Source organism: Pongo abelii, chromosome 18 (assembly GCF_028885655.2).
Source record: "Pongo abelii isolate AG06213 chromosome 18, NHGRI_mPonAbe1-v2.0_pri, whole genome shotgun sequence".
Lineage (NCBI taxonomy): Eukaryota > Metazoa > Chordata > Mammalia > Primates > Hominidae > Pongo > Pongo abelii.
Window position 1 is genome coordinate 57,730,888 of NC_072003.2, and position 205,841 is coordinate 57,936,728.

Here is a 205,841-nt window from a genome sequence, read left to right on the forward strand (position 1 = left end):
ATCAAAGGAAAGAAAGGAGACTCTCTTCTCTCCCTGAGTGTGGCTCAAGATTCTGAAGTAGGGAGTGTTACTGGGGACGGGGAGACAGTTCCTATCTCCCCCACCCCTGCTAAGGGAAGAAGATTCATTGGCCCCAGGTTCATCATCTGCACCTCTGACTCCATCAGCTGGTTCTTTTTACTTGCTCCCAGTCATGGTCATGAGGGGATGGTGACTCAGCCCAATTCATCACCACAATGGAAAAACCCAGTCACCTGTCCTCCTGGCAGCAGGACTGGAGCTGCCTCTGTCTGTGGAAGGGCAGCAAGCCATACTGTTTTCAAGGTCCTTTTGTCTTTCACCTGCTGAAAAATCAAAAATTTAAAGAATGGAGGAGTACCACTGGTTTACATTTACAGTGTGGTATGTATCTCAACGACGAGGGATCGTTGAGATCCCTGTGTTCCCTCCACGCCAGCCTCCAAGTCAAATGTCCATGTGCATCATCTCACAACAGTTTCACAAGACCATTGTTATCTGAAGTGGTCACTGGTCACTCTTGGCCCCCAGCAGCTGACACACCCTTTCTACAAGGCAGAGCCCACCTCCCACTAGAGAAACTGAAAATATCTTTCCTCAGCTTTGCTTACAGCTTTGCCAAAGTATATGACCTGGGCTCCTCCAATCAGACATCCTATTCTTTATTTATATTTATTTATTTATTGAGACAGAGTCTTGCTCTGTCACCCCGGCTGAAGTGCAGTGGTGCAATCTCATCTCACTGCAACCTCCGTCTCCCAGGTTCATGCGAGTCTCCTGCCTCAACCTCCTAAGTAGCTGGGACCACAGGCGTGTATCACCATGACTGGCTACTTTTTGTATTTTTTGTAGAGACGGGGTTTTGCCATGTTGCCCAGGCTGGTCTTGAACTCCTGGGCTCAAGCAATCTTCCTGCCTCAGCCTCCCAAAGGGCTGGGATTACAGGTGTGAGCCACTGCACCTGGGCATGTTCTGTTCTTGGTTGTTAATTAGAAACTAGTGGCACGAGGAAGCCAAGACCACACAGAATCCACTGTGGTGAGGACTGGGGAAGCAGCAGCTGAGGTCCTGGTGGCAGTGCCCAGTGACTACGTCCAGGGGTGGCACTGGCTGCAGCTTCTGTGCCGGGGGACTGCAGTGGTGGTTTTAACATCAGGCCAACACAGCAGTGTCAGGCCTGGCACCTGATATTCCAAGAGATGCCCACCCTCCTTTTTTTTTTTTTCCTTTTTCTTTTTTGAGACGGAGTCTTACTCTTTTGCCCAGGCTGGAGTGCAGTGGCAGGATCTCGGCTCACTGCAACCTCTGCCTCCTGGGTTCAATCAATTCTCCTGCCTCAGCCTCCCAAGCAGCTGGGATTATAGGCATGTGCCACCACACCTGGCTAATTTTTGTATTTTCTGTGAGGTTTCACCATGTTGGCCAGGCTGGTCTCGAACTCCTGACCTCAAGTGATCTGCCCGCCTCAGCCCCCCAAAGTGTTGGGATTACAGGCATCAGCCACCATGCCCGGCCTATCCTCCTTTTAACAAAGCCTTTTTCTGCTTCAATTAGCCAGAGTAGGTCTCTATTTCTTGCAATTAAACACCCTGACTAGATATATCAGCCCGACTTTACAGATGAGAAGTGAAGGCTCATTTGAGATCTTCAGAAAGGTTATCTCATCTCCAACCTGGGTGCAGGCCAGTGATCTTCTGCCCATTTTACAAGGCAGTGACTTAGGAAGCATGTTTCAAGTAATTAGGAGCAAGGCTGGGGGGACACTTTCTTAGAGGCCTCCTGTCCCAGGCAACAGCTTGGCTCTCTGGACTGTTCTGCTTTCCACTGTTAATCCAACCTGCTCCCAAACATCACGCCTCCTCCCTAGGGTGCTGAAGATGAAGAGAGCCCAGTGGCACAGGGGACCCAGAGCTTGCCCTTCTGCTGACTCAGCAGTGACTCCTCTGCCTGTCATGACTGATGTTTCCAGAAGGGTCAGGGCCTCCTCAACTTGCCTCTTCCCTAAGCACCTTTGTTTGATGCAATAGCCCTGGGGACTCTCACAATTATGTTTCTTCATCATCTATTGTCTCCACTTTTATTTATTTATTTACGTATTTTTTAGACTCTATCACCCAGGCTGGAGTGCAGTGGCACGATCTCCGCTCACTGCAACCTCCGCCTCCTGGGTTCAAGTGATTCTCCTGCCTCAGCCTCCTGAGTAGCTAGGATTACAGGTATGTGCACCACACCCAGCTAATTTTTGTATTTTTAGTAGAGATGGGGTTTCATCATGTTGGCCAGGCTGGTCTTGAACTCCTGACCTCAGGCGATCCGCCCACCTCGGCTCCCAAAAGTGCTGGGATTACAGGCATGAGCCACTGCTCCCGGCCCTATTGTCTTCACTTTTAGGAGTTCAAATCCACAACCTGACTCACTGGAATGCTCACAGGAGTTCACGAACTATCTGAGCTACATGGATAGTCTGCATGAGTTCAAGGCCACTGCAGACACCATGTTGCAGATAGGCGTGTCATAGTGTCAAAGCTCCTGTTAGGCAGCCTGCAGAACAGCCTAGGCCCCGCGAATTATGTCACTAGAACATCAACAATTAATTTTGTCCAATGACAAGGTCTGAAATGACTGAAAAGGGTAGGACTCAGGTAAGCCTGAAAGAATCCCTCATGCGATAATAACAATTTCATCATGAATAATAATAATGACCATTTATTGAACACTTAAACTTAAGTCATGTGTCTGGCACTATATTAAGCATTTTCTTTATATTCTGTTATTTAATCTTTATAGGAATCCTGGGGTCAGCATCATCCCAATTTCACAGAGTATGACATGAAGTCTCAGAGAGGGTAAGCAGCTTGCCAAACATTCCACAGCCAGGAAGCTGTAGGACCAGCCTGTGCTCCTAAGGACTGGCTCCTGGCTGCTATATATAGAACTAAGCCTGGTGGAGGTGTCAGAAATAGAGGTTCACTTCTGTCATCACCGACCTCCCTCCACACCTTTGCAAAGGAGGAAACTGAGAGGCAGGGATTTCCGCAAAGCAAGGAACCCAAACTGCTGCCTCCTGTGATTTATACACTGCACCCCAAGCTGTAGGGGTAACCCAAGGACAAAGCTGTAACCCAAGCGGGAACATATGCCCCATCTGGGGCCACCAAAATCTTACCAGCTTCCTCAGCTGGTGGATGGGTTAATTCACGGCCACAGCCCCCTGGAGCTGGGGGAAAGGAAAGCCCGGGCCTCTCCGCAAACCAGCCCAGAGAGAGGTCTGCGGAAGGGCCAGGAAGCCTGCAGGCCCCTCTGCACCCCCAACCCCACCGCCATCCTGGACCTCCAAGATGACCTGGTCCAACACAGTCCTGCAAGGAAAAGACTGGAACCCAGGGAGGAGCAGAGCCCCGCCCAAGGTCACTGGCCGAGCCTGAATAGAACCCGGTTCTCCAGGAGCCCTGTCTTGAGCTGTCTTGTCCAAATAAAATTTTTCAGGCCATCAGATTTCCATACTCCCTGGAGTAGGACTTCATCTGGGACCAAAGGAGGGCTGGTGAGGGGAGTGGCAGGAGGGAGGAGTGCCCCGGGGCCCCGAGCAGGATGAGCCTGAGGAAGACACGGGTCCCCATGTTCCCTTTCCCGCTCAGATAATGGAGGTGAATTGAGGGGAGCAGAGACCTCCCCACCTTCAGGGTGGGACCCTGAGGGCCCAGGACACCTTTGCTAGGGGATGTTCCTCCTCACTCCTGCACAAGTTCCTCAAGGACACCCTCGAGCTCCGAAAACGGGGGGAGGGGGACGACGCCCCAAAGGCCCCTGAGCCCCTGGTTCTTCCCGACCCTAAGGGCTTCTCTCCCTCGGTTCCCAGGCGGCGACGGCTGGTAGCGCGAAGCAGCAGGCGCGGGGGCGGTGGGGTGGGGATGTCTCTGCAGGTCTAAGGTTCCCCTTGGGAGTCTAAACAAAGACTAGGGCAGCACCGTCCCCTCCCCAGGGAACCCGACGCCGCGCGGCCACGGGGGGCCTGGAGGGGCGGGCAGGGCCTCGCAGCGCACCCAGCACAGTCCGCGCGGCGGAGCGGGTGAGAAGTGGGCGAAGGCGCGGATCGACCGGGGTGTCCCCCAGGCTCCGCGTCGCGGTCCCCGCTCGCCCTCCCGCCCGCCCACCGGGCGCCCCAGCCGCGCAGGAGGCGGAAGCCACGCGCGACGGACCGCGGTCGGTCCGGCACTAGCCCCAGGCCCGGCACCGCCCGGCGGGCCGAGCGCCCACACCCGCCAAACCCACGCGGGCACGCCCCCCGCGGCGCACCGCCCCCAGCCCGGCCTCCGCCCCTGCAGCCGCGGGCACGCGGAGGGGCTCCCGGCTGCCCGCACCTGCACCCGCGCGTCGGCGGCGCCGAAGTTCCGCTCCCCGCCTCCGCGTCTGTCTCGTCCGCATCTCCGCGGTGAGTCGGCGGCGCCCTCGCCCCTGCGCCCAGGGCCAGCTTCTCTCACCGCCGCGGCTGCTGCGCGCGTCCCCGCCCAACCCGGCCCAGCCCCGCGCACGACCCCAGCCCCACGCACGACCCCAGCCGCGCGAGTCCCGCACCGACTCGCTCCCGCCACATTTCGCCTCCGCGGGGGCGGCGCCCCCTCCTCCCCGCGGCTCCCGCTCTCCTTCCTCGCCTTCCCGGCAGCGCTAGGGACCCCCAGCCGCCGTCCGCGCCCCCCCACCGCGACGCCCGGAGGCGGCGGCGTCTCTTTGTTCGGGCGGCGGGCACGGGGGACCACCTCCCGCGGTGTCACCGCACCCACCCCGCGCCCTTCCTCCGCCTCCTGGAGTTCACCCGGACCAGGTGGCGGCGGGTGCCTTTTTGGGGGTGCGCGGCCATGCAATTGGTGGATTTTTTTAAACCGTTTTGGAGGGGGGAGCGCGGCGTTGGGGGCGGGAGAGTGCTCCTGGCTGTGAGCTGCTCCTCCCGCTTCGCTCCGCGCTCTCCTGCCGCTCCGCTCCGGGTCTCCCGCGCTCCTCTCCCCGGCTCGGCCGAGCGCGCTGCCCCGACGCCGCCACCCAGAGCCGGGCCGCGCCGGGCGCCGAGATGAAGGTGCTGGGACACCGGCTGGAGCTGCTCACAGGTACCGCCCGCCTGCCCCGCAGCCGGCCGCCACTTTCCGAGTTGAAGCGGACTCCGGGCGCGGCGGCCGGGGACTGGGGCGGCTCGGGTCTGAGCAGGAAGGGATGCGGACCCCAACTAATTCCTAGTTTTGTGCTACCTATTTGTGTGCGGAGCCCAGCCCCGGGAGAGGACTTGAGGTTGTGGCGGGTCCCTGGCGCCGGCGTCCGGGCTGCGGGAGCACCGGTCAGGGGGTGGCCCCATGGGGTCTCTGACCAGCGGAGCTCCGATCAGGACCCTGAAAGCTAGCTCAGGGCTCCTGCCCTCCAGTCAGTGTCGCTTGTCCCCTAAGAAAGGATCCGTGGGCTTCTGGCAGTACCCGCGCCATGGACCTCTTATTTCTGCCCCTTTTGACAATCTGAGGCGTCTTTCTCTGGGGGGAGAAGTTTCTTGCTGGGAGTGGAGGCCAAGTGGCCTGAGAAGTGGGAAGCCAGATTGGACCCTACTGACTGGGGACCCTCAGCCTTGGGGCCCGTCTGGAGAAGTGATCAGTTGCCTTGCTGGAAACTCACATCCAGGGGGCAGTGGCTGGAGAGCAAGAGCGAACGGTCAGGAAGAGGAGGTGGGAAAGGGAGCAGGGACGGGGGGAGGATTCGAGGAGTGACTTCTGTGTTCTCCCCGGTGTGGAGAGACCCAGACAGGAGGAAAGGAAAGCATCCCGGTTTCCTCCAGCTCTGGGACTTATAGGTGCTCCATCCGTGTATGTCAGATGAGCACAGATTCCAGTAAGTGTCCTCCGACACCTGGGGGAGGGGGCTGATCACTGCCTTCGAGGACCTTAATGTCTGATGAGGGAGCAGAGCCCCGGAGCCCTGTTACAAGGCTGGAAGGGGCAGCCATCTGTGGGTGCACTCAGGAAACAGGGTGGAATCCGAGTCGGGGGCAGCTTTTGATAGACCTCGAAAAACAATTTCTGTTAATGAAGAAGGAGGTGGCATTATGGGTTCAGGATCAAGGGAATGGCCCATTCTCTGGGGTGTGAGAGAGGCTTGACTGCGGAGAGGTATGGAGGCTGAATGGCCTGGAATGTGCGTGTGTGTTGCGGGGGAGGGGGCTAGAAGGTGGGGGTGGGGTACGTTGGGTGAGGTTTTATTAAATCGGCAGTAGCAGGCCAGGCGCAGTGGCTCATGCCTGTAATCCCAGCACTTTGTGAGGCCGAGGCCAGAGGATCGCTTAAGGCCAGGAGTTCAAGACCAGCCTGGGTAACATAGCGAGACCCCATCTTTACAAAAAAAATAAATAAATAAATCAGCAATAGCTCGTGACAGACTTGTAGAGAATGAAAGGTGGAAGCTGTTCCTGGGACACTGGAAACTGGCTGGGTGCTCAGAAGTTCCAGCGCTGAGCCCAGTTAGCCACAGGGCTGGCACCCCCTCCAATCCCTTGCCAACTTTTTCTTTGTGGAGCTCACCTGAGGCAGGCCCAGCTCACCCACCTTGGAAGGGAACCGCGAAGGCCACTGAACTTGTTAATCCCCTGGAGGGAAGGCTTGCGGTTCCATGGGTTTTTTGTTTGTTTTGTTTTGAGATGCAGTCCCACTCTGTCGCCCAGGCTGGAGTGCAGTGGCACAGTCTCGGCTCCCTGCAGCCTCCGTCTCCCAGGATCAAGGGATTCTCGTGCCTCAGCTTCTCGAGTAGCTGGGATTACAGGCACGCGCCACCATGCATGGATAATTTTTGTATTCTTAGTAGAGATGGGTTTCACCATGTTGGCCAGGCTGGTCTCAAACTTCTGACCTCAAGTGATCCACCTGCCCCTGCCTCCTAAAGTGCTGGGATTACAGGCGTGAGCCACCGCGCCCAGCCCCCACCATGGGTTTTTAGAGCCCTGCATGGTGAACAGATCTCCTGGTTCCTCTCTTCCCCCCCTCTTCCTGCCCCCAAAGGGCCTGGATGAGAAATGCTCACAGGAGACATGTGTGGGGGGCTCAAGCAGGGGTCTAGGCTTTGGAGACCCCATGCACTGTTCTCTCATCTCCTGGATAGAGGAGTCAGGACCCCTCTTCCCCCACCAGATGGGTTCACCAGATTCTGGCAGACTTTCTAAGTCCCTGGCCAGGGTGAATGAGGCCCCTCTCAGTTACTGTCATCAGTCACAGGCTCCGCTCCCATTGCACCTGCAACCTGGCCCTGGGAGACAGTCCATCCCCTCTGTTGCTATTTTGTGGTCTTCACAGCCTTCCCTCTCTGTCCTCTTCCTTTTCTCACAGATCGGGATTCTAACTCCAACCCCATCAGTAGCCAGCTGTGTGACTCAGACAGGTTGCTTAACCTCTCAGACTTCAGCCCTCTCATCTTAAAGATGGAACTGTTGGCCCCTGTCTCTAAGAGATGGTGTGAGGCTTGCTGAGATAGTGTAGGTGACACACGTGGTTGGGACCTAGACCCTGGTGGGCACCTCTTGGGCCCCACCTGTCCTGGCTGGTTGGCACCTAGAGCATTTGGATCTGCCCCCACCCTCCTTTATCCCTGCTCTCCTGCGTCTGTGAGATTTGACCCATCTCCCCCATTGGATAACAAGCAGGTCACAGTCCGGGAGCACAGCACACAGCAAATGCTCAAGGGTTGCTGACTGAGGCTAGGCTCACACAGCCCGCTCGGCATCTGTGTCTCCAGGATAATTCTGGAGAGGCCTCTAACTCCTTGCCCCAACATCAGCCTTAGGAAATTTTAACTGAATTTTAAAAACTCATGTTGAAGGCTGGGCACAGTGGCTCACATCTGTAATTCCAGCACTTTGGGAGGCCAAGGCGGGCAGATCACCGAGGTCAGGAGTTCAAAACCAGCCTGGCCAACATGGTGAAACCCCCATCTCTACTAAAAATACAAAATCAGCTGGGTGTGGTGGCACACACCTGTAGTCCCAGCTACTTGGGGGGCTGAGGCAGGAGAATCACTTGGACCTGGGAGAGGGAGGTTGCAGTGAGCCAAGATCGCACTACTGCAGTCCAGCCTATGCAACAGAGCAAGACTCTGTCTCAAAAAAAAAAAAACCTCATATTGATTTAGTTCTGTATACTTTTCACATTCTCCTATTTTATTATCTTGCCTGTCTTGCCAGTGAAGTCAGTGACTTCCTCACGTTCCTGTTTCTCAGAAGAGGCGGCACTGGATTCAGAACCCAGCCCTGAGCCGGGAGTTGTCCCATATGGCATTCTGACTGCCTGGCTTTGGGACAGTCTAATAGCCGTTTCACACTTCATTTTCCTCACCTGTAAAATGGGGTCATCGTGGTGCCTACCTGGCTGGGATCTTTGGAGTACTAGGTGTGTGAGTGTGTGCAAGACGTCGAGTGCAGCTTCTGGCAGGTGGACAGTAGATGACAGTCATGGAGCTGGTGTCCTCAGGCCGCCTCCCCAGTGCACTCCATCACTGTGCTGGAGGCTCGTTCTCCTCGCACTGTGCTCCAGTTTCCAGATTCCCTCCCTGCAGGGTGTTCCAGTTCTTTCACTGGGTTCTCACAACAGTCCAGGCCTCTCTGAGATGTGTGTCTGGGGGACCCTACTTAGGTCTCAGGTTCCTGTGAGTCAGGCATGGCCTCAGGGGGTGGGGCCCTTCCAGCCAGACACCCACAGCTCTGACATCGCGGGGAAGGCCAGGTGCCCCCTCACATATGGGACTAGAAGGAGACCCATGGGTTGTCATGCCCAAATCCAGCATGTCTTTTTGTTCTGGAGAGAAGAGGAGGCTGTTGGGGTCCTTCTGGAGACTTCATAAATCATGAATGCTTGTCGAGGCCATTTCCAGGCCCGTCAGTGGGATCTTGCTGCAACAGGGACAAGGAAGGCAGGGGTTTTGGAATCAGAGGATGTGAATTTTGGGGTCTCCTCTCTGCTTCTCAGCTCCTGGGCAAATTCTTACCTTCTTTCAGCCTCAGTCTTATCAGTAAAATGGGAATAATAGCCCTCATTAACAGTGTGAAGCCAGAGCAGTTGTCTCATGCCTGTAATCCCAGCACTCTGGGAGGCCCAGATGGGTGGATCACCTGAGGTCAGGCGTTCTAGACTAGCCTGGTCAACATGGCGAAACCCCGTCTCTACCAAAAATACAAAAATGAACCAGGCTTGGTGGTGTGTGCCTGTAGTCCCAGCTACTGGGAAGGCTGAGGCAGGAGAATTGCTTGAACCTGAGATTTGGAGGTTACAGTGAGCTGAGATTGCACCACTGCCCTCCAGCCTGGGCAATAGAGTGAGTCTCAAAAATATATATATTGTGGGGAGCCAAGATGATACTTGTGAGGGAGCCCAGGACACCGTCACACCTGCACACAAGCTCATTACAATTCTCAGAGGGCAGATTCCTGGTGCCTTTGGTAGCCGGATGATTTTTTTATTTTTTAGTGTGATATGTGAAAGTGGGACACTGGTCTTTTTGCAAGTAGGAAGGCAATTGTTTCTGCACATTGGCACTTGAGCAATATGTTTCCAAAACGGTTCAGAGTCAGAGCTCTAAAATGGCAGATTTGGGCTCTGAAATGGTCCCTGGGGAGCCTCAGTAGTGGATCTTGGAAATTTTTAAAAATATACTTGATGTGTGATTAAGAAACAAAAGTTTTACCAGTTGTTTAGAATTTTGGTTTCATTTGAATACATGGAATATCTAGCCCCAGTCAATTTTATAGATGATTTTAGTGTTTGTTGGCAGATGTGATGACCCACATTTTACATATGGGGGAAACTGAGGCATAGGTTGGCCCCCAGGAGGCTGAAAGCAGGACCCTGAATCCTCATTTCCAGTTCATCTGCTTCTGTGCGGTGCTGTAATGTTAATATGGGGGCACATACATGGTTTAGTAAGGAAGCATGGTCCCTTGGAGGAGAGGGGAGACATGAGGGTCATTGGGTGTGCCCAGGGAGGGTGGGCGTGGGGAGAGGGGCATGCTGTTCCGCTGGGTAGAAGATTTTAAAGGGAAGTTGGCAATGATATATCAATAGCTTAAAAATATGTGTGATCTCTGACTCAGCAGTTGAATTTTTAGGAACAAATAAAGATGTGTGCAAAGGTGTTTATTCAAGGATAGTTATCCCTTCATTGTTTATAGAAGCAAAAAAGCAAAAAAAAAAAAAAAAAAAAGGAAACAACCTAAATGCCTAACAGTAGAGCAGTAGTGCATTCATACCAGAGAACCCCAGGTAGCTACGAATTATACTGCGAAAGGTTATTCATCCATCTGAACAGATGTCCCCTTAAATAGTGTAATACTAGTGGTGATGACAGCTCACACGTATATGGCATTTGCTGTGTGCCAGGCACAGTCTTAACCACATGCTATATGTTAACTCATCATCATAACAGCCCTAGGAGGTGTGTGCTATCATTTCTTCTTTTTTACAAATAGGTAAAATTAAGGCACAGATAGGTTAAGTAGCTTGCCAAAGAGCACACAGATGGTGAGTGGCTGGCTGGAATTTGAACCAGAATGTCTTGACTCCAGAGTCCAACAGATGTTTCAAAACATATTTTTTGTTAGTTTGTGTTAGAAGCATTCTCTTTCCGTGTCTAGATGAGCATTGGAAAATGAATAAAAGGGTATACACAACACATTAACAGTGGCTTCTATTAACAGGATTGCATGTGGTTTTTACTTTCTTCTTTTTGGTCTTCTGTTTTTCTCAGTGAATGTGTGTTACAAGAAATTCAAATTCTGTTTTTAAAAACGAAAAAATTCTCCTCTGAAGGCTAATTTTTTAAAAAAACTAAAAATTAATGCAAAGCACTAGATGCTGACAAAAACCAATCCTGTGGGGATTCTGAAGATGAGCTGGAGTCCAGTGGACAGAGAGGAAAAGGCCAGGAGGAGGAGTGGTTCAAGGTGGATGCGAAGTTGGCTTTCCTAAAAGTCTAAGGAGGAGGAACCAGCAAAGTGAAAAATAGAGGCAAAGGTGGAGCCATGGGAACCTTGGAAAGAGGGTGTGTTGGGCTGAATAATAGCCCCCAAAGATATCCTAATCGCTAGAACCTGTAAATGTTACCTGATGTGGCAAAAGAGATTTTGCAGTCATGATTGAGGATCTTGAGTTGGAGCTGTTTTCCAGAATTATCCAGGTGGGCTGTAAGTGCAACCACATGTGTCTTTATAAGAGGGAAGCAGGACTGGGTGCGGTGGCTCACACCTGTAATCCTAGCACTTTGGGAGGCTGAGGCGGGTGGATCACCTGAGGTCAGGAGTTCAAGACTAGCCTGGCCAACATGGCAAAACCCCGTCTCTGATAAAAATACAAAAATTAGCCAGGCATGGTGGTGCGTGCCTATAATCCCAGCTACTAAGGGGGCTGAGGCAGGAGGATCGCTTGAACCTGGGAGGCAGAGGTTGCAGTGAGCCGAGATTGTGCCACTGCACTCCAGCCTGAGCAAGACACCATCTCAAAAAAAAAAAAAGAGGGAAGCAGGGGATGTTCAAAAACAGAAGAACAGGCGATATGATTGCTTCAGCAATAAGCTCTGCTGTTGGACTTGGAAGGTGGAGGAAGGGGCTACCAGCCAAGGAATGCAGCTCTGAAAGCTGGAAAAGGCAGGGGAACAGATTCTCCCCAGAACACCCGGAGGGAGCCAGCTTACCAACATGTTAATTTCAGCCCAGAGAAATTGATTTTGGCCCTCTGACCTCCAGAACTATAAGAGAATGAATGTGTGTTGCTTTTTTTTTTTTTTTTTTTGGAGACAGGGTGTTACTCTGTTGTCCAGGCTGGAGGGCAGTGTGGCATGATCTCGGCGTGAATGTGTGCTGTTTTAAGCCACCAATTTTGTGGTGATTTATTACAGCAGCCACGGGAAACCAGCAGGGTGTGTGCAGATCAGACTCAGGCCTTGGCCTGCACTGAGAACAGCACCATGGGTTGGAGTCTGCAAGCCTCGTTCTGATCACTCTGGCTGTGTGACCTTGACCTGAGCCTGGCTTTGCCCCCAGGGTAGTCGCGGGATCAGCTGGGAGAACACCATGACACTGTTATGTAAACTGAAGAGTATCACACAAACCTAAGTGGGATGAGCATTTCTACCCAGCCTAGCATAAACCTGGTCTCCTCACAGCCAGGAAAGCTCTCATAATACACCACCCCCTCCCCGCCTCTTAATCCTCAGTGCTTTAGCTTCCAAACCGCAGGTGGAATGTATCTGCCAGCCAGAGTGATCAGGTGTCTTAAGCCCCATAACAAATACCCCTGGGGATCTAGATGCTGCTTCAGTTCACCTGTTGGTGGGGTGGTCGGGCAGGTGCTGTGTGCCTGCTGATAGGTCCCATCCTAGGCAGTGAGATGGGGAAGGTGGGACCCCAGCCTCTTTGGAGGGGACAGAGGGATTATTTCTGGGATGTCTTCTCCCCAGAGTGTGTGAGTGTGTGTGTGTGTGTGTGAGAGAGAGAGAGCAGGGAGTGGAAGAGTCCCATAACCAAGTCCAGGGTTTGCAGTCCCTAAGATCATACTCTGTGCACCCCAAATTGTTTCCTGACAGCTCTAGGGGTGCCAGAAATGGCTTTTAACAATATTGGCCTCTTGGTGTTCTGGAGGATAAATGTGCTGTTGGGGCCTGGGCTCTGGGATAGGGAGAAGGAAGCCAGCGGGCTCCTCTTTAAGTTTTTGGAAGAGCTCTCGCACCAGCCTTTGCCTCATCCATAAAGGAAGTGCGCTCAGCCTACTGCGCCCAAAGCCCTTACCAGCTGCAGAGTATTCACTCTGTGCTTGGCCTATGCGGACGGAGCAGAGGAGCAGTTATCAGAGATGACCCAGAGGTCCCCTGCAACCCACAACCCAAGGTGAGCACCCAGGAGGATGACCAGGATGGCCTGGGGGTGCTTTTCCCCATCACAGCTTAGGGTCCATCTCTGAAAGTGCCTAGGTTGGGAAAGGCCGAATTACCCTGGAGTGGAGCATGGTGTTGCCATTCGAGTGTGGTGGGAAAGGCCTGCCATTAAGCACGTAGGGCCCTCTGACTCTGCACTGGGGCCCGGCTGCCTGTGTGTGATTGCCAAAGGGAGAGGCGGGATGCTGGCTTCACCCGACCCCCCAGGACCACGCAGGAGAGAATAACTTAGAAGTTACGTTAGGTCTCTTGGGTGCAAGTGACGGAAACTGAACTCAGACTGATACAAAGAGAGGAAGATGGGGTGTCCCTGGCCAGCACAGTGGACACAGGGCCATCAGCCTCTGTCTCTCTCTTCCTCATTCCTACTAGTTTGGTTCTCTGGATTGGTTGAGCTCTAAGGCCCTTCCTCGCAAGGGCAGTGTGGTTGGCTCACAGACTGTCCTCCTGAAAACCCCATTGCTGGGGAAGAGCTTCCCCTCTCCAAGGATTCCAGTAAAGGCCTTCAAGACCGGGGCCAGGGCTCGGTCCACTTGGTTTCCAGGCCACCCAACCCCTCTGTCTCCTGCCTCAGTGGCTTCTCATTGGCTTTGCTGCTTTCTTCTCATTGTCTTCTTCTGGGGCTCAGTGCTGGGACATCTTCTTCCCTGTCCTCATTCACTCCCTAGATGACCTCATCTAGTCTCTCGATGGTGATATCTTTGAAGTGACTCCTCCCAAGGTTCTGAAGTACAAATTGTTTTCTAAAAACTGTATTATGTATTATCCTTCCCTCTCTTCCCCTCCGTTCCTCCTCCTCCTTCCTCTCTTTCTCTTCCCTTCATTTCTTTCTTTAGAAAGACAGGGTCTTACTTCGTTGCCCAGGCTGGAGTACAGTTGCCTGATCATAGCTCACTGCAGCGTCGACCTCCTGGGCTCAAGCAATCCTCACACCTCAGCCCCCACCCCTAAGTAGCTGAGACCACAGGCATACATCACCACACCCAGGTGACTTTTAAATTTTTGTGGAGACAGGGTCTCACTGTGTTGCCCAGGCTGGTCTTGAACTCCTGGGCTCAAGTAGTCGTCCCACCTTGGCCTCCCAAAGTGCTGGGATTACGGGCCTGAGCCGCCGTGCCCACCTGAAGCACAAACTCTTACATCCACCTGCCCATGGGGAGCTCCACCTGGCTCAGGTCTAAAACCACACCCCTTATCTTTCCCCCAAACCTCTTCTTCTCAAGGTCTTCCCTAAATCATAAATGATAGCCCTATCCCTCCATGGCTCCACCAAGTCACCCTAACTTCTCTCTTCCTCTCCTGCCCATGTCTGATGGATCCGTGAGTCCCCCTAGCTTTACCTTCAGAACATACCCAGAAGCTGAGGACTTCCGCCACCTCCTGCACTACCGCCGTGTGGCAAGCCAGCAGCACCTCAATAACTGGTCTCCCCATTTCCACCCTAACCCCCAGGTCTATTCTGCACATTGCAGAAGGAGGGATCCTTCATGATGAAAATTGTATCACATCAGCCCCCTGCTCAAAACCCTCCAGTGCATGTTTATACTCAGAATAAAAGCCAGTTTCTCTAACAACCTTCAGGGCTGAATGGGACCAGCACCCCAGCGCTTACCACCCCTGTCCACACCTCCTCTCCTGGCTCACTCTGCTTCAGCCACCCTGGCTTGTTAACTTTTCTTTTCTTTCCTTTTTTTTTTTTTTTTTTTGAGAGAGAGAGAGTCTCTCTCTGTTACCCAGGCTGGAGTCCAGTGGCGCAATCTCAGCTCACTGCAATCTCCGCCTCCCAGGTTCAAGTGATTCTCCTGCCTCAGCCTCCCAAGTAGCTGGGATTACAGGTGTGCACCACACGCCACACACCCGGCTAACTTTTGTATTTTTAGTAGAGACGGGGTTTCACCATGTTGGCCAGGCTGGTCTCGAACTCCTGGCCTCAAGCCATGCGCCTGCCTTAACCTCCCAAAGTGCTGGGATTATAGGAGTAAGCTGGCTTCCTTTCATTTGGTTGCCTGACTGGCTTCCTTTCATTTGCTCAAACATGCAGGTGCCTGCCTCCTGGCCTTTGCGCTTGCTATTCCCCCTGCCCTGAGTACCCTTCCCGGACATCCCAAGGCTCGCTCCTGGATCTCCTTCAAGTCTTGCTCTGCATCCGCTTCTCAGCAGGTGGCTTCTCCCTCTTACCGCCCTGTTTCAGATCCCTCTCTCTCCCCTCCTGTGAAGCTGCTTCCTGCATTGCTTACGTCGTCTGACACGCTGTGAATTTACTTAGGTTTGTTGATTTTTTTGCCGCCTCCCCCGCCCAGCACCCAGAAAGCTCCCAAAGGTAGATATGTTTGTCTGTAATGGTCAGTATTTTATCTCCAGTCCTAGAACACAGTAGGTGCCAAATCAGTATCTGGTGAATGAATAAATGACTTAGGCCTGGGCCACTCCTGGGGTATGGACATTCGGGCCCAAACCACATGTACTGAGAATGGGGAAGGGAGGTTTCCCAAAAGGAAACCCGGTGCTGTTAGGAGAAAGGACCTTGGTGTCAGGTGGGGACCAATGCAGGTAGCCCCTTCTGCAGACATTGCATTTGAGGCAGGAAAGCTCTGGGAGTTGCTTGGAACAGAGTCCCTCTCTGCCAGATGAATGTCATTCCTCAAATGCTAATAAATTAGGCATTTCAGAGAAGTACGGGGTTTTCCGTGACAAAAATGCCCAGTAAGATGCCCCTCGGGCTGTCTCTTTACTGGAGACTGTATTGCAGACTCCTGTGCCAGAGAAGTTTCATTGACTTCAGTTTACCTGTTTTAATCTTGCACAAAGATCCAGAATACGTGTATCTGGGAAATTTGCCAGCTTGGGCCAAGTTACACAGCTGAATTGAGTGAGGCACCCATGTAAAAGAAATGTGAGAATTTGTGACAAAAAGTGCCAATTGCTTTTAACCTTTTAATGCAGGTCATGGTTACCCATGTCAGTACAATTATTGTGAGCTTGTGAGGTGTGGGTTAGGAGGGGCTGGCTCGCTAGTTTAAACTGCCAGAAGAGAATGGCGTCATGGATTATGCTGCCTGCTGGAGAGAGGAAGTTGCAGGTTTGCTCTAGCATTTCCCTGTTTTTCTCTGGGAAAGCCCCACCCTTTCCTTTTTCCTTGACTTCCTTTAGCATGATAGGGTGGGTCTCCAAGAAAAATATCCCAAGTTCAGATTAGCTTCAACTGTGTGTAACAGAAAACCCATGGTAATAATAAGCAAGATAAAAGTGTTTTTTTCTCTCTCATAACCAGGATCTCAAAATAGAGGATTCCCAAATCATGGCTTCATGATTCTCAGGTACCTTGACTCTTTATTCTATATCACTACTATGCCACCTTTAGAATCCTGCCTTTGAGCCTAAAATGGCTGTTCAAGCTCCTGCCATCACATCTGTATTCCAGCCAGGAGGCAGGAGGAAGAGTCAAAGAATGGCATGTCTCCCCCCCCTTTTTTTTTTTTTTTTTTTTTAAGACAGTCTCACCCTGTTGCCCAGGCTGGAGTGCAGTGGCACGATCTCGGCACACTGCAACTTCTGCCTCCCAGGTTCAAGTGATTCTCCTGCCTCAGCCTCCCAAATAGCTGAGGTTACAGGTGCTGGCCACCACGCCTGGCTAATTTTTGTATTTTTAACAGAGACGGGGTTTTGCCATGTTGGCCAAGCTGGTCTTGAACTCCTGACCTCAAGTGATCCACCTGCCTCGGCCTCCCAAAGTGCTGGGATTACAGGCATGAACCACCATGCCCAGCCATGTCTCCCCTTTTAAGAACACTGCCTGAAAATTACATGCTTCCATTTACCTCTCACTGGCAGAACATCACGTCATCATAAACAAACTTTATTCCCATCGTCCACCTACTCATCTAAAATATGGGGATTATTATTAAGGAAGAAGGGGAGAACAGATATGAGGGCATAATTAGCAGTCTCTGCTGCAATAGGACTCTTTCACTGGTTCCTTATAGAAGCTGCCCAAATGGAATGTGTTATTGGAATTCTAATTCCATCTGGCCTTGCCCTTGGTCTTAGAATTAGAGGCCTGTTGTGTCTATTGTAATGTCTGTGCTTAACACCTGGAGCCATGTTGTGTAGAGAAACAGAGCTTACACGTTGGTGCTGTACATCACCTTCTTAGTTTATGAGAGAGCTATGTTATGTCCTTTCTAAGATGCACCTTTTTCTTCATACTTTAACATCTCTAAGATTGGGATGCATCATACAGTCTCTGTTGGCAAGGGGGGCATCATGCTGTTACTGCCATCACATGAACATCAGAGTTTGCGAGTGGATGTCAGCAGCTCAGAAGGAAATCCCAGAGATAATAGTAGAGCATCCTTGATGCTGGAGAAGCCCAGGCTGTGTGGAATAGCACAGCATCAAAAACTCCGTGATAGAGAGATTAAGAGACATTGGACTCAAAATGTGAAAAGGAATACCTTAAACAATTTATTTCAATTATATTTTCCTTTTTAAAAATTTACAAGAGTGATAGATGCTTTTTTAAAGTCTGGATCTAATATATTCTAAAAGAGTTCTTTCAGTAAGTACAAAAAACCCCTGAATGACAGGAACTCATCATAGGGGTAGCAGTTCTGATACGACTTTGTATGTATCCCAGGAATGAACAAATAAGCAAAAATATGGATGAGGGCCAGGTTTCTCACCACTGGAGAAAAACAATTGCAATCAAAGGGGGGAAGCTAGAATGCACTCTGTGGTGTTGAATTAGAGTTAAAGGTATCAGTATAAATTCCAGATTCCATATATATGATATATACATGATATGTATGTGATATATACATGTGTGTGATATAATATGTGTGATATATATGTGTGATATATATATGTGTGATATATATATGCATGTGTGTGTGTTAGTATCTTGCATACATTTCATAGCTCTGCCTGCTAAGAGGGCCTAGACCAATGACACCCCAGTAGCAATGAGCACACCTGGTGTCCAGATCTTGATTTCTAAACATCATTCTCCAATAAAGGGAACTAGGGCTCCTTGGAGAAATGGTTGATTTCATGGTTGAGGCAGAGAAAGTACAAGATGAGTTTGAAACATGTAATGAGGCTAGAATATTTGAAACTCAAAAAATAATGGGTACATGTTGAAAGAACACAAGAGCCACCTTAAGGGAACTCCCAAAGGCCAAGCCTGGCCCAGTTTGAACAATGAAACAAATAATGATAGCAATGGCTTTTAACCCACAGGGTAAAATAAATATCCATGAGACCATATTGATATAAATAAGTAATTGAATAAAGGAGGAGAAAGGACAACTCTTTCTTACAGGATAATTCCAATAAGTGTAGAAGAGATTATGGAAATAGAAAATTATCTTCTTTCTTTTCCTCAGCAGGAAAAAAAAATAAAATAAAATTATCATTAGGCAACCACCAAAGTAATAATTGCTGTAGGCAAGAATCAATAGTTGTTAAAATTAGCAGGGGTAAGGGGGGTGGAGGGGGTGGGGAAATATGATGAGACACAGGATGTTTATGTAGTGTCAAAGTATCTTCCTACACTGCTTACAAAGGGAAAAATAGTAACATTTCAGTGGAGAAACCTGGCAGAGAGCTCCTTATCAAGGGATCAAGGTTAACGTCCTCTGTAATAAGACAGATTGACATCATGTGCCTGCTGATACAAACTGAGAAGGGCACCTCATTCTGTCGTATTCTTGCCAAAAATGTATAACCTCAGCCTAATCATGAGAAAACAACAGACAAACCCAAAGCGAGGACATTCTACTGACTAACTGGCCAGTACTCTTCAAAAGTGTCAAGGTCGGCCGGGTGCGGTGGCTCACGCCTGTAATCCCAGCACTTTGAGAGGCCCGGGTGGATGGATCATGAGGTCAGGAGTTTGAGACCAGCCTGGCCAACACGGTGAAACCCTGTTTCTACTAAAAATTCAAAAATTAGCCAGGTGTGGTGGTGGGCACCTGTAATCCCAGCTACTCGGGAGGCTGAGGCAGGAGAATCACTTGAACTTGGGAGGCAGAGGTTGCAGTGAGCCGAGATCGTGTCATTGCACTCCAGCCTGGGCGACAGTACGAGACTCCGTCTAAAAAAAAAAAAAAAGTGTCAAGGTTATAAAAGATGGACTGATAAACTGTCCCAATTGGAGGAGGCCAAGGAGGATATACCAACTAAATACGATGTGGCATTCTGGGTTGGGTCCTAGACCCAAAAAAGGCATTATTGGGAAAATATGTACGTTCTGTAGATTACTTAACAGTGTGTATCGGTGTTTAATTTCCTGGTTTCTCTAATTGTGTTATGGTTCTGTAGCACGATAACATTGAGGGAAGCTGAGTGAAGGGTATGTGGGAAATTTCTGTGTTTCTGTGCTTTTTTTGTTTTTTTTTGTTTTTTTTGTGTGTGCAATTTTTTTGTAAGCCTAAATTTTTTTCAAAATAAGTTAAAATGGGGGAAAGTATTATGTCAATTTAACTGGCAGTGGTTTTTTTTCTTATTGATACATAAAAATTAGTGTCACTTGTAATCAGTGGTATCTTAGATTTGATCAAATCTGGTGTAGAGGATTAAAAAAAGAATCTCCCTTTTATACCCTTCTAAACCCATATCCTTCCTCAGAGAGAAGCATTGTTACAGTTTACCCTGAATCATTTGAGGATTTTTTTTTGGAAGTTGCCAATATATGTACCTGTTCAATGCATATAAGTTTTACATAAATGAGATTATTATTATTATTTTGAGACAGAATCTCGCTGTGTTGCCCAGGCTGGAGTGCAGTGGCGCAGTCTCGGCTCACTGCAACCTTTGCCTCCCAGGTTCAAGCAACTCTCCTGCCTCGGCCTCCCAAAGTGCTGGGATTACAGGTGTAAGCCACTGTGTCCAGCCATAAATGGAATTATTTTTACACATTATTTGGTGTCATGCCTTTTTTTCTTAATTGCATATTTTAGAATGCTTTCCCGCTCTGTTTGAGTGGAGCTGCCTTATTTAATGGCTGCATGGTATTCCAGGGTGCAGATGTTCCATAATTTATTTCACCATCTTCCTGGTGCTCACTGAGGTGGTTTCCAGATTGTACTCCTCCACTCGGCTGTGTAGTGAGCACCCTTGTGTACTGCCTTTTAGTGCACACATGGGTGTTTTTCTTTAGGATAAATACCTAGACACAGAATTGCAGAATTGACAGATATTTGCATTTAACAGACTACCTAGTTGTTCTCCAAATAAAGTTGAACCCACTGCCATCCAGCCAGCAGCATGAGTGTGTGCCCATTTTCCCAGAACCTCACCAACCTTGCACATTATCAATCTTTTAGTAAGTTGTGGTCTGTATGAAGAATGATTCATTCGTTCATTTACTTACTTCATTGAACAGAAATGTTGAGTGTCTGCCCTGTGCCCAGCACTGTCATAGACCAGGGAACATCCAAGCGAACAAAACAGATGTAGTCCTTGTCTCCTAGCAGTGTCTGAGAAGCAATGGTCTGAGCAGGTCATGTTGCTCATTGTTTCACGTGCATTTCTCTGACGGCCAGTGAGGCAGAGCAGATGCTTTTCCCATGTTGTTTCTTCTCTGAATTCCTATCCCAGACCTTCGCCCACGTTTCCATTGAGTGCATAGTATTTTCTTTCTCCTTATTGAGCCCTAGAATGGGAGTGCTACTAAGTCTATCCCCTTTAGGGGATTTCGGCAAACCCCGTGGGGAGACTGGAGACACAGGTAGGATTTGAGAGGAAGGAGAGAGCCCAGACCAACCTGCAGGAGGTGGGGAATGTGCTGAAGCTGCATCTGCCCCTCCAAGTTTTTGTTTGTTTGTTTTTGAGATGGAGTCTTGCTCTGTCACCCAGGCTGGAGTACAGTGGCACGATCTCGGCTCACTGCAACCTCCGCCTCCCAGGTTCAAGCGATTCTTCTGCCTCAGCCTTCCGAGTAGCTGGGATTACAGGTGCCTGCCACCATGCCTGGCTAATTTTTGAATTTTTAGTACAAACAGGGTTTCACCATGTTGGCCAGGCTGGCCTCGAACTCCTGACCTCAAGTGATCTGCCTGCCTTGGCCTCCCAAAGTGCTGGGATTACAGGCGTGAGCCACCGCACCCGGCCCTGCCCCCTCCAAGTTTTGTGGCCAAACTCACTGCCCTGGAAGCCTCTTGACAGCCAGCCCCGTCAAACAGCCTTGCACCAGAGTGGCCTCAACACCTTGGTGGTGTGCATTTGAATACTGCTTTATGCCTATAACTGACATTGGAACAGTGGCATTTGAGCAACAAAAATGTTTATCCTGTGCTTTCCTATGGCTTCTGTGGGCAGGTCAGCCATGGAGATTTCTGGCCTGACCTCCATCCATTTTACTAGTTATTAAGCCTTTGTGTGTTTGGACTCTGATGGGGTTGGACAAATGAACAAGTTCAGGTCGCCGTCCTCTGGGAGATGACAGTAGGGAGATTAAACCACTCATCCATGCATCAGTGGGTTAGCAAGATGATAGAGTCCCAGCCTGGCCAACATGGTGAAACCCCATCACTACTAAAAGTACAAAAATTAGCTGGGCGTGGTGGCAGAAGGCTGTAATCCCAGCTATGTTGGGAGGCTGAGGCACAAGAATTACTTGAACTCAGAAGGCGGAGGTTGCAATGAGCCGAGATCGTGCCACTGCATTCCAGCCTGGGCAACAGAGTGAGACTCTGTCTTTAAAAAAAAAAAAAAAAAAAAGATGATAGAGTCCACACATGAGCATATGAGCTCCAGACCCGGACATCATGGGTTCAAATCCAGGTTCCATCACTTACCAGTCGTAACACCTTGGGCTGGTTATGTCACCTCTCTATGCCTCACTTCCTCAGCTACAAAATGAGGACAATAATAGTACCTACCTCCGTGAGGAGTTAGGAGTAAATGAGCTTATACATGTAAAATGCGTGGAACATAGCGTTCATTAATATTAAGGATGGTTTTTCATATTGCTCCCATTGTAGGGATATGATGGGGAAAGGCACTCCAGGCAGAGGGAACAGCATGAACAAAGGCATGTGCTTCCCGTGGGGAGGATGTGCCTGCTGAGTCAGCCTGGGTCTTTAGCCAGGAGTGCCAGAATCCAAATATGGCTGCCTAAGACAGTGGGAATGTGCTGGGGGTGCGTGCGTGCGCGCGCATGCAGGGTGGTGGTGTGGTTGATGGGGGGCATAGGGATTCTTAGGCTCAACCCAAGGAAAAAGCAGAACTGGTGAAGTTCAAGTTTGGCATAAATCAAGGAGCCGTACCTAGAGAGAGAAATGGAGCCTGGGCTGGAGAAAGTAATGTCCCCTGCATCCTCCTATCCTGCCACCCAGCCAGGGAGGCGGAATGCATGTAGGCGAGTGGGAGCATGCACTCTGGGTCCCCTCCTGGGTTGGCCACAGGAGGACTTGCACCAGTCAGTTGCTCCTTCCTGTGCCTCTTATTTCTCATCCGTGAACTGGGAATCCTGAGGGAAGATTGAGCCCCCATCCCTGCCCCACCCTCAGTGCTGTCCCAGGCCTAGGAGATCAGGATAAGGACAGGGAGAGAAATAAGAGGGTCCAGCTCCCTGGACAGTTCCAGACCCTCTATATAGTGCAGTTGGAAGGTGATTCCTCAGTTTCTGGGGTCTCAGATTTCTGGGGCTTCTTTTCCAACCAGGCACTGGTGTAGCGTCGGGTAGGGTGGTGGCCCGTGTGTCACTGAGCACCAACTCTGATCCAAGCAGTAGGGATACACCAGGCCCACGGCGCCTGGGTGCACAGACCTGGACATGAGTCACATGCTCCCACTCGGCCACATCATTCCTTTTCCATGGTGCGGACCCCTCCCCCAGGGTGGAGCTGGCCAGGCCTGGGTATGGCTCATTTCATTTGCCTGTGGCATTTCTCATAATAATGGGACCTTATAACTCAGGAGTGTGGCATACTCAAGGCAGCGTGGACCTGACCTTGACCCTGACCTGTGGGTCCCCTTCACCCCTGTGGTTGAAGGAACACCAGCCATTCCACAGTTCTACCTCTTTTCTTGTTTGGTCTCTTCCTGTCCCACAGGCCTGTTTCCTCTGTCTGGCTTCTCCTGAGTCCTCTAACTTCACTCCATTTATGTCTTACTCTCTTCTCTTTCAGTTCTAGCGTTTCTCACTGTGCAGCTATGGGGGGTGGAGTGGGGAGTGATCCTTCATGTGTAGCACTGTCCCCGCATTGCATGACCCTTCTCACCCGTGGTCCCTGGGCATTGAATGTAGGACCCCCAGTCACTGAGACCACCCAAATTCTCCAGTGTATTTTCATTTCTTTTCTCTTCTCCTCTTCTCTTTTTCCTTCCTTCCTTCCTTCCTCTCTCTCTTTTCTCTCTTTCCCTCCCTCCCTCCCTTCCTTCCTTCTTTCCTTCCTTCCTTTTTTCTTCCTTCTCTCTCTCTTTCTTTCTTTTGACAGAGTCTTGTTATGTCACCCAGTGGAGTGCAGCTCACTGCAACCTCCGCCTCCCGGGTTCAAGTAATTCTCCTGCCTCAGCCTCCCAAGTGGTTGGATTATAGGCACCTGCCATCACGTGAGCCCAGCTAATTTTTGAATTTTTAGTAGAGACAGGGTTTCACCATGTTGGCCAGGCTGGTCTCGAACTCCTGGCTTCAAGTGATCCACCTGCCTTGGCCTCCCAAAGTGCTGGGATTACAGATGTGAGCCACCGCGCCCAGCCCCCCAGTGTATTTTCAAACACCCCCACCATCTCCTACCGCTGCTGAACTTGTTCTCCCGATTCAGCAATTGCTTTTTTCTGTAGGATGTATAACTACTGCTGATCAATTTAAGCATTTATGGGATAGTTCCAGGAATGACCACAGTCATTGCTTCTATTTTTAACCCTAATAAATCAGAGGGTTCACCTGGCCAGGGTCTCAGCATGGAATCACAGTTACAGTAGCATAGCGGGAGGGGCTCGCTGGCTGCATGGTGGGAGCCGAGTGCTCCTGTTTGCCTTTAAAAAAAAAAAAAAAAAAAGGAAAAAGAGAAAAAACACAAATCAGCAACCAGAAGTAATTAAACTGAAATGCAATTCCTCTTAAGGAATCTACCCCACTAACACAGCACAGGAGCCCATTTCCACACTCCCTGGTGCTCTTTTGCCCTTGAGGGGCCTCTTACATGTCTCTGTCCCCCAGCCAAAGGGGCTGTTTCCTCTCCCTCATCCCCTGTACCATCCCTCCCCTATGTACATCAGCTTAGCCCCTCTGCGTGCAGCTATGAATCTGTCCTCTAACAGAAACAAGAGGAAAAAAGCAAAAACCAAAACTCCAAAGTTATCTTAAATCAGCAGAGAAAGGCAAGGAACACCCTGATCACCTATGTGATTTTTGTTCCATTCAAATATGTACAAAAATCTTTCATTTAAAAGGCATTTTAGGCTGGGCATGGTGGCTCATGCCAGTAATCCCAGTGCTTTGGGAGGCTGAGGTAGGAGGATTGCTTGAGCCCAGGAGTTTGAGACCAGCCTGGCCAACATAGTGAGACCCCATCTCTACAAAAAATGAAAAAAAAAGAAAATAGTGGGGCTCTGGTGGCACACACCTGTGGTCCCAACTACTTGGGAGGCTGAGGTGGGAGGATCACTTGAGCCCAGGCGTTCGAGGCTGCTGTGAGCCATGATTGTGCCACTGCACTCCAGCCTGGAGTTTGCTTAGAGCAGAGCCAGGGTTTGTTTTGACCAAGACCCTGTCTCTTAACAAACAAAAAAGGTCATTTTTCACACTTTGGGAGGCTGAGGCAGGTGGATCACCTGAGGTCAAGAGTTCAAGACCAACCTGACCAACATGGTAAAACCTCATTTCTACTAAAAATACAAAAAAATTAGCCAGGCGTGGTGGCAGGTGCCTGTAATCCCAACTACTTGGGAGGATGAAGCAGGAGAATCACTTGAACCCAGGAGGCAGAGGCTGCAGTGAGCTGAGATCATGCCACTGCACTCCAGCCTGGGCGACAGAGTAAGAATCCGTCTAAAAATATATATATATATTTATTGTTTCTATTGTACCTCAGACTTTTCTGAGGTGGGCAACATGCTCTCATATTGCAAATAAGTGAGGCTTTGAGTGATTTGCTCAAAATAAAGCAAGCCATTGAATGATAGAGGAGAAATGCCGACCAGGTTTCAGTGGCTGCAGGCCTTACCCCTGAGAAGTAGAAACGTTGGGATTTATCCCAGGCCCATTTGGTGTTTATAGCTTCTGTCTGCCCAGGCCCAGGTCCCTGCACACGCGTCTCCTGGGAGAGCTCTTGTCTTTGCACCGGGGGCTGGGCAGGGCGGCTCCTGTCCCTTTAAGGAATAAGAGATCAAGAAGGGGAAAAGCATGACGGAGTGGAAAGAGCTGCTGCTGGCCACTTCATAGACCCTGGCGTCTGCCCACCTCTGTGCTACGTAACTCCTTAGAGAGCCTTAGCCAGGCTTCATTAGTAGGACTCTCATTTTCTTATAACTTATCACACAGCTTCTTAAAAAAAATCATAACTTTCTTTCTTTCTTTTTTTTCTTTTTTTTTGATGGAGTCTCGCTTTGTCCCCAGGCTGGAGTACAGTGGCGCAACCTCGGCTCACTGCAAGCTCCGCCTCCCGGGTTCACGCCATTCTCCTGCCTCAGCCTCCTGAGTAGCTGGGACTACAGGCGCCCGCCACCACGCCCAGCTAATTTTTTTGTATTTTTAGTAGAGACGGGGGTTTCACCGTGTTAGCCAGGATGGTCTTGATCTCCTGACCTCGTGATCCACCCGCCTCAGGCTCCCAAAGTGCTGGGATTACAGGCGTGAGCCACGACGCCCGGCCCATAACTTTCTTTAGAAGAAACTTCTCTGCCACCCTGCTGTGGAAATGTCTGCTCTGGCCTCTTTGTCCTGGAGCCCCACAACTACAGCCAAGCCCTGGACTGTCTGTTTTTCATGGGCTGAGACATTCCCAGTTCTCTGGATGATGAGGTCTCTCTCTGCCCCCTTCCCCGCCACCACCTCCATCACAGGCCATCTGTCCCTGCACTGCCCACTCTCAGCCCTTTTAATAGCATGGTCCTTGGGGAGGATGGTCTCCAGGGTGGTTTCATAACAGGCTGGGGGAGGGGGCCACAGGGATACCCCAGGGCTACTAAGGGGGTTGAGATGGGTGTTCAGGAAGGCAGGCGGCTAAAATGTCCTGATGCAGAAGAGTTTTCCAAGGAGGGGACCCTTCTTTCGGCTCTCCCAGCCCCCACACCCTGGATGGATGGGTGAGTGTGCACACATCAGAAAGGATGGAAATGGGAGCGGGAGAGCCTCGAGGATGCCTTTCTAAAAATACAGCCCATCTGCATTGTGTTAGCTGGTTTCCTCGGAAACCACTGGGAGCCGGGACTCCAGCATGGCACGTGCGCAGGGACCCAGGCCTGCTTTTCTATTTGTTGTAACAGGAATTTTCCCATTGTATTAAATAATCTTTTATTATTGACACACAGTTTATCTTGTACCCTATTGATGGACATTTTTTTCCAATTTTTTTCTCTATTATAAATGGCACTGTGGTAAGAATTCTTATAGATAAATTATTTGTTGCCATCTCTGGTTTCCTTAGGCAATTTCTCCATGGGAGAGGATTGCTAAGTCTGAGAGTATGAACCTTTTAAATAGTTTTAATTCATTTGTAAAACTGCCCTCCAGAAAGATATGTCCATTTATATACTTACAAGCCATATAAGAAGGTGCCTGTTTCAGTGCACCTTTGCTAGCAGTGTAAACTTTGCCAATGCCATTGGCAAAAAAAGAAAGAGCTATCCATTCATTCATTCATTCGAGACAGGGTCTTGCTCTGTCACTCAGGCTGGAGTGCAGTGGTGCAATCATAGCTCCCTGTAGCCTTGAACTCCTGGTCTCAAGTGATCCTCCCACCTCAGCCTCCTGAGTAGCTGGGACCACAGGCTCTCACCACCACACCCAGCTACTTTATTTTTTTCGTAGAGATGGGGTCTTGCTATGTTGTCCAGGTTGGTCCTGAACCTCTGGGCTCATGCACTCCTCCAGCCTCAGCCTTCCAAAATGCTGGGATTATAGGCATGAGCCACTGTACCTGGCCAAAAAAAAAAAAAAAAGTATCTTAATTTAAATTTCTTTGACTTCTGGTGAGCTTGAATATTTTTCCATGTATATACTGGCCAATTTAAATGCTTTTATGAATTTCTTGATTATGTCCTTGGCTAGTTTTTCTCTTGGTGCATTCTGACCTCTGCCATCCTGAAATTGAAGGATGGTGGTGCCGTTCCTAGAGGAATTGTGGGGTCCTGGGACCCTCTGTCTTCCTTCCCCCACCACTGGCTCCTACACACACACACACACACACACACACACACACACACACACACACACACACACGCTCCTACACACACACACACACACACACACGCGCCTGCACTGGCTCCTACACACACACACACACACACACACACACACACACACACTGGCTCCTACACACACACACACACACACACACAGACGCGCCTGCACTGGCTCCTACACACACACACACACACACACACACGCTCCTGCATGTATGACCCATTCTTCCTCTGAGGTTCAGAAACCCCTGGGGTTTCCCAGCAATTAGGGCCTGGGCCCACCCTCTGGCAGCTGAGCAGCCCCTGTGTATCACCCCTCCCTGTTGGTGGCCTGAACTGAGACCTGCACCCCCTCTTTCAACATCACTCGGCCTGCCACACCACCAGAGCCTCTACGTCCCACCCCTCCCTGGCCCATCTTCACACAGGCTTGTCCTGGGAGCCCTCTGGGGAGCTCTCAGCTCTGTTCCTCTCCAGTCTCTCTATCCTCCAGAACCCCACTCTCCCCTTCAGACACCAGAGGCCCTCAGCAGGGGACTTCTGTCTGCGTCTGACCCTGTGTTTGGCCTCCCTGCACGTGCCCTTCTGCTTCTCAATAAAGGCAGAATTTTGCTTGTAATTGTTTTAGGAATCATGATGTTGCTTTTCTCTTTTATTTGGAAACGTTTTAATTTTTAAGAGCAAATAATAGGCTGGGTGTGGTGGCTCACACCTGAAATCTCAACACTTTGGGAGACCAAGACGGGTGGATCACTTGAGGTCAGGAGTTTGAGACCAGGCTGACCAACATGGTGAAACCCCGTCTTTACTAAAAAACACAAAAATTAGCAAGGTGGTGGTGTGCACCTGTAATCCCAGCTACTTGGGAGGCTGAGGAAGGAGAATCGCTTGAACCCAGGAGGCTAAGGTTGCAGTGAGCCAAGATTGCGTAACTGCACTCCAGCCTGGGTGACAGAGCGAGACTCCGTGTAAAAACAAAACAAAACAAAAAACCGGAAAAACAAATACTATAATGGTATCCCCCAAGCCAGACAGGCGGGGCTTGCAGACGGAGGCCTGGGGGCCCTGAGTGCCTGAGTGGGCTGCGCTTGGGGGCCAGGGGGACACTGCATCTGGTCTCCGCGCTGCCGCCCCAGCCCCGGCTTGCGCTGTCCTTCTCCGCTCGGGCGTCCCCGCCGCAGCAGGCCTCAACCTCGCCCTCCCTCCCTAGGCCTCCTGCTCCACGACGTGACCATGGCCGGGCTGCAGGAGCTGCGATTCCCTGAGGAGAAGCCGCTGCTCCGGGGCCAGGACGCCACCGAGCTGGTGAGTTGGAGTCGCGCCTTTGAGGTCTTAGGGCCGAGCGCGCCACCTCGTGGCCAAGAGGGAGACCGCGCGTCTTCCCTGCAGCCGACCCTCCCCAGGGCCAGCCACCCCGAGAAGCCCTGTCCCTGCCTATGGGGGGAGTTCCAGGAGGCCTGAGTGCCACCCAGACCCAGCCAGCCTCACGGTGGCTTCAGCCGTCTTTGAGGCTAAAGGCGCCACAGGAGAGTTATCTCGGCTTTAATGACGAGAAAACCGAGGCACAGAGAGGTGAACCCCGTTGGCCAAAGTCCCACAGCTAGTGGGGAATGAGGCCATATCAACCCCTGTTTCCGGACAGCCCAGGAGCCCCAAGTGCTGGCTCCAGCAGGGCATGCTGCTCCCCCGTCTGTGCGCTCTTTTCCTTATCTGCCTCCCAAGCCTCTGCGGCACCTGCGCAAGTCTAACCAACAGTGCCACCCCGGGCAGGGGGACAGAGGCATCACAGGTTATGATTTTGTTCCAAAGACCCCTCTGTCAAGGGACAAGGCATTAGAGGCCAGAGTGACTTTCATGCCACCCTTTTTTGTTGTGACAACACCCTGTCCACCTTCCCTTTCCCTCCCTCCCAGTGCCGTCATACTGGTGACTGTGACACAAACCACTTTGCAAAAAGTGTGGGTTCCCTGCTTGTTGGATTCTGAGGCATCAGGGCTGGGGTCCCTGCAAGTTATGCTGCCCGGACCCCCTTCTTTTACAGATGGGGAGGCCAGGAGCCCAGCCCCTCAAATCTGCAGGGCACTGTCCTCTGCCCTGCCCTGCCTCCCCAGCCTCCTATCACAAGGAGGGGAGCCCAGGAGCTACTGAGAAGCCAGGATTGGAACTGTGCAGCCAGCCAGGGATCCAGGGATCCAACCACATGAGGTTGCAGTCCTGCCCCCAGGAAGAGTATAATGTTATCTTCCAGACAGAACCTTAAGTTAACTGATAAGACCTAGCTTATCTGAGGGCAGCCGTCGGGGTGGGCTGGTGACTGTACATTTTTCAAGCCCTTTATTCTAAGTTTACTTGCTCTTTGGTCTAAGCCTCCATCAGCTGTTGCCCCAGGATGCTCGCAGAGCCTCCTTGCTGGTCTTTTTGCTTCTGCCTTTGCTCTGTACCCTTTTAAAATAAGCCATGAGCTGGGCATGGTGGCTCACCATAATCACTGTAATCCCAGCACTTGGGGAGGCTGAGGTGGGGAGATCACCTGAGGTCAGGAGTTCAAGACCAGCCTGGGCAATGTAGTGAAACTCTGTCTCTACTAAAAATACAAAAATTAGCCAGGCGTGGTGGTGGGCGCCTGTAATCGCAGCTACTCAGGAGGCAGAATCGCCTGAACCCGGGAGGTTCAACCCCAAGACTACACCGCTGCACTTCAGCCTGGGCAACAGAGCAAGACTGTCTCAAAACATAAATAAATTAAAAATAAGCCATGTCACTTCTCTGCTTAACGAGCCATCTCAGTCAGACATGGGACCCAGGATGCAATCTGCACCAGCTCCCCGACCTGTCTCCCAAGCCTGTTCCCAGCTTACTTCTCTCTAGCCTCCTTGAACATGCCCATCATATTCCTAGTGTATCTGCTTGGGATACACTAGCCCAGAAATTTGCGGGGCTGGCTCCACTCTTTGTTTTATTCAGGCCTCTGCTCAAATGCTCCCTCCTCAGAGAGTCCCTCTCTAACCCCTGGGTCTAATATTGAAACCCCAACATGCTCTGGCCCTGGCCGTGTCACTTAGCCTAGTTTGTGTCTGCCCCGCCCCACAGGTTCCCAGGACAGAGATCTGTTCTGTTTTGCACCCCCAGGTCTCCCCAGTGCCTCGCACAGCACACACAGCTCTCAGTAAAAACATTGGCTGGGTGGAAGCCACAGATGGTGATACAGGTCAGAAGGAAGAAGTTTCCCAGAACTTTCTAAAAAGTCCCTCCCTACTCCCCACTCCTGCCTGTGTCTTTCTTTCTGTCTTTTCCTTCTTTCTTTCTTTCTTTTTTTCTTTTCTTCTGAAACAGGGTCTCACTCTGTCACCCAGGCTGAAGTGCAGTAGTGCCATCATAGCCCACTGCAGCCTCAACTTCCTGGGCTCAAGTGATCCTCCTGCCTCAGCCTCCCGAGTAGCGAGGATCTTAGGCATGTGCCACCACAACTGGCTAATTTTTCCATTTTGTAGAGATCAGTCTTGCTCTGTTGCCCAGACTGGTCTTGAACTTCTGGGTGCAAGTGATCCTCCCACCTCAGCCTTCCTAAGTGCTGGGATTACAGGCCTGAGCCTCTGTGCCTGCCTACCAGCCTGTCTTTTGAGGCATGAAAGCAGAGTTCTCCTGTGAGGTTTTGGTAGGGCAGATGGTGGCCCTCGGGGACCCCTGCATCCCATCACAAGTGCTGAAGTGTGCAGGTTGCAGGACAGCTGCACGGAGGTGCTGCCTGCTGGTATGTGGTGTGCCTCTGTGGCCCAGCACGGCCCCCCAGTACAATGGGGAGAGCTGAGGGCATCTTGGCCTGGTAACTTCCATGCCTGTCTCTTCCACTGCCCACCTCAGCTGGGCACCCTTCTCTGCCTACCCTGGCCCAGCCCTCACTGCCCCTCCCTCCCTGACTAGTGGGCACACTCCTGCCTGCTCATGCCCACTGGGCACCCTGGCCCTACTGCAGGTGGTGTCTCTCTCTATCTACCCATCACCAGGACCAGAGTTTGCCACTGTAACATCCTTACGCCTGCATGAGGGTCTCCGTTTCAGATGCTGTGGAGGCTTCTTCCCTCCTTTATGAGTCAGCATGGGCCCCATGCTGTGGGACTGGGCACATCTGCTTTTTCCAAAGGCACCTCAAAAGCCCCATTCCCGCCAGACATGTTGGCTCACGCCTGTAATCCCAGCACTTTGGGAGCCCAAGGTGGGCGGGTCACCTGAGATCCGGAGTCCAAGACCAGCCTGGCCAACATGGCGAAACCCCATCTCTACTAAAATTATAAAAATTAGCTGGGCGTGGTGGCACACGCCTGTAATCCCAGCTATTCGGGAGGCTGAAGCAGGAGAATCACTTGAACCTGGGAGGTGGAGGTTGCAGTGAGCCAAGATTACACCACTACACTCCAGCCTGGGCGACAGAGCGAGGCTCTGTCTCAAAAACAAAACAAAAGCCAGCCAGGCATGATGGCTCACACCTATAATCCCAGCACTTTGGGAGGCCGAGGCGGGCGGATCACTTGAGGTCAGGAGTTCGAGACCAGCCTGACCAACATGGTGAAACCCTGTCTCTACTAAAAATACAAAATTAGCCGATGTGGTGGTGAGCTCCTATAATCCCAGCTACTCAGGAGGCTGAGGCAGGAGAATCACTTCAACCCAGGAGGTGGAGGTGGCAGTAAGCCCAGATCTCGCCAGTGCACTCCAGCCTGGGAGTCAGAGTAAGACTCTGTCTCTAAATAAATAAATAAATAAAGCCCCACCCCACACCCGACACAGCTTCCTGGATGCTGCAACGTGGCACCCCATGCAGTCCTACCCCCTCTCTCTGCCTTCAAGAGCTAGTCTGGCTCTCTCAGGCTGTGGCTGTCACAGACGATTCTCCTTTTCCAGCTGCAGTGCTGAAAGCATCCATCCTTTTCACTTTTTTTTAAAATTTTATTTAAGACAGAGTTTTGCTTTTGTTGCCCAGGCTGGAATCCAATGGCGTGATCTCGGCTCACCACAACCTCCGCCTCCCCGATTCAAGTGATTCTCCTGCCTCAGCCTCCCGAGTAGCTGGGATTACAGGCATGCGCCACCACACCCGGCTAATTTTGTATTTTTAGTAGAGATGGAGTTTCTCCATGTTGGTCAGGCTGGTCTCAAACTCCCAACCTCAGGTGATTCGCTCGCCTCGGCCTCCCAAAGTGCTGGGATTACAGGCGTGATCCACTGTGCCCGGCCCCATCCTTTTCACTTTTTATTTATTTTTTGTTTAGAGATAAGTCTGGCTCTGGCACCCAGGCTGGAGTGCAGAGGTGTGGCCATTACAGCCTCCTCCTTCTTCAAGGAGGTTAGAGAGGGCTCAAGTGATCCTCCTACTTCAGCCTCCTGAGTAGCTGGGACTACAGGCATGTCCCACCATGCCTGGCTCATTTTTCTATTTTGTAGAGACAGGGGATCTTGCTATGTTGCCCAGGCTCATCTCGAACTCCTGGCCTCAGGCAGTTCTCCCACCTCAGCCTCCCAAGTAGCTGGGATTACAATCGTGAGTCACTTCACCTGGCACCCTGTTCACTTTTTAAATGTTCTGCCATTTGCCAGGTGCAAATTCTTTCAGTCCAGTGGGAAGTGAGGATTTCCACACATCTACTCACAGCCTGCCCGCCCACCGCTGGAGCCTGGCTTTTGCCTTTGGAGACTCCAGTGCCTGGCCTGTCTGTGGGTCCCTCTGCGCCTGTGTCCCCATCCTGCCTCCCACATACCACTCCTCTGCCTCCCTCAGCTGGGCCTGCGCTGCCACCTGTTCTCCTCCTCGTGCTCACCCTGTTCCCACGGGACTTCAGGGGCCTCTGCATGGGCTTCTGTTCTTCCTGCATTTTCTTGGCTTTTGAGTCCTTCCCCTCCCACACCCTTCATCTCCTGGGGCCCCCAGGCCCAGAGAGCATACAGCACACCCTGCCATTATCTGCTTCACCGTGTGTGGTGGGGGGGTGGGGAGAGAGAGAGAGAGGACAGACAGACAGACAGACAGAGTCTCGCCCTGTCACCCAGTCTGAGTGTAGTGCCACAATCTTAGCTCACTGCAGCCTGGACCTCCTGGGCTCAAGTGATCCTCCTGCCTCGGCCTTCCAAAGTGCTGGAATTACAGGTGTGAGTGACTATGCCCGGCTTTCTTTTTTGTTAGCTTTTGCTTGTAACAAAACTGTCTCCTCTGTCCTCTGAGATAATTGCCCTCTTAAGGTCCTGAGTATAGACATCTCCCCTTCCTTCTCCTCAGCCCCCTCGTGCAAGGTCTTTGAGTGAGAGATTCATCATCAGCCCCAGGCGCTTGTCCTCCCCCTCCAGCCCCATCCTTTCCCTCCTCTCCTCCCCTCCTCCCTGCAGAGCCACCACAGGCCTGGAACGAATCTGCAGAAGAAGCCCGAGTGGGTGCGGCCATTCTCTATGTGACAGTCGCAGGCAGCCCAAAACCTGGCTTTCCCCTTTGGGCATGGGAACCCCCAGTGCCCTCTGATTTTTCTCCACCACCTGGCCTGCTGGAATGCAGGTGGCTGAACTCTTCCTTATTTTGGGAAAAATGGCAGAAATACTGGTTTCATTCTTCTCCCACTCCTGTGATTGGGGTCATTTTCCTCCTTGTATTTACCTAGCTGACTGCTTCCCACATCCTCCTGTGGCACCCTATTTCTCACTGACTGTCTCAGTCATCCGTGGTTTGTTTTTGTTTGTTTGTTTGTTTGTTTTTGAGACAGAGTCTCACTCTCTCACCCAAGCTGGAGTGCAGTAGTGCAGTCTCGGCTCACTGTAACCTCTGCCTCCCGGGTTCAAGTGATTCTCCTGCCTCAGCCTCCTGAGCAGCTGGGATTACAGGCACGTGCCACCACACCCAGCTAATTTTTGTATTTTTAGTAGAGATGCGGTTTTGACATGTTTGCCAGGCTGGTCTCAAACTCCTGGCCTCAGGTGATCTGCCCGCCTCAGCTTCCCAAAGTGCTGGGATTACAGGCATGAGCCACCGTGCCTGGCCAATCCATATATTTATTCCTTAGGAGGATCTGTAGCAGGCACAGTCCAGTGCTGAGATGCAAAGGGCAGAACGATGGGCAACACCGAGCTTCTCCTCTAATCCTCACAACACTGAGGCTCGGAGGCTGAGTGACCTGCCCGGGAGTTCACAGCCTCGCAGAGCGGGGCAGAGAGGTTTCTAGGCAGATGCAGGGGAAGGCAAGGCAGGACCTGTGAGTTCTTTACCTGGACGTGCGCTGGTCCCTGATTAGTTTCCCTTGCCAGGCCCGAAAGTGGCCTGAGTCTGAGCTGGCCAGCTGCCTTGTCGTACAGATGGGGAGACGGGGACCCAGAGTGGGTGAGTCGCACAGCCAGAGCCAGGCCCCCGCAGAGTGTCTGTGGGCCCCTCGGCCTCAGGGAGAGCCTGGCAACTCAGACACGGGGTTCCAGCCCCCGCTCCTCCCCAGCCATCTGTGCAGCCTCGTAACCTGTGGGTACATTTTGAGCCTCTCTCCCCTTATTGGTGAAGCCTGATTGTTCATCCAGATCTGTTTGTGTCTGGAGAGCCCCTTCCATGCCAGCTTCATACTGAGAGCACAGCCAGACGTGGTCCCGCCCTCGTGGCGCCCGCAGTCCGGTGGGCAGAACAGGCACTAGCCAGACTCAAACGGTTCACCGTGAAGTAAGCTCCAGTGATGCGAGGCACAAAGCAACCAGGTCTGGAGAGGTGGGAGCAGCTGCCACTGTAACTTTGTGTGGATTGGAAAGGCCCCTCTTTCCCCCTCACTGTGTGGGCCTCAGCTTCCCCATCCCTACAAGTGGGCACATTAGTCACGCCCACCTCTCCCCTTCCCTCCCTTTTATCCACCCTTGTGCCCTGATGGTCAGACCATGAAAAACATCTATGGGAGCAGAAGGGCAAAGTGACCAACAGCAAGGATTTGCAGTGGGAGATTCCAGCACGTTCTAGCCCTGTGACTCAGCCTTTCTGAGCCTCACCCTCGTGGCCTGTAAGATGGAATCCACACCTTCTTAATGAGGACGCTCACAGGCTCCTCCACCAAGTACTTGGTAGCCAATGCCTGGCACTTCGCTGAGCCCTTGGTCACTTTTGTTAACACTGAGACAGACTGGTGGGCTGGGTGTGGTGTTTCATGCCTGTAATCCCAGCGCTTTAGGAGGCCAAGACAGGAGGATCATTTGAACCCAGGAGTTGGAGGATACAGTGAGCTGTGATTGCACCACTGCACTCCAGCCTGGGTGATAGAGTGAGACCCTGTCTCTAAAAAAAAAAAAAAAGAAAAGAAAAGAGAAAAGACAGACAAGGGGACAGAAATTGAGTCTGCTAAGTCCCCATGGGCTCCCCAGACCAGCCAGAGCCTAACTTGCCACCTGCTCTGTTTGCCTTCCCCTAGGAGAGCTCCGATGCCTTCCTCTTGGCTGCAGACACAGACTGGAAGGTAGGTCAAGGCTCAGACCCCCAAGATGTGGGACTGACAGCTGGCAGCCCCTCGCCCCACCTGGCCAGGTCCCAGAGGAGGGTCACAGCCCTTCTGTGTGCCCCCAGCCTGTAGCGGTTGCCAGGACCACCCCCCAGAGCTCATAGCGGCCCTGCCTGCCCCCTGCCTAACAGAGAGATGCTGGGGTGGGAGATGAACTGGCCCTGCTTCTGTGAGCAGCAGGGAACAGACGGGGTCTCTAGGGGGAGTGAGGATGGAAAAGAGAGTGAGGGATGTTGTCATCTGAATCAGCATTTTCCTCCAATGAAAGGCAGGTTGACTCTAAAATAGCTCCTGTTTCCATGACAGCTGTTGCCAGGACAACCCTGTCCTCCTTAGTTGATGCCAGGTTCTCTGTGAAAACTGAAAGTGCCCTTTGTTTTTATTCCTCCGGGTGATGATGTTGCTCACTCAGCCAGTCATTTCTCCCCTCTGAGTCCCCACAGTGACTATTGATTTCCGGGTCTGGGAAAATGCCTGACAGCAGACACAAGGGAACCCTGCTGGGTTCCGGGGCCCCACTGGCCATCCCGACATGCTGAACCAATTCAGACCCTTCCTCCTGGTAAGGTAGAACCAGCCACCGAGTCTCTGTCCTTGCCTGGGCCTGACCTGGTTTTGGGTCAGCCTCCAAACCCCGTGACAGCACCAGCCAAGTGGTCTGGATGCAGGGGTGACACGGAGGTGGGGCTGCCCATTGGCTCCTCCCCCAGTGGGAGCAACGCGAGGATCAGTGTGAGAATCTGGGCCTGTGTGCTGGTCCCTCGGTCACGTGCCACTTCAAGGACGAGAGGGGAGACTTCAGGGCAGCCAATGTACATGTGCTCAGATCCCCTGGGAATGCCATCTCCAAGCACAAAGGGCTCTGGAGCTGGGAGGAGAGGCTAGGGTTCCGGCAGTGGGGAGTGAATGGGAGCCCAGGAGGTGGGATGGGAGGGAAGTGGTCGGGAGCCGGCCCAGGCTGGTGGGAAGGGACAGCCAGAGATCAGGGCAGGCTCACCAGGGGATTTTCTTTGTCCTCCATGCTGCAAATGAAGATGAGCTATGCAGGCAAATGGGCCCTGGAGGAAGGGATTGGCCAAGTAAAATCCCAGAGCAGCCAGCTGGTGCCTCAACACACTGGTCCCACAGTGTGGGAGGCCGACGCCAACAGTGCTGATGCCAGCCCCAGCACACAGGCCCACGGTGTGGGGAACAGGCAGAGGGGAATCCTGGAGTCGTGGAGGAGACCCTGCCACACCTCTGGGTGCCCAGCTGCTGCTGCGAAGCTGCCTCTGCCCACGGAGCCCTCTGAGCTGCAGCCCCAGAGTTGCAGGGCCCAGGGTGTGTGGGACCCCGGTTCTCAGGATCCTCTGCTTGGTAAAAGGCAGGTTGCATTAAAAGGCACCTTCCTGTCCATTCCTGTCACACCACATGGAGGCAGCATTTTTTTCATTTTTTGTTTTAGAAAAGCAGCCACAAGAATGGATGGTTGTTATCTGGGCCAAGGCCTGGCAGGGATTTTATCTCCTGCTCACTATGGCAGGCGTTGTCACTGTCCCCTGCCTCCGTGGGGGCAGCCAGTGGGGGAGGTAGTGTAGCAGAGGGACTAACATGAGCCAGACAGACCTAGGTTCTGGCCCCGCCACTTCCAAGCCTGTGACCTCCAGCCCAAGTCACTCCACTTGTCTACCGCATTTTCACGGAGACAGGCAGCACGGACCTCCCGAGTGTTTCTAAGGCAATGGTGCCCACGGGCCCCTCGTATGGACACTCAGCTGACCGTGACGAGTGGCCACCAGAGTGTGGAGTTAGCACCAAACTGCCTGGGTGTGGTTCCTGGCTCTGTGCCCACTAGCTGTGTGACGTTAGGCAGGTTGCCAAACCTCCCTGTGCCTTATTTGCCTCATTTGTAAAGAGGGTATTAAGAGAGAAAATGAGTGCTTGCCCCAGCAGCACATATACCAAAATTGGAATGATACAGAGAAGATGAGCATGACCCCTGTACAAGAATGACCCACATATTCATGAAGCCTTCCATACTTAAAAAAATATTTTCCGAAAAGAGGATAAAGGCTGGGTGTGGTGACTCATACCTGTAATCTCAGCACTTTGGGAGGCTGAGGCAGGTGGATCACTTGAGGTCAGGAGTTTGAGGCCAGCCTTGCCAATATGGTGAAACCCCGTCTCTACTAAAAATACAATAATTAGCCAGGCGTGGTGGCAGGCGCCGGTAGTCCCAGCTACTTGGGAGGCTGAGGCAGGAGAATAGCTTGAACCCGGGAGGCGGAGGTTGCAGTGAGCAGATATTGCACCATTGCACTCCAGCCTGGGCAACAGAGCAAGACCATGTCTCCAAAAAAAAAGAAGAAGAAGAAAAAAAAGAGGGATAAAGAGAGATAATGGGTAAAATGTTCAAAGAAACCCTGGCACATGGAGGACATTTGAACATAGTGTTTGCCACTCTTGATTCTGAGACCTCAGGCCCACCCAGAGTGCTGGGGTACTAGTAGCTGCCGCTGCTTACTAGCCAAGTGAGGAAATTACCTAACCTCTCCATCTCTCAGTTGCCTCATCCCTTCTCATAGGTCCATGAGGATTATATGTATCATCCTTGCAATTGCCTGTGCAGTAGGCACTGCTGTTTCTCCCATTTACATATGGAGGCTCAGAGAGGTTGACTGACTTCCCCAAGGTCACACAGCAAAGAAGTGGCAGAGCTATGAGTGGCACCAGGGTTTGGCTGGCAAGACCTGAGCCTGCCTTGTCTGGCCACTATAACTGCACAACCGCCAGAAAAAGGGCCAACAGACTGCCTCATTTCTCCCCTGCCAGGGCCTGGGCAGGGGTGGGGTCAGATCTAGAGTGATTTGTGCAGTTTTTTCTGATTCTCACAGCAGCTTGGTGAGAAAGGCACACAGTTCCCGCTTTACAATTAGAAACCTGAGACACAGAGAGGTTAAAAAAAAAATCTTGCTCAAGGTCACCCGGCTGGTAGGGGACCAGGAAGGACTTAAACCCAGGTCTGTGGGTTTGCAGACAGGGAGCTGAGCAGTCATGGAGGCTGTGGCTTGGAGTGGGCAGTGTCGCAGGTCAGCTTGTCACCTGGGTCCAAAGGTGGGGAGAGGCCACTCAGGGGTCAGAGGTTGGAGTGGGCATAGGATTGGGTGGGACCTTGGGGGACATGGGACGGCTTTGTGGGCAGAGCAGGGGGCAGGGCTGTGCCTCAGTTTTCCAAGCCTCTTCCTGTACCACAGTGGCTGCAGGAACGGGGAGCATGGCCAGGAGGTGACGGGCCGGGGGGATTCTCCATCCTACTTTCTGCTGCCCTGGGGAGCACAAGGCCTGTCAGTCTTCCCTAGGCTTCCAGAGTGAGAGGTGAGAGATGGAGTAGGTGCCCCCAGGCAGAGGATCCCTAGGCCTCCAGAGTGAGAGGTGAGAGATGGAGTAGGTGCCCCCAGGCAGAGGACATGGCCAGCAATAGTGTACATAGCAGGTGTCAACCAGGTCAGCAGGTACCCAGAGATGAGGAGATGACCACTTTCTCCAAGGGCAGCCGGTCAGCATGCAGGGCCATTAGCACGGGCTGGGGTGAGTGGTGTGTTCCTTCTTCAGCAAGACAGGGAGAGGAAGCCGGATAGGAGGCAGCTGCTGACGTTGACATGCCCACCTCCTGTAGACCCACCTGGCCCTTGTTACTGGAGGCAACCAGTTTGGGGCTTGGCACTCGGGTATCTGGGGAGCAGGACACTAGGGCTGTCTCAGGCTCTGTGCCCTGACCCAACCCCTGCCTAGGCCCTGGCAGGGGAGAAATGGGGCAGTCTGTGTGCCTCTCCAAACTATCGGCCCGTTTTCTGGTGGTTGTGCAGTTATCGTGGCCAGACAAGGCAGGCTCAGGTCTTGCCAGCCAAACCCTGATGCCACTCATAGGTCTGCCACTTCTTTGCTGTGTGACCTTGAGCAAGTCAGTCAACCTCTCTGAGCCTCCATATATAAATGGGAGAAACAGCAGTCCCTACTGCACAGGCAGTTGCAATGATAATACATATAATCCTCATGGATTATATTTGGGAGCACAGGCACGCAGCAGCCCCCTTCTCTCTGTGGCTCCTGCTCTCCCAGCCTTGGGCCCTCTCCTCTGCTTCCCTCTCTGGCCTATTTCCTCTCCTCCCGTGCACTTCTTGGCCTTTCTTCTCCTCTGCTCACTCCACCTGCAGGCCTCGGGCGAGCTCACCACCCAGATCCTTGCTGCCCAGGAGAACAGGGCACGGAGCCTGAGATGGACCTAGTGTTCTGCTCCCCAGAGACCCGAGAGCCAAGCCCCAAACTGGTCGCCTCTGGGAATGAGGGCCGGGTGGGTCTACAGGAGGTGGGCATGTCAATGTCAGCAACCTGCCTCCTAGCCCCGCTTCCTCTCCCTGGTGGCCTGGAGCCCCTGGCAGCAGGGTGAGGGTGGGGAGGGCAGAGCTGGTATGTGCCTGACCAAACCCCTGGCCCTGCTATCTGCCCAGGGCCCCTGGCCCCCAAACTCCACTTTCAGCATGTGGGGAAGCCCCCTGCATCTGCGTGGGCAAGGTGGGATTTTCATCCCTGGTGGGTGGAGAAGGAGCAGCCCCTTGAAGCAGGGTGATAACCCAAGTTGCCCCAGAAAGCAGCAGCTCCCCAGGCCTCCTCAAGGTTAAGCGATGGAACCTTCCTGATGGGGAGGCTGGGTGTGGGGGTCTGGTCTCCAAGATGCTGGGCTTGGGGCCCTCTCGGGCCCTCCATACTCCCCAAGGTGTGGGTCAAGGGCTCTAGCTGTCTGGGCAGTGCCCATGCGCCCTGCCCTGCCCCGCCCCGCATTGGTGAGCTGTGCATGTCCGTGACGACCCTGTGTGTACCTGACATGGGTGAGTCTGTACGTGTGGTCTCGGCTCTTGTATTCGGAGGATCCCGTGTGAGCTGCAGCTGTTGGCGTGTGCCTATGTGCTGGGGGCGGATGCAGGGGCTGGGGACCAGCAAGGATGATGTGTGGCTGGGGTGGGAGGAGCAGGGACAGGGCTGGGGCAAGGAGGACTTCAGAAGCCAATTGGAGCCAGGCTTGTCTCCCAGCAGCCAATCTGGAAGCCGGGGCCCCGGGTAAGCGAGTGGCTGCTCAGAAACCCTGTAGGGAGGAGGGGCTAGCTAGGATGGGCCAGGATCCCGGTATAAATGGCCCGGGAGCTGTGCCCCATCACAGAGCCGACCATCTCCCACTCGAGCTGCCCCCGCCCTCTGGACCCGAGTGACTCAGGCCTTTGTTTGTCCTTCCTGGTAGAGGCGGGTTCCCTCCCTCGGCAAGATGCCGGAGTGCTGGGATGGGGTGAGTGAGGGCGCTGCGGGCAGCGAGGTGGGCCGGGAGGATGGTGCATCCTTACGACCCACCGCAGGGAGGAAGTGCCCCCTTCAACCCACATCTGGTGGCAGCCCTGCCTTCAATAGCCTCACCCTGGGGTCACTGAGACACGGCCAGAGGGCTCCAGGCTCCCTGGTGATCCTGTTTGCAGGAGTGGCTGGGGGCAGCTGCTAGTCAGAGCCCATAGCAGGGGCTGGGGGGAGCGTGTGGTTGGGGGGTGGGTGACATATCTGCAGGAAATGGAACTTGGAAGTCACTGTCTGACTTGGCTGCATTGCCCGTGTGGACCCAGGCGCCAGTGCCTGCACGTCCCTCTGACCGTGTGCCCTCTGGTGTGCTCTTGGATGGTGTCTGCCTTGGTGGTGCCTGGGGCCATCAGGCCAGGGGGCGGGGGTGTCCTTGGTGAGTCCCCGAGGCTGTGTGCCCAGTGTGCGTGCGGGGTCTGTGCGTGCAGGGGCTGCCGTCCCAGTCAGTGGGCGGCCGTCTAGCTTGTTTGGATGGCTGCGCCAGTGTGATGGGAAGGACAGGCAGCCTCTTCCGTAGAAGCTGCCTCACAGTTCCCAGGGCTCTGCTGCGCCAGCTGGGCAGAGGCGAGGAGGTCTGGGCCACACAGGAATGACAGCCTTCAGGCAGGGGTCCCTGCTGGGGAGGAACGAGGAGGGGTTGCCTGCCTGCCTTATTTTGTAGGTGGGGGAAGGCAACGCTGGAGCCGTGAAGCTGGCAGGGCTAGGGGACCCCAGGTGGAGCCCAGGGCACCTCCTCTCGCCGGGGCATCAGGTACCCCGGCCCCATTCTTCCTCAGGAGGGAGAGGCAGGGGCAGACTCACCCCCACCCCCGGGCCCCACACGCCTGCCCTGCCGGTTCCGCAGACCATAGGTCACCCCGCACGCACGGAGGCGACGACGTCAGCACCTGCCCGCCCATGCAGACCCTGTCCCCTGAATTATTGATGCGGCTGACAGGCCGAACCACAGCACCACCACCACCAACTCCCACACCGGCGCAAAGCCCGGCTCAAAGCCCCCCCTCCCCTGCAGTGCTCAAGGTCACAGGCGAGGGGAGACGGACCGACCGAGAGGAGCCGCCACAGCCCCCTTCCCTGCTGCCGCAGTGCTTCCCGCCTGCGCCCACCTGGAGGCGGGGCCGGCTCTGACGTCACCCAGAGCCAATGGGAGTGCTCGGCCCTGAGGGTTGGGGGCCTCGCAGTGCACCGCGCTGTGGCTCTTGTGGGGCTGCCCTTGCGCAGCGCTCCAAGGGACGGGGATGTTTGGCTTCGATCAGGCTGAACTGAGTCCTGAGCTCTCCGCAGAGGGTCAGAGAAGGCGTTAGGGAGGTTGGTAGCAGGGTTCAGCGAAGGTCACTGGGCTTCGTAGGACAGGTAGTCCGGTGACGCCCAGGCCCAGCCCCAGCCCTTCCCATCCTGGGAGATGAGCCCTAGTAGAGCCTGATCACGTCACCTCAGGGGGATGGGGACAGGGGCGGCCACACCAGGGCTGGGAGAAGACAGTCGGGGCCTGCTCTGCAGCAGAGAGCAGACACCCCTCACGCTGACCCGCACGCTGCGGGTCTGGGTTTGGAAGGCACCTCCCTGGGCTTTTGACGTCTGACCCCAGGAGGATAACTGTCCTTTATGCAGCAGGAGGCGCAGTGCAGCTCTTTTGCAGCCCCACCCTCCAGAGCTGAGAGAACTCACAGGTGGCTGTGAAGGGGCTGCCTGGTCAGGAGCTCCCTCGGGTGGAACCTGATCTCCTGTGAACATGCAGCCTTCAGTACACCGCCCTGGTCCCTGAGACTGGCACCTGGCAGGGCCCGCCCTCCCTACTCTGGGATTGACCTTGGGCAAGTCATTCCCCTTTCCCAGCCTCAATTTCCTCCTCTATGGCTTGGGTCTATGTGGGAAGTAAATGAGAAAAGTGTGGGTCAGTGGTCAGTGACTGGGAAGCGTTCCTGGATTTGATGGGCCCCGAGAAAGGATGGGAGGGGCTGTGTGGTCTGTCCCCTCTCAGCCCTGGTGTGGCCTCCTCATCCCCTGCGTGGTGCAATCAGCCGCATGGCTCACCCTAAGGCTCATTACCTGGGCCCTCCCGGAGGACAACAGGGAAATAAACAGGGCCTGTAAGTCAAACAGTGTTCTCCAGGGTAGAGCCTTTGGCCACCAGGTTGGTGCCAGCTTGTCACTCCACACTGGAGACACAGGCCTGGACAGTGGTCCTCTGAGACCAGACCCACTAATGCTGGCCCCTAAGCAGCTGTCTTCTGCTGTCTAAATCTCCTTTCCCATTTGGAGGCAGGAACTCAGGTTCTTTCTAAACCAAAGTGTCCTCACTTGCAAAACAGGGACTAGGGTTCCTGTCTCTTGGGTAACATGCAGGAAGCCTGGCACACAGTAGGTGCTCAGTCACTTGATGTTTCTTTCATGTCTTTGACCCCAGCCCTACTTCCAATTCACTGGGCCACTCACGTGGTTCCCAGGGCTCAGGATGATGCAGAGAGGATCGGTTTATTCAGCTCAGACAGCCCCTCTTGAAGTTTGCCCATCCAAGTGGCTAAGAATACCCAGTTTGCAAAGGGAACAGCGAGGAGGGCATTCCCCCAAGGCTCAGGGATGCCCTAGCATAATAGCCCCCTTTCTGGGGCTTTCTCCAAGTGCTAAACGCTCCACAAACATTGGCTTGTCTAGTTCTCGCAAAGTCCCTGTGAGGTGGTTCTGGATGGAGAGGCTGAGGCACAGGAGAGAAGTAACGTGACATGCTCAGAGTCACAAGTAAGGGGTAGAACCAGGTCTTCCTGAGGAAGTAATGACCTTGAGCAGCAAAACCAAAGGTGTGAACTCAAGAGGATCCCAGAGCAGGCTCTGCAGAAGGCCTCTAGAGGGGATGGGGATGGGGGTCTGACCAAGGCCTGCCTGAAGGGAGCCCTTGGGGATGCTGGGCTCACACAGAAGGGCGTTCAAGGTGGAAGGAACCACAGGCGCAAGAGCCTTAGAGTGGGAGCCAGGGGCAGTGCGGGGGGTCGGGGCTAGGCTTGGCTGGCACGGGGTGTTTTCTGAGGATTCCAGGCAGGACCACTGAGGCTGTTCCCCTGCAGCAGCAGGAAGTGCCCGAGAGTTCTGAGTGTGAGAGGGACTTGGGCTGGGGAGGCAGAGCTGTCCAGGAAGGGCTGCTGCAAGATGGAGAAAAACAGCCTCCCTGGACCCTCAAGGGCCGAGGACAGTGGCAGCACAAACCCGCTGGCTGGTTTGCAGAGAGGACCAGACCTTCCCCATGCAGATCAGTTCACGTTGTCTGTGTACTGAACAGCCCTGAGAAGGGGTGTTCCATCCATTCAGTCCTCTCTGGGGGCTTCTTGGGGTGATGAGAACAGGATGCCCCAAGGAGGGGCTCTACCACAGGCCTAACAGGCACCAGGCTGCGTCAACTCATTCCCCAGAGAAGCCAAGAGCGGAGGCTGCCCAGAGTGTCCAGCACGGTCTCTCCCCTTCAGGAACATGACATCGAGACACCCTACGGCCTTCTGCACGTAGTGATCCGGGGCTCCCCCAAGGGGAACCGCCCAGCCATCCTCACATACCATGATGTGGGCCTCAACCGTAAGTGCAGCCCAGCCTCAGTCAGCCCTCCTCTGCCTCCAATCAGCTAGAGCGGTGAGGCCCCCCCACCCTCCCCACAGGGCCCTGTCAACCCCACTCACACTTAGCTCTGTTGCCTTCGCCCTCCGGGCCTCCATTTCCCCGACAGACCCGAGGCTGACACTTCTGCCTTGCCTGCCCTCTGGGGGCCCGGCCTTCCTTCCAGTCCCCCGGCCCCTCTGCTCAGCCATAGTGGAGGTGTGTCTTTGCAGACAAATTATGCTTCAACACCTTCTTCAACTTCGAGGACATGCAGGAGATCACCAAGCACTTTGTGGTGTGTCACGTGGATGCCCCTGGACAACAGGTGGGGGCGTCGCAGTTTCCTCAGGGGTAGGTACCCTGAGCCCCCTCCGCCTGTCTCCAGCTCTGCACCCCAGGCCACACCTGGGCCCTGACCTCCTGCTCTGCCTGCAGGTACCAGTTCCCCTCCATGGAGCAGCTGGCTGCCATGCTCCCCAGTGTGGTGCAGCATTTCGGGTAAGTCCCCGCACAGCCCCTGCCCCTGCACTAGGGCCCAGGGGTGTCTACCCCAACTGCAGAGCCACCTGGCTCCAGCTGAGGGCTTCAGGCTGTGGGCAGGGTCTGCTCTGGATGACATGTATGGGAAATGGCACCCTTAGCCCTAGAGTGACCAGCCTGCTCTGCACCAGGTTCAAGTATGTGATTGGCATCGGAGTGGGCGCCGGAGCCTATGTGCTGGCCAAGTTTGCAGTGAGTCTCCCCATGCCCCCATTACCCCAAATACCAGGGCAAGCCAGGGATCTCCCAGTGGTGGGGACAAGGGGGAACCCTTCAGCCTTGAGGAACTGTCCCTGCTCTTGCTTCTCCTCCTCCCACCTCCTCTTTATGTAGAAAACCTCTTTTTTCCTCCAGGGAAATTAACTTTTTTAAAAAAGAGGTTCCTTTCTCCATATAGTTTTCTCAAGAGACTACAAACTATAACTTGCTTAAACTATTATCCAAACCAGAATTTCTAGTACCAACAAACTATACAACTAACTGCTCTAGCCACTAAATAAGGATCGTCCTTCACTAATTGCCATGGTATTTCAACATGAATAATTTTTTTAGCAAAAAATTTTATTATGGTTGGGAGGTTTAAAGAAGGCACATTTCAAAAACCTCATTGTCGGTGGCTCACACCTGTAATTCCAGCACTTTGGGAGGCCAAGGTGGGCGGATCACGATGTCAGGAGATCGAGACCATCCTGGCTAACACGGTGAAACCCCGTCTCTACTAAAAATACAAAAAATTAGCCGGGCATGGTGGCAGGCACCTGTAGTCCCAGCTACTCAGGAGGCTAAGCCAGGAGAATGGCGTGAACACAGGAGGCAGAGCTTGCAGTGAGCTGAGATCATGCCACTGCATTCCAGCCTGGGTGACAGAGCAAGACTGTCTCAAAAAAAAAAAAAAAAAAAAAAAAATCATTGTTGGGTAGGAATTCACAAGTTTTTCATCTCTAAAAACAAGCAAAAAAAAAAAAAAAAAAAACCTAATTTTTCATGATCCAAGACATTTCCTACTTCAAAAGAAATGACCAAGAATTTTCAACTCCAGTTGCAGTCAGCACTTAATCATTTTGTTAACTGGAGGCCATTCCCTGCCACCCTAGACAAGCTTGATGTGACTGTGCTGTTTTTCTTTAAACATGGTCTAACAGTTGAAGAGAAAATACCTCTTTTGCAATGCCTAAGGCAAAACAGGTTTCGAAAAGGTTTTTTTTTTCTTAATTTATATCATGAGGGCTTCATTTTCTTTTCTTTTTTTTTTTTTTTTGAGATGGAGTCTTGCTCTGTCATCCAGGCTGGAGTGCAGTGGCAGGATCTCGGCTCACTGCAACCTCCGCCTCGCTGGTTCAAGCAATTCTCCTGCCTCAGCCTCCTGAGTAGCTGGGATTACAGGCACATGCCACCACGCCTGGCTAATTTTTGTATTTTTAGTAGAGACGGGGTTTCACCATGTTAGCTAGTCTGGTCTCGTATGCCTGACCTCAGGTGATCTGCCTGCCTTGGCCTCTCAAAGTACTGGGATTACGGGCATGAGCCACGGCGCCTGGCCAGGGCTTCATTTTCTATAAAAGCAAAAAAACAACATGCTTAAGATTTTAAGATGTTTAATACTCAATTTTGCAATAGCCCCATCTTCAAAAATATATTGAGCTGATTCTGTTGAAAGAGCATTTGTGTGTGTGTGTGTGTGTGTGTATATATGGAGGGGTGGAAACAATGGTGTGTGTGTGTGTGTGTGTGTGTATGGAGGGGTGGAAACAATGATAGAGATTCTAAATAAATCCAAGAACTGTGAAGGGTTGGGTGAGAGGAGGACAGGCAGGGGCATCTGGACATGGGTGTGCATGCACGGACCCGGCTGCAGCCGGGTGGCTGATCAGCGGCACCTTGAAGACTTTACAGAGCGTTTCTGCCGTCTGCAGCCATCCTGGCCCCGCCCAGCCTTGTTTCCCCTTTTACTGCAGCTCATCTTCCCCGACCTGGTGGAGGGGCTGGTGCTGGTGAACATCGACCCCAACGGCAAAGGCTGGATAGACTGGGCTGCCACCAAGGTGTGTGTGGTGACTGGGGGTGGGGTGGGTGTACCTGGGGTGGGGTGAGGGGCGGCACTCACGCTGGCGTCCTGCTCCCTGCAGCTCTCCGGCCTAACTAGCACTTTACCCGACACGGTGCTCTCCCACCTCTTCAGCCAGGTAAGGGGGCGGGGACCTCTGTAGATCTGGGGCGATCTGGGATTTGCTCCTCCCGGCTGGCTCGGTAGGAGGAGGCAGACGGGTGTATTTGGCATCTGACCTGGCTCACTCCAGATGCTGAGGCATCTGAAAGACAGACATCCCCTCCCAAGGCCCCACCTCCTACTTGCCCACACCCTGTCTCCCCTGCCTGCTGAGTGGGGCAAGGGCCACTTTGGCAGTGACATCTGCCGGCCCCTCCAAGCCTGCGTCCCTCTGTCTGTCTGCCCCTCTGCATGCCTCCATCCATCCCCCTGGGCCTAGGAGGAGCTGGTGAACAACACAGAGTTGGTGCAGAGCTACCGGCAGCAGATTGGGAACGTGGTGAACCAGGCCAACCTGCAGCTCTTCTGGAACATGTACAACAGGTGCGGGTGGGATCAGCAGCCCTGGGACCCAGCACACCCCAGTGGGGGCCCTTGCACACTGCCCCCTAAGGGAGGCAGGCAGGCAACACCCTTGCCCTGGTTTGTAGATGGGCACGATATTGGGCCTCAAAGGAGGTCATTTCCTGCACAAGGTCACGCCCTGTGAGGGGCAGAGGGGAACAGGGTTTCAGACTCTGGGCCGTGGGCTCTTCCACTTTTCCTCCTCCCCTGGGGGCTTCCTGCGTGGGAGTGTTGGGGGTGTTAATGACATCCCTGACTCCAGTAACCCAGCCTTGATGTTGACATCTGCAAAATGAGGAAGAGGTCAGATGAGCCTGTGGTTTGCAAGCTATGCTCCTTGGAACCCCCTTTGGGGCTGCCCTGCCCTGCAGGAAGGTGGCCAGGCCCCCTCACTTACCTGCCCTCCTTCTCATTCTTCTACAAATATTAAGCACCTGCTGTGTGCATGGTGCTAGGAAAACAATAGAGAATAGAGAGACCCAGGGCCTGCCATCCCATATGGTCCAGGAGACAGGCCAGTAGCAGAAACTCCCACAGCACAGGTGGCGGTACACATGGCTCTGAAGGGAATAGAGAGCAAAATTTGAGAGCCCACCTGGTATGTGCTATGGAGTCCAAAAAGCCATGCATAGGGAGCCTTTAGTTCATTTATGCAGAGCAGGTCCACGCCTCCCTGCTTTACCAATTGGCAGTGTTGGGCTTGAGATGCCCCTCATCCTGTCCTGGGGTGCCCACCTCTGCCTCTGCCCCTCCCCCTGCCCCACAGCCGCAGAGACCTGGACATTAACCGGCCTGGAACAGTGCCCAATGCCAAGACGCTCCGGTGAGTGGCCCCTGGCCCTCTGGCCTGCCCCCGCCTTTGCCCCCATGACCCAGCCAGACAGCCCTTTTCCTCTGTATCTGCAGCTGCCCCGTGATGCTGGTGGTTGGGGATAATGCACCTGCTGAGGACGGGGTGGTGAGTGAGGGGCTGTGGACTCACTGGGGGTGGGAGGTGGGGGTGAGGGGCTCACTGGCCCCTGCCCAGCAGGGACAATTCTTGATCCAGCCCAGGGGAGCCTCCAGGGCCAGCAGTGGACGGTGGGCTTCTTGTCCACTTTCTCACAGTCTTGCCAAGCCTCACATCTGGCATAGCCCCCCATCCTTCTGGCTGGGGAGGCCTGGAAATGGGGAGAGCTGGGGCCAGGGCTGGGCCATCAGAAGGTCCCCTCTTCCCTCCCCAGCAGCACAGCCCCAACTTGGTCCCTACCCACCTCAGGCCCAGGGCCTACAATCTTTTTTCTAAAATGTGATCAAGTCATTATAAATCATTAACGAATACAGCGGAACAGTCTCCCTTTCCCCGTCACCTGCAGCTGTTATGTTTGGGGGCCATGTGTCACCTCTCCTGCTGGAACTCTAGGAGCAGGTAGCCTGGGGCTGGGATGCCCCATCAGCACAGAGCTGCTGGGAAGCTGCAGGGTCCAGAAGTGCCCAGAGCAGCCCCGTGCACCCTGAAAATACCAGGCTTTCTCATGCCCACTGGGAGGTCCTGGAAGAGCGGGGTGGTGGGCTGTGCCAGCCCCCTCCACCCAGTCGCTCTCAAACCCTCGGCACCCCTCACCTCACTGCCGAGGGCACTGGGGCTTTCCCAGGCCAGTCCCACCACGGCAGCCCAGCCCTTGCCTGACTGTCACTCCTAGCAGTTGTGAGTGGGCTTCAAGGGTCCCAGGCCCTTCAGTGGAGCTGTTAAACTGGTCTCCAAGAACATGGGGAGCCCTGGGAGAAGAAAGCCTGGGAAGAGCAGCCTGTCACAGGTGCTGGGACTCCCTCTGCCTCCCTGCACCCCCTGTCCTCCCCGAGCTTGGGGCATCAAACCTGCCTTAGCAATGGGGATGGGGAGGGGCAAGGGGCTGTTGCTGAAGCTGGCTTCTTGTCCCCAGGTGGAGTGCAACTCCAAACTGGACCCGACCACTACGACCTTCCTGAAGGTGAGGCTTTCTTCCCCAGCCCTGGGCCAGCTTCCTTAGCATGGGCCCAACCTCAGGGAGGGGTTTTCCTGGGGTCCCAGCCAGGTGGGAGCTTGTCCTGGAGTGAGGGCCCTGCTCAGGTCACCCCACTCTCTCCCTTGCAGATGGCAGACTCTGGAGGGCTGCCCCAGGTCACACAGGTGAGACTTTTGGCCCTTCTGCCCTTACATCTATGGGGAGGGGGAAGCCTCTACCCTCCCTGCTAATCTTAGGCAGCCAATGAAAGCATGTGCTTGTCCTGCCCTCTGCAGCCAGGGAAGCTGACTGAAGCCTTCAAATACTTCCTGCAAGGCATGGGCTACAGTGAGTACATTTCCACCCCACCCCACACCACCTAGAGACTGGTGGGCAGGCATGCTGGGGTGGGGGGTCCTGTTTGCAGGGCTGGCACGTGGTGTCAGGTGGTACTAGGGAGCCCATAGGCATAGGACTTTTATGTGACCTGGGCCCCGGATGCTGGGCCCCACAGATGCCACCTGAGTTGCAAGTTGGGCATCCCAAGCTGTGCCCAGCTCCCCTTTGCCCTTAGGGAGGACTTGGCGCCCTGTTCTGACGGCAGTGCTGGGCCTACTGGGGGAAGGGACTCTTCCTTCCGTGCTGGGGGGTCCAGGGCCAGGGGCCGCGTCCTGCCAGGGAAGCCTGTCTGGGGGTGAGGCACACTCCCCTCACCCGCCCCAGGGCTTTTGAAACCTGAGAAGGCCTTTTGAAACAACTCGTGGCTGCACCCAGGGGCATCATAGGAGTGGGCTTGGAGTCTGGGGTCAGGGAAGGCAGTTGAGGCCGCCTGGCACTCAGAGAGCTGAAAGCAGCTGAACCTGGGTTGGTAGATCTGAAAATCTGGATCTGGGGCGGAACCAGGTACACACACACAGACACACACACACACAACACACCCCTTGTGTGTCTCCTTGACTTCCCCCTTCCCTCCAAGACATCCCTGTTCCTCCAGCTCCCCACTGCCAGGAGGCAAACTTTCTCTTCTCAGTTTGTTTTTTGTTCCCCTCCAGACTTCAGCCTCTGGAGCTGCTATCTCCAGGGCAAACAGGAGGGCTGCCTGTGGGAAGGCTGGGGAGGACACCCAGGAATAGAATGCTCTCTGGAGCAGGGCAGAGCCCTGGGGCCCACAGGGAGGCTCCGTAGGAGCACAGAGTCTGGGATCAGGGCACAGCAAGCATTTGCGAGGTGAACGGAAGAACATTGTCAGGCGCTGAGACGCGTTCTCAGGGTCCTGGGGAGAAACCCCACCAGGCAGCCCCAAGCTGAGAGGGGCACAGAGGGGGCAGGCCTCCCCCACTCTGTATGCAGGAGACTGAGGCCCAGCAGAATGGTGAGGGGATAAGCACCCCACCTGTCAGGGCTTCCTTGGACCAGAGATCCTTCTGGGGGCCACTGCTGGGTGGGCAGGCAGGAGTGGGCTTCCAGAGCCTCTGGCCCTGCCCCCAGCCTCTCTGTGCCTGTCCTTTGTCCCATCTTTCTGGCTCATCTCAATGCCCTTGCCTCGGCGGACCACGCTCTTCACTGTGTTGTGTCTCCCCCACCCCCACCCCCTCTCTGGCTCTGTCTTCTCTCTTAGTTGCATACTTGAAGGACCGAAGGCTGAGTGGAGGAGCAGGTAGCCCCACAGCCCTTCCCCTGATGCATGGACACCCAGCCTCCTCCTCCCCCGCTCCTTCCTCTGTGCAGTGCTGCAGCCAGGCCGCATCTTGCTGTGGTTTGGAACCTTCTTGTGTCCTGTTCAACTCAGAAACCCCACAGATTCTTGCTTTTCTGCAGACTTGGCCTCTAGGTTGGCTGGGTTGCAGAGTAGTCTTGCTTCTAGGTTGTCATGAGCTGTGTGGCTTCCAGAGCTCTGGGGATAGGAAACAGACCCTCCTTAGAGGTAGAGCCCAGGCCTGGCCCTGCCTGAGCCACAGAGGTGGCCAGGAGCGTTCAGGAGGGTAGAGTTTGCTGCCCGCAAGTCTTGCTTGTGAAACTCTGAATTAGGGAATTAGGGCACAGTCTGAATTGAGGGCAGTATGCGACCACCGCTCCGTGTCCTCCTTTACAGAAACAGTCCTACTTCTCCACTGGCATCCTCTTGAGGGAGGCACAGCTGGAAACCCAGCACCTCCCTGCACCAGCTCAGGGCTGCCTGGTCAGCTGCTGGCCGCAGCCCCCTAGGCCCACTCACTGTCGCCGGCCCTGCATGCCCCCGGCCAGACAGCTGTCGCCAGCCTCCTGATTCAGGAGGAGCCCTTTGTGCCTTCGAGGAACGGTTCGCTAGCCGCTTTGCTTGCAGCCTACTTTTCCCATCAGAGGCGCCTGGCCCTGCCCGCCAGTTCTCAGGCCCATCCTATCTCTGTCCACAGTGCCCTCGGCCAGCATGACCCGCCTGGCACGCTCCCGCACTGCATCCCTCACCAGTGCCAGCTCGGTGGATGGCAGCCGCCCACAGGCCTGCACCCACTCGGAGAGCAGCGAGGGGCTGGGCCAGGTCAACCACACCATGGAGGTGTCCTGTTGAAGCCCGCGATCCCGCTGACGACGCCCACGTCGAGGCCCCACCGCCATCCTTGCGCCGGCTCATGTTCCCTTTAGTTTATTTTTGTGAGGGCAAAGGGGAGGAAATGGGGTTCTGTTTGAAAAAAATGAGGGGATCTATCTTAGATGCTGCAGCAGAACAGTCTCCGGGTGTTTTGAGGGGCTCACTCCTCCTCATCCCATCTCACTCTCCGTGGTAACTTGACCCCTCTCATCCCACTCCCTGCGGCCCAGGCACAGGAGGGCAGGGCCATAGGGAGGGAGATTCGCTACGGATCCAGGCCATTCCTGGGTGAGCCCTCGGGCAGGCATGTTTGGAGATGAGAGAGGCTTCGAGAGGGTGGGTGCGGGGCCAGCTCAGGCACTGGCGTGGGAGCCCTGGGAGACCCCTTCCCCCACCCTCCACCAAGCACACCTGTTTCTGTCTCATAGCACATGTGACAATCATCTGGACAACAGCCACAAGGGGGTGCTCGGACCAGGCAGCCACTTTCCTGGTGCTCTCTGGGCCCAGCTGGTGCTGTAGGGCTAGGCAGGCAGGGGTGTCAAGGGGTTTCTCTGCCCAAGGAAGACAGAACATGGAGAACCGTGAGGGCAGGAACCCCACAGACTGTCCCTTCCAGCCCACACTCTGCTATCTCCTGGCCCTGTCCCATTTCTGAGCCAAGGCCTCCCCGAGGCAGAAGTTGCCTGGTCCTCTGTCCCCACAGTGACCTGACTGGGGGTGAGGGAGAAGGAGGAGAGAGCCCATGTGTGATGTGTGTGTGCCCCTGAGAACTTCGTGGTGACTGCCTTTGGGAGCCCGCAGGTGGCCAGAGGCAGGGGTAGCTGAGTTCCTGGAGACCCCTTTTTTGCCCCCAGGTTCCCAAGAGGGCAACGCCATCAGTAGCAGTATGGTGTTTCAGGCAGAGCTCTGGCCAGGCTGTGCCAGTGTGTCCCGGAAGCATCACTAAGGAAGACAGAGTTTTAGTCAACTGGCCCAAGGCAGCGAGGCTTCCACAGTCCCACCCCCCATAGCCGCCTGGGCTGGGGCTTACTGGGGGCTGAATGTTCTGGACATGAACAAGGGTCAGGTAGAGGAGAAAGGCTTCCCCTACACTGCAGCCTCCTGCTGTCCCCTGAAGCTCAGGACTGCGATGTATGCTTTCCAACCACTCACCTTACCCCATAGCATCTTGTGGCCCAGAAACCAGAGCCATTTGTCTCGGACCCTAAATCAATGGTCACAAACCCCAAAACAGAGAGGGGAGAGAACAGTGAAAACATGAAGGGCTGTGGAGGGGGGAAGGGTTGTGGCGGGTGTTCTGAGGCTGAGAGGACACCTATATGCGTATTTCCTCTACACACATCACCCCCCTTCTATAATCTTAAGCCATGACTAGCCTGGTGGCGTGTTAGTTTCTGCCCAGTTCTACCCCCTCATGTGCTTCTTCTGAATACTGAATGTGACTGTTTGAAAACTGGTAGAATTCATCCCTCTTACTGTAGATAGCACTGCAAATCTTGGAATTTTGTTTTTTTGCTGTTTCCAGATATATCTATCTATAAATATCTATACATTATATATATATGTGTGTGTGTGTGTACATCGGGTCCTCCCATGTATGGTGTTCCTCCAGAGATTGTCTCTTTGGTCAAGGTGAACTTTTAATGTTTATTATTTTCTTCTCCGCACAAAGTAAAGAGCCTAATTTTGTGTATTCTGGTGGCTGCTGTCATGAGATGACAAAATGTAAAACAAAACTCTAGTCAACGTAGAAAGAGTTAACTGTGCTGAAAAACTAATAAAGAACCTAAGAAGAATTCCAGTGTGGTGATGCCATGCCCATCGTGGGAGGCTTTTGGAGAGACAGAATGTTTGGGCAGGGGCTGCTGGTGCTGCTTGGGTTTTGGGTTGAGGGTGCTAGGAGAGGATGGTCTCCACCCATCTTTCTATTTCCAGTACATGTCACATTATTTTACCAGTGAGAGGAGAATGTGACAAACATTAAAAGCCTTATGTGCTCATTTCTCCCGACTCTGTGACAAAATACAGCTCTCCTCAGCCAGGCACGGTGGCTCAAGCCTGTAATGTCAGCACTTTGGAAGGCTGAGGCGGGCAGATCACTTGAGGCCAGCAGTTCGAGACCAGCCTGGGCAACATGGTGAAACCCCATCTCTACTAAAAATACAAAAATTAGCTGAGCGTGGTGGCGCGTGCCTGTAATACCAGCTACTCGGGAGGCTGAGGCAGGAGAACTGCTTGAACCCGGGAGGCAGAGGTGGTAGTGAGCGGAGATCGTGCCACTGCACTCCAGCCTGGGTGACAGAGCAAGACTCTGTCTCAAAATAAAACAAAAAAAACAAAATACAGCTCTCTAGAAAAAAATGCCTTAAAGACAAAACAAAACACCCCTGCCCTCCAAATCTCTTGCTTGAGTCACTACATTCCTTCAAAGATAAATGACCTACTCTTTGCCTTCTCCTAAACATACGATCATGTCTGACAGGGTTAATGATTATACTTCTGCAATCTATAACCAGATATCCCTAAACTTTGATATGATTTTACACATACGAAATCTTCACCTATGTATAACCTAAACTAAAACACCGTGTTAGAGCAGCCTCACAAGATTACTCCTGGGCTACAGGCCTCAGTCTATCGTCCTCAATAAGGCTTCTAAATAAAACTAATTTTAATTATTTAAAAGCTTAATATTTTTTCTTTAGTCAACATACCAATCCTTACATTAATTCTACAGAGTAGGTATTATCTTAGTTTCGCAGGTGAGGAGACTAAGGTTCAGGAAAAAGGATTTCCCTGAATAACAGACCAGGCCGGGCGCGGTGGCTCACGCCTGTAATCCTAGCACTTTGGGAGGCCGAGGCGGGCGGATTGCCTGAGCTCAGGAGTTCGAGACCAGCCTGGGCAACACGGTGAAACCCCGACTCTACTAAAAATAAACACAAAAATTTAGCTGGGCATGGCAGCGTACACCTGTAGTGCCAGCTACTTGGGAGGCTGAGGCAGGGGAATTGCTTGAACCCGGGAGGTGGAGGTTGCAGTGAGCCGAGATCGCACCACTGCACTCCAGCCTGGGCGACACAGCGAGACTCCGTCTCCCCAACGAGCCAAAAAAAAAAAAAAAAAAGGAAAAAAACAAACTGAGTGTTGAGCTCCGGCGTTGCTTGGCTTCAAAACCCATTCCTGTAACCTCTATATGCACAGCCTCGTTTTCTTAAATTTAACAGTATGCTACTTCCCCAGGTTTAGCCACCATTTGTTTTATTCATTTATTTACCCAATAGGTAGATATTGAGTCCCTACTATGTCAGCTAATAAAACCCACCACGTGCTATGCAGTAGATTAAAAACGAGGATGTACTGGCAAATAAGGGCAGAGAGGATCTATTCTAGATCCAGGAGCCCTCTAGGCCACGCCACTCCGAAACACACACGAAAACTGCTCTGAACGAATACCACCAGTAAAACGGTTCCATGGCCATCGGCAACAAGGGGTCGAGATCAGGAGGTCGCTCGCCGCCCAGTTGCGTCGCTCACCACCGGCCGGCCACCAGACCCTCGGCTTCCGATCCAGAAACCGTATTTTGTTCTTGCACCCAGACCGCAAGAAGCCTCAGCCCTCGGGGAGAGACCAAAGGCCAGGGCTGTACCTGGCTCAGAACCAGGCGCCAAGCGGCACGGGACTCTCCTTCTGCACTCGGAGCGCGTGAGTGCAATTGGAGATCCTGGACTCAAGATGTCTTCAGGAGGAACGATTCCAGCCCGCTCTAACTCCGGCCAGTCTGCAGCGTGGACGCCAAAACAGGCACCACGTGGTTCCGGCGCCGGGGCGGGGCCAGAGACGCCGGAAGTGACCGCGCGGTGCGCCGGACCGCCGGGAAGCGCGCTCTTGGACCATGGCGACCCAAGCGAAGCGTCCACGGGTGAGTGGCGGGCGCGGGGTCCAGCCTTTTCCTCCGCGCCTCACCCCTCCAACGCCCGCAGAACCGTCCGCCTGCGCCCCCTCCGCTCCCTCCCGCGGGTCCCGCGCCCCCTCTCCGCTCGTCCCCTCTTCCACCCAAAGCCCGTTCTGCGCGCGCGCCGCGGTCTCCTGCAGTTCCCAGCGGCCTCTCTGGGGGCCGGACCTGGTCACTGCGCGCACTTATCTCAGGTGGCGGGGCCCGTGGACGGCGGCGACCCGGATCCTGTGGCAGGCTTCCTGAGCTGGTGCCTGCGGGTGGGGCTGGAGCTGAGTCCCAAGGTGAGCGAGCGAGCGAGCGGGCGGGCGAGGACCCGCGGCGGGGCGCGGACTGCCCTGACCAGCCCTCCTCCTGTTCAGGTGGCGGTCAGCCGGCAGGGCACGGTGGCCGGCTACGGCATGGTGGCCCGGGAGAGCGTGCAGGCCGGAGAGCTGCTGTTCATGGTGCCGCGGGCCGCGCTCCTGTCGCAGCACACCTGCTCCATCGGCGGCCTGCTGGAGCGAGGTGGGCACGGCGGCGGGCTAGGGCGCTGAGGCGGGGCGAGGCGAGGCGAGGCGGGGAGGGGCGGGGCGGGGCGGGGCGGGCCCGCGAGGCCGCGCCGGGGCGCTCACACCTGTGTCTCCCTCAGAGCGAGTTGCGCTGCAGAGCCAGTCGGGCTGGGTGCCACTGCTGCTGGCGCTGCTCCACGAGCTGCAGGCCCCGGCCTCACGCTGGAGGCCCTACTTTGCGCTCTGGCCCGAGCTGGGCCGCTTGGAGCACCCCATGTTCTGGTGAGAGCCTTGGGAGGGGTTGGGGAGCGCCTGCACCGTAGCCTGCTGCAAGAAGTTTCCCCACCCCCCGCCCCTGCACCAGTCCTGCCCAGTAAAGTGTGTGAAGGAATGAAGGGAACCTGGGTGTGGGTGTCCCTGCAGGCCAGAGGAGGAGCGCCGGTGCCTGCTGCAGGGCACAGGCGTACCTGAGGCCGTGGAGAAGGATTTGGCCAACATCCGCAGCGAGTACCAGTCCATCGTGCTGCCCTTCATGGAAGCCCACCCCGATCTCTTCAGCCTCAGGGTTCGCTCCCTAGAACTCTACCGCCAGCTCGTGGCCCTTGTGATGGCCTATAGGTCAGTGGGTGGGGCCTCTGAGGACGGAACCCCTTTCTTTACAACTCTATAGAGGGACAAAAGGGGAAAAACAGTGAAATCCACCCCCAGTCCCTCACCCAAGACAGGGCCTTAGCCAAGTTCTGTCAATGGCAGTTTTCAGGAACCACTGGAGGAAGAGGAGGATGAAAAGGAGCCCAACTCCCCCGTGATGGTGCCTGCTGCAGACATACTAAACCACTTAGCCAATCACAACGCCAATCTAGAATACTCTGCGGTGAGTGGAGTTCTTATTGGTGCACTGATTGAGCATGATTCAAGCCATTGTGTCTTAGGCTCCATTCTCTTACTAGTGCTACAAAATGAGTAGGTGAAATCAGCTCCTGTATGTCCTTTTAGTATGCATATTACTGTAGAATCATTTGAATGCGAAACATTTTAAAGTCCTCAAAGCAGGTTGTAGTTAATCCTCTGATAAACTATACTACCATCATTTATTTAGTGCTAGACATTGAGTGGTCTGCATAGCCATGTTTCATTCCCTTCTGGCTGATCACATCAGTGAGCCCAGACTGTGTGTGGCTCTGTGGATAGCAGCCTGGAACAGTGATAGTCTCCGCGTTTTGGAGGGATGAGGACATTCACAGGCCAGAGGTCTAAGACGATCCTAGAACTGATATAAAGCTGTGTTTATACTAGCTTTATTCTATATAGAAAGTAGCCTGAAAAGATGACGCATTTATAGGATCAGAAATTAATAAGTATGGTTATTTCTTAATCCTTGCCTCCATTTTCCTTTCCCACTTTGATCTGCGAAAGTTCCATTTTTTTTCCCCGAGGCAGAGTCTCACTGTGTCGCCCAGGCTGGAGTGCAGTGGCGTGATCTCGGCTCACTGCAACTTCCACCTCCTGGGTTCAAGCAATTCTCCCTGCCTCAGCCTCCTGAGTAGCTGGAATTACAGGCTCCTGCCACCATGCCCGGCTAATTTTTGTATTTTTTAGTAGGGACGGGGTTTCGCCATGTTGGCCAGGCTGGTCTTGAACTCCTGACCTCAGGTGATCCGCCCACTTTGGCCTCCCAAAGTGCTGGGATTACAGGTGTGAGCCACCGCGCCCAGCCGAAAATTTCATTTTTAAAGCTAGTAACTTTTTAAGTGCTGAAGAGGACTGTGCAGAAATCCACCCAGTTAAACATGAAGCTGGCCTTTTAAAGTTAGCCTAACTCTTTTTTGTTTCACAGTTTAGGGTCTAACAGGAACTAAAGGTAGAACTTTGGTAGTTAACAGCATCAGTCCCATGACTGAACTACACCTGCTGAAGGCTCTTCTTAAGTGGAAATAATCTTCATGGGGCTGGCCTGTGAAAGGCATGGCCCCAGCTTCTCCCTTTCATCTCAGAATTGTCTTCGGATGGTAGCCACTCAGCCCATTCCTAAAGGCCATGAGATTTTCAACACTTATGGGCAAATGGCTAACTGGCAACTGATTCATATGTACGGTTTTGTTGAACCATATCCTGACAACACAGATGACACAGCTGACATTCAGATGGTGACAGTTCGTGAGGCAGCATTACAGGGTGAGTGTATCATTAACTCAATATTTGACACTGATGGTGTGTCTATACCCATGCCTCAGGTTAAATAGCTTTGCTAAATAGCAGTTGACTTTGTAGACGGTGGCAGACTAAAGAAGAAATGAACCCTTGGGTGTACTGAGACTTTCACATTGCTGTTTCATCTACAGGAACAAAAACTGAAGCTGAAAGGCTCCTAGTGTACGAGCGCTGGAATTTCCTATGCAAACTGGAGATGGTAGGGGAAGAGGGAGCCTTTGTGATAGGGAGGGAGGAGGTGCTGACTGAAGAGGAGCTGACCACCACACTAAAGGTAAAGGGCTGAAAATGGCGATTTAATGCTGATAATCTAAGTATTTAAAGCAAAATAGCCAGAAGATGAGAGAGGAAATGTGGGATTTTTAATAAATGCTAAGATGGGTTTAGTCTCCTGAATCATTTCAGAAGTACAAAAGTAATATATGTAATTAAAGAGCTCTGTGGTTGCTTCTAGGTACTGTGCATGCCTGCTGAGGAGTTCAGAGAGCTTAAAGACCAGGATGGAGGGGGAGATGATAAAAGGGAAGAGGGCAGCCTGACGATCACAAATATTCCCAAGCTCAAAGCATCGTGGAGACAGCTGCTTCGAAACAGTGTTCTACTGACTTTGCAGACCTATGCCACAGACTTAAAAACTGACCAAGGTTTACTCAGTAATAAGGAAGTCTATGCCAAACTCAGCTGGAGGGAACAGCAAGCCTTACAGGTTCGCTATGGTCAGAAGATGATCTTACATCAGTTGTTGGAACTGACAAGGTAGCAGTTTCCCTGTTCCCTGAAGGAATAGCAATAAGAACTTTATTCTAAGCTAATATTCATTGATGTTTGAAAAAGGAAAATTTGGATCTTTTTCTTATTAAACGCCAAGAGGAAAAGTAGCAAAGGTGGTGTGCTAGGATTAACTGAGGTAAGGGTGATGTGTTTTAGGACTGAGAACAGCAGACTTGGGAATCACTGCTAATTGTTACTTAAAAACATGTTACAGCTGTTCTATTCTCAGTTTTAACCAAAGCTAGTGGAAATATGGTAGTAATAGGTCTTGTGTTTCAGCATTTAATAATAGACTTTGGAGGTAGACCCCTGGTTTAAATCTAAGTTTAGTTTGAGGAAGTCACTTAACCTGTATTTAAAAGACTCTGGATTTAATAAGCTGTGTAACTGGTACTGGATAGTTACCCGAAGTTCAGTCTAGATGGCACAAACCACCCCTCAGGGAATAAACTCCTAAGACATCACTCAAGGAGGACTTCAATTATTTAATTTTGAACTGTTTTGTCCTCTCTGGCCGTAAAATTTGACAGTCATGAAAGGTAAGGCAAATTTTAAGTGGGTTAAGTTTTAAAATACGTATCTACTCATTTTCTTAAAAAAAAAAAAAAAATACCTGGAGGTAAAGGATATTAAAACTGGGCATTTTAAACTCAGCTTAACCAGATAAACCTGCTCCAGCAATTGTCCAGTGTTGAAATAGGAAGAAAAATACAATTTCCTTAAACATGCCAGCTTAGTAGTAGGAATGACCTATCATTCAGCAAGAAGTTGGTGGTTCCCCGTGGCCCCAAGGTCTGCAAGGCTGGATTGTCCACTTTTCCTCCTCACCACCAGCACTGGCTGCTGCTACTGAGAAAGGCACAGTGGACTCGTGTGTGTGTCATGACTTTAATGGTTAGCTACAGTATGCATACACATACAAGAAGTAGGGGAGCTGAAGCCCAGGAAAGGGCTACAAAATACAACACAGGGACCAACACATTTGCAAAACATTCAAAATCCTTATAAAAGGGGCTGTATTGGTCCTTTCAACTTTGTCATTATTCGGCTTAGCCTGTATGGCTATTCAGTGGGGTAATGGGGGAGAACAATTAAGAGATTTGGTTCTCTTTCCTATATTCCCACTGTTTTTAAGTTTCAGGAGAGGATTGTGGGGGTGAGGGTACGGGGTGGGCTTTAGGCCTGGTCTGGTTTCCCTTTATATAAAGAGCTGACCCCCATCTCATGTGGCTGAGGTGTATAATCCCCAAAAGAAATAAGATGGTACAAATGCAGTCAGCTTTGGAATATGTTTGGGTAGAGACAAAACAGAAACTCATGGGATTCCAATAGTGAGCCCTTCCCATGTTCCTGGACATATCCAATTCTAGCACATCCATATTTTTAATAACTTAGTGATTTTCAAGGTCCCCTGTCCACATTAAAAAAATAAGTTACATAATATTCAAACTGGCTTTTTGCTATTCTTTGGGACACCAGGAATGTCAGAAGACATGGAGCTATGCCCTCAGACAAGTGCATGGCATCAGCTGCCTCTTTACTACAAGGTACCAGTTTATGTACTTGCCTTGGACACAGCTTGCACAAAGCCAAGAAGTTCCAGACAAAGGTTTTCTCTTTCATGTATTTACACAAGTTCAAAATGATATTCACAGCATCTTCTAAATTTTGGCCAAGAGTCAAAAAAATGCATTTAAACTTTGGAACGTGCCCACATAAGACAGGAGGCTGATCCCAACAGTAGTTGGGGCAGATACCCGCAAACCAAAGGGCTGGGAAAGTCAGGAAGAGCTGAAAGGATTCTTCAGTCAGTTTATGAACTCGGTGCAGTGAGACCTCTAGACTGACACACGTACAACAGAGATGCAGTTTCGTCTAACTGGCACCTGTCCCTTCCATTACTTGCTGGGCCTGCTTCTGTCCCATGCAGCACTGTGCGACCGACTGGAATAACCTGAAGGATGAAGACAGTTACAAATCTGTGATTAAAGAGTAGGCCTAACAATACCTTGCATCTCATTCAGCTGACCCAACCTAGAGACAGACGGTTTTCAGTCTCCAGTCTCATTCCTAGACAATTAAAAATTACTTTGAACTCACTTTTCGATTTCTGGGGCACAGTGTACAAATTCATGGTTCCAGAACTTAAACGCTGGGTTTTTAATCAGCTCAATGAAGGTAATAAGAAGACCCCAAGGATGTGGCCTATTTACAATCAACCGTTCCAAGAGAACTCTGGAAAAAGTGAGAAAGAGCTAGTTAATGGAGAGAAGCATACAAATTCATGATTATTCTTCCATTACCTTTTTTTTCTAACTTCTCCGATTATTGAACCACATGCAAAAGTTCTCACCTTTAGTAAAGACAGGTGGATTAATATACTCCAAATAGCACAGGTTGGGATACCTGGGTTTGAACCCTGCTCTTAGCCCTAGAAGACTAAGTATTAATGTAAAGTGCAGATAATGGTATCTGCCTCACAGCTGTTCAGAATAAGGGGTGATCAGGGAGAGGAAGCCACATAAAGCCCAGAGTACATGGCACACAAAGTTAGTACAAAAAGCAGTAATTTCCGGAATGAGCTCCCAGGCCAGGCACAGTGGTTCATGCCTGTAATCCAGCACTTTGGGAGGCCGAGGCAGGTGGATCACCTGAGGTCAGGAGTTCGAGACCAGCCTGGCCAACATGGTGAAACCCCGTCTCTGCTACAAATATAAAAATTAGTCAGACATGGTGACTGCATGCCTGTAATCCCAGCAGTCGGACGCTGAGGCAGGAGAATCGCTTGAACCCAGTAGGTGGAGGTTGCGGTGAGCCGAGATCGTGCCACTGCACTCCAGCCTGGGCGACAGAGTGAGACCCTGTCGCAAGATAAATTAAATAAATAAATAAATAAGCAAGCCCACTCTCAATGGAAAATAAGGAAATAGAAACTAAGAATTAAGAATTCTGACACTGCAGGCTGGGCACGGTGACTCACGCCTGTAATCCCAGCACTCTGGGAGGCCAAGACGGGTGGATCACGAGGTCAGGAGTTCAAGACCAGCCTTGCCAAGATGGTGACACCCCCATCTCTACTAAAAATACAAAAAATTAGCTGGAGGTGGTGGCGGGTGCCTGTAATCCCAGCTACTCGGGAGGCTGGGGCAGAGAACTGCTTGAACCCAGGAGGCAGAGGTTGTAGTGAGCTCACATTGAGCCACTGCACTCCAGCCTGGGCGACAAAGCAAGACTGTCTCAAAAAAAAAAAAAAAAGCTAACATTGCTAGTTCATATGTAAATTGGTAAAATTTTTCTGAATGCCAGTAAGCTTTGGCTTAACTTTATATCCTTTCACGTACCAACTGTACATGAAGCATAACAAAGATTACAAGTCCAAGGAGACTTACTGCAGCTTTATATAAACAAAATGGAACATCATCATCTAAGCATCTGATATTAAATTTTAGTATACAAATCAAAGGAATACCATATTTAGCACCATAGGTACTATTTAATTAAGCAAATGAACAAGTTTTAAGAGTCTGGTCCAATTTTTAAAGTGTATGTGTGTGTGTGTGTATATCACAATCTTTCTAATACTATACGTAGTCTAGGCAATCTGGCAACAGATTCCTAACTATTGTTAGGAAAATGCAAGTATGATCCTGTTGTTGCTACTGCTTTCAACCCAGAGGTAATGAGGAAAAGTCCAAGTCCCTTAACATAGACTTCATAGGCCTGCATGATTTAGGACTGGTTATCACCACCACCTCAGAGAAACTCCTGACCTTTAATCAAAATGTGCCTTGTGGAGTAAACTACTTTTCATTTAAGCCATGATTGCGATTTTTAATTCCCTACTTGTGATACATGTCCATCAGAATGAATATTAAGAGGGCAGGAACCATCCATTTTGCTCACAATTGTATCCCACATTTAACACATTATTGGACATGTAAAAGATTTTCACTGAAGGCCAGGTGCGGTGGCTCATGCCTGTAATCCCAGCACTTTGGGAGGCTGAGGCAGGCGGATCACTTGAGGTCAGGAGTTCAAGACCAGCCTGGCCAACATGGTGAAACCCCGTCTCTACTAAAATACAAAAATTAGCTGGGCGTGGTGGCAGGTGCCTGTAATCCCAGCTACTTGAGAGGCTAAGGCACGAGAATCACTTGAACCCAGGAGGTGGAAGTTGCAGTGAGCCAAGATGGCGCCACTGTACTCCAGACTGAGTGACAGAGCAACACTCCATCTCGAAAAAAAACAAAAAAACCCAACCAAACGGATTTTCACTGAACACTGAAAGCATAGAGAAGAGAGAAAAAAAAAGATGAAAGGAAGGAGACCCTTTTGAAGCATTTAAAAACTAAGCTGCTCTCTTACCTTGTGATCTGTTCTTGGATGGCTTCCGTATTGGCCTCTGCAAAAAGGTACAGCATGGTGCAACTGAAGTAGTGAGTGTGGCTATTTGGGTACCGGAGCTGATTTGCAATTGCATTCAAAAAGAGATAGCGACCTAGAAATTAAGAAACCTTGACTTAGGACTTAGTCTGAAAGGTCAACATGGGAAGACAGTTCGAACTGGCTAGGGTTTGGGTTTCTGACAGAGGCTTTTAAATTAATCTTTGGTGTAAAGCAGTGGTTCTCGGGACCCCAAAGAGTTCTCATTTCTGTGTGTTTTATTTCAGTATTTTCCACATTAGAAATTAGATTTTAAAAATATTTATTCATTTTTAAAAACAGACCCACTATATGCTAATATAAGAAACATGAACTATTTTCTGGTGACACTCATCACTAAGTCTTTCTACATTTTGCAGATCTCTAAGTCTTGCTTAATAAAAGACAGCTGGATTCTCATTTCTGCTTCTGTGTTCAACTTGTTACAGTATATTTCATGTAACCTCTGAGAAATTCAACTGTACACTCATGACAGAATAGACCCAAAAATGTAAATGTTGTTTTATGAGGAAAACAGTTTTGGGCCGGGCATGGTGGCTCACGCCTATAATCCCAGCACTTTGGGAGGCTGAGGCAAGTGGATCACTTGAGGTCAGGGGTTCAAGACCAGCGTGGCCAACATGGTGAAACCCCATCTCTACTAAAAATACAAAAAAATTAGCTGGGCATGGTGGCGCATGCCTGTAATCCCAGCTCCTCGGGAGGCTGAGGCAGGAGAATCGCTTGAACCCCTGAAGCGGAAGTTATGGTGAGCCGATATTGCGCCACTGCCTTCCAGCCTGGGTGAGAGAGCAAGACTCTATTGCAAAAAAAAAAAAAAAAAAAGTTTTGACCTCACAGCCCTCCAAAAAAGGTCTTGACACCCTAAGGGTACCCAGCCCACATTTTGATTAGTCTAAACTACATTGGAATAAGTATTATCTTAACTGGGTTTGGTTGTTTGCCTCTGCTTGACATTATTCGTGTTTGTGAGTCTCACAGTGACACGTTTCTCTAAAGGCTGCCGTCCTTTTACTGCCGAGCTCTTGGATGTGATGGTATTCAATGTTGTTATATCTTGAATTTAAGCTGTCTTAAATCCATCCCACATATAGGCATGCAGCATATATACAACATTAATTCATCTCTCAAGAATCAATAGCAAAGTTAAAGAGTAGTGTCCCCCTAAAATATATGTATGCAAAACTAGACAGGACTGTACAACTGGTTAGCACCTAACTGGGGTCTCTATTATATACGATAAATATAGAGGACCAAAAGAAATGTAGCTCAAGCAGAAAAGCTGCAACCTGCAACAGGAGTTATACTGTGAGCTTTTTGCAGAACAGGAGAGTCCTATTCATTAATCTTTATACACGAACATTTAACAAGATGCCTGCCAAACAGGCACCAATAAAAATGCTTATATAAGGCAGCCTAACAAAACAATGTAACAAGAGGCTATGTTTAAAGGGACTTTAAGTTTATTTTCACACTAAAAAACTTCAGTCACATACACCAAAACTGATACTGCACGATTCTGGATAATTCTTTCCTTTATGCTTTTTTGTATTTTCTGCACTGAGCAGATAATGTCCAATTAAAGATAAAATAATCGGCTAGACCTGTGAATAAATATACTGACAGAACATTCCATCACTATTGTGGCTGGAAGCATTTTTACATTTTTGTGATCAGATTGTAGCAAAAAGCACAGAGAACTCTACTCTGAAAACTGGTAGGCTTCACTCACCCTCAGTGTCCAAGTCCACAGCCAAATTCTGGAAGATATCCATGTGTGCTGAGTGAGTGATGGTGCTCATTGAAGGTGTGCTGCCCTTGTTGTGGATGTGCGCAATGGCCTGAGTCCCGACATAGAGCACCAGTGCATTGATGAGCTGGAGGTTGTAGCGATTCCCAGGTTCATTGGATACCTTAAAATGAGCAAAACAGAACTCCTTATGCTTACTCCTACAGAGGACCAATTCTAGCACCAGTATTTCTAAACCCTTCTTACACCTTCATGGAAAGGCCAAACATTTATTGTGATTCACCTGCTTGAATTCGTGAGGTTATTTAACAAATACACAGATGCTCCAAAGGTGGTTGTATCAGTAAGAGAAATGTGATTTCCCTCAGGAAGCCAAAGCTCAAGGCACAGCTCTAAAGTTTATAAAATCAAAATATGCACTGTGTCAATTAAAGATTTGGAGAGAAAGTTGTAGTTGCATGGCATATACAGATTGTAAATATATAACTTTCAAAATATCCTATAGAGAAATGTAAATCAGCATCCAGGTATTCAGAAAAATCCTAGGAGTACCAACAGCTAATGACTGTCTGTGGTCTACTCTTATAGTGCTGTCTTGTCCAAAGCTGTAGCAAAATATCACTGATGAAATGAACTAGTAAAATACGTAAATCCAGTTAATCAGCCTCACCCAGTTGATGGAAGTGACAATAAAAGACTAACTCCCAAATGGACCACACACAGGACCATACATAGAAAGTGCTTTATATGGAAGACATAGCTGAGTTTTAAGCCAAACCAATTAACCTGTAGGTTGCTGCGCAGATCAGACAGAAAAGTGACTGGTGATCGAGTTTTAAGATAGGAATCCAAATCCTTTTTGAACTGAGGTGGCATTACTCCAGTGAAATTGGTGAGAATCCGGGGAGCAATGTTAATTTCACTCAACATGTCCACCTGCCACAGATAAAATGCAAGAATCACAAGCAGAATCATTTTTATTAGTAAATTACATCTATGCTAAAAAGTGGTGGGACTGTTTTTCTAAAACTATATACACTATAAATGCCTTGAAGAGCACAGCTGCCACATTTTATTAATCAGTCTTTCTTTCTTTAGAAGAATCTTGGTACAAAATGATAAAAATTTCTCACTCTATAATGTATTTCCTTCCCAGAGGCAAGACACCTTTTGGGCAAAGGTCTAATTTGCACAACTAACTGATTTTTCCTGGACTTGGATTTCAAAATAATAATCCGGAATAAGATTCCTCACTCACCAAGAGTCTTTGAAAAGAAGCCCCAGCAAGACCAGACATCACACTTACTCTTTTAAAAAAAAAAAATGAAGCCGGGCACAGTGGCTCACGCCTGTAAACCCAGCACTTTGGGAGGCAGAGGCAGGCGGATCACCTGAGGTTGGGAGTTCAAGACCACCCTGACCAACATGGAGAAACCCCATCTCTGCTGAAAATACAAAATTAGCTGGGTGTGGTGCCTGTAATCCCAGCTGCTTGGGAGTCTGAGGCAGGAGAATCGCTTGAACCCTGGAGGCAGACGTTGCAGTGAGCCAGAGATCGCGCCATTGTGCTCCAGCCTGGGCAACAAGAACAAAACTCCGTCTCAAAAAAAAAAAAAAAAAATGCATTTGTCAGGAAGAGTAGAGACTACATTTAAACTATAGCTGGGCACTTCTAGTGGTGTGCACCTCTAGTAACAGCTACTCTGGAGGCTGAGGCAGGAGGATGGCTTGAGCACAGGAGCCTGAGGCTGAAGTGCACTATGTTCACACCTGTGAATAGTCACTGCCCTTCAGCCTGGGCAACACAACGAGACCCCTGTCTCTTAAACAAACTATAGTAGCCATGTCAGGGTGGTGAGATTTTAAGTGGTCCTCTCTCTCCTTTATTCCAACAACTTAAAAAAATACAGTGGGTTCTCCATACCCTTAGGTTCCATATCTACTTAACCTCAAATCGCAAATATGGGGGGTGAAGGTAGAGGTAGATGATGGGGTCAATAAAAAATAATACAACAATAAAGGCCGGGTGCAGTCGCTCATGCCTGTAATCCCAGCACTTTGGGAGGCCAAGGCAGGCAGATCGTGAGGTCAGGAGTTTGAGACCAGCCTGGCCAACTAGTGGAAACCCCGTCACTACTAAAAATACAAAAAAAATTAGCCAGGCATGGTGGCAGGCACCTGTAGTACCAGCTACTTGGGAGGCTGAGGCAGGAGAATCACTGGACCCCAGGAGGCGGAAGTTGCAGTGAGCTGAGATTGCGCCACTGCACTCCAGCCTGGGTGACAGAGTGAGACTCCATCTCAAAAATAAATAAATAAACACAAATAAATAATAATACAACAATAAAAAACACAAATTTTAAAAAGTTATTAATATAGTTTAAAATAGTTATTTCCATAATAGCATTACACTACATTAGGTATCATAGGCAATACAGATGTCATTTAAGGGGATATGCAAAGGTTATATGCCACTTTACATACAGGACTTAAGCATACTTAAAATTCGGTGTCCCAGTGGGTCCTAGAACCAATCCTCCAAGAACAGTAAGGGACCAAGGAACAACTGCACAAGTGCACAGACACACAAAACTATGAAATATGGAGACTATGGCAGGGCGTGGTGGCTCACACCTGTAATCCCAGCACTTTGGGAGGCCGAAGCAGGCAGATTACTTGAGGTGAGGAGCTCAAAACCAACATGGCCGACATGGTGAAACCCCATCTCTACTAAACACATAATTAGCCAGGCGTGGTGGCGAGTGCCTGTAATCCCAGCTACTTGGGAGGCTGAGGCGGGAGAATAGCTTGAACCAGCGAAGGGGAGGTTGCAGTAAGCCGAGACTGCACCACTGCACTCCAGCCTGGGTCACAGAGTAAGACTCTGCCTCAAAAAAAGAAAAAGATTACAAAGGTCTGTTTGTTCTGCAATTCTTTGCCATGTGGGGCACACCCAGCAAATGACTGCCCCAACACCTAAGCTGTGGTTCTATAAATAGAGCTAAATTTAGTATCAAAATTAATATGAAAACTAGCAACTAGAAAAATGCTGTGAATCAATGTTCACCAGCAACAGCAATAGCAACAATATCATACCCTATATCAGGCTTAATAACATTATTTCCTTTAAAGAGTACCCTTAACTAACGGTGTGCGTGTTATGTTGGGTAGGGAAGTGTTGAACAGTCTACTTATGAGAGAAAGGACTGAAATATTAAGACATAAGTTTTCCTTTAACTAGTTGGAACCTTACCTTTAGATTAGGAGTGAATGGGTCAGGGAGCCTCATGTTTCTTGGAAAGGCACTCAGGATCAAATTTCTTAACTGGATACAATTAGGTGGGATCACATCACAGAACCCATAATGGTAATCACAAAGGAACTCTGGGAAATCATGCAAAAGAACCAGCAGCACTCTTAAAGTGCCCTATTTTTAAAAAACAAGAAAAATATTTCCACACTAAGGAAAATGGAGTAACGTTTTCCTATTATAACTTAAGCCCCCCACCCCCCGCAAAAGAATAAAGTATACTTTAGTAACATTTCTTAAAAAGTTTTAGGCTTTAATTAACATTATCACAGATGATTTATCAAATATTTCCATTTAGGTATCATGAAAAACTAGGCATCAAGAGTTTACAGGCTGAAATGAATATGCTAGGAGACTGGACAAAAAATAAAGATATAATGATGTAAGCATCTATCTTCAGAAGCCAAAAAAAAGAACTAATGAAAACCAAAGAAAGTAGAGTAAAAGCATATAATAAATTTTTTAAAGTACTAAAAAAAATCAAGGCCCAAGTTAATTATTAGAAAAAATAAATTGATAAATCCTAACCAAGGCTGACAGAGAAAACACAAAAATTATTAATGTCAGGAATGACATTACAGATCCTACAGTCATAAAAAATAGTTTCAGAACATTAAACGATTTTATGCTCATAAATCTGACAATTCAGATAGGTGGAAAACAGAACACCTTAGCACACTGAGACACGCAAAGATTTCCTACACGAGTCACAAAAAGCAACTTTTAATACAAGTTTAAAAATCTGCAATTTTGACTACAATAAATTTTAAAGCTTCTGATCCTCAAAAGACACCTCCCCCTTCCTTTAAGGGAGTAAAAGGGCAAGCTGAGAGGGAGATGTTTGAATATATAGTAACAAAGGGCTTGTATTTAAAACATATAAAGAATTATTTAATAAATAAAAATACAAACAAGAGCCAAAAGACTGGAAGAGGAGCATCACAAAAAGGTGATATCCATGGCTGATCTACACATGAAAACCTCATTAAGAAATCATCAAGGAGGCTGGGTGCAGTGTCACACCTGTAATCCCAGCACTTCAGGAGGCTGAGGCAGACTGATCACTTAAGGTCAGGAGTTTGAGACGAGCGTAGCCAATGTGATGAGATCCCCCATGTCTACTAAAATTATAAAAAATTAGCCAGGTGTGGTGGCACATGCCTGTAGTCTCTGCTACTAGGGAGACTGAGGCACAAGAATCACTTGAACCTGGGAGGCAGAGGTTGCAGTAAGCTGAGATCGCGCCACTGCACTCCAGCCTGGGTTTCAGAGTGAGACTCTGTCTCAAAAAAAAAAAAAAGATAAATCGCCAACAAAATTAAATCCACAATGAGATTTCACAGTACAACTGCCAAAATGGCTAAAATGAAAAACAGATAATACCAGGTATGGTATTATGCCATACCAGGTATGGCAAGATGAAGATGTGGGAAAACCAGTACCTCCTCCATGCTGTTTAAAAGTATAAACTGGTACAAATGCTTTGTAAAACTGTAGTATCTTCTACAGTTGAACATATACAAACACTGTACAATTTGGGTGCTGGTTATGCAAGTACACTTGATTTTTACACTTTTCTGAATGTATGTCATGCCTCAAAGGCTTAATAAAAACAAAATAAGGCCTCAGATTCCTAAAGTATATTTTCTTAAGATCTCAGTTATTTTAACTTATAATAAATCCAAGTTAATTACCTTGTAGAGGATTTGCATAGGTTTGGTGAGTTCCACATTTCTAAGGAAAGGCGCTAAATATTTGAATAAATCAATCAGTAGCTGTGCATACATAGGCCACCCCTGAAAGAAATGTACATGAGTCATAATTATACTCAGCTGTTTTTCAGCCACTATAAGTCCCCCAAGCAGCTACACTGACTTATCTTCTTCATGCTAATATAAGTAGAGAATACTAATGTTAAGTACCTCTACTAAAGATCGGCATTAAAGGCCAGGCATGGTGGCTGACGCCTGTAATCCCAGCACTCTGGGAGGCCAAGGCCGGTGGATCACTTGAAGTCAGGAGTTAGAGACCAGCCTGGCCAACATGTTGAAATCCTGTCTCAACTAAGAATATAAAAAATTAGCCAGGCGAGGTGGCGGGCACCTGTAATCCCAGCTACTCCGGAGGCTGAGGCACGAGAATTGCTTCAACCTGGGAGGCAGAGGTTGCAGTGAGCCAAGGTCACAGCACTGCACTCCAGCCTGGACAGCAAGAGCAAAACTCCGTAAAAAAAAAAAAAGAAAAGAAAAGAAAAAAGATTGGCATTAAAAAGATTAAAAAGGACCAAGTTATTATGGAGATAGTGGGAAATAATATTTGAAAAAACTGGCTCCAGAGATTTCAAGACATAATGATCCCTGTGTACCTGCAGCAAAATTTAAAAAGGGAGAGGAGTAAACTTCTGATAGAACACAAAACAGTCAACTGCAGAAACTGACAACTAGAAATGTGTTTTCTTAATTCCTTATTAAGTCTCAGCCATTTCCTTTCTCTCTTCCAACTCCTCAACTCTTCGCAAATAACCTTGTTGAGTCCACGACATGAATTCTCTATTTTCAGCCAATGTCAGCCTGCTCACCCTCCCCCAACTATACCAATTATGTTCAATTAATTCTTGGATAATTGTATTTAATATGTTGTGTTCCTTCCTCCTAGAATGCCCTTCTCCACCAAACAAAACTTCATTTAAGAGCTATTTCACCTTCTTTGTCAAGTTCACTCCATTACATAGCAGTCACATTTCTTCTGATCTGAGGGGCCAAAGAATGGTACTTTCTGCAGTACTCATTTGCCAATTTAATTCCAAGATGGGAGGAAAAAAACTTATCATGTTAACTGTGTTGTATTACCAATTAGATAAAGAACTCTTAAATAGAACTTGATCATAATCCTTCAAAATAACATAGCCCAGTAGTCCTCAACCTTAGTTTGAGAGCCTTCCGCATTTAAAGTGAGAGTCTGTAAAACCAACAAGCTCCAGAGCCCTGTTACCCAGAGATTTATTCAGATATTTATGAGGGCACACATAGATTTCAACTTTAAAAACAACACCCCTACCCCCAAAAAAACCCTTAACTGACAAATATGTAAAATAAATCATGCCTGTGTATAAAGAAGCAAAACATTTTAAAAGAAAGAAAGGAAAAAACAATAAAAAAAAACTTGCGAGACTGACACAGGTGGCCCACAACTGAGCTGAAGCAGCAACACCTAATCACTGAGGAATGGCTTTCAGGCAGAGGCAGTCAAGTACTTGACTTGAGTGAACACTACACAGCATTCCCAACTAAGTTTGGAAGAAGTACAATTACTACTAAATGACTAATAGAAATCTATAGGCAATGCTAATAAATAAGCCCAGGTAGTTATAGTCTTCATCTACAGAAGATAAACTGCAGCCACACCTTCTGCTGTGGCGTATGTGCCAGCATTCTTGCAATAAATATCCGATGGGAAATCAGTTCAAGCCAGGCATATACAAAGCCAGGAGCTTTGGTAGGCCTCAAGATGTGGAATGTATTGCTGAAAGAAGAAAAACCTTAGTGAGAAGCACAGTCCAACTTAAATACAGTGAACAGCACATGAATGTAGGCTCAAAATGCTCAAGAGTTCTACTCCCAAAATTTTACTACATTAATCCAGCAAACCTTAACACAAAATCGCAAACACAATACTCACCAGAAAGCTGTAAGTGTCTGGAAATTAATGGTTTCCAACACATGCTCAGGTGCATTGAGTTCCAAGAGAAGCATGATAAAAATTCGATGGTAGGGAAGTTGCTGAAATTCACTCTGACGAACATCATGATCCTGAAGGAGAACTCCCACTACTATACCAAGGACCTACATAAAACACAAATCAGAGCTTGTAAATTATTCAGATAATCCACTCACCACTTTGATGTCATGCTTTTTAAACTTTGCATTCTTAAACCCAACATTAAAGGAAAGCATATATACAATTTGAATACAAAATTACATGCTGGCAGCCGGCAGCCGATAGGGCCATAAATTGGTCTGACTTCGCCTTTGGTGTTTTTTGTGTTTCTTTGAATTTCAACATCCTTGGACCACACCTGAATATTCTCCACAAATGCCCAATGGTTTTTCTTCAGCTCTAGAAATCAGCAAGGCCCCTCACATTTCACCACGTTAACACAATATAACAATCTAATTTGTCTGGTCTGACATGAAGTTGACATGTGGGAATGATTTACGCCTGTCTTGGCATTTAGTAGGCAGGGGCCAGGAAAGCTGTTAGGCTGCAGAGATCCCATTCCACTTGACTTGCCCACTGAACAGTGAGGGGCTTGAAGAACACATCTCTAATTTCCCAAATCCAAAATCGAAGTCCATTTTTACACGTATTTTTGCATTGTTTTAATATTCAAATTTCCAAGAACTCCACTGTGTAAATCAAGCCAATGACTAATATCACTCATGTACTTGAGTTGCCAATCTATCAGCAGGGGGCACTTCTAGCCACCCACTCACAGTGATTCTGTGTATGGGGCAAATTCATACTACCAAGCATTAACATACTGAAATACATTATGATCTCTTTTTGTATTTCGGTTAAGGCACCATATTCTGTTTCTAACACAGAGCGAGTATGTTTACATATTATTTACAAATTTAATTTCAGGACAGAAAAGACGCATTAACAAAATGTTTTGGGGAAGGGTTGGCCTCAACAGCGTTAAGAACCACTTATATGGCCAGGCATGGTGGCTCATGCCTGTAATCCCAGCACTTTGGGAAGTCGAGGCAGGCGGGTCACTTGAGGGACCCAATAGGGTTAAGAACCACTGATGTGGCCGGGCGCCGTGGCTCACGCCTATAATCCCAGCACTTTGGGAGGCTGAGGCGGGCAGATCACGAGGTCGGGAGATCAAGACCATCCTGGCTAACACAGTGAAACCCTGTCTCTACTAAAAATATAAAAAATTAGCCGGGCGCGGTGGCGGGTGCCTGTAGTCCCAGCTACACGGGAGGCTGAGGCAGGAGAATGGCGTGAATCTGGGAGGCGGAGCTTGCAGTGAGCCAGATCCCGCCACTGCACTCCAGCCTGGGTGACAGAGTGAGACTCCATCTTAAAACAACATAAAACAAACAAAACGAAACAAAAAATACAAAAAAAATTATCTGGGCATGGTGGCGAGTGCCTGTAGTCCCAGCTACTCACGAGGCTGAGGTAGGAGAATGGTGTGAACCTAGGAGGCGGAGTTTGCAGTGAGCCGAGATCACACCACTGCACTCCAGCCTGGGCGACAGAGCAAGACTCCGTCTCAAAAAAAAGAAACCACTGATGTGGCCGGGCATGGTGGTTCATGCCTGTAATCCCAGCACTATGGGAAGCCAAGGCAGGTGGATCACTCAAGGCCAGAAGTTTGAGACCAGCTTGGGCAACATGGTAAGACCCTACTAAAAACAGAAAAGCTCCAGGCATCATGGCTCATGCCTGTATTCCCAGCTACTTCAGAGGCACTCCAGCCTGGGTGACAGAGTGAGACTCTCTCAAAGAAACAATATAAAAAATAATAATAATAATTAAATAAATAAAACACCCCACTGATGTAGACCAAGACTAAGGCAAGAAAGGATTTCAGACCTTGTTCAGCAGATTAATCTTTGTGACAGTGTTGGTGGCCTCCCCTGAGTGTTTCACGAGCAGTGCAATGAGTCGAACAAAGGCATCCAGGTTGTGATAGCACTTGGCTCGGATCATGGTGGGATTAGCAGCAGGATTGTGCTGCTGCTCAGCCTGAGCACGGTAACTGATTTCAACACACATTTCAGTACACAGACGAAAGAACCTTGTTATGAGATCATCGGTCTTCAGTATTCCTTGCTGGTGCATCTACCACGGGAACAAAAAATAAAGACACAATGAGATAACACACACAAATAAACTTCATATAACTTTAATTTTCAGGCTTAAGAGATTCTCATTTGTTCCTACTGTCATATTTCTAATTCTTACATTGTAATAAATGTATTATCAGAATTATTTTCCCATTAAGGTGCCATGACAGAATTCCTCCAGTTTTAAGTTTAATGTAGAACAGAGAAGATGGAAACTGACACAGATTATCATGGCAATTTTGAACAGTAGGTTCCCACCAAATAATGTGGAAAATTAACCATGCAAATAAAACAAACTGTTCGTAACTGTAAGTCATGTTAAGACATTGTGGACTCCAAGGAGAAGACTAAATTGCATATATTTTACTTTCTCACAGAATTTAAGGTAATTTACTTCTGAAGGATTTGAAGATAATTTCCTCAAACTGAATTAACCAATAACAAAGATTTTAAAATTCCAACAAGCTACCCCCAGAAAAATCAATAATTTGTACAATAGGTAAGTACCAAATGGAAATACAAATCTGATCTAGGTATTTTAATGTAATAAAAATGTTACATTAATTAAAATGATGTGGAAACACAAGTTTATTTAAAAGAAAGGAAAAATTAGAAACTATATGACGTATGAACTAGAAGTGAAGCACAGTGGGAATATTATTTGGCTAGTTCCCCTCAACCCTTTAAAACAAACAAACAAACAAACGAAGACAACAGTGAAATACACATTAAGGCTACAGAGGAAGAACAGGTCACTTACTTACTAAACAAAGAAACCAAGTTCAGAAAAAAAAAACTTCAAGGTTATCTTGAAATTTTTGAAACAACTTAACTGTCCCTGATAAGCAGTAAAGACAACTGAACTGGTTAGACTACGATAATACTGTACCCTGCTGGGACAGAATGCCAGCATGGCAAAGGGACTTTTTGTCTACACTGGTATCTGTAAAACTAACAGAGAGTGAGGAATATTAGGACAGAGTACTATGGTCAAGGAGGAGCATAAGAAGGAAAGAATTTTCAAAAGGATACAAAACAGCACAGAAAAGTATAATACACTATCTTTTTCAAGAGAAAGATGAAATGAGAGCAAATAAGCCAGCAGGAAGGGCTGAGACAGGCGCCACATCCATACCCATGAAATAGCAATGATCAGAAAGACCAATGGATTCCAATTTCTTCCATTCAAATTATAAATCAGACTATAAAACATGCAGTAATAGCTTTTCAGTAGGGTATGCTTTGTAATTCCCTGGATTCTTTTAGGGGAGAAATATACTCAGTATGATTTACTGAGTAACATTCATTTTGAAAAGTAAACCTAATTTCTTTTTTTTTTTTTGAGACAGAGTCTCGCTCTGTCGCCCAGGCTGGAGTGCAGTGGCGCAATCTCGGCTCACTGTAAGCTCCACCTCCCGGGTTCACGCCATTCTCCTGCCTCAGCCTCCCGAGTAGCTAGGACTACAGGCACCCGCCACCACACCTGGCTAATTTTTTTGTATTTTTAGTGGAGACAGGGTTTCACTGTGTTAGCCAGGATGGTCTCGATCTCCTGACCTCATGATCCGCCTGCCTCGGCCTCCCAAAGTGCTGGGATTACAGGTGTGAGCCACAGAGCCCGGCCAAAAAGTAAACGTAATTTCAAATAACTTCTAGAATTGAAGTCAGCTCTTCCACATTCAATTGTCATTAGTTTGAAAAGAGACCTAATTTGTAATCTTTCTTTAGCAATATACCTAAAAGTTTTGGGTTCAGTTTGAAGAAATATAATGGTCAATCTGCAGAAATAAGCAGACAACTCACCCTGAAAAAAAATTACAACAGTTCTAATAAAGGAAATTCCAAGGTCAATTCAGGAAAAGTATCACTCTTGCCAAGTTATATTATAATTAGGACACATGGACTTATTGTGTCTGATTCCCTCACAGTCACTGAAAGCAACCAGTGATAATCAAAAACAGAATGCTAAATGGTACTATGGCCTGGTTCTGACATTGTTCCTTGTTCATCCTATTCACAAACATTCCTGCCAAACTTGATTTTCAGTTAGGTGCTTTGTTCCTAACACTTTTAAGTCAAAGTTCAACTTGCATCAAATCTAATGAAAATACTGGAAAGTATTTTCCAAAGGAATATGTCATGTTTAGGTAGATATTTAAATTAGAAAATACAATAAAACACTCTACCATTTAAATAAGCATTTTTATTTTGTCATTTTTTTTTAATGTGGGCTACTGTGAGAATTTTACATATTTATTAGCCCACAGTCCCATCAGTGCTAGTAAAAATACATTTGGTAGTTTCATTATTCATTATCTGACCCATTGTACTTTGTAGCTGTGACAACTGAAATGGAATATACAGAACCAATGGTGGGAGGGAATGTTGCCTTTATTGCTTAGTGATCAACCATGAGAAAACAGGCTGTAATTTAATGATAAACAGTTTGGGTTTGCATGAGTATGGAGGTAACTGTCTGACCACATGTACGTAATACTGAGCTTTAATATTGGAGGCATCACACCCTACTTATGTTGAATAAAAAGCACCTTTCTTTCCAAAAGCTCTACCTGTCCAACAAACGCAGAGAAAGCTTTGGTACTGTCGCGGCCAGCTGCTGCTGAATGGTAGAGATTCACCCATTCCCTCAGAAGATACTCTGCCTTCTCCCTCAGGCCTGGAGGGTCATCATACTCTGAGGCTTGAGAGATCCCAGAATGCATCATAAAGTTTGGGCCTCCATGAGCACGATCAATCATTGCTTCATAGTTGGATCGCACTACTTCCATCAGCTGGGGCAATCTAGTACAATAAATTCAGCGTGAAAATCAGTCTCCTCGTAGTTGTGATTTTACAGACATACGGATGTATAGTTTACTTATTTAACAGCAACCACAAGAGTGGTTTACCACTTCACTTTACCACTTCCACACTAAAACAAAACTATACTTAGTCTCTTATCTGCTTGTTCATGAGCACACAACACGCAAACAACTGCCCTCAGTTAAGCTACTTCTTGCCCAAAAAACGTGTTCATTTAAATGGAACTGATGTTCAGAGTCAACAACTATCCACTGCTTGCCTACTATGTACCATGCTTTCTTTACGTTACTTCTCTTGATTTCCAATAGTTCTTTGAGAAATTATTTCCATTTTCTATAAAGAATAGGTTTAAGGAGGGTAGTCAATTTGCCTAAAATCAGAAAGCTTTTAAGTGGCATGACCAGGGCTTAAACATAGGACTCTGACACTAAGTCTGGTACCGTATGTACTGCTCTGTGCCAAGAAGACTTGGCAGTCAATTAAGCTTTCATACTTCAAGTGACAATATTAGCCCTTACCAAAGCTACTCACCCATATGTGGTTGGTAAAGCAGTTATAACAAGTAATGTTAGTAAGTCTGCATATTCATTCCTAAAAATATTACGGAGACTACTAAATGTACAGAGATCTCAAAGCATTTCATCCTCACCCTTCTGGAGCATTGCCTCTGGAATGAGCATTAATCCTCATGAGGGTTTCAATGGTGTGGAACAGATCTGCCTCAGTAACATGAGCAACACTCCTTTCATCCACCAGCAGGATTTTTACCAATTGCATAGCAAATGCCACAGCCATGTAGTTTAAGCCATTCTCCATTGACTGGCAACACAGAAAACACAATGTAAGAGGGAAAACACTTAAGAGCAAACATACTTCCCTGAGTCCTTTTGTCCATGCAAGTAAATTCCTTCCATACCTGCGCTAGGTGAAGATCATACTGTTGCATATTAACCAAATGATTGCGAATTAGCAGCTCCACAGCCTCCACATTATATTTATATTCATCCCGACATTCAATTAGGCACCTAGAAAAAGTTCAATATCTTTACTCATATAGGCTTAACCATACTGTATAAAGTGCCCATTTTACTCAATGGAAATTTGCTCCAAATTAAGAATGCCTTGAGATTCAACTGCAAATCAGGTCCAAATTTAAAAACAGCCAGTAATGAAATAGAACAGATAGCCCAGGCTTTCCTTTCAAATCCTAGGATACAGAGTATTCCATTTAAGACATTAAAATACTTATACATGAATACCACTTCTGAGAAATCACTGAAGCCTTTTAAAACAATGACCTACAATTTATTCCCCAAAACAAGGTACTGGTTTTCTATATCCAACATGGGGAGAAGGTAGAGACCAGATGGAAAACAACTACTTAACAATTCTCACCTCTCAGAAGTAGGAAGTCCAAGTGTCCGACCTACCTACTAGAAAAAAGGGAAACCCCTAGACATAAACAGTACTTTCTATGTCAAAAGGCAGTCGCAGTCCAATACTCACTACTTTTCGAAGATGGCTACTGACCTTGTGATCTGTTTGTTGCACCATGGAGACCCATATGCCCGGCCATCCTGCAGAGCTTTTAGGACCAAGAGGTGGCATTCCCTGTAGCGCAGCAGAAGGTCAGCATCAGCACCACTTGTGGCATCTAGTAAGCCCTCTACAGCCTATGGGAGAAAGAAAGCGTTCAAAACCATGAAAAATACAGTGCTTGGCCCAACTATCACAGCCAGAAACCAAACCTCAATGCCAAGTACCAAATACCTTCCAAAGCCTCCCTGTCCTTTCCACTCTCCAAACATCCCTTTCAGTTGCCTATCACACACACTCTAAATTCTATCTGATTTAAGTTCATTCTGCGCTCTTGTCATAAAAGGCTCTGCTGTAGTTAAAACCCAGGGCTCCCTACCTACCCTGATCCAAATTATTGGATCAACTTGTCCCTCAAAATCTAAAGGGCAGCTGGGCTCAGTGGCTCATGCCTATAATCCCAACACTTTGGGAGGCTCAGGAGGGAGGGCCACTTGAGCCCAGGAGATTGAGAACGACCTGGACAACAAAGCAAGACCTGTCTCTACAAAAAAATTAAAAATTAGCTTGGCTTGGCAGTGCACACCTGTAATCCCAGCTACTCAAGAAGGTGATGTGGGAGGCTCACTTGAGCCCATGATCACATCACTGCACTCAAGCCTGACAGAGACCCTGTCTCTTACACACACACACACACACACACACACCCACCCCTCTAAAGGGCTATCTTTTAAAGTTTCTTCAAATCATATTTCCGGAATATCTTTAAGAAAAAAAATAAAGATTTCCAAGTTTACCATTCAAAACTGCCATGACTACATTCTGTGTTGGAAAAAAAAAATCACCTACTTATAGAACTTGATTTATATTATGAAATCTTAAGCATAACTACATAAATATGTAGATGGTGGTGCAGGTCAATAAATGTTTAACACCTAGCATTTTCTAAAGTAATAGCTTAAGAACCAACCTTTTGGAGCAATCCAAGAGCAGCTATGGCATCCCGAGAGTTTCGAGATAAAACTACAACCTCCAAGAGACTTCGAAGAGCCTGAGCTTGAGGGTTCATGGCCAAAGCTGGTGGGATGGCATGTAGATGTTGCTCCAGTTCTGTAATACACTTATCATAAATCTGAGCTACATCATCTGTTGCCCAAGCTTGCTGTTTTAGAGAAGGAAACAACCAACAAGAGACAAAAGATGTTAAGGTTTTTTATTGACACATGTATCAAATAGAGGTCTATTAGTATGTTTACTCCCTTTTTCTTATTTTTACATTCAAACATGGAGGGCCTCTTCCTTTCCTTCTTCCTGAGCTATTCAGAATTAATACCATCAAGTGGCACAGTACAAGGCAGGCATAAGGGAAGAGGTGTTTCATTTGAGAGAGGAAAACCTGGCAGGCAGCAGCATAATCAAGTGATAAAAGAGAGCATTAGTAACAATGAGACAGACTGAGGGCAGCACCACTTGTACCATCTACTAAACCCTCTATATCCTAAGAAAGTGTTTCAAACCATGAAAAATATAGTACTCAGTCCAACTGTCAAAGCCTGATAGGACAGAATAAGAATACAGCATTACTTCTGAGCTATTCCTATTGTTAAAAACACATTACCTGAATCTAGTCATGAGAATACACTGGACAAACAAATCAAGTCATTTAGAAAATAATTAGCCTATAATATTGAGAAGTGTTATGGTCATGAAAGATGAGGAAAAACTGAGTTACCTACACCAGCTAGAACTGAGGGAGACTTTAAAAATATGACAACTGAAGAAATGTGTGATTCTAAAACAGGTCTTTTACTATACATTATTGGGATACATGGTGAAACTTGAAAGAGGTCTATGAATTAGATGGAGTAAAGTATTAGTATTCATTTCTGACCTTAATGGTTGTACCGTGGTCACACAGGAAAAGGGTTTTGTAAGAAATACAAACCAAAGGAAGAAGGTTTTGTAAGAAATACAAACCAAAGGATTCAGGAGTGATGGGGGTATCAGGTCAGCAACTTACTATCAACTGGTTCGGGGGAAAATGTTTTTCCCTATATTTCCAAGTTTTCTGTAAATACCTTTGAAAATTTTAGAAAATTCTTTTATTTAAAAAATGGGAAGGCTGGGCACAATGGCTCAGGCCTGTAATCCCAGCACTTTGGGAGGCCAAGGTAGGCAATCACTTGAGGTCAGGAGTTTGAGTCTAGTCTGGGCAACATGGCCAAACCCCATCTTTATAAAAAATACAAAAATTAGCTGAGCATGGTGGCACACGCCTGTAGTCCTAGCTCCTCAGGAGGCTGAGGTGGGAGGATCGCTTGAGCCTGGGAGGTGGAGGTTGCAATGAGCTGAGATCGCGCCACTGCACTCCAGCCTGGGTGACAGAGAAAGACCCTGTCTCAAAAAAATAAATAATAAAATTTAAAAATAAAAATAAAAAACCGAAAGTTATTATGCTACCATGCAAATTCCCCTAATTAGGCCAAACATTAAAGTTAAATCACCCACACCCATGTCAATTTTTCTTTAATCCCCTGTATGTCATACTTAATTGGACACAAAGAATACCTACAACTCAAAAACTATAGGTGTTTTTTCCCGTGTAAATTATTCTCCCAGGAAGCAAGTCAAAAAACATATATTAAATGTCAAAAACATTTAAATTGATTGGCAAAACACTCAATTTAATCTAAAACACATTTACCTTCATGGGCTGGGCTAAAAATCCTGTGGGCTGACTTAAGTCATTTGTAGGCAAGAAGCCAGGAACATTGCGTGCAAACTCTTCGTAAACAGCCAACTGCTTTGGGTCCACACCACCAACCTTGAAAGAAGAAAACCTATTTTGACAGAATTCACTCAATAATCAAAATAAACTGTTTTGAAAGTGGAAAGTCTGCATGTGGGTAAGCTCAGGGACACAAGAGTCATTACAACATATAACAGCATGATTAAGCATGCATGCACACACAAATGCAGTTCAGAAGAGGGCTTCTCATTTCCCTGAATCCTGCTAAGAGTCACCTCATTTATAAATTAACTGAGAGTTTCTCTTGGAAAATGCCTCACATGGGATGATGCTAGTGCAATTCTCCCTTAAAGCTGGTAAATATTATCAGATTTCTCACTCTCTCATTGGGAACAATAAGCAACCATTAATGTGAGAAGCCCAAGTTGGGAAACATGGAAACTAGCAGGCACATGAACTCCTTAGAGTAGTAACACTTCAACAACTTTGGAGGAGCAAGGGAATTTAGAGCTATTTCCATACCTGCTCCACAGGCAGCCATTAAGTGAAATGCTATCAAGTTAAGATGTTTTCTCATAAACAACATTTTACCCTGCTGTCCTAATTCCAGTAAGGAGTTCAATCAACAACAACATTAAAAATAAAACAAAGACGGGACGGGGAGAGACAGAGCCCCAATTCTCACTTTCAGCCTGATTTGCTCTGGCATCCGTTCGGCTTGATATGTTAAAACAACAGGATCACAGTATCTACGTCCTTCTTGCCTAGCATGTTTTCTCAGCTCAAATTCCTGCAAACAAAAAAAGTCACTGAGGTTCTTGTTATAAGGCACTTCCCTAAATTAAAAAAGAAAATCTTAAAAGGCAAATTCTAAACACTTACAGTTGCTAATCTCTTGTCCATCTCAGGGCCTGCTTTTTCTACTGCAGTCTTCTGAATAAAACAGCAAGCCAACTCACAATTGTCCTGAGCTAATTGAGCAGCTGCCTGATCCATCATTTCTCTTTGTTGTGGGGAAGCAGTCTATTAATGGAGGTGGGGGGGTGGGGGGAATAGAAGGAAAAAGACTTGAAAGTTGATGTGGACAGACAGGATAGTAGAAAATGCAGTGCATCTGGCAAACGCATTTTAAGTTCTGACTCTACTTATGAATAAGCTGTGATCTTGAAACAGTCAGCTTCCTCACTTTTAAGACAAAAATATCCTAGACACCTTATCAGTTTATTGTGAACATGCCTTAAAATCAGTAAAGCAGGCCAGACGCGGTGGCTCACACCTGTAATCCCAGCACTTTGGGAGGCCAAGGCAGGTAGATCACTTGAGGCCAGGAGTTCGAGACCAGCCTAGCCAACATGGTGAAGCCACTTCTCTACTAAAAAAAACACATAAATTAGTGGTGCGTGGTAGCACATGCCTGTAATCCCAGCTACTTGGGAGGCTGAAGCACGAGAATCAGTTGAATCTCAGAGGTGGAGGATGCAGTGAGCCAAGACTGCACCACTGCACTCTAGCCTAAGCTACAGAGTGAGACCCTGTCACATGAAACAAACATTAAAAAAAAGGCAAAAAACAACCCAAAAAAAATCATTAAAGCAGTAAACAAATTATTAATCATGATACCTGAATTATTAACCATGATATCTGACACTCAAAACTAGTAAGTGAATTATTTGAAAAGTGTGTGCACATGCAACATCACTTTAAGTCATTTTGTATCGGCCTTCTCAAACAGCTTTCATCCTTCCTGGTTAACAGAAATGAGATTGTTAGATATCACTTTTCCTTTTTAAATCTTAATTTATTTAAACCAACAAATATTTGGGTATCTACTATCTGTCAAACATTGTGTAGAGGATATAACAGCAAAAAAAAAAACACCACCACAGACATGATGCTTTGCCTCACAGAATTACAATCTAAAATGATGGAAGACATCAAACAAATATGGTGATTATTAAGAATAAGTGGTAATGCCCAGTGCCATATATAGGCAAAGAAAAAAATTATTACAGACAAGCAGTAATACGTTTTGTACCTATACCAAGGAAATAGCCAACTTACACGAAGGGCTGAGGCAAAACTGTTTTTTAGGTTGGTAGATATGCTCATGAGCAAAGGTTCCCTGCATGTAATCATAGCCATTCCAGCTGTCAAGTTACGCATCATGTGATGAGCTGCTATTCGCATTCGAGATTCCTCCGAATCCAGGGCAAAATCCTTCCTGACTATTTGCTCACAAGTAGTCATGGCAATCTTAATTGATCGATCCACCACAGGATGGACCAGCTCCTGGACAGCCCGTTCAATTGCCTGACGCACACACTGCTTCAACTGTGGATGGGCCTGAAACAAGGGAATCTGGGGGGTTGGGGAGGACAAAGTCAACACCCTGTTTAAATAAGACAATCCAATTCCTACTGGCAATCACATTCATGATTTTGTAAATCAAGGTTAACCAAAAACTACCAGTTTCTACTTAAAGTTAACCAATGGAAAATTCGGGTAACAGAAACTGAGCTCCATACAGGGAAAAGTATTCAGTATACCCTGTGATACACAATAATAGATATATGTCTTTTTTTTAAATCCAAGTTTAATGGACAAACTATTCATTATAATATGCATTAACTACTTAAAGACACACTGTTGGCTTATTTAAAATTTGTGGCTCAAGTACTCTTAAAAGAAAGCAACTTCTCCACTAGCTTGGGAAAATGTAAAAAGAATCAAGTTTATAGAAAAAAGACTTCTTACAAAAACTATTAAAATTAATTCATCACAATAGTGAGCATTTTACAGTACCCACTGAAGTGTTTGGCTTCACTTGAAAGGCTGTTTCTAATCTTTAATTGCAGGTGTAAATTATGCCCCAAAACTTACTTGGTCCCTTTAACTTGCTGAATTAAAAAAAAAAAAAAATTAAACTAGCATATAATAGTGTTCAGAACACTAAGAGTATTCTAAAGATGAATCACAATTTCTGGATCTAGGTGTCCCACTGCCTCTCACTCCGCCCCTCTAAAACTAAGTACCATGTCTATAGTAGTGGGGATGGGGGGACAAGGATAAAATGATTTCTCTGATACCCTTTCAATTCCTTTTAATAAAAAGTTCAATGTATTAATGTTACTCCTGTATTTGTGAACATTTTCAGTTTCTAAAAAGGACAATGAAAACTCCACTCACCTGATTCTGTATTATATATTCTGTTAAGCAGAATAAAAGACTAAAGATAACAATAACATGTCCCCTTGAATGTACAAAGCAAATACTAAGTATAGGAAAAAGGACTGATCAGAGGTCATCTTATATGACCATATTATATCAGACCTCCTTCTGGAACCAGGCCACAACAACATAACTCAAAGTGCTAAGTCCTACTTCAAGATCTTAGCCTAGAAATTGTATACACATGCACAATCAGCTCATTTCCAGCCTTCAGCTGGAAGAAATGGCTTACTGCAGAAGGCTAAAGTGACAAGATAAAGAAAATAAAAAGCTATGGTATACATTAAGCATCTTTTACTCTGTGTAAGGAATTCCTGGAGATTGTGATTTTATTGCCAGCTAAATTTTAGTATCACAGGTTTGGATATGAGGAACCAATATAACTGCCATCTAGTCACTCTATCTCTTAAGGGAAGAAGAAAAATCCCAACTGAACTACACAGCAGTTCTAGATCTCCATCCTTTCTGACAAACTCTACAACCTAGGAATCCAGAAGGAAGGGCAAAGAGCTGAAGAAAAGGTGACCAAACAAAATTTACCTTATCACAAACTAGAAGCTGGGAGAATGGAGCAGTGTTTACTTACTGTTGGATTTAGAGTAATGTGTGGTGCCAAGCCCGCAAGGGAATAGACATTGATGTCGTGGTAGCTGTACTGTGGCTGTGGTGGAACCGTGGCTGTACAAGTGGTGTTGGTAGCTGGTGTAGTAGAAGTTGCTAAATGTCAAGTAATAAAGAGAGATTTAAAAAGTACATTTGTTGACTTTATTATAAAATTAGCTTAATATCATTGAGTGGTCATTATCTAATTAAACTAATTAAATTGGGAGAGGAGGGAAGGATGTAGCAGCTCCTATTTTTCCCACTCTGAAAGGGAAATTCTGTTATTATAACAGAGATATACACGAAGTATGTTAAACTATGTCAGTGGCAGTGCCCCACAGCACAGAAATCAACTGAGCAGCCATGCCATATTGTCAGGCCCAAGTCCTATAAACTTAGTCTATATTATAGATGTATGTTTTCAACCTAGCCTGTTCCTAGGTTTATCTGGGGATTCTCAGCTGCTGAGGACTGAGAAAGAAAGAAAAGCTCAATTTATTCTAACCACAACTCCCAATCATTCAATACTCCTGCACCCTTCTCTCATCTTCTTCATGTAGATAAAACAGTCCATTCCCTTGGCAGATCTAGCAGGTCTGGTCATACCCAGATATGAGGGGTTAACAGGCCATCATAGTATGCAGTTATTTCTGGGACTTCACACAACAAAGGAGATAACCTGGCCTAGCTGGGATATGAGAGGCAACTGATTAAATCACATTTAGTTAATAATATGCATGAACTGCCAGGATGGAATCTAAGATGGTAACACAAGGCCTAGTCATTACTTTTGCTTGATAATTAGGAGGCTCAGCAAAACGTATACAAAGTTTCACCACTACATTATGTGGGAAATTATAGTTTGCTATATACATGGACGTGTACCATTTAAGATAGTATCCTGGCTAACAGAAGCCTTCCTTGACTAATTAGCACACTTACTTGTGGTTGTGATGGGAGGGAGTTCTTCTGGCTGCTTGACATCTTTCTTTGGAGCAGAGAGTTGCTCATCTAAATTCTTCAGGCGATCTTTATCCTTCAGGAGGTTTCCAGGTTTTAGCTCATTGATGTCTAATGCAAGGTTCTTGCAGAGAACCTCAATTTCAAACTTCAAGTTTAACTGCACAGTTCCAGAGTTGGATTAGAATTTTTAAAAGAAAACTTTAGTTTTACTCATAACATACTCTACTTTCAGTTATTATAGTACTTCCCCCAAAATACCCTGCCTTCACTGTAAGTTTTAATAATGTGAAGGCAAAGAATGTTCCAGAAGACAAGGAAGCAGTAAATTACCTTTAAGTCATGCTCCTGATGTAGCTCAGCTAATACATTCATAATTGCCATTGTCCAAGGGTTTGGTGGCCTAAAAACCTAAAGAAAAGCTATTATGTTAAGCTGGCCCAAAATGTGCCCTTTAATTTGGATTATTTAAAAACAATTCAATACAACATAAGGGGATGGGGGGGGGAGTCAAACAAATAAAAAACAAAAAACAAGGATCAAAAAATAACCAAAAATAGTTAAACATAGTTAAACACTTATACCTCTGTAGCCATAACAAAACCCCCAGCCTTCTCACCTATATCACATTTCAAAAACAAAACAAAACCAAAAACCAAAAACCAAAGCCAACCATTACAATCTTTCCTATTTCACCCAGCGTCTCAAATTGGAAATCCAAGTGCCATAGAGGAAAACGGACTTAACTAGCTTTACCTCACAAGAACTAAGAATATAATCTCTTGACCTCGTGCTAAAACAAAGCAATGCTTAGAAATTAGCCATAAATAAAATATTAAAATCTACTCACCACACTACGAATGCTAGATTCTAAGACTTTGGCAACAAAGGGCACTACATAGAGCAATTCTTGTTGTCCTTTAACATAAGCCTCTAGCAGCAATGATTTCACATCCAAATCCTAGAATAAGAAAAATACTTTCAAAAGCTGGGAATATACTCCCCAAAATGGTATAACATAACCAAAGAAAAGTATTTTGCCAAACTTATCCCCAAAACAGGAATCAACATAATGTCTAGTCCTTGCCTTACAAAAAGGGGTTAACAACTCAAAACGTGGGCCAAAATCTTACAAAACCCCAATAATCATTAAATAGCTCCAAACAGCCAATACTTGTAATCATAATGTGCTGAAGATTCTCAATTTTTACACATTTAGATGAAACTCACAGTGTGTAAGATGGGTTTGTTTTTAGCTAATGTGATCATTCCTAGCCAATGTCCCAAGTTCTTCAGCAAAGAACGATCTGAGAAATTGGCCGCAGCTTTATCAGAGGTCAGGAGCACCTGAAATAGTGTAAGATTAAGAAAGATATCAGAATGAGCTTATGAAAGAAAACTCAACTAAGTATTTAAGAATTCCATTATCCTATCCTAAAGACAAGTCATCATTTCTAAGAACAGGCCCCAAAGTAGAATTACTCTGTATATCATTCTCAATATCATTTTGCTGTGTTCATGATTCAACAGTGCTATTTTTACCTTTAAGAAGTCTTTACATTTTTTCAAAATAGGTACAAACACATTGCATAAAATTCAAAAAGAACACAAAGTTATGTGCCAGCTATCCTCCCCTAGAAAAGTATTTTCAACTCTGAAAACCTTAGCTAGGTTTAAAGCAGAGACCTAACTACAAAGCTATTTTGAAATGCTAAATTAATTTAAATGAGGATGATAGCCATGCTTAAGTCCTTAAAGGCAGCAAGCATACAAAAGAATATAATCAAATTAGCCTCCTATTGCAATCTTCAGTATATCCAGGTCATTAACAAATCTCTGCAGCCAACCAAGATAACTTTCTGAGATATAGTATAATACTGTTTATATACTTCTTTTCAAATTTCTAAAAAACCCAAACCATTTAACTGATTCTCCAGTTACTGTTTTTCTAAGGGGGACAGAACTAACATAGGAGAGTGTTTTGGCTGCAGGTATGCACACATGTATATACCCATCTACTCTGTGGTACCTCTTGACTTAGGGCTATATTTAAACTTCTGTTTAAAAAAACAAGGTACTGAAACTTTGCTAGAGTATGTGGAAACTTTCATGTATCCCAACCACCCTTGCTATCAGATAATAAAAACGAAATAGAGCCATGTTCCTTAACTCTATACAGCAACAGCAGAATGGCACAAGTCAGCTGTGCAACAGAGAGCCAGGAATTCTTTTGCACTACAGCGTAACCAAGAATGGGGAATACGCCCATCCACAGGTTTAAATATAGTGCTGGTTCCTAAGCCAATGACCCAAGTTATTGAGCAAAGAATGACCACAGCTGTATGCTGGTTCTAGAAGTTTTTCCTCCTAAGAAATAAATGATGGTTTAGAAATTAAAATACTTGAATTTTGTTTAATAAGCCTCAGCTCAGTAGAATTTTACCTTAAACTGCACAGACTCCTAGACAACAGCTATTCCACAAACAGATTTAGAGTCTAAAGATATCTGGCACTTGAATACCACAAGATACAAATGAAAACATTCAGGAGAGTATTGTTTATAATAGTTTAAGTGATTAACAACACAAATGCCCAGCAGCAATACAAATCCATACAATGGTTTTCTACAAGACTATATTTTTCTGTTCTCTAAAAAAGAGGACTGGCCAGGCACAGTGGCTCATGCCTGTAATCCCAGAACTTTGGGAGGCTGAGGAGGGTGGATCACCTGAGGTCAGGAGTTCGGGACCAGCCTGGCCAATATGATTAAATCCCATCTCTACTAAAAATACAAAAATTAGCTGAGCATGGTGGCACACCTATAATCCCAGCTACTCGGGAGGCTGAAGTAAGAGAATTGCTTGAACCTGGGAGGTGGAGGCTGCAGTGAGCCAAGATCGCGCCACTGCACTCCAGCCTAGGCAACAGAGTGAGACCACATCTCAAAAAAATTAAAAGGGGGCTACAGCAAAGAGCATTATCATTATCATGAATAATATCCAGGGGAGGAAAAAAAAGCAAGTGAAAAAAATGAAAAGGATGCACAGAGGGTGACACCATACAGAATATGCTAACCAATACTATGCTGTTTACGTATAACAGTGGTAAAGTTCTAAAATCATGCATGGCATGACAAAAACAATTCATAATAGTGGTTACTTTCAAAGAAAAGGCACAGGGTATGCCTATAAATTTAAGCTCTGCATAAAATTTAGTTCCATATAAGAAACAAAATCTACAGCAATTTCCAGAGGTACCTAATATTGACAATATATATGGAAAAATAGCAAAAATCCTAATCAAATATTTCCAAATTCAAAGCAATAATTAAAGAAAATATAAGAACCAACTCTTACTTTAATGTTTCTGTAGGTCTCATTCAGAACCATCTTGTTAAATTCAGGATTCTTCAGCGTGTCAAGGAAGTTTGAATACAGGCTATGAAAGTTTGGCTCAATACTGACTCTCTTCATAACCAGATACTGTGAAACCCAAGGCATAAATTCTTCTTTCACCGTTTCCTTTAGCTCTTCAACCTAGCCGGTCAATACGACATGGGAAGCACAGAATCACACTATGATAAACATTTGGTTTCTATGAACCATACTATACAGCACATGGCTCCTTACAAAACTAACTAGATGCTAAAGAATGGCTTTCCTTCACACCAGATAGATGCTATGAAGAAAAGTATGCTCAATTCCATAGTCAATCACAACTCAACCCATAAGTGATTGGGACTGAAACATCTATGGTTATTTTCAGCTTTAAAATTATAAAACATGTAGTCCCCCATCTCCACATAAATTACTTATCTACAAGCTGCCATTAACAGACCTATAGTGTAACCAAGAATGGGGAAAATTCCAGAACTATGTTTTCCTAAATTTCCATCTACAGGAATCCTTAGCTAACTCTGGCGTTTCCAAGTACAGTTGACCCTTGAACAAGGATTTGAACTACATGGAGTAAAATTAAATGTAGATTTTCTTCTATTAATACCTCCACTACCTCGGAGACATCAAGACCTCCTCTTCTCCTCCTCAGCCTATTAAATATAAAGATAAAGACCTGTATGATAATCCATTTCCACTTAACAGATAGTAAATATATCTTTTCTTCCTTATAATTTTCCTTCACAGTTTTTCTAGTTTATTTTATTCTAAGAATACAGTATTATATGCATATAAGATAGGTGTTAATCAACTATTTGTTTTATCACAGTAAGGCTTCTGCATGGCAGACAAAAACAGTAGGCTGTCAACAGTTAAGTTCTGGGGTAGTAAAAAGTTATAACAGGATTTGGCTATATACAGGATTGGCAAACCTAACGCCCATGTTGCTCAAGGGTCAACTATACTGTCTTACCATGTAATCTGAGGGGCAAGTAGCATGCATTCTTTATGCTTTTCACAAAGTCTGCCTCAGTTATTAGGTTGTAATAAATACTCTGAATAGTCTCTGGGAGAAAATGAGTTATGACTAATGACTAGTACAAATGAAACTTTCTATCACCATGAGAACATTAAGCTTATTTCAAAAAGCTTATAACTCGCTACAAAACAAAACCTTAAAAACTGGTACTATTTAATGTTTACCAAAACCACTAGTTAAATATACATATTCCCTTTGAGTTTATTACCTCTACCTTTAAAGTGAGTATGCAAAAGGGTCAACTATATATCCTTTGGTCCATTAACGAAAAAAAGAAGGCATTTATAAACCATGACAGCATGCTCACCTTTTGTGTCATATTTGACTGTGAGAGATTATTGAAAATAAAAGCAATTTTCTCCTGGATATTTTCTGGGGGCTCCACAATTCTCTCAGTTTGATCTGTGGCCACAAGCAACGTATCTATATTTGTAGTATTAATAGAAGGCTAAAAAAAAAAAATAAAGTACATAAGGCAAATAAGTTGAAATGCTTCCCTGAAAAAAATCCAATAATGTATACAGATTTAGTGTTAAAAAATACACATGGTATGATTGATTGTGTATTAGAAATGTGGGCAAGAATAGTGAACTATTAATATGTTTGCCTCTGGGAAATATAAGGATGGGAGATACAAAGGAAGAAATGTCAGTCTTTTATATCTTTTTTAGTAGGCATGTGTTATGAAAAAATTCTCATACATGTTCACCACTGATTCTTACAATATAATCATAAATCCTGGAAGAGAAAAAAGATAGATCTACTTACTGGCACATCTTTCTTAAAGCTGACTCCAGTTGGCCTGGTGACCGTAACCGTTTTAGCAACAGTGGTGGTTGTTGAGGTGGTTACCATAGTGCTAACTTGACCAGCAAGAGGAGCTTTTGCTGGAACCTGGGCCTGAGCCTGGGCCTGAGCCAGTGCAATACTTCCAGGGGTTGTGATAGAGCCTTGCATTTTCACAGGAGGATCTCTAGACTGCTGTCCATACTCAATATACTAAAAGGGTAGGGAGAAGAAAAAAGAGTTAACCTTAATTGCTAAGTCTGGATTATATGTCCCTCTTTTCTGAGAGGGTAAAAAACATGTCTGAGTGCTCTTTTGGTTCATCTAGCTCACATACTCTTTGCCCCATACCCTGGCACTAATACATAAGTAGATTCCATGAACTCCTTCAGCGATAAAATCTTAGTATTTATGAGAGAACTACAGCAAAACAACTTCTAAAGAAGCAGCCCCAGATATCTGCATATAAATGCCTTTAAACTTCTTAAAAAATGCAAACTTTAATAAGTCTTAATAATTCATCCAGTAAACTCATCTCTTTTCTAATTAGGCAGCAATGAGAAACCACAGGCCTTAAAAACAAAACAAAAACCATGGTAGTATGAGTTATTATCACAATAAAGCTGTTATTACAAAAAAAAAAAACCTCACTTTACATAGCCCATCCCCACACAATTTAGAGTGATGAGATAAGGATCCTGAAGCTATTTCAACAGTCCTTACCTAGCAGAACTAAACCTACCAATTATGTATACAACAGTTTTATTTTTAGAGGGACATTTCTAAAGTAGGAAAGAGAGTCTCAGAAGACAGTATAGCCCTTTATACTGATAAAGCACAGAAAGTGATGATCTCTCTCTCTCTCTGGTATCTTGCTACAGTGGGTGCTAGGGACTAGTTTTGAGTGATCACTCCCCTGCCATCTCACTCTTTCTCCAAGTCTTTCAAGCTCCATATTCCTGTCTCTTGTCTCAATCCACTCACTTGAATGAATATACTCCACATTCCCAGAGATTAAGTCATTACAATAACCCTGCCCTCCTAATAAACCTAGAAGGATGAGGTAGAGAGCACTGAACTAAGTTAAAATACAGAATATCAAGTAGTTCAAATTCTGATCTTCCTGATTCCTTAAAATAAGATCTTATAAAGTTGCCTACTGCATGTTAAAAATAAAGTCAATTAACCAACTTTCCTGTTCTATATAAACTGATGTTGACCAAAACCAAGACAAAGGTATAGATAACGCTTACCAATTAACCTAAAATCAGTCACTGAAACAATGCTTCTCAAATTTCAGTAATAATAACAATCATACAAAATGGTTTTTAAAATGTATATTCCTTAGGTCTATTTTCCCAGAGACTGACTCCTTCTAAATAAGCATCTCAGGCGGGTGCGGTGGCTCACACCTGTAATCCCGGCACTTTGCAGGGCGGAAGTGGGCAGATCACCTGAGGTCAGGAGTTCAAGACCAGCCTGGCCAACATGTGGAAACCTCGTCTCTACAAAAATACAAAAATTAGCCAGGCATGATGGCAGGTGCCTGTAATTGCAGCTACTCAGGAAGCTGAGGTGGGAGAATCACTTGAACCCGGGAGGACGATGTTGCAGTGAGCCAAGATTGCCTCACTCTAGCCTGGGCAACAGAGCAAGATTCCATCTCCCCCCACCCAAAAAAAAGAAAAAAAGAAAAAAAAAAACAAAACACCACAACTCAAAGGAATCTAAGGAGGTGGTAAGAAGCCTGTATTTTTAATAAACATGATCTAAGTCTTACGTGTAACAGTTTGGGCTCATATTAACTCAAAAATTTCAGATTTTTATACACAAGATTCCCACTCCAATTCCCTTTTAGCATCAGGCAGGGTGTCTGTACTTTATCTAAGATAAAGATTCTCTTAGTAAAACTGTTTATTCTTCAATTGCATTATCAGGTTAAAAGAATGAGTAAAAAGTTTTTGAAGTAAGCCTGCTACTTAGAAAAGATAATCCAAGAATGATTATTTTTTCATGTTCTCTTGTAAGGCCACAAAATGAGCAACCTCAACAAAAGATATGTATACCTATATCACGCCAATCATTAAGAAATCTTAATGCCATTACTATCAAGTCTACAAAGAAAAGCCAAAATATTAAACCCTCCAAATACTACATAGCTATTTGGGTTTTAGGTACAGAGGGCACTTACCTCCTGTAAATGATGTGGAAATTGCATAAAGTGACTGATAGAAGCCAAATGCTGACAGTACTGGGGATAGTCCTTCAATCTGCCAACAAAATCATTCTACCATCATTTCATGTCCCTAACAAAATGTTTCGTCCAAATGCTAATCTAGGCCACTTTTCCATCTTACCTCTGAATAACTTATTTGAACAAAATGTCAAAGGGAAGAAAACAAAAATAGAAGGAGAAAATACTTATGATTTTCACAGGATTTACATCAGAAAATACACTACCTCTGATTTTTAAAGGCTATATTTTACTTAAAAATAGATTAAAATGAGCCACTTATCTGGAAACAATTCAAATTTTCACCAACATACGAATGGAAAAATAGTTTGTGGTCAACTCATATAGTAGAATACTACACAACTATATAAAAAAACAGACTACTGAAACGTAGTAACATAAGTCTCAAAAAACTACATATTTGTATGACTCTGTGTAAATGGCATTCTAGAAAAACCTTAGAGATTATCAGAGAGTGGGAATCAGGGAAGGGGACTAACTACAAAGGGGAACAAGGAAACCTCTTGGGAGATAATGAAAATATTCTGCATCAGCCAGGCATGGTAGTTTATGCCTATAATCCCATTACTGTGGGAGGCAGGAAGATCACTTGAGGCCAGGAGTTCCAAAATATTCTGTATCTTGATTGTGGTGGTAGTTACACAACTGTATAAATTTGTCAAAATTCAAAGAACTATACACCTAAAAGGGAAGACTTCTACTGTACGAAGTATGCCTCATAAATAACCAACCAAAAAACCTCTGTTCTCATTTTAGTTTTCCTATCACTTATATTAAAAAAGAGAAGCTTTGGCTGGGCCCAGTGGCTCACACCTATAATCCCAGCACTCTGGGAGGCCAAGGCAGGTGGATCACCCGAGGTCAGGAGTTCAAGACCAGCCTGGCCAACATGGTGGAACCCTGTCTCTACTAAAAATACAAAAATTAGCTAGGTGCAGTGGCACGCCTCTGTAATCCCAGCTACTCGGGAGGCTGAGGCAGGAGAATCGCTTGAACTCAGGAGGCGGAAGTTGCAGTGGGCCTAGATTGCGACACTGCACTCTAGCCTGGGGGACAGAGCAAGACTCCGTCTCAAAAAAAAAAAAAAAAAAAAAGCTTCAGGCCAGGCACGGTGGCTCACACCTATAATCCCAGCACTTCCAGAGGCTGAGGTGGGAGTTGAGACCAGACTGAGCAACATGGTGAAACCCTGTCCGTACAAAAATTACAAAAGGCTGGGAATGGTGGTATGCACCTGTGGTCCCAGCTACTCAGGAAGCTGAAGTGGGAGAATCACTTGAGCCCGCGAGGTCAAGGCTGCAGTGAGCCAAGATTGCACCACTGCACTCCAGCCTGGGTGAGAGTTAAGACCCTGTCTGCGGGGTCAGGGAAGAGATCCTTCATAGGAAACCTATCCACTTACCTGTTTTTAAATCTATCTAGTGCAGCAATCCCAAAATAATACATTTTGGATCCAAAAGGCTTGCGTAAGGCTTCAAGAACATATCGTAGAGCCAGACCTAGTGCCATGTAAGTGACCAGTCCTTTCTCAATTATACCACCAAACAGGCAGGCTGTTATATGTAACTCTTTATCAGGATACTGGGGAAAAAAACGATATTCTTCAAACAAGTTCCTTAGCATACAGTTAAATACTTCTCGTTCCCTCTTTATAGTAGAGTCTTTAAATCTCTGCAGCATCTCTAATACCTGAAAAAGCAAGACAAAAACAACGCACACAAAAAGGAAACAATTACTAAGAGCCTTTCTCAAATATGCTTGACAAAAGACTATTAAGTAGAACATTTACCAAAAGAGCTTGAGACAAATATTAAGGTTTCAAAACACAAACCGCTATATCAGAGCACTTTGAGCTGGATTTCTAAAAACACTGAAAAGGACATTTATTTAAGACTGGCCTAAACAATAAATAATTAGATCATCCTAGACACTCACCTCATCAACAGACATGGTTGGATGTGGTGGATGATTATATATTCGCTGGAAATAGCTGTTTGCTTCATCATCTATCTCTTTACTAAAGTGCTGGTTTGCCTCTGGCCACACCTGAGACAAGTCCGCTGTTGGAAACAAAAAAGGAATCAGTGGGCATTTAAGCCCTTCCTCCACTTTCCCATAAAACACAGCCAGCCAGAGACTATTATAGCTCTAACTTTAAGGGAAATATAAAAAAAACTGGAAAAGGTATTAAGCGGTCAAGTTTCAGTATTAATGTGTGCTAGGGTAGAGATAAAAGATCCTTAACAAAGTGCCTTCCATAATTCTACATTAGTATTATCTTCATCAGGACTTATTAACACAAAAGTTAACTTGGTTCAAACTCATAACGCACTTACCCTTAATATAACCTCATTAGGTTAACAAATCTTTATCACTTTATAATAAAAATCACATTTAACATATAAGAATTATCATGCAGGTGCATGAAAGACTGATGTAAACACAAAGCATGCTACAAAACATAACATTCAGACAAGCCTTTCACACTAACGTTATTAAGTCAGCTGGAATATTTTCAACCTTGTGTCATGACTATGCAGTCCCAATGACAAGGACTTCAGTCAATCATACCTATGGATTTATAAAGATGACTTCTATGAGTTTAGTTAGCATAAAAAATTACTAAGGAGGTGAAACAAAAATTGGAAACAGAAATCTGAAATTGTCCTTGTCACTCCTGACTTGCTTTAAAAGAAACTCAACACATGTTTAAGTACAAGAGTTACATTCGTATATCTACCACATATTAATTTCTCCTTATCATACCTACTTCTTACTTTTAGGATAAACACCCTCAGGATGCAGCCTCTTATTAACCATGACTTTGTTCTGGGAAGGAGTGATACCTCTAACTTTTAATAATTCAAATTTGTGAATTGATTCCCATTGGTCTAGGAGGCACATCAACACATGGCCCTACTAACACAAATGAGACATACAACTAAACATTTTTATCAGTCACACTTCACAATCACAGACAACACTACCACTTACAAGGTTTCATCTTACTCTGCTGGAATGTAGGCTGATTCAGTCCAGAGGTGCCCAGTTTCCTCTGTACAAAAGGGTCGTTATTCACTGCAGGGAGTCCAAGAGCACCAGTTCCTATACCAGTCAGGCTGCCTGTGCCAAGACCACCTACTAGAGAGAACGAAGGCAGCCACAAATCCTATCATTATTCATATTCTTGATTTTATTCACATCTCAGATATATTAATAAGACTGACTTTTAAAATAAAGTCATAGTAACTCTTACTTTAAAAGTCAGAGTCTTTGTTAATTCCCTTATTACATCTATTCAATTTTACAGAGCCTATAAACTAGGCAGTAACGGATAATCCCCAGATTTCTTTAGCATCTGGAATTATTTATATTCTTGATAATGTGCAAAAAATTAATGTATACATTCTCAAAGCACATACTCCTATACCCAAGGTAGTTAAAATAAGGAGCTGGCTGGCTTTTCTCAATGATTCAAATCAGGTAATTTCATGATACTGTCTTCTAAAGTTACCATGAGTCTCAAAACTTCTTTATTCCTCTCAACTCTAACAAATGGAATCTTACAATAATTAGAGCTTTGCTAGGAAGGCCTTAGTAAGTTCAGTAACGTTTATTTAAATGAATTAATCATCAAAGCTAGAAGCATACAGTAGCAATGCTAACTAGATTAGAGTCAATGACAACATGGAAGTCCTTAGGTTTTAGTGCCCAAACTTACAGCGTCAACATAAAAGGTACAAGGGGCTAAGAAGATGTAGGTACAAACAACCACAACAACAACAACAACAAAATATGCTTTTATTTCAATGTAAAGTTACATGCCACAATATCTGGGAAAAAAACTGAAAATGTGGCCAGGTGCGGTGCCTCATGCCTGTAATCCCAGCACTTTGGGGGGCCAAGGTGGGTGGATCACCTGAGGTCAGGAATTCGAGACCAGCCTGGCCAACATGGTGAAACCCTGTCTCTACTAAAAATACAAAAAATTAGCAAGGCATGGTAGCAAGGCATTAGTAATCCCAGCTACTCGGGAGGCTGAGGCAGGAGAATCACTTAAACCTGGGGGGCGGAGGTTGCAGTGAGCCAAGATCGCACCACTGCACTCCAGCCTGGGCAACAAGAGCGAAACCCCATCCCCAACTACCCAAAAAACAAACAAACAAACAAACAAAAACCTTAAAATGTTTTTGGGATGTCCTATCATTTTCAAGGTAGGTGAAATGCAGTAAGGCAGGCAGAACATATGCCTGAACATGATATGTACAATAGTTTCTACCTTTATTATACCAACCTGAATTCATAAAGCTGTGAGTTCTTGATCTAAGCCCTTTAGAATGTGATGCACATACATGTTACCACTTATACTATCATTTGTTCATAAAAAATCCTTACTAAATAATTCAACTAACTTGACAACTACAAATATCCTAATTCTTTCCTCCAATTAGACTGAATTGAATATAATCTGTTTTTCTTTTCCCAACTTTGGATACTGAAGTAGCTTTCACAATTTCATTTAAGCAGCTTTCCTTATCACAGTGACTCCAAACCCCTTACCAAACACTACGGCATAACTAAGGCAAACTTATGAATAATCCATGCTCTCATTTGCCTTCCCCTTACCTGGAAGCTGTGATGAAAGTCCTCCAATACCACTGAATGCAGTGGTCTGATTGGGGGTTGAAAGGGGTGGAAATGCTTTTGCTGGTGACTGAGGGGTACTGAATGCAGAACCCAAATTTGGAGGAAAACCCTGCATACTCTGGGTGTGAGGGGCAGCTGAACCACCTATGCTAAGAGATGTCATTCCAGCAAGAGGGTCAATCTAAAGAAAAACATTATAAAAATGTATTAAACATACTTCGAGGAAAGGCAGACACATGTAAAGCAATCTTTAACAACAGCTCTTCATACTCTTAAAAAGCAAACTATTACACCCACTCAATCACAATGATACTTAAATCCCAGTTATCAAGTCAAGTGTGTCAGTCACTTTTCTTACTGTGTCACATATGGAATAGGTTTAAAGAGTTTGCCTTTGACAAAGTACAGGTTGAGTATCCCTTATTGAAAATACTTGGGACCAGAAAAGTTTTCAATTTTGGATTTTGGAATATTTGCGTATACATAACCAGATATCATAACAATCCCATCATGGGGATGGGACCCGTGTCAAAACATGAAATTCACTTGTTTCACATATACCTATATACACATAACCAGAAGGTAATTTTATACAATTTTTTTTTTAAGAATTTTGTGCATGAAACAAAATTATGACTGTGTTTTGACTCAACACGTAGCATCAGATCAGGTATGGAATTTTCTACTTGTGGCGAGTCATGTCAGTGCTCCAAAAGTTTGATTTTGGAGCATTTTGGATTTACAGATTAAGGATGCTCAACCTATAACAGAGCCATAAAAGGGCTACAAAATCTAATGAACAACACTTAAGATGAACTGCCCTAAACTAAACATTTAGTAGTGACATGGGACAGTTATTATATTAATAAATCCTCACAAATTCCAATAAGCCACTTTAAAACAATCTCTCAAGCTAAATTTAAGTAAGTTTCAACATAAATGAAAGTGTTAGAAATTAGAAATGAATCTCCCAGTCAAAATAAATTTAGTCAAAATTTGGGGATTTTTGAGGTGGGGGAAGATCAGCTCCAATTTTGAAAACAAAAACAAGGTATGCTATTCACCAAAATATGTATTTTTAAAATATCTAATAACTGCACTTCCAGGCTTAAGTTTGTGGCACTACTTCATACCTTCATGGCTATAGAAAATGACAAGCAAATGCCCTTTATAGGGAAGTAGCCACTGAATCACTAACTTTTAGCCTCTTTCTTTCCTTAAAACCCAATCTGCCATTCAATGCATCTGAAAATAGAAGCGCAATATGTTGCTCCCAGAGAGAAGGGGGTGGTTGATGTCAGGGAGTAACTTAAATGTACCTTGTTTTTAAAAGAGCAGTTCAGTTGAGAGCTGAAGAGCCCCAGTTATAACAAGTCGTTATGCTCTAGCACTGTTGCTTGGCCCGTGAAGCTACAAACAAGACACATCAGGTTCAAAGGCAGTGCTTATGTCTCAAGAGTCTATGTAATTCATATTTTAAAAAGAAACCCTCTTCATTTACCTAAATAAATTGTCTGTATATTTCCTCTTAGAGTCACGTTCTATTTGATGATAAAATCTATTCTTAACTACAATGCCTATTTACATATCTCCTTTAAAATAAGTGGATGCTAGACATGCAGTTATCTAAAATGTAATAAATTCAGACAATTTATTAATGACATAGGAGCTTATTCTATTCCAAATCTATGGCAAATTAAGATGTATCAAATGTAGCACTCGTTTACCTGAACAGGAGAAATGGCATCTAAGCTGCTAGCACTAGGAGGACGTCCTTTTGGCATAACTCCAGGTGGTGGTTGTCTGGCCTTATTCATAACATTACTGCAATTGGCTACCATAGTGAGGATAGTTTCTGATAGCTCCTGAGAAACACTCCTAAAATAGAGGGGAAAAGGTAAAAAATATCAGTTCCTATTCCCTAGCACATGTAAGTAAACCAACCAATCTGATTTTTTTTTTTTTTTTTTTTTAAGATGGAGTCTCACTCTGTCACCCAGACTGGAGTGCAGTGGCACGATATCAATTCACTGCAACCTCTGCCCCCCGGGTTCAAGCGATTCTTCTGCCTCAGCCTCCCGAGTACCAATCCGATTTTCTAATAAAGAAACTTTGTTGAGGCTGGGCACGGTGGCTCATACCTGTAGTCTCACTGCTTTGAAAGGCTGAGGCGGAAGGATTGCTTGAGCCAGGAGTTTGAGGCCAACCTGGGCAAGATAGCAAGATCCCATGTCTACAAATATTAAATAAGTATTAAAAAGTCGAGGCTGGGCGTAGTGGCTCATGCCTGTAATCCCAGCACTTTGGGAGGCCAAGGCGGGTGGACTGCCTGAGGTCAGGAGTTCGAGACCAGCCTGGCTAACATGGTGAAACCCCGTCTCTACTAAAAACACAAAAATTAGCCAGGCATGGTGGTGCATGCCTGTAGTCCCAGCTACTCGGGAGGCTGAGGCAGGAGAATCACTTGAATCTGGGAGGCAGAGGTTGCAGTGAGCCGAGATCGCGCCACTGCACTCCAGTCTGGGTGACAGAGTAAGACTCCATATCCAAAAAAAAAAAAAAAAGTTAGCTGGATGTCATGGCATGTGCCTGTAATCCCAGCTACTTGGGAGGCGGAGGTGGGAGGACTGATAGAGCCCAGGAGTTCGAGGCTGCAATGAGCTATAATCGCACCACAGCACTTCAGCCTGGGTAAGAGATGAGAAGTAAAGGGAAAGGGGAAAGAAAACTTGCTGGAACATGTAGCTAAATTTCTGCCACATTCCATCCCTCTGCATCTGTCACTCATCACTAGAATTTTCTGAGTACTGGCTTTCTGTTGAAACTAATTTGCACCTCTGAAACGAACTAGTATACAGTACAACCAAAATATTTTAAAATTCTCCAAAAAACATTCCATAGCTTCAACCACTTTGTCAAAAATTATGCCCAAACCCAGACATATCAAAGCAAACAGGCATGCAATTTTTATACTAGTATATCACAGTCTAAGATAATACATGTACTTATAGACAAAAACACCATGCATAGTAATTACCTTTAACAAACACAAGAAGCAGTGACTGACCTCTAAAACAAATGTCGAGTAAATGTTTACTTGACAATTAAACCAATTTTCCTATCTTAGGTTGCTATTACAGGTTGAGCATCCCAAATCTGAAAATCTGAATCCCAAACGCTACAAAATCTAAAACTTTTTGAATGCCAATGTTTAAAGGAAATGCTCATTGTAGCATTTCGGAGTTTGGATTTTGGAATTTGAGGTGTATATTAAGCAAGTAAGTATAATGCAAATGGTTTAAAAAAAACTTTTACACCAAAACCCTAAATACTTCTGACCCCAGGCATTTCAAAGAAGGGATACTCAATCTGTATTGCCTCATACAACTATGGGGTCCTTTGTATTCAGAAGCTCTACTCCGGCCGGGTGCGGTGGCTCACTCCTATAATCCTAGCACTTTGGGAGGCTGAGGCAGGCAGATCACCTGAAGTCAGAAGCTCAGGTCAGAAGTTGAGGTCAGAAGCTCGAGACCAGCCTGGCCAACATGGTGAAACCCCATCTCTACTAAAAATACAAAAATTAGCCGGGCATGTGGCGGGCACCTCTAATCCCAGCTACTCAGGAGGCTGAGGCAGGAGAATTGCTTGAACCCAGGAACCGAGATTGCACTACTGTACTCCAGCCTGGGCAACAGAATGTGAGACTCCGTATCAAAAAAAAAGAGGCTCTACATGGTAGCTGGGGGTGGAGGTGGCTTACACCTGTAATCCCAGCACTTTAGGAGGGAGGCAGTGGTGGGAGGATCACTTGAGGAAGGAGTTTCGAGACCAGCCTGCGAACACAGCAAGACTTCATCTCTACAAAAAATTTTAAAAATCAGCCAGGTGTGGTGGCACATGCCTGTAGTCCTAACTACTTGGGAGGCTGAGGCAGGAGGAGTGCTTGAGCCCAGGATTTCAAGGCTGTAGTGAGCTATGATCACATCAATGCACTCCAGTCTTAGAGAAAGAACAAGACCCTGTCTCTAAAAAAAATAAATTTTAAAAGGGGGGGGGGGGGGCAGGCACAGTGGCTCACACCTGTAATCCCAGCACTTATGGAGACAGAGGCAAGCAGATCACAAGGTCAGGAGTTTGAGACCAGCCTGGCCAACACAGTGAAATCCCGTCTCTACTAAAAATACAAAAAATTAGCTGGGGGTGTGTTGGCGGGTGCCTGTAATCCCAGCTACTCGGGAGGCTGAGGCAGGAGAATCGCTTGAACCCGGGAGGCAGAGGTTGCAATGACCTGAGATCGCACCACTGCACTCCAGCCTGGGTGACAGTGCGAGACTCCGTCTTAAACAACAAAAAAAAGCAGTAGCAGCTGTACCTGAACTTAGTCTTAAATCTTCCCACCTAAATTCAGAATGTTACTACTGGCATTAAGAAGTAAAAGTGATCACTCAGAAAAGAAAGCTGTTTCACATTTGGGGGGAAAAAAAATAAGACTAGGGTGCTAACAGTACTGAATAAGCCTGTATTACATTAAAGCAATAGAGAAAAATCTATGAAAATTTTTACTTGTGCCGATAGCAAAATAACAATAGTCTGAACATAGACAACAAATGAAATAAACGAGTTGTTTTATGTCCACTGAAGCCAGGAAGAAAAATACTGTCCCGTACCACATAATGACATTTCAGTCAACAAAATGGTATATGGGACCACATATACAATGGTTGTCCCACATATTATAATATTGTATTTTGCTGTACCTTTTCTGTTTAAATATATAAATACCATTGTGTTATAACTGCCTTCAGTATATTCAGTATAGTAACATCACTGTATAGGTTGGTAGCTTAGGAGGAATAGGTCATACCACATAGGCAAACTGTATACAGTACATTATACCATCTAGGTTTGTTACAGTATACTCTATAATGCTCACACAAAGACAAAATTGCCTAATGACACAAATCTCAGAAATGCATTCCTATTGTTACGCGATGCAGACCACAAAAAAGAAAACGGAGCCTTATACTCCTAAAGGTATTGGTCTACTTACTTTAGAAACAAGTAGAACATTAGTTTCCACAAAAATGCTCAAAATAATTAAAGGTATTTCAAATTTAAGGAAACAAGAGGTCCTCTGAAGCTTCATTTACAAATGTATCTGCATTCCAAATACTCCACAACAATTAAAACTTCATAGAGATATCGTATCTCCATGTTGTCCCATATCTCACCATAACAACGGGCACATACTATATTAGCAAGGCTGTGGGGAAATAGATACAATAACACTGCTGGTTTTACAAAATAGAAAAATCCCTATGGAGGAAAATTTTGCGATACCTAACACAATCGCACATGAATTTACCCATTATTCTGACACATCCACTTCTAGTAGTCCAATTATACATTGGTAAAAATGATGGATGCAAAACACTGCTCACTGCAACACTATATGTGATACAAAAGCGAAAACAATGCAAATTTCCACCAGTAGGAGACTGGTTGACTACAGTACAGAACAGCCATTCAATGGAGTATGATGCAGCAAGTAAAAGAAATAAGGAAGCTCACTAATTGTATGGAGTGAACTCTAGGATATAAGATCAAGAAGCAAGTTGCATATGATCTCTTCTACAGTGAAGGATAGGGATAAATATACGAATAAGTATGTATTTGTTTTTAATATAAGATAGCTCAAAAATATTAATGACTGGCTAACTACAGGAGAAAAGGAGAACAAGGTAGAGGTATCAGAGTTCAAAGGAAGATTTCTCCAAATGTATCTTGCTTTAGAGTTTTGACTTTAAAACCACACCTATATTTTACCAATCACAAAAACAAAAGCAAACAAACAAACCACTAAATTAAAAAAAAACTGTTCCAAAAAGACCAGTGCCATGGGTTAGAAAAACAGGGTACCAAGCAGTAGATGGTAATTATATTATACTGCATTGAATCCAAAATGCCTTCAACTGTGTAAGCCACACTAATATTTTATGTCCTATGCAAAAACAAAAAAAGTAATTCCACCAATTGTAATATAAGACACACCACCAATGAGACACATCATTTCAGAAATGTTAAAGTAGGAAGAAAAATAAAATGGGCACTTTAGAATAAAATATGGTAAATTAAAATATTCACCTTTACTATTTAGGGATAAATTCTTATTTCTGACACAGTTTCAAACTTAGAAGTGGCAAGAATTGGCCGGGTGTGGAGGATCACCTGTAGTCAGGAGTTCGAGACCAGCCTGGCCAACATGATGAAACCCCATCTCTACTAAAAATGCAAAAAATTAATTAGCTGGGCGTGGTGGCGCACACCTGTAATCCCAACTACTCGGGAGGCTGAGGCAGGAGAATCGCTTGAACCTGGGAGGCAGATGTTGCAGTGAGTCAAGACCGCGCCATTGCACCCCAGCCTGGGTAACAAGACAAAAACTCCATCTCAAAAAAATAAATAAATAATAAATAAATAAAAGAAGTGGCAAGAATATTACAATTAACTCCCACAAATGCTTCTCACGCCAATGGTATACATTTGCCCTATTAACCTAACCATTATTTCTATACTTTTCACCCTGCAGCATTGGTTTGGATATACCATGAATTTATCCCTAAATGCTTCACTACATGTTTTCTTCTTTTTTTGAGACAGGGTCTCACTGTCACCCAGGCAGGAATGCAGTGGTGCAATTATGGCTCTGGCTCTGCCTCCTGAGTTCAGATGATCCTCCAACCTCAGCCTCCCCAGTTGCTGGGACTCCACGCATACAGACCATGCCCAGCTAATTTTTAAATGTTCTTTTCAGAGACGGGGTTTCGCGATGTTGCCCAGGCTGGTCTCAAACTCCTAAGCTCAAGCAACTTGCCCACCTCAGCCTCCTAAAGTGCTGGAGTTACAAGTGTGAGCCACCATGCTCAGCCTTCACTATATATTTTCTATGAACAAAAACATTTTCCTACATAGCCATGTAAAATCAAACATCAGAAGCTTAACAATGATAAAATAAACAGGCCATGTTCACATTATACCAACTATTCCCACAATGATCTTCAAAGCTATTTTTCCCATTGCATTAAGTTGTCACCTCTCTTCAGGTCATTTAATCTGAAAGATTTTCTTAGCCTTTACGTGTTCTTCTTGACTTTATTCTTTTAAGTACAAGTCAGGGCCAAGTGCAATGGCTCATACCTGTCATCCCAGCACTCTGGGAGGCACAGGCAGGCGGATCACTTGAGGTCAGGAGTTCAAGAGCAGCCTGGCCAATATGGCAAAACCCCATCTCTACCAAAAATACAAAAAATTAGCCAGGTGTGGTAGTGGGCGCCTGTAGTCCCAGCTACTCAGGAGGCTGAGGGAATTGCTTGAACCCAGGAAGCAGGGGTTGCAGTGAGCCGAGTTCACACCACTGCATTCCAGCCTGGGCAAGACAGCAAGACCCTGCCTCAAAAAAAAAGGAAAAAAGTACAAGTCAGTTGTTTTGTAGAATGTCCCTTGATTTGAGTTTGTCTGATATTCTAAATTCAAATTAGGTATTATAACCTTACAGCATAAATTACCTTGTATTCTTCTCAGTGCATTTTATGAAACACATGATGTAGGTTTCAGATGGTGATCACTTTGATCAATAGACTAACATGGTATCTGACAGGTTTCTCCATTGAAGTTGTTTTCCCCCTTTGTAATTACAATGTAATTTGTGGAGAGATATTTTCAAACTACATAATTATCCTGCTCTTCAAACATATATCCATTACTATTAACACACATTAAAGATTACAACTCCATCATAATCATTCTATATTTATTAGTCGAAATAACTTTCCTTCTCTGGCATTTATTATCATCAGTATGGACTCAAAATACTTTGGATACATTATCTTATTAAATTTTTCAACAAGTACTGCTAATAGATCAATTAAAGAAATTAATTGAAACCCAGAAGTTAGGTAAACTGCCTTCTTACAATAAAAACATTTTGCGCAATTTTAACAGGCAATTAACTTTCCAGAATATTCCACTGCAGATGGATTAAAATGTATAAATGTAAAAGGCTACACTTTAGAACTTGAAACTGTAGAACATTTAGAGCTTATAGAGTAGAGTGCTTTGGACTGGATAACTATTTGTTGTACAAGGCAGTCTTGTGCACTGTGGAATGTTTAGCCAGTATCATTGGTTTCTTTTTTTTATTTTTGAGACGGAGTTTCACTCTTGTTGCCCAGGCAGGAGTGCAATGGCAAGATCTTGGCTCACCCCAACCTCTGCCTCTCGAGTAGCTGGGATTACAGGCATGCGCCACCATGCCTGGCTAATTTTTCTATTTTTAGTAGAGATGGGGTTTCTCCATGTTGATCAGGCTGGTCTTGAGCTCCCAACCTCAGGTGACCCACCCTCGGCCTCCCAAAGTGCTGGGATTACAGCTGTGAGCCACCACACCCAGCCTAGTATCATTGGTTTCTACACTACTAGATAGTAGAGGCACGTTTCTCTCTAATTATGACAGCCAAAAAGACCATCAGGCCAAGCATGGTGGCACGCGTCTATAGGACCACCTACTCACAAGGCTCAGGCAGGAAGACTAAGCCAGGAGTTCAAGGTTGCATTGAGCTATGATTGTGCCTGTGAACACGCACTGTACTTCAGGCTGTACAAACAACACAGTAAGACCTCATGGGAAAAAAAGAAAGAAAAAAAAAAAAGGCTGAGCATAGGTGGCTTATGCCTATAACCCCAGCGCTTTAGGGTGCAGAGAGGATTGCTTGAGCCCACGAGTGAGCCATGATCACATTACTACACTCTAGTCTGGGTAACAGAGCGAGACTATTCAAACAACAACAAAACGAAATAATGCTGGCCAGGCGTGGTGGCTCATACCTGTAATCCCAGCACTTTCGGAAGCCAAGGCAGGAGGAGTGCCTCAGCTCAGGAGTTTGAGACCATCCTGGGCAACATGGTGAAGCCCCATTTCCACAAAAAATTAAAAATAAAAAAAAATTTTAAAAATAGGCATGCATGGTGACATGTGCCTGTAATCCCAGGTAATTGGAGGCAAGACATCATCTCAAAAAAAAAAAAAAAATACATTCTCATAAAGCAAAACGACAGGGTATGGGCTGATTTCTTCTCCTTCATAAAAGCAACCAGAAAAGTGTCTGAATCAACTTTTTCAGAACTTTGGAAGTTAACCAAAGGCTTATAACAAGTGGGAAATTTTTATTCAAGAGACTATCAAGCTTTCTAGCATATTAATTTGCCCTATTATTCCCATCTCCAGCTCCACAGCCAACTTAGAAGCTGACAGCCCTCAATCACAATGAAAACCAGAAGCCTGAGAGGTGAGTCAAAACAGGGTTAAAACATCTTCAAAGCCTTCTTCTCAGTGAACTGCCATTATTTCATCTGTATAGGGAGTCTGTGTGAGAACACAATGACAAGGTTGGATTTATTTGACCTGAAAACTGACCCAAACAAAAACCTTTTCTGCATGAGGTGTTTGCAAAGAACATTTGAAAGTAATTGTTTTAAACTTACTGCCTATCTGAGGTGGAAGACTATTACAGTTGGAGCAAATCAGGCTAACTAAAAATCTGTAAAGAAGGCCGGGCACGGTGGCTCACGCCTGTAATCTCAGTACTTTGGGAGGTGGGCGAATCACCTGAGGTCAGGAGTTCGAGACCAGCCTGCCCAACATGAGAAACCCTGTCTCTACTAAAAAAAATACAAAATTAGCTGGGCGTAATGGTGCATGCCTGTAATCCTAGCTACTCGGGAGGCTGAGGCATTAGAATCACTTGAACCCAGGAGGTGGAGGTTGCAGTGAGCCGAGATTGCGCCACTGCACTCCAGGCTGGGCAACAAGAGCGAAACTCCGTCTCGAGAAAAAAAAAAAAATCTGTAAAGAAAAACTTGGGGCCGGGTGCGGTGGCTCAAGCCTGTAATCCCAGCACTTTCGGAGGCCAAGGCAGGCAGATCACGAGGTCAAGAGATCGACACCATCCTGGCCAACATGGCGAAACCCCGTCTCTACTAAAAATACAAAAATTAGCCAGGCATGGTGGCATGCTCCTGTAATCCCAGCTACTCAGCTGAGGCAGGAGAATCGCTTGAACCCAGGAGGTGGAGGTTGTAGTGAGCCGAAATCGTGCCACTGCACTCCATCCTGGGCGACAGAGCGAGACTCCGTCTCAATTAAAAAAAAAAAGAGAGAGAGAAAAAAAAAAAACTTTGGAAGTAAAGATTAAGGTGGCTGTGAATTGCCTGGCTTAGTGCTGAATTGATTCCCAAGATTAGATTTAAGAAAATCTCTGTCAATCTTAGCTGACAACAAGGCTAACCAAGCAGGAACTTCAGTAGCCAACTATTATAAATAACAGAATTAGTTCAGGAAAGTCACTAAACAAAAAAAGGGCAATAACGAACAATGCGCTCTGCTGAAGAAGGAAGATCTGATTTCAGGAAATGCCATATTATTTAAAGTTGCCTGTTTTCAACAAAAAAATTACAAGACAAGACTTGTAAAGAAACAAAAAGGTGTCCCATGCAAAGGGCTGGAAAGCTATGTGGAAATGATCCTTGAGGAAGCACAGCTGTTGGACTTACTAGACAAGGAATTCAAATCAGTTACCTTAAATAGGTTCAGAGAACACATTTATTTTCATTTTATTTTGGTTTTTGAGACAGAGTCTTACTCTGTCACCCAGGTTGGAGTGCAGTGGCACAAACTCGGCTCAGTGCACCCTCCGTCTCCTGGGTTCAAGCAATTCTCTTGCCTCAGCCTCCCAAGTAGCTGGGACTATAGTCACCCGTCACTATGCCTGGCTAATTTTTGCATTTTTAGTGGATACGGAGTTTTGCCATGTTGGCCAGGCTGGTCTCAAACTCCTGATCTCAAGTGATCCACCCACCTTGGCCTCCCAAAGTGCTGCTGGGATTATAGGCTGAAGCCATGACACCCAGCCACTACAGAACACATTTAAAGGAAAATATATCAAAAGAACTGAAGGAAAGCATAGGAATACTGTCTCAAAAAGCATGTCCATAGAAATTAGCAAAAACAAACAACAAAAAACAGAAATTCATTTTTTCCCATCAGACACTACACTCTACAACGTACCAAACAGAAAAAGTACAGTAACTGTAATAAAGTTTCACTAACCACGTGTCCCACCACACGTTCAAGCAGACAAAAGAGTTCATTTGAAGATAGATCAATTAAAATTATCCAGCCTAAGAAAATGAAAAAAAAAGGGGGGGGGGGGGAAGGGCTGAGAACTCAAGGACATGTGGAGCACTACTGAGTGTGCCACCACAAACATAATGGGAGTACAAGGAGAGAAGAAAAAGGTACGGAAAGATTTGTAGAAATAATGACTGAAAACCCGATAAATTTTATTAAAAACATTAATCTAGACATCCAAGAAATTCAATAAATTCTAAGTAGAATAAACTCAAAGAGATTCATACCTAGAACAACATAATCAAGCTGATGAAAGAAAAAAGACAAGGAGAGTATCTTACCAGCAGCAAGATAGAAGCAACTCATCACATACAATACTCAATAAATTAACAGCTGATGTCTCATCAGAAACCATGGAGGACAGAAAGCAGTGGGGGAGCATATTCAAAATGTTCAAAGAAAAGGAATGCCAACCAGGAATCCTTCATCTGGCAAAGCTATCCCCAAAGATACAGGAGGAATTAGGATATTCCCTAGATAACAAAAAGAGGTAATTCATTGCTAGCAGTCCTGCTGAAACAAGAAAAATTCAAGAATCCTGGCTGAAATGAAAAGACACTGAACACTGACCTGAATCCATATGAAAAACTACTGGCAAAGATACACAGGTAAATACGAAGGACAGTATAAATCTCCTAATTAAAGAACAACTGGGCTGGGTGCAGTGGCTCATTTCTGTAATCCCAACACTTTGGGAAGCTAAAACGGGAGATCAGTTTGAGCCCAGAGGTTCGAGACCAGACTGGGCAACATACTGAGACCTCAACTTCACAAAAAATAAAAAAATTTATCAGGTGTGGTGGCACATGTTTGTGGTCCCAGCTACCTGGGAGGACTGCTTTAAGTCTGGAGAGTTGAGGCTGCACTGAGCTGTGATCACGTCCTGCGTAGGCAACAGAATGAAACCCTGTCTCAAAAAAATAACTGCATGAAGCAAGAATTATAAACCTTTTGGTGATCACATAATGTATAAAGGTATAACTTGCATGATAATAATGGCAAAAATCAAGGGGAAGGGGACAAAGCCATACTAAACGAAATTTTTGGATCCTACCGAAACTAAAAGATTGGAGTAAGTTAAAATGTTAGTTTTAATACCCAAGGCAACCACTAAGAAACAAAACAAAAAATAAAGTCAAAGAAACATAGGAGTTAAGATGGTACACTATAAAATATCTATTTAACAGTAAGACAGGCAGTAATGGAAGAACAGAGGAACAAAAGTGACAAGAGATAGAAAGATTAACAGCAAAAGAGCCCTATATTATCAATAAATACATTAAATGCAAGACAGGCAGAATGTAGTAAACACAAACACAAATTCACAAACATGCTCCAACCATACCTTCTCTAAAAGAGACCTACTTCAAATTAAGACACATACAGCTTGAGAAAACAAACAAACAAAACAAAACAAAACAAAAAAACAAAGATATACCAAGCAAACCACCATAAGAGAACTATAATGGTTATACTAGTATCAAACAAAACAAACATTTAAGAAAAAAACTGTTAACAGAGACAAAGACATTTTACAATAAGGGTCAATCCATCAGAAATATGTAACCATTAATGCCGGGCACGGTGGCTCATGACTATAATCCCAGCACTTTGGGAGGCCAAGGTGGGTAGATCACCTGAGGTCAGGAGTTCAAGGCCAGCCTGGGAAACATGGTGAAACCCCAACTGTACTAAAAGTACAAAATAAAATTAGCTGGAAATGGTGGCGCATGCCTGTAGTCCCAGCTACTCCAGAGGCTGAGGCAGGAGAATCAATGAAACGTGGGAGGAGGAGGTTGCAGTGAGACAAGACAGTGCCACCACACTCCAGCCTGGGTGACACAGCGAGACACAAGACTCCATCTCAAAAACAATAATAAAATAAAGAAGTATGTAACAATTATAAAAACACACGTACTTAAAAACAAAGCCCCAAACACATGAAGGAAAAACTGCCAAAACTGAAGTGACAAAAAGACAGTTAAAAAAATAATAGGAGGCCGGGCATAGTGGCTCACACCTGTAATCCCAGCACTTTGGGAGGCTAAGGCGAGTGGATCACTTGAGGTCAGGAATTTGAGACCAGCCAGGCCAACATGGTGAAATCCCATCTCTACTAAAAATTTAAAAATCATCTGGGTGTGGTGGTGAGCACCTGTAATCCCAGCTACTCGGGGCTGAGGCACAAGAATCGCTTAAACCTAGGAGGCGGAGGTTGCTGTGAACCAAGATCACACCACTGCACTCCAGCCTGGGGGACAGAGGCAGACTCTGTCTCAAAAAAATTAAAAATTAAAAATTAAAAAAATTGGGCTGGGCGTGGTGGCTCACACCTGTAATCTCAGCACTTTGGGACGCCAAGGCGGGCAGATCATCTGAGGTCAGGAATTCGAGACCTGCCTGACCAACATGGAAAAACCCCATCTCTACTAAATATACAAAATTAGCTGGGCGTGGTGGCGCATGCCTGTAATCCCAGCTACTTGGGAGGCTGAGGTAGGAGAATCACTTGAACCCAGGAGGCAGAGGCTGCGGTGAGCCGAGATCATGCCACTGCACTCTAACCTGGGCAACAAGAGCAAAACTCCATCTCAAAAAAAAAAAAAAAAATTGAATACATCTATACTCCACTTTCAATAATAGATAGATCTACAAAGATAGGCCAGGTGCAGTAGCTCATGCCTGTAATCAATCGCAGCACTTTTGGAGGCCAAAGTGGTAGGATGCCTTGAGCCCAAGAGTTCAACACTAGCCTGGGCAAGACAGTGAAATCCTGTCTCTACAAAAAATAAAAAATTAGCTGGGCATGGTGGTGCATACCTGTAATGTCAGCTACTTCAGAGTTTGAGGGGGGAGGTGGAGGCTGCAGTGAGCCATGATTATGCCACTGTCCTCCAGCCTGGGTGACATACACACACACACAAAAATTAAGTTAACGCCAGGTGTGGTGGCTCATGCCTGTAATCCCAGCACTTTGGGAGGCCAAGGTGAGCAGATCACTTGAGGTCAGGAGTTCTAGACCAGCCTGCCCAACATGGTGAAACCCCATCTCTACTAAAAATACAAAAATTAGTTGGGAGGGGTGGCATGTCTCTATAGTCCAAGCTACTCGGGAGGCTGAGGCAGGAGAGTCACTTGAGCCTGCAAGGCAGAGGATGTAGTGAGCCAAGATCGCACCACTGCACTCCAGCCTGGGCAATAGAGCAAGACTCCGTCTCCAAAAAAAAAAAAAAAAAATTAAGTTAAATAAATAAAATACTCAATAAATTTAACAAAACCAGTGCAAGATGTACACTGAAAATGAAAAAATATCACTGAAAAAAATTAAAGAGGCCAGGCGTAGTGGCTCACACATGTAATCCCAGCACTTTGGGAGGCTGAGGCGGCAGATCACCTGAGGTCAGGAGTTTGAGACCGGCCTGGCCAACATGGCAAAACCCCATCTCAACTAAAAATACAAAAATTAGTGGGGCATGGTGGTGCACACTTGTAATCCCAGCTACTCGGCAGGCTGAGGCAGAAGAATCACTTGAACCCAGGAGGCAGAGGTTGCAGTGAGCCGAGATCATGCCAATGCACTCCAGCCTGGGCAACAAGAGTGAAACTCCATCTCAAAAAAAAAAAAAAGAAAGAAAGAAAAAAATTAAAGACCTAAATAAGTAGAAAAACATCCCAGATTCATGGATTAAAAAGACAATGTTATTAAGATGGCAGTACTCCCCCAAATGAGCTAAAAATTAAACATAATCCTCTCAACATTCCCAGTAGGCTGTTTTGCAATTTTTTTTTTTTTTTTTTTTTTTTGTTTGAGACGGAGTCTCGCTGTCGCCCAGGCTGGAGTGCAGTGGTGAGATCTCGGCTCACTACAAGCTCTGCCTCCTGGGTTCACACTATTCTCCTGCCTCAGCCTCCCGAGTAACTGGGACTACAGGCGCCCGCCACCACGCCTGGCTAATTTTTTTGTATTTTTAGTAGAGACGGGGTTTCACGTGTTAGTCAGGATGGTCTTGATCTCCTGACCTCATGATTTGCCCGCCTCGGCCTCCCAAAGTGCTGGGATTACAGGCATGAGCCACCGCACCCAGCCTTAACTAGCTGATCTTAAACTTTTTAGGAAAATTCAAGGAACCGAGAAGAGCTGCAACAATTTTAAAAAACAACAAAGCTGGGAAATTCATAATCTCCAATTTCAAAACTTACTGAAAACCTATTGTGATCAAGACTGTGGAACTAGCCTTTGAGACACAGATCAACAGAATTAAGAAACCAAAAATAGCCCGGGTGTGGTGACTCACACCTGTAATCCCAGCACTTTGGGAGGCTGAGGCAGGAGGATCACTTGAGCCCAGGAGTTTGAGATCAGCTCGGGCAACATACTGAAACCTCATCTCTACAAAAAGAAGAAGAAGAAGAAGAAAATTTAACCAGCTGAGAGTGGGTGGCACGAGCCTGTGGTCCCAGGTACTTGGGAGGTTGAGGTGGGAGGATCACTTAATACAGGAGTGTGAGGTTGCAGTGAGCTATGATTGCACCGCTGTACTCCAGCCTAGTCGACAGCAAGACCTTGCCACTTAAAAGAGAGAGACCACAAACTAACCCATGCACTATGGGCAATTGCTTTTTTTGAGATAATTCAAAAGGCAAAGTAGTGATCTCAACAAATACTGCTGGAACAACTGGATATTAACATGCAAAAGATGAATTTGGACCTCTATCTCATACCAGATACAAAACCTTAATTCAAATGGATCTAGTATGTATCATAAATAGTATAGGACTTTGGACTTAAAAACCATTGGACCATTTTAAACTGCTGTCACTTTCACTGAACCTCTTCTTCCGCAAGTCTACAATTATTCATATAATCCAATTCAAAAAAAGTCATATTCATGTATGTACTTCTTACCCTGCACAAGCTTGCAGACAGGCCAACATTGTCGCCAAAGTTTCTGGAGGAAGTTGAGCACTTTTGGGCTGGTCTTTTTCTGGGGCAAGTCCGCCCAAAATAGAAGGACACCGTCTCTTTAAAAAAGTCATACACGCCTGGATAAAAGGCTCCTGAAGAATAGAAAAGTCTCTCAGTGTATTTAAAATTGATCCTAAATGTTTTTGGATTAAAGATAACTACTAAGCACTATAACTAAAATCCAAAATAGATAACATCTTCATTGCCATTTTAAAAAGTTGTTTCTTTTCAATTTTTCTTTAGTTTATTACTGCTGCACAAATTTTAAAAGTTGTACTTGATAGCCATTTTAGCCACCAAAATTTAAGAGCAAAAATAAATGAACAAATCCTGCTTACCCCATGCTCTCGAATTTTATCTGTGAGCCACTTATCAAGTTTGAGGTATTCACGACGTGAAGCAAGTGCAGCAAGGTCAATAACAAAGGCAAATGGAGTACCATTTAGCAGCATTGACAAGGCCTAAAGGACAAAGCATATTAGATAATGCAAGTGGAGCAATTAAGTAACGATCTCTGTCCCACATTCTGTTTCTCGCTTTCCACAAACAAGTTCAAATAAAATACACTGCTAATACTTCCTTGGTCACAACTTAAACAGCTTAGCACAATTCAGGGGTAACATTAGTCATTATTTTCTAAAATAATGATCACATTTTAAAGGTGAATACATGACACTACCTTCCAAACAAACTTTACCGTGCTTTTTAAAATAACTAAACCTAGAGCAGAACAAGACTCAAAGCATGAATAATTATCCCTACCCATTTTTCAAAATCTAAACACAGGCTTAAGCACAACTATATCACCAGTACATTAATGCACCTAGTGATTAATAATATAGAGTCTAGGCTGTACGTGGTGGCTCACGACTGTAATCCCAGCACTTGGGGAGGCCAAGGTGGGTGGATCACCTAAAGTCAGGGGTTCAAGACCAGCCTGGCCAACACGGTGAAACCCTGTCTCTACTAAAAATAAAAAAATAAACCAGGCACGGTGGCAGGCGCCTGTAGTCCCAGCTACTTGGGAGGTTGAGGCAGGAGAATCACTTGAACCCGGGAGGCAGAGATTGCAGTAAGCCAAGAGGCGCCACTACACTCCAGCCTGGGCGACAGAGTAAGATTCTGTCTCCAAAAAAAAAGATATAGAGTAACTCGTCAAAAGATCCTGTTGATTCTCAGAGTTGCTTAAGGGAAGAAACATGCCTAGTTTCCCCAAAAACTGTATCTAACATAACTTATGAGAAAAGCTAACTTTTCACTATAAAACAGCTTTACAATATATGGAAGACCAATCAAAAATAAAAACACTTTTATCTACCTAAAGCCACTCTCCTTCCTATCCTTCTCAAGAAACCTCTAAATCTCATCTCATTCTAGGAGCTAGTCACATGTGAATTATTCCTAGAGCATCTTTGTTACATAAGCATTTACTTTTTTTCCTTTTTATTTTTCTTTTTGAAATGGAGTCTCGCTCTGTCGCCCAGGCTGGAGTGCAGTGGCGCAATCTTGGCTCACCACAACCTCTGCCTCCCAGGTTCAAGCGATTCTCCTGCCTCAGCCTCCCGAGTAGCTGGGATTACAGGCACGCACCACCACGCCCGGCTAATTTTTCTATTTTTAGTAGAGATGGTGTTTCACCACGTTTTGGTCAGGCTGGTCTCAAACTCCTGACCTTGTGGATCCGCCCACCTCGGCCTCCCAAAGTGCTGGGAGTACAGGCATGAGCCACCGCGCCCGGCCTTTTTTTCTCATTAGTAAATAAACTGGTGTCAGTCTGTCCCTCTGAACTCACCTTCAAGTCCTGGGCCACATCAAGTATTCGAGACAATTTGGCCTGATCATACTGCTCCCCTCTCATGTACCATTCTGCCATTGCATGCATGATAAGTTGGCGAATTGAGGGAGACTGTCCCTAAAAAGGAGAAAAAAGATTAAATAGCAATACTGCTAAACACTGTGATAGATATTATTACAAATGCCCAGTTAATTTTACTAGAACTTGTATAAAAATCAGGTATACCTGTGCTGACATTAAGTTCAGGCCTCAAACTATGCAATTACCATGACGTTCTTTATGGGAAAGCCAAGTTACCTCCACATATTCCAAATAAAGCCTGTTCCTAAACTTGGGTCATACAGTCATCCAACAAACTTATTTGTCCTATTTTAAGTCTGCCTATCATTTTCAGAAACAAAATGTGCACTAGATTATGTGAACATGAGGTTACATCAAGTTTATATAATTACTTTAAATGCAAATTACTGGCATATAAATAAAAGCAAAACAATTTAAGGTAACTATTTCTCATGTTGCACAGTATAGTGTTGGATGTATCACTACTTCTGGGAGTGGCGCCTGTACACACATTCTAAATCTTATTTCCACAAACAAGAATCTTTGATTTTTTTTATTCCATTTCTTTTTTTTTACTGGCAGGTAGCCTGGTTTTCAGAAACGATGAATGATGCAAATATCTGGAACTCAGTGAGTATTTATCATAGAAGCAACAGCAAGACCATTACTATTGCTATATCCAAGTAATATCCCAGTTAATTGTCCTAGAGTGGCAGATGGTCTCCTAGAACAAGTATTCAATCACAAGTGAGGAGATGCAGCTTGTTTACCAGCCCTTTCTACCTCACAGCTATGGTGAGAAAGGAACGAAGACCATCTGGACTGCAAATGCTAGGTTAAATGTTTATCATGCATTTTGTAAACTGTTAAGTCTACAATGTTAATTAAGTCTCTAGGAAAGGAGGAGAAACTAACTGAATGACCTAGAACTAAGGCTAACATTTTTCACTTATAATAAAGAGCCTTATTTCACTAATTTGTAAAAAAAGCACTTGTATATAATATAAACTACTTCAAGAATGGGTAAAGGATAAAAAGTAGCTAAAAAGGGCACTCGGGGTAAAGGGGAAGAAAATTTTTTTTCTGCATGTATCATATAATGTAGGATATTAGCTTGGGAAACAGGGCAAGACTCTGTCTCTACAAAAATTCAAAAAATTAACCGGGTATGGTGGCATGTGCCTGTGGTCCCATCTACTTAGGATGGCTGAGGCAGAATGACTGACTGAGCCTGGGAGTTTGAGGCTGCAGTGAGACATGTTTGCACCACTGCACTCCAGCCTAGGTGACAGGACAAGCAAGATCCTCTCTCAACAAAAAAGAAAAAAAAAAAAAAAGTACGGGAGGAAAAAAAAAATCAGTGGACAAAACAATACTTGCCAAATACATTCTACAAAATTAGAGGTAAAAAGCACAGCGGCTTGAAAGGCATTTCAGCACAAACTGAAATAAAATGTAAATGTTGGATTTAGATAAATTAGAAAAGTGTGCTAATTAAAAATTGATCTGTGATCTCACATTTCCTGTGAAAATATGACACCAGTACCTTCTGCCTCCATGATAGATGTTTAAGCTCCTTTGCATAAAAAGGAAAGTGATGCCCTAGCAATACAGACCTTCCTTAATATTGAAATTATTAAATATTGGCCAGGTGTGGTGGCTCACACCTGTAATCCCAGAACTTTGGGAGGCTGAGGTGAGTGGATCATTTGAGGTCAGGAGTTTGAGACTATCCCGGCCACCAACATGGTGAAATCCCACTTCTACTAAGAATACAAAAATTAGCCAGGCATGGTGATGAACGCCTGTAATCCCAGCTCCACAGGAGGCTGAGGCAGGAGAATCACTTGAACCCAGAGATGGAGATGGAGGCTGCAGTGAGACAGACTGCACCATTGCACTCCAGCCTGGGCGACAGAGCAAGACACCATCTCAAAAAAAAAAAAAAAAAAAAAAAGCAAAGAAAATAAAATTATTAAATATTATTTTGCCTCCTTGCTTTTGGGATCTTGTATTTTATTGCTCACATGATTCTAAAAGATAAAACAAGTTTTATGACAGTATGACTTCTAAAGTCATAATAATTCAGAGATGTAAAAAAAAAAAAATTTCTCTGGTTGAGCTTCCTCAACACTCCAAAGAAGGTCAATTATTCAGATGAAAAAATGGTAAGCACACGGTCACATCTTACCTGCCCATGCCATGCATAGTGCAAAATAATAGCTGAGTTAGGATGGTTTCCAAGGAAAATTGGCATCAGAGTGGAGATAAGTTCATGGCGCAAGGTATGCCAAGAGGTGTTAATTTGTAGTAAGGCCAATACCAGCATGTCTGGACAGTGTTTGATAGGGAAGCTGAAGAGCTGTTTGACTTGCTCATACTGCCCAACCTCTGCAAGCCTCAGCAGAGATTCAATCAAATCCAAGCTCTTCCTAACGAGAAAGGAAGAAACATGCTTTATCAATGAAAATCCAAGTATACAGATTAATTTTCAAAATAAGTGATACCAGCTTGTAAGCACAAAACCAAGTTGGTGTCATGTTTTAATATTAGAAGTTTGAAGTCCACAGCACTCTCTTAAGAATTATTTTTGCCCCAAGAGGTTGAATCTGGTTGACTTTAACTGAGCCTGAAGATCTAACTCTATCCTCAGCCCATGAAAAACATGGGGATAGAGAATGAAGTAAACACCATGAGAAAACAGGTAAGAAAATAACATGGGGTAGACTAGAGAACAAATGCTGTATTTCTCTATCAAATCAATGGCAAAAAATAAATTTAAAAGAGAGAACAAAGATAGATATACAGAGTAAAAGCAACTATGGACTGTGTCTGGATTCTCAATCACAGAAATTTTTAAAAGACATTTTTGAGCCAATTGGGGAACTTAAATGTAAATAACTAGCTATATTAAGGAAGTGTTATTTGTTAATGTGATAATGGTATTTAAGCTTTATAAAAATGGAAAGAGCCCTTTATCTGTTCAAATAAAATGAAGAAGAAACACTACTATATACATCAGACTCATAAGGAAAAAAATAAGCAAGCTTACAAATCTAATGTTGGCTACCACCTAAGAAAAGGACACACTACCACCAAAAAAAGTAAAGACAATTATTTGATCAATAACAGAAACGTGTTCTGGGAGGGTATAGATAGAAAAAAATTGAAGATACATTATGAACTAGATCCCTTTGGGGAACAACTCAGGCCGCGCTCTCTCCCTGTAGCCCTGCGTACTTCAAAAATGATGAAAGTACTTGTACCATTCTTTCTTCACACATTCACAGAGAGGAATGACGGGACAGAGTTCCAAGAGAAATCTGATATAGACACTGGGCCAGACTAAGATTCTACCTCGAAAATTTGAAACTGGAACTCAGAGAAACTAGATACGTTAGCTGAAAAGCATTAGATTTGGCCAGGTGCAGTAGCTCACACCTGCAATCCCAGCACTTTGAGAGACCGAGGCGGATGGATCACTTGAGGTCAGGAGTTTAAGACCAGCCTGGCCAACATGGTAAAACCCCATCTCTACTAAAAATATAAAACTTAGCCCAGGGCGGTGGTGAGCACCTGTAATCCTGGCTACTTGGGAGGCTGAGACAGGAGAATCGCTTAAACCGGGGAGGCGGAGGTTGCAGTGAGCTGAGATTATGCCACTGCACTCCAGCCTGGGCAACAGAGCGAGACTCCATCCCAAAAATATAAATAAGAAAAGAAAAGAAAACTATTAGATTTGACAGGTTGGCCACCTTGAGCAACTTACAAATCAAAAAAAAAAAAAGGCATAAGCTCTACAGAGAAGAAATCTCAATACTAAGGGAGAAAGGAGGAAGTACAAATCTCTTTCCAACATTTTATACTTTCAGATTTGATTCTTTTAAAAGAACACCTAAGGACAGACCTTACAAGATATAACTAACGATAGAGACTGAAAAAGAATTTATCTACCAAACCCCTCTATGAATACTTAAGATAAGTAGGGTCACTACAACTACTGCTTCATTTAAACCTGTTAACTATGTACTTGGCTTACTATTAACTTTATATTTCACAAAAGAAGAAGTAATCTTTTAAATGAAAGATTAATCAAAGTGTTTACCATGTGGCAATTTCTCGATTGTCATCCTCTGGTGGTGCTTTCAGAATATCAGTGGCAACAGTATGACAGGGATAGTCAGCAAAACAGAAGATCTCTGGATTTATAAGGGAATGTTGAATGAAGGAGAGCTGCAATGAAAGAAAATGCTTACCACCATAAATGACTGTGAATGCTGTAAACATCTGAAATGTTTTCATTAGGCTATTGTCAATCTTAAGGTTATTAGCATGGCAATCTCCCGTTTAAAATCTTAATTATTTGCCCTTTGAAAGCCACACATAATTCAGACACATTAAAGGTGCATAATGATACCCTGTCTGGATTATCAATCATAACAACTGTTAAAAGACATTTCTGAGCCAATTAGGGAAACTTAACGTTGCCTTGGAAATGAACATCATTAAACTATTGAGAAAACACCTTGACAGTTACACCTTAAAGGAGTCTGACTAGTACTAAACTATGATAATATTCCTTCAATACTTATGGACAGTCCTTGCTTTTCTGTGCTATGTATAATAAATTCTACTTTACAAAAGTATTTCAATCAATGGGTAGATGGCACTACATAAAGAATAAGTCATGTTTTATTCCCCCATCTATAGCTAAATACCACTCACTCACCTGGCCTTCAGCATGTTTCCAAGGTCTATATATGAGGTCTACTGGGAACACTTCCATACCCAAACCCCTCTGAATGCCATAAACCACATTATGAAGTCCTTTACTGTCACGAATTTGAAATCCAGGATGGTCCAGTTCATAAGTTACTTCCTTGAAATTCAAACTCGGATTCTAAAAAAGACCAAAGCAGTTTAAAATGTAATGAATGTGTGTATATTTTGATACATTATCCAAAAGGCCAAATTAAATCTGAAATTCAATTTAGATGTTCTACTTAAAAAATTTTTAATGTGAATTTTAAGAAACCCATTCTTTTTTTTCTTTTTTTTTTTTTAAGACAGAGTCTCATTCTGTTGCTCAGGCTGCAATGCAGTGGCATGGTCTCGGCTCACTGCAACCTCTGCCTCTTGGGTTCAAGAGATTCTCGTGCCTCAGCCTCCCAAGTAGCTGGGATTACAGAAGTACACCAACATGCCCAGGTAATTTTTTACAATTTTAGTAGAGACAGGTTTTTGCCATGCTGGCCAGGATGGTATCAAACTCCTGGCCTCATGTGATCCACCTGCCTCAGCCTCCCAAAGTGTTGGGATTACAGGAGTGAGCCACCACACCCGGCTTATCACACTACCTTTTAATATCTAAAAGTTCCATTCTAGGGCCAGGCACAGTGGCTTATGCCTGTAATCACAGCACTTTGGAAGGAGGGCAGATTGCCTGAGGTCAGGAGTTTGAGACCAGCCTGGCCAACATGATGAAACTCTGTCTCTACTAAAAATACAAAAAAAAAAAAAAATTAGCCAGGCATGGTGGCACATGCCTGTAGACAGAGCTACTTGGGAGGCTGAGGCAGAACTGCTTGAACCCAGGAGGCGGAGGGTGCAGTGAGCCGTGACTGTGTCACTGCACTTCAGCCTGGCCAACAGAGTGAGACTCCATCTAAAAATAACAAAAACAAAAACAAAAGTCCCATTCTAGGCCAGGTACAATGGCTCATGCTTGTAATCCCAACACTTTGCTCCCAAAGGTGGGAGGATCACTAACTAGAGTCCAGGAGTTAAAGTCCAATATGGGCAACACAGCAAAAGGAAAAATAAATAGAGTTCAATTCCTTTATGTCTTATTTAAGCCCTTCAATATTTTAGTAGAGGTACTTTATTTTTTATTCAGTTTGCAACTGAAGTAGAAGTGGCAAGATAAATATGATTTTCATTGTTCTTATCCACCATAAACGAAAGTAACTTAGCAGTAGCACCCCAAATTACAAGGTAACAACCCTAATGAAAAAATTTAAATTTGATTATGTACTGCCTCCAGTACACAATTAACTTGGACACTTTATTACTTTTTGAGTTAACGAACGTGGAAAATTCTTAAAAATTTGCTTTCTTTGGACTATATCATCCAAATACCACAAATCAAAAACCATCATCACATATACTCACCAGTTCTTTAAGAACGTCAATCAAGACTTCTACATTCCACGTGTGTGCCTGTGCTCCATCACTTTTATCTTTCCCATCACTCCAGATCCCACTGCCCGGAGCAGAAATACTCTGTAGAAGTAAAACTTGAATTAAACAAACCCAACTACTCCATGTGTTCACTTCTGGTCGATAGAACAATCAATCATACTGTAATTTAATAAAAAAAATAAAGAGGACAGGACATTAACTCACTTGGTAAAATAGCTGAATTCAACACACCTGTAATGGAATGCCATCTGTTAATCCTGAATGAGTTCGAGCCATCATTCCCAAAACCCTTGCAACCTGGGCAGCTGTGACCTCCCGAACACCAAACTGCACGATTATATTGCGACATTCTTCAATACTGAAACAGAAATGCAACTTCAGAAAAATGCTACCAGCCTCAACACCGAGATTGAGAAATTCTGGCATTAAATGAACCTTGTTTGAAATCCTTAGTTTTACTAAATAAAACAGGCAGAGCAGTAACTGTTATTTCTTGTTACATTTATACAGCTAGGAATGTAAAAACCATCTACTTCAGTAAGAAAATGGCAAAAGTCATTATTCTAAGTAACTCGAGAATGGAAAACCAAATATTATATGTTCTCACTTGTTAGATGGGAGATAAGCTATGAGGATGCAAAGGCATAAGAATGATATAATGCAGTGGGCTCCCGAACCCCGGGCCATGGACTGTTATCAGTCTGTGGCCTGTTAGAAACCATCCACACAGCAGGAGGTGATCAAGTATTTCCGCTTGGACTCCACTTCTTGTGGAGTACAAGAGTACTTGAGTACAATGGCACAATCTTGGCTCACTGCAACCTCCACCTCCCAGGTTCAAATCATCTTCCTGCCTCAGCCTCCCAAATAGCTGCAATTACAGGCATGCACCACCACGCCTGGCTAATTTTTGTATTTTTAGTGGAGACGGAGTTTCACCACATTGGCCAGGCTGATCTCAAACTCCTGGCCTCAAGTGATCCACCCGCCTCGGCCTGCCAAAGTGCTGGGATTACAGGCGTGAGCCACAATGCCCAGCCTGAAAATTTTTTTAAAAGGCAAACAATTTTAAAAAATCAGTGTAAGAGCCGGGTGTGGTGGCTCATGCCTGTAATCCCAGCACCTTGAGAGGCTGAGGCGAGTGGATCACGAGGTCAAGAGATCAAGACCATCCTAGCTAACACAGTGAAACCCCATCTCTACTAAAAATACAAAAAATTATCTAGGCATAATGGCGCTCACCTGTAGTCCCAGCTGCTCAGGAGGCTGAGGCAGGAAAATCACTTGAACCTGGGAGGTGGAGGTTGCAGTGAGCTAAGATTGTGCCACTGCACTCCAGCCTGGGCAACAGAGCGACACTCCATCTCAAAAACAAACAAACAAAAAAATCAGTGAAAGAAAATAAGACTCATGAGTAATGCTCTCTTTCATGATAACAAAATTATCTTCAATCTTCTTTAAGATTTTAACATCCAAAGGGAGTTTTATTATTCTGATAGGTACACAGCCTTGAAAATCCATCCTAACTTTTTTTTGTTAGTCTCGCTTTTTTTTTTTTTTTGATGAAGTCTCGCTTTGTTGCCCAGGCTGGAGTGCAGTGGCACGATCTTGGCTCACTGCAATCTCCACCTCCTGAGTTCAAGTGATTCTCCTGCCTCAGCCTCTTGAGTAGCTGGGATTATAGGCATGTGCCACCACACCTAGCTAATTTTTGTATTTTTAGTATAGACAGGGTCTTCACCATGTTGGTCAGGCTGGTCTTGAACTCCTGACATCAGGTGATCCGCCCACCTGGGCCTCCCAAAGTGCTGGGATTACAAGTATGAGCCACCGTGCCCAGCCTGCATCCTAACTTTTCACTATGCATCTTATTCAGTTTGATTAACAAAAGTTATATGCCAGGCACAAGTACAACACTCACAAATGCACTATTTCAAACCTAAGTGAGAATGTGATTTGTCTGAGTTTTTAAAACATAAGGATTTTTAAGTCAAAGCAAAGCACATTAATGCCCTTAATAATTTGCTTTTAGAAAAATATTAATAATCCAGTATATCACAGTCTTAAGTGCTACTAACAGTGTGAAACAATATCCTTTGGTGCCCTAAGCAAGTGAGAAAAATACACAAGAGGCAGAAAAGGAAGGAAGCCACAGAAGAAGGCAGAATGAAGAAAGTGGAGGGGTGGGGGTCAGAGAGGAGAAAATTAGTCACGTTAAGTGTAAAGCGATACAAGTTTCATAAACACTAACTTGCTTCAATGCTCTCTCTTCCTTCCAAAAGCCAAAATATGCCTATCGTGGCAACTAGCCTGGAAACCTCTGGCTCCTAATTTTGAGAAACTGGTGAGGGGAAGGAGATAAACATTTAACACCCAGGATGTTTACAGCTGTCACACACACTAGTTCGTGGAAGATTAAAATTTAGAAGCATGACTCTTGAGAGGAAAAGATGATTAACTTTAAGGAATTTTAGAGACTTTTTTTAAAGAATTACATCATGTTTGGCACAAGAATAATCAGAAGCTTAACACATTTTACTACCAACCTTGCACAAAAGCCATAGCCTACTTCTTGCATGAAATCAGCCAAAGAGCTCTCCATCATGGTTTTAGCTACCCCTCCGGAATCAGGCAGGATCCTGTCCATTAGAATGTCCCGTTTTTCAGGGTATAAAAGTGGTGCGAGCACCACGGGACAGCGTTCTTGGGGAAAATCTGAGGGAGGAAAAAGGTTACAACTGCTATACTAATTAAAAACAAACAATCCTCTTTTGCTCTATCCAAAATCCCATCAAACCCAATTCTCTCACAAGTTCATATTCAAAGCCAAGCTTATTTCATTTTTCCAGCCTACTAGCCCAAGTTACAACTTTAACATCAATTCCAAAATTTGAATACTTTTATATCACAAAAAATGCTCATCAGTGTACCTTTAACATTTGACATTGGGATTCCATCTACTGACCAATTCATACCCTAAATATTACTTTAAATTTGCACAATAGGGCTATCACTTCCCATACAAAGAAAGCATCAAAAACAAACAATTAGAATATCAGTCTATTTATTTCACTGGCAAGTGGAAAGTTTCCCATTAGTGAGAATGTTAATGTACATTAAAATTAAACTATATAAACATTAAGAAGTAAATAAAAATAATCATGAGAATGGATGTTAATCCACTATCAGATTTGTTTTGAAAAGAATTCTTATCTTTCTCAAACATGAAAGCTCAGAGGCAACAAAATAACTAGGATTTATCCTAACTTTACAATGCCAATATCCAAGGAAGTGAAGTGAGCACATCAAAAGTGACCGAATTTTTAAGCTAAAAATAGCGTGTAAGGCTAGGTATGGTGTCATGCTCGCCTGATCTTCCCAAAATCCTGGGATTATTGGCCTGAGCCACTGTGCCCAGCTGATGTTGTCTCTTTTTTAAAAAGAGAAAGAGGCAGAGGGGAGGGGAGGCGAGGGGAGGGGGAGGGGAAGGGGAAGGGGAGGGGAGGGGAGGGGAGGGGAAGGGGAGGGGAGGGGAGGGGAAGGGGAGGGGAGGGGAAGGGAAGCAGAGGGGAGGGGAAGCAGAGGGGAGGGGAGGTGAAGGAGAAGGGGAAGGGGAAGGGAGGGGAGGGGAGGGGAAGGGGAGGGGAAGGGGAGGGGAGGGAAGGGGAGGGGAAGGGGAGGGGAAGGGGAGGGGAAGGGGAGGGGGAGGGGAGGGGAGGGGAGGGGAGGGGAGGGGAGGGGAGGGGAAGGGGAGGGGAGGGGAGGGGAGGGGAGGGGGAGGGAGAGGGGAGGAGAGGGGAGGGGAGGGGAGGGGAGGGGAGGGGGAGGGAGAGGGGAGGGGAGGGGAGGGGAGGGGAGGGGAGGGGAGGGGAGGGGAGGGGAGGGGAGGGGAGGGGAGGGGAGGGGAGGGGGAAAAATGCTTTTGTGATGTGTCTGTGGTCATCCAAGAAAACCATCCACTGTAGGCTACAAAGACTCCCTTACCTCTGCGCAGCGTCTTAAGAAAAGCGTCTATCTGTTCTTGTCCAACTCCAAAGGCTCCCTTCTGCCCAAAGAGGAGATGGGAGAGGAGGAGGTGTAGGACCTCTATTGCTATATCTTGGAAGCCACCTTCTTGATTTCCACTGACGTCTGCGTCAATGTAAGAACGCAGAAGATCTGGAAGCTTCTGTTTGATAAACTGGGCAGCTAGAAGTCAGGTAAACCAAAAACCGCAAGTTATTTTTGCACCACAATGGGTTAAAAAGTCACGTACCATCAAAATGCAGATAATCACCCTTCTCATTCACCAGTTCACCCATCTCTCTTAACGCTTTCTCTAGCTGACAGGTATAAAGAAACCAATGGCCAGGGACTGGCAGTGGGGAGGGGAAAATGGAGAGTTGTTGATGGGCATAGTTCTGTTTGGCAAGATAAAGTTCTAGAGAGATGTTACACAACCTGAATACAATTATCACTATGGAACCGTACACTTAAAGTGGTTATGAGGGTAACATTTATATCACATGTTTTTTACCACAGATAAAAAAAATTAATTTCAGATTATCTTACTCTCTAAGTCTAAATCACAGAGCCTCAGGATTAAAAACCCATGTATTTTAAAGTCTCACTTTGTGATATTTTTGGAAAAAGTAACTCACCGAAACCTCTAAGATCTGAGCTGGAAGAATTCAATAGGGCAAGGCCAAAAATTACCTGAAACAAGAAGGATTAGATTAACCAAAGAGTCAAATGGCTGTTTTTAATTCTAATTTTGTCTACATCTCTTTTCCTAAATCACTCACCTCTTGTACTTTGCTTAATTTGAGCACTTTACTCAGCTGGGCAAATAAGTGGGGTGCAGGCTTTAAACTCTGAAACAAACCAAATTTTAGGTTAAAATAAGAACTTGCTTTTTCAAGAAGTTTTTAACAACCTGTTTGCCCAAGGATGGCACTACATAGTAGTTGCTTAATTCTGTAGTGTTGCTAGAAACATTACACTATGTCCTAAAACTGTGAAATGACAAACTTAAGCCTTCATATGATCTGGTTTTAGTAACATTCTATTTATTATTAAATGAACTGCCTTGATTTTGTTACAAACTATAAAAGACACCCCAAAATAACAACCTGAAATTTTTATATTAAGACATCACATTATGAAATCAAGGCTTAGGGCCTTTTTAGAAAGCCTAAGAAGAGATCATACTCTTAAAGATAATAGTAATACCAACCTTCTGATAGTGCAATGGATTATCAATGGCATAGGACAGCGTCGAGATAAAATTTGGCTTTGTAATCAGCAACGCACACTCCTGAATCAGAAACTGAGTCTTTAAAAATAAAAAATGATTTTCATTAGCACTAATCATCATCTAAGAACAAACAGAAGCTGAGGTACTCAGAACATTAAGATGTGATCTAACACTATATACTATTATATATTATCAAAATCAGCTCTTTAAAAATCTCGCCAGGTGCGGTGGTTGACAATCGTAAGCCCAGCACTTTGAGAGGCCAAGGCAGGTGGATCACCTGAGGCCAGGAGTTCAACACCTGCCTGGCCAACATGGTAAAACCCTCTCTCTACTAAAAATACAAAAATTAGCCAGGCGTGGTGCCAGATGCCTATAATCTCAGCTACTTGGGAGGCTGAGGCAGGAGAATCGCTTGAACCCAGGAGGCAGAGGTTACAGTGAGCCACCACACTCCAGCCTGGGTGACGAGAAAGAGACTCTGTCTCAAAAACACCCAAGGTAAAAGGAACCAGGAAATAAAAAAAGATGTAAAGAAAGTTATAGAGTTTTTTAAAAAAACTCATTACACTACTCAAAGTCTATTAGCAGCAAAACTTCCAGAAAATAAGAGCTCATTGATAAGATTACTGTAAGAAACAGTATTATGACAAACTCTTGCCAGATGGGGAATAAAGCTAGAGATTCAATCCAGGACATGAGATCTCCTCTGCCTTACTAACTTTTCAGGCAGGGAACCCTCATATTCCTGCTTCCTTCAGGCAGGTCTGATCCCTACCTCTCTAAACCTGAACTAGGTAGCTGTTATAGTCTACAGCCAGGCAGAAGGGACGCACAGAAAAAAAAAGGAAAAATCTAACACCTTTTCACCAACCAGCTACAATTACTTCTGGATGCTATTTTGTATGTGTCATATGCTACATACACTATGCCCAAAATTCATTTAACAATTACAGCTAAGTGGACATGAACTTTGTAAGCCCCAAATACCTGATGGAAATCTTTGCCACTGCTTTTACCATCGCCACTGAAATCCACATGCGAAAATAGGCAGCGTAATAAATGCCTGTCTGCCTCAGGACCGTGCCGATTCACAATCTAAAATGACCAAAAATAACATGTTTAAGAGAAGATTTAAAAAAAAAAAAAAGTAAGGTTTCAAAAAAGAAAATCAACCTCCAAGGCAAAATTCCAATTTACATTAATTACTCATTTTTGAATTGAAGTTAAAGGAATTATTGATGGAAGTGCCCATAATTTATAACTCAATTTTTTTTAGAGAGGTTCCATATTGCCCAGGCTGATCTCGAACTCCTGGACTCACAGCGTCTTCTCGCCTCACCCTTCTGAGTAGCTAGGATCACAGGCATACACCACTGCTTCCAGCTGTAATTCAATATTATAAAAATGTTTCCTGGGCCGGGCGCGGTGGCTAACGCCTGTAATCCCAGCACTTTGGGAGGCCGAGGCGGATGGATCACCTGAGGTCAGGAGTTCAAGACCAGCCTGGTCAACATGGTGAAACCCCGTCTCTACTAAATATACAAAAATTAGCCAAGCATGGTGATGGGTGCCTGTAACCCCAGCTACTCGCAAGGCTGAGGCAGGAAATCATTTGAACCCGGGAGGCAGAGGTTGCAGTGAGCGGAGCTCGTGCCATTGTGGTCCAGCCTGGCCAACAAGAGTGAAACGTCGTCTCAAAAAAAGTTTCCTATAGTCAGTCACTGGCAGGAAGAAGAGAAGAAAAGCTACAGTAATTTTACCGTGCAACTCTGTACTTTGCTCAACATCTACACCAAAAACACCACGTAGCATTGATCAAATGTGTAACAAAAAGATTTTTTTTAAGGCAACAATTTTACATAACTCAAATTCTCTCTGCTAACACAGCTGTAATGCTACGTGGCACAGCCTTAAATGAAGCTGCCACAAGATCCGACTTCAGTGATTTAGATGCTGCCCTTGAGCTCAGTTTCCTGCTCTTCTTCAAATTTACCCATGTTTGTTTCTATTTGTTATTCTTTCTAAATGAAAAACTCCAGATAGCTATACATGGTTTGTTCTTTCACTTCATTTAGGTTTCTACTCTAAAGCCACCTTATCAGTGAGGTCTTATTACCATTCCTAAAATAGAAATATGACCTGCCCCAGCATCACTCCTTATTCTGCTTTACTTTTTCTCCATAGCATTTACCACTACCTGCTAATTTGTTTATTGAAATTTTGTGTAGCTGTGTTCACTTCTGCACATCTAGTCTAGAAAATACTTGAGCATAGTATATGTGCAGAGTAACCACGTTTGCTAAGAGCCACATACTACCTACACGTTGGGCTAGATATTGCACTGAGCTTTCCTGGCTTAATCTTCAAAAACTGCTAAAATTTACCACCGTCTATCCCCACGGGTAAGGGGTTGACATAGTTAAAACAGACTCCTGAGCCTAAAATCCAAGACTAGGAGCTGAAGAATCTAGATTTATAGTCCAACTTCAACGCCTATGATCTTCCCACTATATCATGATAATAACATGAAAGCTGGCTAAGTTCTTAGCTTATTTCAGTTTCCCTTCTCTTCATTCAGAAAATATGGAAGTTAAGAAAGACCATCTCTACCAAAAAAAAAATAGCTAGGCATGGTGATATACACCTATAATTTCCAGCTACTCGAGAGGCTGATGTACGAGAATCGCTTGAACCCAGGAGGCAGAGGTTGCAGTGAGCAGAGATTGCACCACTGCACTCCAGCCTGGATGAGGGAGTGACTCTGTCTCCAAAAAAAAAAATAGAATAGAGTCTGGATGCAGTGGCTTACACTTGTAATCCAAACACCTTGGGAGGCTGAAGCAGGAGGATCACATGAGCCCAGGAGTTCAAGGTTACAGTGAGCTATGATGGTGCCACTGCACTCCCACCTTGGGGGGGACAAAGCAGCACCCTGTCTCAATAAAAAATAAAACAAAAAAGAACAGAATTAACTATGATCCAATTAACCAGATCTCTCACCCTTGAAAAAATACGATAATGTGGTTCAACCCACATTTGCTGAGTATATGCTACGTACTAGTCTAGGTATAAACACAGCAGCAGAGGAGACTAATAGGTTCCAAATTCTCACAAAGTCAACTTTTGTGGGAGAAGTACAGGCAAAGAATTTCTGACAACATTGTATGTTACAAAAAGAAAATAAAACAGAGCTTGCTAATACTGATGCAGGGGGTTACCTCAGAGAAGCCTTCTAAGGTGAGACCTGTGAGCTGAGACAACCATAGATACAGGTGAAGAAAGAACAATCCAGGGAGAAGAAAAAACCTAGAGTGCAAAAGCACAGAGACAGAAAAGAACTCTGAAGATCAGAAAAAAGGTCAGAGGGAATCAGGGGGCCAGATCATGGTTAATGAATACACTGACTTGTCTGAAACTGTGTTATCAACCTAAAAAATAGAAGTCACATTTCATCACACAGTCAATGGCCAAAGAATAAAAAAGTTTCAAGTTTTTGTTTCACTAGGATCAGCAAAGATTTACTAAAATCCCGTTATCCTTACATTTGTTTCTGTAACTCTTGCTTAATTTTTTTTCCCATGCAGATTATACAATAAAAACCTGGAATGAATATTTTTAAGAAGCAGAATATGTTTTCAAATTTAACTATACGCCGGGCTCAGTGGCTCATGCCTGTAATCCCAGCAGTTTGTGGGGCTGAAGTGGGCGGATCACCTGAGGTCAGGAGTTCGAGACCAGCCTGACCAACATGGTGAAACCCCATCTCTACTAAAAATACAAAAATTAGCTGGACGTGGCGGCATGCTCCTGTAATCCCAGCTACTCAGGAGGCTGAGGCTGGAGAATCACTTGAACCCAGGAGGCAGAGGTTGCAGTAAGCCAAGATCACACCATTGCACTCCAGCCTGGGCGACAAGAGCAAAACTCCATCTCAAAAAAAAAAAAAAAAAAAAAAGTTAACTATGGGGTACTCCATTATTTGTGTGGCACATAGGTTTGATACACTCTAAGTCTTAATCCTCCCTCATATGTCTTCTTTAGGTCAAATAGTGCCTACCATTCCATATGATTTTTTTCAACCATTCCATATAATTTTCTAAATCTCTGACATCATAGACTTATTTGCTAATATCCCTCTTAATATGTGGCTCCTAGATCACAATGTTTTACTACAGCCATAAATCGAAACATTATAGAAATACTGCCAAAAGCCTTTGATATACTTAATTTTTCATATAGCCTAAGATTTTGCTACCAGATTTTAAGCTGTTTAATACAATTTTTTAATTATTTTACTCGTCTCCCCTTCCCAACTGGTAGAATGGTTTCTATTTTAAGCAAAAACGTATAGGGCTTAATTTTAGAGGATAAATATAATCTTACTTTAACATCTTTGTAACCCAAGATTTTGTTTGTAAAATAGTTTTAGAAGAAACAGTTGCTCCTGGTGAGGAGCAGACAGCATGGCAGCGTAGAAGAAACATTCCATTCACAGCCATAAAATGTTTGTCTTTAATTACTGCAACACTGACTTAAAAAAAAAAATCTTCCCTATTAACATAGTATTAAAAATACTGAGTGGCTGTAAAAGCAATTGTTAAATTAGAAAGTTATTATATAAACAAGCTGGGTGTGGTGGAGCACAGCTATAGTCCTAACTACTGGGGAGGGTGAGGCAGGACGATCACTTGAGGCCAGGAGCTGGAGGCTGCAGTGTGCCATGAATGCGTCTGTGAACAGCCACTGCATTCCAGGCTGGTCAACACACCAAGACTCCATCTCCCTAAAACAAACAAAGTAGTCCAGAGAGGTCCTTCTTACCACCTCTAAAAATGGGCCAAATTCAGATTCCTCTTTGAAACTGACAAATTCAGAAATTAAAATGTTTAGGACCGATAAATGCCCCAAAACATACAAATATCCTCTGCTCAAGTGATGAATCTGCAACACCAATGAGCCATGAAAGAAAAAAGTTGTCCATTTAGAGACCCACATCAGCCCACAGAAATTGCAGAATGGTCAAGAGTATAGAGCTGAGGGAAGAATCAAGATCAAGATATCATTTAAATGTCTGTGATTAACCATCAAGCCAAAAGAGGGTGCCGGAAAAGCAGAATGCAGAAGAGGAGGTGGCAACCATTACCAAACCTGAAAACAGAAAGGGGAGACTACCCCCAACATACTCCTCACCCTCAAGCATGCCCAAGATTGTTGATGTGAATAAATAATTGGGTCAATTCAAAAGTAAAAACACAAAGAATCAGCATGGAACCTATTTTAAGAAACTGTAAAACAAACAGCAAAAACAAAACACAGGTTAAGAATACATATTTCGGCCACGCATGGTGGCTGATACCTGTAATCCCAACACTTTGAGAGGCTGAGGAGGGCGATCTCTTGAGGTTAGGATTTTGAGACCAGCCTGGCCAACATGGTGAAACCCAGTTCCTACTAAAAATACAAAAAATTGGCCGGGTGCAGTGGCTCACACCTGTAATCCCAGCACTTTGGGAGGCCAAGGCAGGCGGATCACCTGAGGTCGGGAGTTTGAGACCAGCCTGACCAACATGGAGAAACCTCGTCTCTACTAAAAATATAGTATTAGCCGGGCATAGTGGCACATGCCTGTAATCCCAGCTACTTGGGAGGCTGAGGCAGGAGAATCGCTTGAATCCGGGAGGTGGAGGTTGCAGTGAGCGGAGATCGTGCCATTGTACTTACTCCAACCTGGGCAATAAGAGCGAAACTCCGTCTCAAGGAAAAAAAAAAAAAAAAAAAGGTTAGCCAGGTATGGTAGCACATGCCTGTAGTCCTAACTACTCAGCAGGCTGAGGCAGAAGAACTGCTTTAGCCCAGGAGTTTGAGGAGATGATGATCTTGCCACTGCATTCCAACCTAGGCAACGGAGTGAGACTCCGTCTCAAAAAATAAATGAGGAAAAGTTAAATTAAACAGATGTTGATAGCAACCATATTCACAATAGCCAAAGAAAGCAGAAGCAAAACTAAATATCCATCAACTGATGATACAGATACACAAATATGAAATATCTATATAGTGGAATATTATTTAGCCATAAAAAGGAATGAAGTACTGATACATGCTACAATACAGATGAATCTTACTTGAAAACATTATATTAAATGAAAAAAGGCAAGGCCGGGCATGGTGGCTCACGCCTGTAATCCCAGCACTTTGGGAGGCCGAGGCAGGCAGATCACCTGAGGTCGGGAGTTCAAGACCAGCCTGACCAATATGTAGAAACCCCATCTCTACTAAAAATACAAAATTAGCTGGGTGTGGTGGTGCAGGCCTGTAATCCCAGCTACTCAGGAGGCTGAGGCAGGAGAATCGCTTGAAGCCGGGAGGCGGAGATTGCAATGAGTGGAGATCACGCCACTGCACTCCAGCCTGGGCAACAAGAGCAAAACTCCGTCTCAAAACAAAAAAAACAAAAACAAGAAACAAAAAAAGAAAGGCAGACACAGAAGGCCACATACAGTACGATTCCATTAAATTCGCAAACGCACCAAGGCAGAAATAGAACAGTGGTCACTAAGGGCTAGACAGAGAAGGAAAAGGAAAGTGACCGCAAATGAACCCAGGTATTTCTTCTGGAGGTAATGAAAATGTTCTGAAATTAGATAGTGGTTATGGGTGCACAACTTTGTGAATCTGAAAAACTACCAAATTATATATTTTAAAAGGATGAATCTGGCCAGGCGTGGGGGCTCATGTCTGTAATCCCAGAATTTTGGGAGGCTAAGGCAGGTAGATCACATGAGGCCAGAAGTTTGAGACCAACCTGACCTACATGGTGAAACCCCACCTCTATTAAAAACAAAAATAAGCCAGATGTGGTGGTGCACGCCTATAATCCCAGCTACTGGGGAGGGAGAGGCTTGGAAATCACTTGAACCCGGGAGGTGAGGATTGCAGTCAGCTGAGATTATGCCACTGCACTCCAGCCTGGGAAACAGACCAACACTGTCTCATTAAAAAAAAAAAAAAAGAAAGAAAGAAAGAAAAAGAAAAAAAGGCTAGGCACAGTGGCTCACGCCTGTAATCCCAGCACTTTGGGAGGCTGAGGCAGGTGGATCACGAGGTAAGGAGTTCAAGACCAGCCTGGCCAAGATGGTGAAACCGTCTCTACTAAAAATACAAAAAAATTACCCAGGCATGGTGGCGGGCACCTGTAATCTCAGCTACTCAGGAGGCTGAGGCGGAGAACTGCTTGAACCCGGGAGGCGGAGGTTACAGTGAGCCGAGATCGTGCCACTGCACTCTAGCCTGGGTGACAGAGTGAGACTCCGTCAAAAAAAAAAAAAAAAGGTGAATTTCACAACCTATGGATATTTCATTTTTTTTTAATGTGAAAAATAAAGGAACCAAAAAAGAAAAAAAAGAGGAACCACACCAAAACAAGTCAGATCATATTTTATAATTTTAGAGACAAGTCACAGCATTTTATTCAAGTTAATCCATTTCATTCAATAATCTACCATATTGTTCCCCGCACCACTATTACTGTCACTATTTCTCTTTGGAGATGACCAGGTTTTTAAAAATCTGGCTTGAATTTCCGTAATGCCTAACTCTATGATCAAAACTATTTTTCCATCTCAAAAAAAAAAAAAAAGAAAACTCCATCTAAAAAACAAAACAAATAAATTCCTTACCAAAAAGCAACCCCTTAATCACAAGACAGATAGAGGGAAAGATTAAGATATATTTGCATAAATTTATCTTCACTAGAAACAATTCACAGTCCACAACCATTCAGGGTTGTGTTTACTTGGGGACTTTATTTTGGGGAGGGGGTTCTCATAAATGTTTGCTTAATAAAAATAACCTGCCCCACTGTATCATGGAAGGGAAATGAGGACTAGTCCCCAGAGAAAAAGCAGGCCGTCCTCCAGGGAAGGGGCCCTAATGACTCCTAGGGGTGACAGAGTCAGTGATCCTGCCTCTCTAATCCATCACCAGTAATAAAGTATAACCAGGTGAATGGGAGACGCAGTAACTAGCCAGATAACCCATGGGCCAGAATTCCTAAAACAGGAATGCTTTTGTGTTTAAGTCAGAGCTGGAAAGATACTTTTGAAGAAAGTTACGGAGAATAGAAAAGTGTGAAAAGGATAAAGGTTTTTCACCAGGGAATCCACAGAAAGGTATCAAAGACAGTCTTGTGCTTTTCTTTTGGGATGAAGGTACCCCAAATGGGTTGTGCAATTTTCACATAAAAACTGGAATGATACTGAACAAGTGAAATTGAAATCATTTTCCCTCCTTTGTTCAATAAACACTGACAGGGCACCTATGTGCAAGGCAGTGGGACAAGTGCTGAAGGGAAAAGTAAAGCTGTCTAAGATGTGGCCCTGAGCTGAAGGAGCAATCCAGCAGTGCCATCAGACCCCTGCACACTACAGAGCATGGTGTCAGGGGCCAGATGGAGGGAAGGACCACTTCTGGCTGCAGCATCCAGGAAGGCACTCTGCAGTCCTTCCCTCTAGGTTCTCAGCATATGCTCCATGCCTGTGTGACTGCTCAGCCTGCCCCGTTCCGGACACTTGCTCATCTTCCTTATCTTTCTCTGTAGCATGAGAAATGTAAGTTTGAAAGGACAAAATCCTGCCTCACAGGTACCTAACAGAAGTGTGTGGAATTCAAGTACGATGGAAGTGTCACTTTATCTTGTTCCAGCAAGGTAGGAAAAAAAATTGGGAAAAGACAGGTAAACAGTGGTGGTGAGGGCAAGGTGTTTTCATCAGAAGGTGGGGGCAAAGGTATACATACTAAAAAGTCAATTTACTGCCAGGCACAGTGGCTCACGCCTGTAATCCCAGCACTTTGGGAGGCTGAAGCGGGCGGATCACGAGGTCAGGAGATCGAGACCATCCTGGCTAACACAGTGAAACCCCGTCTCTACCAAAAATACAAAAAAATTAGCCGGGTGTGGTGGCGGGCGACTGTAGTCCCAGCTACTCGAGAGGCTGAGGCAGGAGAATGGCATGAACCTGGAAGGCGGAGCTTGCAGTGAGCCCAGATAGTGCCACTGCACTCCAGACTAGGCGACAAAGTGAGACTCCGTCTCAAAAAAAAAAAAGTCAATTTAATATGTGGCTTACCCCAGAGGACACAAGGGTCCTGACAGTCAAGGACCATAAGAAGGTAGCTGGAAGTCCTCTTGCCAAATAGGACTGAACAGCTAAAATATTTTTCTATTTCTTTTTTTAACAACTGGTCTATTCAAGCTCAACCAAGGCATTTAAAAAGAAAAAAAAAAAAAAAAAAAAAAAAGGACTAACTAGCTTAAATAGCTTTGAAAGACAATTTCTAGAAAGTAGAAAGATCAGCCGGGCATGATGGCTCACGCCTGTAATCACAGCACTTTCGGAAGCCAAGGCGGGCACATGGCCTGAGGTCAGGAGTTCGAGACCAGCGTGGCCAACGTGGTGAAACTCCGTCTCTACTAAAAATACAAAAAATTAGCTGGGCATGGTGGTGGAAGCCTGTAATCCCAGCTACTCGGGAGGCTGAGATAGGAAGATTGCTTGAACCCAGGAAAAGGAGGTTGCGGTGAGCTGAGATCGCGCCACGGTACGCCAGCCTGAGTGACAGAGTGAAACTCTGTCTCAAAAAAAAAAAAAAAAAAAAAAAGAAAGTAGGAAGATCACTGAATAAACACTGCACCACCCTCCTCCCCAACACACAAAAAAAGTTAAGAATGAATGTAGAAGTGTAAAGAAAACTTTCAGCTATCTTCAGGTTTGTGTTTGGCACTTTGATCTGTAAGCAATCAACATGGAGAGATGCTATCCCAAAGAGGAAAGTCTGTAGGAATCATACAAGGACTCTCCCACATGATTCAGCCAGGCAAGCCAATACCCACTGCACAGGAGGGTGTGATGGTGGCCCACCAAGTACTGAGTGAAGGAGTCCAGGGGCCCAAGGCTCTGATAAAGGATACTCCAAGGCCAAAAGACAACCCATGTGAAGCAGTCCAGCCCCAGGACTGTGACCAGCAAGGGCAAGGGTCTGGCTGGACAGAAGTAGGTGGCAGCTGCACTGCTGGCTTCCAACTTCACTATCATGAAAAACCCAGACAGGAAGTTCGTTGGGGAGCCATCCCCAACCCTGTTTAAGAAAAGCCTGGGAGCTAGGCGCGAGAGCTCATGCCTATAATCCCAGCACCTTGGGAGGCCAAGGCGGGCAGATCACCTGAGGTCAGGAGTTCAAGACCAGTCTGGCCAACATGGTGAAACCCCATCTCTACTAAAAATAAAAAAATTTGCCGGGCGCAGTGGCTCACACCTGTAATCCTAGCACTTTGGGAGGCTGAGGCAGGCAGATCACCTGAGGTCAGGAGTTCAAGACCAGCCTGGCCAACTTGGTAAAACCTCATCTCTACTAAAATACAAAAATTAGCCGAGCATGATGGTGTGTGCCTATAATCCCAGCTACTCGGAAGGTTAAGACAGGAGAATCGCTTGAACCTGGGAGATGGTGGTTGCAGTGAGCTGAGATTGTGCCACTGCACTCCAGCCTGGGTGGCTGAGCAAGACTCCGTCTCAAAAAAAAAAAAAAAAATTAGCTAGACGTGGTGGTGGGCGCCTGTAGTCCCAGCTACTCGGGAGGCTGAGGCAAGAGAATCACTTGAACCCAGGAGAAGGAGGCTGCAGTGAGCTGAGATCACGTCGCTGCACTCCAGCCTGAGCGATAGAGCTCAGGCTCCTCCGGGAGGCGGAGGTTGCAGTAAGACAAAATTGCACCACTGTACACTAGCCCAGGCGACTCTGTCTCAAAACAAAACAAAACAAAAAAAAGTAAAGAAAGGAAAATCCTAGCTAGCAGGTTTCTCAGGGCCCTGAGCACCAGCCCAAAGCCAGATCAGACCTATTTTATAATTTCCACGGAAAATAAAAAGCTGTGAAAAATCTTTTTAAAAAAAAGATTGGGCTGGGCGTGGGGGCTCACACCTGTAATCCCAGAACTTTTCGAGGCCAAGGAGGATCACTTGAGGTTGGCAGTTCGAGACCAGACTGATCAACATGGTGAAACCCCGTCTCTACTAAAAATACAGCCGGGCATGGTGGCACATGCCTGTAATCCCAGCTACTCAGGAGGCTGAGGCAGGAGAACTGCTTGAAAGCGGGAGGCAGAGGATGCAGTGAGCTGAGATCATGCCACTGCACTCCAGCCTGGACGACAGAGTAAGACTCTGTCTCAAAAAAAAAAAAAAAAAAAAAAAAGATTGGGCTAAGAGCTCTTTTACAGATGATGATGACAGAAATCACTTGAAATAAGGGGCAAAAGTTAGTTACCTTTCATGCAACATGCCCACATAAATGTGTGGTTTTCCTTCCACTGTCTACTCATTCCTTTAATGGCACTTGTTTTCTGGCTAGTTTACTTACATGCTGTATTTCCTGCTGGCTGGCTCGGTAATTTTTCTTGGTTAAATTGTCCACCAGGTAGCTGATTTGAGACAAGGCCAGCGAGAGCGAGTCAAGATTCATTGCTGGTTGGGGCGGAAGCAGGCGGCCGAGCCCGGCGCAAAATCACCATTATTCCCCTTTAGTCACCTCAGAGGCAGGTTAATGCTTTCTTTGTAATTAGGCTATATCTGGTATCTGTATAATATCTTCAGTTCTTCTTTACCAGGGGTCTTACTCTGTTCTGAAACATGGCACCTGTTTAAAAAAAACACACACACACAAATCCAGAGTTTTAAATTAAAGGAAAAAGGAGGCTGGTCCAAGCGCAGTGGTGTTTACAACTAACTGATCACAACTAGTTGCAAATTAATAATTAGAAGAGAATAGGGTTAAACTACCATTGTCTCTGTGTTAGTACCTAAAATGTTACTAAGGACTCTAAAAAGATAGTAAGGTAGCTCAACCACTGTTGATAAGAGATGCCAAGTTTCTCAATTAGGCAGGGCAAGTATAAAAAGAAAATACGTGGCTGGGTGTGATGGCTCACGCCTGTAACCCCAGCACTTTGCGAGGCCGAGGCAGGCAGATCACAAGGGCAGGAGTTCGAGACCAGCCTGGCCAATATGGTGAACCCGTCTCTACTGAAAATACAAAAATTAGCCAGGCATGGTGGCGCACGCCTGTAATCCCAGCTACCCAGGAGGCTGAGGCAGGAGGATTGCTTGAACCTAGGAGGCAGAGGGTGCCATCAGCTGAGATCGTGCCATCGCACTCCAGCTCTGGGCAACAGAGCAAGACTCCATCTTGGGGGGAAAAAAAATATGCCTGTAATCCCAGCACTCTTTGGGAGGCGAAGGCGGGTGGATTGTCTGAGATCAGGAGTTCGTGACCAGTCTGGCCAACATGGTGAAACCTCATCTCTACTAAGAATACAAAAAAATTTGGCCAGGCATGGTGGCGAGCGTCTGTAATCCTAACTACTCGGGAGGCTGAGGCAGGGGAATTGCTTGAACCAGGGAGGTGGAGGTTGCGGTGAGCCGAGATCATGCCACTGCATTCCAGCCTGGGTGAGAAAGCAGTACTCTGTCTCAAAAAAAGAAAATACTCATCCAAAGAGTTTCATTTTAGGAAGACAACTTGTAACACTTAAGATTTCTATTTTACCTATTTCAAAATAATTTCTACTATACCCTTTGGAAGCAGCAAGTGGAAACTTACTTAACATTAAGGTTTGTGGAAGGAACACTCACCTCTCATTTTCAGACTCTCTTTCCATGGTATCTGCAACCTATTTATAAGACCCTGTGTATTCACTTTATTCTTTACGTTACTGCTTCAGAATCAGGTAGTTTGGTCTTATACCTTGGGATGTATGTTTTAGGTATTTGAATGGCTGTACAAGTAAGGACTCCAGAAGCCAAATTGCTTCCTGCATTGTTGAAACCGTTCCCTGGGAGAATTCAGAAAGGGAAGCCCAAAGCAGCAGTACAGCTAAAATGACAGGATGATTATCAGTTTAACTCCAACCACCTGCTGAGTGAGAACTATTCTGTATAAAGAAGATAAATGTGGCTGTGCAGTGGCTCATGCCGAAGTGTTGTAATCCCAACACTTTGGGAGGATGAGGTGGGAGATGGGAGGATTGCTTGAGGCCAGGAGTCTGAGAAAAGCCTGAGCAACACAGTGAGATCCCATCTCTATTCTGTTGTTGTTGTTGTTGCTGTTGTTTTTGAGACAGTTTCACTTTTGTTGCCGAGGCTGGAGTTTAATGGCGCGGTCTCAGCTCACTGCAACCTCAGCCACCTGGGTTCAACTGATCCTCTTGTCTCAGCCTCCCAAGTAGCTGGAATTACAGGCAACAGCCACCACGCCCAGCTAATTTGTTGTGTTTTTAGTACAGAAGGGGTTTCGCCATGTTGGCCTGGCTGGTCTTGAACTCCTGACCTCAGGCAATCCACCTGCTTCAGCCTTCCAAAACGCTGGGATTACAAGCATGAGCCATGGAGCCCGCATCCCGGCTAGCTTTTGTATTTTTAGTAGAGACAGGGTTTCGCCATGATGGCCAGGCTGGTCTATTAACTCCTGACCTCACGATCCGACCGCCTCAGCCTCCCAAAGTGCTGGGATTACAGGCGTGAGCCACTGCGTCCAGCCACACCACCCATTTTTTAAGGAATTCACCAAGAACCACTGAAACACAAAAATCTCTGAAGGAAAGGAGGTGAGCTTATCCACAGCTTCATGTTCTGAAGTCCGCGTGTAATTTCATTACAATCAAAACTCACCATGTAAGATGCAGGAAACTCAGGAAGATTAAAACCCCTTTAAAAGGCCATTTAAAACCTTTATCTCTAACAGTTTCTTAATGTATAAAGGTTACATAGTTTTATCAAGACAAAGCAAAGTTAACAGTTTCTTAATGTATAAAGGATACATAGTTTTATCTAGACAAATCAAAGGTTCTACATATGCTACTGCTCCATACCCACCTTAAAAAAAAAAAAAAAAAAACCTGTGCACGGTGGCTAACACCTGTAATCCCAGCATTTTGGGAGGCTGAGGCAGGAGGATCACTTGAACCCAGGAGTTTGAGACCAGCCTGGGCAATATGGCGAGACTCTGTCCATTAAAAAAAAAAAAAAAGTAAAATATTTTTAAGTACATAATAAAAAGATGATGGATACACTTATTTTGTTCCTAATATGGCATTTTACTGGTCTCTCTAGTCTACTCTGATGACTTTTGGCTTCACAATATTGGAGTCCTTGAACTTTTCTTCTCTAGATTCACTTTCTTAGTAATCTACTTCAGTCTTTTTTTTTTTTTTGAGACAGAGTTTCGCTCTTGTTTCCCAGGCTGGAGTGAAATGGCACAATCTCGGCTCACTGCAACCTCCACCTCCCAGGTTCACATGATTCTCCTGCCTCAGCCTCCCAGGTAGCTGGGATTACTGGCATGTGCCACCACGACTGGCTAATTTTGTATCTTTTCTAGTAGAGATAGGGTTTCTCCATGATGGTCAGGCTGGTCTGGAACTCCCGACCTCAGGTGATCCGCCCGCCTCGGCCTCCCAAAGTGTTGGGATTATAGGAGTGAGCCACCGCATCTGGCCTACTTCAGTCTCATGGCTTAAAAAACCATCTATAGGCTGGGTGTGGTGGTGCACACCTATAATCCCAGCTACTCGGGAGGCCGAGACAGGAGAATTGCCTAAACCTGGGAGGAGGAGGTTGCAGTGAGCCAAGATCACGCCACTGCACTCCGGCCGGCCTGGGCAACAGAGCAAGAGTGTCTCAAAAAAAAAAAAAAAAAAACCATCTATAAATTAGCCAGGTGTGATGGTGCACATCTGTAATCCCAGCTACCCAGGAGGTTAAGGCAGGAGAATCACTTAAACCCAGGAGGTGGAGGCTGTAGTGAGCTGAGATCATGCCACCTCACTCCAGCCTGGGCAACAGAGTGAGACTCTGTCTCAAAAAAATAAAATAAAATAATAAAAAAAATTTTTTTTAAAAGAAAAAACCATCTATACCAATAACTCTCTCAAAAGTTCTATCTTCAGCCCAAACCTCTCTCATAGTGTCCAAATTTGTATAATATAATCTCTACTTCACATCTCAAATATATCGTATTCAAAAAAAAGCTCCTTGGCTTCCCCCCACTTAATGATGTCACACCCTGCAAGGCACTCCCCATCTCAGTTGATGCTAATTTCATCCTTAAACTTACTCAGGCCAAAATCTTGGAGCCAATACCTATAGCTAAAACCTATAGCCAATCTGACAGGAAATTATTTTGGCTCCACATATAAAATATAACCAGAATCCAACCACTTCTCACAATATCCAACCTATGACAAGGATCATCATCTCTCTCACCTGAATTACTATGCTAGCCCTCTAACTTGATCTCCCTGCTACACTTGCTTCCTATGGTCTCTTCTCAACATAATGTGTCCAGAGAAAAATAATTTTCAATCATAAAAAACTCAAAACCCAGGCATGGTGGCTCACACTTGCAGTCCCAGCTACTTGTGATGCTGAGGCAGGAGGACTGCTTGAACGCGGGAGTTCAACACTGCAGTTAGCTATGATCACACCACTTGCATTCCAGCCTAGGATAACACACCTAGACCCTATCTCTACAATTTAGAGGTGTGTGTGTGTGTGTGTGTCTAAAACTCAGATATGTCACCCTGTTCTCAAAACCTTCCACTGACTCAAAGAGTAGAAAGAAGCCGAAGTCTTTAAAACGTCCAATAAACAAACAATGGTTAGGTTAAGGGACCTAACCACTGGTACTCTTCCGGCTTCCTCTTATACTCTTCTTCCCCTACTCAGTTCTCTCTGGCCACAGTGGCCTCCTTGTTGCTTCTCAGGTACACTCTCACCTTAATGCCTCTGCACCAAACTGATACCTTAGTCTGGAATGCCCTTCTTGTGGACAGCAATATGGCTAACGACCTCTCTTTAAGTCTTTACTCAAACATCACCTTCTCAGTGAAGACACTCTGACTATCCTATGCAAAACTGTAATCCCCACACCCCTGCCCCATGCATTTTTCCACATCATATAAACTAACACGCATCATACTTATATTTTTATTGTCTCCTCATATTAGGATGTAAGTTACATAACAAACAAGTAATTGTTTACTCTGCACCAATTTATTATACATACTTCATGTCCCATAGTAAGAACTCACTAAACATTTGTTCAATGAATAAGATATAAATTGAAGCTTAGGATTTTGTAACCTGTATTTTCACTCTACCAAAAAAACACGAAAATCTACTGAAATACTGCTAGTCATATACAACGAGTACATGAGAATACACAATAAGTGATTTAGCCTTAGTAGTGTATACTACACAAAGCTGTAAACAGCCTTCCAATAAACCTCTAGCACTATAATGTGTATACAGAGTTTGGGTCACAATGTCATTATTTATAGGCCATTTTTAAATACTGTAACACAAAGCTATAGTCACTTTCCAACAAGTTCATCACAAAAATATTTATTTAGAGAGTTAATTATTTTAAGATCATTAAAGTTGAGATTCCAAGATATTCATTCACTGTAAGGGATTTGTAGCGCTGGATCATTCTATTTGTATACGTGTTGTCTAATATTGGCTCTTTACATGCCAGGGACTCAGATAGTTTTAACGATTAACTTCATATCCAGGCCAAAACCTTAAAAAAACACTGCAAAAGGCTGGGCGCGGTAGCTCACGCCTGTAATCCCAGCACTTCGGGAGGCCAAGGCGGGTGGATCACCTGAGGTCGGGAGTTGGAGACCAGCCTGACCAACATGGAGAAACCCCATCTCTGCTAAAAAAAAAAAAATACAAAATTAGCCAGGCGTGGCGGCGCCTGCCTGTAATCCCAGCTACTTGGGAGGCTGAGGCAGAAGAATTGCTTGAACCCGGGAAGCAGAGGTTGCGGTGGGCCAAGATCATGCCATTGCACTCCAGCCTGGGCAACAAGAGCGAAACTCCGTCTAAAAAAAAAAAACAAAAAACAAACCAAAAAAAAAAAAAAAAAAAAAAACAAAACCACACCAAAGCTGGGCGCGGTGGCTCACGCCTGTAATCCCAGCACTTTGGGAGGCTGAGGCGGGTGGATCACAAGGTCAGGAGATCGAGACCATCCTGGCTAACATGGTGAAACCCCATCTCTACTAAAAATACAAAAAAGTAGCTAGGCGTGGTGGTGGGCGCCTGTAGTCCCAGCTGCTCGGGAGGCTGAGGCAGGAGAATGGCATGAACCTGGGAGGCTGAGGTTGCAGTGAGCCGAGATCGTGCCACTGCAGCCTGGGCGACAGAGCAAGACTCCGTCTCAAAACAAAAACAAAAACAAACAAACAAAAAAAACAAAAAACAAACCAAAAAAACACACCAAAAATGGCTACCATTTCAACAAATCTCCCAATCTTCATTATTAAAAATACATATTGCTGGGCGTGGTGGCTCCCACCTGTAATCCCAGCACTTTGGGAGGCTGAGGCGGGTGGATCACCTGAGGTCAGGAGTTCAAGACCAGCCTGGCCAACATGATGAAACCCTACCTCTACTAAAAATACAAAAATTGGCCGGCTGTGGTGGTGCACACCTGTAATCCCAGCTACTCAGGAGGCTGAGGCAGGAGAATCACTTGAACCCAGGAGGCGGAGGCTGAAGTGAGCTAAGATCACGCCACCACTGCACTCCAGCCTAGGCGACAGAGCAAGACTCTGTCTCAAAATAAAATAAAATAAAAACACATAAATACATCCCTCCAAAACTCCAGAGGACTTGTCATTATCATGCCACTGATATTTCAACATGGGAAACAACTATAATTCTAAGGAAAAAGAAGCAATCATACAATAAAAATGCTAAATCCTTTCCAAGCAATAAATTACCTCTTTATTTTCCTTTTGAGACAGGGTCTCTGTCACCCAGGCTGGAGGGCAGTGGCACAATCACGGCTTACCGCAGCCTCCCTGGCTCAGGTGATCCTCCTACCTCAGCTTCCTGAGTAGCTAGGACTACAAGCGCCCGCCACCACACGGCTAATTTTTGTAGTTTTTGTAGAGATGGGGTTTTGCCATGTTTCCCAGGCCGGTCTCAAGCTCTGGGGCTCAGCGATCCCTCTGCCTAGGCTTTCCAAAGTGCTAGGATTACAGGCATGAGCCACGGTACCCAGCCAAATTACCTTGTTTCCTTAGTCTTCTCACAGCACTTCTCAATTAAACGATGTACAGTGCAAATGAAAGCTCACTAACATTTGACAATAATATACAAGTCAACTGTTACCTGAACAATGATATCAAAAAATTTACCAACAATATGGTTATGATAATATAAAGTAGCCAAGCATGGTGGTTCACACCTGTAATCCTAGCACTTTGGGAGGCCAATGCAGGAAGATCACTTGAACTCAAGAGTTCAAGACCAGACTGAGCAACATAGTGAGACAGTGTCTCTATAATTAAAATATAAGAAATAAAAAGTAAAATAATAGCTGGGTGAGGTGGCACGCACTGGTAGTCCCTGCTACTCAGGAAGCTCAGGTAAAAAGATCGCCTGAGCCCAGGAGTCTGAGGCCAGCCTGGGCAATACAGAGACCCCGTCCCTTAAAAAACAAAAAATAAGTAAAACAGCAACTGAGGAGAACAAAGATTGTACAAGGCCATTCTCAGTACTTTTCCTAATACTAAAATACTATAAATCACCCAAAAATAAATGAGTGTAAAGATTATCTTCAGGCCAGGCGCACCGGCTCACGCCTGTAATCCCAGCACTTTAGGAGGCCGAGACGGGAGGATCACCTGAGGTCAGGAGTTCAAGGTCAGCCTGGCCAACATGGCAAAACCCTGTCTCTACTAAATATACAAAAACTAGCCAGGCGTGGTGGCAGGCACCTGTAATCCCAGCTACTAGGGAGGCTGAGGCAGGGAGAATCGCTTGAACATAGGAGACGGAGGTTGCAGTGAGCTGAGATCAAACCACTGCACTCTAGCCTGGGCAACAGAGCAAGACATCGTCTCAAAAAAAAGAAAAAAAAAGATTATCTTCATACATGCAATATGACACCCACCCAATATGCTTAATGTCCAATTAAAATATAGTTTTGCCATACATAACTACCTACTGCAGAGCTGGGGGGAAAAAGGATTATAAAATGGCATTTGCATTTTCACTAGAGAACACTATACAATATTACTAATTGTCTATTGAACATTCAATCTAAACAGAACCAAGAGCAGCTGTGGTATATAGTTTGTTAAATGTCAACAAAAGTATACTCATGACACTAAGTCACTAAGTGAAAAGCTGCAGAACTCTTGAATAGCATGATCCCAAATAAGGTCTCGATCAACAGCAGTTACATAGGAGCTTTCACTTAAAATCCCACTAAAAAAGTCCAGAAATCTACACACCTTCAAAAGTATAACATATGGATAGTATTATTTACCGTAGCAGTATTTGTCAGAGCATGAAAGATGGCTGGCCAGAACTAGGTGATTGGTGAATAAACATCCTGGACCGTGTATATAGTCATCTGTCTTTTGTTTAAGCACTTGTATATATACGACCTTTTGTTTGTATATATGCACACATACATATAGTTGCTTTTTTGTGAAAATACTCACAATAAACTACAAGCCAATGAAAATGGCTATCTAGGCTGGGCAAGGTGGCCACGGCTGTAATCCCAGCACTTCAGGAGGCCAAGGCAGGCATTCACCTGAGGTCAGAAGTTCGAGACCAGCCTGGCCAACACGGAGAAACCCCATCACTACTAAAAATACAAAATTAGCTGGACGTGGTGGCACATGCTTGTAACCCCAGCTACTTAGGAGGCTGAGGCAGAAAAATCGCTTGAATCCAGGAGGCGGAGGGTTGCAGTGAGCGGAGATCATGCTATTGTACTCCAGCCTGGGCAACAAGAGCAAAACTCCGTCTCAAAAAAAAAAAAAAAAAGAAAGAAAGAAAAGGGCTATCTAAATGGGTGAGAAAAAAGGAGAAGAGATAGAAGTCAGAACAAAAATTCACTGATTACATCTTTTATTTTTGGTTTTGATTTCTGAGCCATGTAAATATATTGCATGATTGAAAATTTTAAGAAAAGGCCAGGCGCGGTTGACTCACGCCTGTAATCCCAGCACTTTGGGAGGGTGAGGCGGGCAGATCACCTGAGGCCAGGAGTTTGAGACCAGCTTGGCCAACATAGTGAAACCCTGTCTCTACTAAAAAATACAGAAAAAATTAGCCAGGTGTGGTAGCTGGTACCTGTAGTCCCACCTACTCAGGAGGATAAGGCATGATAATTGCTTGAAGTCAGGCCGCGGAGGCTGCAACGAGCCGAGATTATGCCATTTCACTCCAGCCAGGATGACAGAGCTAGACTCTTGTCTCAATTAAAAAAAAAAAAGAAAGAAAGAAAAAGAACATTCTAAGAAAAATAAACTAAAACACAAACAAACCTGAATGTCCAATTTGTATTACAAAACACAGTGAAACCAGGCCAGGCACGGTGGCTCACAATGTAATCCCAGTACTATGGGAGACCAAAGCAGGCATATAACTTGAGGTCATGAGTTCGAGACCACCCTGGCCAACACAGTGAAACCCTGCCTCTACTAAAAATACAAAAAATTAGCCAGGCATAGTGGCACGTGCCTGTAATACCAGCTACTCGGGAGGCTGAGGCAGGAGAATTGTTGAGCCTGGGAGGCTGAGGCTGCAGTGAGCTGAGATCACGTCACTGCACTCCAGCCTGGATGACATAGTGAGACTCTGTCTCAAAAAAAAAAAGAACTAAAAGTAGAACTATCATTTGATCCAGCAATCCTACCTACTGGGTATCTGTCCAGAGGAAAGGAAATTATTATACAAAAAAGATACTTGCACACACGTTTACAGCAGCACAATTCGCAATTGCAAAACATGGAACCAATCCAAATGCCCATCCATCAACAAGTGGATAAACAAACTGTGGTATATATATACACAACGGAATAGTACTCACCCATAAAAAGGAATGAATTAATGGCATTTGCAGCGACCTGGATGAGACTGGAGACTATTATTCTAAGCAAAGTCACTCAGGAATGGAAAACCAAACATCATATGTTCTCATTCATAAGTGGGAGCTAAGCTATGAGGATGCAAAGGCATAAGAATGACACAATAGACCTTGGGGATTCAGGGGGAAAGTGTGGGAAGGGGATGAGGAATAAAAGACTACAAAGTGGGTACAGTGTATACTGCTCAGGTGATGGGTTCACCAAATTCTCACAGATCACCACTAAAGAACTTACTCGCCGGGTATGGTGGCTCATGCCTGTAATCCCAGCACTTGGGGAGGTCGAGGTGGGTGGATCACGAGGTCAGGAGTTCGAGACCAGCCTGACCAACATGGTGAAACTCCACCTCTACTAAAAATACAAAAATTAGCCGGGTGTGGTGGCACGTACCTATAATCCCAGCTACTTGGGAGGCTGAGGCAGGAGAATCGCTTCAACCTGGGAGGTGGAGGGTGCAGTAAGCCAAGATCTTGCCACTGCACTCCAGCCTAGGTGACAGAGGGAGACTCTGTCTCAAAAAAAACAAAACAACAAAATACAAACAAACAAAAAAACAAAACTTACTCATGTAACCCATACCACCTGTCCCCCAATAACCTATAGAAATAATAACCTATAGAAATAAAAATTTTGGAGGGGTGGGAGAGACAGTTTCGAGCTTGTCGCCCAGGCTGGAGTGCAATGGCATGATCATGGCTCATGCAGCCTTGATCTCTTAGGCTCAAGTGATCCTTCCGCCTTAGCCTCCCAAGTAGCTGGGACTACAGACACATGCCACCATGCCTGGCTACTTATTTTATTTTTTGTAGACACTGGGTCTCACTTTGTTGCCCAAGCTGGTCTGGAACCCCTGAGCTCAAGTAATCCTCCTACCTCAGCCACCCAAGGTGTTGGGATTATAGCCATGAACTATTTGGCCAGAGAACATTTTTAATTGGAAAATTTTACTATTCCCATTCCTTCTTTTATCATGAAGGAATACCCTTCTGGGATCACTTAGGGTGATATATATATATATATATATATCTCTCTCTCTCATATTATATATAATACATTAACACATTATATATAATAATACATTTACATGTTACTAATAAACATATACATTATTATCTACTAAAGTTGGCATTCCTATCAACTCAAACATTTGAGCCCTAACTATATACCATGTACTCACTTTAGGTATTATAGAAAACACAAAAGGAAACATTGACCAAGAGGCTTAATGTAATAAATACAGACTTTACTATAACGCTATGCAACTAAGGCAGCTGTGTATAAGAACTGGAAAGGGGAGAAAGGGCCATTTAAAATGCTGATTCCTGGCTGGGCAACGCAGCTCACGCCTATAATCCAACACTTCAGGAGGCCGAGGCAGGTGAAATCACTTGAAGCCAGGAGTTCAAGACCAGCCTTGCCAACATGGCAAAACCCCATCTCTACTAAAAATAAAAAAAAATAGCCAGGCATGGTGGTAGACACCTGTAATCCCAGCTACTCAGAGAATCGCTTAAACGCAGGAGGTGGAGGGTTGCAGTGAGCTGAGATCGCACCAATGCACGCCAGCCTGGGCGACAGAGCAAGACTCTGCCTCAATAAAGAAATAAATAGGCCAGACGCGGTAGCTCATGCCTGTATCCCAGCACTTGGGGAGGCCGAAGCAGGTGGATCACTTGAGGTCGGGAAATCGAGATCATCCTCACTAACATGGTGAAATTCCATCTCTACTAAAAATACAAAAAATTAAAAGGCAGGGCGCGGTGGCTCACACCTGTAATCCCAGCACTTTGGGAGGCCGAGAAGGGCGGATCATGAGGTCAGGAGATCAAAACCATCCTGGCTAACACGGTGAAACCCTGTCTCTACAAAAATAGAAAAAAATTACCCGGGCGTGGTGGCAGGCGCCTGCAGTCCCAGCTATTTGGGAGGCTGAGGCAGGAGAATGGCGTGAACCCGGGAAGTGGAGCTTGCAGTGAGCCGAGATCGCACAACTGCACTCCAGCCTGGGCGACAGAGTGAGACTCCGTCTCAAAAAAACATAAAACAAACAAAACAAAACAAAAAATACAAAAAAATCAGCCGGGCATGGTGGCAGGCACCTGTAGCCCCAGGTACTTGGGAGGCTGAGGCAGGAGAATCGCTTAAACCCAGGAGGCAGAGGTTGCAGTGAGCACACCACTGCGCTCCAGCCTGGGTGACAGAGCTAGACTTGGTCTCTAAATAAATAAATTTTTAAAATGCTGATTCCTAAGCACCACCCAAGACCAAGAGAGTCAACACTGCTAGAGAAAAGGAGTACGGGCTGTCTATTTTAAACTTCCCAGTCAGGCTGAGCGCGGTGGCTCACGCCTGTAATCCTACCACTTTGGGAGGCCGAGGCGGATGGACTGCCTGAGCTCAGGAGTTCGAGACGCACCTGGGCAATACGGTGAAACCATGTCTCTGCTAAAATACAAAAAATTAGCCGGCCGTGACAGTGTGCACTTGTAGTCCCAGCTACTTGGGAGGCTGAGGCAGGGGAATTGCTTGAACCCGGGAGGCAGAAGTTACAGTGAGCCGAGATCACGCCACTGTACTCCAGCCTGAGCAACAGAGCGAGACTCCATCTTCAAAAAATAAATAAATAAAATAAATAAACTCCCTAGTCAATTCCTGAGAACCACTGACCTAAGGAGCAGTGTCAGGTTCTTCCTTGCTAACAGGTATTAGAAATATTTAAGAAGCCAGGCGTGGTGGCTCACGCCTGTAATCCCAGCACTTTCGGAGGCCGAGGAAGGAGGATCACCTAAGGTCAGAAGTTCGAGACCAGCCTGGCCAACATGGTGAAACCTCATCTCTACTAAAAATACAAAAATTAGCTGGGTGTGGTGGCAGGCATCTGCAGTCCCAGCTACTCAGGAGGCTGAGGCAGGAGAATGGCATGAACCTACCAAGCAGAGCTTGCAGTGAGCCGAGATCACGCCACTGCACTCCAGCCTGGAAGACAGAACGAGACTCCGTCTCAAAAAAAAAAAAAAAAAAAAGAAATATTTAAGAAAAGGATACTGTACTTTGATGCAATCTCTTCTTTGAGGACAAGGAATGCCCCTCACACCTACTCCTTTTTCTCCCCTTAACTCCTTCCAACTGGACCAAAGACATCTGTTTGCTCGTTTGTTTTTTCCTTTAACAGAGGGGGTCTTGCTCTGTTATCCAGGCTGGAGTCTAGTGGTGTGACCACACCTTGCTGCCAACCTCAAACACTCCTGGACTCAAGTGATCCTCCCACCTGAGCCTCCCAAGTAGCTGGACCTACAAGAATGTGCCACATGCCAGGCTGCAAAGACATCGATCTAAAGGCAGTTTGGTTTCCCACAGCACTGATGCCAACAACATTCTACCACCTACCTTGCTCTACATTTAAATATCAGGCACCTTAAGAAGACAAGTAGGCAAGACCCAAGGCTATCAGTTTATTGAACTGCCAACTTCCAATACTAAAAAAATACTAAATACAGAATACTTACACCAACTGATAACCAAGTTTGACCTTGAAAATTATTTACTTCCCAAGTAGCATTCTGACCTAAAAGAGGTCAGTCTGAGCCTTGTCTTTTTTTCACTCTCTTTCTGCAATTATGAAAATATTCTACATCAGACTGGTGCCGTGGCTCACACCTGTAATCCCAGCACTTTGGGAGGCCAAGGTGTGTGGATCACCTGAGGTCAGGAGTTCAAGACCAGCCTGGTCAATATGGCGAAACCCCATCTCTACTAAGAGTACAAAAATTGGCCAGGCATGGTGGCATGCACCTCTAATCCCAGCTACTCAGGAGGCTGAGGCAGGAGAATAGCTTGAACCCAGGAGGTGGAGGTTGCAGTGAGCCGAGATCCTGCCACTGCACTCCAGCCTGGGCGACAAGAGCAAAACTTCTATGGAAGGCTGATTATACACTTACTAATATTAACTACTTCTCCAAGAGGCAAAGATTCTAGATTTATGGGGCAGTTTCAAAAGGTTGGTTCACTTATTAAAATCTTAGTTATAACTATTGTGTACAAACAGAATAACTTAAGCAAGTATAATAAACACTAAGTAGAATTGGTCTAAGCACTTTACATGTTTATTTAATCCTCACAACTCAAGGGTGATATTATTACCCCAACTTTACAGATAAGGAATAGTTTAACTTTCAGATAGCAAGTGGCATAATTTTGAAGGTATTGAGCAGTAGAGGTTTTTTGTTTGTTTGTTTTTCAGACTTGCTCTGTCACCTAGGCTGGAGTGCAGTGGCATGACCTTGGCTCACTGCAACCTCCCCCTCCCAGGTTCAAGCGATTCTCCTGCCTCGGGATCCTAAGTAGCTGGGATTACAGGCGTGCGCCAACACGCCCGGCTAATTTTTTTTTATTTTTAGTAGAGATGGGGTTTCACCATGTTGGCCAGGATGGTCTTGAACTCCTGACCTCGTGATGTGCCCACCTCAGGCTCCCAAAGTGCTGGGATTACAGGCTTGAGCCAGCACGCCTGGCTTAGAGGTAAGTCTACAACAAGCAAAAATCCTTTCAAAATCGATTTGTACAAGTCTAAGTAATTGTTTTAATACCAATTCTCGGTATCAATAAGCATCTCCACTCTCACAGAAGAGTTTTAGGCCCCTAAACCATCTGCATTATACTTCTGCACTGAATACTTAGGAGTCACCTTTTAATTCATTACTTTTTCTCCAGGCAATGACCAATTCTTTAAAAACTATCAACTGAAAGCCTAAATATCCATTAAAAGGGCACTGATTAAGTAAATCATAAAATGGCATACTATGTAATTACTAAAAAAAGGGACCCATAAATAATAGAAATTATCTATTGAGGGGAAAAAAACAGTCACGTAACAGTGGTCTATTTAGATTATGTTCTTATATATACAAAGTATCTAATAAGACTAACTCTTTTGAAAAGTTACATAAAATAGTTGAGAAAGGAACTGAAGTTTTTTTTCAAAGTAGAAAATTGGTCGCCGCTGTGGCTCACGCCTGTAATCCCAGCACTTTGGGAGGCCGAGGAGGGCGGATCACGAGGTCAGGAGATAGGGACCATTCTGGCTAACATGGTGAAACCCCATCTCTACTAAAAATACAAAAAAAAATTAGCCGGGCGTGGTGGCAGGCACCTGTAGTCCCAGCTACTCAGGAGGCTGAGGCAGGAGAATGGCGTGAACCCGGGAGGCGGAGCTTGCAGTGAGCCGAGATCGCGCCACTGCACTCCAGCCTGGGCGACAGGGCGAGACACCATCTCAAAAAAAAAAAAAAAGAAAGAAAGAAAATTAACTCTCAAAACCAAAAAATATTATGCCAGTAGCTTTGCATATTCCAAGACTCTATGCAAAATCCCAACCTATGGAAGCCACTCACCTCACTCACTGTAGAAGAGAGATAACATAGATGGCCCGAGCCTGCTATCCTTAGAAAGGCTTGCATAATTGGCCCTTGGCTGGTCTCTGATAACTTTCAGAAGAGTTCTCACCATCCCAGGGCTACTAAGAGTGACTCACTCTGCATAAACTGCACAAACCAAATGTGGTTTATGATGAACACCAGCTTTCTATCTAGATGAATACCAGCTTTCTGTCTAGGAACCTAAAATTTTAATATGTGGTAGGCAGAGGGTGCCTACACGAACAGGCCCCACCAATAATAACGATAGGCACTGAGTTTCTAATAAAAGCTTCCCTGCTAGGCAACATTTCACATACATGTGCTGTCACAACTCCATGCTGGAGGAACTGTGTCCTGTGTGACTCCACTGGGAGAGGACACTTGGGAGCATAAGCCTGGTTTCCTCCTGGCTTCACCCCATTCACCAACTCCCCTTGCTGATTTTGCTTTGTATACTTTGCTATAGAAAAACACTTTTTATTGTATTTTATTTTTTTGAGACAGGGTCTCACTCTGTCGCCCAGGATGGAGTGCAGTGGCCTGAGCTGGGCTCACTGCAGCCTCTACCTCCCAGGCTCAAGCGATCCTCCTGCCTCAGCTTCCGGAGTAGCTGGGACCACACGCATATGCCACTACATCTAATTTTTTGTATTTTCACTAGAGACAGGGTTTCACTTTGTTGGCCAGGCTGGTCTTGGAACGCCTGGCCTCAACTGATCTGCCCACCACGGTCTCCTGAAGTGCTGGGATTACAGGCATCAGCCACAGCACTGGGCCTGTATCCTTTGCTATTAAAAAAAAAAAAAAAAAAATCATAGCCCTAGGCTCTTCTCCTAGTGAAATTACTGAACCTGCAGGTGGACTTGGGGACTGTCTCCAACACTCTCGCCCAGCAGAGATGAAACATCTTCTGGAGGTAAGTGGGACCCAAATTGTGGATTTCCTGTCTAGCACATGAAGAATCCATTTCAGAATTTTGAATCTTATCACAAAGATGATCTGGCAAGATATTTTGATTGGTTTGGGTCTGTTTTAGTAAACAGGGAGATGCAGAGATGGGCTAAATGCTCACCAAACTGTTTCCTCTTCCTGGCTAAAGAATTAGAATACATTTCTCAGCTTCTCTTGCATTGGTTTGGCTGTAAGACTTAGTTCCTAACCCACAAAGTATACAGCAAATATGGTATGTGGCACTTTCAGACCTAGCTCATAAAACCTCACTCATGATTCTCTGTTTTTCACTATCTGCCTGACGAATAAACCCCCAAGACCTAGAGGAGGATGATGTCACGCGATGACAGATGAAGGCAGAGTTCTTGAATTATTGCACAAGATCCTCAATGAAACATCCTCAATGAAAATTATTTGAGGAAGAAATACATTTTTACTCTGTTAAGCCGCTGTTATCTTGAATTTGTTTTAGGCCTGTTTTGCCTAATAACAGACAAAACGATCAAACGAACATTTTTAGAAGTTACTGTTGATGATGGGAAATACCAAGAAAGGAAAGATAAGGTCACAGGAATGCCATGAACATGGAAGGAAAAGAGAAGCGAATGTACTCAAGAAACAGCAGGCCAGACATAGTAGCTCGCACCTCTAATCCCAGCACTTTGGGAGGCCAAGAAGGGAGGATGGCTTGGGGCCAGGAGCTCAAGACCAGCCCAGGCAACATAGAATAACCCCATCTCTACTTTTTTTTTTTTTTTTTTTTAATTAGCAAGGTGCAGTGGCAAATGCCTGTAGCCCTAGCTACTAGAGAGGCTGAAGGGAGGACTGTTTGAGCCCAAGTGAGCTATGATCGGGCCATCGTCCTCCAGCCTGGATGACAGGGCAAGACACTGTCTCTACCAAAAAAATAAAAAGTAAGAAATTGCAAGAACTCTTTTTGTTAGTTTTTTCAGATGGAGTCTCGCTTTGTCCCCTAGGCTGGAGTGCAGTGGCATGATCTCGGCTCACTGCAACCTCCGCCTCCTGGGTTCAAGCAATTCTCTGCCTCAGCCTTCTAAGTAGCTGGGATTATAGGCGCCTGCCACCACGCCCGGCTAATTTTTATATTTTTAGTGGAAACAGGGTTTCGCCGTCTTGGCCAGGCTGGTCTTGAACTCCTGACCTCAGGTGATCCACCTGCCTAGGCCTCCCAAAGTGCTGGGATTACAGGCGTGAGCCACTGCACCTGGCCTACAAGGACTTTGTTTTTATTTTTTATTTTTAGTAGAGATGGGGTCTTGCTATATTGCCCAGGCTGGTCTCAAACTCCTGAGCTCAAGCAATCCTCCCACCTCAGCCTCCCAAAGTGCTGGGATTACAGGTGTGAGCCACAGCATCCAGCCGGTTTTTTCGTTTTTTGTTTTTAAAGGAAAACAAGATATAGTCAAAGTTTGCAAAATTCCTTCTGCCTTCACTACCCATCATAGTGCTTATTTTCCATAATCTTATTTCAGGTTGGTTTGCTTTCGTGATAATGACATGATTATTTTATATATTACTACTAGATTATTTGGCAGCATTTTTTTCAATAATACAGTGTATGCCAATTTTGGAGATTTTAAAGTATGGAAATTTTGTTTTAGAATCAGTGAAATACAGTATTTCTTTTCCCCCATGTAGTCTTCTGTTACATGTGCCATTGTAAAACTAAAATAATTTTAAGTGTCTTGTGATTTATACCAAGAATAAGTAAATCTAAAGTAAACAAAATAAACCTAATGAGAAATCTGAACCTCAAGAAGGCATCTATGGAAAAAAAAAAAACTGAAGAACAGTAGTATCTCCAAAAGCATTTTGAAATGTTTAGGTGTCAGAAGAGTTACTGGCATTCAGTAAGAATTAAGGATGAAATTAAACATCTTGCAAGAGGCCAGGTGCAGGGCTCACGCCTGTAATCCCAGCATTTTGGGAGGCTGAGGCAGGAGGATCATTTGAACCTGGAGTTTGAGACCCACCTGGGGAACAGTGAGACCATCTCAACAAATAAATACATAAACAAGCAAGCAGGGCATGGTGGCATGCACCTGTAGCCCTGGCTACTTAGAAGGCTGAGGTAGGAGGATAACTTAAGCCTGAGAGGTTGAGGCTACAGTAAGCCATGATTATACCACTGCACTCCAACCTGGACAACAGAGCAAGACTGCCTCCAAAAAATTTTTTTAATTAAAAAATAATAATAACAAACCACATCTTACAAAGGGACAATACAGGCTGAGCATCCCAAATTTGAAAACCCAAAGTTCGAAAGACTCCAAAATCCAAAATGTTTTGAGCGCAAACATGACACTCAAAAGAATACTCATTGGCGCATATTGGTAAGTATGAGAATTTTCCAAAATCTGAAATGAGAAACATGTCTAGTCTCAAGCATTTAAGATAAGCAATATTCAACCTGTATCGCCAACAAAGAACTACCCTGCCCAAATGCCAATAGTGCCCTTGTTGAGAAAATGGCTGATATATCCACCTTCTGTAGGATGGGCCCTCAATATAAACACCTCAAAATTAACTTTTGGCTGGTGCAGTGGCTCATGCCTGTAATCTCAGGACTTTGGGAGGCTGAGCCAGGAGGACCACTTGAAACCAGGAGCTCAAGACCAGCTTGGGCAACATAGCAAGACCCTGTCTCTATAACTACAACAATAAAAATTAGCTGGGTGTGGCATTGTGTGCCTATAGTCTTAGCTACTTGGCGGGCTGATGTGGGAGGATGGCTTGAGCCCAGGAGTCTGTGATTTTAATGAGCTATCACAGCACCACTGCACTAGACCCTGGGGGACAGAGCAAGACCCTGCCTCTATAAAATTAAAGAAAAAATTGACTTTCCACATTAACACAAAGCCAAGCACAGCTTAAATCCAGAAGATGGTAAGAAATGGTATGCAATTACATAAAGTGGCTAACACAAGTTATTAGAAAAACAGTTTATGCATAACTAGTTTGTGGTGGATTGTGTACTTGCACCTGCAATCCCAGCCAGCTACTCAGGAGGGTGAGGTGGGAAGACTGAGCCCAGGAGTTCAAGGCTGCATTGAGCTATGGTCGCACTACTTTGTCTCTAAAAAAAAAAAAAATTAATTAAAAAGTTTGGCCGGGCACAGCAGCTCACGCCTGTAATCCCAGTACTTTGGGAGGCTGAGGTGGATGGATCACGAGGTCAGGAGTTCGAGACCAGCCTGGCCAACAAGGTAAACCCCGTGTCTACTAAAGATACAAAAAATTAGCAGGACATGGTGGCACACACCTGTAATCCCAGCTACTTGGGAGGCTGAGGCAGGACAATCAGCTTGAAGCCAGGAGGCAGACGTTGCAGCGAGCTAAGATTGCACCATTGCACTCCAGGCTGGGCGACAGGGCGAGACTCCATCTCAAAGAAAAAAATTAGCAGGGCGTGGTGGTGCACACTCCAGCCTGGGCAACACAGAGAAACCATGTCTCAAAAAAAAAAAAAAAAAAGTTGACCCTTCTGTAGTTCATAAGCATGAGATATGGCAACCTCAAACCTTGTTACATCGGCACGTTACCTGTCTGACATGAAAAAAAGAGTTGACTTGCTTCTTATATACACATATTAATCAAGCAATTTATTTCACTCAATGCTACAGTGCCTTCAATAACTTGTAACATTTAATAGCCTTGTGTATGTGCCTTAAGTATTTTACAAGAATTAATCTAATCCAGGCCAGGCATGGTGGCTCCTGCCTGTAATCCCAGCACTTTGGGAGGCTAAGGTGGCAGGATTTTTTGAGGCTGGGAGTGCAAGGCCAGGCTGAGCAACATAGTGAGACCCCCATCACTATAAAAAAACTTTTTTTAATTAGCTGGACGTAGTGGTGCACACCTGTAGTCCCAGCCACTGACTGGGGAGACTGAGGTGGGAGGATGGCTTGAACTCAGGAGGTCAAGGCTGCAGTGAGCCATGATCGTGCCACTGCACTCCAGCCTGGGCAACAGAGACTCTGTCTCAAAAAACAAAATAACAGAGAGTAGCCTTCTTGAAGCTATTTTATTTTAAAAAGAACTACACCAAGAGAAAACTCTCAAATCTCAGAATTCAATTTACAATGCTAAAGAACTTGTTAAAACTCAAGTCCCTCCATCTTTAGGCAAGTCTCAGCAGAACTGCAAATTTATTATTACACTGACCATTAATTGTAAATGAGCATCTGTTGGTCACACTAGAGTTTTCCATTTTCTTTCTTTCTTTTTTTTTTTTTTTGAGACGGAGTCTCGCTCTGTCACCCAGGCTGAAGTGCAGTGGCGTAATCTCAGCTCACTGCAACCTCCGCCTCTCGGGTTCAAGCAACTCTCCTGCCTCAGCCTCCCAAGTAGCTGGGACTAGCCGCCCGCCACCACACCTGGCTAATTTTTGTATTTTTAGTAGGCACGGGGTTTCACCATATTGACCAGGCTGGTCTTGAACTCCTGACCTTGTGATCCGCCCGCCTCGGCCTCCCAAAGTGCTGGGATTACAGGCGTGAGCCACTGCGCCAAGCCGAGTTTTGCATTTTCATAGTGAGGAAATGAAAAATTCAAATCTTGTTTCTAGTCCTCCAAAAAACTGCTGGGAAAAAAACCTTATTTGCTTTGGTCACAACTAAGAAAACTCTATCCAAATAAAAGGCTGGGGGTAAAGATATTCAAGGAATTGCCAAGATGTAAATAATTTAACTCTGTAGATTACTAGAGATAGTCATGATATTCTAAAATCCAATGCACAAATGAAACTAAAATCCTGACCTACATAATGAACCACCAATGACAGATCTTTTCCTCTGAAATGTTACTTGCTCATTCAAGCAGTATCAAAAAAAGAAAAACCAAAGAGTATTGATCTCCAAGAATGCTATATTCTATCAATTTACCCAACTGTAATAAATGAAGCACTATTCAATTACAGTTCAACTGTATATATGCACTGGGGAAACGGAGACTCCTTACTCACTATGGGACAGAAAACTTAAAAGGCATTGTAGGGTGCACATAAGTGAAACTGGCCAAGGATGGCAAAAAATCAATTTTGCTTAAGGAAATCAGGGATTTATAGACAGTACATCTGAGTTTGGACTAGAATGATAAAGTTTTGGTAGAGATGACATTCCAGATGTAAAAAGACGAAGAGGCTGGGTGCGGTGGCTCACACCTGTAATCCCAACACTTTGGGAGGCTGAGGTGGGCAGATCACCTGAGGTCAGGGGTTCAGGACCAGTCTGGCCAACATGAGGAAACCCCGTCTCTACTAAAAATGCAAAAATTAGCCGCGCATGGTGTGGCAGGCGCCTGTAATCCCCGCTACTCGGTGGGGATAAGGCAGGAGAATCGCTTGAACCCGGAAGGAGGTGGTTGTATTGCAGTGACCAAGATCGCAACACTACATTCCAGCCTGGGTGACACAGCGAAGACTCTGCCTCATTAAAAAAAAAAAAAGAGGACAAAGATATATTTGGGTACCACTGCTTAACAGTCTTTTGACTATAACACAACACAGTAGCACCACAGGGAAGGAGGAATCAACACTTATAACTCCAGATGAAGGTACTAGAATGACTTCTGAACAAAGAAAGCATATTTTCAAAGCAATGATTTAAGTGGCATTTTGGCAGAAATATAACAAATTAACTGCAGTCCTAGAATCTTTTACAATCAGAATATCCACATATTATTTGTAAAATAAACCCAAAAACCAATGATAAAGAAACGATAATGGAGAGTAGTTAGAAAGTTATGTCAAAAAAGACAAAAAGCCTGAAACTAGACAAAAGGATAACTTTCTTTTTTTTTTTTTTTTTTTTGAGACAGTCTGTAACCCAGGTTGGAGCGCAATGATCACAGCCCACTGCAGCCTCGACCTCCCCAGGCTCAGGTGATCCTCCCACCTCAAGTTTTATATTTTTAGCAGAGATGGGGTTTCACCATGTTGCCCAGGGTGGTCTGAAACTCCTGGGCTTAAGTGATTTGTACACCTCTGCCTCCCAAAAGTGTTAGGATTGCAGGCATGAGCCACTGCGCTGGCCCAGCTAACTATTCTTTCTTTTTCTTTTTTTTTTTTCTTTTGAGACAGAGTTTTGCTCTTGTTGCCTAGGCTGGAGTGCAATGGCACGATCTCGGCTCACCACAACCTCCACCTCCCAGGATCCAGCGATTCTCCTGCCTCAGCCTCCCAAGTAGCTGGGATTACAGGCACGCGCCACCACGTCCAACTAATTTTGTATTTTTAGTGGAGACGGGGTTTCTCCATGTTGGTCAAGCTGGTCTCAAACTCCCGACCTCAGGTGATCTGCCTGCCTCAGCCTCCCAAAGTGCTAGGATTACAGGCATGCGCCACCACGCCTGGCAACTATTCTTGTTAGCAAAACCAGGCCTTATATTTCGTCCAAATCCACAGAATATACACCACCATGGCCGGGAGTGGTGGCTCACGCCTGTAATCCCAGCACTTTGGGAGGCCGAGGCGGGCAGATCACGAGGTCAGGAGATTAAGACCATCCTGACTAACATGGTGAAACCCCGTCTCTACTAAAAAATACAAAAAACAAATTAGCCAGGTGCCTGTAGTCCCAGCTATTCAGGAGGCTGAGGCAGGAGAATGGCGTGAACCCTGGAGGCGGAGCTTGCAGTGAGCTGAGATCGCACCACTGCACTCCAGCCTGGGCAACGGAAAGAGACTCCGTCTCAAAAAAAAAAAAAGAAGAAGATACACCACCAAGAGTGAATTCTAATTTAAACTAGAGACTTTGGATGATGATGATCTATCAGTCTAGGTTCATCAATTGTAACAAATGTACAGGCCGGGCTCGGCTCACGCCTGTAATCCCAGCACTTTGGGAGGCGGGGGGGTGGGTGGATCACGAGGTCAGGAGATCGAGACCATCCTGGCTAACACGGTGAAACCCCGTCTCTACTAAAAAAACTACAAAAAATTAGCCAGGTGTGGTGGTGGGCGCCTGTAGTCCCAGTTACTAGGGAGGCTGAGGCAGGAGAATGGCATGAACCTGGGAAGCGGAGCTTGCAGTGAGCCGAGGTGGCACCACTGCACTCCAGCCTGGGTGACAGAGCGAGACTCCATCTCAAAAATGTACCACTCAGGGCGGGGGGGGGCGTTGATAATGGGCAAGGCAAAGCATGTACTGGGGCAGGAGATAATACAGGAAACCTCTGTACTTTCTCATCAATTTTACTGTGATCCCAAAACTGCTCTAAAAAATAAAATCAATTAAGAAAAAAACCCAAAACCTAGAAGCTATAAATCTAAGGGAACAAATGTTTAATTATCTGACTCGGAAACTGCTGAGTTCTGAATATAAAGCTTCAGAATATTATAGGCTCACGCCTATAATCCCAACACTTTGGGAGGCTGAGGTGGGTGGATCACCTGAGGTCGGTGGATCACCTGAGGTCAGGAGTTTGAGACGAGCCTGGGGAACATGGTGAAACCTCGTCTCTACTAAAAATACAAAAATTAGCCAGATGTGGTGGTGGGCACCTATAATCCCACCTACTTGGGAGGCTGAGACAGGATCATCTCTTGAAACCTGGAGGCAGAGGTTGCAGTGAGCTGAGATCGCGCCATTGCACTCTAGCCCGGGCGCCAAGAGTGAAACTCTTGACTCAAAAAAAAAAAAAAAAAAACAAAGAAAAAAGAATATTAGATAGCGTCTTTGAAAATCCTTTTGGCCGGGCGCGGTGGCTCACGCCTGTAATCCCAGCACTTAGGGAGGCCGAGGCAGGCAGATCACCTGAGGTCAGGAGTTCGAGACCAGCCTGACCAACATGGCGAAATCCCGTCTCTACTAAAAATACAAAAATTAGCCAAGCGTGGTGGCAGGCGCCTATAATTCCAGCTACTCAGGCGGCTGAGGCAGGAGAATCGCTTGAACCTGGGAGCCGGAGGTTGCAGTGAGCCGATATCGCGCTCCAGCCTGGGAGATACAGCGAGACTCTGCCTCCAAAAAAAAAAAAAAGAAAAGAAAATACTTCCATCCCACTTTTATATTTCAAATAATTACTTCAACATTACTGTAATATTTATTGTGAGATATACATTTGGTCTTCATCCCATTTCCTGGCATACAACTTCTAAGATCCTTAGAATGGTTAAGTTTCTTTTTGTATGCTGAGTTGACTGATAGCTTGGCAACTTCTAGGTAGTTTCTGCATGGGTGCTGGTCACCTGAAAGACCAAGGCAAGATTAGAGGGTTAGGACTTTTAGCCCCACCTCCTCCAAACTCCAGGGAGGGAAAAGGTGCTAAAGGTTAAGGTGACCACCAAAGGCCAATGATTTAATCAATTGTGCCTATGTAATGAAGCCTCCATAAAAGCTCATAAATGACTGGGCTCAGAGAGCTTCCAGATAGCTAAGGCATAGTGTAGCCAGGGGAGGGCATGGAAGCTCCACGGCCCTTACTTCTCCTACGCACCTCCTCATCCATATCCTTTATAATAAACTCTTAAACCTAAGTGTTGGCCGGGTACAGTGGCTCATGACTGTCTGTAATCCCAGCACTTTGGGAGGCTGAGGTGGGTCAATCACTTGAAGTCAAGAATTCGAGACCAGCCTGGCCAACATGATGAAACCCCGTCTCTACCAAAAATATAAAAAATTAGCCAGGTGTGGTGGCACATGCCTATAATCCCAGCTACCTGGGAGGCTGAGGCAGAACAATCGCTTGAACCAGAGCGACAGAGGTTGCAATGAGCCTAGATCGTGCCACTGCACTCCAGCCTGGGTGACAGAGCCAAGACTCCGGCTTCAAAAGAAAAAAAAAAAAAAACCTAAGTATGTCCGAGAGTTCTATATAAGCCACTCTAGCAAGTTAACTGAACAAAAGAAGGGGGTATTAGGAACTCAATTTATAGTCAGTTGGTCAGAAACACAGGTAAAACCACCTGGGACTTGAGATTAGCATTGGAAGTGGGGGGCTGTCTATGGGACTTGAGCTTTCAACCTGTGGGATCTGATGCTATCTTCAGGTTACACCGTGTCAGAATAATACTGAATTAGAGGATACCCATGTGGTGTCCACTGCTGAACAGCTTGCTTGATGTGCAGGGGAAAACCCCACACATCTGGTGGCGTGAGAATATACTGGAAGAAAGTTTATGTCCTCAGAATCAACAAAAAATTATCCTACATGGTTGAACATCGTATTCAACATTTCAGGAATTTCCCTGTAACAACTGTAACACAGTTAAGCAACAGGTATCCTGGAGGTTAATGCTGTGTTTTCCAGAATTAAAGATATAAATGCATTTCTTAAATATATACACTACATTCCTTTAAATCACTGCTGGGTGCGACGGCTTACGCCTATAATCCCAGCACTTTGGGAGGCTGAGGTGAGTGGATCACAAGGTCAGGAGTTCGAGACCAGCCTGACCAACATGGTGAACCAGATCTCTACTAAAAATACAAAAATTACCCAGCCATCATGGCACGTGCCTGTAATCCCAGCTACTCGGGAGGCTGAGGGAGGAGAATCGCTTGAACCTGGGAGGCGGAGGTTGCAGTGAGCTGAGATCACACCACTGCTCTCCAGCCTGGGCAACAGAGCAAGACTCCATCTTAAAAAACAAACAAACAAATGAAAAAACTCAACAAATGGCTTCATATTAAGTCTACACCTCTAATTACTGCCTTCTCAAACTATGCTTTCCAGTGAACAATGCTTTATTTGGTTTGCTACATTCTTGCAAATTTGAGTGAAAAGTACACTTAAAAAAAAAAAAGTATCATAGGCCAGTATGGTGGCTCACATCTGTAATCACAGCACTCTGGGAGGTCTTGGTGGACAGATCGCTTGAGCCCAGGAGTTCCAGACCAGCCTGGGAAACACGATGAAACCTCACCTCTACCAAAAAAATACAAAAATTAGGCCAGGCGCAGTGGCTCACACCTGTAATCCCAGAACTTTGGGAAGCTGAGGCAGGTAGACCACTTGAGGTCAAGAGTTCAAGACCAGACAGCCAATACGGTAAAACCCCATCTCTACTAAAAATACAGGCCTGGGCAGTGGCTCACGCCTGTAATCCCAGCACTTTGGGAGGCCAAGGCAGGTGGATCACCTGAGGTCAGGAGTTCGAGACCAGCCTGACTAACGTGGTGAAACCCTGTCTCTACTAAATACAAAAAATTAGCCGGGCATGGTGGTGTGCGCCTGTAATCCCAGCTACTCAGGAGGCTGAGGCAGGAGAATCGCTTGAACCCAGGAGCCAGAGGTTGCAGCGAGCAGAGATCGCACCGTTGCACTCCAGCCTGGACAACAAGAGCAAAACCCTGTTTTAAAAAAACATATATATATGTATATACATATATATGTATGTACATATATGTATATACATATATACGTATATATACATATGTATATACATATATATATATATAAATAAAATTAGCCAGGCATGATAGCGCACACCTGTAATCCCAGCTACTTGGGAAGCTGAGGCAGGAGAATCACTTGAACCAGGGAGGCAGAAGTTGCAGCAAGCCAAGATCGCACCACTGCACTCCAGCATGAGGGAAAGAGCAAAACTCTCTCAAAAAAAAAAAAAGAAAAAAAATGTTTTTGACACTTGTGGTTAGCATGCACCCGTAGTCCCAGCTACTCAGGGGCTGAGGTGGGAGACTCACCTGAGACCAGAATATCAAGGCTGCAGTGAGCAGTGATTGTGCCGCTGCACTCCAGCCTAGGCATTGAAGTGAAACCCTGTCTCAAAAAAAAAAAAAAAACTATTGTATACACTGGGGGGCAGAAGGTTTTGAGCCCCTTTTAACTTTCAAAGATTCATCTTTAAAATTGTGAGCAAACAGAAAAGGAATTGCTAGATTCTTCTATATATAGAGTCACTCAATGGGATGCCATTTTGAAACTTCACAGCAGGAAGTTTAGTTCAGTCAGAAGGTCATTAAAGAAATGCCTCAGTTAATATATATGACTTGAAAGTCTTTTCTTTTATAAAAGTATATACCAAGTTCAGGCCGGGTGCTATGGCTCACGCCTGTAATCCCAGCACTTTGGGAGACTGAGGCAGGCGGATCACCTGAGGTCAGGAATTCGAGACCAGCCTGGCCAACACGTTGAAACCTCTTCTCTACTAAAAACACAAAAACTAGCTGGCCGTGGTGGCAGGCGCCTGTAATCCAGCTACTCAGGAGGCCGAGGCAGGAGAATCGCTTGAACCTGGGAGGCGGGGGTTGCAGTGAGCCAAGATCCCACCATTGCACTCCAGCCTGGGAAACAGAGCGACACTGCGTCTCAAAAAAAAAAAAAAAAACAAACAAACAAACAAAAAAAAAACCAAGTTCATAAAATACAGCATTTCAAAATGGCAGACTACTAGGCTGGGCACAGTCACTCACGCCTGTAATCCCAGCACTCTGGGAGGCCGACGTGGGTGGATCACGAGGTCAAGAGTTCGAGACCAGCCTGACCAACATAGTGAAACCCCGTCTCTACCAAAAATACAAAAATTAGCTGGGTGTAGTGGTGCGCGCCTGTAATCCCAGCTACTTGGGAGGCTGGGGCAGGAGAATCACTTGAACCCGGGAGGCGGAGATTGCAGTGAGCCGAGATCGCACCACTACATTCCAGCCTGGGCAACAGGGTGAGACTCCGTCTCAAAAAAAAAAAAATGGCAGACTACTATTTTTGTTAATGTGGGACAAAATACTCGTAACAAATATTTTGCAAAATTTTTTTTTAATTTCACATTTTCTTTTTTGTAAAGACAGGGTCTCACCATGTTGCCCAGGCTGGTCTCCAACTCCTAGTCTCAAGCATCCTCCTCCCTCATCCTCCCAAAAAGCTAGGATACAGGCTTGAGCCACTTGCCTGGGCCAAAAAAATTAGTCCCAAAATATGACAGCATTCAATTAGAATTATTATGGACAAATTCCATTCTCTGGTATTGGGTACCAAAGACGTGTTTGTTATTACACAGAAAAAAAATAATCAAGTTCATAAATTCAAACTGGTTAAAAAGAAAGCTTCTCGGCTGGGTACGATGGCTCACGTCTGTAATCCCAGCACTTTGGGAGGGTGAGGTGGGTGGATCATGAGGTTAAGAGTTCGAGACCATCCTGGCCAACATGGTGAAACCCTGTCTCTATTAAAGTACAAAAATTAGCTGGGTGTGGTGGCGGGCGCCTGTAGTCCCAGCTACTCAGGGGGCCGAGGCAGAAGAATTGCTTGAACCCTGGAGGCAAAGGTTGCAGTGAACCGAGATCGTGTGCCACTGCACTCCAGCCTGGTGACACAGCGAGACTCCATCTCAAAAAAAAAAAAAAAAAAAAAAGTTTCTCATAACCAGATCAGAATCTATCCTAAAACATACTCAGAAAAAGTAACATGCAAGATAATTTGAAATCAGACTTTAAAGCATGTTTTGAAAAGATGGCAAGCATTTCCATTTGTTTTCATAGTTTTTTTTAATGACTTGACTCCAAATAAGAAGGATGTCTTATTATTTAGCTTGACAACATCTATGTTAAAGAGACTAGGATCTAAACCCAGAAGAGAAATTCAGAAACTAGAAAAAAAGAAAATGAACCCAGGGTGGTAAGCTGGGAACCAAAAAGAGCATATTTCAATTCTTTTCCACCATAATGCCACAAAACCGTACTTAAAACTTCTAAGATTACAATCTTAGGTAAGAAAAGGAAATATTTTCAGTTACAAATAGACATGTCTTTGAGCCTTGATTCTAGACTTTTTTTTTTTTTTTTTTTTTTTGAGACCGAGTCTCCCTGTCCCCCAGGCTGGAGTGCAGTCGTTCTATCTCGGCTCACTGCAACCTCCGCCTCCCGGGTTCAAGCAATTCTCCTGCCTCAGCCTCCCAAGTAGCTGGGATTACAGGCACCTGCCACGACGCCCGGCTAATGTTTGTATTTTTAGTAGAGACGCGGTTTTGACATGTTGGCCAGGCTGGTCTCGAACTCCTGACCTCTGGTGATTCACCTACCTTGGCCTCCCTAAGTGCTGGGATTACAGGCGTGAGCCACCGCGCCCAGTCGATTCTAGACTTGTTTCCACTAAGACTTGGGGAACCCACACTTGTTGAAAAGGAACTAACTCTCCAAACTAGTTTTATCAACATGCTATCATTTCAGTCAAAGCACAGCTAGCCACCTAAAACCATGTATCATCAATGCATATTCTCCTTAGACAAGGTAACAATTTGCAGTGTCCCAAAACATAATTATTTAAACTGTTACCACATGTCTTCTCAATAGCCAATCTTTAAAAGGGTAGGAATACCAACCTGGACCACAGATCACTTAAGTATTAAACCCAAATACCTATAGAAAAAAACTGTTCTTAATCTGTTTGACCTTCTTCCTAATATTTTACTTGCCTTCCCTCATTTTTTTAATCCATGTATTCCCTATTCCTATCAAAGGGGCTGTCATAAGGAAAACGTTCAGCATTGTTTCAAACAGTACAGTTATATTCACTCAATTATTGACTTTAAAAAAAACCCCAAGTAGTCACAGGCGATCAAACTGTAGAGAAATCGGCAGGGTAGGTTAAGCATTGTTACTCAGTTTTCAGGAAGAAAACAGACTTTATTAGAGTCCTAAGAAATGTGACATTTGATTAACTTCATGGGAAAAGTTTGTCATAAAGTTTATTTTAAATACAACATTTTCAAACGCACAGATGTCAAGCATTCTTTTTTAATCTACAAAGCTAACTCCTCGCAGAGTTAGTATCTGTGAGCCCTCTTGGGTGAATTCTGCAAAGGAGGTGGTATTGAAAAAGTATTATTTGTGTTTGGCCTTAAGTAGCTCTACAAGACCTGCAGTGGATCTCATCAGCCTTGAGGCCTACAAGTGCTCAGCTCACTAGCGGGACACTTGTCCTGGGTGAGCAGGACCGCCACTACTGCAGACACCGGACCGAGTAGGTGGGGGCCAACTTCAAAGAAAGTGTGAGCGCCCAGGCGCGCGAGTGGAACAAAACCTGTAGCAAGTAATAAGGAAGTGCTCGCTCCCGCCCGCCCTTCCCATCCGGGGACACCCGAAACCTGGGGGGCTTTGACAACGTGCTGGGGGCGTAAGAGGGGGAGAGTGGCAGCTCCGAGTACACGGAGAAGAACTGGAAACGTGCAAAAACTCCAAACACGGTCCATCCCGCCAGAAGCCCTAGGCCTCGGGAGCCGATGCCCACTGCAACCATCAGGGAGCAGAGACAGAAAGAGTAGTTAAGGAGCTCGTGGAGGTCTCGGGGGGTGCAACCCGCGCGAAGCCAGGCCCAGCGACACGAACTGCCGCCGCTGCCGCCCCCTGAACCTCCAGGCCCGGGACAGAGACCACCATGGGTCTCACCCCGCGCTCTACCCTCCGCTTCCTGGAGCCTCCTCGCTGGCCTCTAATCTTCAGAGCGCGAAGCCTCCGAGAGCCGTGTGGAGAAGAGTCGGCCCTCTCCCGCCTCGTCCCACTTTCCCGTCCCGGCTGCCTCTCACTCCCTAGAGCTCCGGGAAACGCTTCCAGTGGCCCCAGGTCCACCCCTGTTCCTCCTCCCACCGGCACTCGCGTTCCCAAGCTGACACCGCCACCCTACCCTAGCCCCTGACGCCAGCCCGCCTCACCTCAGGCGGCTCCGGCAGCGCTGGACACAGGAAACTCCTGGGTCCCCGACTCCGGCTCTCCCCGACCCCCTCTTCGGTTAACTCCGCTTGTTTCTCTACAAAATGGCGCCTGAGGTCGCGCGCTCACGTCGCGGCCTTTCCCCTCCCCGTTCCCATTTCATCATTCGCTGCCCGCCCGAGGAGGGATGACCCCAGCGCCAGCCAATGGCCGCGCCCCGCCTGTGGCTTCTACCCAATCACCGACAGGTGCCCGCGGATTTAAACCAATCACACTTTATCACTTGCAGAAGTCGAGGAAGAAACCAGGCTCCTGCTGGCAACTACCAATCCGGACTCCTACTTCGCGGACTTTGGCCAATTGCCTCTCACCAGGCCCAGGGGACCGGAGTCAGAGCCCTCGCGCCTGCGCTCGAGGCGAGGGCCAATAGGGAGATGCTGATAACTTCGATTTGGGGCTTCACGTACTTCCCACCTGCCCTCGAGGGCTGCGACCAGTGGGGCTTGGCATTGCCTTTGAGGAACAATAAATTATGGAAGGGGCCCATAACTCCTCGCCACCCTGCGCGGGAACTACTTTGAATTACAGTGAAACAGCTTTCCTTCACTTTCTTTCCTCTTTCGAAATGTCACGGTCCAGTAGACTTCGGGGATTCCCAACCGAAACATTCCCCTCCCCTAGTGTCCCTTTGGCGTGGAACGCCAGCCAGAAAGCAAGACAGGTTGTGACTAGAGTTGGGGTGCTTTGCATCCTGGGATGTGTAGTCGCGCTCCCCTACCCCCTTCCCATCGCAGAAGTAATGCGTCTTCGTCTGTCACTGGCTGCGCCCTAGAAGGAGCAGTGCATGCTGGGGGATGTAGTCACCCAGGTGGCCACCTTGTCCTCGCTTGCTTCGCTTTGGTCAAGGGAACTTTCTGTTTTAGTTCTGCCTATTGAAGAAGGGACACCTTCCAGAGACGCCTTCCAGAGACGTAGGAGACGCAAGTTCTCTTCCTGACTTAAGTCCTAGAAGCCGTCTAAGAAAGGATACCCATGTCCTTTGCTCTCAAGAGAAAAAGCATAGAAACATATTTTGCTATGGTTTGTTTGTTAACTATGATAGTTGGTAAGATTTTATACTCACCTGTACCCAAAAGAGAAAGGATTGGGAAGGAAGTGTTGACTGGTTAGCTCTATTACTTTTTGAAATTAAGGCTGGGCGCGGTGGCTCACGCTTGTAATCCTAGCACTTTGGGAGGCTGAGGCGGGAGGATCACGACGTCAGGAGATCGAGACCATCCTGGCTAACACGGTGAAACCCCATCTCTACTAAGATACAAAAAATTAGCCGGGCGTGGTGGCGCACGCCTGTAATCCCAGCTACTTAGGAGGCTGAGGCAGGAGAATCGCTTGAACCCGGGAAGCGTGGGTTGCAGTGAGCAGAGATCGCGCCACTGCACTCCAGCCTGAGCTACAGAGCAAAACTCTGTCTCAAAAAAAAAAAAAAAAAAAAAAGGCCGGGCGCTGTGGATCACGCCTGTAATCCCAGCACTTTGGGAGGCCGAGGCGGGCGGATCACGAGGTCAGGAGATCGAGACCATTCCGGCTAACACGGTGAAACCCCATCTCTACTAAAAATACAGAAAAATTAACCGGGCATAGCGGCGGGCGCCTGTAGTCCCAGCTACTCGGGAGGCTGAGGCAGGAGAATGGCGTGAACCCGGGAGGCGGAGCTTGCAGTGAGCCGAGATCCCGCCACTTCACTCCAGCCTGGGTGACTGAGCGAGACTCTTGTCTCCAAAAAAAAAAAAAGAAAAGAAAAAGAAATTCAAACCTATCCCTCTGCTCATCCCTGTCCTCAGGCTAGGCTCAGTAGGTGGTCTTCTGGCTATCTCTCTCATATTACCTCTCGTGCCCAAAAAAATACTTTAAAAAATTATGGTAAGAAACACATGAAATTTACCATCTTAATCATTTTTAAGTGTAGAATACACTTAAACTATATGCATATTGTTGTACAACAGATCTCTAGAACTTTTTCATCTTGCAAAACTGAAACTACATCTGTTGTTTAACACCTTCCATTTCCCCCTCCCCACAGTCCCTGACAATCACCATTCTTCTTTATGTTTCTGAGTTTGATTACTTTAGATACCTCATATAAGCGGAATCATGCAGTATTTGTCTTTTTGTGACTGGCCTATTTAACTGAGCCTAATGTCCTAAAAACACATCTTTTTTTTTTTTTTTGAGACGGAGTTTTGCTCTTGTTGCCCAGGCTGGAGTGCAATGGTGCGATTTCAGCTCACTGCAACCTCCACCTCCCCAGTTCAAGCAAGACTCCTGCCTCAGCCTCCCGGGTACCTGAGATTGCAGGCACGTGCCACCACACCCAGCTAATTCTTGTATTTTTAGTAGAGACAGGGTTTCACCATATTGGTCAGGCTGGTATTGAACTCCTGACCTCAGGTAATCCACCCGCCTCAGCCTCCCAAAGTGCTGGGATTACAGGCATGAGCCACCAAGCCCAGCCTAAAAATACTTTTCGACACCTACCTTTCCTTAGTTAGAGGCCAGGTCTTTCAGCCTGCATTTACTGAGTCCCTCGTGTTTTCAAGCAACTGTGCAAGAGCCAGAACTGTGCAAGAGCCAGGGACCCCACATATAGTAAGAACAAGGATCACTTCAGTCTTGTTCATAGCTGTATTCTCAGCACCTAGCATTGTGTCTGGCACATGGTAGGCATATGTGCAAATAAGCCTTGCAGGGTACTAAAGGGAGAAATCGACTTACAACAATTGTAATCTTAGAAGTAAAAGGCCCCCTAAACAGAACAAGGATGAGGAATAAGGCCCTTCCCTGCACTGTTGCTAGTAAAAGTTGCCAAAACCCCTATGTATAGCAGCATTTTGGCCGAGTTTATCAAAAGTGAAAATGCCAACTCCACTGACCCAGTAATTCCATGTCTAAGAATTTACTCCACAGATGAACATTGCAAATGTGTGCAGAGAGCATACAGATACACATGGAAGCATTGTTTATGGGGACCCAAAAGATTGGAAACAATAATAAAATGTATGGTACTTTAGGCCAGACCCCATCTCTACTAAAAATACAAAAAGTAGCCAGGTGTGGTGGCAGGCGCCTGTAATCCCAGCTATTGGGGAGGCTGAGGCAAGAGAATCGCTTGAACCGGGGAGACAGAAGTTTCAGTGAGCGGAGATCGCACCACTACACTCAAGCCTGGGTGACAGAGTGAGACTGTGACTCAAAAATAAATAAATAAATAAATATCGTACTTTTTAATGAAATATAATGAATTTTTTTTTTTTTTTAGACGGAGTCTCGCTCTGTCGCCCAGGCTGGAGTGCAGTGTGGCACGATCTCGGCTCACTGCAAGCTCTGCCTGCCGGGTTCATGCTGTTCTCCTGCCTCAGCCTCCCAAGTAGCTGGGACTACAGGCGCCCGCCACCACGCCTGGCTAATTTTTTGTATTTTTAGTAGAGACGGGGTTTCTCCGTGTTAGCCAGAATGGTCTCTATCTCCTGACCTTGTGATCCGCCCACCTTGGCCTCCCAAAGTGCTGGGATCACAGGCATCAGCCACCATGCCCGGCCTCTTTTTTTTTTTAAATGAGGTAAGTCGGCCGGGCACAGTGACTCACACTTGTAATCCCAGCACTTTGGGAGGCTGAAGCGGGTGGATCACCTGAGGTCTGGAGTTCGAGACCAGCCTGGCCAGCACAGTGAAACCCTGTCTCTAGTAAAAATACAAAAATACAAAAATCAGTCTAAAAAATAATAATAATAATAAAATGAGGTAAGTCTATATTTGCTTATGTGGAATGGTTCTAAGATTTATTGCTAAATTAGAAAGTTAGATGCAGGAAAGAAAAAAATATATAATCATTATGTTATCATTTGTGTGGAAGAAAATATATTTATATTTATATATAACTAAATGCATCAAAATATTTGAAAAGATATGCCTCTCCCCCCCAACTAACACCAATGTTTGTCTGTAGGGAGAGGAGTGGGAATGAGGAAGGGTAAAAGGAAACTTGGGCTTTTTATTCTATAGACTACTTTTTTTTTTCTTTTTTCTTTTCTTTTTTTGCCCAGGCTGGAGTGCAATGGCATGGTGTTGACTCACTGCAACCTCTGCCTCCCAGTTACAAGCAATTCTCCTGCCTCAGCCACCCGAGCAACTGGGATTATAGGCACCTGCCACCATGCCCAGCTAATTTTTTGTATTTTTGTAGAGACAGGGTTTCACCATGTTGGCTAGGCTGGTCTTGAACTCCTGACCTCAGATGATCCACCTGCCTCGGCTTCCCAAAGTGCTGGGATTACAGGCGTGAGCCACTGTACCTGCCCACTATTTGAACTTTTTACAAAGAGTATGTATTTATGTTTTATTTGTATAATTTTAAATACTTTTTAAATGAATTAAAAACTCTCTTTGTAGAGATGAGATCTCACTCAGTCTGGTCTCCAACTCCTGGCCTCAAGTGATTCCCCACACCTAGGCCTCCCAAAGTGCTGGGGTTACAGGTGTAAACCACCACACCCCACCTTAAGATTTTTTTTTTTTTTTTAAGACAATAGATGATACCTGTAGAGGTCAGCTATCTAAGGTCAACTCTGTAATTCTACAGCTAGTTCTGGTCTCAAACATAGATCTCCAAAAATAAAGATAAGGTAAAATAAAGCTGAACTGCCTTTTTCTACTTCCGCCTGTCTTTGCCAGGAAAATGGTTTGCTGCTTTCAACTGAGACTGCTCCAGGAGACCCTTGTGCCCACTGCCAACCCCTCCCCTGGAGTTACAACACCACTTCTAGGATTTGACTTGTCATGGAGCCTGAGCTAAGTACCTGCAAGATTTGCACAATGGCCTAGAGATCAAAGTCCTTCAACCATCTGTCATAATCCTAGGTGGCTTCTATCCTTGCTAAAAAGCTGAAAGACTCACAGGAAATTTACAAACTGGAAGGGATACTGTAGATCACTTGATACACCTTTGAATTTTTATCAAAAGACATAATTGGAAATCAAGCCCAGACAAACTATTTCACTAGACATCTTCACAAAGGATTAACTGAATCACCTTATAACTCTGCAACACACTGTATTTAGAAACAGGATATTTTAGCTAGCTGTTAATTACTTTCCTGGCCTCTTTCCTTAGCCTTCTTCCGGTCTTTCACTTCTCCCCAATTAACTGCATCCCAGGCTGTGGAAGAATTTTACAAAACTCTTGGCCGGGCACGGTGGCTCACGCCTATAATCCCAGCACTTTGGGACACCGGGGTAGGCAGATCATGAGGTCAGGAGAAAGAGACCATCCTGGCCAACATGGTGAAACCCTGTCTCTACTAAAATACAAAAACTTAGCTGTGCATGGTGGCGCACGCCTGTGGTCCCAGCTACTCAGGAGGCCGAGGCGGGGGAATTGCTTGAACCCGGAAGGCAGAGTTGCAGTGAGCCAAGATCACGCCACTGCACTCCAGCCTGGCTAGAGAGCAAGACTCTGATTTTACAAAACTCTTTTCACTGTTTCCCAGAATAGCCCAGAGAGGGAAATGTAAGTACTGGAAACAAAAGCCTTATTTAATTAGGTTAGGGAGGGGAACAAAAAATACTTAGAAGACAAATAATTTTGAGGTTTTGAGATCTGTGCAAACTATATTATATTTCAAAGTGCTTGGAAGAAAGGTGAATGGAAATACAAGGCCTTTGGCCATGGTGGCTTACGCCTGTAATCCCAGCATTTTGGGAGGCTGAGGTGGGAGGACTGCTTGAGCCCAGGAGTTAGAGACCAGCCTGGGAAACGCAGCAAGATTCTACAAAAAAGAAAAAGAAAAATTAACCAGGCATGGTGCCGCATACCTGTAGTTGCAGCTACTTAGGAGGCTGAGGTGGGAGGATCCCCTGAGGCCAGAAGGTCAAGGCTGCAGTGAGCCGTGATTGCACGAGTGCACTCCAGTCTGGGCAACAGACTGAGACCTTGTCTCAAAAAATAAAGAAATACAAAAAAAAGAATGCAAGAAATACAAAGCCTTATTATTTCATGTTCCTGTTTTTCAGTCTCATTTTTCAAGTTAGTCAGTAACTTCAATTTACAGTAGTTTTAAGTACCTTAGGATTCTCTGTCTTATCCAGAGCTGCCCATTGACAGCCTAACTCTAAATCCAGCCCATTACCACTGCCTTGCCCCAATCCGTCTGATTCCCTGGGCACTCAAGCTCTAGTAGGACATTGGTAGCTCTACCCTGGGAGGATGTCCAGGGAGGCACACTGCAAAAAGCCCACTGAGAAATTCAGAAACCTGTAGCCATAAAAAGTAAATGAGATCATGTCCTTTGCAGGAACCTGGATGAAGCTGGAAGCCATCGTCTTCAGCAAACTAACACAGGAACAGAAAACCGAACCCCACATGTTCTCACTCATAAGCAGGAGTTGAACAATGAGAACACATGGGCATGGGGAGGGGAACATCACACACTGGGGCCTGTCAGCGGTTGGGGGCAAGGGGAGGGAGAGCATTAGGACAAATAGCTAATACATGCAGGACTTAAAACTGAGATGACGAGTTGTTAGGTGTATACCTGTGTAACAAACCTACACATTCTGCTCTTGTATCCCAGCACTTAAAGTACAATAAAAACTATAATATATATATTTAAAAAATTAAAAACCTGGCTGGGCGTGGAGTAGGAGTTACAGAGGAAGAGTGGTGGGGAGGGGGTTACATTCCAGCAAAGAGCTAGGCCTCCCAGAGATGATACAGCATCTTTGGGCATCTGTGAGGAGCTGAAAGACCAGGAAGGCTGGAACCCAGAGAGGTAGCCAGAAGCCCATCTAGGGCTGCTGTGGTCAGCCCTTTATCCTAAGAGCTCTGGGAAGCCTTTGAAGGGTTGGGTGGAGCAGCTGACAGGCTTATATTTGCATTTTTTTTTTAAGGTCACACTGGCTGTGATGTGGAGGAATGGCTGGAAAACTAACCAGGAAACTACTCTAAGAGTCCAGGGCAGATAGTGCGGTGGGAATGGGGAGAACTGGGACCACAAGAGATGTGGGAGGTGAAATTGTTGGGCTTTGGTAATTGATAGAGTGTGAAAGGCAAGAGAAAAGAAATGAAGAGGCCTGGCGCAGTGGCTCATGCCTGTAATCCCAGCACTTTGGGAGGCTGAGGTGGGCAGATCACCTGAGGTCAGGAGTTCGAGACCAGCCTGGCCAACATGATGAAACCCCATCTCTACAAAAATACAAAAATTAACTGGGCATGGTGGCGCGTGCCTGTAGCCCCAGCTACTAGGGAGGCTGAGGCGGGAGGATTGCTTGAATCCGGGAGGTGGAGGTTGCAGTGACCCGAGATCACGCCACTGCACACTGCACTCCAGCGTGGGCGACAGCGAGACTCCGTCTCAAAAAAAAAAAAAAGAATTGTCTGCTACTGGGTGCCTTTCTCCCTATGAGACAAGGAGACTGGGGAAGTTCGGGAGAAGAGATGGTGAGTTTAGTGCAGGTGTTGGAGGTAGTTGTGATTCACCCAGGTGGAGACGTCCAGTAACCCCGAAGGAGCTAACACTCAGGAAGACTCTGGAAACAGGGGATGCAGTTACTGACAGGCCAGGCTGGTAGAGCTGCTGCCCAGCGGGAGTTTGCAGAAAGCAGAAGCCAGGGCCTGAAAAGAATCCTGCTGGAGCTCAAGGTTAAGTGTGGAAGAGCCCCCTGCAAAGAAGGCATGGAAGAGCAGCCCAGCCCAAGAGGCCTGAGGGCTACTGGAGGCCAAGAGAACCGAGAGGCTCAGTGTTTTTGAGCAGTCAAGCAAGGAGGGGATTGACAAGGTCCTTGGGCTGTGTGACAGCTCAGCTTGGCCATGGTGACCTTAAAGAGAGTCCTTTCTGTGGAATGAGAGGAGACCAAAGTCAGAGGGAAGTGGCCTGTGAGTCTGGGAAAGGCAGGGAGAGGTATAGCTGGAGGAGAGGGTTCTATTTTTTTTTTTTTTTCAAAGATGAAGAGATTGGCACACATTTAAATGCTAATGAAGCTCTTTTGGAAATAAGTTATCCCTTGTCTGTGATCTGGGTGGAGCGCAGCTTTACACAGTTGAAGGGACAAGGTCTCCTTTTGGATACCAATGAAAAGGAAGAAATGCTTGAACTTTGATCATCTTCCCAGTCCTCCTCCATTTGATTCTTCCCTGAGACAGAATGCTTCCAGGATGGCCGCCTTTTGGAGCAGCACTAGGACTCTTCCCCAGGCTGCTGACTTCTGGAAGAATGAAGGGCTACAGTACTCCACCTCCACCCCCAATCCCCACCACAAACCCCCCAGAATCCACTCTTCCCCTCCTCTGGGGCACAGGGTCTCCACAAACCTCTCCCCAGCCAGATGAGCTTTGCATTTGTCACGGGGCATGGAGGTTGTGCTGCAGCAGCTTCTGGTAGAAAGGGGACATGTCCGCATAGTACTGCCTCTGCTACTGACAGCTAACTTGGAGGCTGCAGGGAGAAGCAGCTGAAGATGGCCGTGTCTACTCTGGCTCTCAGGGAAACTGGGAACTGGGATTTCCGGGGTCCCTTGTCAACCCCCACTCTCAACCAGCACAAAGTTGCTGCTAGACATGGGCATACCCACTCCTCCCAGGATCACAACTCTTTCCCACACCCTCTTCCTGGACCCTAGGACTCCCTCCACCTTCACCTCTGAATCCTCTCCAACTGACACATTTGCCTCTCGCTTGTTAACCCAAAACTGTCTGAGACAGGTCTCAATCAATTTAGAAAGTTTATTTTGCCGAGGTTAAGGACGCACCCATGACACAGCCTCAGGAGACCCTAAGAACATGTGCCCAAGGTGGTTGGGGCGCAGCTTGGTTTTATACAGTTTAGGGAGACATAAGGCATCAATCAATATGTGTAAGATGTACTTTGGTTCCATCTGGAAAGGTGGGACAGCTCAAAGTGGGGGCTTCCGGGTCAGGGTCATCCATAGATAAGAGACAAAAGGTTGCATTTCTTTGAGTCTCAGATTAGCATTTTACTGAACATATAATTTATGCGTGAGAGGGGGGTAGAGGAATAGTCACTTATGCCTTAGTCTGGCTCAGTGAATCTGCATTTTTACGTAAACAACAGGGGAGAGAAAGCAATCAGATATGGATTTGTCTCAGGTGAGCAGAGGGATGACTTCGAATTCTGTCCTTTGTCCCTCACCTGTGAAGATAAGCTATCAATTTACATTGCCAGGGTGAAATTCAACAGGGTAAAGATCTTGAGGCCCACAAAGAATTTCCATGTTGGTGCACATCTGTAGTCCCAGCTACTCAGGAGGCTGAGGTGGGAGGATGACTTGAGCCTAGGCAGTCGAGGCTGCAGGGGACACATCTTTGTAGCTTTCTTATTGAGGAATAGAATGGAAGGCAGGTTTGCCTGACACAGTTCCCAGCTTGGCTTTTCCCTTTGGCTTAGTGATTTGAGGATTTTGAGATTTTATTTTCCCTTCACACCCTCATTGATTTCTTCTTTGAACAAATAACTGAGTGCTTACATGCCCTAGCTCTCCCTCAAGAAAGCCCCTCAATCCTTTGAGGCCACAGCCCAGCTGTCATGCCTCTACCATTGGGTGACCAGATCTTAGACTCAACCACACAGTTCCCAGGCAGGGAGGGAGTTGGGGAGGTAGAGAGCATTTCAGCCACATCCCTGACATCCTTATGGCAGTGGTATTAATGCATTCAGGTACCCCAGGGATGGGACATTAGGAGACTGGAGGAAGAGAGTGCAGTAGGGGTTTATAGAATTCAAAGCCAGAGATACATTATCCCTCCATCCCATTATTCCACGCCCAGGACCCCCAGGTTTGGTGAATCCCATGAAGATGCTCTTTTGGAATCCTGCAAACCCTTTCCAAGTTCTATACCCCTGCTCTGTTTCTGTACTTTTGAAACTGCCTTTGCAAAGATTGTGACAGTGAGAGAAGTCTAACATGGCTGACTCCATCTTGCTTCTAGCCTCACAGGCTGGCTTTCTTCCATTCATTCCTGGGCATAGGCCAAGCTAATCATGGGAGGAATTTAGTTGATAGTTTAATTTTTTTAAAAAATAGAGATGAGGTCTCAGCTGGCTGTGGCGGTTCACGCCTGTAATCCCAGCACTTTGGGAGGCTGAGGTGGGAGGGTCACCTGAGGTCAGGAGTTTGAGACGAGCCTCGCCAACATGGTGAAACCCTGGCTCTACTAAAAATACAAAAATTAGCCGGACGTAGTGGCACACGTCTGTAATCCCAAATACTCGGGAGGCTGAGGCAGGAGAATCACTTGAACCAGGGAGGCAGAGGTTGCAGTGAGCCGAGATTGCACCACTGCACTCCAGCCTGGGCAACAGAACAAGACTCTGACTCAAAATAAATAAATAAATAAATGAATAAATAAATAAATAAATAAAATGAAAATAAAGAGATGAGGTCTCGCTATGTTGACCAGGCTGGTCCTGAACTCCTGGCCTCAAGCGATCCTCCCAACTTGGCCTCTCAAAGTGTTAGGATTGCAGGTGTGAGCCACCATGCCCTGATACTAATAGTTTAATTTGAAAGCAAGGATGATAATTGTCCTTCCTTAAAACTAACCGCCTCTAGGCTGTGCATGGTGGCTCACACCTGTAATCCCAACACTTCAGGAGGCTGAGGTGGGTGGATCACCTGAGGTCAGAAATTTGAGACCAGCCTGGCCAACATGGTGAAACCACATCTCTACTAAAAATACAAAAATGAGCCGGGCATAGTGGTGCCTGCCTGTAACCCCAGCTACTTGGGAGGCAGGGGTTGCAGTGAGCAGAGATCACGCCACTGCACTCTAACCTGGATGACAGAGTGAAACTTCATCTCAAAAAAAAAAAAATAAAAATAAATAAATAAATTTTTTAAATAAAAAATTAGCCATATGTGGTGGTGCACACCTGCAGTCCCAGCTACTTGGGAGGCTGAGGTGGGAAGATGGTTTGAGGCCGTGAGCTGTGATTATGCCATTGCACTTCAGCCTAGATGACAGAGCAGAACTTTGTCTCAAAAAAACACATAAAAAAACACAAAAAGCAAAAGAGGACTAATGAAAGTCCACAAGATTAGGAGTATGGGACGGGCCAGAATTCTACTAAATGTCAGCATAGTTTCTATAATCCCTTATGCTCAGCAGTCATGTGGCCAGAGGCCACAGGATTTGTGACTTCCTCTTGCTCCTATAGATAACATTACTTGTACAATTTAAGATTTGTCTTTTGAGATTTTTTTTTTTGAGATGGAGTCTCCCTCTGTCGCTCAGGCTAGAGTGCAGTGGCACGATCTCGGCTCACTGCAACCTCCACCTCCCGGGTTCAAGAGATTCTCCTGCCTCAGCCTCCTGAGTAGCTGGGATTACAAGAGTGTAAGAGTGTGCCACCATGCCTGGCTAATTTTTGTATTTTTAGTAGAGACAGGGTTTCTCCACGTTGGTCAGGCTGGTCTCAAACTCCTGACCTCGTGATCCGCCCGCCTCAGCCTCCCAAAGTGCTGGGTTACAGGCATGAGCCAAAGCGCCTGGCTCTGATTTTTTTTTTTTTTCCCAGATTTTCTGGCAACTGGCTGATCCTGCCCCAACCTGTGACTCATGCCTCAGCCAGTCCTGTGGCCCCACCTGGAGGCTGACTCAGTGCAGGAGGACCATTTTCCACACCTCTATGATACCATCTCCAACCCATTCCCTGCCGCCACCCACCAACTTGTTCATAGAAAGCCTAGCCTTGGACTTCTCAGAGACACTGATTTGAGTAATAACTCCAACTACTGCATGGCCAGCCTTGAGTTAATAAAACTCTCTCCTGCAATATCACAGTCTCAGTGAACTGATTTTGTTTGTGCAACAGGCAGGAAGAACCCATGATGAGGCAATTACACCTTTGCTCGTGCCCTTCCCATATAGAGTAAGTGTTTCTTCCTCTCTAGGTCTCAGAATCTTTCTGTAAAACAGAAGAATTGGCTAGGATGATCTCTAAGTCCTTTCCACTTGGAACTGTTCTGAGTCACAGTAGCCCCTGGTCCACACTGTACTCCAAATGAGGATTCTCAGGGAGAGTAACCCAGGAAAGATGAGGTGGACAGAGGAGAGGCAGCCAGGCCCTTCTGCATGCCTTCCTCTCTGCCTCCATTGCCATCCAATATTCCTAAGAGGTAGGACCCAGGGTGTACCTGCCCTGGATGGGGGATGCTGGGGAAGTGCTGCCTGTCCCTAATTTTCACCACCTGAGCATCCCACCCTTAATCCCTTTCAGGTTCAAGACTGTGCTGTCCCCAGTCCAAGATTGCCTCAGCACAGAAAGCACACAGCAGACAACTGGCCCCGAGGATGCTTCCAGGGAGGCCAGAATGAGTTACCTTGAGTACTACAGTCTGGGCTCACAAGTCAGACTTCTAATTAGCTGGGCATAGTAGTGTATGCCTGTAGTCCCAGCTACACGGGAGGCTGGGGCAGGAGGATCCCTTGAGCCCACGAGTTTTGAGGCTGCAGTGAGCTGTGATGGCGCTGCTGCATTCCAACCTGGGCAACAGAGTGAGACCCTGTCTCTAAAAAAAAAAAAAAAAAAAAGAGGCTGGGTGCAGTGTGCAGTCGGTCTTGCCTATAATCCCAGCACCCAGCACTTTGGGAGGCTGCAGCAGGAAGATTGCTTGAGCTCAGGAATTCCAGACCAGCCTGGACAATATAGCGAGACCCCAGCTTTAAAAAAATTTCAAAATAAATTAATAAATAATAAAAGAGTCAGCCTCCTGAGGTTCATATTCCAGCTCTACCCTAGGTAACCATGCACTAGGACACCGCCTCTCTGAGCTTCAGTTCCTTCATCTGTGAAATGGGATGACAGCAGTACATAGGGTAGAGGATCTTCATGAGGGTTAAATGAGATAAAGTATGTAAAATACTCAATGTCTAGTGTAAAGGAAGATTTTGTTGTTGTTGTTGTTTTGAGACAAAGTCTCACTCTGGCGCCCAGTCTGGAGTGCAGTGGTGTGATCTCAGGTCACTGCAACCTCCGCCTCCCGGGTTCAAGTGATTCTCCCGCCTCAGTCTCATGAGTAGCTGGGATTACAGGCGTGTGCCACCACGCCTGGCTAATTTTTGTATTTTTGGTAGAGAAGGGGTTTCACCATGTTGGCCAGGCTGGTCTCAAATTCCTGATCTCAGATGATCTGCCGGTCTTGGCCTCCCAAAGTGTTGAGATTACAGGTGTGAGCCACCCTGCCTGGCCCATAGAGGAAGTTTATGTATTGAGTCATTCATTCAACAAAAAGGTGTTAAGTGCCTCCTATGTGCCAAGTATTGGGAATTACAGCAACAAAACTGAGTTCATTGATCTTGCACTTAAACAAGGTGGTGGAGGGGGGAGGGGGAATAAACAAGAATAAATAAATAATGCCAGGCAGTAAAATTGCTACAGAAACATGATGCAGGAGAATAGGTGCTGGAGTAACAGAAAGAAGTGAGAGGGCAGGGGAGGTAGGCAGCAGACCCCTCTGATAGAGGAGTTCAGCAGAGACCTAAAGGAAGTGAGAAAAGAAGCCATGTAGATATCTGGTGGCAGGGGGTTTCAAGCAGCAGACCAGAAAGTGCCAAGGCCCCGAGGTTGAGGTTTGGCAAGTCTGCAGGTGAGGCTGAAGCAGGACAGTGATAGCAACGAGGAGGAGAGGGATGGAATATGTAGTCAGAGAGAGCTAGAACATGTGGGGCCCTGCAGGCCATGAGAACATATGGCTCCTCAACATGGTGAAACCCCGTCTCTACCAAAAATACAAAAATTAGCCCCGTGTGGTGGCGCATACCTGTAATCCCAGCTACTTGGGAGGCTGAGATAGGAGAATCACTTGAACCCAGGAGGCGGAGGTTGCAGTGAGCCAAGATGGTGCCACTGCACTCCAGCCTGGGAGACACAGTGAGACTATGTCTCAGAAAAAAAAAAAAAAAGAAATAAAGAAATAAATAAAGGCTGCTGCAAGAGGAAAAGACTATAGAAGAACAAGGGTGGAATCAGGAATCTCCAAATTAGAGGTAGATTGTAATGGTCCAGGCGAGAGATGATGGTGGACTGGACTAGCTGCAAAGGTAGAGAGAAGCATTATCTATAATAATCATCTCCAGATTATAGGACGGAGCCTTCACCATCCCACATCCCACCTCACCAACCACTTACCCAGGTGGCCACGTTGAACTGGTATCTTCGGAAGAGGTTGCTCATGTCAGCAGTGTAATGCCCCTGGTAGCCACGTGCCTCCCACCAGAGTGAGTAGAGGTGGTAAATGTTGAGGCCAATGCCCTGAATCATGCCATAAGCTTCTAGGACCTGCAGAGAGAATCAGTCCAAAGTCCTTCCAGGGTTGAGGGTGAAACACAACTTGCTATACTTCCTGGCCAACACCAATTGACACCAAGGTCCCAATTCCTCTGACATCCCACATGATAGAAGCTGCCAGCAGAGCACATGGGACCTGAGCTTGTGCCCTGTGGCTTCCTAGAGGGAAGGGCAGTCTTGGAGATGACTCCAGGAGACACAACCATGCCATACCACAGGGAGCTGGGAGAGGCTGCAGCCCTCCCCTACCCAGGAGAGAGCTACTAAGTATCAACTAGCATCACCAAGGCAGTGGGCTGGATTATGCTGTATGGGCCAGGGCTCACAATTTTTCTTTCTTTTTTTTTTTTTTTTTTTTTAGAGACTGGGTCTCACTGTGTTGCCCAGGCTGGAGTACAGTGGCATAGTCACAGCTTACTGCCACCTCAAACTCCTGGGCTCAATCGATCCTCCTGCCTCAGCCTCCCAAGCAGCTAGGACTGCAGACACGGGCCAACATGCCCAGCCAATTAAAAAAAAAATTTTTTTTTTGGCCGGGCACGGTGGCTCATGCCTGTAATCCCAGCATTTTGGGAGGCTGAGGCGGGTGGGTCATGAGGTCAGGAGATTGAGACCATCTTAGCTAACACGGTGAAACCCCATCTCTACTAAAAATACAAAAAATTAGCCGGGCGTGGTGGCGGGTGCCTGAAGTCCCAGCTACTCTGGAGGCTGAGGGAGGAGAATGGCGTGAACCCGAGAGGCGGAGCTTGCAGTGAGCTGAGATCGTGCCACTGCACTCCAGCCTGGGCGACAGAGCCAGACTCTGCCTCAAAAAATAAAATAAATAAATAAATAAATAAATATTTTTTTTAAAAGGGTCTTGCTTTGTTGTCCAGGCTGGTCTCAAATCCTGGGCTCAAGTGATCCTCCTGCTAGGCCAATGTGCCTGGCTCCACAATTCTATTTAATTGGCCTATTTAGGTAGGGCCAAAGACTCTATGGTCCTATCATCTCACCCATTGTCACTCTTAATAGTAGTAAAACTGTCTCCACTTGGGCATACAAGGCAGAAAGTTTGCAAGGCTGCAAGGCTGCACGGCAGCCAGACTTCTTGGCAGAAATCTGACAGTGCCCAGTAAACACTCCTAAAATGCTAATTCTTATTTGAAAACCAAATTTTGGTGGCCTGTAATAACTCCCCATGCACAATAATCCTTTGTCAAGGGTCAAATGGAAATCCAAGGCACTTGGAATATTTGGATTCCAGCAATGGATAATTAGAACTTGAGGGCCCAGCAGCAGGCAGGGAGCAGAGTTGAAATCACTGCTCTAGGGCAGTCTCCTCTAAATTGTCACCATTCCTTGTGAGACCTCATGCTGCTTTTTATTTTTTATTTTTTGTTTTTGTTTTTGAGACAGTCTTTCTCTGTCGCCCAGGCTGGAGTGCAATGGCAAAATCTTGGCTCACTGCAACCTCTGCCTCTGGGGTTCCAGCGATTCTCCTGCCTTAGCCTCCCAATTAGCTGGGATTACGGGCGCCTGCCACCAAGCCTGACTAATGTTTGTATTTTTAGTAGAGACGGGGTTTCACCATGTTGGCCAGGCTGGTCTTGAATTCCTGGCCTCAGGTGATCCACCTGCCTCAGCCTCCCAAAGTGCTGGGATTACAGACGTGAGCCACTGTGCTGGCCTATTTATTTTTAAATTTATTATTATTATTTTTCTGAGACAGAGTCTGGCTCTGTTGCTCAGTCTGGAGTGCAGTGGCATGATCTCTGCTCACTGCAACCTCTGCCTCCTGGGTCCTGGTTCAAGCAATTCTCCTGCCTCAGCCTCCGGAGTAGCTGGGATTACAGGCACGTGCCACCATGCCCAGCTAATTTTTTTTTTTTTTTTTGTATTTTTAGTAGAGACAGGGTTTCACCACGTTGGTCAGGCTGGTCTTGAACTCCTGACCTCGTGATCTGCCCGCCTTGGCCTCCCAAAGTGCTGGGATTACAGGTGTGAGCCACTGTGCCCGGCCTATATTTAATTTTTTTTTATAGAGACAGAGCCTCATTATGTTGACCAGGCAGGCTGGTCCCACCTTGGCCTCCCAAAGTGTTGGGATTACAGGCATAAGCCACCATGCCTGGCCAGTAATACAATGTTTTTTTTGTTTGTTTGTTTGTTTTTACAGATTTTTGTTATTGTCGCCCAGGCTGGAGTGCAACAGCGTGATCTCAGCTCACTGTAACCTCTGCCTCCCTGGTTCAAGCAACTATCCTGCCTTAGCCTCCTGAGTAGTTGGGATTACAGGTGCATGCCACCATGCCCGACTAATTTTTGTGTTATTAGTAGAGACGGGGTTGCAACATATTGGCCAGGCTGGTCTCAAACTCCTGACCTCAGGTGATCCACCCGCCTTGGCCTTCCAAAGTGCTGGTATTACAGGTGTGAGCCACCATGCCCAGCCCAGGAATATAATTTTTTTTTTTTTGAAGATGGAGTTTCACTCTTTTTGTCCAGGCTAGAGTGCAATGGTGCAATCTTGGCTCACCACAACCTCCGCCTCCTGGGTTCAAGCAATTCTCCTCCCTCAGCCTCCCGAGTAGCTGGGATTACAGGTGTGTGCCACCACACATGGCTAATTTTGTATTTTTAGTAGAGACAGGGTTTCACCATGTTGTCCAGGCTGGTTTTGAACTCCTGACCTCAGGCGATCCGCCTGCCTTGGCCTCACAAAGTGCTGGGATTACAGGCGTGAGCCACTGGGCCTGGCCTAAGAACACAATTTTTTTTGTTGTTGTTCTTGTTTTTTTTTTTTTTTTTTTTTTGAGAGGGAGTCTCGCTCTGTCGCCCAGGCTGGAGTGAAGTGGCATGATCTCGGCTCACTGCAAGCTCCGCCTCCCGGGTTCACGCCATTCTCCTGCCTCAGCCTCCTGAGTAGCTGGGACTACAGATGCCTGCCACCACGCCTGGCTAATATTTTTTTGTATTTTTAGTAGAGATGGGGTTTCACTGTGTTAGCCAGGATGGTCTCGATCTCCTGACTTTGTGATCTGCCTGCCTCGGCCTCCCAAAGTGCTAGGATTACAGGCATCAGCCACCACGCCCGGCCGGAACATTGATTTTTTAAAACAACACTGTGGGCCCAACCAATCTACCTGCTTCACAGGGTTGCTATATGGTGCAAAGGAGGAAATGTCATGCTTTGTAAACTATGAATTGGAAGTGTGTGTGTGTATTTGTGTGTGTGTGCGTGCATGTGTGTGTGTGTGTACAGCACTATGCACTGGGGTTCTGAGCTCCTCTTTTTCTTTTGTTCTTCTAACACCTGAGCAGGAAAGAGACACCCTGGCCAGGGGCAATAGCTCATGCCTGTCTGTAGTCCCAGCACTTTGGGAGGCCAAAGTGGGAGGATTGCTTGAGCCCAGCAGTTCCAGACCAGCCTGGGCAACATAGCGGAGACCTTGTCTCGATCTAATTTTTTTTTTTTTTGAGATGGAGTTTCGCTCTTGTTGCCCAGGCTAGAGTGCAATGGTGCGATCTTGGCTCACCGCAACCTCTGCCTCACGGGATCAAGCAATTCACCTGCCTCAGCTTCCTGAGAAGCTGGAATTACAGGCATACACCACCACGCCCGGCTAATTTTGTATTTTTAGTAGAGATGGGGTTTCTCCATGTTGGCCAGGCTGGTCTTGAACTCCTGACCTCAGGTGACCCGCCCGCCTCAGTCCCCCAAAGTGCTGAGATTACAGGTGTGAGCCACTGCTCCCGGCCGAGACACCCTCATTCTAACTTTCCTCTGACTCTGAGGAGGCGGGGTGACTCACCGCTCTCAGGCAGTGGTTCTCTGTGTTGCTGAAGTTGCAGGTGCCCTCAGAGCAGCAGTAGATGTGAGGAATGGCCAGAGGCTGTGGACAAAGGTCTGGAAAGTCAGACAGTGACAGCAGGAGGCCACTGGACCCACCTCCATTCCCATGGAAGTCACCCCATTTCCTGCCATTTCTAAATTGGCCTGCATGGCGGCATCACCTGTCTCTGACTTAAGGATGGCAGAGAGCCACCTGCCTCACAGGTAGATGTACCACAAGGGACCAAAGATAAGGACTGGAAGGAGACAGAACTTATTCTTTGCCAATGAGGCCATTGTAACCAAATTCCATCAGTGTCATTGGCCTAAAACCAGGAGGGACAAGTAAATGCCTCTACTTGATCATGACAGTGATAATGACTCACCTTGACTGAGTGTTCGCTGTGTGCCACACTCTGCCTTGAGTCCTTTATTTTAATTGTCTTCTTTATTTACTGTAACCCTGTGAAGCAGGTACTACTCTGTGCATTCCCAATTTTTTTTTTTTTTTTTTTTTTTTGAGACAGAGCCTCACTCCATTGCCTAGGCTGGAGTGCAGTGGCACGATCTCTGTTCACTGCAACCTCCGCCTCCCAGATTTAAGCGATTCTCCTGCCTCAGCATCCCAAGTAGCTGGGATTACAGACATGTGTCACCATGACTGGCTAATTTTTGTATTTTTCGTAGAGACAAGGTTTCACCATGTTGGCCAGGCTGGTCTCAAACTCCTGGCCTCAGGTGATCCACCTGCCTCAGCCTCCCAAAGTGCTGGGATTACAGGCATGAAGCACCATGCCCAGCCTGTCATTCCCATTTTGCAGACAAGGAAATTGAGGTAAACGGATGGTAAAGAGCTTGCTCAAGGCCACAGTCAGTCAGAGGCAGTGCCAGGATTCACACCCAGGTTGGTGTGATGTACAGACCTACACTTGTAGCCACTTGGCTATATTGCCTCCTGCAGGGTTAACACAGAGCCATACTCAGAACCTCAGAGCAGCTGACACCTTTCAGATTGCAGTAGAGGGGGATGAGGATGAAGGTCAGAGATCGATCACTATCCTCTGAATATATCCCCACTCTTCCCATTGATCTCTGTCTCCCATGCTCTCATTCTAGTACATATGTTGCTGTCATCTCTGCCTGGACCACAGCAGGCCCTGACTGGTCCCCATCTTTGTACTCTGCCCTGCTCCTCCATAAACTATCCTCCTGCTAAAATCCTTCTAATGGCTCCCTATAGAATCTTTACATGGCTTACAAGGCCCCCACCCGTCACAAGAGCCTCTTGCTTACTGTCCATCCCCAACATTGAGGTGGGTCTCATTCTGTCACCCAGGCTGGAGTGCTGTGGCACGATCACCGCTCACTGCAGCCTTCACCTCCCCAGGCTCAGGTAATCCTCCCCTTCAGCCTCCTGAGTAGCTGGGACTCCAGGTGTGCACTACCACACCTGGCTAATATTTGTATTTTTTTATTTTTTTTATTTTTTGAGACTGAGTCTCACTTTGTTACCAAGCTGGAGTGCAGTGGCAGGATCTTGGCTCATTGCAACCTCCAACTCCCTGGTTCAAGCAATTTCCCCTGCCTCATCCTCCCAAGTAGCTGAGATTACAGCCACGTGCCACCACGCCCAGCTAATTTTTGTATTTTTAGTAGAGATGGGGTTTCACCATGTTGACCAGGATAGTCTCGATCTCCTGACCTCGTGATCCACCCACCTCGACCTCCCAAAGTGCTGGGATTACAGGCATGAGCCACCACGCTCAGTCAATTTTTGTTGTTGTTTTTTTGGGTTTTTTTGGGCAGAGTTTTCTCTGTTGCCCAGGCTGGAGTGCAGTGTTGTGATCTTGGCTCACTGCAACCTCTGCTCCGCCAGGTTCAAGCGATTCTCCTGCCTCAGCCTCTTTAGTAGCTGGGATTATAGGTGTCCACCAGCACACCCGGCTAATTTTTTTGTATTTTTAATAAAGACGGGGTTTTGCCATATTGGCGAGGCTGGTCTCGAACTCCTGACCTCAGGCAATCCACCTGCCTTGGCCTCCCAAAATGCTAGGATTACAGGCATGAGCCACCACGCCCGGCTAACTTTTTGTATTTTTAGTAGAGACGGAGTCTCACTTTGTTGCGCAGGCTGGTCTCTATCTTCTGGGCTCAAGCAATCTGCCCACCGTGGCCTCTCAAAGTGCTGGGATTACAGGCATGAGCCACCATGCCCAGACACACTCCTTTTCTCTCCTCCTGGACCAATCTTCTCTCAGCTGTTCCTCATCCTTCAACTCACTTGTTTCCTTCTCAGGAAGGCTTCCCAAGGATGCTGTCTAAGGTGGCCCTTCACTGACGTTAGTGTTCTAAACGACCTTGTTTGGATGTGCGTGTTCATGTTCACTGTCTATTTCCTCCCACCTAGAAGGCAGAGACTGTGTCTCTCTTGGTCACTGCCATATTCCCAGTGCCAGGTCAGTTCCTGGCACAGATGGGGTGCTCAATCCATATTTGTAGGACAGAGGAAGCCTTGAAGCAAAGGATAAGGAATTCAAGGTTTTGCTGGTGTTAATTCCTGCTCAGCTGAGGCTTGAGGCTTACTTTGAAGTTGATGGAAAACAGACCCTTGACAATTTGCACACTCAGGGAGGGTACATACACACCCCTGTCACTTTTTCCAAAAACAGCCGTCATGGCTGGTAAAAGTGGAGAACTTTTCAAAGAAGCTCGCCAGTGCTTGGTAGTTGTCAGCAGCCACCTGCACAGAGAGGAAGCAGAGTCCCAGCGGTTGGTCACGATGGGAAAGACTCTCAAACAGCCTTCCCTGCTCCAGGCAAGGGATGAGACAGGTCATCTACTCATCTGCATATTTCACTAGTCTCAGTAGGTTGATCATGGCAGTCTGGGCTTCATACCCTTCAAGAGCTTCCTATTCTCTTTAACCCTGCTGGGGCTTGAACAACCCTCCATAATTAGACCCTACAGAACTAGCCAGCCTCAGTTCCTGTCTCTTAAACATAATGCCCCAGCCTTTGCTGCATCAACTTTTCTTTTCTTTTCTTTTTTTTTTTTTTTGAGACAGAGTCTCACTCTGTCACTCAGGCTGGAGTGCAGTGGCACAATCTCAGCTCACTGCAACCTCTGCCTCCCAGGTTCAAGCAATTCTCCTGCCTCAGCCTCCTAAGTAGCTGGGACTACAGGTGCCTGACACCACGGCTGGCTCATTTTTGTATTTTTACTAGAGACAGGGTTTCACCATGTTAGACAAGCTGGCCTTGAACTCCGACTTCGGGTGATCCGTCCATCTCGGCCTCCCAAAGTGCTGGGATTATAGGTGTGAACCACTGCACCTGGCCTGCAGCAACTTTTTTGTTTGTTTGTTTGTTTGTTTGTTTGAGACAGAGTCTCACGCTGTTGCCCAGGCTGGAGTGCAGTGGTGCGATCTTGGCTCACTGCAACCTCCGCCTCCCGGGTTCAAGCGATTCTCCTGCCTCAGCCTCCCGAGTAGCTGGGATTACAGGTGTGTGTCACCATGCCCAGCTAATTTTTGTATTTTTAGTAGAGACAGGGTTTTACCATTTTGGCCAGGCTGGTTTCAAACTCCTGACCTCAGGTGATCCACCCGCCTGGGCCTCCCAAAGTGCGGGGGTTACAGGCGTGAGCCACCGTGCCTGGCCTGCATCAACTTGTATTATCCCCGTGCATCTGCTCACTGCTCCCTCTGCCTGGAATGCCCTTTTCTCTGCACTCAGTGCGCTTCTCTCCCTGTGGCCCCAGGTGATGCGCATCTCCTTGCTTGGTGATCCCACAGTCCCCTGGACCTCTCTTTTTGTCATACTCTTCACACTTGTCATGATTTATTTATTATGTATTTATTTGAGAGACAGGGTCTTATGTAATCATAGCTCACTGCAGCCTCAAACTCCTGGGCTCAAGGGATCCTCCTCTCTCTGCCTCTTGAGTAGCTGGGACTACAGGTGCAGGCTGCCACTCCTGGATGTTTTTAATTTTTTTTTTTTGTACAGACAGGGTCTCGCTATGTTGACCAGGCTGGTCCTGAACTCCTGGCCTCAAGCGATCCTCCCAACTTGGCCTCTCAAAGTGTTAGGATTGCAGGTGTGAGCCACCATGCCCTGATACTAATAGTTTAATTTGAAAGCAAGGATGATAATTGTCCTTCCTTAAAACTAACCGCCTCTAGGCTGTGCATGGTGGCTCACACCTGTAATCCCAACACTTCAGGAGGCTGAGGTGGGTGGATCACCTGAGGTCAGAAATTTGAGACCAGCCTGGCCAACATGGTGAAACCACATCTCTACTAAAAATACAAAAATGAGCCGGGCATAGTGGTGCCTGCCTGTAACCCCAGCTACTTGGGAGGCAGGGGTTGCAGTGAGCAGAGATCACGCCACTGCACTCTAACCTGGATGACAGAGTGAAACTTCATCTCAAAAAAAAAAAAATAAAAATAAATAAATAAATTTTTTAAATAAAAAATTAGCCATATGTGGTGGTGCACACCTGCAGTCCCAGCTACTTGGGAGGCTGAGGTGGGAAGATGGTTTGAGGCCGTGAGCTGTGATTATGCCATTGCACTTCAGCCTAGATGACAGAGCAGAACTTTGTCTCAAAAAAACACATAAAAAAACACAAAAAGCAAAAGAGGACTAATGAAAGTCCACAAGATTAGGAGTATGGGACGGGCCAGAATTCTACTAAATGTCAGCATAGTTTCTATAATCCCTTATGCTCAGCAGTCATGTGGCCAGAGGCCACAGGATTTGTGACTTCCTCTTGCTCCTATAGATAACATTACTTGTACAATTTAAGATTTGTCTTTTGAGATTTTTTTTTTTGAGATGGAGTCTCCCTCTGTCGCTCAGGCTAGAGTGCAGTGGCACGATCTCGGCTCACTGCAACCTCCACCTCCCGGGTTCAAGAGATTCTCCTGCCTCAGCCTCCTGAGTAGCTGGGATTACAAGAGTGTAAGAGTGTGCCACCATGCCTGGCTAATTTTTGTATTTTTAGTAGAGACAGGGTTTCTCCACGTTGGTCAGGCTGGTCTCAAACTCCTGACCTCGTGATCCGCCCGCCTCAGCCTCCCAAAGTGCTGGGTTACAGGCATGAGCCAAAGCGCCTGGCTCTGATTTTTTTTTTTTTTCCCAGATTTTCTGGCAACTGGCTGATCCTGCCCCAACCTGTGACTCATGCCTCAGCCAGTCCTGTGGCCCCACCTGGAGGCTGACTCAGTGCAGGAGGACCATTTTCCACACCTCTATGATACCATCTCCAACCCATTCCCTGCCGCCACCCACCAACTTGTTCATAGAAAGCCTAGCCTTGGACTTCTCAGAGACACTGATTTGAGTAATAACTCCAACTACTGCATGGCCAGCCTTGAGTTAATAAAACTCTCTCCTGCAATATCACAGTCTCAGTGAACTGATTTTGTTTGTGCAACAGGCAGGAAGAACCCATGATGAGGCAATTACACCTTTGCTCGTGCCCTTCCCATATAGAGTAAGTGTTTCTTCCTCTCTAGGTCTCAGAATCTTTCTGTAAAACAGAAGAATTGGCTAGGATGATCTCTAAGTCCTTTCCACTTGGAACTGTTCTGAGTCACAGTAGCCCCTGGTCCACACTGTACTCCAAATGAGGATTCTCAGGGAGAGTAACCCAGGAAAGATGAGGTGGACAGAGGAGAGGCAGCCAGGCCCTTCTGCATGCCTTCCTCTCTGCCTCCATTGCCATCCAATATTCCTAAGAGGTAGGACCCAGGGTGTACCTGCCCTGGATGGGGGATGCTGGGGAAGTGCTGCCTGTCCCTAATTTTCACCACCTGAGCATCCCACCCTTAATCCCTTTCAGGTTCAAGACTGTGCTGTCCCCAGTCCAAGATTGCCTCAGCACAGAAAGCACACAGCAGACAACTGGCCCCGAGGATGCTTCCAGGGAGGCCAGAATGAGTTACCTTGAGTACTACAGTCTGGGCTCACAAGTCAGACTTCTAATTAGCTGGGCATAGTAGTGTATGCCTGTAGTCCCAGCTACACGGGAGGCTGGGGCAGGAGGATCCCTTGAGCCCACGAGTTTTGAGGCTGCAGTGAGCTGTGATGGCGCTGCTGCATTCCAACCTGGGCAACAGAGTGAGACCCTGTCTCTAAAAAAAAAAAAAAAAAAAAGAGGCTGGGTGCAGTGTGCAGTCGGTCTTGCCTATAATCCCAGCACCCAGCACTTTGGGAGGCTGCAGCAGGAAGATTGCTTGAGCTCAGGAATTCCAGACCAGCCTGGACAATATAGCGAGACCCCAGCTTTAAAAAAATTTCAAAATAAATTAATAAATAATAAAAGAGTCAGCCTCCTGAGGTTCATATTCCAGCTCTACCCTAGGTAACCATGCACTAGGACACCGCCTCTCTGAGCTTCAGTTCCTTCATCTGTGAAATGGGATGACAGCAGTACATAGGGTAGAGGATCTTCATGAGGGTTAAATGAGATAAAGTATGTAAAATACTCAATGTCTAGTGTAAAGGAAGATTTTGTTGTTGTTGTTGTTTTGAGACAAAGTCTCACTCTGGCGCCCAGTCTGGAGTGCAGTGGTGTGATCTCAGGTCACTGCAACCTCCGCCTCCCGGGTTCAAGTGATTCTCCCGCCTCAGTCTCATGAGTAGCTGGGATTACAGGCGTGTGCCACCACGCCTGGCTAATTTTTGTATTTTTGGTAGAGAAGGGGTTTCACCATGTTGGCCAGGCTGGTCTCAAATTCCTGATCTCAGATGATCTGCCGGTCTTGGCCTCCCAAAGTGTTGAGATTACAGGTGTGAGCCACCCTGCCTGGCCCATAGAGGAAGTTTATGTATTGAGTCATTCATTCAACAAAAAGGTGTTAAGTGCCTCCTATGTGCCAAGTATTGGGAATTACAGCAACAAAACTGAGTTCATTGATCTTGCACTTAAACAAGGTGGTGGAGGGGGGAGGGGGAATAAACAAGAATAAATAAATAATGCCAGGCAGTAAAATTGCTACAGAAACATGATGCAGGAGAATAGGTGCTGGAGTAACAGAAAGAAGTGAGAGGGCAGGGGAGGTAGGCAGCAGACCCCTCTGATAGAGGAGTTCAGCAGAGACCTAAAGGAAGTGAGAAAAGAAGCCATGTAGATATCTGGTGGCAGGGGGTTTCAAGCAGCAGACCAGAAAGTGCCAAGGCCCCGAGGTTGAGGTTTGGCAAGTCTGCAGGTGAGGCTGAAGCAGGACAGTGATAGCAACGAGGAGGAGAGGGATGGAATATGTAGTCAGAGAGAGCTAGAACATGTGGGGCCCTGCAGGCCATGAGAACATATGGCTCCTCAACATGGTGAAACCCCGTCTCTACCAAAAATACAAAAATTAGCCCCGTGTGGTGGCGCATACCTGTAATCCCAGCTACTTGGGAGGCTGAGATAGGAGAATCACTTGAACCCAGGAGGCGGAGGTTGCAGTGAGCCAAGATGGTGCCACTGCACTCCAGCCTGGGAGACACAGTGAGACTATGTCTCAGAAAAAAAAAAAAAAAGAAATAAAGAAATAAATAAAGGCTGCTGCAAGAGGAAAAGACTATAGAAGAACAAGGGTGGAATCAGGAATCTCCAAATTAGAGGTAGATTGTAATGGTCCAGGCGAGAGATGATGGTGGACTGGACTAGCTGCAAAGGTAGAGAGAAGCATTATCTATAATAATCATCTCCAGATTATAGGACGGAGCCTTCACCATCCCACATCCCACCTCACCAACCACTTACCCAGGTGGCCACGTTGAACTGGTATCTTCGGAAGAGGTTGCTCATGTCAGCAGTGTAATGCCCCTGGTAGCCACGTGCCTCCCACCAGAGTGAGTAGAGGTGGTAAATGTTGAGGCCAATGCCCTGAATCATGCCATAAGCTTCTAGGACCTGCAGAGAGAATCAGTCCAAAGTCCTTCCAGGGTTGAGGGTGAAACACAACTTGCTATACTTCCTGGCCAACACCAATTGACACCAAGGTCCCAATTCCTCTGACATCCCACATGATAGAAGCTGCCAGCAGAGCACATGGGACCTGAGCTTGTGCCCTGTGGCTTCCTAGAGGGAAGGGCAGTCTTGGAGATGACTCCAGGAGACACAACCATGCCATACCACAGGGAGCTGGGAGAGGCTGCAGCCCTCCCCTACCCAGGAGAGAGCTACTAAGTATCAACTAGCATCACCAAGGCAGTGGGCTGGATTATGCTGTATGGGCCAGGGCTCACAATTTTTCTTTCTTTTTTTTTTTTTTTTTTTTTAGAGACTGGGTCTCACTGTGTTGCCCAGGCTGGAGTACAGTGGCATAGTCACAGCTTACTGCCACCTCAAACTCCTGGGCTCAATCGATCCTCCTGCCTCAGCCTCCCAAGCAGCTAGGACTGCAGACACGGGCCAACATGCCCAGCCAATTAAAAAAAAAATTTTTTTTTTGGCCGGGCACGGTGGCTCATGCCTGTAATCCCAGCATTTTGGGAGGCTGAGGCGGGTGGGTCATGAGGTCAGGAGATTGAGACCATCTTAGCTAACACGGTGAAACCCCATCTCTACTAAAAATACAAAAAATTAGCCGGGCGTGGTGGCGGGTGCCTGAAGTCCCAGCTACTCTGGAGGCTGAGGGAGGAGAATGGCGTGAACCCGAGAGGCGGAGCTTGCAGTGAGCTGAGATCGTGCCACTGCACTCCAGCCTGGGCGACAGAGCCAGACTCTGCCTCAAAAAATAAAATAAATAAATAAATAAATAAATATTTTTTTTAAAAGGGTCTTGCTTTGTTGTCCAGGCTGGTCTCAAATCCTGGGCTCAAGTGATCCTCCTGCTAGGCCAATGTGCCTGGCTCCACAATTCTATTTAATTGGCCTATTTAGGTAGGGCCAAAGACTCTATGGTCCTATCATCTCACCCATTGTCACTCTTAATAGTAGTAAAACTGTCTCCACTTGGGCATACAAGGCAGAAAGTTTGCAAGGCTGCAAGGCTGCACGGCAGCCAGACTTCTTGGCAGAAATCTGACAGTGCCCAGTAAACACTCCTAAAATGCTAATTCTTATTTGAAAACCAAATTTTGGTGGCCTGTAATAACTCCCCATGCACAATAATCCTTTGTCAAGGGTCAAATGGAAATCCAAGGCACTTGGAATATTTGGATTCCAGCAATGGATAATTAGAACTTGAGGGCCCAGCAGCAGGCAGGGAGCAGAGTTGAAATCACTGCTCTAGGGCAGTCTCCTCTAAATTGTCACCATTCCTTGTGAGACCTCATGCTGCTTTTTATTTTTTATTTTTTGTTTTTGTTTTTGAGACAGTCTTTCTCTGTCGCCCAGGCTGGAGTGCAATGGCAAAATCTTGGCTCACTGCAACCTCTGCCTCTGGGGTTCCAGCGATTCTCCTGCCTTAGCCTCCCAATTAGCTGGGATTACGGGCGCCTGCCACCAAGCCTGACTAATGTTTGTATTTTTAGTAGAGACGGGGTTTCACCATGTTGGCCAGGCTGGTCTTGAATTCCTGGCCTCAGGTGATCCACCTGCCTCAGCCTCCCAAAGTGCTGGGATTACAGACGTGAGCCACTGTGCTGGCCTATTTATTTTTAAATTTATTATTATTATTTTTCTGAGACAGAGTCTGGCTCTGTTGCTCAGTCTGGAGTGCAGTGGCATGATCTCTGCTCACTGCAACCTCTGCCTCCTGGGTCCTGGTTCAAGCAATTCTCCTGCCTCAGCCTCCGGAGTAGCTGGGATTACAGGCACGTGCCACCATGCCCAGCTAATTTTTTTTTTTTTTTTTGTATTTTTAGTAGAGACAGGGTTTCACCACGTTGGTCAGGCTGGTCTTGAACTCCTGACCTCGTGATCTGCCCGCCTTGGCCTCCCAAAGTGCTGGGATTACAGGTGTGAGCCACTGTGCCCGGCCTATATTTAATTTTTTTTTATAGAGACAGAGCCTCATTATGTTGACCAGGCAGGCTGGTCCCACCTTGGCCTCCCAAAGTGTTGGGATTACAGGCATAAGCCACCATGCCTGGCCAGTAATACAATGTTTTTTTTGTTTGTTTGTTTGTTTTTACAGATTTTTGTTATTGTCGCCCAGGCTGGAGTGCAACAGCGTGATCTCAGCTCACTGTAACCTCTGCCTCCCTGGTTCAAGCAACTATCCTGCCTTAGCCTCCTGAGTAGTTGGGATTACAGGTGCATGCCACCATGCCCGACTAATTTTTGTGTTATTAGTAGAGACGGGGTTGCAACATATTGGCCAGGCTGGTCTCAAACTCCTGACCTCAGGTGATCCACCCGCCTTGGCCTTCCAAAGTGCTGGTATTACAGGTGTGAGCCACCATGCCCAGCCCAGGAATATAATTTTTTTTTTTTTGAAGATGGAGTTTCACTCTTTTTGTCCAGGCTAGAGTGCAATGGTGCAATCTTGGCTCACCACAACCTCCGCCTCCTGGGTTCAAGCAATTCTCCTCCCTCAGCCTCCCGAGTAGCTGGGATTACAGGTGTGTGCCACCACACATGGCTAATTTTGTATTTTTAGTAGAGACAGGGTTTCACCATGTTGTCCAGGCTGGTTTTGAACTCCTGACCTCAGGCGATCCGCCTGCCTTGGCCTCACAAAGTGCTGGGATTACAGGCGTGAGCCACTGGGCCTGGCCTAAGAACACAATTTTTTTTGTTGTTGTTCTTGTTTTTTTTTTTTTTTTTTTTTGAGAGGGAGTCTCGCTCTGTCGCCCAGGCTGGAGTGAAGTGGCATGATCTCGGCTCACTGCAAGCTCCGCCTCCCGGGTTCACGCCATTCTCCTGCCTCAGCCTCCTGAGTAGCTGGGACTACAGATGCCTGCCACCACGCCTGGCTAATATTTTTTTGTATTTTTAGTAGAGATGGGGTTTCACTGTGTTAGCCAGGATGGTCTCGATCTCCTGACTTTGTGATCTGCCTGCCTCGGCCTCCCAAAGTGCTAGGATTACAGGCATCAGCCACCACGCCCGGCCGGAACATTGATTTTTTAAAACAACACTGTGGGCCCAACCAATCTACCTGCTTCACAGGGTTGCTATATGGTGCAAAGGAGGAAATGTCATGCTTTGTAAACTATGAATTGGAAGTGTGTGTGTGTATTTGTGTGTGTGTGCGTGCATGTGTGTGTGTGTGTACAGCACTATGCACTGGGGTTCTGAGCTCCTCTTTTTCTTTTGTTCTTCTAACACCTGAGCAGGAAAGAGACACCCTGGCCAGGGGCAATAGCTCATGCCTGTCTGTAGTCCCAGCACTTTGGGAGGCCAAAGTGGGAGGATTGCTTGAGCCCAGCAGTTCCAGACCAGCCTGGGCAACATAGCGGAGACCTTGTCTCGATCTAATTTTTTTTTTTTTTGAGATGGAGTTTCGCTCTTGTTGCCCAGGCTAGAGTGCAATGGTGCGATCTTGGCTCACCGCAACCTCTGCCTCACGGGATCAAGCAATTCACCTGCCTCAGCTTCCTGAGAAGCTGGAATTACAGGCATACACCACCACGCCCGGCTAATTTTGTATTTTTAGTAGAGATGGGGTTTCTCCATGTTGGCCAGGCTGGTCTTGAACTCCTGACCTCAGGTGACCCGCCCGCCTCAGTCCCCCAAAGTGCTGAGATTACAGGTGTGAGCCACTGCTCCCGGCCGAGACACCCTCATTCTAACTTTCCTCTGACTCTGAGGAGGCGGGGTGACTCACCGCTCTCAGGCAGTGGTTCTCTGTGTTGCTGAAGTTGCAGGTGCCCTCAGAGCAGCAGTAGATGTGAGGAATGGCCAGAGGCTGTGGACAAAGGTCTGGAAAGTCAGACAGTGACAGCAGGAGGCCACTGGACCCACCTCCATTCCCATGGAAGTCACCCCATTTCCTGCCATTTCTAAATTGGCCTGCATGGCGGCATCACCTGTCTCTGACTTAAGGATGGCAGAGAGCCACCTGCCTCACAGGTAGATGTACCACAAGGGACCAAAGATAAGGACTGGAAGGAGACAGAACTTATTCTTTGCCAATGAGGCCATTGTAACCAAATTCCATCAGTGTCATTGGCCTAAAACCAGGAGGGACAAGTAAATGCCTCTACTTGATCATGACAGTGATAATGACTCACCTTGACTGAGTGTTCGCTGTGTGCCACACTCTGCCTTGAGTCCTTTATTTTAATTGTCTTCTTTATTTACTGTAACCCTGTGAAGCAGGTACTACTCTGTGCATTCCCAATTTTTTTTTTTTTTTTTTTTTTTTGAGACAGAGCCTCACTCCATTGCCTAGGCTGGAGTGCAGTGGCACGATCTCTGTTCACTGCAACCTCCGCCTCCCAGATTTAAGCGATTCTCCTGCCTCAGCATCCCAAGTAGCTGGGATTACAGACATGTGTCACCATGACTGGCTAATTTTTGTATTTTTCGTAGAGACAAGGTTTCACCATGTTGGCCAGGCTGGTCTCAAACTCCTGGCCTCAGGTGATCCACCTGCCTCAGCCTCCCAAAGTGCTGGGATTACAGGCATGAAGCACCATGCCCAGCCTGTCATTCCCATTTTGCAGACAAGGAAATTGAGGTAAACGGATGGTAAAGAGCTTGCTCAAGGCCACAGTCAGTCAGAGGCAGTGCCAGGATTCACACCCAGGTTGGTGTGATGTACAGACCTACACTTGTAGCCACTTGGCTATATTGCCTCCTGCAGGGTTAACACAGAGCCATACTCAGAACCTCAGAGCAGCTGACACCTTTCAGATTGCAGTAGAGGGGGATGAGGATGAAGGTCAGAGATCGATCACTATCCTCTGAATATATCCCCACTCTTCCCATTGATCTCTGTCTCCCATGCTCTCATTCTAGTACATATGTTGCTGTCATCTCTGCCTGGACCACAGCAGGCCCTGACTGGTCCCCATCTTTGTACTCTGCCCTGCTCCTCCATAAACTATCCTCCTGCTAAAATCCTTCTAATGGCTCCCTATAGAATCTTTACATGGCTTACAAGGCCCCCACCCGTCACAAGAGCCTCTTGCTTACTGTCCATCCCCAACATTGAGGTGGGTCTCATTCTGTCACCCAGGCTGGAGTGCTGTGGCACGATCACCGCTCACTGCAGCCTTCACCTCCCCAGGCTCAGGTAATCCTCCCCTTCAGCCTCCTGAGTAGCTGGGACTCCAGGTGTGCACTACCACACCTGGCTAATATTTGTATTTTTTTATTTTTTTTATTTTTTGAGACTGAGTCTCACTTTGTTACCAAGCTGGAGTGCAGTGGCAGGATCTTGGCTCATTGCAACCTCCAACTCCCTGGTTCAAGCAATTTCCCCTGCCTCATCCTCCCAAGTAGCTGAGATTACAGCCACGTGCCACCACGCCCAGCTAATTTTTGTATTTTTAGTAGAGATGGGGTTTCACCATGTTGACCAGGATAGTCTCGATCTCCTGACCTCGTGATCCACCCACCTCGACCTCCCAAAGTGCTGGGATTACAGGCATGAGCCACCACGCTCAGTCAATTTTTGTTGTTGTTTTTTTGGGTTTTTTTGGGCAGAGTTTTCTCTGTTGCCCAGGCTGGAGTGCAGTGTTGTGATCTTGGCTCACTGCAACCTCTGCTCCGCCAGGTTCAAGCGATTCTCCTGCCTCAGCCTCTTTAGTAGCTGGGATTATAGGTGTCCACCAGCACACCCGGCTAATTTTTTTGTATTTTTAATAAAGACGGGGTTTTGCCATATTGGCGAGGCTGGTCTCGAACTCCTGACCTCAGGCAATCCACCTGCCTTGGCCTCCCAAAATGCTAGGATTACAGGCATGAGCCACCACGCCCGGCTAACTTTTTGTATTTTTAGTAGAGACGGAGTCTCACTTTGTTGCGCAGGCTGGTCTCTATCTTCTGGGCTCAAGCAATCTGCCCACCGTGGCCTCTCAAAGTGCTGGGATTACAGGCATGAGCCACCATGCCCAGACACACTCCTTTTCTCTCCTCCTGGACCAATCTTCTCTCAGCTGTTCCTCATCCTTCAACTCACTTGTTTCCTTCTCAGGAAGGCTTCCCAAGGATGCTGTCTAAGGTGGCCCTTCACTGACGTTAGTGTTCTAAACGACCTTGTTTGGATGTGCGTGTTCATGTTCACTGTCTATTTCCTCCCACCTAGAAGGCAGAGACTGTGTCTCTCTTGGTCACTGCCATATTCCCAGTGCCAGGTCAGTTCCTGGCACAGATGGGGTGCTCAATCCATATTTGTAGGACAGAGGAAGCCTTGAAGCAAAGGATAAGGAATTCAAGGTTTTGCTGGTGTTAATTCCTGCTCAGCTGAGGCTTGAGGCTTACTTTGAAGTTGATGGAAAACAGACCCTTGACAATTTGCACACTCAGGGAGGGTACATACACACCCCTGTCACTTTTTCCAAAAACAGCCGTCATGGCTGGTAAAAGTGGAGAACTTTTCAAAGAAGCTCGCCAGTGCTTGGTAGTTGTCAGCAGCCACCTGCACAGAGAGGAAGCAGAGTCCCAGCGGTTGGTCACGATGGGAAAGACTCTCAAACAGCCTTCCCTGCTCCAGGCAAGGGATGAGACAGGTCATCTACTCATCTGCATATTTCACTAGTCTCAGTAGGTTGATCATGGCAGTCTGGGCTTCATACCCTTCAAGAGCTTCCTATTCTCTTTAACCCTGCTGGGGCTTGAACAACCCTCCATAATTAGACCCTACAGAACTAGCCAGCCTCAGTTCCTGTCTCTTAAACATAATGCCCCAGCCTTTGCTGCATCAACTTTTCTTTTCTTTTCTTTTTTTTTTTTTTTGAGACAGAGTCTCACTCTGTCACTCAGGCTGGAGTGCAGTGGCACAATCTCAGCTCACTGCAACCTCTGCCTCCCAGGTTCAAGCAATTCTCCTGCCTCAGCCTCCTAAGTAGCTGGGACTACAGGTGCCTGACACCACGGCTGGCTCATTTTTGTATTTTTACTAGAGACAGGGTTTCACCATGTTAGACAAGCTGGCCTTGAACTCCGACTTCGGGTGATCCGTCCATCTCGGCCTCCCAAAGTGCTGGGATTATAGGTGTGAACCACTGCACCTGGCCTGCAGCAACTTTTTTGTTTGTTTGTTTGTTTGTTTGTTTGAGACAGAGTCTCACGCTGTTGCCCAGGCTGGAGTGCAGTGGTGCGATCTTGGCTCACTGCAACCTCCGCCTCCCGGGTTCAAGCGATTCTCCTGCCTCAGCCTCCCGAGTAGCTGGGATTACAGGTGTGTGTCACCATGCCCAGCTAATTTTTGTATTTTTAGTAGAGACAGGGTTTTACCATTTTGGCCAGGCTGGTTTCAAACTCCTGACCTCAGGTGATCCACCCGCCTGGGCCTCCCAAAGTGCGGGGGTTACAGGCGTGAGCCACCGTGCCTGGCCTGCATCAACTTGTATTATCCCCGTGCATCTGCTCACTGCTCCCTCTGCCTGGAATGCCCTTTTCTCTGCACTCAGTGCGCTTCTCTCCCTGTGGCCCCAGGTGATGCGCATCTCCTTGCTTGGTGATCCCACAGTCCCCTGGACCTCTCTTTTTGTCATACTCTTCACACTTGTCATGATTTATTTATTATGTATTTATTTGAGAGACAGGGTCTTATGTAATCATAGCTCACTGCAGCCTCAAACTCCTGGGCTCAAGGGATCCTCCTCTCTCTGCCTCTTGAGTAGCTGGGACTACAGGTGCAGGCTGCCACTCCTGGATGTTTTTAATTTTTTTTTTTTGTACAGACAGGGTCTCGCTATGTTGACCAGGCTGGTTTTAAACTCCTGGCCTCAAGCAATCCTCCTGCCTTGACTTCCCTAAGTGCTGGGATTACAGGTGTGAGCCACCATGCCCAGCCTATTATTTTAGCAAGCTGACAAGTTTTATTAAAGACAAATTTTGCATGGTTTACTTTTCACTGGTCTGTTCCAGCATGCTTCTAATATGAGAATCACCTGGATCAATGACAGTCAGTGTGTACACTCTGTAGTATTTTCCACATGCTGTGCCCAAGTCAATATTATTGCCACTGTAGTAATGGACACCAGTTTTGGCCAACATGATACAGTGCTCTATTTCAGACTTCCTCAAAGCTGGGCAGTTGTTGGCAAGGATGATCAATTTCACTTTGCCTTGTATGATCATCTTCAGGGTCCGCTGTACCCCAGCAGATACTTTCCACTTTTCTTTTTCTTTTCTTTTTTTTTTTTTTGAGATGGAGTCTCTCTCTGTCGCCCAGGCTGGAGTGCAGTGGCGCAATCTCGGCTCACTGCAAGCTCCGCCTCCCGGGTTCCTGCCATTCTCCTGCCTCAGCCTCCCGAGCAGCTGGGACTACAGGCACCTGCCACTATGCCCAGCTAATTTTTTGTATTTTTAGTAGAGACGGGGTTTCTCCGTGTTAGCCAGGATGGTCTTGATCTCCTGACCTCGTGAGCCGCCCGCCTCAGCCTCCCAAAGTGCTGGGATTACAGGCGTGAGCCACTGCACCTGGCTCCACTTTTCTTTCACTTTTTTTTCTTCCTTCCTTTCTTTTTTCTTTTTTTTTTTTTTTAATAGAGCCGGGGTCTGGATCTCATCATGTTGCTCAGTCTGGTCTTGAACTCTTGACCTCAAGCTGCCCTCTGCCTCTGCCTCTGCCTCAGCCTCCCAAAGTGCTGAGATTACAGGCATGAGCTACTGCACCTGGCCCAACGCTCCACTTTTTTTTTTTTTTTTTTTGAGACGGAGTCTCGCTCTGTCGCCCAGGCTGGAGTGCAGTGGCGCGATCGCGGCTCACTGCAAGCTCCGCCTCCTGGGTCACGCCATTCTCCTGCCTCAGCCTCCCGAGTAGCTGGGATTACAGGCACCCGCCACCACGCCCGGCTAATTTTTTGTATTTTTAGTAGAGACGG

The 205,841-nt window shown here is 46.1% G+C and overlaps 3 protein-coding genes, 1 long non-coding RNA gene, 3 other non-coding genes and 1 pseudogene across 28 annotated transcripts; 4 read left to right on the top strand and 4 right to left on the bottom strand.

Annotated features, from left to right (window-relative positions):
* Positions 1 to 4,334: 4,334 nt before the first annotated feature.
* On the top strand, positions 4,335 to 54,248 carry NDRG4 (NDRG family member 4). Of its 7 annotated transcripts, XM_054534009.2 has the most exons (17): positions 5,028 to 5,120; positions 28,517 to 28,611; positions 35,718 to 35,762; positions 41,842 to 41,931; positions 44,639 to 44,744; positions 44,996 to 45,116; positions 45,201 to 45,263; positions 45,437 to 45,497; positions 47,261 to 47,347; positions 47,432 to 47,488; positions 47,792 to 47,895; positions 48,683 to 48,739; positions 48,823 to 48,874; positions 49,839 to 49,886; positions 50,030 to 50,065; positions 50,177 to 50,228; positions 52,274 to 54,248. In XM_054534009.2, the coding sequence occupies exons 1-17, from the start codon at positions 5,084 to 5,086 to the stop codon at positions 52,426 to 52,428; spliced, it is 1,266 nt and encodes a 421-aa protein (XP_054389984.1). In that variant the 5' UTR covers positions 5,028 to 5,083; the 3' UTR covers positions 52,429 to 54,248. The 7 variants fall into 7 exon arrangements, with proteins under 7 accessions (XP_054389981.1, XP_054389978.1, XP_054389984.1 ...); XM_054534006.1 differs by lacking the exons at positions 5,028 to 5,120; positions 41,842 to 41,931 and adding an exon at positions 4,335 to 4,450; XM_054534003.1 differs by lacking the exon at positions 41,842 to 41,931 and having other exon boundaries at positions 4,934 to 5,120.
* Positions 16,720 to 27,035, bottom strand: LOC129050818 (uncharacterized). 2 transcript variants are annotated; one of them, XR_008514642.2, is made up of 3 exons: positions 25,128 to 27,035; positions 23,846 to 23,937; positions 16,720 to 19,048 (listed from the first exon to the last, which is right to left on the bottom strand). It is a non-coding gene; the product is annotated as an uncharacterized LOC129050818 (long non-coding RNA). The 2 variants fall into 2 exon arrangements; XR_008514641.1 differs by lacking the exon at positions 16,720 to 19,048 and adding an exon at positions 19,058 to 20,608.
* LOC112129518 (U6 spliceosomal RNA) lies at positions 37,721 to 37,827 on the top strand. Its single transcript, XR_002911909.1, has one exon. It is a non-coding gene; the product is annotated as a U6 spliceosomal RNA (small nuclear RNA).
* A 1,358-nt stretch (positions 54,249 to 55,606) lies between the features above and the next one.
* SETD6 (SET domain containing 6, protein lysine methyltransferase) lies at positions 55,607 to 60,549 on the top strand. 4 transcript variants are annotated; one of them, XM_009250765.4, is made up of 9 exons: positions 56,285 to 56,375; positions 56,603 to 56,692; positions 56,771 to 56,915; positions 57,040 to 57,181; positions 57,323 to 57,517; positions 57,653 to 57,773; positions 58,894 to 59,074; positions 59,242 to 59,384; positions 59,565 to 60,549. In XM_009250765.4, exons 1-9 carry the CDS (start codon positions 56,349 to 56,351, stop codon positions 59,868 to 59,870), a joined length of 1,350 nt encoding a protein of 449 aa, XP_009249040.2. In that variant the 5' UTR covers positions 56,285 to 56,348; the 3' UTR covers positions 59,871 to 60,549. The 4 variants fall into 4 exon arrangements, with proteins under 4 accessions (XP_063573385.1, XP_063573384.1, XP_009249040.2 ...); XM_024233404.3 differs by having other exon boundaries at positions 56,603 to 56,915; XM_063717315.1 differs by lacking the exons at positions 58,894 to 59,074; positions 59,242 to 59,384; positions 59,565 to 60,549 and adding an exon at positions 58,737 to 58,855 and having other exon boundaries at positions 55,607 to 56,692.
* Positions 60,550 to 61,491: 942 nt separating this feature from the next.
* CNOT1 (CCR4-NOT transcription complex subunit 1) lies at positions 61,492 to 170,937 on the bottom strand. Of its 12 annotated transcripts, none has more exons than XM_063717312.1 (50): positions 170,781 to 170,920; positions 166,822 to 166,897; positions 140,192 to 140,467; positions 129,762 to 129,869; positions 128,751 to 128,849; positions 128,320 to 128,388; positions 128,176 to 128,230; positions 127,520 to 127,723; positions 126,082 to 126,250; positions 123,767 to 123,893; positions 123,506 to 123,616; positions 122,064 to 122,234; positions 121,440 to 121,567; positions 119,526 to 119,766; positions 117,272 to 117,391; positions 115,818 to 115,940; positions 115,420 to 115,571; positions 100,996 to 101,146; positions 99,248 to 99,449; positions 97,616 to 97,759; positions 96,557 to 96,681; positions 96,024 to 96,310; positions 94,559 to 94,637; positions 92,350 to 92,580; positions 91,889 to 92,029; positions 90,504 to 90,683; positions 88,378 to 88,494; positions 87,998 to 88,108; positions 87,481 to 87,558; positions 87,130 to 87,307; positions 86,171 to 86,301; positions 84,418 to 84,714; positions 83,239 to 83,379; positions 83,042 to 83,146; positions 82,312 to 82,431; positions 80,578 to 80,769; positions 79,602 to 79,744; positions 78,988 to 79,096; positions 78,721 to 78,890; positions 77,819 to 78,050; positions 74,995 to 75,243; positions 73,063 to 73,226; positions 72,789 to 72,906; positions 71,079 to 71,180; positions 69,328 to 69,501; positions 66,861 to 67,010; positions 66,057 to 66,237; positions 64,247 to 64,379; positions 61,982 to 62,116; positions 61,492 to 61,835 (listed from the first exon to the last, which is right to left on the bottom strand). In XM_063717312.1, the coding sequence occupies exons 3-50, from the start codon at positions 140,291 to 140,293 to the stop codon at positions 61,757 to 61,759; spliced, it is 7,128 nt and encodes a 2,375-aa protein (XP_063573382.1). In that variant the 5' UTR covers positions 140,294 to 140,467; positions 166,822 to 166,897; positions 170,781 to 170,920; the 3' UTR covers positions 61,492 to 61,756. The 12 variants fall into 12 exon arrangements, with proteins under 12 accessions (XP_063573382.1, XP_063573383.1, XP_063573380.1 ...); XM_063717313.1 differs by having other exon boundaries at positions 97,631 to 97,762; XM_063717310.1 differs by having other exon boundaries at positions 77,798 to 78,050; positions 97,631 to 97,762.
* On the bottom strand, positions 89,304 to 89,438 carry LOC112129471 (small nucleolar RNA SNORA46). The gene has a single exon (XR_002911871.1). It is a non-coding gene; the product is annotated as a small nucleolar RNA SNORA46 (small nucleolar RNA).
* LOC112129473 (small nucleolar RNA SNORA50) lies at positions 100,580 to 100,715 on the bottom strand. The gene has a single exon (XR_002911873.1). It is a non-coding gene; the product is annotated as a small nucleolar RNA SNORA50 (small nucleolar RNA).
* Positions 159,654 to 159,727, top strand: LOC112129496 (small nucleolar RNA U13; annotated as a pseudogene).
* Positions 170,938 to 205,841: the final 34,904 nt, after the last annotated feature.

Bases quoted from the DNA above. Each gene is read 5' to 3' on its own strand.
- NDRG4 (XM_054534009.2), top strand. From the start codon at position 5,084: ATGAAGGTGCTGGGACACCGGCTGGAGCTGCTCACAG. The intron at 41,932-44,638 runs GTACCCCGGCCC...TCTCCCCTTCAG, and splicing joins TCCTCTCGCCGGGGCATCAG to GAACATGACATCGAGACACC. The intron at 45,498-47,260 runs GTGAGTCTCCCC...CTTTTACTGCAG, and splicing joins ATGTGCTGGCCAAGTTTGCA to CTCATCTTCCCCGACCTGGT.
- SETD6 (XM_024233404.3), top strand. From the start codon at position 56,349: ATGGCGACCCAAGCGAAGCGTCCACGG. The intron at 57,182-57,322 runs GTGAGAGCCTTG...GTGTCCCTGCAG, and splicing joins TTGGAGCACCCCATGTTCTG to GCCAGAGGAGGAGCGCCGGT. The intron at 59,385-59,564 runs GTAAAGGGCTGA...GGTTGCTTCTAG, and splicing joins AGCTGACCACCACACTAAAG to GTACTGTGCATGCCTGCTGA.
- CNOT1 (XM_024233396.3), bottom strand. From the start codon at position 140,293: ATGAATCTTGACTCGCTCTCGCTGGCCTTGTCTCAAATCAGCTACCTG. The intron at 117,392-119,525 runs GTAAGATGTGAC...TCTCCTTTTTAG, and splicing joins ACTATGCATGGCATGGGCAG to GGACAGTCTCCCTCAATTCG. The intron at 61,836-61,981 runs GTGAGTTCAAAG...TTCATCCTTCAG, and splicing joins TGTGCCCCAGAAATCGAAAA to GTTATTCCAGTCGGTCGCAC.